This window comes from Aquarana catesbeiana, linkage group LG07 (genome assembly GCF_042186555.1).
Source record: "Aquarana catesbeiana isolate 2022-GZ linkage group LG07, ASM4218655v1, whole genome shotgun sequence".
Taxonomy (NCBI): Eukaryota; Metazoa; Chordata; class Amphibia; order Anura; family Ranidae; genus Aquarana; species Aquarana catesbeiana.
The window spans coordinates 259,674,285-259,962,642 of NC_133330.1; the positions used below are offsets into that span (position 1 = coordinate 259,674,285).

General features: G+C 44.0%; 1 protein-coding gene across 2 annotated transcripts; it reads right to left on the reverse strand.

Moving 5' to 3' along the window:
* Positions 1-10,472: 10,472 nt before the first annotated feature.
* Positions 10,473-139,677, reverse strand: LOC141103550 (dimethylaniline monooxygenase [N-oxide-forming] 2-like). 2 transcript variants are annotated; one of them, XM_073593252.1, is made up of 9 exons: positions 139,521-139,677; positions 103,696-103,833; positions 95,243-95,431; positions 93,655-93,817; positions 67,302-67,444; positions 65,250-65,449; positions 56,219-56,571; positions 52,291-52,363; positions 10,473-13,339 (listed from the first exon to the last, which is right to left on the reverse strand). In XM_073593252.1, the coding sequence occupies exons 2-9, from the start codon at positions 103,819-103,821 to the stop codon at positions 12,997-12,999; spliced, it is 1,590 nt and encodes a 529-aa protein (XP_073449353.1). In that variant the 5' UTR covers positions 103,822-103,833; positions 139,521-139,677; the 3' UTR covers positions 10,473-12,996. The 2 variants fall into 2 exon arrangements, with proteins under 2 accessions (XP_073449353.1, XP_073449354.1); XM_073593253.1 differs by having other exon boundaries at positions 103,696-103,849; positions 139,521-139,613.
* Between the last annotated feature and the right edge of the window lie 148,681 nt (positions 139,678-288,358).

A 288,358-nucleotide genomic window follows, 5' to 3' on the forward strand; every position in this document is an offset into this window, starting at 1 on the left:
GCCCTCCAAAAGAATGCTATAGCAGCCTCCTCTAGGGTACTCCTCCTACTGCCACTTTCTCTTTTCAGGGGGGGTGGAGGGACCTTGATATCAGCCAGCCGGCTCGGCCCGGCCACCTCCTGGCTGAGACTTCCCTGTGTATGAAAAAGGGACATAGTTTTAGTTTTTGCATCATCAATCACAATCCTAAATTAGTACTCCCAACTAACATCTAGTTAACATCATTGATTGGACAAGCAGAAATATTTAGAGGAATGCTATACCTGGCTCAATCTGGGCTCCTCTACATGTGGCCTGGAAGGCCCAGGTTGGGCGTCAGAAGCCTCAGCCAGGGGGGAAGGAAGCGTGGAAGGAAGACTGGAGAGGGATGACCTGGGTTCAGTCTGGCCTGCCATAAAATGCAGCCTGTCGTAGTACAACATCCTGGGGACATAGATGTCATCTGCTGCTCCGGATCTCTGTGAATCCAGGACTTTCTTGCGCTCCCTCAGATATGTGCTCCTCAGGCCACCAATGAAGATCTTTAAATAAGTGATGTCTGCCATGGGAATCACCTGCTTTACAATTTCACACAATTGCTCCAGTGCTGCCTTCCTCTTTGCTTGGTTCTTGAAATGGGGGTGGGTAATCTCCCACAGACAGGGCAGCTCACTTAGCATCTCTACGAATACTGACATGAAGTCATTGTCTTTCATTAAGATATCCATGTTCACTGCAAGACACAACACAAGACAAAGCCTAATGTCAGACAAAACTCTCCTAATCTTGTTACAATATAGGCCTCAATCTAGAAGCAGTATAGGCACAAGTTTGTCTCTTACCTTCGTTCTTACGATCGGCGCATCCAATGCTCCTTCCTCCGCTCACAGATCGTACGTAATACGCACGCGTGTTACGCTTTATACACACTGCGCATGCGTGTAACTCCGCCCGCCCCTGACGTTCTTTCTAGTGTATTCCCCGCCCCTTTTCGTTTGGCGCAGTGGGGGAAGAGCATGATGGCGGAGTTACAACAGGTGCGTGCTAATTCTAGCAATGAGGAGGAGGAGGAGGAAAGCCCGGATCCAGGCACGTCCCGATCCAGAAGGAGACGTTTTAAGGCCACAAATATGTCGTTTGGGGAGATGTTGGAGATGGTCGACATCATGAGGAAGTCCGACTATGACGGAAAATATGGGCCTTACCCCAACCCCAACATCCGAAAGGCCAAAATCATGGCGAAAGTGGTCAGGAGTCTTGAGCTGAATTTCGGGGTATGAAGATCTAAAGATCAGCTCAGGAAGCGGTGGTCCGACCTGAAGTTGAGAGAGCCAGAGCAGTACTGAAAGATCCAGAGAGTGCTGCAAAAAAGTAAGTAGTTGTGCTGTGTTCCTATTCTTTCTGTCTTTATTACGTTCGTTCTGCTCCATATGCTTTTATTAATTGTAACGTTTAAAAAGGTCAACTTTAATGTTCATGGGCCCATTATTCATTCGTATCAAACATTTTTCTTTCGGCCTCTAGAACACCATTGTTTAGGCCATATGCATTTTCACACATTTTTGGGGGCCTACTTGGATGCCAAATATTTGTTTGTGTAGATGGGTTTGTTACTAGAATGAAATGCAAACTAGATTGTGTGTAAGGAGAGGACACTGAGCAGCTGTTTTCACATCTGGACACTGGAGCACTAGTGTGGGACCCCAGAACACCATTTTTATTAGGGGGGCACACTAATGCTCCAGTGTATACTTTAGGGGGGGCTACATCTGTGAAGCTTGTACTAAACAGGTAAAGTATTGCAGCTTGACAAAGGGCAATAAAAAATATACATCTTGGAACTCGGCTAAAATAGACAATTGTACCCCACTTCCAAGCAATGTTTCCCATTTCTAGTTCTGCCATCAAATATCTGTGTGCTAATTATACCATTTTTGTTTTACATAGGGGAGAAAAGACTCGGACACCTCTCATCCCAGGAGACCAGAGACCCCCCCCTCTGGAAGAAGGGGAAATACCGCAAACCCAAGAAGAAGAGCAGGAGGAAGAAGAAGATGTGGTGGAGATTGGCACCACAACAGGTGAGTGTCTGCGACCACAGGCTCAGGTAAAAGAGATGGATGGTGGCAGATTTTTGAGACCTTTTTTTTTGTTCTTTCTCTCTTTTTAGGTGATCGTGATCCAGAACGCTTTACATCTGAAAGTGCCCAGATACTCACCGGGGAGATCATGGGGTGTAATCTCCAATTGCAAAACATCCAGCAACAAATCAGTGATGTTATTAAAAAAATTATAACATCATTATTGTTTTGGGGCGAATTTAAACCCCACAAAATCACCTGTTTTATCGTGGTCCAATCTTACCAAAATTTTTTCAATGTTTAGAAAAGCCAAATTTGGAGGATGCACACAGTGTGCCAACATGTGCTATCTGCCATCACGGGAGATCAATGGACGCGTTTTGGGGGTGCAACCCCTTCCTGAATTATAAAGTCGCGTTGAGGAAGGGCTTGCTCCCCCAAAACACTTCCCTTGATCCCCCCTGATGGCAGATAGCACATGTTGACATTCGTAAATTGGTGTGCATCTTCCAAATTTGGCTTTTCCAGGGGTGATTTCCCCCCATCTGAACGCTATATCAAACCCAGTTCCTAAATACTGATGTCTGATATAGCCTTCAGGTTTTACCATATGTGAACTTTGTAAGTTCAAGTTTTTTGGCTTTCTTGTTGGTTTTACACAGGCCTGTTTTATCTGAAATGGATATTTCGATTTTTGATAATGCTACTGCAAACATTGTTATACAACAAACATGTTGGTTTGTTTTAAAAACCTTTGGTAAATGCACATGTGATTGTGCAGGTATAAAAAAGTGCCTTATGTGTGGATGTGTGGATTATTGTCTCAACACTACAACACTTTTGGGGTGATGTAATTGCTGTTTTATGCAAAAATGGGGGTTATTTCCTAAGGGCAAATACACTTTGCACTACAAGTGCAGGTTCAGTGCAGTTGCAAGTGCACTTGTAGTGAAATGTGTTTTTGCATTTAGGAAGTACCAGCCAACAGTGTTTTTTATAAGGTTACCCAATCACGACATTTTCTGCACTCAACACATTTCTGTCAGGGTCAGCTAAAACAAACACAAGCAGTAAATGTCCACAAAGAATTTCTTTTGGTTGTTTTTTATTTGAAAAAGGTGTCACAGATTGTCTGGCATATTGATAGCCCCCCTACCCGCAAAGAACTCCAGGTAGCGTAACCGGACATCACGGGCATTCAGGGAGGGCAAGCCAGGACGGCCACTTTCAAGCGCCGTCAGTGGTGATGGATTTGGGATTCCGGCCTCAGGCCCAACTGAGCCAGCATAGTTGGCTGAATGTTTTCTTAAAAAATTATGGAGAACACAGCAGGCAAGTATTATATGGTTCAGTTTTTACTCCGCCATATGGATGGGTGTCAGAAATAATCGGAACCGGCTGGCCAGGATTCCAAATGTGTTCTCCACCACTCTTCGTGCTCTGGCCAGCCGGTAATTAAAAACCCTCTGTTCCGTGGTGAGGGTCCTCATCGGGAATGGCCGCATCAGGTGGTCCCCCAGCGCAAATGCTTCATCAGCAACGAACACAAATGGGAGACCTTCAACATTGTCCTCTGGAGGTGGCAAGTCCAAGCTGCCATTCTGGAGACGCCTGTAGAACTCTGTCTGGGCGATCACTCCACCATTGGACATCCGGCCATTCTTCCCCACGTCCACATACAAGAACTCGTAATTAGCCGACACCACCGCCAACATCACTATACTATTAAACCCCTTGTAATTATAATAGTACGATCCCGAGTTGGGTGGTGGGACGATGTGGACGTGTTTCCCATCAATTGCCCCTCCGCAGTTAGGAAAGTCCCACCGCTGGGCAAAGTGGGAGGCCACAGTCTGCCATTCCTGTGGCGTTGAAGGAAACTGTTGAGGAAAAAACAATAAACATTACTATTTTATCAAAGATACATGGCAAGCAGATTATACACAAACATTATGGGGCAACCTCCAGATAGCATTTACTAAGGGGAATTTAACAACAACAAAGTATAAGGTACACCTATCATATTCCCCCTCCCCCCCTCTCATGGGCCATTTCTAACATTATAGGGGGGGGGGAACTCTTGGACAGGTAACCCTCGTCACTTCATTGAGAGATGAATGCCTAAATACAGGGTATTACTTGGAACAGCCCCTCCTTAGTTACACTATTGGCAGACCACTGGACAGGTAAGAAGTGTCATAATACAAAGATATAAATACACACTGTACACATTTGAGGACATTTGGACATTCTGCTATTACCTATCAAGATAATAATAGGATACAAAAACTTTAAACAGTACCATTGGAAAGTATACAGGCAGGCCCTTGCACTACATGCTTTGGGGAATTCATCCATAAATCTGACCAGTAAAGAGGTGGGTATAGTGTGTATGGGTTTGGCAAAGTCAGCAGATAGATGATTGAGGATAGAGAATTGGGATCAGCTGACTTAGCAGTTGGGGGAGGGAGGGTTACAAAAAATTTGGGGACACCACAAAAAAAAGCCTCTGCCACTCTGCCTGAATTTAAATCAAAAATAACATTTCCAAACATTTTAGGGGGTGTTTGGGGTAAAGCACTACTATGGAGCTGATAAAATACATTGTTAAGTGACTACATGATGTGAATATAGGGCAGGAGACACCATGCTGGGGAGGTTATTGAAGGGCAAATATGTATGAAGGACACAAAATAATAATTACATAAAAATCCAGCATGCATGGGAATTAGGGAATGAGGGAAGAAATACAATATATTATCAAACATTCAATACAATAAAATGTGATATAAAAGGATAAAAATCTTACCTTCATATACTCCTTCTGCAGGACCTGTATGATGGCAGAACAGGTCTCTGGGATAATGATCCCCAGAGCCGGGGGGGAGATGCTGTCGAGAACTTGAGGTCCTGCAGGCTTCTCCCTGTGGCCAAATACCGCAAGGTAGCGACCAGCCTCTGCTCCGGAGTGATGGTTTGCCTCATGCAGGTATCCTCCCTGCTGATATAGGGGGTCAGCGAAGCCAACAAACGGTGAAACACGGGGTCCGTCATCCTGAGAAAGTTCCTGAAATCATCAGGATTATTCTCACGGATCTCACGGAGCAAAGGCATATGAGAGAACTGGTCACGCTGAAGCAACCAATTCTTGGTCCATGAACTCCTCCCCACCCTGTTCATGGACTGGACTTGTGTCAAGGTCAGGACCCCAACACCAAGCCCACGCACAGCACGAACTCTACGAGGAGTACGCATACGAAACATGGCTAGAAAACGGTCGGCTGCTCAGAACGAAGTAACAGAACGCACTGAAGAACAGCAAGGCCTGTGAAGAGCGACCTGAAAACCAGTAACGAACGAACAAGAATACAATGACTACTTAAAGTCACGCAGAACTTGCTGCACGCACTGAAGAGCAGATACAAACCCACAAGCACAAACTGAACGGCAGAAAACGATCTGAAAGCCACGAGTCTGAAAAAGTGCAAATCGTCTCTCACCAAACTTTTACTAACACGAGATTAGCAAAAGGAGCCCAAAGGGTGCCGCGCTTGGTTCTGAACCGGCCTTTTCTAGTCTCGTCGTACGTGGTGTACGTGACCGCGTGGTTGTCGATCGGAAATTCCGACAACTTTGTGCGACCGTGTGTAGGCAAAACAAGTTTGAGCCAACATCCGTCGGAAAAAATCCTAGGATTTTGTTGTCGGAATGTCCGAACAAAGTCCGACCGTGTGTACGGGGCATAACACTAACAATGTCACAGCCTATGCAATCAGGGGAATCATGTTCACAGCAAGCTAACAGTAAAATTTAGCAAGCCAAACAATCCAGTTAACAACATTAGGTGATTACCTCTGCAGATGGCTAATAATTGTTCATTTACAAAACTGATCTTAACCAACTCAGTTTCTGAAGGATTAAGCTCTATCTGCCGCTTCCACTGCCTAGTGATCATCACCCTAGCAGCAAGCACTATATGAGTGATGCCAGTTTGAAAATGGGAGAGAAAATGGTCTATTCCAGGATTTAATATTGTCGTGCTGTTATTTTTTCTTTATTATACAGGATTTATATAGCGCCAGCAGTTTGCGCAGCGCTATACTACACTTGTACTATGTTAACGTGTAACGCTATGTCACACGTTAATGTTCTAATGCCAAAATTATGATTTTTTATGTAATTATTGAGCTGAGCTCTGTTTTCAAAAACCATTTCTCTTATTTTCAGTGTGCAGCCACCACTGATTAAAGTTGAATCGTAGGTTGTAATTAGGCCTCATGCACACATATTTTTACAGCTGCTGTTTTTGGCTTCAGGCATTTTTTCCCGCAGCCAGTAAACTCCCCAGCATATTATCACATGTGTCCATGCACACATAGGCTGTTATCAGCAGTTTTTGGCAGAGGTGTTTTCTGTCTGGAAAAAAAGCCCAGAACTAGTGGGTTTGAGGAGGAGTTTTTCAGCTGTAAAAATGCTCTAACTCTGAAAAACATTGAAAAACTCAGCTATACGGCTTTTATGAGCGTTTTTGAGCCATAAGCTTTTGTGGGAGTATAGTTTTGCTAAGAAACGCAAATGTTGAAAAACACTACTGCAAAAATGCTGCAAAACTCATTCTACAGCTACAGCTTTCTACAGCTAACGTTACTGGTGTTTTTATAATGTCCAGTCTAACTCCAAGGCCTAACTTTTACTGCGTCGTGGCATTAAAGTGCTTCATCAAATTCAGGTAGGTATCCACCCAAAGAGTAATGATGTGCTAATGATGTAGTATGTAATGTAGTATGTAGTAATGATGGGGGAGGGGGGGTTGTGCACTCAATGAAAGCAAGGTCATCGTTATAAACCATAGAAACCCTTATTACATGATATCTTAAACCAATGTACATATTATTATACTACAGTAGACAGATTTCTTTTTCTTATTTTTTAAGAAGTTTAAAAACACAAATTCTGAAAATAAAAAGGTGTCAATTTTAATTACATGCATATCCAATTAAATTTTCAATAAATTGTTATTAATCTCATAACTGAGCTTCACATATTAGATTCCTAAAAAGTGTTTCAGCTTGAAATATGCTATTTGTATTTGCTGCCTGAAAACTTTCCTTTGTCTAAGCAGCATCACTATCTCACCCATCTATATTCAGCCTCTGGGAGCAACCCTTTCACAATGACAGGTATTGACTATACTGGACGGTAGGGGCCCAGCTTGATAGAGGTATTTATTGGGGGCGAATAGAAGAATTAGGCATATGAACACAATTCCTAGAGCTGCCATATCTCAAGAGAGATCTCTTTTTTTTTCCAATTTTTTAATTGAGGTTTTTCAAAGAGAAAAGGTTCAGAAACAAACAGTCAGATAGGACATAATCCATTTTGTGAAAACATAAAGAGATGACATTGATGCGTAGCTAAACATACTCCCAAACCACCAAACACCTCTATTGGACTCAAACTGTGTCCGGGCAGGGGCAGTGCCAACTCTAAAGCCCCATACACACGATCGGATTTTCAATTGGGAAATGTTGGATGTCAGGCTGTTGGCGGAAAATCCGACCGTGTGTATGCTCCATCGGACAATTGTTATCAGACTTTCCGCCAACAAATGTTGGCTAGCATGTTTTCAAATTTTCCACCAACATATGTGTGTTGTCGGATTTTCCGATCGTGTGTACACAAGTCCGTCAGACAAAAGTCCAAAGTACAAACATGCAAGCTCGGAAGCAGAAGCGGTCGGTCTTGTAAACTAGCGTTTGTAATGGAGAATTAACATTGTGACGTGACAAATTATGAAATCTCCAATTGCAGCGCACATTCTCTTCTTTTTTAATGGGATAATAATGAAGCTGCTTTGCTGGTGATACTGATGGAGTTATTGCAAACTAATTTTCAAAGACTTTTTTTTTCTAGTGATATCAAGAATAATATTATTATGGTTTTTTTTTCTTATTTGTGCAAGTTACCACAACACAATTATCCCCTAGTTCATAAGATCAAAGATACAACTATGTTGGTGTCCCTTGTCAATTTTACATTGTATTTTTTAAAATGTAACTGCCTACTCCCAAACTGTCATTTGAAGTAAAACACATAGTCAAGTATTATTCTCCTAATTTTTTTACTGTGCATTAAAAAAAAATAGACATGCTATCTGCCAATAGAACTTAACCAAAAAGTGCATTTTATGCATCCAAAAATATAGAAGATATACCAAATCAAATCATTATTCAGCCAAAAAAATAATGTCAAAGCAATAACTCCAAGGCCAATAATAAATAACACGTTATCTGCTCCGATTCCGCAACATGTCTGGTTGATGAACGGCTGTTCAGAAACAAACTTAAAAGCATGAAATGAAAAGCGAGAACTGAAAAGCGCTAAATGAAAAACGCGAAAAGAAAAGCGCAAATCAACACTCACCAAACTTCTACTAACATGAAATTAGCAGAAGGAGCCCAAAGAGTGGCGCTAAAGAGCTGAAAAACCACATAGTACGTCTAGTACATCACTACGTTCGTAATTGTTGGCCAACATTTGTGTGACCGTGTGTATGCAAGACAAGTTTGAGCCAACACCCTTCGGAGAAAATTCCACGGTTTTGTTGGCTATTTCAATGGGTCATGTTTTTCATTCCTGTCCAATTGGTTTTTATAACAGAGAGTGAGCTGCTTCTGTCATAGATATGCACTCATTACTCTGTGCATCCAAAAACTGCTTGTATCAGGCAACCTGAACCTTGAACTGGATGGACAATTTAACCTAAGTTCTGATTTCATTTTGCCAGGCATGGTTGCATTTAATGGAATACTGGTAAGGAAAACTGCAGTGTCCGGACCCCCTCTCAGAAATGAGCAGTTAAACAATTGCTTCTCAGTAGTTTCTGATGAAGTAAGCTCTCTAGGAACAGGCTTTCTGAAGGTGGATCAACCCTAAATGATTTTGCATACCTGTTATTCATTCAGTGTGTAGTATTTTAGAGTCAAATATATTTTTATTGTATTTTACAGAAGAAAAACAACAGTACATGGGTAATGATCAGATGTTCTGTACATTAAGCAATACAGTGTGGCATCCATGTCAAATACAAGTCCGTATGCCCTTTAGTATGGCATGCGAGCGTGCCCGTCCTCCAAACCAAAGGTGGTTAGAACCATAGTGTATTGCATGAAAGATTTATAGAGTATGTGGGATTAGACATCTGAGTAGCAGTCATTCGAACATAGGGAAAGAAGGAGGGGGGAAAGCAGGAGAGAGAAAAAAAAAAGAAGTAGAGAGAGGAAGAGGGGGATAGGTATAGCGAGGGGGAAGGAAGGGTAGGGAGGGTTGAGCAAACCCCCACGTAACAGGCTGGGAAGATACGGTCCGGGGGTGAGTCTGGATTAGCTTTGAGGTGTCAACATCGCCTTTAGGGAGTCAGAATAGTAGAGTAAAATATTCCATCTAGATAAACCAGAGGGTTTTAAATTTGTAGAAGATGTCATTGTCTAGAGCTATCATTTCCTCCATGCACATGATATCATTGACTGCTGAGACCCAGGTGGATAGGGGTGGGGTGGTGGTGGTCTTCCAGAAGAGGGGGATAAGTTGTCTGGCAGCCGACAGAAAGAAGCGTAGCAGGGTACGTTTATGGGAGGCTACGGAGCCAGGGAGCATTGATAATAGTGCTATCGCTGAGGATGGCATCGTTGGTCGATCATATAGACTGCTGTATATGGTGAAGACCTGAGACCAAAAGGCAGAGGCAGTGTGTAGTATTTTAAAAAGACAATACTTCAGTTGCTAATTTGTTGCCTTAAAAATCTGTTACTGCACAGGTGTTCAGGGCCCCAGCAGACAAACTCATTGGTGGTCAGTGTAACGAATGTAGCACAGTCACTGGTGGTTGATTTGAGGAACGTAGCCCCATCAGGGTTGCGAACTGTCAGTAAATGTACAGTTAGTAAAATCTGTAATTATTGCAACTGTCCACTAATATCCATTGCAGACATGCAGTCTGCCTGTCCATAACGGACATTCATGAACAGATGCAAAAATTATGGATTTTACAAACTATATACTGACAGTTGGCAACCCTGAGCCCCATCGTTAATGGTCAGTGTAAGGAATGTAGCACAGTCTCCGGTGGTTGGTGTAAAGAATGTAGCCCCATCATTGATGGTCAGTAGGTGGAATGTAGCCCCAACGCTGGTGTTCAGTGGCACCTACCTTGCAAAGTCCATGTCCTGCACTGCTCCTCATGATGAAGTCACAGCCAACAGTAAGCTGTAACCTGCCCAAATGCTGTAGTTTGGGGAACACTGTTTTAGAGTGACCAGATGAATACTGTATGTACTATAGGTATGTGACATCACTAACGGATGCATTTTTTTTTTCATATTTAAAAGAATAAATGTCAGTTCTTTAAACAAATTTGAACATGTTGTTTTATTATAAATTAATAATATCACAGCATGGAATTACATTTAAAAATAAAATAGAGGTACTTAGACAATGTATAGATTCAGAGTTAAGAGTTATACCTTATCTGAAAGATTCTAAATAATAATTGATATAAGTATAGCAGTATGTAATAACTGTTGTTAAAATGTAATGTATGATGTAATGCAATAAATTACATTAGATCCAGATGACATGAGTTGTACAATTAGTTAAAGTCCAGACAGCTCCCAAACTAAAATATTAAAGCAAGATAAAGTAACATTTCATCAAAACTGATATATAGCTATATATTTTTATAACATTTATGTGTAAATCTCTCTTCTTCGCTCAAGCTAATATTGAGGTTCTATCTAAGCAAGGCATGTTTTATTCATTATTTATTAGTTTTAATACAATATAGAGCTTCTAACTCTCCTAAAGATTTTAATAAACTACAATAACATGTAGATCTGCTATTTTTCCTTTGAGTGCTTAATAACATGTGGAACCTTCTACTTGCTTATCCTTCATATTGTTCTATTATAGTTTTTGCATACTATACTTAAATATAAGCAACGTATATGTTGTCCTTTCAGATTTGAATATCTTTTTTTGTTCATTTTGTTATGCTTTATGGAACAACTATTGATATCCGTTACTTAACAAAACTGAATGCTGTTATATGTATTTATTATTCTTAATTAAAATCAATAAAAACCTTAAAGTTTAAAAAAGAAAAGATAGAATTAAAAAAATATTTTTTTACTGTTAGTACATTTAACACTTATGGGGGGGGGGGGGGGATTTACTAAAACTGGTGCGTACAAAATCTGGTGCAGGTCTGCATTGAATCAGCTTCTAGGATTTATTGTCAAAGCTTAAGTGCTCTAGTTTTAGCAAATCTCCCCCTTAGTCTCGGTTCACACTGGGGCGGCTTCAAAGTCGCCCGACTCTAAAGCTGCCCCGCTCAGCGCGCCTTGCAAAATACTTCTTTAATAGAAGTATGCAATGCAAGGCGCTCCGAAGTTGCCCCAAGTAGTGCAAGAACATTTTTCTAAGACAGATCGACTTCAGTCGCTCTGATTAGAATGGTTCTATTTCACTGAATGGAGCGCAAATTGTAAAGCTGACAAGTCGCCCCAGTGTGAACCGACACTCAGTGTTTTTAAAATAGTCATAATTTGTAATCATTAGGATTCTGTTTCCCAACAGACAACAACCTTATGAAAATGTGGTATAGAATGTTTTAAAAATATCTTCTTGATTAGCCTGTAACTGATGGAATGCTTGAATTGATACACCAATCCCACACTCCCCCTCCACAGCTCTATACTTACTGAGATCCAATGCCCTTGGCCTTTGGGTATTGTTTACATCCAGAGGGCTTACTGCCAACCAGAACCACAGACCATGGGGAACAGAGCTTGGTAAGCATGCATCTGTAGTGGGGGATGGTGGGTTAAATTAAGGCAAAGATGCGAAAAAGAATAAGTGTACTTTGTCTGAAAGAATGAGACTGAAGTTCATAATACACACGCAGTATGCTATCGCATAAAACCGGCATGAAAGTCACAGTATACTTATAAATGAATAAACTATATCATTATCTTTCATAGGTAACCTTGGTGTGCAGTTAAAAATGCAATGTACAGTATACTAACACTTTATATCTGTAATACCCTTTTAAAAAGCCAGTCTGATTTCACAGTACATATAATGTATGCACAGCACTAAAATTGCTATTAATGGAGAAGTATGGTAAAGCTCTTTTGGCCATACTTCTCCTATGGATCACAGGAGTGCTGTTTGTTCTGCACTTCTTTGACCCAGGTACAATAAAGCCTGCTGTCAGCTGATATCACTCGAAAGATCGTGACCATATTGTCAGAATCCACCCAAATACCTGGGCTGGCACCTGGCTCAAACTCTTAGCTGAGAGGCTGAGATAGTCCCTCCCGCCCCCTCCACAGCCCAGCACTCCAGTGAGCATTTTAGTGGAGAGCAGACAGCCACTTTAAAATAAATAAATACTGACAGTCATGTCTCTCTGTGCCGAGGGGAGAACTGAGCAATCAGCAGTGTTTGATTGCTCAGTTCTCTCTGCAGAGCTGGCGGGGGACAGATGCAGCATCCACCTACGTGAGTATAATTGTTTTTTTTTAAGTCCTGAACTTCTCCTAACTTATAGTACATTCTATGTGCACCTCCTATAGCAGTCTCAATGAAGTATGATATTCCAAATAGACAAATTTTTTCTCAGTTTTTAAGTTGGGATTGTATGTGTTCTGACTGATTTATGACATAAATTACTTGCACACGATGTTACCACAAAATAATTTTTTCTTAGTATTTTTATAGTATATACAGTTGGTCAAATTCCACACAAGCTAGTGATTAAATACGGTAATTTCGTTCACACCAAATTGTAGAATTAGCTAAGTGACAGGCTTTGTATATTAAGGGTATTCCCTGATGATTCATTCATTTCGTTGGCATTTTCCACTATCTTGCCATTCTAATTTTTGTACATAGCCAAAGCTAAGAGGAGAGCAAGAATACACAGTGCACACAATCCATAAACTATTGACAATTTCTCTTTGTGGGTCCGAACCACGCGGGTCTTAGTAGGCTTTAGTATGCGATCAAATGTAGTCATAATTTGCTTCCTGGCCATTGGCCATTGCCCTGGTCCTCTCAAACGGTACTGTGCTGGTGTGCATGGTCCAAAGACTACTTTTAACGCTAGAAAAGGATCTGTCACAAGTAGTCCTAGAATATTTGGTTTACAGCCTATTTCTTGGGCTATTTCATCCAGATATTCAATGTAATCCAGCTGAAGACTGTATTCTTTACCAAACCTATAATAAGCAAAAATTTACAAGATCACTGATTATATTTTTACTTTACAGACCATTTAAAGTAACATTAAACCCAGCTGTTAAAAAAAGAAATCTCTCCACTTTTTCTCCTGCCTGCTCATGGAGGCAGCATCCGGAGCCATTAGCTTCTGCTGCTGGCAATCACAGCCTGTGAGGAGAGAGTGGGGATGGCACGGAGTGGAGACACACACATCATGGCTTGGGATTGAGCCCACATTAGTGCCCCCATAGCAAACGGTTTGCTATTGAGGCATTCAGCAGGGGGGAGGAACCAGAGTGCCAACAGGAGATCCCAGGAGAGGGGGATTGGGGGTTGGTTTGTGCAAAACAAATGCAGAAAGTAGGTATCAGATGCTTTGGTATGGCCGTTGCCACCTGTACACATACTTGTTTTTCTGTGAGCATGAAAGCTGTTCACTTTCTAGGTAGTCCTGATCTAGGCTGACCATGTAACTAAAGAGTCACCTTTGTGGGCATTTGCTTAGTGATAAGTCATAAGCCCCTCACTCCCTCCTCCCCCATGCTTTTTTTATAATAACTAGCAGGGGGATCTAACAGGGAATGCGTAATGGAGGCATCATCTCCCTGTAAACAACCCCCCCCCCCCGCATATATTATCTAATACTAGCGATCCTCCCAGAGAACTTTCCCTGCAGACAGGAACAAGCAGGGAAAGATTACGTTATCATTTTAGTACGAGAATAAAATAAGGTATTTAGATATTTCTTTCTTTCTTTCAAATAGGTCCTGTACAAACAATCTGTGCCACCTAACCCTTGTGTTTTTACTTTCCTCCTTATTTTCTATAAACTTGAAATCAGTCGATGTTAACTACGATAATGAAATTACTATGTGGCTGGGTGGTCCTCAATGTAATACAACACCTCATCCCAAAGATCTAATGATAAGGTCAAAGAAGGGGAATATAGGGATTATGACGGTGCCAGGAAAACACGGTACATACCAAGATTTTTAAAAATGAGTAATTTTTATTAGAACATATCATATATAAAAAATAAACACAAAAATTACAGAGTCAAGGTGTGCATAAATACTAAAAGCATATCTGTAGTGAATTTCACCGAGCTAGGCCTCATAGATGTTGCGGCCAATGCAAAGGATAGGTATTTTAGGTATCCGACATGTTTCGCCAGTATTGGCTTATTCAGGGATAAGTTGTTAATACCTAAAACGCTACAGTAGTTCTGTGAAAATGACATAACAATCAGTGAGTATATCGAATAGATGATACATTAAAGAAGATGTCATTTAATTATGTATATATATATATATATATATATGTTTGCGAGCTGACAGTATAGACTGACCTCCACCACCACCCAAAAGGCACCAAGAAAAGTTCCCCACACACCATCGGGCAGGCTAAAGGTCCTCATCCCAAAACAATCACCCCACCAGACATTCTATGGATGGAAATGAGATACCTGCAAGTCACCAGAGGGGGCCTCACACAACTCCAGCACTAAACCTCCAGCCAGGAGCACAATAGGTAGCTGTAGAGGGCAGTAAAAAGGACCTGGCCAATTATGTATCTAGAGAGGTATAAATTATTTACAGTAAGTTCATCTATCATAATATCGCCTTTTTCTAAAAAGGTCATACAAGTTTCAATAGTAGGTAGAAAAAATTCGTTTATGTGGGACTAAAAAGTCTCCAATTAGTGTACTTACAAAATAGTGCTTTTTAAAGTGAATGACAGGACACCGATAAATCCTTACGCTTAGAGAGAAACTCTAAACATCAACAGGAGCAAGATTTGCATGAACAAGAAAAGAGAAAAGAAAGGAGAAAGGCCAGAAAGTGGAGAAACAAGAGAAGAACGAAACGAGGGGAGGGAGGAAAGGGGAAGGAGGGAAAGGGAGAATAAGAAGGGAAAAAGGAAACCCGAACATCCGAGGGAACGGGGACGTCCTCGAGGCACACAGAGGGAGGAGGTGAAAGTGGGCGAGGACAGTCCAGGGATATATATAAACCCCAAAGAAGTGCCTGCACACAAGGCAAGAAAATGGAGGGCATTAGAACGCCGGCATCCCAGGCAAACACACTCGCCAGGGATGTTACAGGACACCGACGCATCAACCACCACTTGACTGGGTAGGTACCAGTATGGACCCTCAGTTGCTTGGGGCTTTAATAGACTTACTTCATGCTTACACTACCTTTTGCTTTCTGGTTTTTTCTTATCTAGTGTTGTCGCTGGCTGCTGGCTCTACCTAGTCCAGCATCTCGCTATATATCTATCCAATGGTAAGTCTGTACTTACCTTGTTTTGTGCTGGTGCAGTTCACTTATGGATCAACCAAAGTGCCTTCTATGATTATGTCTTTTTTCCCCCCTGACAGTCTTACAAGTGGCATATAAACTCTTCTCTTGTTCATGCAAATCTTGCTCCTGTTGATGTTTAGAGTTTCTCTCTAAGCGTAAGGATTTATCGGTGTCCTGTCATTCACTTTAAAAAGCACTATTTTGTAAGTACACTAATTGGAGACTTTTTAGTCCCACATAAACGAATTTTTTCTACCTACTATTGAAACTTGTATGACCTTTTTAGAAAAAGGCGATATTATGATAGATGAACTTACTGTAAATAATTTATACCTCTCTAGATACATAATTGGCCAGGTCCTTTTTACTGCCCTCTACAGCTACCTATTGTGCTCCTGGCTGGAGGTTTAGTGCTGGAGTTGTGTGAGGCCCCCTCTGGTGACTTGCAGGTATCTCATTTCCATCCATAGAATGTCTAGTGGGGTGATTGTTTTGGGATGAGGACCTTTAGCCTGCCCGATGGTGTGTGGGGAACTTTTCTTGGTGCCTTTTGGGTGGTGGTGGAGGTCAGTCTATACTGTCAGCTCGCAAACATATATATATATATATATATATATATATATACATAATTAAATGACATCTTCTTTAATGTATCATCTATTCGATATACTCACTGATTGTTATGTCATTTTCACAGAACTACTGTAGCGTTTTAGGTATTAACAACTTATCCCTGAAGAAGCCAATACTGGCGAAACATGTCGGATACCTAAAATACCTATCCTTTGCATTGGCCGCAACATCTATGAGGCCTAGCTCGGTGAAATTCACTACAGATATGCTTTTAGTATTTATGCACACCTTGACTCTGTAATTTTTGTGTTTATTTTTTATATATGATATGTTCTAATAAAAATTACTCATTTTTAAAAATCTTGGTATGTACCGTGTTTTCCTGGCACCGTCATAATCCCTATATTCCCCTTCTTTTACGATAATGAAATGTTTGAATAGACACAACGTTTCCCACAGATCAAAGAGGAAACTTCAACCTCATACACAAAAATAATAATTCCTGTTTGCAGACTATACAATTTCACTGCCACGTTGTGTTTTTTTTTTCACACTAAAGGGGTAATTTAATAAATCTGACAACTAGATTAACTGTGTTTAAGTCAAACACTCAATCAGGCTAAAGTTAAGGCTTTACATAAATGAATAAAAACTGATCTTTGTAAGCACCCGTCAGTGTTAAATGGTTTGTGTCAACCTCTTAGCTGACACTTTTGCTGGACAGCTTGGTCTGTTAAATGTAGTTGAATAACACATTTACTGACTGGATCACCAGTTTAAAATAAAGGAAAATGACCTGAAAAAGGAAACGAATGCAGCTAAGAGTTGGTAACTGATGACATATCCGTTTTGGTTACATAGTTACATAGTAGGTGAGGTTGAAAAAAGACACAAGTCCATCAAGTTCAACCTATGTGTGTGATTATATGTCAGTATTACATTGTACATCACTGTATGTTGCAGTCGTTCAGGTGCTTATCTAATAGTTTTTTTAAACTATCAATGCCCCCCCCCCCCGCTGAAACCACCACCTGTGGAAGGGAATTCCACATCTTTGCCGCTCTTACAGTAAAGAACCCTCTACGCAGTTAAGGTTAAACCTCTTTTCTTCTAATTTTAATGAGTTACCACGTGTCTTATAAAACGCTCTTCCACAAAAAAGTTTTATCCCTACTGTGGGGTCACCAGTACGGTATTTGTATATTGAAATCATATCCCCTCTCAAGCGTCTCTTCTCCAGAGAGAATAAGTTCAGTGCTCGCAACCTTTCTTCATAACTAATATCCTCCAGACCCTTTATTAGCTTTGTTGCCCTTCTTTGTACTCGCTCCATTTCCAGTACATCCTTCCTAAGGACTGGTGCACAGTTTTATCTCTGGAGTTAATCCCCTTTTTAATGCATGTCGCTATTCTGATTGCTTTGTTAGCAGCAGCTTGGCATTGCATGCCATTGCTGAGCCAATCATCTACTAGGACCCCCAGGTCCTTTTCCATCCTAGATTCCCCCAGAGGTTCACTCCCTAGTGAGTAGATTGTAGTCATATTTTTGCTAACAAAATGCATTATTTTACATTTTTCTACATTAAACCTCATTTGCCATGTAGTTGCTCACCCCATTAATTTGTTCAGATCTGCTTGCAAGGTTTCCACTAAGGATGGGCTGAACCCCCTCCTGGTTCGGTTCGCATCCAGAACATGCGAATGGCCGAAAGTTCGCGCGAACATTCGAACACTGTTAAAGTCTATGGGACTCGAACGTGAGAAATCAAAAGTGCGAATTTTAAAGGCTAATATGCAAGTTATTGTCCTTAAAAGGGTTTGGGGACCCGGGTGCTGCCCCAGGGGACATGTATCAATGGAAAAAAAGTTTTAAAAACTGATGTTTTTTCGGGAGCAGTGATTTTAATGATGCTTAACCACTTCCCGACCGCCGCACGAATATGTACGTCCTAAGTTTGAACGGGGATATCGTTGTTATGGCAGCAACTAGCTGCCATAACCCCGGTATCCCCGTTTTCGTGCGGCGGCCGGCTTTCAGATAAAAGTGGTCCCTGCGGCGGATTCGCCGCGAGATCACTTTTATCGGTGGCGGGAGAGGGGCCCCCCCTCCCGCCGCGATCCGGTGCCCTCCGCCGCTTACTGGAGCCGTCGGTAGCGGCGGAGGCGATCGCGTCCTCTGCCGTGGTGTGTATAGAGACGAGTGAGGCCAAGATGGCGCTCACTCGTCTCCATGACACTGCTCTTAAAGGCATATTTTTTCAAATGTCATTTTTCTAAATGACTTTTTTTTTTTTTTATTGCATTTTAGTGTAAATATGAGATCTGAGGTCTTTTTGACCCCAGATCTCATATTTAAGAGGTCCTGCCATGCTTTTTTCTATTACAAGGGATGTTTACATTCCTTGTAATAGAAATAAAAGTGACACAATTTTTTTTTTTTTTAAAAGTGTAAAAATAAATAAAATATTGTAAAATAAATAATAAAAATTAAAAAAAAAATTTTAAAACCCCCCTGTCCCGACGAGCTCGCGCGCAGAAGCGAACGCATACGCGAGTAGTGCCCGCATATGAAAACGGTGGTCAAACCACACATGTGAGGTATCGCCGCGACCGGTAGAGCGAGAACAATAATTCTAGCCCTAGACCGCCTCTGTAGCGCAAAATATGCAACCTGTAGAATTTTTTAAACGTCGCCTATGGAGATTTTTGAGGGTAAAAGTTTGACGCCATTCCACGAGCGGGCGCAATTTTCAAGCAGGACATGTTGGGTATCAATTTACTCGGCGTAACATTATATTTCACAATATAAAAAAAAATTGGGATAACTTTACTGTTCTTTTATTTTTTTATTCAAAAAAGTGAATTTTTTCCAAAAAAAGTGCGCTTATAAGACCGCTGCGCAAATACGGTGCAAAAAAAAGTATTGCAATGACCGCCATTGTATTCTCTAGGGTGTTAGAAGAAAAACCATATATAATGTTTGGGGGTTCTAAGTAATTTTCTAGCAGAAAAACCTGTTTTAAACATGTAAACACCTAAAATCCAAAACGAGGCTGGTCTTAAAGTGGTTAAAGTGAAAAATAAAAGTGAAATATTCTTTTAAATATCGTACCTGGGGGGTGTCAATAGTATGCATGTAAAGTGGCGCGTGTTTCCCATGCTTAGAACAGTCCCTGCACAAAATGACATTTCTAAAGGAATAAAAGTCATTTAAAACTGCTTGAGGCTTTAACCACTTCAGCCCCGGAAGGATTTACCCCCTTCCTGACCAGAGCACTTTTTACAATTCGGCACTGCGTCGCTTTAACTGCTAATTGCGCGGTCATGCAATGCTGTACCCAAACGAAATTTGCGTCCTTTACTTCCCACAAATAGAGCTTTCTTTTGATGGTATTTGATCACCTCTGCCGTTTTTATTTTTTGCGCTATAAACGGAAAAAGACTGAAAATTTTGAAAAAAAATGATATTTTCTACTTTTTGTTATAAAAAAAATCCAATAAACTAAATTTTAGTCATACATTTAGGCCAAAATGTATTCGGCCACATGTCTTTGGTAAAAAAAATGTCAATAAGCGTATATTTAATGGTTTGCGCAAAAGTTATAGCGTCTACAAACTAGGGTACATTTTCTGGAATTTACACAGCTTTTAGTTTATGACTGCCTATGTCATTTCTTGAGGTGCTAAAATGGCAGGGCAGTACAAACCCCCCCCAAATGACCCCATTTTGGAAAGTAGACACCCCAAGGAAATTGCTGAGAGGCATGTTGAGCCCATTGAATATTTATTTTTTTTGTCCCAAGTGATTGAATAATGACAAAAAAAAAAAAAAAATTTACAAAAAGTTGTCACTAAATGATATATTGCTCACATAGGCCATGGGCTATGTGGAATTGCACCCCAAAATACATTCAGCTGCTTCTCCTGAGTACGGGGATACCACATGTGTGGCACTTTTTGGGAGCCTAGCCGCGTACGGGGCCCCGAAAACCCAGCACCACCTTCAGGATTTCTAAGGGCATACATTTTTGATTTCACTCCTCACTACCTATCACAGTTTTGAAGGCCATAAAATGCCAAGATGGCACAACCCCCCCCAAATGACCCCATTTTGGAAAGTAGACACCCCAAGCTATTTGCTGAGAGGCATGGTGAGTATTTTGCAGCTCTCATTTGTTTTTGAAAATGAAGAAAGACCAGAAAAAAAAATTTTTTTTTTCTTTTTTCAATTTTCAAAACCTTGTGACAAAAAGTGAGGTCTGCAAAATACTCACTATACCTCTCAGCAAATAGCTTGGGGTGTCTACTTTCCAAAATGGGGTCATTTGGGGGGGTTTTGTGCCACCTGGGCTTTCCATGGCCTCCGAAACTGTGATAGGCAGTGAAGAGTGAAATCAAAAATTTACGGCCTTAGAAAGCCTGAAGGCGGTTCTTGGTTTTCGGGGTCCCGTACGCGGCTAGGCTCCCAAAAAGTCCCACACATGTGGTATCCCCGTACTCAGGAGAAGCAACAGAATTTATTTTGGGGTGTAATTTCACAAATCCCCATGGCATGTTTGAGCAATATAACATTTAGTGACAACTTTGTGCAAAAAAAAAAAAAAAAAATTTGTCTCTTTCCCGCAACTTGTGTCACAATATAAAATATTCCATGGACTCGACATGCCTCTCAGCAAATAGCTTGGGGTGTCTACTTTCCAAAATGGGGTCATTTGGGGGGGTTTGAACTGTCCTGGCATTTTATGCACAACATTTAGAAGCTTACGTCACACATCACCCACTCTTCTAACCACTTGAAGACAAAGCCCTTTCTGACACTTTTTGATTACATGAAAAAATTATTTTTTTTTGCAAGAAAATTACTTTGAACCCCCAAACATTATATATTATTTTAAAGCAAATGCCCTACAGATTAAAATGGTGGGTGTTTCATTTTTTTTTTCACACAGTAATTGCGCAGCGATTTTTCAAACGCATTTTTTGTGGAAAAAACACACTTTTTTAAATTTTAATGCACTAAAACACACTATATTGCCCAAATGTTTGATGAAATAAAAAAGATGATCTTAGGCCGAGTACATGGATACCAAACATGACATGCTTTACAATTGCGCACAAATGTGCAGTGGCAACAAAATTAATACATTTTTAAAAGCCTTTAAAAGCCTTTACAGGTTACCACTTTAGATTTACAGAGGAGGTCTACTGCTAAAATTACTGCCCTCGATCTGACCTTCGCGGTGATACCTCACATGCATGGTGCAATTGCTGTTTACATTTGACGCCAGACCGACGCTTGCGTTCGCCTTAGCGCGAGAGCAGGGGGGACAGGGGTGCTTTTTTTTTTTTCTTTATTATTTTTTTGCTTTTTTATCTTATTTTTAAACTGTTCCTTTCATATTTTTTTTTAAATAATTTTTATTGTTATCTCAGGGAATGTAAATATCCCCTATGATAGCAATAGGTAGTGACAGGTACTCTTTTTTGAAAAAATTGGGGTCTATTAGACCCTAGATTTCTCCTCTGCCCTCAAAGCATCTGACCACACCAAGATCGGTGTGATAAAATGCTTTCCCAATTTCCCAATGGCGCTGTTTACATCCGGCGAAATCTAAGTCCTAAAATGCTCGTAGCTTCCGGTTTCTTAGGCCATAGAGATGTTTGGAGCCACTCTGGTCTCTGATCAGCTCTATGGTCAGCTGGCTGAATCACCGGCTGCATTCTCAGGTTCCCTGTTGAGACAGGAGAGCCAGAGAAAAACACAGAAGACGGTGGGGGGGGGCATTCCCTCCCACTGCTTGTAAAAGCAGTCTAGAGGCTAATTAGCCGCTAGGATTGCTTTTACATGAAAGCCGACCGCTGGCTGAAAAGAATGATACCAAGATGATACCTAAACCTGCAGGCATCATTCTGGTATAACCACTCAAAGTCGTGAATGGCGTACCTGAAGACAAAAAAATGGTTAACAATAAAGCACAGTAAACGGTAAAGTATAAAAAATTGCATACCTGAAAAGCAAACATGATAAAACATAATAACAATAAAACATTGCAGAATAGAATACAGTAAAAAAGAGCAGAACACCAGAGAGAGAATAGAGAGAGAGAGAACAATAAAACGACAACTATTTTTTTTTATTTTTGTTTGTGTTTTTTTTTTTTTTTTTTTACACTTTTTTTTTGTAACTGTAACTTTTATAACTGTAACCGGTTCCAGGTTCGGGTCTCTCAAAATGCGATGGCATCTTGGGAGACCCTGTGAAAGTGTGCCTAGTCTGTGCAATGCTGTACCCTACGCTAATACTCAACTAGTGAATGGTAGCGTTCAAAACATTCACCAATGCAAAGACCAGGATTATCAGGACAGGAGGGACAATAATAGCGGGTGTCACGCCTATATCCGCGTTTGCTGCAGACACATCTTTTTTGGGGGGGTTCGTTGGGTAGGGGTACTCGGGAGGACATATAAATGCCTCTCATGCAGCCGACTGCATTTGGTTGGGGATGTGAATGGGGGAAGTACGGGCGCTGCAGAAGTGGTGGGTTCCCAATTAGGATTGGCGAATGCAGCAGGAAGGGCATTATGGGCACGACGGGCCTGTGTTTGTCTTCTTGGTGGCAGCGGGACACTACTTGTGCTTGCCACCTCACCAGCTTGAACTGCACTTATGGGACTCGCCACGTCACCAAGTGTTACTGCAGTGCTGGTTTGACTACGACCGGGGTGTACTAGGCCGCTGGCGCTTGCCAGTTCACCAAAACGCTACAAAAAAAAGTGACAGTGATCGATCGATACTGCACTTGGGTGGGCTGGGCTGGGCCGGGCGGAGGGGCAAAACGCAGGTGCTAGCAGGTATCTGGGCTGATCCCACTAACACTGCGTTTTTGGGAACCCTAAACTGCTGGGGACGCTAGTATAGATCTGATCGGATCAGATATTGATCCGATCAGATACTATACCACTAAGGGAGGTGTACGGTGCGTGCGTGGGTGTTAGTGGTACTGGCGCTAATCTGACGCTGCTTGGGGCTGGTGCTTGCCAGTTCACCAAAATGCTACCAAAAAAACTGTTAACGATCGCAGGGATCAGGCCTGACTCTGCGAACGCTGCAGTTATGCGTTTAGTGTTTTGTAAGTGACAGTGATCGATCGATACTGCACTTGGGTGGGCTGGGCGGAGGGGCAAAACGCAGGTGCTAGCAGGTATCTGGGCTGATCCCACTAACACTGCGTTTTTGGGAACCCTAAACTGCTGGGGACGCTAGTATAGATCTGATCGGATCAGATATTGATGCGTTCAGATACTATACCACTAAGGGAGGTGTACGGTGCGTGTACGGTGCGTGCGTGGGTGTTCGCGGTACTGGCGCTAATCTGACACTGCCTGGGGCGACGCATATCACCGCCGGGCGATCAGGGGGCTAAACCTTTATTCGGTAATAAACGGCGGGTGCCCTGACACTATAAAAAATAAACAAACTAACCAGCGTCACCCGTAACAGTTATACAGTGATCAGTGGTGAAAGGGTTAACTAGGGGGCAATCAAGGGGTTAAAACATTTATTAGGTAGTATATGGGGGTCCCTGTCGCTATAAAACGCTGACAGCGAACCTAAATATTTACGTTCCTAACTAGCGTCACCAGTGACACTAATACAGCGATCAGAAAAATGATCGCTTAGCGACACTGGTGACAGGGGGTGATCAAGGGGTTAAAACTTTATTAGGGGGGGTTAGGGGGGTACCCTAGACCTACAGGGGGGTAATACTAACTGTCCTACCACTGCTAACTGTCACAAACTGACACTATGCAGTAATCAGGAAAAAAACAAAACAAAACAAAAAAACCTGCTTGGTGTCAGTTTGTGACGGGGGGGGGGTGATTGGGGGGGGATCGGGGGTGTTTAGTGTGCCTGGCATGTTCTACTGTGTTGTGTGTGTGTGTTGGTGCACTTACATGTCTTCTCTCCTCGGTGCTGGAACGGAAACTGGCCAGCCGAGGAGAGATGACATCACATCCTCTGCCTCTGTGTACTATACAGAGGCAGGGGATGTTTCTCATTGGCTGGGAGCGATCGCGAGGGGGGGGGCCACGATCGGATGGCCTCCCCCTCATCTCTGATCGCTCCTAGACAAATGCCGACCGCCGCTGGCACCGGGGGGGGGTCCGATCGGACCCCCCGCCCGCGGGAAGGCAATCACGTACCAGGTACGTGATTTTGCCTGCCCGTGCCGCTCTGCTCACGTATATATGCGTGAGGCGGTCGGCAAGTGGTTAATGTAATGTCGGGTCTCAGCAATATGGATGGGAATCAATGAGACAAACGGCATGGGTAGCTCCCCCAGACCATTACCAGGCCCTTTGGGTCTTGTATAGATATTAAGGGGAACCCTGCACTCAAATTAAAAAAAGAAAAGGCGTTGGGCCTCCAGGCCCTATATACTCTGAACAGCAGTATACAGGCGGTGCAAACAAGACAGGGACCGTAGGTTTGTTCTTATGTAGAATCTGTTTGTAATTTGGAACAGGTACATTTTGTAAGTGTAGCTCCAGCCAAAAAATCTATTTTAAAGCTTTTTGGAAAACATAGGGAAGGATTATCACCCCTGTAACATTTGTTTTGCTGTCTGTGAACCTCTTCAGAAGATTTCACCTCACTTTCTGTCCCAATGACAATTGGATTTTGAAAATTTGGGGTTTTTAAGGGAAACAAGGATTGGTGATAAATCAGTGGAGGAGGCACCTTTTTCCCATATCAACTCTTACAGGAGAGAATTTCCCTTCCTAGGGGTAGATTTCCTCTCACTTCCTGTTGTCTCCTTCTGTTTCTAAGTAGGAGCCGTTTGTAAGTTGGATGTTTGAAAGTAGGGGACCGTCTGTATATACTATATGGCCTGCCCTATACACTCTGTGGAAAATTGGGCCTTAGGTATTGGTGGTACCAGAACACTGTAAGCCCTCACAGTTACTGTTGGTGGGCGCAGGAACGGGCCCTGCTGTGAAATACTATAAAAAAGAATTGTAATTACAGTTGGGCCTTAGGCGGTGGTGGCACAACACTGTAAAGCCTCACAGATAATTTTGTTGAGCGCAGGAACAGGCCCTGCTGTGAACTATTAGATCAAATTTGTAATTACACGCCCCTGTTAAACAGGGGCATAAAAATTGGACCTTAGGCAGTGGTGGTGGTGCCACAACACTGCAGCCCCTCACAGATACTCTTGTTGATAGCAGGAACGAGCCCTGCTGTGAAATATTAGATCAAAAATTGTAATTACACACCCCTGTTAAACAGGGGCAGAAAAATTGGGCCCTAGGCAGTGGTGGTGGTGCCACAACACTGCAACCCCTCACAGATACTCTTGTTGAGCATAGGAATGAGCCCTGCTGAAAAATATTACAGCAAAAATTGTAATTACATGCCCCTGTTAAACAGGAGCAGAAAAATTGGGCCTTAGCCACTGGTAGTGGTGCCCAGAACCAAAAATGTTCTTAGAAGCTATCAACATGAACATTGAGGAGGAATAGGATAGTCACTCAGCATAACAGGATAGTCACTCAGCATCAGCATAGGCAGTCTTGAAGGGATCTCACATTCATAAAAAAATTAATCGGTTACATCAGCATCGGTGCTTGGTAGCTGGTGATCCAATTTTTATGAAGGTGAGCCGATCAACCGAGTCGGTGGACAGGTGCACTCTGTGATCAGTTACAAAGCCTCCAGCAGCACTGCATGTGCGTTCTGAAAGAACGCTGGATGCAGGACAGGACAGTAGCTCAATTGCATACTGTTCAAGCTCTGGCCAGTGATCCATCCTCAAGACCCAGTAACCCAGTGGATTTTCCATTGGAAAGGTCTCAATGTCTGATCTTGCCCCTAGGTATTCCTGCACCATGTACAACAGACGCTGGCGATGGTTGCTGGAACTGATCAGACCTTGGGGCTGCGGACTAAAAAATTGTCTGAACGCATTGGTCAGACGGCCACCTTCTCCACCGCTCCTTCTGTGACTGACCGAAGCCTCAGCAACACATTGTCCAGGAGGACTAGGAAATTGCAACCTCCCAGACTCTGGAAATGCATTGCACAAACTTTTCTGCAAGGCCTCACGAAGATGTTTCATCCTCTGCTCCCTCTGCGACGGCTGGAGAAGTTCCGCCACCTTACCCTTGTAACGTGGATCAAGAAGGGTTGCCAGCCAGTACTGATCCCTCTTCTTGATACCACGAATCCAAGGGTCTTTTCGCAGGCTTTGTAAAAAAAAAGTGTAGCGCTTAAAATCATATACTAAGTTCATAACAGGAGAAAGTTCCAAGCATAAGTAAAAGTGGAGCCAATCAGAGCCATCACCACCGAAGTGAAACAAAAGCTTCTATTGGACGAGATCCACCATGGAGGGAACTTCAGAAGGGAATAGAGAAAACCATCATCATCACCCAAACTGACTGACCCTTACCATCAGTGTATGGGTTATACACATGAATTGTTACCAAGTGATGAGAACAATCTTCCTAGAATCAGAAGCGATCCTCTGCTCATACAACCGCAAAACATCCCTCTCCCTCTGGACCGGATGAAAAATCCTAGGAGGCCCTCCTCTCAACAGGATAAGGTGCCAGGTACGTTCCAATGGACGTATGGTAGCTCGAGAGTCATGTGCATGTAGGGAGTATAAAAGGAACGCTCATAGCGCAAAATTCTGAACAAGGGGTATTTATTATAAAAATAGGTAAAAACAAACTCGCATTTCATATGAAATGAGAAGGCAATGTGAAGCAACCAAGATGGCTGCCGTGTCTCCGTCCAACCAAGTCCAGTGTCACTCGTCTCTGACGTCACCCAATGTTTCGTCATCAACATGCGTCTTCAGGGGCATGGTTATGATGCGTTGGGACGTTTATTTATAAGAGCAGAAGGACATGACAGACAATTGGATGCGTTCCATGGTCCGGAAGTGTAGATTTACAGAACCGGAACCAACATATCTCAGAAGACCGTGATTTATAATTAGGAACTTTTAATAAGAAACAAACAGTGATGAAAATCGGATTGTAAATCTCTTATATGTATTCGGCTGACCTAAAGAGGTCGAAATCTAAATAAAACAACAATATGGGTGATTATTAGTTAAAATGTGTAGACTAACTGGTAGTGGTTGTAGGAGGTGGCGGCATCTTGTGGTTGAATAAGAAACTACAATCCAAGTAATGCACATACAAAACTTATAACCGTAGATGAATGAATAATAGTGTTGTGCTAAAGCATAAAAGAACAAAAAAGAGGGTAACTTCCCTCCATAATTCTCCAATGCAAAACCAAAACAAAAAGATAATGATTAAGAATACTATTAATAACAATAAAAAAATGAAAAGGGAGTGGGAAATCTAGCTATTATTAATAAAAGCATTCAGATCCCATTTGATGTTCATTCCGTAGGGAGAATAGGTCCAAGCTTGATATATCCACTTGGTCTCCAATTTAGAGACCCCTCTGACCATATTGCTTCCCCTCCAATGCCCTGAAAATTTGTCAATCCCCAAAAAGTTAGTACCCTTTGGGTTGCAATCATGTTTTAGAGCATAATGCTTAGACAAGCTATGCTTCGGGAACCCTCTTTTGATGTTATCCACATGTTCACTGAGCCTAACGTGTAATTTGCAGATTGTACGTCCTATATATTGCAACCCACAAGGGCACATAATGACGTACACTACATGTTTAGTAGTACACGAGATGAAAGGTTTTATCGCGAAAGATTCATGTTTAGAGGTCGATTTAAACAAATCTGTTTTCCTACTTTTATTGCTATTCAACTTGCAGATTGGACATTTCCTGCATGGAAAGAAGCCTCCCATATTTTGGAAGAAGGACAGCTGCTTAGGTGGATCAACCACATTGGGAGCAATCTGTAGTCCCAATGGGGGGCTCCTCTATAAACCATACGGGGTAGATCAGGCAAATTAGGGCCCAAAACTCTATCACCTTTCAAAACTTTCCAAAGTCTTTGTATTATTTTTTGGACATTATAATACTGATTGGAATATGCAGTGACAAAGGAAAATTTAAAGGAATCATCCTGGACTTTTGGATTGGTAATCAACAGATCATCCCTGTTTTTTTCCATTGCAAAGTCAAACGCCGCATCTAGAACACCTGCAACATATCCTCTATCCAGGAATCGCTTCCTGAGGACTGAGGCTTCAGACACAAAATCTTCACAGTTCGTACAGTTACGCCTCAACCGCAGGAATTGACTCCTGGGTACCGTCTCTAGCCAGGCCTTATGGTAACAACTTTTAATATCAATATAACCATTACAGTCTGTTTCTTTGAAAAATGTGGAAGTTATGATTTTGCCATCAACAACTCTCATTCTAAGGTCAAGAAAATGTATATCGGTAGTACTGGCTTCAAAGGTGAGGAAAATACCCCTATCACTAACATTGATTGGTTTGTATGCACTGTTGTACCCTTGATGCCTGTATTGAATGCGCGCATATTAATGTGCATGTCAATATTTATAGAATTACATTCACTATAATGTTTTTCTTGTATGTGGTTTCTGTCTTTTAGATGTATTATGAAATCATGATTAATAAAGTTGTACCTTTATTCATAACCTTCACCATGTTTACTGCCTCAATCAAAGTCCCAAACTCCCTGTTTCTTAGTATCGCATTAGGGATGGAGGCACACCGCATATGTGCCTCATTTTAAAGTCCCAAATTCCCCCCTTTCTCTTCGCAATAGGGATGGAGGCATGTTTTACAGGGTGAGCAATGTTCCCTTGCCACCCAGTGGTAGGTTTCCCAATCTCGGACTGACCATGCATCATGTCTGGGTCTGGTTCAAAATCCTGAACACAACCATGTGGTGTTCAGGTTTCTGTTCAGCAGTTTTGCAGCTTGACCTGGGTCTGTGTTTTGATTTGTGTCTGGCTGTGAGCCACGGCCGTTGTCTGTCTATTCATGGGAGCTGTGATGCGCTCTGCGCGCTCTTCCCCCCACTGCTTTTCCCTCCGCCCCCTTGGGCGGGCGGATATGCGTGGGGAGATCCTGGCGCACACAGTGCATCTGCGCCACACTTCCCGCTGCACGTGTGATGTCATGGTTGGCATCATCGCGTACAGCGCATGTTATGTCATCTCCGGTCTGGCAGCGGGGAAATATGGGCGTTCCCCGCGGGCGGTGCACGCCGTGTGCATCGGGACGCCCTACCCCTGTCTGCCAAATCCAGCGTGACGCTGGTGGCGGATGGTGCACGTGTGCCCTGGGCGGCTATATATGGCCTCCCCTGATATAGTCCAGACGCCATATTTCTGGATGTCACATCTTGTCTCTACATCTTTCCCAGGACCCAAGGACGCCTTCTCCAGGTTATTACACACCTTTACTCTCAGTATTGTCTGTCCGCCTGGATCAATTGCTTGTTGGTGGATAGACAATATAATATAATGATACCATCTTCATTATTTTTCTAGACTCTTCTTGGCTGCCCTCACTGGCCCACCATCTGGTCCCACCAAGAAGTTCAGTACCTTGTGTCCTGTGTCTCTATTAACAGACTTTTTTTGGGGGGCTTTGTATGTTCGCCCTGTTGGCGTGCGGCCCTAGGCCACCTCAGCTCCCATGATGGGCAAGTTATAGCTTTGGTTCCACACTCACCACATCTCATCGCAGCATTTCCATGTAAGTACGCAGGGTGGGCCTTTTTTGTCCCACCTCCAATATATTACATTACAATCAGACCCATTGATCATACTTCCTTATATTCTGTAGATATCCCAGAAGCACCTGCCCCTGATGAGTGTTCCCAATACATGAAACGCGTCGGGCAACAGGGATGCAGATATATGCACATTTCCACCTCCCAGCATCAATTTCATTCATCATGGTTCTAATGGTTTTATATATTGTCTCTATTTTGTCTCTGCTATGCTGTTCAGTTGATTCATGTACACGTATTTATTCATTTTATGTCATAACCTCTTTATTCAGACCACTATGTGGCGCTTGGTTTGTATGCACTTTTGTACCCTTGATGCCTGTATTGAATGCGCGCATATTAATGTGCATGTCAATATTTATAGAATTACATTCACTATAATGTTTTTCTTGTATGTGGTTTCTGTCTTTTAGATGTATTATGAAATCATGATTAATAAAGTTGTACCTTTGTTCATAACCTTCACCATGTTTACTGCCTCAATCAAAGTCCCAAACTCCCTGTTTCTTAGTTTCGCATTAGGGATGGAGGCACACCGCATATGTGCCTCATTTTAAAGTCCCAAATTCCCCCCTTTCTCTTATCACTAACATTGAGATCAGCAATGAAACTAGACAGGGAATCCAAATCGCCATCCCATAGGAGGAGGATGTCATCTATATATCTTTTCCAGAACACCAGCTCAGCTCTGGGTTCCTGATAGACGACATCCTCCTCCCATTTAGCCATAAACAAATTAGCCATACTAGGGGCGAACTTGGCCCCCATGGCTATGCCCCTATTCTGCAAATAATATGAGCCATTGTGTCAAAAATAATTATGTTGCATGGCATAATCTAACAAATTGATAATAAAGGCTCTTTGTTTAGTATGGAGGGTATCCAACTTCAGAAAATGCTCAACCGCTTCTCTACTATGATTATGTGATATTACAGTATAAAGCGAAGCAACGTCAGCAGTTGCAAAAATGTAAGACTCCTTCCACTGTACATTCTTGAGTGCATTAATAACTTGCATGGAGTCTCTCAGATAAGAAGGAGTCTTAGTGACAAGAGGCTGCAAAAAATGATCCACATATTTGCCCACCCTGGAAGTGACCGAGTCAATACCACTGACAATCAGCCTTCCAGGGGGGCAAACAGGATCTTTATGTACTTTAGGTAAATAGTAAATTACCGGAATCCTTAGGGCTGATGGAATTAAGAAAGCTTTTTGTTTTTTGATATAATGCTATGTTGAAAACCTTCATCCACCAACACAATCAATTCTTTTTTGTATTGGGCAGTTGGGTTACCCTGCAGGGGAACATAGGTATTCCGATCCGAGCGTAATCTAGACATCTCCATGTCATATGCCTCCTTGTACAAAATCACGATACCTCCACCCTTATCTGCAGGGCGTACAATTATGTCAACACGATCTTTGAGTTGTTCTAAACCTTTCTTAAACATGTATTCCCTTCTGTTTTTCTTGATCTGCAGTGCAAGTAAATCCTTATTCACTAGATCTCTAAAAACAGAAACTGCAGGGGCTTGTTGTCCTGGGGGATTAAATAATGAGGCATTTTTTAAATTGGATTGCCTAATGTCTACTGAGACAGCTATATTGAAGCGAAAAGGATTTGCTAAAAAATGGCGCTAGATGTTCATCTTCTGAATACATTTTTGAACGATGATGAAGGTTTCAAATTTGTTCAAGGACTTCGAGGGGGCAAATTTCAATCCATGATTTAGAACATGCTTTTCCTCATTGGAAAGGGTAGCCTTACTTAAATTGAAAAGACCAATATCCCCTATGTGCGCCTCCTTTTTCGCGCGGACCCACCTCCCCCCTCTGGCACCCCTTTTAGGTCTATGCCTCTTTTGTTTGGCTTGACTTTGGGGGAAAAAAATTTCTCTCATATCCTCCCAAAGCTTGTCCATCCCTCCTTGGGTTATTAGACTCTGAGGGGTGATTATGTTGTTGCCACCAATTCCCCTCAAAGTCCTTGAACAAATTTAAACCTTCATTGACGCTCAAAAATGTATTCGGAAGATGAACGTCCAGCGCCATTTTTTAGCGAATCCTTTTCGCTCCAATAGAAATGGAAATGAATTCCCCCTAGTTGGGACTTTAAATGGACCACCAACTCAAAAAATTATAAAAATAAATCTTTAATACAATGAATTAAAATACAAATACACAAGACCACATGTATGAAAGGATGCATGACGTGCTACATGCGTGAAACGCGTCGGGCATCTGGGCATTTATATTGCATGCATTTTTAACACATTGGTTTGTCTCATGTAGCACATGTCGTGCATCCTTTCATACATGTGGTCTTGTGTATTTGTATTTTAATTCATTATATTAAAGATTTATTTTTATAATTTTTTGAGCTGGTGGTCCATTTAAAGTCCCAACTAGGGGGCATTCATTTCCATTTCTATTCCAAGGGATGGGACCACCATACTCTATATGAGATGATGGGAGTCTCTTTCTTATTTTTTCACTCCAATATAGCTGTCTCAGTATACATTAGGCAATCCAATTTAAAAAATGCCTCGTTATTTAATCCCCCAGGACAACAAGCCCCATCAGTTTCTGTTTTTAGAGATCTAGTGAATAAGGATTTACTTGCACTGCAGATCAAGAAAAACAGAAAGGAATACATGTTTAAGAAAGGTTTAGAACAACTCAAAGATCGTGTTGACATAATTGTACGCCCTGCAGATAAAGGTGGAGGTATCATGATTTTGGACAAGGAGGCATATGACACGGAGATGTCTAGATTACTCTCAGATTGGAATACCTATGTTCCCCTGCAGGGGTAACCCAATTGCCCAATACAAAAAAGAATTGATTGTGTTGGTGGATGAGGGTTTTCAACATAGCATTTTATCAAAAAAAGAAAAAGCTTTCTTAATTCTGTTAACCCCAAGGATTCCAGTAATCTACTATTTACCTAAAGTACATAAAGATCCTATTTGCCCCCCTGGAAGGTCGATTGTCAGTGGTATTGACTCGGTTACTTCCAGGGTGGGCAAATATGTAGATCATTTTTTTTGTCACTAAGACTCCTTATCTGAGAGACTCCATGCAAGTGATTAATGCACTCAAGAATGTACAGTGGAAGGTGTCTTACATTTTTGCAACTGCTGACATTGCTTCGCTTTATACTGTAATATCGCATAATCATGGTAGAGTAGCGGTTGAGCATTCTCTGAAGATGGATACCCTCCATACTAAACAAAGAGCCTTTATTCTCAATTTGTTAGATTATGCCATGCAACATAATTATTTTTGGCACAATGGCTCATATTATTTGCAGAATAGGGGCGTAGCCATGGGGGCCAAGTTCGCCCCTAGTATGGCTAATTTGTTTATGGCTAAATGGGAGGAGGATGTCATCTATCAGGAACCCAGAGATGAGCTGGTGTTCTGGAAAAGATATATAGACGACATCCTCCTTCTATGGGATGGAGATTTGGATTTCCTGTCTAGTTTCATTGTTGATCTCAATGTTAATGATAGGGGTATTGTCCTCACCTTTGAAGCCAGTACTATCGATATATACATTTTCTTGACCTTAGAATTAGAGTTGTTGATGGCCAAATCATACCTTCCACATTTTTCAAAGAAACAGACCGTAATGGTTATATTGATATTAAAAGTTGTCACCACAAGGCCTGGCTAGAGTCGGTACCCAGGAGCCAATTCCTGCGATTGAGGCGTAACTGTATGAATTGTGAAGATTTTGTGTCTGAAGCCTCAGTCCTCAGGAAGTGATTCCTGGATAGAGGATATGCTGCAGGTGTTCTAGATGCTGCGTTTGACTTTGCAATGGAAAAAAACCAGAGATGATCTGTTCATTACCAACCCTAAAGTCCAGGATGATTCCTTTAAATTTTCCTTTGTCACTGCATATTCCAATCAGTATTATGATGTCCAGAAAATAATACAAAGACATTGGAAAGTTTTCAAAGGTGATAGAGTTTTGGGTCCTAATTTGCCTGATCTACCCCGTATGGTTTATAGAGGAGCCCCCCATTGGGACTACAGATTGCTCCCAATGTGGTTGATCCACCTAAGCAGGTGTCCTTCTTTCAAAATATAGGAGGCTTCTTTCCATGCAGGAAATGTCCAATCTGCAAGTTGAACAGCAATAAAAGTAGGAAAACAGATTTTTTTTAATCGACCTCTACACATGAATCTTTCGCGATAAAACCTTTCATCACATGCACTACTAAACATGTAGTGTATGCCATTATGTGCCCTTGTGGGTTGCAATATATAGGGCGTACAATCCGCAAATTACACGTTAGGCTCAGTGAACATGTGGATAACATCAACAGAGGGTTCCCGAAGCATAGCTTGTCTAAGCATTATGCTCTAAAACATGATTGCAACCCAAAGGGTACTACCTTTTTGGGGATTGACAAATTTTTCAGGGCATTGGAGGGGAAGCAATATGGTCAGAGGGGTCTCTAAATTGGAGACCAAGTGGATATATCAAGCTCGGACCTATTTTCCCTATGGAATGAACATCAAATGGGATCTGAATGCTTTTATTAATAATAGCTAGATTTCCCATTCCCTTTTCATTTTTTTATTGTTATTAATAGTATTCTTAATCATTGTCTTTTTGTTTTGGTATCGCATTGGAGAATTATGGAGGGACGTTCCCCTCCAGTTTTTGTTCTTTCATGCTTTAGCACAACACTATTATTCATTCATCTTCGGTTATAAGTTTTGTATGTGCATTACTTGGATTGTAGTTTCTTATTCAACCACAAGATGCCGCCACCTCCTACAACCACTACCAGTTAGTCTACACATTTTAACTAATGATCACCCATATTGTTGTTTTATTTAGATTTCGGCCTCTTTAGGTTAGCCGAATACATATAAGAAATTTACAATCACTGTTTGTTTCTTATTAAAAGTTTCTTATTATAAATCACAGTCCTCTGAGATGTGTTGGTTCCAGTTCTGTAAATCTACACTTCCAGACCATGGAAAGCATGCAATTTCCGCCTGTCACGTCCTTCTGCTCTTATAAATAAACGTCCCTACGCTTCATAACCACGCCCCTGAAGACGCATGTTGATGACAAAATGTTGGGTGACGTCAGAGACGAGTGACGCTGGACGTGGTTGGACGGAGACATGGCGGCCATCTTGATGGTTAGAAGCACTGGTCCCTTCACATTGCCTTCTCATTTCATATCAAATGCGAGTTTGTTTTTACCTATTTTTACAATAAATACCCCTTGTTCAGAATTTTGCTCAATGAGCGTTCCTTTTATACTCCCTACATGCACATGACTCTTGAGCTACCATACATCCATTGGAACATACCTGGAACCTTATCCTGTTGAGAGGAGGGCCTCCTAGGATTTTTCATCTGGTCCAGAGGGAGAAGGAAGTTTTGCGATTGTATGATCAGAGGATCGCTTCTGATTCTAGGAAGATTGTTCTCATCACTTGGTAACAATTCATGTGTATAACCCATACACTGATTGTAAGGGTCAGTCAGTTTGGGTGATGGTGATGGTTTTCTCTATTCCCTTCTGAAGTTCCCTCCATGGTGGATCTCGTCCAATAGAAGCTTTTGTTTCTCTTCGGTGGTGATGGCTCTGATCGGCTCCACTTTTACTTATGCTTGGAACTTTCTCCTGTTATGAACTTTGTATATGGTTTTAAGCGCTACACCTTTTTTTTTTACAAAGTATGTGAAAGGACCCTCGGATTTGTGGTATCAAGAAGAGGGATCAGTACTGGCTGGCAACCCTTCTTGATCCACGTTACAAGGGTAAGGTGGTGGAACTTATCCAGCCGTCGCAGAGGGAGCAGAGAATGAAACATCTTCGGGAGGCCTTGCAGAAAGATTTGTCTCCACTTTTACTAATGCTTGGAACTTTCTCCTGTTATGAACTTTGTATATGATTTTAAGCGCTACACTTTTTTTTACATTACGTTTATTGTATCCAGCAATTTAGTGTTAGCTGCTTTTTCTTTCATAATTTTTTTTATATATTTAGCACAACAGATTTGTGTTTTCATCTTTCGCAGGCTTTGCAGGATCAGGGAGGCCATGCAGCATAGGTTTGCTGAGGCATTCGGTCCAGAGTCCTCTGGGTCACTAAGGACGACCTGATCCGCAGCCACCTCCTGCCAGCCATGTACAAGTCCATGGGTTTCTGGGGACTGGAAATGATCCCTTGAAGACTGCTGCTGATGCTGAGTGCCAGGCTCCACCTCCATGCTGACACAATCCTTCTCTTCCTCCCCCTCTTCCTGTGAGATAGGCAGGCCTGCAGGAATACTGTCTGGATAAAGGGGGCCTTGAGAGGTAAGGAAGTCCTCCTCTTCCTCCCTCTGTTCTGCCTCAAGTGCCCTGTCCATTATTCCACGCAGCGTGTGCTCCAACAGGTAGACAAGAGGGACAGTATCACTGATGCATGCACTGTCACTGCTCACCATCCTCGTGGTCACCTCAGATGGTGACAGGACAGTGCATGCATCCTTGATCATGAGCAACTGGCGTGGTGAAAAAAAGCCAAGCTTCCCTGACCCTGTTCTGGTGCCATACTCGCACAGGTACTCATTGATGGCCCTCTGCTGCGTGTGCACCTGCTGCAGCATTGCCAATGTTGAGTTCCACCTGGTGGGCATGTCACAGATGAGGCGGTTTTTGGGTAGGTTGCTTTCCTTTTGGAGGTCAGCCAGCCGAGCACTGCACCACCAAATTAAGGACGTGAGCCAAACAGGGAACATGGGTGAAGTGTTCCCCTCGGAGGGCGGAGAAGAGGTTGGTGCCATTGTCGCAAACCACCATTCCTGGCTGAAGCTGGCATGGTGTCAACCACCTCTGAGCCTGCCCCTGCAGAGCTGACAGAATCTCTGCACCAGTGTGGCTCCTGTCCCCTAAGCAGACCAACTCAAGCACCGCATGGCATCTTTTTGCCTAAGTGCTTGTGTAGCCCCTGGAATGCCTACGGAGCACCACTGGTTCCGAGGACAAATCTGCACAGGAAGAGGCCATAGAGGAAGAAGAAGAGGAGGGGTGGAGGAGAGAGGTGTGGCAGAATCACCACTACCAGCATTTTGGAGGCATGGTGGCGGAACAAGCTCCAACAATACTGCACCCTATCATGCATCCTTCCCAGCTGCCAGCAGGGTTACCCAGTGCGCCGTGAAGGAAAGGTAACGTCCCTGTCCATGCCTGCAGGACCATGAGTCAGCGGTAATATGCACCTTACCACTGACCACCCTGTCCAATGAGGCCAAGACATTGCCTTCCACATGTCGGTAGAGAGCCGGAATGGCCTTCCGAGAAAAAAATTGGTGTTTGGGAACCTGCCACTGAGGTACCGCACATTCCACAATTCTCGAAAGGGGGCAGAGTTTACCAGCTGAAAAAGGCAGCAGTTGGAGTGCTAGCAATTTAGCCAAACTAGCATTCAGCCACTGAGCATGTGGATGGCTGGGACCAAATTTCTTTTGCCGGTTTAGCAACTGGGGTAGGGAAATTTGCCTGCTACAATCAGATGTTGGTATACCGCTAGCAGATTTCCTGGAAGTGCTTGGGACACCTAATGCTACACCTTCATTCCTCTCTATGCAGGTCTCTGAGAGGACTAAAGTTATAGTGGGGTTGGAGATCCCAGCTGATGAGGAGCAAGGAGAGGGCCGCCTTGTTCTTTGGTGTGGGTCTTTTAAGTACTGTTGCCAACAGACTGCATGAGAGCTCGACCTATGTCTGGTCAAGCATGTGGTGCCCAAGCAGCTGCTGTTTTGGCCATGCTTGATATGCTTCAGACTAGGGATGAGCCGAACACCCCCCTGTTCGGTTCGCACCAGAACATGCGAACAGGAAAAAAGTTCGTCTATGGGACACGAACATGAATAATCAAAAGTGCTAATTTTAAAGGCTAATATGCAAGTTATTATCATAACAAGTCTTTGGGGACCTGGGTCCTGCCCCAGGGGACATGGATCAATGCAAAAACAATATATATATATATATATATATATATATATATATATATATATATATATATATAAATTACACTGCAGCTAACTGAATCAACTGCCTGCCTGAAGTATATTAGAAACAGTACAGCAGGAACGGTCTGCAGAGTAAATATATATCTATATATCTATATATCTGAATCAACTGCCTGCCTGAAGTATATTAGAAACAGTACAGCAGGAACGGTCTGCAGAGTAAATATATATCTATATATCTATATATTATATATTATATATACTAAATAAACTGCAGCTAACTGAATTAACTGCCTGCCTGAAGTATATTAGAAACAGTACAGCAGGAACGGTCTGCAGAGATATCTAGCTAACTGAATAAACTGCCTGCTCAAAGTAAATGAAATGACACTCTCTCTCTCTCTCTATCTCTCTCTCCGCCAGCAACACACTACACAAGGCTGACGTGCAGGTGGCCTTATATAGTGTGGGGTGTAGACTTAACCCTCTGAGCCATAATTGGCCAAAGACACCCAGCTTTTGGCCAATTATGGCTCTCTTCGCTGACGACGCTGTGATTGGCCAAAGCAAGCCGGTCATAGTGCATGCTTGGCCATTAATCAGCCAGCAATTCACTGCGATGACGCAGTGCATTATGGGCCGTGACACACCGCTCGAATTTGGCACGAACGGCCCATAAAGTTCGATCTTCGAACGATCGAACAGCCGATGTTTGAGTCGAACTCATGCTCGACTCGAACAGACAGCCCATCCCTAGTTTCCACATCTTGCGGAGAAGTTATTGCCTTGCTTAGCTTAATGTAGTCCACAAATACAGAGATTGAACTATTTACCCCATCCTCTAGCTAGTTTATGAACAAATCAAACAGGATTGGTCCCAGCACAGAACCCTGGGGGACCCTACTTCCTACCCCTGACAATTCTGAGTATTCCCCATTTATCACCACCCTCTGAACTTACCCTTGTAGCCAATTTTCAATCCATGTACTCTCCCTATGGTCCATGCCAATGGACCTTACTTTGTACAGTAAACGTTTATGGGGAACTGTGTCAAATGCTTTTGCAAAATCCAGATACACCATGTTTACGGGCCTTCCTTTATCTAGATGGCAGCTCATCTCCTCATAGAAGGTTATTAGATTGGTTTGACAAGGATGATTCTTCATGAATCCATGCTGATTACTACTAATGATACCGTTTTCATTACTAAAATCGTGTATATAGTCCCTTATCATACCCTCCAAGAGCTTCCATACTATAGATGTGCGGCTAACTGGTCTGTAGTTCCCAGGGATGTATTTTGGCCTTTTTTTAAATATTGGTGCTACATTGGCTTTTCTCCAATCAGCTGGTACCATTCCAGTCAGTAGACTGTCAGTAAAAATTAGGAACAATGGTCTGGCAATTACTGGTCCCGGTAATTTATTAATGTTAAGTTTCCCAAGTCTATTTCTAATTCTGTCCTCTGTTAGCCATGAGGGTGCTTCCTGTGATGTGTTATGAGGACAAACACTGCAGTTTTGGTTACTAAAGCCCCCCTGATTCCCTCATGAAGACTGAGGAGAAGAATAAATTCAATACCTTTGCCATTTTCCCCATCCTTTGTAACCAGATGTCCTTCCTCATTCTTTATGGGGCAAATATGGTCTGTCCTCCCTTTTTTACTGTTTATATACTTTCTAGAAGTTTATAGAATTTCTTTCGTGTTCTATCTTAGCTGACCTAATTGCACCCTTACATATCTTGTTGCATTCTTTGTAAAGTCTGAATGCTGATGATGATGATCCCTCAGCCTTGTATTTTTTGAATGCCTTCTTCTTTACTTTATTATGCATTTTTACATCGGAGTTAAGCCATCCAGGACTTTTGTTTGCTCTTTTAAATTTATTTCCCAATGGGATGCACTGGCTAATGCTCTTATTTAATATGCTCTTAAAGCAAACCCATATCTCTCCTGTGTTCTTTGTTTCTAAGATTGTAGAGGGTCAGCCTGGGACAGGGTTAAGAAGGGGTTAATCAAAGAGGGCAGGTACTTCCCCCTCAGACCTGCTTATTGTCAGCTGGGCTGAAAGTGTCAGAGGAGAGCTGTTTTAGTAGGAGAGAGTGACACAGCAGCACGCTGTGTGAAAAGTTCCATTGCTGGATTGTGTACTTGCTGGGTGAGCTTAACCACATAAAAGACTGTAGCTACTGATTAGAGCCATGAACTATTGCCTGTAAGCCTGCAGAATTGCCTGTATGCTGCAGAACTGTGAGCTTTACCTGTTTGCACAACTGTGTGACAAGACAGCCTGTCGTGTCTTCAGTTTGTTTTTTCAATTTCAGTGTCATTGTGTTCCCCTTGTGTTTTCTAGTTGTGTGATTTATACTGAAGCCAGTTGACCTGTGATCGCTTTTTCCTAAATTGCCCCATATTTCCACATCCATGAACAGGTCTGTATTGTTGGTAATCAGTAGATCTAGTAACGCCTTGTTTCTAGTTGGTGCGTCTACCATCTGACCCATGAAATTGTCCTGCGAGACATTTAGGAACTGGCAAGCCTTAGACGAATGCGTGGTTCCCTCCGCCCAGTCTATGTCTGGATAATTAAAATCCCCCATTATGATAACACTTCCCATCCTTGCTGCTAATCCAAATTGTGATAGGCGGTCCATCCCCCCTCCTTCCTCAGGTTAGGGGGCCTATAGCATACTCTCAGTAATATTTTCCTCTTAGCTTCATCCCTTTAATTATCCTTTATATATAGGCATACCCCTCCCCCTTTATTACCCTCTCTATCCCTGCGATAAAGGGAATACCCTTGAATGGTTGCCAGCCAATCATGAGAGCCGTTGAACCAGGTCTTTGAAATTTCCACAAGATCTAAATCCTCCTCATTCAACAGTATCTGTAACTCACCCATCTTGTCCACCACGCTCCTGGCATTGGTGAATATGCCACATAGTTTAGACCGCTCACATACTGTCCTCTTATTGGGTGTTCCAAGATTGCAAATAGTTACTATACTTACCTCGGGTTTATGTGCTTTAGTCAACCCACCACTAATGCCCCCAATATTACCCTCTGGAATATGTTCATTGTTGACTGTCTCTACCTCTGGACCCTCCCCCCGTCACCTAGTTTAAAAACCCATCTAACTTTTTGGCCATCTTCACTCCCAGCAGATCTGCACCCTCCTCATTTAGGTGCAGTCAGTCCCTTCTATAGAACTGGTGACCAACTGAGAAGTTGGCCCAGTTCTCCAGGAACCCAAACCCCTCCTTACTACACCAGCTCCTTTATCCACTTGTTTACTTCCCTAATCTCCCTCTGCCTTTCTGGTTGTCAGGGCTGGGCTCAGCCCTTCCTTCTCTGAGCTGGACACTCAGCTGTCGGCTAATTGCCAGCTCCTTTTTCTCCACAGTGACTCAGTTGTTGATCTGCTCGTCAGTCCTGGCTACTTAAAGCCATCCAGCTCACTTCATCTCTGCCTTCGCCTTTGGTCACATCTCAGAGACTTTTCTGCTGCGTTCCTGTTGAAGACTTGCTTGGCTGATGTCCTTTCTGGCTCCTGATCCTGCTTGCTGTATTACTACGTTGATCTTTGGCTCTTTGATATTGGCATTGGCTGACTACCCAATCTGGTTACTGAACTCTGGCTATTTATTGACTACGCTTAATCTGTTTACCTTTTTATTATTATTAAACAAGTGTGATTAACTGTACTTCTGTCTCAGTCTGATTCATGGTTTCTGACACTCGAGGTACCGGTAGTATTCCTGAGAATACTACCTTGGAGGTCCTTTTCCTCAATTTAGCTCCTAACTCCCTAAAATCGTTCTTTAGGACACTCCATCTGCCTCTGACTTTATCATTGGTGCCATCGTGCACCATGACAGCTGGGTCTTCCCCAGCCCCTCCCAGTATTCTGTCCACCAGATCCATGATGTGGCGAACCCAAGTGCCCGGTAGACAGCATACAGTTTGGCGCTTCAGGTCTTTGTCACAGATTGCCCTCTCTGTCCTTCTAAGAATTGAATCCCCTACCACCAGAATCTGTCTATCCTTTCCCTTCACTTCCCCCCCCAACTCTCATTGGAGGAGTTCTTCCCCTGGCATCTAGGAGAGTCCCTCAGCTCCAGCCGTGCTCAATGGAGCGTACTTATCGGGATGCTCCAGCCCAGGATCAGTCTCCCTGGCACTTCCCCCTCTATCCTTCCTGACTGTTGTGCATCTACTTGTTCCTAGTGCCTGCACCTCTTTGTCTCCAACTGATTCTGTGCTGGCCCCTGCCAGCACCTACCGGGTACATTCCCGGCTATCCTTTAGTATGGTGGGTCTTCTCAGTGCTGACAGTTGTTTCCTTAGATTCAGAAGGGAAACAATATGCTTACATTTTGCACAGCAGTATTCGTCCTCGATCAGATGATCAAGGATTGCATACATGCCGCAAGATGTACACCAAGTCGCATCTCCACACCCGCTGAGCATCGTACCTACTAATTTAATGAGGATTGTGGATTATACCCTGTCCAAATTACCTAACTAGCTTCCTGACACTAATACTCAACAGGACAATACACTGGTACTCGCCGCTCACGTGCACTCGCAGACCATGTGCACTCGCAGTCCATGTGCACTCGCAGACCATGTGCCCTTGCAGACCACGTGCCCTTGCAGACCATGTGCACTCACAGCCTACGTGCACTCGCAGACCACGTGCACTCGCAGCCTACGTGCACTCGCATGCCCTCGTGTACTCACTGCTCACGTGAACTCACAATACACAGGTAGTCACAATACACAGGTACACACAATACAAAAGTATACACAATACACAGGTACTAACGATCCACACACACACTACTCAGACAACACTCAGGTAATCTCAATACACAGGTACTCCCAACACTCACAATACTCAGGTACTACCTGACACTAATAATCTACAGTCCACATGCCCTTGCAGCACTCGTGTACTTACAATACACACACACACTACACACATACTCACACTACACAGGTACTCAAAATACTCAACAAAAACACTTACTCCACAATACACAGCGTCCCCGCTAGACGCAATCAGTCTTTTTTTAATGTTAACTGGTCATGACTGCTCTGCTCAATCTCCCATGCAATCTGACACTTGCAGGGCTTGTCAGTGTCTATGGTCACCCCTACGGTTTCAATAATAATATTACTAACAGGACATTTCAGATGCTACTTACAGGTTTGATGACTCCTGTTATAACCTCCTGTTTTCAACTCTGATTTTTAACTCACCACTTAGTTCAGTTCCACTTGGTCTAAGTTCCAGCAAGCAAAAAGGTGGCAAGCTCAAAGATGAGTGGGCTCGAAATGAGTTCTACAGAAAGTTATATAGGCTTCCAACCAGCAAGTCTGGCAAATTCAGATGTGCTCTGCATAAAGTTATATAGGCCTCAAGCACCTGTGACCAATTAACTAATCCCCTTAATTAGTAGTCCGAAGGAAGGAAAGAAAAAAAAAAGGCAGTTTAAAAAGTGAGAGAAAAGGTGTTAAAAAAAGCTGCAGGGAAAAACCCCAAAAAGAACCTAAAAATGCAACACAGCAATCAGCAGCAGTCAAAAGCAAAACTTGTTCACACTCTCCACTCAAGGTTCCCACTGTTCAGCTTCCAACCAGCAAGTCTGGTAAACCTTTATTAAAGCTAAAGTTATTTTAACCTATTACCATATCAAATTTTGCTTGTGTAATATATTAACCACTTCAGCCCCGGAAGATTTTACCCCCTTCCTGACCAGAGCACTTTTTGTGATTCGGCACTGCGTTGTTTTAACTGACAATTGCGCAGTCATGTGACATTGTACCCAAACAAAATTGACGTCCTTTTTTTCCCACAAATAGAGCTTTCTTTTGGTGGTATTTGATCATCTCTGCGTTTTTTTTTTTTGCGCTATAAGCAAAAAAAGAGTGACAATTTTGAAAAAAAAACAATATTTTGTACTTTTTGCTATAATAAATATCCCCATTTTAAAAAAATACAAAACAATTTTTTTCTCAGTTGAGGCCGATATGTATTCTTCTACATATCACTCGCATCGGCACCAGGGGCGAGGAGCCGACGTAACATGATGGTAATTCACCTGCCTGTGCCATTCTGCCACAGTATAACTGCGGCGGCTGGTCGGCAAGTTAAATGTTAAATAGGTATTCTGATATTTGGGTATATATTTAAATCAGTGGGTGTGTTTTTGTCCATAATACTACTCCCAGCTAGGGATGGGCAAACAGTTCGGCCTGAGCATAAAGCCAAACTTTCGCTGTTTGGACATTTGGCGAGTAGCCGAACAAACAGGTCGTTTGACCGTTTGTTCGGCACCCAGCCATTTTCAATGTGATTTCGGCGTGGAGAGAGATAGAACAGGACTCTGTTCAGTGCTATTAGTGTACTATACTGTGCTATTTTGCTTCAGTTGTCAGTGTAGAATATTAGTTTAGTGTCAGTCTAGGGATAGTGTGAGTGTAGTGAGGAGGACCATCATTCAGCTTTGCATAGTGTGCAGCTCGAGTAGAGACAGCTGAAATAGTTTCACTGTAGTGTAGTGAGACCGTGTCATTCATGCATACATTAGTGCAGAGTAGGGACAGCTGAGATAGTTTCAGTGTAGTGTAGTGAGACCATGTCATTAATCTTTACATTAGTGTATAGCTAAAATAGGGACAGTTTAGGTGTCAGTGCAGTGACGGTTGAACACCGTCTATTTGATTGCGTTACTGCCAGTTTAACGCCATTTATTTCTGTGTGCGCTACTGCCAGTTTAACACCATATAGTTCTGTGTGCATTACTGCCAGTTTAACGCCATATAGTTCTGTGTGCGTTACTGCCAGTTTAACGCCATATAGCTTTGTGCATTACTGCCAGTTTAACGCCATTTACTACTGTGTGCTACTGCCAGTTTAACACCATATAGTTTTGTGCATTACTGCCAGTTTAACACCATTTACTTTTGTGTGCGTTAATGCCAGTTTAACGCCATATAGTTCTGTGTGCCACTGTACGTTTGGCACATTAAATTGCAGTATATTATAGTGTATCCGTGGAGTGTGTCTGTGCAGTGTGAGTACTCAAATTAAAGTGTACCAAACACCTCTTTACATTGATCAAGTTCATCTACGTACAAATTTCAACTTCTTCCTTAAATTTGCTTATAAGCACCGCCCCCTCCCTCCCAATAATGTCTGGGAGGACAACAAGGAGAGGCAGACGTTCCCTTGGCACTGTAAGGGGGCCAGCAACAAATGAGAGATGGAGGAACACTGGTAGACAAATTGAAATTCATGTTCCCCAAGCCGCAGCGTATTGCCAAGTTGTCTCCAGTGGTAAATAGGGATGAGCTTCGAGTCGAACCCATGTTCAAATTGCGAACGTTATGGGCCGTTTGCGCCGAATTCAAGTGGTGCATCACGGCCCATAATTCAGTACGGCATAGCAGTGCATTGCTGGCTGACGAATGGCCAAGCATGCACTATGACCCGCATGCTTGGCCAATCACAGCGCCATCTGTACAGAGAGCCGTAATTGGCCAAAGCCAGGGTGGCTTACCACTGACTCATGGTCCAGCAGGCATGCACAAGGACCTATCTTTCACCGCGCACTGGGTGACTCTTCTGGCAGCTGGGAAGGATGCAGGACAGGGTGCAGTAATGTTGGAAGTTGTTCCGCCACCACGCCTCCAAAATTCTACTAGTGGTGATTCTGCCACACCTCTCTCCTCCACCCCCTCCTCTTCTTCTTCCTCCATGGCCTCTTCCTGTGCTGATTTGTCCTTGAAACCAGCGGTGCTCTGTAGGCGTTCAAGGGGCTACGCAAGCACGAAGGCAAAAAGATGCCATGCGGTGCTTGAGCTGGTGTGCTTGGGGGACAGGAGCCACACTGGGGCAGAGATTCTGTCAGCTCTGCAGGGGCAGGTTCAGAGGTGGTTGACACCACGTCAGCTTAAGCCAGGAATGGTGGTTTGCGACAATGGCACCAGCCTCCTCTCCGCCCTCCGACAGGGACAACTGACCCATGTGCCCTGTTTTGCTCACATCCTTAACTTGGTGGTGCAGCGGTTCTTGGGCAGGTACCCGGGCTTACAGGATGTCCTGAGGCAGGGCCAGGAAAGTCTGTGTGCATTTCCGCAGGTCATATAATGCCAGTGCTCGGCTGGCTGACCGCCAAAAGGAATTCAACCTGTCCAAGAACCGCCTAATGTGTGACATGCCCACCAGGTGGAACTTAACGTTGGCCATGCTGCAGCAGCTGCACAGGCAGCAGAGGGCCATCAATGAGTACCTATGTGACTATGGCACCAGGACAGGGTCAGGGGAGCTTATTTTTTTTCCCCACGCCAGTGGGCTATGATCAGGGATGCATGCACTGTCCTGTCACCATTTGAGGAGGCCACAAGGATGGTGAGCAATGACAGTGCATGCATCAGTGACACTGTCCCTCTTGTCCACCTGTTGGAGCACACGCTGCGTGGAATAATGGACAGGGCACTTAAGGCAGAACAGAGGGAGGAAGAGGAGGACTTCCTTACCTCTCAAGGCCCCCTTTATCCAGACAGTGTTCCTGCATGCCCACCGATCACACAGGAAGAGGACGAGCAGGAGGAGGAGGATTGTGTCAGCATGGAGGTGGAGCCTGGCACTCAGCATCAGCAGAAGTCTTTAAGGGATCATTTACAGTCTGAAGAAACCCATGGACTTGTACGTGGCTGGCAGGAGGTGGCTGTGGATCATGTTGTCCTCAGTGACCCAGAGGACTCTGGACCGAATGCCTCAGCAAACCTATGCTGCATGGCCTCCCTGATCCTGCAAAGCCTGCAGAAGGATCCTCGTATTTGTGGTATCAAGGGGAGGGGTGATTACTGGCTGGCAACCCTCCTTGATCCATGTTACAAGGGTAAGAACCTTATCTTGCTGTCGCAGAGGGAGCAGAGGATGAAACATCTTCGGGAGGCCTTGCAGAAAGGTTTGTGCAATGCGTTTCCAGAGCCTGGGAGGTTACAATTTCCTGGTCCTCCTGGACAACGTGTTGCTGAAGCTTCGGTCAGTCACAGAAGGAGCGGTTGAGAAGGTGGCCGTCTGACCGATACGTTCAGACAATTTTTTAGTCCGCAGCCCTAAGGTCTGATCGGTTCCAGCAACCATTGCCAGCATCTGATTCACATGGTGCATGGTTACCTAGGGGCAAGATCAGACTTGGACACCTTTCGCACCGAAAATCCTCTGGGTTAATGGGTCTTGAGGATGGATCACTGGCCAGAGCTTGCACAGTATGCAATTGAGCTACTGGCCTGTCCTGCATCCAGCGTTCTTTCAGAACGCACATTCAGTGCTGCTGGAGGCTTTGTAACCGATCACAGGGTGCGCCTGTCCACCGAATCGGTCGATCCGCTGACCTTCATAAAAATGAATCAGTCTTGGATCACTAGCTAACAAGCACCTGATGCTGATGTAACCGATTGATTTTTTTTTTAATGTGAGATCCCTTCAAGACTGCCTATGCTGATGCTGAGTGACTATCCTGTTATGCTGAGTGACAATCCTCTTCCTCCTCAATTTTCATGCTGATAGCTTGTAAGAACATTTTTGGTTCTGGGCAACGCTACCAATGGCCAAGGCCCAATTTTTATGTCCCTGTTTAAGAGGGGCGTGTAATTACAATTTTTGATGCAATACTTTGCAGCAGGGCTCATTCCTGCGCTCCAACAATAGTATCTGTTAGGGGTTGTAGTTTTGTGGCACCAGCACCAGTGCCCAAGGCCCAATTTTACAGCCCCTGTTTAACAGGGGCGTATAATTACAATTTTTGCTGCAATACTTTGCAGCAGAGCTCATTCCTGTGCTCCAATTATAGTATCTGTGAGGGGTTGCAGTGTTGTGGCAGCAGTGGCTAAGGCCCAATTTGTCTGCCCCTGTTTAACAGGGGCATGTAATTTCAATTTTTTATGCAATACTTTGCAGCAGGGCTCATTCCTGCGCTCCAACTAGAGTATCTGTGAGGGGTTGCAGTGTTGTAGTACCAGCACCAGAGCCTAAGGCCCAATTTTTCTGCCCCTGTTCAACAGGGACATGTAATTACAATTCTTGATCTAATATTTCACAGCACGGCCCATTCCTGCACCCGCCAAGAGTAATTGTGAGGGCTTACAGTGTTGTGGTAACACCACCACCACCACCAAAGGCCCAATTTTTCTGCCCCTGTTCAACAGGTGCATGTAATTACAATTCTTGATCTAATATTTCACAGCAGGCTCCATTCCTGCACCCACCAAGAGTAACTGTGAGGGCTTTCAGTGTTGTGGCAACACCACCACCACCACCACCAAAGGCCCAATTTTCTGCCTGTTCAACAGGTGCATGTAATTACAATTCTTGATATAATATTTCACAGCAGGGCCCGTTCCAGTGCCCACCAAGAGTAACTGTGAGGACTTAGTGTTGTGGCACCAGCACCACCACCAAAGGCCCAATTTTTCTACCACTGATCAACAGTGGCATGTAATTACAATTCTTGATCTAATATTTCACAGCAGGGCCCGTTCCTGCGCCCACCAAGAGTAACTGTGAGGGCTTACAGTGTTGTGGCAACACCAACACCTAAGGCCCCAGTTTCTGCAGAGTATATAGGGCAGGCCCCTACTTTCAGACATCCAACTTGCAAACAGAAGGAGACAACAGGAAGTAAGATGAAGTATACCCCTAGGAAGGGAAATTCTCTCCTGTAAGAGTTAATATGGGAAAAACATGTCTCCTCTTCAATGATGCTTTATCACCAATCCTTGTTTCACTAAAAACCCCAAATTTTCAAAAAACATTTGTCATTGGGACAGAAAGTGAGGTGAAATCTTCTGATGAGGTACACAGACAGCAAAACAAATGTTACAGGGTGATAACCCTTCCCTATGTTTTCCAAAAAGCTTAAAAATAAATTTTTTGTCTGGAGCTACACTTACAAAATGTACCAGTTCAAAATTACAAACAGATTCTACTTAACAACAAACCTACAGTACCTGTCTTGTTTGCACCACCTGTATACTGCTGTTCAGAGTATATAGGGCCTGGGGGCCCCACGCCTTTCCTTTTTTAAATTTGGGTGCGGGGTTCCCCTTAATATCCATACAAGACCCAAAGGGCCTGGTAATGGACTGAGGTGGGGGTACCCATGCCGTTTGTCTCACTGATTTTCATCCATATTGCCGGGACCCTACATTACATTAAAGCCGCAAGCAGGTTTAAATGACTTTTATTCCTTTAAAAATGTCATTTTGTGCAGGGACTGTTCTAAGCATGGGAAACACACGCCACTTTACAGGCATACTTTAGACACCCCCAGGTACAATATTTAAAGGAATATTTCACTTTTCTTTTTCACTTTAAGCATCATTAAAATCCCTGCTCCCAAAAAACGGCCGTTTTTAAAACTTTTTTTTGCATTGATACATGTCTCTTGGGGCAAGACCCGGGTCCCCACACCCTTTTTAGGACAATAACTTGCATATTAGCCTTTAAAATTAGCACTTTTGATTTTGAACGTTCGAGTCCCATAGACTTTAATGAGGCTTTAAAGTTCGCACAAACTTTCGGTCCGTTCACAGGTTCTGGTGCGAACCGAACTGGGGGGTGTTCGGCTCATCCCTAGTGGTAATTATGAAGATGGAGGAGATGGAGATGATGATGATGAGGTCACTGATGTGACTTGGGTGCCAGATAGCGCAGAGGAGGAAACTGAAGGTGAGGCGGCACAACCCCAAGGAGACCGACATCAAGAAAGAGTAGAGAGCAGCCACCTTATTCCATCACATTCTGCAGCTGTTATCTCCCATCCCGCTCCCAAAGCTCAGCTGTCTAGGCCTTTTTCAGCACATCTGCAGCAGATTGCACTGTTGCTATCTGCAAACTGTGTCTCATCAAACGTGGCAAAAACACCAACCATATGCATATCATTGCAATTTTTTTTGCCTTCATCAAGAGCCCCCTCTATAGGGTTTTGGTGGGAAGGTGCCCCCGACACCCAAAGGGTAATTTTTCTGCACCTGTTTGACAGGTGCATATCATTGCAATTTTTTACAGCAAGGCCAATTCTTGCTTTCATCAAGAATACCTCTATAATGGAAGGCGCCACCGACACCCAAAGACCAATTTTTACGCACTGGTTACTTCTATACAAAGTCAAAGTGACACCAGAATGTATCCAAAAAATCTCTAATCTTGTTCTCAGTGCACTACATTGTGGCCTCATCATACACACTGGTTCCCCAGCTGTTGCTGAGCAAAATAGAGGCAGCTTGCAGGGAAAATTTCATTTTTTTGGCTTTATAAATGCAATTATTGCTGCAGCAGATTCTAGACATGGTACAGATCTGCCACTTTACAGTTAGACTAAGGGGACCCCCTAGGCACTATATTGGAAGGATTTTTTCATTTTTAGGCTTTCACTTTAAAAATAAAAAAATCACTGCTCATTTAAAAATTACGTTTTTCACAAACTTTTTTTATTGATTCATGTCCCCCAGGGCAGAGGCTGGACCCCTATAACCATTGTATGCCAAATTACTTGCATATAAGCCTTTCAAAATGGGCACTTTTAATTTTTGACGTTCGGGTTCCATCGACTTCAATGGGGTTCATTATTTGGGTCCGAACTTTCGTAGTGTTCGACCAAACAGGGTCCGTTCGGCCCATCCCTACTCCCAGCTTCCCAATTGGTGTTACTGTGAATATTTCTACCTCAAATACCTTGTCATTTTTTTTCCTTATCTCATCTCACATGGGTTGTAAACAGCAGCTTTATTTAAATCCTCCAATCAGGCTGGGCCAAATATACATTTGCTAGGTTTAGTGACTAATTAGGGTGCATTATACTAGCCACTGTACAGAAAGGAGAGGGAGATATAATACATTTTTTCCAAGTTAAACTTAAGTCCCATACACAAGGGCTGAACGCCTGATGTCATCGACCGTTTCAATAAAAAATGGCTGACATTTGGCTAATCCGACAGAATAATGGCTTCTGTCGGACGAGCATCCTGGAAAACCAGCAGCCGACTGGTTCCCGATCAATGCTCTCAGCCAATGGCTGAAAGCGCTGACTGGAGTGTTCTGGCGGGGGCTGTCCCTCAGCAAAGGAGATTGTTAGTGCAGCGGCTCCGACCTGAGCTGACAGTTTTTTTTTGTTCAAACCGCTGAGTTGAATGGAAAAAACTCATAGTGTGTACCAGGCTTAAAATGATACTAAAGTGTAATTTTTTTATTTAAAAATAACAAACATCACTCCTGTCGAGTTCCCCCATGGCAAGCAGCTTGCTATGGGGGCACCTGAGCCAAGCCGCTGCTCCGTGTGTCCATTCAGACATGGAGCAGCCGCGGTTTGGCCTTGCCCACTCTCTTTCCTCATTGGCTCGCTGACTTTGACAGCAGCAGGAGCCAATGGCATCCCGCTACTGTCTCAGTCAATGAGGAGGGAGAGTTAAGGGGCAACAGAGTCTTTAATGCAAGATCACTAGATCGAGATGGGCTCAGGTAAGTATTAGGGGTGCTGCTACACACAGAAGGTTTTTATTTTAATGCATAGAATGCATTACGATAAAAACATTCTGACTTTAGAACCACTTAAACTCCTTCCTTGTACTGTACATTGTATTGAAAATGTGCTTTTTTGTATAATTGTAAATATCATGTAACCCAATATATTTATACTTCACTTTATGTTGTAAATCCTGTGTGGTGTGCTATTTGTAAATATTATATAACCCTATTAATAAATGTATACTGCAAATTGAATTACCATACTTCTTTTGTCAAAGAATCCTTAGATTTAGCTGTGTATATGTAAATACTCTTATAGTGATTGGAGTTCACTCATATTTACACTTAAGCTAGTTAACATAACATCCCCCTATCTCAAGCTCCCCCCCTCATGCCTTTTATCCAAGGGTTAGTTAGCCAGTCCTTCTTTTTCCTCCTGGGGGGGTGGAGGACAGTCTTAGCAGTGTACTGAATAGCACTCATGTAGTGACTGGTGGGTCTCGTTCAATGCAATATTTTTCTTAGCCAGGTTGTGTGATGATTTTTCTCCAGGGGACGGGTCCATGACATCCTGGGCTCAGAGAAAGTGGGTTGAATGAAGCTGGCCATCATTCAGCCCAAAATACTGAGAACATCTAGTGGTGAAAGGAATTACTGCAGGGGACAGCTGATTATGATGGCCAGTATTATTTTATGACCATACTCAGTAAAAGATTTTTTTTTTTCTATTATTTGGCTATTTATTTCACTTTTTTTAAGCTGCAGTTCAGATTCAAATTAACCCTGAATCCAGAAAGAATGAAGGTGTACCTTGTTAATAAGATTTTCTGTTTCAGTTCAATGTCCTTCTGGATTTCATCTTGTGATGGAAATTTGCACAAACCTAAAAAGAATTAACATTAACAACGTAAAACATTCGAATATAAACTAGACGTGCATGATGAAAAAAATTGTTTTATTTCAATTTGTTAAACTAATTATTTAGTTTCGTTAAATATGGTTGATTCGTTCAATTCGTATTCGGGATTCGTATTCGTAATTCTTCGAAATTTTCTTTGAATTCATCTATTTTTTTTTATTAGAAACATTTGAATCGATAAATTTGGAATCGGTCGAGTCAAAAACTTTAGATTGTTTTTGATTCGAATGTGGCAAAGTGAACAAACAAAATAAAAATCTTCATCAAATGATTACAATGACTCTTTAAATCCCCATGGGCCTAATTAAAACAGCATTATTTCAAAATGGTACTCTAATAACACACACAGTCTTTGATTTCAGCAATATGTGTACAGTTAGAATTCGACTGGAGTTCGATGTAAAATTTGATTCGAATTACAGTCTGAATTTCCAAAATTCGGACAAATTTCGTTTCCTTATTCAGAGCATTCGGTAAAATTAGTTTATATTGTAGTTCGGGTAGTCGGATATATCAAAAAAAAAAAAAAAAATATATATATATATATATATATATATATATATAAACGAAAAATTTGTCCGAATATTATTCAGAACGAAATTAAACGCACATGTCTAATATAAGCATACATTGAATTTTCCATGCTATGTTTCACTGAGAAAATATAGAAAAAAATCTTCTGTTTGGGTTTATTTACACCACTGTACTGTATTATCATATGGTACATGTTATGAGGTGAGATGCAATGCCATTCATTCTGAATTGCACCTAAGTGCACCGTGCCAGTGTTCCTGCATTGCAACGCAGCACAATACATGACAATCCACTACCAGGCACTGTGCATTGGCCTACTTCACCTTAAGTAGCCATCTTTTGAGGATGCCTTATGTGTTTGCCTTGGTCATTGGGTGCCTCCAGACACTTAAGTGACAGATTATTTATTCTTAAAAAGAGTGCACTCTTTGGAAAGGGCATGATAGAAACCATAGCATTGTGTATGTGTATAGCCATGTGTACAGCCAATGGCCATTGCAGAGAACAACTAAAGCTGAACATCTGAAGCCAGCAGGATCAGAGATGATAGGATTAGGAAGGTAACAGAGTCTAGACAGACTCTAGGAAGGTAACAGAGTCTAGACAGACAGAGAGCAGACAAGAACTAGGAGTAAAACAAGCTAAGAGACAAAGTCAAAGATACAGAACCTTGGCAATTAAAGAGTACTAAGAATGCTCTGAAGGCAGCCTAAATACTGCATAGTAAAACCAGACCATGATTACAGGGAAACAGGACACACGCAACCTAGTGGCAATAATCTGAATGCTGCAACAGAAAATTAGAGCATAGACTGAAAAGGGTATGGACCAATCAGGATGCATGACAACCTAACTAATAAAAGTGGAGAATGTAGTAGTGGAAATTGGATACTTAAAGGGGAAGTGCAGTTATATATAAATAAGCTTATCAATTAGTGTATAAAGATAAGAATAAGGCCCCTTTCACACTGGGGCGGTAGGGGGCGTCGGCGGTAAAACAGCGCTATTTTTAGCGCTGTTTTACCGCGGTATTCGGCCACTAGCGGTGCGGTTTTAACCCCCCGCTGGTGGCCGAAAAAGGGTTAAAACCACTCGTACAGCGCGGCTATAGCCGCGGTATTGCCGCGGTATAGCCGCGCTGTCCCATTGATTTCAATGGGCAGGAGCAGTGAAGGAGCGGTGAATACACCGCTCCTTCACCGCTCCAAAGATGCGGCTCGCAGGACTTTTTTTACCGTCCTGCCAGCGCACCGCTTCAGTGTGAAAGCCCTCGGGCTCTCACACTGAACAAACAGCGGAGGCTGTTTAGGGGCGGTTTGCAGGCGATATTTTTAGCGCAATAACGCCTGCAAACCGCCCCAGTGTGAAATGGGCCTTAGACTTTAAAACCATTTTTGAAAATATTGGTTTATAACTCACTAACCTACAGCACTTTACTAAAAACCAAATAACACTCTTTCCAACCACTAGAGTGTGATCTCCTGGCTCACATTGGTCCCTAATGCATGATCTAAATTATGACATCCCTGGTCTTGGAGAAGAGCATCGTCATCACATGTTGTGCGCTAGACATGGCCCGCCTAAGGAGCACAGATCACTGCTTTGATTCTATGTAATACAGACCACACAGGAGACCGTGTTTAATTCCAGCATTTCAACTGATGGTGACATTGTGGTATTTTTAATCTTTATATCTTACTTTTTTTTTTGGCTATGAGCAAGGACACCCCTCTTGCATGCTTGGTATAGGTTCAGTGATATGCCCACCCAATCCATGGGCTTTTAAGGGCGCTTTATATCTTACTTAGTTTTTTTTTTTTGCCCAAATATCAATGCCTTTCAGGGAAAAAGATCCCATATTTTGGATAGGAAAGTACATAATAATATTTAATTTTTTGTGCCTGAATATATTGTTGTTGTTGATGATCCAATCCAATTACTAATTTTTAAAGTTCATTTTGTGGTCCTTATGCAAGAAAACATGCCACTCATTTTCTGTTCACGATGCTATATTGTTTTTGTGGTAATCGTATGGTTACAAAGTTACGTGGTCTGTTTTGTTCTATAAGGATATTCCCCATCACTCAAGTGTGTTTAGAGCACCACAAACCACAAATACAGCCCTAGTCATTTAATGTTTTAACAAAGTTACAGTTTTCTTTAAAAATAAAGGTCCAACAAACATCAATTTAGCAAGGTACTGTACATGCTTACATTATGTAGCCTTGGAACAACCAGGTATTGTTTGTCAGCCAACATGGAATCTTGTTAACATGCCAGGCACGTAAAGAAACAGCACAGAATTGTGCGTCTGTTTCCCAGGCCATATTATTAAAGGGTACCTATATGAGTATTACTCACTATAGCAATATTACTCTCTGTGCAGCAAATATAAATATGCGATCAAGAGTTTGTGTAAATAATCAATTTTTGTTTTGTTAAGGAAAGTTTTCAAACCAATATTTTGATCAAAGAAAAGTTTAGCCTTCGGACAACATTTGCACTATAATGTAATGACATAACACATTAAAGTCCTTGGTCTTTTTGATAAGTCTGCTTCTCTCAATATGTGCAGTGAAAGAACAGTACACACAAATGGTAACTGCCCCAACCTATAACTGGCCTTAACAGCAAGGAACACATGGAAGGGCGACGCATGTCAAGTAAAAATTTCCAGCTTAACTTACCAGCCTGCCTGCAACAAACCGAATTATCCTGTCTTACAGTTCATGTTAAAAAGAGGAGTTTCATTTGCACACATTTACAAATGTGTGCAAATGAAACTCCTGTTCTTAATGTGAACTGTGAGACAGGACAAATTGATTTGTTGCAGGCTGGCTGGTAAATTGAGCTGGGAGTTTTTTGTTGTTTTTGTTTGACAGTGAAAGAACAGGCCTGGAAGCACAGTACATGATTAAATGTATTTGCAGAACACAGAGACCTGTGAGTAAACTAGTAGGAACACCTGGAATGGCCTTCTCCAGCGTGAACACAAATGCAGATGCTAGCTTTGGACCAAAGCAATCTAGATTTAAAGTACCCAAAATTATAAGCAAGTACCCAGAATTACATGCAAGTCAATAAGATCTCTCGAATTTGGCCCTGAATTTATTTTGCTTGTCTACAAATTAGGACCTTTCCTTCATTAGCTCATAGGACAAGCACAATTATTATCTTCTAAAGAAGAATTTTTTAGTTTTTTACAATTTTTACCTATACCTAAAACTGAAAACCATAGGAAGAAAACTGATGTAGTACTTTTCCAGTATAGTCATAAAATCTTACCTTTGAAGACTCTTGTTATCCACCGAGCCTGCATTTCTGAAGCTGCCATAATTGGACCAAGGGGCTGAATAAGACCAACAATACCCAGTGTGGCCTTTTCCAAGTTTTTAGGGAAGACACTTTTGTACAAATATATTTTGTTTTCAACCTTTAAAATGGATTCATCAAGGAATGGAAATGAGTAGCGATATCCCGTAGCAAAGACAACAACATCAATATTTTCCTCAATGGTCCCATCGTCGAACTTCACAGACGTTTCAGTGAACTCCATCAGATTGGGTTTCACTATAACATATCCGCAGATGATACGACTTGGTAGTTCATCATTAAACAAAGGTTCTTTAAATTGAGTACTATGAAAAAATGGAGCCAAGACATGCTTAGTATAAAAACCAAAAGAGGTAAGACACTTTTTTGGGAAATTCAATCACAATTTATCTCATCATAATCCAAACTAAACTTAATACTAATGCCCTGTACACACGGTTGGATTTTCCAACGGAAAATGTGTGATAGGACTTTGTTGTCGGAAATTCCGACCGTGTGTAGGCTCCATCACACATTTCCCATCGGAATTTCCGACACACAAAGTTTGAGAGCTTGCTATAAAATTTTCCGACAACAAAATCCGTTGTCGGAAATTCCGATCGTGTGTACACAAATCCGACGCACAAAATGCCACGCATGCTCAGAATAAATTAAGAGACGAAAGCTATTGGCTACTGCCCGGTTTATAGTCCTGACGTACGTGTTTTATGTCACCGCGTTCAGAAAGATCGGATTTTCCGAGAACTTTGTGTGACCGTGTGTATGCAAGACAAATTTGAGCCAACATCCGTTGGAAAAAATCCATGGATTTTGTTGTCGGAATGTCCGATCAATGTCCGACCATGTGCACAGGGCATAATACTTTGCTGCATTGTGCGGTAAAAAAATATTGTTAAGAAAATAAAATGGAATAAAATTAAGCAAAATACAATGAATAAATACGACTTGGTAGTTCATCATTAAACAAAGGTTCTTTAAATTGAGTACTATAAAAAAATGGAGCCAGGACATGCTTAGTATAAAAACCAAAAGAGGTAAGACACTTTTTTGGGAAATTCAAGAATAATCTAGATCAATCACAATTTATCTCATCATAATCCAAACTAAACTTAATACTAATACTTTGCTGCACTGTGCGGTAAAAAAATATTGTTAAGAAAATAAAATGGAATAAAATTAAGCAAAATACAATAAAAAAATCATGTTTTACCTAGTGTGACTAGTAGGTAACATCTTTAAAATTAAAAGAGTACAATTGTAGTTTAATCCTTTTTTCGCCACAGACATATGCATACATGCTGTCCAGGACACTGTGCCTTAAGTCAGTTGCATCCAACCTGCTATAAGCTCATGGTTGAATTACAATAATACATTGCAGTAACATGTATAGCTGCATAATTGTATCAAAACGCACACCAATGTGATTGGACGTTAGCACAATGCATAGGTGGGAAGCCAACCTTCCGATTGCTTATTTGCAAAAAAGCACAACTTAAATTATGTTATTTTTGTGAGTGGTAATAATGATTTGAGTGTATTTTTTATCAAAAATTGTGATAAAATGTGCACAACTATCACAGGACCTACAAAATTAAAGGCACCATTTTTTTTTCACCGGTTCTATGCATGGTTTGGAGGGTCTTTTACAAACTTTGAAAGCTGTAAGTGAAAAATAATAACCTACAAATCTTAGCATAAGTTGCTCATTTAGAAATTTTGCATACCTTTGATTTTCACAGTTTGCCAAAAAGGGACAATGTAAAATTGAAAAACGTTTCTTATATATTAACCACTTGCTGCCCGCCCACCGTCATATGACGTTGGGACGGTGCAGCTGTTATCCTGGGCTGCCGTCATATGATGTGACAGCCTTCCAGGCCCTCCAGGGTGCACGTGCCGGTGGCCGCGATGTCCGCCGGGCACCCACGATTGCCCAGTAACTGAGCAGGACAGTGGATCTGTGTGTGTAAACACACAGATCCACGTCCTGTCAGAGGAGAGGAGACCGATGGTGTGTTCCTTGTACAGAGGAACACCGATCGGTCTCCTCCCCTTGTGAGTCCCCTCCATCCACAGTTAGAATCACTCCTTAGGAACATAATTAACCCCTACGGCGCCCCCTCCATTACTTGTAAAAAAAACAAAAAAACAAAATGCTATAAATCTATCCCCTTTTTTTGTAGACGCTATAACTTGTGACAGCGCTGAAAGCTGAAAATTGGCTTGGGCAAGAAGGGGGTGAAAATGCCCTGTATTGAAGTAGTTAACTTGATACAGTTTTACCTTTCAGATTTAGTAGGGATTTTTCAGTTATGCTGTGTTTGTAAGCGCTAATAATTATTTTAGTATATTTTTATCGAAACTATCCCTGTTTGATAAACATAATTATTATGGGACCTAAAAATCAGCTTTTAATTCTGCCAGTCTTATGCTTTCAGAAAATGTATGGTTTGGTGGGGAAGTCTTTTACAGACTCTGAAAGCTGTAAGTTAAAAATAAATAAAAGTGAAACCTTGTAAGAATGGTCTGGCTACATGAGGTTTAAAGTGGAGAGGAGGGACTGGCAGTGAAAGGGTTAATGTACTTAATCAGTATGAAAAAATCCATCTGAAACCTCTAATTCTTTCCTTTATGAAATATAAATTAGTATTTGCAATACAAGGTATTATGGTAATTTTCTTAAAAGAAATGTAATTTATCTACTTTTTAATGGTAAATGTAGATGGGAAAGCTGTATTTTCCACACCCTGCTAGATATTTCTGGAGGGGAGGGAGGGGCTAACCAGGGTATTTACATTATTTTTCTAAGTCCCTGCAGACTGTAAAGCCTACTACACAAGATCAGAAGATCATATGAAAAATACAGTTTTCGAATCGATTGTACGATAATCTGATCGTTAGTACACAGTTTTCCTGAGCTGATCAAGGACAGGTCATGCAAAATTATCTGATGGGACAAGCATGAAAGTTTTTATTGCACAATACCAGATTGTATGATTTCCATTCAATCAGTACAGTTTTCGTCCGAAAATACAATTCAATTACAATACATTACATCACTTCCAATTTATAATTCTTTTGTACGAGAATTTTTGTAATTTTAGTAACCTCTTCATTTTCGATATGGAGACTAATATGCAAAGAAAAAAAATGGATGATCTGATAATCTCATCATTAAGCAGAGCTAGGCATGCCTATTCCCTGATAACATTATTATGCTGGCATCTAAGCAGTTATACCAGCAAGTAGGAAGAGCATTATCATCCTATCAAAGTAAGTGCTTATCCTATGGTTCTATTATAATGATGTCAGGAGCGTCTAGCACTCCTGCCCCTTATTCCAGCATCCAGGATTTGGCTATTGCATTCTCCCTGTCTTTGTTCACCTGCAGGCTGATTAATATGGTCAGTCTCTGGGTGGAAACTCAAACCTGTTATAAGCCAACTAAACCCTCATTTGGATGCTTGTGATAGACAGTTACACGTGTGTTGTTCCTGATCAGCTCCCTGTCTGCCTGCCCTGCTCTGCTAGATTGGATTTCCCTGTGAATGATCTTGGACCGGATTTTGGACTAGTCTCTGAACTCAGCCTGCCTTTTACCTGAACTGTCATAGAACCACGCTACCTGTCTGCTTACCGCAAGTACCTGTTTGCTTTGCTTAGTTTGCGTTTGGCCAGGCACTATAGCATTGTGTATAAGTCCTGGGGGCAACCAAGTAATAGTAGGCCTGCTTGCCTTATGGGAAAGGGGGCTGCTATAGGTGAATAAAACAGTAGCTATAGTGTCTGACCACCTGCGTTGGGGTAGATGTGACTATATCACAAGCCTTTAACCACTTCCGGACCGCCGCACGCCGATATACGTCCTTACTTTGACAGAGGATATCATTATTATGGCAGCAGCTAGCTGCCATAACCTCGGTATCCTCTTGTTCGGCCAGCGGTCCACTTTCCGATAAGAGTGGCCTCTATGGCTGATTCACCACGAGATCACTTTTATCGGTGGCGGGAGAGGCCCCCCTCCCGCCACGCTTCGGTGCCTTCGGTAAGCGGCGGAGGATCTTCATCCTTGCTAGGCATGGAGACGAGTGAGTGGAAGATGGCCCCCACCCGTCTCCATAACAATGCTGGGTGGAAGCGACGTCAAAATGTCACTTCCGCCCATAGCTCTTAAAGGGCCATTTTTTTTTTAAAATGACACATTTTTTTTACATTTTTTTTTTTTATTGCATTTAAGTGTAAATATGAGATCTGAGGTCTTTTTGACCCCAGATGTCATATTCAGGAGGTCCTGTCATGCTTTTATCTATTACAAGGGATGTTTACATTCCTTGTAAAAGGAATAAAAGTGACACCATTTTTTTTTTTTTAAACAGTGTAAAAATAAAAGGTAAAATTAATAATAAAAAAAAAAAAATTAAACGAGCCCCGTCCCGCCGAGCTTGCGTGCAGTAGCGCCCGCATATGAAAACAAGGCTAAAACCACACATGTGAGATATCGCCGCGATCGGTAGAGTGAGAGCAATAATTCTAGCCCTAGACCTCCTCTGTAACTTAAAACATGCAACCTGTAGAATTTTTTAAACGTCGCCTATGGAGATTTTTAAGGGTAAAAGTTTGTCGCCATTCCACGAGCAGGCGCAATTTTGAAGTATGACATGTTGGGTATCAATTTACTCGGCGTAACATTATCTTTCACATATAGTTGTTGCTATACTTTAAGCATAAGCCATGCTCCTCTGGTTCTGAAGCACAGCAGGTTGACCTAATTATTACATGGTTGCAGGGGGATCCCCAGTCTTGGGCTTTTAGTCTCCCCGCAGATGACCCAGCCAGAGGGTCAGTTGAAGCCTCTTTCAAAGCCTTAGGTTTACTCTATGATGATCCTGACCGTGCCATTCCGCTTAAATAGCTCATTACGTCAGGATCTCTCCTGGAGGATGAGCACATGCAAACTGGCGCTACCCATTTATCCTCTGAGGAAAAGGCTAGAAGATCTCAGGGACTCTGCTTATACTGTGCCAAACACAGCCACTTTGTCGCCAGCTGCCCTAATAAGCCGAGAAACTCCAAGAGTCTAGTGTGGCTGGGGTCTGCTTCTATAGACTATACTGTGTAATTTTTCCTCGGAGATAAACTATTTGTTCCTGCACAACTTAGCTCTGCCAAGTTTTCTCATCAACTCTCAGCTTTCATAGATTCTGGTGCTGCCAGCAATTTCATTGATAGGCACCTAGCACACCGTCTAGAGATTCCTGTGACTAAGTTGCACAGACCCTTTTCAGTCTTAGCTGTTGATAACTCTCCCTTGTCCATGGGCCTGGCCACCTTGTGCATGGTACCTATTACCCTGACTATTGGGAAATTTCATAGGGAGACAATCAGCTTCTACTTAATTTCATCTCCTGCTTATCCCCTTATCTTAGGGTATCCCTGGCTTAAACTTCATAACCCGCACATAGATTGGGCTACAGAATAGGTTGGGTCCTGGTCTCAGACCTGCATCCAGAACTGCATTAAAACTGCTGACCAGTTGCCCATTTACAGTGCCTTGAAAAAGTGTTCATACCCCTTGGAATTTTCTACATTTTGTCTTGTTACAACCAAAAATTAAATGTATTTTATTGGGATTTTATGTGATGGACCAACACAAAGTGGCACATAAATGTGAAGTGAAAGGAAAATGATAAATAGTTTTCAATTTTTTTTTACCAATAAATATGTGAAAAGTGTGGCATGCATTTGTATTCAGCCCCCTTTACTCTGATAGCCCTAACTAAAATCTAATGGAACCAATTGCCTTCATAAAACACCTGATTAGTAAATAGAGTACACCTGTGTGTAATTTAATCTCAGTAAACAAACAGCTGTTCTGTGAAGCCCTCAGAGGTTTGTTAGAGAACCTTAATGAATAAACAGCATCATGAAGGCCAAGGAACACACCAGACAGGTCAGGGATAACGCTGTGGAGAAGTTTAAAGCAGGGTTAAGTTATAAAAAAATATCCCAAGCTTTGAACATCTCACAGAGCACTGTTCAATCCATCATCCGATAATGGAAAGAGTATGGCACAACTGCAAACCTACCAAGATGTGGCCGTCCACCTAAACTGACAAGCTGGGCAAGGAGAGCATTAATCAGAGAAGCAGGCAAGAGGCCCATTGTAATGCCTCATACACACGGTCCGATTTTCCAACGGAAAATGTGTGATAGGACCTTGTTGTCGGAAATTCCGACCGTGTGTAGGCTCCATCACACATTTTCCATCGGATTTTCCGACACACAGAGTTTGAGAGCAGGCTATAAAATTTTCCGACAACAAAATCCGTTGTCGGAATTTCCGATCGTGTGTACACAAATCCGATGCACAAAGTGCCACGCATGCTCAGAATAAATAAAGAGATGAAAGCTATTGGCTACTGCCTCGTTTATAGTCCCGACGTACGTGTTTTACGTCACCGCGTTCAGAATGATCGGATTTTCCAACAACTTTGTGTGACCGTGTGTATGCAAGACAAGTTTGAGCTAACATCCGTCTGAAAAAATCCTAGGATTTTGTTGTCGGAATGTCCGATCAATGTCCGACCGTGTGTACAGGGCATAACTCTGGAGGAGCTGCAGAGATCCACAGCTCAGGTGGGAGAATCTGTCCACAGGACAACTATTAGTCGTGCACCTTTACAAATCTGGTCTGTATGGAAAAGTGGCAAGAAGAAAGCCATTGTTGAAAGAAAGCCATAAGAAGTCCCGGTTTGCGAGAAGCCATGTGGGGGACACAGCAAACATGTGGAAGAAGTGGATCTGGTCAGATGAGACCAAAATTTTACTTTTTGGCCTAAAAACAAAACGCTATGTTTGGCGAAAAACTAACACTACACATCACCCTGAACAAACCATCCCCCCTGTAAAACATGGTGGTGGGAGCATCATGTTTTGGGGATGCTTTTCTTTAGCAGGGATTGGGAAGCTGGTCAGAGTCGATGGGAAGATGGATGGAGCCAAATACAGGACAATCTTCAAAGAAAACCTGTTAGAGTCTGCAAAAGACATGAAACTGGGGTAGAGGTTCACCTTACAGCAAGACAACAACCCTAAACATACAGCCAGAGCTACAATTGAATGGTTTTGTTTAAAGCATATTCATGTGTTAGAATGGCCCAGTCAAAGTCCAGACCTAAATCCAATTGAGAATCTGTGGCAAGACCTGAAAATTGCTGTTCACAGATGCTCTCCATCTATTCTGACAGAGCTTGAGCTATTTTGCAAACAAGAATGGGCAAAAATCTAGATGTGCAAAGCTGGTAGAGACATACCCAAGAAGACTTGCAGCTGTAATTGCAGCGAAAGGTGGTTCTACAAAGTATTGACTAAGGGGGGCTGAATACAAGCCACACTTTTCACATATTTATTTGTAAAAAAATTTTGAAAACCATTTATAGTTTTCCTTCCACTTCACAATTATGTGCCACTTTGTGTTGATCTATCACATTAAATCCCAATAAAATACATTAACGTTTTTAGTTGTAACATGACCAAATTTCAAGGGGTATGAATACTTTTTCAAGGCTCTGTATAACTCTTGTGTGGCCAGTACCAGTCATGTGCCTTTATTACAGTCCTATTCAGACCCTAATCATGACAATTTTTCCAAGTGTGACTCCAGTTTGCATAAACATTTGCCTTTATATGACTCTGTTAAAGCAAAAGACGCTGACAAGTTTATTGAATTCTCTACAGGCCACCTCTCCTGCCAACCCTCCAGCCTGAATCTTTTCCTCCTAGGAGCCAAACTTACACGCTGTCTCGCAGCCTTGATCCCTGTTTTGAAACTTCTACGTTTCACAATATTTTACCTTCAGAACAAGTAATAGAGGACTTTTCCCCTGACCTTTTGGACTCTGTTTTAAAGGCTCAGTCTTGTGTTCCGCCCAATCTATTCCCTTGAAAGCCATTTGTTCCCTTCCACCTTAAGCTTAAAGTGCTTTCAGAAGCACATGTGGCTAAGATGGCCAGGCATCCAGGGACTACTAAAACCTTTTCTTTGGTTTCTTGTGGGCTGTGGTGGCCCTCTCTCTATAAGGACTCCTGTTCCTATGTAAAAGCTTGCAAAACCTGTGCTCACTCTAAGCCCTCAGAAGTCAAGCCCTCTAGATTACCCCTACTGTTGCCTATCCCTAGACTCCCTTGGACGTACTTTCTCACTATTTCTGCAGTACTTAATTCTAGAAAACTTACCATCCATACATATTTTACAATGTGATTAATCTCTAATTAAAGCACAGCAAAGTGCCAAGTGAATCAGAATTTCTCATCACAAGTAAGTTGTTTACCTTTTCTTATTTCAATAAAGCACTTTATATGTTATGCTATGAAGATATTCTTGAGTTTGATACATGGCACATGGTGTTAAACTGAGGAGTATTCATGTAGACAGAAGGAAAGGACTACAGGGGAAAGCATTGAGTGGTGTCAAATAAGCCTTTAATGACCTTAAGATAAGTGGCCATGAGAATCTGTCAAGTGAGTTGTACTGCAAGCACAGTTTGGCACAGAGGTGGATTGCGGGATTGTGTTGTGAAGAGGATTGCAGTTTGTATGACACATTGAGGATAAATGGTTCTATTGGCATGATCAACAGGCATTGCCAAATGTTCCAAGGGGTAATACCAAGGGGAAATACAGAGAGCCCAATATTACTGTAAAGGACAGCCCTCATTACATGTGATTGTATAGTTTAATAGTAAAGTTCTTTAAATTGTACAGGTTGTTTTTGCATTAATCTAATGTGTATGTATATTGTTTGTTTTGTCTGCATGGAAAATAGTTTGTGCACACTTATGTTTAGGTTTCTCTGTTGGCCCAACTAGGCTAAATCATTGAGAAATCTAGTCATTGAGTCCATAACAACTGTAATATAAATGAAATATAGTTTTAGGGCCTTAATAAATCACCAGTAAAATAAGCATAACTAGCAAAATGATACCTGTCTCTAGGCTGAAGACCATAGTGAGCATGGTCAAACCATTCATTCATTTTCTTCTCAGTCAGCCATGTGACAATAGAGGTTGGCAGTGTGTTTCGCAACAGATTCTGAAACCGTGTGTCAAAACAGATATCCCATGGATAACCTTGGTCAAATACTCTGCTCATAACCCAGCAGCCTCTCCGAGTGCTAAGATATACCTGCAAAGAGTAAAATTCTCATTATCTGTCCCTTTGCTTTGGCTTCTTTTGACCTTCACATTTTTTTTATAAATTCTTTTAAATATTTTTTAATGTAAGTACAAAACATAGCCGTTTGAGCTTTACCTTGGCTTAAAGTACAATAAAGATAAACAATTACACCATGCAAGGTCACAAAATATTAGAATTCTTTATACATTGTATTCACATCTTGCATGGAGGGACATATAAAGGCAATCCCTCTCTCCTTCACACCCAGTTACTAGAAAAAAAGGTACCCCCCCCCCCTTCCAATATGAAGACCACATTTTTTCAGTATTGATTTCAATAATTGTCATCAGTGTGCAGTGATGCCCCAAGATGCATTAGTAAAATCTTAGGTGAGCCAGGCATCCCATAATTTGGTAAATTTGTTGGGGTAACCTCTGGATTCATACATGGTCTTATCCAGAGGTTGGTCATACATGGTCTTATATAACAAAATCACTGAGTTTACAAGAGATTTCCAGAACTCAAGGGTGGGAGTCACAGCTGACTTCCATTTCAGTGGCCTTCACATTTTAAACAAAATCTTTCCTCCATGTTAACTAGACTTGCCTGTCTAGGAAAATATATTCTTATGTTCATTGTGGTTTTTGTAACTAATATTTCTGGGGGCAAAGCATTTTAATGATAAATGCGAGTAGGCTAGGCTCAGACCAATGCATTAGATGATTTGACTCAGGAATGTTGGCAAGTGTTAAATCTCTCTTTATTTTACTTAATGTAGTAAACCTCAGTCATGAAATCTGAACAGAGCACACATATCTGTATTGTTTACTTGTCTTTCTCCAAAGCTCTGAGTGTTGATTTTCTCTGATGCTAAATTCTTCCTCTATCAGCATAAATCACTTCTGACAAGTTCTCCTGACATGTGAGATAAAATTTGTGAAGGTGAGGGAGATAAGCACACAGCTTGTCTATTCAGAATACAGCTATGCATGTTCCTTTGCCTATGTTTGGTGGGGGGGTGTCCCTTTCTTCCAATCAGTTCTCACACAGTGTGTAAGAGCTGTAACTGCAGCTCCCCATCCCCTCCTCTGCACTCATCACAGATGCAGAAGGATTTTATCACAAATCTGCACTCATGAAGGGTTGTAGACACAAGAAGACTGCAGATAAACAAGTAAAACTTATATAGGGGGATTTGTTTCATCTCTGTGTATCATCTGAGGCCAGTTACTTCACTGGGTATATGTAAGGATTTAAAGCTGAACTCTGGCCACAGAAAAAAAATAATGTTCAACGCTTTAACCATGCCTAGCCAATCAATAACTTTGTTTTACATACTGTTTCTTAGACCCAGGTATACTTACCTTCATCCAGGGTCTCATGATCTTCTGATGCACCTATTAAAATGAAGACAACCGATCAGCTGCAGCTGCCTTGTATGCAGATGATCTGTCTTGTTGCTGCTTCCCTCACACCAATGTCACCATGCACTGTAATCAGTTCAGTACCATTTGAATGACATATTTTCCAGCAAAAGGACAGTGTCTATGTCACCAGGTTGAGATGACAGCCTTCCCAGTAGTACCCATTTTGCAGCACTGAAGACTGGAGGGCTGAGACACTGGACAGTGGATAAGGTAGATATAGATGGATCATAGAAAACGTATAAACAATTGTCTGACAGTGGGATGAGGGCCAAACACTAGTGTTTTTTCCCTAGACTTGGTTCAGCTTTTATTCACACTTATGCAAATAAAAAGGTTTAGAGAGGAAGTTACTGCAAAGTTACTGCAAACAACAAATATAATATTTCTTTGTAGTCTTGTCATTCATTTGATACATAGAAAAAATGTTATCATACCTGAGATGCAGTACGACTTAGTTCTACAGCTATATCTGTTCCTGTGTTTCCCATTCCTACAACAAGAACCCGTTTCCCTTCAAATCCTTTGGTGCTTTTATACTCTCTACTGTGGAAGTATTGACCTTTAAATTTGTTGAGTCCTACAAGATAATCAAATTGACAATAGTAACCTGAAATGCAAACAAAACCATGTCTTGTATCTATACAGGATAAATTGATAGACTCCAGTAAAATCACTTTATTGTTTGTTTGTTCGGCCTCCACCATGTGATACAAATAGATGTTCCTCCCAGATGCTACAAATTGAAGCTATAATTCACATATAGTGATCAGAAGCATTACTAAATCAATTTGCCTGACCTCAGATTCAAACTGGATCAGGCTAATGGAGGTAAAAACAAGGAACATTTCAGGCAGTTTACATCTAAACGATTTACACTATTTTAGTTTTGCAGGTTCCCATTTTCTGTGATTGACAGAGCTTCCAGAATGACTCCAGTGTAGTGATGCTTAGACATCACCCATGTACTGTAAGAAACAGAGTGTTTTTTTTTATGTCAACGGTTATTCTCCCATGTGATGGGCCTCTATTTGTATGCATTGATATATGGATGCTTAATATAATATGGCTTCATGTAGATAAGGAACACATTTAATTAGATCAAGTAGATGCATCCTTTCAGGGGAGGGGGGGGGGGGGGGGTACCTGGGTTTTATTGAAACAACAAATGGCCATGACCTATCCTATACAGTTTCTAACAGCCTGAAGCCAGTGGCGTACCTAATGGGGTGCAGCCCACACCGGGTACTACAAGTCTGAGGGTGCCACAGTCAGTTAATTACCTTAAATGCCATCTCAGTTTTGCTAGTGCTGGTGCTGCAGCTACTCACATTACACTTCACACTGGCAACTAGGCTACAGTAGCTGCAGTGAGCGGTGGGCAGGAGGAGAATAGTGATTCAGCGCTGGTGCACTGTGATGTCCCTGTCCTCCTTTATAATCCCATCCATCCAGGTTGCCTGCATAAGTCACACCCCAACAGCATCACACACACAAGCTCCAGGTAAGGCACCACCAGCACCTTACATTGGCATAGAAATTCTGCCTGAAAGCCCTCAATTAGGGTAGGGGGGTGGTGTGGAGAAGGTCCCTCAACTAGGAGTAGAGGGTTGTTTAAAGAAGTACCTGGACTAGGGGAGGGGGTTGGTGTGAAGAAGGCCCTGGACTAGGAGAGGGGGTGTACGGAGGAGGTCCTGGACTAGGAGGGGGGTTATGAGAAGGAGGCCCTGGACTAGGAGCAGGGGGTATGGGGAGGAGGCCCAGGACTAAGAGGGGGGGGATGTGGAGCGGAGTGCATGGACTATGAGAGTGGGTGAGCAAAGAAGGGCTTGGAATAGGAGAGGGGGGTGTGCAGAGGCGTGTCACTGAAGCACTGTGTGGATTTGGCTAGGGGTGCTGACATTTCTTTTTTGAGTTGTACAGCGCTGCATCATTATCTCTACTACCACATTCTCTCCCCCTCTCTGCTCATATGACTGAGCATAGAGTGGGACTTCCACTTACTGTGAGCTCATTTGGTGAGTGAGTTTAGGGAGGGAAGGGATCTGAACTTGGGGTGGTTTAGGGGGGAAATGGTCTGTACTGAAGATTCTATATGGGATGGGGTGTATGCGGGGGGGGGGGTGCCTGTACTGAGAATATTGTATAGTTTGGGGGGAAGTGTCTGTACACAGGATTCTGGCAGGAACAAAGGGGCACCAAACTAAGTGCAGCATATAAAAACAATGGTTTAATTAAAATGACAAATGGCAACTCACGAGATAGTAGAAATATACAGGCATTTTGTATGTAAAAGTGTCCGTCTCCGAGGTTCTCCGGACCGTCCAATGCTTTTGGTGACCTCGCGTGCAAGCTGTATCACCTGGATGTAAGCAGGAAGTATCCAAATGCCGCCATGACCAGCGTGGAATGCAAGATGGTGCCGGGCCAGATGGCGCCACGATGTCACATGGAGGGTGTATAGGGCATGCTGACGTGAAGTGGGCGGTAACACGTTCCGAAGCAAAAAAAAAATTGTGTGGCCCCATGTCCTCTTACATTCTCTAAGACTGAATAGTTTTTTTTCTATGCTGGGATCACCATTACGTTATTTGTAATTCACCATCATGTCCCCTATCAAGCATTGATAAATTTAGTGCTTGTAGCCGTTCCTCGTAATTGATATCCTCCAGTCTCCTTAATAATTTCGTTGGCCTTCTTTGGACTCTCTCCAGTTCCAGCACATCCCTTCTGAGGACTGGTTACCAGAACTGGACAGAATACTCCAGATATGGCCTAACTAGAGTTTTATAAAGTGGCAGGATTATCGTTTTATCCCTGGAGTATATCCCCTTGGTAGCTGCAGCTTGACATTGCATGCTATTACTGAGTTTGTCATCCACTAGGACCCCCAGATCTTTCTCCATCCTTGTGTCATTAACAGTACTGTCATGGTCGGTATACCCCTCCTTTTCCTGCATAAAAACTGAGGAGAAGAAGGCACTTAGTACAGTTGCCTTCTCTGTGTCATATGTAACCATCCTCCCATCTTCATTTTTTATGTGGGCAACGTGCTCCGATCTTGCTTTTTACTGTTATCTAAAAAAATATTTTTGGATTTTTTTTTTTTTACTCTCCTCTGCTATGTAGTCTTTTTTAGCCGCCCTGATTGCGTTCGTTCTTACACTCCTTGTTGCATTCCTCTCAATAATAGGGATGAGCCGAACACCCCCCGGTTCGGTTCGCACCAGAACCTGCGAATGGACTGAAAATTCGCACAAACGTTAGAACCCCATTGAAGTCTATGGGACTCGAATGTTCAAAATCAAAAGTGCTAGTGTTTAAAGGCTAATTTGCATGGTATTGTAGTAAAAAGGGTTTGGGGACCAGGGTCCTGCCCCATGGCACATGTATCAATGCAAAAAAAAGTTTTAAAAACAGCTGTTTTTTTCGGGAGCAGTGATTTTAATGATGCTTAAAGTGAAAGAAAAAAGTGAAATATTCCTTTAAATATCGTACCTGGGGGCTGTCTATAATATGCCTGTAAAGTGGCGCATGTTTCCCGTGCTTAGAACAGTCCCTATACAAAGTGACATTTTTAAAGTAATAAAAGTCATTTAAAACTGCTTACGGCTTTAATGTAATGTCCGGTCCTGGTAATGTGGATGAAAATCAGTGAGACAAACGGCATGGATACCCCCCCCAGTCCATTACCAGGTCCTTTGGGTCTTGTATGGATATTAAGGGGAACCCCGCACCCAAATTAAAAAAAGGAAAGGCGTGGGGCCCCAGGGCCTCTGAACAGCAGTATACAGGCAGTGCAAACAAGACAGGGACTGTAGGTTTGTTGTTAAGTAGAATCTGTTTGTAATTTTGAACTGGTACATTTTTAAAGTGTAGCTCCAGCCAAAAAATCAATTTTTAAGCTTTTTGGAAAACATAGGGAAGGGTTATCACCCCTGTGACATTTGTTTTGCTGTCTGTGCACCTCTTCAGAAGATTTTACCTCACTTTCTGTCCCAATGACAAATGTTTTTTGACAATTTGGGGTTTTTAGTGAAACAAGGATTGGTGATAAAGCATCAGTGAAGAGGAGACACGTTTTTCCCATATTAACTCTTACAGGAGAGAATTTCCCTTCCTAGGGGTAGATTTCATCTCACTTCCTGTTGTCTCCTTCCGTTTGCAAGTAGGAGTCGTTTGTAAGTTGGATATTTGAAAGTAGGGGCCTGCCCTATACACTCTGAAGAAATTGGGGCCTTAGGTGTTTGTGTTGCCACAACACTGTAAGCCCTCACAGTTACTCTTGGTGGGCTCAGGAACGGGCTCTGCTGTGAAATATTAGATCAAGAATTGTAATTACATGCCCCTGTTGAACAGGGTCAGAAATACTGGGCCTTTGGTGGTGGTGCTGGTGCCACAACACTGTAAGTCCTCACAGTTACTCTTGGTGGACGCAGAAACGGGCCCTGCTATGAAATATTGGATCGAGAATTGTAATTACATGTCCCTGTTGAACAGGGGCATACAAATGTGGGCCTTTGGTGGTGGTGGTGGTGTTGCCACAAGACTGGAAGTCCTCACAGTTATTCTTGGTGGGAGCTGGAACGGGCCCTGCTGTGAAATATTAGATCAAGAATTGTAATTACATGCACCTGTTGAACAGGGACAGAAAAATTGGGCCTTTGGTGGTGGTGGTGCTGGTGCCACAACACTGTAAGTCCTCACAGTTACTCTTGGTGGGTGCAGAAACAGGCCCTGCTGTGAAATATTAGATCAAGAATTGTAATTACATGTCCCTGTTGAACAGGGGCAGAAAAATTGGGCCTTAGGCACTGGTGCCACAACACTGCAACCCCTCACAGATACTCTAGTTGGAGCGCAGGAATGAGCCCTCCTGCAAAATATTGCATCAAAAATTGTAATTACACGCCCCTGTTAAACAGGGGCTGAAAAATTGGGCCTTAGGCATTGGTGCTGGTGCCACAACACTGCAACCCTTCACAAATACTTTAGTTGAGTGCAGCTACGAACCCTCCTTGCAAAACATTGCATCAAAAATTGTAATTACACGCCCCTGTTAAACAGGGGCTGAAAATTGGGCCTTAGCCACTGGTGGCGGCGCCCAGAACCAAAAATATTCTTACAAGCTATCAGCATGATCATTGAGGAGGAAGAGGATAGTCACTCAGCATAACAGGATAGTCACTCAGCATCAGCATAGGCAGTCTTGAGGGGGGTCTGACATTTCAAAAAAAATTATTCGGCTACATCAGCATCAGGTGCTTGGCAGCTGGTGGCGATCCAAGACTGATTCATTTTAATGAAGGTCAGTCGATCGACCGAGTCGGTGGACAGGCGCACCCTGTGATTGGTTACAAAACCTCCAGCAGCACTGAATGTGCGTTCCGAAAGAACGCTGGATGCAGGACAGGCCAGTGGCTCAATTGCATACTGTGCAAGCTCTGGCTAGTGATCCATCCTCAAGACCCAATAACCCAGAGGATTTTCGGTGGGAAAGGTGTCCAAGTCAGATGTTGCCCCTAGGTATTCCTGCACCATGTAAAACAGACGCTGGCGATGGTTGCTGGAACCGATCATACCTTGGGGCTGCGGACTAAAAAATTGTCTGAACGTATGGGTCAGACGGCCACCTTCTCCACCGCTCCTTCTTTGACTGACCGAAGCCTCAGCAACATGTTGTCCAGGAACAGGAGTTTGTAACCTCCCAGTCTCTGGGAAAGCGTTGCACAGACCTTTCTGCAAGGCCTCCCAAAGATGTTTCATCCTCTGCTCCCTCTGCAATGGCAAGATAAGGTCCGCAACCTTACCCTTGTAACATGGATCCAGGAGGGTTGCCAGCCAGTATTGATCCCTCTCCTTGATACCACGAATACGAGGATCCTTCCGCAAGCTTTGCAGGATCAGGGAGGCCATGCAGCGTAGGTTTGCTGAGGCATTCGGTCCGGAGTCCTCTGAGTCACTAAGGATGACATGATCTTCAGCCACCTCTTCCCAGCCACGTACAAGTCCATGGGTTTCTTGGGACTGTAAATGATCCCTTAAAGACTGCTGCTGATGCTGAGTGCTGGGCTCCACCTCCATGCTGACACAATCCTCCTCTTCCTCCTCCTCCTCCTCCTCCTTGTCCTCTTCCTGTGTGATCGGCAGGCACACAGCCCTGTCCATTATTCCACGTGGCGTGTGCTCCAACAGGTGGACAAGGGGGACAGTGTCACTGATGCATGCACTGTCACTGCACACCATCCTCATGGCCTCCTCAAATGATGACAGGACAGTGCATGCATCCCTGATCATGGTCCACTGGTGTGGGGAAAAAAAACAAGCTCCCCTGACCCTGTGCTGCTGCCATAGTCACACAGGTACTCATTGATGGCCCTCTGCTGCTTGTGCAGCCGTTGCAGCATGGCCAACGTTGACTTCCACCTGGTGGGCATGTCACAGATTAGGCGGTTCTTTGGCAGGTTAAATTCCTTTTGGAGGTCTGCCAGCCGAGCACTGGCATTATATAACCTGCGGAGATGCACACAGACTTTCCTGGCCTGCCTTAGGACATCCTGTAAGCTCAGGTACCTGCCCAAGAACCACCAAGTTAAGGATGTGAGCCAAACAGGGCACATGGGTCAGTTGTCCCTGTCGGAGGGCAGAGAGGAGGTTGGTGCCATTGTCACAAACCACCATACTTGCCTAAAGCTGGCGTGGCGTCAACCACCTCTGAACCTGCCCCTGCAGAGCTGACATAATCTCTGCCCCAGTGTGGCTTCTGTCCCCCAAGCACACCAGCTCAAGCACCGCATGGCATCTTTTGGCCTGCTTGCTTGCATAGCCCCTTGAACACCTATGGAGCACCGCTGGTTCCGAAGTCAAATTAGCACAAGTTGAAGCCATGGAGGGAGAAGAAGAAGAGGGGGTGGAGGAGAGAGGTGTGGCAGAATCACCACTAGTAGAATTTTGGAGGCGTGGTGGCAGAACAACCTCCAACACTACTGCACCCTGTCCTGCATCCTTCCCAGCTGCCAGAAGAGTCACCCAGTGCGCGGTGAAATATAGGGAACATCCCTGTCCATGCCTGCTGGACCATGAGTCAGCGGTAATATGCACCTTATCGCTGACCGCCCTGTCCAGTGAGGCCAAGACATTGCCTTCCACATGCCGGTAGAGAGCCGGAATTGTTTGGGAACCTGTCACTGAGGAACCGCACATTCCACAAACTCACGGAAGGGGGCAGAGTCTACCAACTGAAAAGGCAGCAGTTGAAGTGCTAGCATTTTAGCCAAGCTAGCATTCAACCACTGGGCATGTGGATGGCTGGGAGCAAACTTCTTTTGGCAGTGCAGCAGCTGGGGCAGGGAAGTTGCCTGGTACAATCTGACGTTGGTGTACCGATAGCAGATTGCCCCCAAGTACTTGGCTGTGACACACCTAATTCTACACCTTCATTCCTCTCAGTGCAGGTCTCAGAGAGGACTGAAGGTATAGTGGGATTGGAGATCTCAGCTAATGAGGAGCAAAGAGAGGTCCTCTTTGTTCTTTGGTGTGGGTCTTCTAGGTATGCTTACCAACGAACTGCATGGCAGGTCAACATATGTCTGGTCAAGCATGTGGTGCCCAAGCGGGAGATGTTTTGGCCATGAGAGATACGCTTAAGACATATGTTCCAAATAGCAGCGGTGGGATCTGATGCACTCATCTCAAAAAAGGCCCACACCAAACAACTTTTGGAATAACGCGCAGAGACAGCAGCGCCCTGCACATGCAGAGCTCTGTGGTGTAATGCAGTCGGTGTGCTGCCCTTAAGCTGGCCCCTGGAGGGCATCCTGCCTCCTTGGTGATGTGCCTCCTCCTCCTCTCTCCTATCGGGCACCCACGTGGAGTCAGTGACCTCATCATCCCCTCCCTCCTCATCACTGGAGCAAAGCTGGCAGTATGCTGCAGCTGGGGGAACATGACTGCCAGATTGCTGTCCTTCTTGGGCACCCCCTCTCTCTGGGCTCACGTTACTGCCTTCCTCTAGCTGGGTACCATCATCGGAGCCTTCAAAACACTGGGCATCCTCCTGGAGCATGTACCCAACACTGTGGTCAAACAGTTCGGGAGACTCCTCAGGAGGACATGGTGGGGCTAGGGAAGGAGTGACTGATGCCATTGAGCCGAGGGAAGAGGCCGCGTTGGCAGTTGCTTTGCCAGACAAAGTACCCTGAGCCTGGGTGAGAGAGGATGAGGAGGATGAGGACGGCTTGGTCATCCACTCTACCAAGTCTTCCGCATGTTGCGGCTCAACATGGCCAGCTGCCGAAAAAAAGACAAGCGTGTCCCACGGCCACGTGCTGATGAGGATGCACCGTCTCCATGACCAGCACTGTTGCCTCTAGACATAGAGCCTGCTTGCCCTCTTTTATTGGCTTGGAACTGTCTGCCTCTCCTTGTTTGCCTTCCAGACATACTAATGGCCTGCAGTGAGATTTAGGTGCACAATGCTGGGATGTATATATATACTGATACTGCAGCTAGCAGAATCAACTGCCTGCCTGTAGTATTATTAGTATGAGAACACCAGCAATTGTCTTCAGGTAGCTTTAGGACGTGCAGAGGACGCAGTACACTAACTGTAAATACTGTAGCTGCCTGCCTGTGGTATTAATAGGATCAGAAGAACCCCACCAATTTTATTCAGGTAGCTTTAGGTGCACACTGTGCAGAGGACACAGTACACTAACTGTAAATACTGTAGCTGCGTGCCTGTAGTATTAATAGGATCAGAAGAACAACAGCAATTTTCTTCAGGTAGCTTTAGGTGCACACTGTGCAGAGGACCCACTAAACTAACTGTAAATGCTGTAGCTGCCTGCCTGTGGTATTAATAGGATCAGAAGAACACCACTAATTTTCTTCAGGTAGCTTTAGGTGCACACTGTGTAGAGGACACAGTGCACTAACTGTAAATACTGTAGCTGCCTGCCTGTGGTATTAATAGGAGCAGAACAACAGCAATTGTCTCCAGGTAGCTTTAGGTGCACACTGTGCAGAGGACACAGTACACTAACTGTAAATACTGTAGCTGCCTGCCTGTGGTATTAATAGGATCAGAAGAACACCACTAATTTTTTTCAGGTAGCTTTTGGTACACACTGTGCAGAGGACACAGTGCACTAACTGTAAATACTGTAGCTGCCTGCCTGTGGCATTAATAGGAGCAGAACAACAGCAATTGTCTCCAGGTAGCTTTAGGTGCACACTGTGCAGAGGACGCACTACACTAACCGTAAATACTGTAGCTGCCTTCCTATAATATTAATAGGATCAGAAGAACACCACTAATTTTCTTCAGGTAGCTTTAGGTGCACACTGTGCAGAGGACACAGTACACTAACTGTAAATACTGTAGCTGCCTGCCTGTGGTATTAATTGGATCAGAAGAACACCACTAATTTTCTTCAGGTAGCTTTAGGTGCACACTGTGCAGAGGACTCAGTGCACTAACTGTAAATACTGTAGCTGCCTGCCTGTGGTATTAATAGGAGCAGAACAACAGCAATTGTCTCCAGGTAGCTTTAGGTGCACACTGTGCAGAGGACGCACTACACTAACTGTAAATACTATAGCTGCCTGCCTGTGGTATTAATAGGATCAGAAGAACACCACTAATTTTCTTCAGGTAGCTTTAGGTGCACACTGTGCAGAGGACACAGTACACTAACTGTAAATACTGTACCTGCCTGCCTGTGGTATTAATAGGAGCAGAACAACAGCAATTGTCTCCAGGTAGCTTTAGGTGCACACTGTGCAGAGGACGCACTACACTAATCGTAAATACTGTAGCTGCCTGCCTATAATATTAATAGGACCAGAAGAACACCACTAATTTTCTTCAGGTAGCTTTAGGTGCACACTGTGCAGAGAACACAGTACACTAACTGTAAATACTGTAGCTGCCTGCCTGTGGTATTAATTGGATCAGAAGAACACCACTAATTTTCTTCAGGTAGCTTTAGGTGCACACTGTGCAGAGGACTCAGTGCACTAACTGTAAATACTGTAGCTGCCTGCCTGTGGTATTAATAGGAGCAGAACAACAGCAATTGTCTCCATGTAGCTTTAGGTGCACACTGTGCAGAGGACGCAGTACACTAACTGTAAATACTGCAGCTGCCTGCCTGTGGTATTGATAGGATCAGAAGAACACCACTAATTTTCTTCAGGTAGCTTTAGGGGCACACTGTGCAGAGGACACAGTACACTAACTGTAAATACTGCAGCTGCCTGCCTGTGGTATTAATAGGATCAGAAGAACACCACTAATTTTCTTCAGGTAGCTTTAGGTACACACTGTGCAGAGGACACAGTGCACTAACTGTAAATACTGTAGCTGCCTGCCTGTGGTATTAATAGGAGCAGAACAACAGCAATTGTCTCCAGGTAGCTTTAGGTGCACACTGTGCAGAGGACGCACTACACTAACTGTAAATACTATAGCTGCCTGCCTGTGGTATTAATAGGATCAGAAGAACACCACTAATTTTCTTCAGGTAGCTTTAGGTGCACACTGTGCAGAGGACACAGTACACTAACTGTAAATACTGTACCTGCCTGCCTGTGGTATTAATAGGAGCAGAAGAACACCACTAATTTTCTTCAGGTAGCTTTAGGTACAAACTGTGCAGAGGACACAGTGCACTAACTGTAAATACTGTAGCTGCCTGCCTGTGGTATTAATTGGATCAGAAGAACACCACTAATTTTCTTCAGGTAGCTTTAGGTGCACACTGTGCAGAGGACACAGTACACTAACTGTAAATACTGTAGCTGCCTGCCTGTGGTATTAATTGGATCAGAAGAACACCACTAATTTTCTTCAGGTAGCTTTAGGTGCACACTGTGCAGAGGACTCAGTGCACTAACTGTAAATACTGTAGCTGCCTGCCTGTGGTATTAATAGGAGCAGAACAACAGCAATTGTCTCCAGGTAGCTTTAGGTGCACACTGTGCAGAGGACGCACTACACTAACTGTAAATACTATAGCTGCCTGCCTGTGGTATTAATAGGATCAGAAGAACACCACTAATTTTCTTCAGGTAGCTTTAGGTGCACACTGTGCAGAGGACACAGTACACTAACTGTAAATACTGTACCTGCCTGCCTGTGGTATTAATAGGATCAGAAGAACACCACTAATTTTCTTCAGGTAGCTTTAGGTGCACACTGTGCAGAGGACTCAGTGCATTAACTGTAAATACTGTAGCTGCCTGCCTGTGGTATTAATAGGAGCAGAACAACAGCAATTGTCTCCATGTAGCTTTAGGTGCACACTGTGCAGAGGACGCAGTACACTAACTGTAAATACTGCAGCTGCCTGCCTGTGGTATTGATAGGATCAGAAGAACACCACTAATTTTCTTCAGGTAGCTTTAGGGGCACACTGTGCAGAGGACACAGTACACTAACTGTAAATACTGCAGCTGCCTGCCTGTGGTATTAATAGGATCAGAAGAACACCACTAATTTTCTTCAGGTAGCTTTAGGTACACACTGTGCAGAGGACACAGTGCACTAACTGTAAATACTGTAGCTGCCTGCCTGTGGTATTAATAGGAGCAGAACAACAGCAATTGTCTCCAGGTAGCTTTAGGTGCACACTGTGCAGAGGACGCACTACACTAACTGTAAATACTATAGCTGCCTGCCTGTGGTATTAATAGGATCAGAAGAACACCACTAATTTTCTTCAGGTAGCTTTAGGTGCACACTGTGCAGAGGACACAGTACACTAACTGTAAATACTGTACCTGCCTGCCTGTGGTATTAATAGGAGCAGAAGAACACCACTAATTTTCTTCAGGTAGCTTTAGGTACAAACTGTGCAGAGGACACAGTGCACTAACTGTAAATACTGTAGCTGCCTGCCTGTGGTATTAATAGGAGCAGAACAACAGCAATTGTCTCCAGGTAGCTTTAGGTGCACACTGTGCAGAGGACGCACCCCACTAACTGTAAATACTGTAGCTGCCTGCCTGTGGTATTAATAGGATCAGAAGAACACCACTAATTTTCTTCAGGTAGCTTTAGGTGCACACTGTGCAGAGGACACAGTACACTAACTGTAAATACTGTACCTGCCTGCATGTGGTATTAATAGGAGCAGAACAACAGCAATTGTCTCCAGGTAGCTTTAGGTGCACACTGTGCAGAGGACGCACTACACTAACTGTAAATACTGTAGCTGCCTGCCTGTGGTATTAATAGGATCAGAAGAACACCACTAATTTTCTTCAGATAGCTTTAGGTGCACTATGTGTAGGGGACGCACTACACTAAATTGTAAATACTGCAGCTGACTGTGGTACTGTACTAATAGGATCAGAAGAACACCACTAATTTTTTTCAGGTAGCTTTAGGTGCACACTGTGCAGAGAACGCACTACACTAACTTGTAAATACTGCAGCTGCCTGTGGTACTGTACTAATGGGATCAGAAGAACACCACTAATTTTCTTCAGGTAGCTTTAGGTGCACACTGTGCAGAGGACACACTACACTAACTTGTAATTACTGCAGCTGTCTGCGGTACTGTTCTAATAGGATCAGAAGAACACCACTAATTTTCTTCAGGTAGCTTTAAGTGCACACTGTGCAAAGGACGCACTACACCAACTGTAAATGCTGTAGCTAATAGGATCAGAAGAACACCAGCAATTTTCTTCAGGTAGCTATAAATACTGTAAAAACACCTGCCTGCTTGTCAGTAGTAGGAAGAAAATAACAGGAACGGATCTACCTAAACTGAATACAGTGTGTGTGTGTGTGTGTGTGTGTGTGTGTGTATATATATATATATATATATATATATATATATATATATATATATACACACAACACCTAGGATGTGTGTGTGTGTGTGTGTGTGTGTGTGTGTGTGTGTGTGTATATATATATATATATATATATATATATACACCATACAGTGTAAGTGCAGCTAACTGACTCGCCTGCCTACTCTATCTAACTTAAATCAAATGACACTGTCTCTCTGTCTGTCTCTCTCTCAACGCCACACTACACAGGGCCGCCGTGCAGGTGGACTTATATAGTGTGGGGCATGTACTAAACCCCCTGAACCATAATTGGCCAAAGCCACCGTGGCTTTGGCCAATTACGACTCTCTGTACAGACGGCGCTGTGATTGGCCAAGCATGCGGGTCATAGTGCATGCTTGGCCAATCATCAGCCAGCAATGCACTGCAATGCCACAGTGAATTATGGGCCATGACGCGCCATTCGAATTTGGCGCGAACGGCCCATATCGTTCGTAATTCGGCGAACGACCGAACAGGCGCTGTTCGAGTCGAACATGAGTTCGATTCGAACATGAAGCTCATCCCTACTCATTAATGAGGCTTTTTATATTACAGTTTAGCCACCCAGGTTTAACCTTCACTCTTCCATATTTTATTGCCCATTAGAATGCACTGTGAGATACTTTTGTTTAATATGTTCCTAAAGCATTCCCATTTTTCTTCCATGTTCAATGTTTCTAGCATTTGGTCCCAATTGATGTTGTGTAGAAATGACCGTAGTTCAGAAAAATTGTCTCGTTTGAAATTTAGTGTTCTTGTGCTACCCTCGTGCCTCCTTTTTTTATGATCTACGCTAAGTGATCATCCTATGATCACTTGATCCTAAGTTGTCCCGTATTGCCACATCTGAGATCAGACTTGGATCATACGTAATTAATAGATCTAGCAGGGCATTCTTTCTAGTTGGGGAATCCATGAATTGGGACATGAAGTCGTCCTGTAAGACATTCATGAAATGACAAGCCTTTAATGAGTGAGCTTTCCCCTCTGCCCAGTCAATACAGGGATAATTGAAGCCCCCTCTTTCTTCTTCAGGTTGGGGGGCCTTTAACATACCCCCACTATTAATTTCCCACTTACTTATTTTCTTTGAAGTTCTACCCACATGGATTCCACCTCCCCCTTGTTCCATTTACAATGTCACTCCTCTCTACCACCCTTGCATCATTTTTGACATGTAGACACACCTTTCTGTTGTATATGTTGTACATACACACAACAATGTCCCACATAAATCGGTGAACATATTACAACATATACAACACTTTCCCCCTCTTCTACCTTCCTTGTCCTTCCGATACAAGGAATACCCCTGCATATTTGCCAGCCAGTCGTGTGAGCTGTCAAACCAAGTTTCTGTTATTCCCACAAAGTCTAAGTCCTCTTCCTGTAAAAGCAGCTCCAGTTCCTCTATTTTGTTAGCTAGGCTCCTAGCATTTGTGTATAGGCCTCCCAGTGTTGTATGAGTGCATATTATTTCCGCCTTATGTTTACTCGGGCATAGTTTTTGAATTGTCCACGGATTCACCCCGGGATTAGATGATACAGCTGTATTATCACTGCTGACTCCACTATTACCCTCTGTCCTTTGTTCACTGCCGGCTATTGCTTCCTCTGACCCCCCCCCCCCCCAATACCTAGTTTAACAGCCCCTCCAACTTTGTTGCCATCCTTCTTCCCAATAGAGCTGCACCATCTCCATTAAGGTGCAGCCCATCCTTACTAAAGAGTCGGTAACCGACTGAGAAGTCAACGCAGTTCTCCAGGAACCCAAACCCCTCTTTCCTACACCAGTTCCTCAGCCACTTGTTCAATTCCCTAAGCTTCTGCTGCCTCTCTGGTGTGGCTCGAGGTACAGGTAGTATTTCTGAGAAAACTACCTTGGAGGTCCTTCTCCTCAATCCATTCCCTAAGTCTCTGAAATCATTTTTTAGGACTCCGCACCTTTTTCTCACTTTGTCATTGGTACCAACACCTACCATGTACTGAACGGTGGGAGAGAGGGATAGAGCACAGGACACCCTTAGGCAAATGCAAAAGCAAAATTGGCAGACTCCTTGGACAAAAATAGAACCAGGCAGGCAGCGATACAGAAAAAGAGCCTTTAAGCTGAATGCAACGATCTGTATCCTGTAGCAACCTCTGTCTCCTATACCAACAACTTCACCCAAAGTATCTCACAGTAGATCCTCAGGCTTATCTCCCAGCTACCTGCTGGACTTCTCAAGCTTCGCTCACAGCTACCCGCTGTATTCTTCAAGCTTCACCCACAGCTACCACCTGGTTCCTCTGACTCACAGCTACCTGCTGGATCCCTCAAACTTTACTCACAGCTACCCGCTGTACTTCTGTTCAAGCTTTACTCACAGCTACCCGCTGTACGTCTTGAATGAGTTCTTTCCTGAAGCTTTCCCAACACTTCACAGTCCCGGCTGATGAAGAGTCTGCTTTGGTACTCCTTCAAAACTCCATCCTTTAGACACCTGCCTCTGGCAACAAGAGTGGTTGACCCTGTGGCAACTGCTTCCCCTATGCCTCCTGGCAACGATCAGGATCCCCTCGGGCCGAGCCCCTTTACACGTGGTTAGGTTTCAGGCGTACACCTCTGCAACTGCTCCACACACATCCACCCAGGCCATAGCCCAGCTGGAAAGAACCCCGATCACTTAACTCTCTCCAAATAAATAGTCTATCCCAGCAGCCTCAGCAGCCAAAGAAACTCCTGCTGATTGCCTGAGAAAACACTTCACTCATAACCTGAATTAACTGTAATCTATCATATTAATGCCAAAGGTAACAGTGCCACCTATTGACAAAATAGAGAATCACAGTTCAACTCAAGCTCAGGAGAAAACCATTTGATCTAGACTACACTCCCCGCTTTCTCCTTATTGGCTGCTCTTATGTACATCACTGAATCGAGATGGAGGGCTTGAGTAAGTATGGGGAGGGGGGCGCTAGGGGAGAGCTGCACCCAAAAGTTTTTTATCTTAACGCATAGAATGCATTAAGGCAAAACACCTTCTTCCTTTAGAGCCACTTTAATACAGCACTGTGTTTTAAATATAGGCTTGCAATTAAAAAGGTGAATAAGAAAGCAGAATAGGTATATGTCAGAGAACACATAGCCTTCTCATGGTTTCTGAAAAATAGTTACTCCATTAGGCCAAAGTTTTTATCAACTCCACCCCATGAACAGATGAATACCATTACTGTATATTGTCATATGCAACAAAATAAATATGTGTGTGTATATATACTGTATATATAAAAAGCATTACAATGAACAAAAAATCAAAGCACACCCTCTCCCACACATACATACCCAACACAAGAGATCTCTTAATCGCCTTTTACATTTTTACGCAACACATACTGTATTATGTATTCCAACACATTCTAGAGGTAAAAGAACAATATCAAGGCCATCATTTTGCTTTAAAGTTGGACTACAATGTATCTGAGCACCACAACAAAACACGCTATTTAATTCATTTTTAATATTCAAAGCAAACTAAATTGCCAAAATTATATCTGCGCTAGGTCGATTCCTGTGAACAAGCAGCCACTTAAAACAGTGATACCAGCCAAACAAATATTGTGCAAGGAAAGCAGCTCTAATTCAAATAATAATATTGTTGGCAATTCTAAGATATAATAACTAATACTATTGTTGGTAATTATAAGATATAATAACTGTGACAATATAAATGCAAAAGTATCAGAAATAAATCTGAACAAAGAAAAGTGTCCAGAAATAAATTCCTAATAATCAGAAAGTGATCCACATTCTATTGTTGTGCACAAAATCCTTTCAATACAATGTGCAGGAAAACTCCACCACCAAGTGAAACTAATCAGGTGCCCCTCTTACCAGATTGGTTGGACCATTAAGTTATAAATGGTCATACACGCTCAACATAGGGTTAAATAAGATTCATCCAATCTATGTCAGCAACGTCCAGCCTTGAGGTTACCAATTAAAAAAAAAAACTATATACAAGCTCACATGGTGAAGTATGTAGCAAGCTTGGTCCATTTATTGAATTACAACTGCAACATGACATTAAAAGTTGATCAATCGATCTGTGCATAAGAAAGTCTTGTAGCGACTTTTGGGGCGCATGTGCGGCAGCCTGAGGTGAAGGTAATGTTACCTTAGAGCTCCGCTCCTCTGGAGTTTTCATCGGAGGACTACAGGTCCCAGTGAACCAGCAAGTATCCCAAAGCTGCAGAAAATCCTACCTAATACTGTCAGCTTCACTGACAATGGTCTTGAGAGCTCCTAAAACGAAAATTAAAGCAGGAAAAATGAAGGAAACGGCACACAGGCTGGCAGCTGGAATGGCATCCTCTCCCCCACAGCACAGCGGTGAATACACTAAAAAATCTTTACCTCACAGTCAGCACAGCGGTGAATACACTGGAAAATCTTTACCTCACAGTCAGCACAGCGGTGAATACACTGAAAAATCTTTACCTCACAGTCAGCACAGCAGTGAATACACTGGAAAATCTTTACCTCACAGTCAGCACAGCGGTGAATTCACTGAAAAATCTTTACCTCACAGTCAGCACAGCGGTAAATACACTGGAAAATCTTTACCTCACAGTCAGCACAGCGGTAAATACACTGGAAAATCTTTATCTCACAGTCAGCACATCGGTGAATACACTGGAAAATCTTTACCTCACAGTCAGCACAGCGGTGAATACACTGAAAAATCTTTACCTCACAGTCAGAAGACACAGGCTGCTAACGGTGAGTCTGAGTCTGAATATGAATACTGTGAATTACAAGCTGCTATACAGTCTGACACCTTCAAAAAATTTGAATGTATGCTTCAGAAAGCCCTCAAACAGACTTCTGATCATATAACTGACAAACTGACTAAAGAAATTAGAGAACTAGGTCAGAGAACAGCTGACTTAGAACTGAGGGTTGATGAAATTGATAATTTTACACAGAACTACATGTCTGAGATGAAGGTACTAAAAGAGGAAAACCTTACATTACAAAATCGTTTAGAGGACCAAGAGAACAAAGATCGTCGATCGAATCTGCGAATCAGGGGAATCCCTGAATCTGTTCTAGACCTGAAGGCTAATATCACGGCGCTCTTTCAAGAATTATTACCTGGAACTCCTATTGACAGGTTCGAAATGGATAGAGTGCATAGAGCGTTAGCCCCACGCAAAATAAATGGTCCCCTGAGGGATATTATAGCTAAATTGCACTTTTATAGAACCAAAGAACAGATACTAACAGCTGCCAGAGGGAGAGAATCTCTAAGCTTAGCTTCCAGGGCAATACCTATCAACTCTTCACAGATTTGTCCCCACTAACGGTTGCAAAAAGACGTGCACTTAAACCTCAACTCCAGGTACTCCAGAGAAATCAAATTTCCTATCAATGGGGATTTCCTTTTTGTCTCAGATTTACTCATTTGGAAACAAAATATGTTTGTCGCTCTTCAGAGGACTTGAAGTCAGCCCTATTTGATATGGGCCTAGCCGAAGCAATCTTACCAAATGACCAGTCTCATAGGCGCTCAGCTTTTCATTCTACACAGCAAAACAAAGACCCAAAACCCAGCTATTCCACATCTTCCCATCAAAATCTTAACAAGTGAGGTCGATATGAACATTCACCACCAAACAATGAGGATTCAATGGACTGACAATCTAAGCCAGACTAGTTATTTGTCCTTGCTACTTTTTTCCAGCACAGTATGCTGACAGAGTTAATAAACTGGCCATATTCATGACTAAAATGAGTTATGGCTACATACTACTGTTATGTTACAAAAAATATATATATTTTTTTTTTTAATATATATATATATTTTTTTATATTTAACTTTTTTCTGTTTTTTTTTCCTCTCAAGTTTTTGAACTTTATTTTTTCTTTTTTTGTAACAATTTAAGCAAAATTTTTCCATGATAGCAATGGAATAGTTCCTGTGGTCCTCCGATGTTATATCCCTTAGGAATTTCTTGTTGCCCTTTATTCCACCTAAGGACTCCTACCATTGTTATTGGGGTCTCTATTCTAAAGTTCTAAAAACTCTCCTGAGATGCTCCTACACCCTATTATTTAGCCTTTATATACTGCTAAATTGTCTTCATATTGGGTTTGTTCGATTCTCCTCTCCTTTTTTCTTTTTCTATTCTATTGCTTCTTTCTTTAATCTTTGCTATTCCCTCCTGACTCTCGGGTTGGTGATCCTGGCTCTCGGTGAGTACTCTGCTTGTTATGCTATAATATTCGCATTCGTTGTTTTATGGCTCTTATAAATATCTTGTCATTAAATGTACAGGGGTTTAATACTCCACATAAGCGAACCAAGGCTTTACGCTCTTTTGCTATGAAAAAAGCTAATATTATATGTTTGCAGGAAATGCATTTTACTGACAAAGTTTATCCCAAATTTCTTTCATCATATCCACAATTCTATACTGCTTCAGCTACGGTTAAATAGCGTGGAACTCTCATTGGTTTTCACCGTTCCACTCCGTTTAACCTTGTATCCAAAATAACAGACCCTGAAGGACGATATGTTCTCCTAACAGGATTTATTTCTGATAATCCTATTACTATTGTGTCTTATTATGCCCCTAACAAACGCCCAACTGCTTTCTTATCCCACCTTTTTCAACTTAAAGAAGTACATAAGTTTGGTACTGTTGTTATTTGTGGGGATTCTAATGCTACTATTTTCCCGTTCTTAGATAAATCTCCCCCTGGACCTACCACAAACTCAATAAACCTAACTTTTCAACATCTACTCACCACTCATAGCCTGGTAGATACTTGGCGAGAGATGAACCCTATTAGTAGGCGCTTCACTCATTATTCTTATCCGCATAACTCTTTTTCACGAATAGATCATATTCTAATCCCGTCAAGTATGCTACCAGAAATCATATCATCCAAAATCATTCCTTTTTCATGGACAGACCACTGCGCAGTATTCATTACCATTGCTTCCACAATTCCTAGATCACACGATACCACTTGGTGTATAAACGATTCAATTCTGACCCACCCTTCTCATCATGTTGAGATTGAAAAAGCACTTTCTGATTACCTAAAATCCAATGATACAGACGATGTCTCTGCTATGACATTATGGGAGGCGCCCAAGGTAGTCATTAGGGGTAGACTGATACAACAAGCAACTAACCTTAAAAGAGAACGCAAACTGTTGTTTGCAAAACTTGAATCTACCTTTAATGACTGTCATCAAACTTTTCAAACCTCCCCGAATGCTACCAACAGTACCAAACTAGAAAAAGCCCGCCTGGATCTAGATCTTTTTCTTACTGATACCGCAGATAAACTTATAAGTAAACGCCAGCATGTTCAATATCGCAGGGCAAATAAACCTGATACACCTATGGCCAGAATTTAAAAAAATTCACAACATATACATACGCCTATCAGATTGAAAGTATCCCGGGAATCTTACACTAGTAACCCAGTGAAAATACTTGAAATTTTTCGCTCTAAGTTATCTAAACTATATTCTTCTGCCTCAAATTTTGATAAAACTAAAGCAGACACACTGTTCTCCAATATCACGCTTCCTAACCTTGATCAACAACAGAAAGATCTTCTTGAATGTCCAATTACAGATACTGAAGTCCTTAACGCAATAAAATCTTTAAAATTACATAAGACCAGGCCCAGATGGATTTTCGGCAACATATTATAGACAATTTGCATCAATCTTAACACCTGTCTTAGCTAAAGCCTTCAATTCGATCCTTAAAGGTAACTCATTTAGAACAGAGACTCTCACCTCTATAATAGCAATGATCCCCAAACCACATTCTGACTCCACCTCCTGGAATAATTATTGTCCTATATCCCTCCTAAATCTCGATATAAAATTAATTGCTAAAATTTTGGCCACTAGACTGAATAATATTATTGGCCTACTAATCCATAAAGACCAAACAGGCTTTATGCCTAAACGCCAAGAGCACTCTTACTTATTAATGCGGCTAAAACTAGACGAATCCCAGCTTGCCTTGCATCCTTAGACATAAGGAAAGCATTCGATTCGGTTACGTGGCCTTATATGGAATATGTCCTTGGTAAATGGGGATTTGGAAACAATTTTTTAACCTGGGTCTCATCCTTATACAATAATCCTAGAGCATATATCAAATATGCAGGCTATAAGTCAACAATGATTGATATCAAAAGAGGCACTAGACAAGGATGCCCTCTTTCCCCTCTACTTTTTGCCCTAATAATAGAACCCTTGGCACACCTTATTAGAACCAATCCTGACATTAAAGGTATCGAACTAGGTGGTTATCACCATAAACTATGTCTCTTTGCGGATGACATTCTCATATTTTTGTCTCATCCCCATATATCCACCCCTAATCTACTAAAAACACTAGATAATTTTGTCCAAATATCAGGACTACATGTTAATCCAACAAAATCAAATGCATTAAATATTTTCTTATCTCTTTACTTGGGTTCCAAAGCAGCTTCCATACCTAGGAATAAAACTCACAATCTCTCTTAAAGACCTTTTAGCGGCAAATTACTTACCCCTCCTTAAACAAACTTCCGGCTTCCTGAAACAATGGGCTCTTCTATCATTGTCATGGTTGGGAAGGATTAATGCGGTAAAGATGTCAATCCTGCCGAAATTCTTATATTTATTTAGGGTACTCCCTATTTCTTTACCATATTACTTTCTTAGACTTACTCAACGTAGAGTTATGTCCTTCATTTGGGGTACCACCAAACCTCGTATATACCTAAATCTATGCTTTACCTTAATAAATTGAGTGGTGGTTTGGGATTTCCCAACTTTTCCTCCTATTTCTACGCTGCGCAGCTAACACTTATACCCAAGTATCATACTTCTGTAGAAGCTCCCCTATGGGTAGCTATTGAATCAGTGGAAAGTGACCCTATCTCAGTGGCAAATATGTTTTGGCTCTGTCCTGCTGATAGAATACATCTTTCTAATCCTATCACGATACAGACCCTAGCAGTATGGGATAAATGTAAATTTGCACATAATCTTCAATCAACACATAATCCCTTGCTTTCATTTCTTAATAATCCAGCCTTTTATCCTGCCTGGAAATTCCCAAAATCATTCTCTGCTCGTTTCTCTGACTCGTTTATACAATCTTTCCTCGACTAAAGCTATTTATACATTTCCTGTATTATGTGAAACCTTTGGGTTACCTAAAACTGAAATATTTCGATATTTACAAATTAAAAATTTTTATGAACCACTTCTTAGTACAGGCTCAACTCTTAATCAAATGACTCAATTTGAGCGGATTTGTTTAAGTGATCCACACATTAGAGGACTTATCTCAATATTATATTTCCAACTTAATATGATATCTAGTGAGTTTCTACCCTCATACACAACTAAATGGGCACAAGATATGAATCGAGTGTTTAATAAACAAGATTGGTCGAATATATGGTCAGCCACCAAAACTTCCTTTCCAAATTGTTTTGCTGTAGAAACTAATTACAAAGTTCTAGCACGCTGGTACCTTGTACCAGCTAGAATAGCTAAATTTGTCCCCACATATTCACCTAATTGCTTTAGAGGATGTGACACAACAGGAACACATTTTCACATATGGTGGCAATGCCCCGTAGTTGAAGAATTCTGGAAGAATATATTTCTTATGGCTTCTAAAGCCCTGGAAATCACGATTCCTCCAGATCCTGCAACGGCACTCCTAAACCTTAAACCCACAATACTCACCCATACTCAATTCCAATTGTTTATCCAACTTAGCACTGCAGCTAAACAAACGATTGGCAAGGTGTGGAAGTCCCAAAATCTAATTCTTGCTGAAGCTAAACACAGAATGAACAGAGCACTTTTATACGCCAAGATGACAGCTATTGAAGAAAATAAAATAAATAAATTTCGCAAAATTTGGCAACCATGGGTTAAAAACTACCTCCCTACAGATTTTGACCAATCTCTGTTGTTACCACACTAAGATATATATCATATTATTACTGAAATATATATTATATTTGTATACCTAATGAGAGCTGGATCATCATCCCGGGAAACTCTTTTTTTTTTTTCTCTTCTTTCCTTCTTTCCATCTTTATCTCTCCTCCCTCTCCTTTTCTTTTATTATTTTCTAAAATATTCCTATGGATACTTAGTCTAATAACTTGATTTATTTCTCTAATCTTACATCTAGAATCCCAACTAGTGTATAGTAAATATGGTTGTAAGATATCTCTAAAATTACTTTATTTTATTAACTTATTTATTTATCTTTATCATACTGCAAAGGTCTTCTGATGATTGATATGTATCCATGTATTGTATCATTTTATTTCTTCTTCTGTGAAAACTCAATAAATATATTTAACAAGAAAGTCTTGTAGCAGGCTGATGGAGAGGTGCTGAGTCAGACCGACAAGCAGCACTGACATAGTTGCCAACATTGTAAAAAAAAAATGTGGGACACTTTTTTGGCTGTAGGCGGAGCCGTACAATAATTAGGGGGCGGGGCATTCGTTTGTAGGCGTGGTTTAGAAAAACCATACAAGTGAGGCGCACGTAGCGCGCCACAGCGAAAAATGGGTGTGGTTTACGTGAATCAGTAGGCGTGTGGTACGTGTGGTTTACGTGAATCAGTAGGCGTGGCTTACATGGGCGTGGCTCAAGAGGGTGTGGTTAGAGTCTGAGATGAATGAGGGATGGAAAGGGGGAGAGGGGGAAAGGGAGAGGGGGAAAGGGGGAGAGGGAAATGATGGGACAGCAGCCCTAGATCCTACACAATAAAAATATGTGTATTCTAGAAAGTTTAACAATCAGCAGATAAAGATACTCCAAACACCTGGTGTTAGCACTTCAATCATCCCGGCACCATAGTTGTTATGGTGTCAGGATGATTGAAGTGCATTATTTCTATTACATTGTAATATAAAATGAAATCATTCAACTCACCATAATGCAGGAGTCCCCGGCGGAGCCCCCCCTCACATCAGGAGTCCCCAGGGGAGCCCCCCATCACATCAGGAGTCCCCGGCGGAGCCCCCCCTCACATCAGGAGTCCCCGGCGGAGCCCCCCCTCACATCAGGAGTCCCCAGTGGAGCCCCCCCACATCAGGTGTCCCCAGTGGAGCCCCCCTCACATCAGATTCCAACAGAGGTGCGCCCCCCCACCTCAGGTGTCCTAGTGTAGAAGACAGTGTATATGCATATATATATATATATATATAAACAGCTGTTTTCCTGTACTTTCTCGCTGTGGTGTCTTGTGTATTTCATGATCCAGTTTCTTCAATAAAGACACATGAAATTTCTTCCGGTGTGCGGCTGTCCAGAACTTTTCGTACATTTCCTGCCTGTTTCAGCATTAGCCAGCACCTGGGGCTCTTCTTTCCTGGAGGCTAAGGATTCATTTATTCCGGTCTGGATCTACCTGTGCGGTGGATTCTCTCTTATAGAGGCACTTTGCCGGCAGTATAGCAGCGCTGCCCCATTGTTTTCAATGGGGAGGAGCGGTGTATTCACCGCTCCTCCACCGCTGCAAAGAAGCTGCTGGCAGGACTTTTTGTGACGCGCTGCCAGCGCAACGCCCCAGTGTGAAAGCACTTGGGCTTACACACTCGGTTTGCAGCTGAGGCTTTTTTCAGGCGCATTACAGGCGCTATTTTTTGTGCTGTAGCGCCTGAAACGCCTCAGTGTGAAAGTGGTCTCATTGCTATGCAAAAACAAACAATCACTTAAACTTAAACGATTGCACAGTCATTCATAATGTAACTGATATACCAAATGTGTGGCGCGAAAAATAAATGAAATACATTAAAAATAAGATGAACATTAAACTAATAACTCATGCATATATCCTATAATGTGAAAAAGTCAAACATAAAATATAATATATAATTAAAGTGCACGTGCTCTATGTGATGCACACAAATCCTCAATAATGTAAAAAGTACATTATAAAAACATAAACATAGAACGAGATGGTAAAATCTTCATGCAATGTCCAAAACTATATATAAGGAAAGTGCACGTGCTCCGTGTATTGCACAAAAATCCTTAATATTTCAACAGTCCAAACATAAACCGTGATGGTGATTTCTTCATGCGGTCTGCACACCCCCCTCCCACCAGGTGAACCCTCACCTTAAGGTCTTTTTAAAAAAGCGTGTGATAAATAATATTATCAGCTTGGGAAGATCCTCCTATGGTTCCTCTTTCATGTGGTGGTTAATTATAGCTTAAATGCTGCTACAAAGATCACTCCTTCCTCCTAATCACAAGCCATTGTTTCCTCCTGGCTATTAGCAATCTCCTCCATATATATCACACATGTGAAAGACAATAGAAACTTGCAATGGTGTGATAACATTTTAAAACAGGTTGATTAAATTTAAAATCCCACATAGATGTACACTCACATTTAGCACAATAAAAACACACCTTGATATGCTTATGGACAGAAAAAGGGGAGGTGATAATGTCACCTGGAGACCAAATCTGCAGCCATGGTTCCCAGCGTTCTTTCCGTCCTAAGCCTGTAGTACAAAAGACACCTCACTTCCTTCCTCGTCAGCCGATCAAGCTTCTCCTACTGGTTTCGTCACAGTCTCGTGACTTCCTCTGGGAATTTATTTTTATCTTTATTTTCATTTTCATTTTTTCATTTTTATTTTCTTTTTAATTTATGTAGCACTAACTCTCGGTGGAGCTGCTGGTTTAAAGCGGGCTGTTACCTTCACTCTCGATACCTCTGTTTCACAGGCATCGGGTCTAGGGTTCCGTTGAGTTTACCTCTGGACGATATATGCACCAACACTTAAGTACATTTTCAATGCTTTATTGAACCAAGTAACGAAGGAAGTAGCAGGAAAGAGGCAGGAGGAAAACTGCAGAGAAGCTCAAATACATTTCTTTAGGTTTCTTTAGAGCATCCTTTAAAGTTGACTACTGTAATTGAATGCAATCCCCTTTTGTGGGACACAATCTTTGCTCACCTGGATAGGCCTCTCACTTGCCTAGCAGCCAGTACGTAGCACGAACAAAAGTCTCTGCCACAGACTTGCTTGAAATAAACCCATATGATCCTCTGCCTCAGGATGTATTGGTTCACGATGAATGTTAGACACAGTACTTGGACCTCTAAGCCAACCCGGCAGTACCATGCAATAAGACTACTTCAGGATACGTCCTCCAATCGAGTCACCAGGCCCCTCTCCAGACCAGCACTCTGCATGATTCTTCCATGATGGGTCCTCCCCTGGGATCTCCTCGGTTGTCCAGCTTCTTCACTCAGGATAGACAGCTCAGGACCGTTCCTCTGCTGCTGTGGTAGACCCCAGACAGGCTTCTGGGCCCACCCACACGCCACAGCGACACAGGCCTCCGGAACGGAGGACCACGAGGTGGTACTCTAACACATACCTGTCGGCCAGGAGGGCCAGCAGGTGGCTGAAAAACAAACCCCTAAACATGGCGTCTGTCCCATAATTACCCTCTCCCAGAATGCAACGCGGAGGACCACCTCCACCGAGTTGTCTCCGGGACAGAGGAGCACTCATCCGCTTTAACACGTTGCTTTTCCAACACCCGCCGATGGTGACAACGACACCCACTGGCACAATGTGGAACCACACGCAAGGTCAGCCAAGTTGGAACAGAGGCAAATCTAACTTCCTATAACGAGCAATTCACTAAATTTACCTATCAGATGGTAGATCATAAATCTACCAGCGCTACATTTAATTTTTTTATTGTTTGTTTTTCTATGTTTATTTTTTTATTTCTTTACATTTTTATTTTATTTTATTTTTTTATCTTTATTTCTTCAGTTTTTGATTTTAGGGTAGGAGTGTGGTAGCTCACAAGGTTATATCTACTCATTCATAATGTAATATTTACAGTCAGTACTCACCAGGAAAATTTTCCAGTGGATAGTATGGGTCTGTATGGTGACCGCTGCAGACAATAACAGCATCAAAAATGCTAGTCTCTTTCTTTCCATGTTTTTCTGTGGTGACTTCCCACTGACCAGTCCTGGAAAAATTGGGATGCTTTTTCACACTGCAAACCAATGTCTAAAATGTAATCACAACATGTAAGTTTTATTAAAGGAGAATGACAATAGTTTATTCAATTTTGTTGCTCTGGTGAGTCCTCCAAACCCACCCCACAAGGAATTTAACCTAAAGTCTTCCCCCAGTCTGTTTTTTTCATCTCTCCCACACCCATGGCTCACCTGAACATTAACCTGCATTGTCTCATTTCCACTCTCTCTAGGCTAAGGCCAACTGGATAACATATTTCTCCAGAGCTGGAGGTCTACATTGGTCAGGACACTATGTTCAGACAGAGCCTGTAACTGGCTAGATGGCTCATTGTAAGAATAGAGGAGGGTATTACAAAGATAAAAACAAAATTTGGGGGCAACGTTAGAGCAACATTTAATTAACAGCATACTGTTTGCATTATATGGTATCATAAATATCTGCATTATCTGTCATAGTCAAAATCCACATGATGCCTCATAAAAAAATTAGACCCCCAGTTACATTTTCACTACTTGAGGAAAGTGAAAAGATAGAGCTGGACCCGTAGGGTTATCCTGCTGGTATTGTTATCTTAATCTTAGGGTATTATTGTTGATTCCTAGGCAGGCAGCTTTAACACCTCAAAAGATCCCCACAGTCTCCTTGGCTTATATTGTAACATAACCAGAATTGAAATTGAGGCACCACACCACTTCTAAGAGGTCCAGAAACAACTTTATTCCATTAAAGTCAGGGGTACAATCCAAAAAGTATCCAATGTGTTGGCTACCAACAAGCTGCTGAAAAATACCTGTGCTTATAATTCGCACTAGAAAATATACCATTGTAGGTCCAATTCAGTTCTGGGTTGTTCACATTTTAGTCAGTCAAGCCCTGATGTAGGGGGCGCTGTTAGACCCCTGAAACGCATTGGCAACTTTTTAGATTGTACCCATGACTTTTAATGGATTAAAGTTGTATTTGGACCTCCTAGCAGTAGTGTGGCTCTTCAATTTCAATTCTCGTTACATTTACACTACTGTCTGCATCCCTGTTAGGAAGATTTGCTCTGGTGACCACTGTCAATGGACCTGAAAGTCACAGAAAATTCAAAATTGTGAGCTGTGGCCAAAACAGGAATAGAAAATCTTCTAATAGTGACGCCTTCTGGTGACAGCTATCAAAGAGGGCATTTCCCTTACTTTTGAGATATTTCCCCTCACTTTCTGCTGTGTTCACAAGACAAATATGAAAAGAAATCTCCCCAGTGGGACACAGATGGCAAAAAAAACCACCAAGTGTTTTAACAATTGCATTTGCTCTCTACATGATAAAAAAAAAAATGGCTTTAGATATACTTATTTTCTCTTCGTTGAAAGGGTTTAAGATGTATATCTGAAGTAGACAACAGTATATTTTGTAATTGCAATTATTAATTTTTTTTAAATGTGTATAACATGTGTATTTTCTTACATTAAACTGAATATATTTTAGCAGGCCAAACCGCTCAGCGTATTGTTTGTAGTACTCCATCATTTTGGTGTTGTGCAAAAAGTTAGGATAGCCTTCTGGAATGGGGAAATCGCTGTAGCACATCATTTCTTTACTGGTGTTGGTAACAACAGACTCATAAATGCTGGATCTACCATCTTCTACCTCTGGCTAAAGAACAAATAAAATAGAACAAAGATGTGTAAACTGCGCTTAGTGAAATCAAAATGGCTGGCCACAAAATGTTTTTTTTTACCAAGAATCTTTAAAAAACAACAGTTTTATAATAAAACATGAGTATGGACAGATATACGTGTGCCAAAAGCCAGATATACAGTGACTTGAAAAAGTATTCATAAACCCCTTGACATTTTCCACATTTTGTGATATTACAACCAAAAACGTAAATCTATTTTATTGGGATAGACCAAAACAAAGTGGCACATACTGTAATTGTGAAGTGGAAGGAAAATGGTAAATGTTTTTTCAACATTTTTTTTACAAATAAATATGTGAAAAGTGTGGCGTGCATTTGTATTCAGCCCCCCCGAGTCAATACTTTGTAGAATCACCTTTTGTTGCAATTACAGCTGCAAGTCTTTTTGGGATGTCTCTACCAGCTTTGCACATCTAGAGTGACATTTTTGCCCATTCTTCTTTGCAAAATAGCTCAAGCTCTGTCAGATTGGATGGAGAGCGTCTGAACAGCAATTTTCAAGTCTTGCCACAGATTCTCAATTGGATTTAGGTCTGGACTTTGACTGGGCCATTCTAACATATGAATATGTTTTGATCTAAATCATTCCATTGTAGCTCTGGCTGTATATTTAGGGTCATTGACCTGCTGTAAAGTGAACCTCCGCCCCAGTCTTAAGTCTTTTGCAGACTCTTAACAGGTTTGCTTCTAAGATTGCTCTGTATTTGGCTCCATCCATCTTCCCATCAACTTTGACCAGCTTCCCTGTCCCTGCTGAAGAAAAGCATCCCCACAACATGATGCTGCCACCAACATGTTGCATGGTTCAAGGTGAAGTGCGATGCTAGTTTTCCGCCACACATAGCATTTTGCTTTTAGGACAAAAAGTTCAATTTTGGTTTTATCTGACCAGAGCACCTTCTTCCACATGTTTGCTGTGTCCCCCATGGCTTTTTGCAAACAAGACTTCCTATGACTTTCTTTGAACAATGGCTTTCTTCTTGCCACTCCTCCATAAAGGCCAGATTTGTGGAGTGCACAACGAATAGGATCTCTGCAGCTTCTCCAGAGTTACCATGGGCCTCTTGGCTGCTTCTCTGATTAATGCTCTCTTTGCCCAGCCTATCAGTTTAGGTGAACAGTCATGTCTTGGTAGGTTTGCAGTTGTGCCATACTCTTTATATTTTCTGATGATGGATTGAACAGTGCTCCATGAGATGTTCAAAGCTTGGGATATTTTTTTATAACCTAACCCTGCTTTAAACTTCTCCGCAAATTATCCATGACCTGTCTGGTGTGTTCCTAGGCCTACATGAGGCTGTTGTTAACTAAGTACAAAGAAAATGGGTTTTGCCTGGATCAACCACCAACAGTAAAGTAGTATGTAGTAGCAGAATCAGATATTCATCCAAATGAACCAATTAACGGATGCAGTTTGGGTTGCCCTATAGAGCATACAGAACAACTAGGAGAGAAAAGAATTCTCCCAAGAGGGCAAACACCACCCAAACACTATCTGCAAAAACAATGAGTTTATTGGTACTACAAAACACCACACAATAACAACAACAAAAGCGGGTAAAGATAGGGAGTGAATCATGGACCCAGATAAAATAGATAACGTTATCATTAAAAACAACGGAGCCGCGGCCAATCATACCCCATACACACGCCAATCACCACACAGAAATAATACTAAAGGGACGGTACTGTATAAGAAACTAGAGTCCTTAGATAATCAAAATACAGGTGGTGTGACGGATTAGTGGGTAAAGGTGGATGAAGCAGAAATTATTAATATTTCATAGCTGAGGACTGATTCAGCACATTTAATTGGATTGTACAGTCCGGGACTAGTGAGCCCAGTTCAAAGGTGACAACAGTAGGGATGGCCGGCAGTACTTGACTGAATGGTTAAAGGGGTTGTAAAGGTAAATTTTTTTTTTTTTTTTTTAAATAACAAACATGTTATACTTACCTTCACTGTGCAGCTCGTTCTGCACAGAGTGGCCCCAAACCTGCTCTTCTGGGGTCCCTCGGTGGCTGTCTCAGCTCCTCCCCGCAATAACTAACCACCTTAATGCGAGCTCTCACATGGTGGTTAGTTATTGCGGGCGTGCTCCCGTGATACAGCCGGCGGCTATAGCCGCTCGCTGTATCACTTGGCCCCGCCCCCGGCACGCAGCGTCATTGGCTGTGATTGACAGCAGCGCGAGCCAATGGCTGCGCTGCTTTCAATCCATCCACTATAGCCAATCAGCGACCAGGCTGATTGGCTGAATGGAGGTCGTGAGCGAGCAGCCGAGTTTCGAGGTGTCAGGTAAGTAAAACGGGGGGCTGGGGGCGGCGGTATTTTCAAAAGTTTTTTCACCTGAATGCATAGAATGCATTCAGGTGAAAAAATTTATACCTTTACAACCCCTTTAATCTCATGATCACAGGAAATGCAGATAGATCTGCGATAATATGGCAAAGGTAGCAGTGGGAGCAATGGCAGCCCGAGCTGAGAATAAAGCAGAAATCGGAGTGATACTTCTCTCACCAGATAGATGGCTTCAGTTGCTCTGAGACCGTAAGGCTCTACTCCCAGATGATGGCTGTAGGTGTCAGTCCAAAACAGCTAGCTGCCAGATAGGAGATGTCCTCGCTGTACCCAGCACCTCTATGTGTGATCGTGCAGTAGGGAAAAAAAGACGGTCATCAGCTGTGCTTTCCCAGTCAAACATTCATCCACTGTGAGCGCGCGGCTCCGAGGTGACGTGCTGACGTCACGTGCTGACGCGTTTCACCAGCCAATCACTGTTGGTTTCTTCAGAGCAATGGGGAGTCCGTGGACCGAGATTAAATAGGCCGGGTAATAGGGAATGTAGTTACATCCAAAAACCACTAGATGTCATCCATGGTCACCACTCATTACAGACATTCAGCAGATAAAAATATTGCAATTGGCTATATATGGGTAATCTTGATCAAATTGTGCACTACACTGCACTACAAATATACACAATACCAGCTTCAAAGCATACCTAATGTGGAATCAGAGTAAAAGGTAACCAGAAGAGAGCAAAAAGAAAAATAATCATTATAAAGAAAATAATCATTAAAGAGACAGGAAGAAAGAGATGTAACAACAATTTATTTCTCCAGAAAGGGCTGGAGGCTACATTCAATATTTAACCCTTTAGGGGCCATCGCCTCCAGGTAGTACGTCCACATCTTTTCTTTCTGGAGAAGGATGGTGTCAAAATCCCCACGTCTAGTAGGTAAATTTAACCTATAAATTCCTTTTACCGTTAGGCCCCTTGGATCACGGTTGTGGAATTTAGCTGAGAGATAGAGCGTTCATCATCTATCTTTTTGATACCAGCAATGTGTTCCCCAATCCTTACTCTCAGAGCCCGTTTGGTTTTCCCCACATAGGTTTTATTGCATGGACATAAGCATATAAGCATATGAGTGGGGAAGAGGCCGGTTAATATGTCACAAAGGCATATGTGTTGGAGCTTTGAGGTGTGCACCCTAATACAATAGGCTGCGCACACTTATGGGCAGGGGTGAGAGTCATGGCACAAGGAGGGGGTCCCGTGAGGACTAGAGTGAATAAAGGTGTTCACTGTACACTCTGTTAGAGGCCCCCCTCCAGGTCTTATTATACTCCTTTTCAGTCTATAATTGAACCTGAAGGGGGGACTCCAACATATTCTACAATGGACATTGAAAGGGCCTCTGTTAGAGAGACCCCCTTCCAGGCCCCATTAGACTCTTTTGAAGTCTCCAATGGGTCCTGGAGGGGGTCTCTCTCTAACAGAGACTTTCTAATGCACACTGCTAGAAAGAGACCGCCCCAGGTCCCATTAGACTCTGCTGTAGTCCCCAATGGGGCCTGGAGAGGACACTTTCTAACAGGCTGTCCAATGGACACTGTCAGAGAAAGACCTCCCTCCAGGTCCCATTAGACTCTGTTAAACAGTGTTTTTTTTTTAAAGGCAGAAGTTGTACTTTATGCAAAATGAAGGAGCGGGGCCAGGGGCGGGACATGGTAGTGCCACTGGCAGGTCATGGGCAGGGCCTGACAGGGAGCCCTTGCTTAATTTGGTCCAGGGGCCCTGGATGTTGTCAGTCCGCCCCTGTACTTAACTGTGGCTACTGATCCTAGCACCACCTCTTCAGGCACTGCCAGCACACTTGGCTGCAGCTGCCCCTTTCTCCTGCCCATTCCACCACAGTCTTCTTGACTTCCCACTGCATCCATCCCAGACTGCTCTCTCCCAGTCCTCTCCAGACATGCCTCTCACTCCTCCTGACTGTGTGACACTCACCAGCCTTCCTGGCTGTCTTTCCCCCTGGAGATTTGCCTGGCAGTGATCTCTCACTCTCCTTGCTCCCGTGCCTCCTGGTCAGGATCCCACCATGTGTCATGAGAAGGGGTCCCTTCTGCACCTAACCCAGGCCTGAGTTCACCCCCCTGACTAGGGGGCTACTCTCAAATGCCTCCAACAGCCTAACACTCCATCTCCAGCTTCCACCCGAACTTCACACTGCCCCAGCTGGGCTGGCCCGGCCCTAAGCATTTGAGGGGGCCTGCCCCCTGCCAACCCACCTGTTGGGGATTGGTCAGGGCCCTCAGAATACTACAGACAGCTCCTCCTCCCCTCCACCTCCATCCTTCTAGAACCTTCTGCATGGTTATAGAAGTAGGGGGAGGTCTGCCTGTGAGTCATACCAGCCCTCCCTGAGTCACTCAACCCTGACCCATAAAAACACACAGGCTTGGCTGGGAATTTTAAAATAAAATGGCGTGGGGTCCCCCCCAAATCAATGCAAGACCCTTATTCGAGCTAAAAGCAGCCTGGCAGGCTTGTTTTTTTATTTTTTTTTTTAAACTTGTGTACTGTCTTTTTGCTTTGTAAAATGAGAACCTCACCCTGTAGTGAGTGAGGTTCTCATCCTCCTGTTTCCTTATGATGAAACTTTGCTGCAGTTCTGGCAACAGTAGTTTCTCCCCAAATATGCCCTCCAGTTGTGCCACAATCTGTTACAAAGTGGCCCGTTTGTGTTCTGGGAGTGCCAACACCACGTGGCGAGCATCACCCTCTAATGCCCCGTACACACGGTCGGACTTTGTTCGGACATTCTGACAACGAAATCTTAAGATTTTTTCTGACGGATGGTGGCTCAAACTTGTCTTGCATACACACGGTCACAAAAAGTTGTTGGAAAATCCGATCATTCTAAACGCGGTGACGTAAAACACGTACGTCGGGACTATAAACGGGGCAGTGGCCAATAGCTTTCATCTCTTTATTTATTCTGAGCATGCGTGGCACTTTGTCCGTCGGATTTGTGTACACACAATCGGAATTTCCGACAACGGATTTTGTTGTCGGAAAATTTTATATCCTGCTCTCAAACTTTGTGTGTCGGAAAATCCGATGGAAAATGTGTGATGGAGCCTACACACGGTCAGAATTTCCGACAACAAGGTCCTATCACACATTTTCCATCGGAAAATCTGACCGTGTGTACAGGGCATAAGACTTTAATGGCCAGCTCCACCACCAGCAGGGCCGGGACCTGGTACAGGCGTAAAGCACTCTGCAGTCTCTCCCCCCATTCTGCCAGTGGGATGTTGGAGCCATTGAAGTTTGGTATTAGGGCTAAGGCCAAATTCCAAGGGGGCCACACTGTAGCCCGATCCTTCTTCCACACCCGTTGCCTAGGACATAGCCTGCCGATTGCTGCCAAAGGTAGTTGGGGTGCAGCGTGGTGCGGGGGGCAATAATTTGCATGGGCAGGTGCAATGACAACTTGTATTGAACTAATTGTATTGAACACAAGCGGAATGTCCGACAGAAAAAGTTCGGCGGGAGTTTTTCATCGTATATTCCGATCGTGTGTATACTCCATCTGACTTTTTACGTTGAAAATTCTGATGGACCTAGAAAGAGAACATGTTCTAAATTTTTCCGACGGAACCAATTCCTATCTATCTTGTCTGTATGCCGTTCCGACGTACCAAAAACGACGCATGCTCTGAAGCAAGTACGAGATGGAAGCTATTGGCTACTGGCTATTGAACTTCTGTTTTCTAGTCCCGTCGTACGTGTTGTACGTCACCGCGTTCTGGACGGTCGGAATTTGGTGTGACCATGTGTATGCAAGACAGCTTTAGCGGAATTCCGTCGGAACTCCATCGGAAAAACCTTCAGAGTTTATTCCGACAGGGCACTACAGTTTACAACCAACCCAGTGGGAAGGCCACCCAGCCAGGTACACCTTTACGGATGTAGTAGATTCCAGCTGGAAAAACATGTCTGTTAGACATGTGCAATTCTTTTAGTTCCGAATTAGTTTTTTAACGAAGTTTGACAAATTCGTTAATTCCAAAATTTCCGAATTTCCGAATTTTTCCATTTCTGAAATTTTGAATTTCTGAATTTTCAAATTTCAGACAATTTGGAATTTCAGAAATTCAAAGTTTGGAAATTCGAAATTTCAGAAATTGGAAAATTCGAAATTTCAGAAATTCTACATTTCGAAAATTGGAGATTCGGAAATTCGAAATTTCGGAGATTTGAAAATTTAAAAATTTGAAAATCCGAAAATAAGAATGAAAATCTGAAAATTCAAAAGAATGAAAATCCGAAAATTCGAAAAACTGAAAATCTAAAATAATAATTCACTAATATTAACTAACTAATAATAACTATTAAATTATAGGAGATTCCAATACCTATAATTTAATAGTTAGATATTATTAGTTATTATTTTGAATTTTACAGATTTTCTTTCTTTTTTTCAAATTTTTGGATCTTTGAATTTTTGAATTTCCGAATTTTTGAATTTCCGAATTTTTGAATTTCCAAATTTTCGAATTTCCAAATTCCAAAAATTTGAAAATGCGGAATTAGAAAATTCGAAAATTTGAAAATTTGGATATTCAGAAATTCAGAATTCAAAAATTCCAAATTTCGGAAATTCGGAATTTGAAAATTCGGGAAATTTGGAAATTCAAAATTGGGAAATGTGAAAATTCAAAAATTGGGAAATTTGAAAATTCAAAAATTGGGAAATTTGAAAATTCAAAAATTGGGAAATTGGGAAATCCGAATTTTCGAATTTACAAATTTTTTAATTTACGAAAAAAGCAAAAAAACGAATGAGACGAAAACTAACACATTTTTTGTCAGCGGTCATGTCTAGTGTCTGTTGAGAGGCAGGTCTGGCTGTGTAGTGCCCAATTGGGAAGATGTCCAGAGATGCAATGACCTCACACTTCCCCTCTTCTTCAGGAACATTTCCCTTACGCTAGTACTGTCCCTCACAGACGTGGCACCTGTCCCTACTCTCTCTTCTCTCGAAGTGCATGCAAAACCCAAGAGCAAGGGCATTAGGTAGGCTCTCCCTGACCCAAGATGGCTGCTCAAGTCACATGGGGTGGCAACTTCCAATAGGATAGCTTCCCCAGTGACGCAGGAAACCATAGAGCAACCTTGTTTATCCTGACTTCCTCTCCAGAAATGGTGCTAATGCACAGAGTGCCAACACACTGCCTCTTGCCCTCTCCACCATAATACTATTCTCTCACTATGCAGAATCTTCTGTGAATAGAGGAGGGTCAGATGAATAATACAATCTCCACCACCCATTCACATATTGAAAAGCATTGTTGGAGAATATTAGTATGAATAATCTGCATAGCTGAGAGGGCAGAAGGGGGTGGATGAATGGTACAATTCTTCACACTAGCAGTGGTTGCCGTTAACCCATACAGCACTTGAAGATAACTACTTGAGATGAATGTGGCAGAATGTGTCATGACACATCAGCCTGCATGACAAGTAATATACACCACAACATGTGTTTGGTCCTGTATCCCAAAAAATGACTAAACTTCAGCTTTAACTAGTATGACAACAGTAAAATTACATTTGTTTGATTTCAGTACATGCTTATAAATGCTTCTTAAAATGCTTTATTAAAGAAGTCTAATCATATCCAACACATACAGACTTCCATCCAAAGTGTCAACAATGAGGGTCAAGTAGTTACTTGAAAGGGGAGATGACAGGGAAAAATATTTCTATTTATAGCAAGTCTACATCAGATGAAATAAATGAGAAAAGTAAAGAACCAAAATTACATTTATTAAAATATTACTGTTTTTCTGCTGCATAGAAGTAAAAATGCTTTTTATAACAAACATCGTTTGATTTGTCATACTAACATTGAAACTTACTATGTAATTCCAAAGGCCTCCAATGTCATTTGTTTTTTCGAAACAAACAGGTTCCAGTCCTTCATCCAAGCAGCATTTAATGGATGTCAGTCCACTTTCCCCTGCTCCAATCACAGCAACCTTCATGCTGATGTTTACCTGTAACAGTAGAAAACTTGGCTCCATTAACCACTTTATAACATTCTTTGAGGTGGTAAGCTGTAATTTGAAAAGAGGAAGGCCTCTGGACATTGTATATCTGGACTTTACCAAAGCATTTGATACAACACCCCATAAATGCTTAATTTACAACTTGGGGACTGTTGGGATTGAAAACTGTTAACAGAAGCTCATCCAAAGGGTGATAATTAATAGCTCATCTACGGAATGGTCTGGAGTTGTGAACAAGGTGCCCAAGGGCTCTGTCCTGGGACCAATTCTGTTTAATTTGTACATTAATGATACATAAATGATATGGAGGTTGGAATAAAAAGTTCAATCTCAGTGTTTGACAATACAAAGTTAAGCAGGGAAATTCTTTACAAGAAGACCTCGATAAAATAAAGACGTAGATAACTATATGGCAAATGAGGTTTAATGTTGATAAATCCAAAATAATGCACTTGGCGGCAAAAAATATGAATGCAAGTTACTCCCTGGGGTGAGAACCTCTGGGGGAATCAAGGATGGAAAAGGATCTTGGAGTTCCAGTAGATCACAGGCTCAGCAATAGCATGCAATGTAAAGCTGCCGAAAGCAAGGCCAGCAGACTATTACATACATTAAAAATTGTATTTGTTCAAGAGACAAGACTATACAGTATTTCTACCACTATACAAATGCCAGGCGAGAGTCTAGAGAAAGGCAACAAAGCTAATAAGGGGACTGGAGGACCTCAGTTATGAGGAATGACTACAAACATTAAACTTATTCCCCCTGGAGAGGAGACTCTTATAGATATAATATTGATAACAAATATCTAAATGTTAATTCGAGCATAAGGAGAAAACTATTCAGTCTCAGGTTGCTTAAAAAGGCAAGTGGCCACTTAATGAAGTTGGATGAGAAGCGGTTTAACCTTAAACTGCGTGAGGGGTTCTATACTGTTAGAGCGGTAAGGATGTGGAACTCCCTTCCACAATTGGTGGTATCAGTGTGGAGTGTCACTAATTTAAAAAAATGGTAGAAAACGAAAGGCCCGTGAACAGGAGGGCGGTGCCTGTTGTGGGCGCCAGACATGGGCGGCTGCTGATCCCGGGAGGTCCGTGAAGCTCCACACGAGATGCGGCTGTGAGGATTTGAGTTCTCCCCGCTCCGTGATCCCCCCTCACCCCGCCGCCTGGAAGGGCCTTCCCCCTGCCCTCAGAGTATACCCCTACCTGTGCTCAAGCTGTGAAGGGCTAGGGACTGGAGGACGCTGCTGGCGCCCGGAGGAGGGGGCCTCCCGGGCTGACTGCCAGGAAGGGAGAGGCAGTGAAAGGACTGGCATGCGAAGTCCTGGTTGGGATGGTTGGGAGGAGCCTCTAGAGACAGCGCTCTCGTTCGAATGAGGGGACCGGCAGTGAAACCCTCCTGGGAATAGGTCGATCTGGGAGATAACTTGCTCTCCCTTTCCATGCACCCCCTGGCACCCCTCAGACTACTTGTGGAAAGTAGAAAGGCACCCCAATGGACTGCAGAGTGAAACACAGAATCATAAGGACCCACAGTGAGTAACACATGGCGAGTTAAAACTTGTGAAGATAAAAAAGTATTGTGTTTCTTTGACTGTGAGCCAGAACAGAACAGGGATATAAATATAAAAACGTGCTATTTTCATGTATCTCAAGCAATAGTGTGAGAGGAAAAAAAAAATAGGATTATACATACTACACTATATTAAAGTAAAACAGAGACAGTGCCCAGTCTGGGGCGTTTTGCATGTTTTTTTTCTCTAAGTTGTTTCTTGTGTCAGGTGGAAAATACAGGTAAAGACCGGAGATAATAAAGGACAATTAAATGGGAATGTTTTTATTCCCCTTAGATCTGGGTCCGGATCAGGAAATAACAACAGGTTAAATCCCAGCGAGTGAGAGACCTGGGGAAATACCCGTCCTAGATCTGGACATTCACAGAATAAAAATTAACAGGTTTACCATTTATGTTATAAAAGTATGAACTGAACCTGAGCGAAAGGAGCCACTAAGGGGGCGTGGCCAGGCAGCGCATGTAGCAGGACGCACTTCTCCTCAGCTCGCCGAAAATCCTGACAATTATCCTCTGGATCACTCAACCCGCTGACACCCCCGATCGGAACCGCACACGATCCGAGCCGCAGCCGACCCGCTTACCCGATCGATTTACGGCTGCAGAACATGCCAAAACGGGGCAAGGATGGTGGCGGCCCGCCCGCAGCTCAGGCTCAAGATGGCGCTCTGCCACAGAGATCCCAAAAGGAGAAATATAAGGAGGCTGCTCAAAAGCTCCTGTTTGGCAATAAAACATCAAAAGTACTACCATCACCCAGATCTGACCTTAGTGAAGAAGAAGGAAGTCAGCTGGAGATGGATAATACTATTCCACTGGAGGATGGCACTGGATCCCCTTCTGACTGGGCCGCAGTGAGTACAGTTTCACATTCTCATCAGGGCACTCAGCCATCAATCCTGCCCCCGGATAATGCTGAACCCACTCTCAGAGATATACTCTCAGCAGTAACTATATGCAACAGATCCATCTCAACCCTGACTGATGAAGTTAAAGGTGTCAAAGCTGAGATATTCTTTGTGAGACAGGACATGCAAAAGCTGAGAGAGCGCACAGCTGCAATAGAGAGCAGGGTCAGTGTAATTGAAGATGATCTAGTACCCATGCAGAGAGATTTAAAGTATAACTGCCATCTTACAGATCAGCATGCAGCGCGCTTAGATGATTTGGAAAATCGCATGCGCCGCAACAATGTCCGCGCCTTAGGATTCCCAGAAAGGATAGAAGGTAAAGACCCGGTCACTTTCATAGAACAATGGCTCCTCACTACATTTGGAAAAGAAGCTTTCTCTCCGCTATTTGCGGTGGAGAGAGCGCACAGAGTGCCATCTCGCCCGCTGCCTCCTGGCAATCACCCTCGTGCTTTTCTGTTTAAGCTCTTAAACTACAAAGACAGAGATGCCATTCTTGCTAAGGCCAGAACCATGGGAGGTAAGCTGAATAATGAAAACTCCAAAATCGCCCTGTTTCCGGATTTCTCGTCTGAACTCCAGAAGCAGCGAGCAAAGTTCATGGATGTTAAACGAAGATTAAGAGACCTTAACTTGCCATATGCGATGCTATATCCTGCCCGCCTCCGTGTGGTTGCACTCGGGGAAACTCGCTTTTTTGAACGCCCGGACATGGCGGCTCAATGGCTAGATCGTGAAGATAGGGCCCTTAAAGCTGCCAGACCACAAAGAGATGCCCCTGCTTAAATGCTAAGTCCTTGATATGTAATTTCCTGACAAGACTCGGTCTGTTTTTGCTGGGATGGATGCCTGGGCCGTGAGGAGATTTTAAGTTCTAAGTGTGCTGATTGCGGTGGACAGTCTCTACACTCATATCCGATGTTCAGGCGGCAGAGGAGTACTGTTTGTTTGTTTCACCCTCTCCCCCTGTTTTTTCCGTTGCTTTTTTTCCACATTTTTGATTGCAACTAAAGAAGAAATACATGCCTACCGTAGCTGTGAAACCCCTACGAGAACTAGCCTACTGGTTAACTAGGAGTTTTCAAGGCTTTTACCCCTCCCACACCTGTTGTGTGGGAAAAGTTAACACTGCAGCAGCGTGGCTGTGCGAACTGCTGACCTTTAGAATTATGCCATACAGAGCAACATGCATTAAGCCAAAAATTGACTGCCTGCTGTACTTATACGCTAACCTGCTAGATTATTTTTCATTGCCTTGCAACATGATCTCATGTCTACAGATACCTAAATGTTTTCAGAATGGAGAAACCAAGTATGATATGGGGAGTGGGGGTTTCTCCCTCCTCCTAGATGCTATGATGTTGTATAACCTAAAAGGTCTGATGAGAGTTATGCTGGCCTGGTCAATGATTCTGAAACAAGATGGGGATGACTAAATTGACCATTGTGACTTGGAATGTCAGAGGACTGGGAAATCCAGTAAAGCGGGTGGCGGTCCTTAGACATCTCAAGTCGCTGAATGCGGGGGTGGTCTGCTTGCAGGAGTCCCATTTCTCTGCAGACCCCCCTCCCAGTTTTAGCCCACGATTATATACAAACCAGTTTCATGCAACCGACTCCACTTACTCAAGGGGAGCAAGTATACTGATCAGGAGGGATGTTCAATTCAATTGCATTAGAAAACGCATTGACCCGGCTGGTAGATATGTCTTTCTTTTATGCACAATTACAGGCCTAAGATGTATTATTGCTAGCATTTATATACCCCCACCGTATAACTCAGAGGTTATCAGACACCTGGCAAGTTTTATGGCCCTATACCCAGAAGTACCCTTACTGGCAATGGGGGATTACAATAATTTTTTGAATTTTCATAAGGATAAGTTTCCTGTACCTATTGCTAGTACATGTCAGGTAAAAGGTAGTACCCCCTTTGCCAGAATACTTGAAGAACTGGGGCTGATACATGTCTGGAGGTCTAAACACCCTAACGATAAAAAATACTCCTGTCATTCAGCCTCATATGACGGATTATCTAGAATAGATTTGGGCCTTGGGAATGACAAAATGCTTCACTTAATAGAGGAATCAGGATATGCAGATAGGCATATATCTGACCACTTGACCTTTTGGGTGACCATTTCATTACCAAGTAGGTACAGACGTCCACTATGGAAACTTAATCCCTTCTGGCTCTCGCTGTTCACTGAACCAGATCCTATAAGCGGTGCACTCAAGATGTTTTTACAGGATAATATCGGTACGGCTAAGTTGGGGGTGGTCTGGGAGGCAGCGAAGGCCTTTTTGAGAGGACAACTTATTAAAACAATATCACAGATTAAAACTAACACCAAGGCCTGGGAATTGTTGGTACGGAGTAGAGTCACTGAAACTGAAAACAATTATATTAACGACCCTACAGGAGACACTAAGAGGGCATGGCTGGGTGCACAGACAATGTCTAGGCAGTTGGCATTGCAGCTGGCGGAGAACAAACGTTTTTTTCTGCAACAATCACACTTTGAGGAGGGGGAGACAACTGGTCATATGCTTGCAGTAATGGCACGGTCTCAGCAATCATCCTCTCTCATCTCCGCCATCTATGATGCACAAGGCGCTCTGAAATGCTCTACTCCTGACATCCTGACGGTTTTTGGTGACTTCTATGCTGACCTTTATACTTCTAAAGTTACACCAGCTGACAGTATAATAGAAGATTTTTTAAATAGCTGTGAGCTCCCCAGTCTGCCAATAGAAGATAGGACCATGCTTAATGCCCCTTTAACAGCAGAGGAACTAGACATTGCCTTATCTCAAGCTAAAAACAATAAATCGCCAGGTGTAGATGGTCTCCCATCGGAGATATACAAACGCTACGCCGACTCCATGCTTCCCACACTACTGAAAGTTTATAATGAGGCACTAAGAGAGGGCTCATTGCCCAGCTCGATGAATGAGGCGATCATTATTGTTATATTAAAACCGGGCAAAGATGCAAATTCCCCTGGATCCTATAGACCCATTTCACTGCTCACGTCCGATATCAAGCTGCTGGCTCGGATGTTAGCAAACAGATTGGCCAAAGTAATTCATAAAATAGTACATAGAGACCAATCCGGGTTCATTCCCACGAGATCCACGGCCCAAAATATAAGACGACTATTCCTGAATCTACAACTCCCAGTGGACAACGCAGGCAATAGGGCAGTTTTTTCACTAGACGCAGCTAAGGCCTTCGACAGTGTCGAGTGGCCTTATCTGTGGAAAACGCTGCAGAACATGGGACTGGGAGACACCTTTACTAGATGGATACAACTTTTGTACTCCGCGCCCACTGCCAGGATACGAATTAATGGGGAACTTTCAGAACCTTTTCCTTTATTTAGAGGTACCAGGCAGGGGTGCCCATTGTCACCCCTACTGTTTGCCTTGGCCCTAGAACCCCTGGGAACAAAAATTAGAGGTGACGCTAGAATAGTAGGATTTCAAAGAGGTACGAATAAAGACATAGTGTCCATGTATGCAGACGAAACCCTGCTATATTTAGGGGACACAAAAGATACACTACAAACAGTCATGTCTCTCATTAAGGAATTTGGGGAATTATCAGGCTTCTCCATTAACTGGGATAAGTCAGTGTTGATGCCGCTCGACCCCTTGAGTACTCCACTGCCCCTAGGTGCAGAGATGATACAACAAGTCAACTCATTCCGCTACCTGGGGATCCAGGTGACCCCTAACCCAGCTACTTATGTTGACCAGAACCTAACACCTCTGTTGACTAAATTCCGTGAAAGGAGCAGGGCCTGGTGTAAACTGCCCTTGTCTGTTGTTGGTAGAATTAATCTAATTAAAATGGTCTGGGCACCGCAACTGTTATATATTTTCAATATTTCTCCGGTATGGATACCTAAAAAATGGTTTGACAGAATAGAGACCCAATTCAGAGAACTCATATGGAGGAAAAAAATAGCGAGGATAAAACTATCAACGTTACAGCATGGCAAAGAGGAGGAGGGACTTGCAGTCCCTCATCCCAGAATGTATTATTTAGCTTCCCAATTACAACAATTAGGAGGATGGGGCTTTCTGGATCCCAAAGACCCGATTCGTAGACTTATAATACTAGAAGACAGCAATTACTCAGCGCTGGCAACTTTGGAGGCGGGATTCTCGCATTTAGACCCGGAAGTTCCTACGATCAAATTGTTGATCTTACTTTGGTCCTATGTCAAGAAACTAATAGGCATCACGGGCTTTCTATCCAGCACGCCTCTTTGGCGAAATAGACAACTGAAAGAAATACAAAAACTAAAGGGCTTCAGGAGTTGGGAGGAAGCAGGCATCAAATATATCTCACAAGTATACCAAGATAACACTCTTAAATCATTTCAGCAGATTCAAATAGAGTTTGAGATCCCAAATAATAATTTTTATAAATATCTCCAACTGCGTCATGCCTTACAAACCCAGAATAGAACTGTCAGGACCCAACAAATAGAACATCCGATTATACAGGATGTCTTTATGGAAGAAGTTAAAAAAGGCATGATATCTAGATGTTATAATACTCTTATAGCACGAATACAAGATCCCTCTAGATTACCATGCAGACAGCGGTGGGAGGAGGATATAGGAGAAATGGATGGAGATAGTTGGAATACATGCCTTATGAATGCCCCCCTGGTATCAATATCTGCATCCCAGAAACTCTCACACCTCTACTTGCTACATAGGGCGTACAGAACCCCCCTTCAACTTTATAAATGGGGAATTAGGGATTCACCCCTGTGCCCAAAATGTGAACGTGATCATGGAGACTTGCTCCACATGACATGGAAATGCCCCAAGCTATTCAGATATTGGAAAGAAGTACTGGACACGATTTCGGAAGTATTTATGATACCTCTTGAGAGAACTCCAATGATCTGTTTACTGGGGGGAATAGACGAAGAGTTAACACCCCCACCAACACGTATAGCGCTTATTCGTTTATTATACACAGCGAGAAGATTGATTGCCCAGTGGTGGATCACCCCGCGAGTTCCCACCAGGAGGCAATGGATAGACAGCGTGAACAGGCTCCTAATAAGAGAAAAAGCTACTTACCAACATAGGAAGGCCCCACAAAAGTTCCTTTCAATATGGCAGGCATGGCTAGACGTTCCTGGTTTGGCTCCACACCAATTAATTAAAGATAGGTTACTCTTGGGTTGATGTAGACTTGATTACTGTATGGAAACTGTACACAGGCAAAGCAGCGGGGATTATAAGAAGGGGCATTCCCTGTGGGATATATGGCAGTATATGCGAATATGGTACTGTATGGCAAGGTTTTGCTCTGTTTTGTTTCTATCGCTCCTTCTTTTTCTCTCCTTTCTTCTCTTCTTCTCCTTTTTTTTTTTTTTCCTCTATTTTACTTTCTCTTCCTCCGATGAATATTACATTGAATTAAACATAACGGATTTAAAACATGGCTGACGGAACTACAATGTAATAGAGTTGATTTCAATGCTACTGTTAATTGAACGACATGTTTTCTATTTTTTATACTTTAAGGTGAGCAGAGTTCACTAGAGATTTCAGTATATAAGGGTAACATTATTATAGTTGGTACTCGCTCAAATTGTACTTCATTTGGATATATACTCCTTGTGAACTACATTACATGTTAGATCTATTATTGTTAAAAGATAATGATATGATAGGTTATATCCCTGATAGAATGCAACCGGAACCGTCTTATAATAATTTCAGGTAGCTGATAAATGTTTCCATAATACACTATGTGAGAACTTTGAGATATGTATATGCCATGTACTTTTACCTGTATGCTATATGTATGCGTTTCTTATGCACAATAAAAACCTTTCTGATTAAAAAAAAGGAGCCACTAATCAGAAAAGCTACTTAGAGCTACGGGAAAAACCAACAATAATCGCATCATCAGAAAAAGAAAATACCCTTTGAATATTTCTTTTAAACTACTGAATAACATGAGGGGGAAACCAGTGAGTGGTGCGAGAGCTAACCTGCCTAAAGTGACAGCCAACCCGGGTACTATAAAGAAATACGTGACACAAGAAGGAACAAAAGATAGTCCAGGAAAACTGCCGGGAGCTAAGAGTAAACAACAGAAGGCGTGCCGAGAAATGGGCAGAGCAGGCAATCAGACGGGATAAATATCTCTGCTACTGTAAATGAAGAGGGGGGTAGAAGAAGAAGAAGCTGAAGTGGAGCCAAGACAAAAAAAAAAAAAAAGCAATTACCAACTAAAAATGAAATGGCGGAGAAGTTTGCCAGGCTGGAGCAGTCCATAAAGGTGGAAATAGCTACAATACACAGGGATCTGAATCAGATACTGAGATGAGTGGAGGAAACAGAAGAAAAATTGGACTCACAAGCGGCTGAAATAAATGAACTTAAAGAACATGACTGGGGTACTAAGAGAACAATGGTATGTATATGACATATAAAATGGAAGACCATGAAAACCGTAAGAGGAGAAAAAATTTAAGAATTAATGGTTTACCCGAACTACAAGGTGAAAACTTTCAGGAAAAAATGGATGAAATATTCGGCCCGCTGCTGGGGCTTTCACTGACAGAAAAAATAAAGCTCGAAAGAGTACATAGGATTAGAGAACCGGTCGATCTGCCAGGAGAAATCCCAAGAGATGTGATTGTTAGATTTCATAACTATAAAGACAAAGAATAGATCTGGATGACTCTAAAATCTAAGCAGCCTTTTAAATATGAAGAGACCAATTTACAGATATTCCCTAATCTGGCCACAGAGACACTGATAAGGAGAAGAACATTAAAATCTTTATTGGAACAAATGAAAGCACATGCGATTCAATACTCCTGGAGTTTCCCGGCCTGTTTGATTGGGCGAAAGGAAAGCAGATCATAATGCTAAGATTCCCAGAGGATACTCCTAAATTTTGTAACAGATTGGACATGACATTGACTGAGATACCTCGTTGGTGGGAAGCGCAGGACAAAATATCTAGCACAGAGGAGCAACAACAATAGAACCCGGTCTTAAGAAAAAAAGAAGATAGCAACTACTAAGAAGAAAATTTAAAACGGAGGGGAGGAATTTGGGCGGCGGGCCCAGGGGGGTGGGGGGTAATTGGGAAAACACAAGAAATGTGGGAGTGGAGCGGACACTGGGTTATCCCCTGAAAGAAAGGGGGCAGCAGCTCGGTCTTATGCATACTGGCGGAGGACCACCTCAGGGGGAGAACCGAAGGCTAGAAGGAGTAGGAGAGCCTCGGATCCTTAGGTCATGGGGAGACTGACAGAAAGGGTGGGGGGGAGGCTGGGACCTCCCCCAAAGGGTAGGGGGGAAGGAAAGGGGGGAAGGAAAGGGGGGAGGAACCTCTCGATACTTGGGCAAAGATGTTGGTGGAAGAATTGAAACTCCTAAGTTCACTGAGTTAGAACAAGAAGACAAGGGGTCGGGCAGGGCCCGCACTAAACAAAGATGACAGTATTAACGTTTTTGATATATAATGTGCGAGGGCTTAACACACCTATAAAAAGATCTAATATACTCAGAGAACTAAAACAACTAAAAGCAGAAGTTGTCTTCTTGCAGGAGACACATTTTTCACATGAAATAAACACCAAAATAATATCAAATGACTTACAGATATGGTACTATGGTGACTCTATAACTAAATGGGCAAAGGGGGTAGCAATAGGATTCACCGGGGGGGGGGTGTCAGGTTTTCTCAGAAGTAGAGACTGGCGGACCCAGAAGGGCGTTTTTTGTTCCTGAAAGGAAAAATCAGGGAGGAAAAATACACCTTGGCGAATTTCTATTGCCCCAATAAAAACCCAATGAAATATTTAAAAGGAACTATCGAAAGGTTAATGGAGTTTAAGAAAGGTGGTGTGATTATAGCTGGGGACTTTAATTCTAATATGGAACCTGGGATAGATAGTACATCCTATCTACAGTGGACTGGAAACAGTCAGTGGAAGATGCTTAAAAAGAAGTTACATCAAAATCAACTGATGGATGTATGGAGAACACAGCACGATAAAATAAGAGACCATACTTTCTACTCCTCTGTATGTGGGATGTACTCAAGAATCGACTACTTCTTGATGGAACATAGGTTGTTAGAACTAGTGAGAAGTACGAACATAGGAATAACAACCTCTTATCTCACTCGATGGCACTATGCGATTCCCTTCACAAACTGAGACCCCTAACTTCTACCTGGCAACCACTTGCCCACATCTTCCATAATCCCAGGTTCCCCCCAGGACTAGATACCAAGGCTTTCAAGTGGTGGCTAGACAAAGGCCTATACAGAATTGGACATTTCTTCAATTCAAATGGTCCCCTAATTTTATCCTACTGCACCTCAAAACTCGAAATTCAGGTTCTACCAATTATCACATTTCCTTAACCTGCTATGGAGGAGCAGCGAAATCCCACTTTCAGTAACTCCCTATGAACAGTGGTGTTTCTCGGCCATGGACACGAGAGGGGGCATCTCCCTTATCTACTCAACACTGGCTGATCCAATGGAAAAAACAACCTACATGTTGAGCTGGGAACGTGATCTGGACTTCAGCTGGGATTTAGACTTATGGCATTCTAATTTTGCCCGTTCATTTAAAGGTATACTAAACACTTCCCTGATTGAGGCTAGCCTTAAAGTGTTGACCCTCTGGTATTTGGTTCCTACCCGTCTTGCCAAATACTACCCACAGACATCACCGCTATGTTTTAGAGGATGCAACCACATGGGTACTCTCCTGCATGTCCTTTGGGAGTGTCCTAGAATTAGAATGATTTGGAATAAGATATTCTCCCTTATTCGCAGAACCACTGCCTTTGAGATTAAGCAAGATCCAACTTTCGCCTTACTCAACCGTCTAATCCCTAAAACCTCTAAGCCTAACCAGATTCTAATTCGTTTCATCCTCCTTGGAGCCAAAATGACCATTGCCCGGTCTTGGAAATCTCTGACAGTTTCCTTCCATTTAGCTATACAAAAATTTTCATGGATAATGATGCAGGAAAAGATCTCCAATACCATCCTCGACACAATGGACAAATTTAAACTCATTTGGGAACCTTGGGCTACCCATTTAGGGATCTCCCTGTAAGCCTGGCTCATAAAACACAGGCTGGAATCTTTTCCAGGGTGATCCTCAAGTTTTCTCTGGCGGCGGCCTCCTGTGCACGTCCTCCGTCCCAATCCCTGTCATACTCTCATTACTTTCCTTCTTAGTTCCCCTCTTTTCTTCTTTTCTCTCCTTTCCCTATATCTCTCACTGCCATTCTTCACTGGCTCTTGGTATAAGTAGGAACCCCTTTTAACAATCAATTGGTTAATCTTCAAGAAAGGCTATCTTCATCTTTTTCTCAGTAACTCTCTTACAAGGCGCTCCGGTTCCAGATGAAGATATTAAATGAACCCTCCCTGAGACTACAATCCAGATTGTCAGCTCTTTGATAACGCAGCTAGTCTAGAGCTCCTTTTTACAAGTGCGTTATCCATTGTGCATAATTGTTTGAAAATTATTAATCTACTTCATATCTTTTCACATATGTTCTGGATCCCCGGACCTGGCTACCTCCTGCACAGCAAGATCCCAGACAGGGTGCGGGAGGTGAAGGGGACAGAGACACTGGAACATTCCAATATGACAAAATGTAAGCCATGTGTTTGGTTTGTTACCTGTTACATACTGTATACAAGGTTCCCTATGTATCCGATGAGCAAGTTGGTTGTCATATTTTTGTATTGTTTCATTGATACAATAAAATTTACTTTTCAAAAAAAAAAAAAAAAGGAATAACAACCTTTTCAGATAAATACTCCTGTGATAGTGAAAATGAAGGTAGAGGGGGTACAGAACAAGATCAATACCTGGAGGCTAAATGAAGAATTAATCCAAGATAAGACAGCAGAGGATAGGATAAAAAAAGAGCTAGAACAGTATTTTAGAATAAATGACACTGAAGAAATATCAAAAGCCACTCTCTGGGAAGCCCACAAGGCTTACATAAGAGGCATTTTGATAGCTTTGGGAACGGGAAAAAAAAGGAGAAAGCAAGGAATAGGGAAATACTATCCAAAGAAATTCAGGACTTAGAACAACAGCATAATAAAAAGGGACAACATGAAATACTGCAGGCGATAATCCTAAAAAGGGAAGCATTAAAAGATCTGATAGAACAGGATACCTGAATGGTCTATAACAGAATAAAGAAAGAGAGATATCAATGGGGCAACAAAATGGGGAAGCACCTGGGCAAACTATTAAAAAATGAAAACATCAGTTAACTATATTGAGAAAATACAGACGAGCACGGGGAAGATGGTTTATACCACAGCAGAGATAGCAAAAGTATTCCAGGAATTCTATGGAAAACTGTACTCGATCAATAAACAAGAGACACCAGAAAGGGAAAAGGAGAGGTCAGAAAAAATAAAAACATATCTACAAGAAATAGGCTTAAATAAGATCTCAGAAGATAAACAGACTACATTAGAGGAACCAATAACAGAAGAAGAAGTCAGTAGGCCCCTGAAAGACTTACCTGTAGGTAAAAGTCCAGGACTAGACGGGTTCACGGTACTCTATTATAAAAAATTTAAGGACATTTTGATCCCCAAAAAGTGCACCTATATGAATGGGATAGGAACAAACTGGGAGTTGAGGAGAGAGGCCTTGGAGGCCGCAATTACTGTTATCCCAAAGGCAGGGAAAGACCCCTCAATATGCTCTAGTTATAGACCTATTTCACTGTTGAATATTGACACGAAAATATTCGCCAAAATTTGGGCGAATAGAATGAAAAAGGTAATGAGGGAGCTAGTACATGCAAACCAGGTGGGATTCACCCCAGCAAGAGAGAGTAGAGACTCCTAGCAGTGCAGAAGATGAAAGAAGGTAGATCCCCAGGACTACTGCTCTCAATAGACGTTGAAAAAGCGTTTGATAGAGTAGACTGGGGATTTATGCAAAGTTCACTAGAGGCGATGGGACTTGGCCGGCTGATGGCCCAATGGATGAATGCATTATATAATCAGCCTACAGCGAGGGTAAAGGTAAACTGGACACTCTCTAAAACCTGTGCCCCCTGTCTCCCATGCTGTTTGTTTTGCCACTTGAACCACTCCTGGCCAAGGATTAGATAGAACCCAGACACATAAAGGGGATAAGGACTGGGGAAAAAGAACACAAATTGGCTGCATATGCTGACAATATTCTGTTTTATATAACTAGCCCCAGGACAACCTTGCCTAATGTAATGAAAGCTTTAAAATTATATGGAGAGGTATCTAATTTTAAAATGAACCCTTCGAAATCTGAGATTTTAAATATTAACATAAAGACTCAGGAAGAGCAGATTTTTCAAGAGGAGTTTCCATTTATCTGGAGAAAAACTAACCTGAAATATCTAGGAATAAAAATAACATCAAGTACTGAGACATTATATCAAACAAATTTTATCCCGCTTTTGAATGAAATAAAAACAGATTTAAATAAAATTACAACAAGTTATCTCTCCTGGACCGGCAGAATAAATATTTTTAAAATGACGAATTTACCAAAGATCATGTATAAGATGCAGATGTTACCGATTCCCTTACCTCAATCATACTTTAAAACTTTAAAAACAATACTTTTAAGATTTATATAGAAAAAAAAGAAGCCGCATAGAAGCCCGACAGTGCTGATTAAAGAGAAAGGTCAGGGGGGATTGGGGGTGTCAGATCTTAAGAATATAATATAGCATTATAATATATATATATATAATGCAATTGTGCTGTCATGGGTGTTGGAATGGGTTAAAAATAATAAAGAAAAAAAGATGGGTTGAAAAGGAAAATATGATTAGTAACACATCACTGGGGAAAATAATATGGATACATGCACATTTAAGAGAATTAAGTCCTAACACACACAATATCACACAGAAAACATTGGACATTTAGGATACAACGCACAGAAGAGAAAAAATGGGAGCATAATTCACTTTTTATTCCACTGAGAGACACAAACTATTTTCCACCTGGGTAAGGGAGACTGTTTGGGAATTGAATAAAAAAAGAAAATGCACAATTAAAGGATATTATAGAGAAAGGTAAAATTTGCACATTGTACAAATTAAAACAAAAAAAAGATTTAATGAATGATGAATGGCGGTACTCCCAGCTGAAACATTTTGTGTTTACCCTCCCACAATCAGAATAGAACATGAGGCCCATTGAGCAGCTATGCATAGCCACAAACTCGAGGAAGGGGACTTCAAAAATTTACAAAATATTGATGGAACTGAAGGGACAGGAATTGCCGCCATTCATGGGTAAATGGAGGGAATAACTTGGACCGCCAGGGCAAGATCTAGATACTGGGAAAATACTAAAGCTAGTACATACCATGGCAACAGATATTAACACTATAGAAATGAACTACAAGTGTTTGGCTCGTTGGTATATAACACCTGACAAGGCACACAAATGCCAAAGGGAGGTTTCGCAGTTCTGCTGGCGGGGGTGCAAGGCACTAGGAACCATGGCCCATATATGGTGGACATGTCCCAAAATCAAACATTTCTGGAGAGAGGTATTACACATAATAAAGGAAATAACCAGTGTAGAAATAACAGAGGACCCATGGGAGTGTCTGTTTCACGGGGTTAGTATGTCAATTAAACAATATAAGACAACCCTAGTCCCCCAGTTACTAAACTCAGCTAAAATTTTAATTCCCTGACAGTGGCGGGATCCGGAAAGTCCTACAATAAGGAGCTGGTGCAATAAAATGCATGAAACATATAATCTGAAATATCTTTTTTTGTAATATGTTTGTATTATTGTGTATCATATTAAGTGCTGGCGAGAATATTTCTCGGATTTTGTAAAATACGATATAATGAAAAGCAATAAAGAAATGGAAAAAAAACCTTTTAGATGGGCGAATGCAATATACAGGGAAATGGTGGAGACATACAGTAAATACTGTACATACATACACATACACCCACACAGGTTGAACTGGATAGACTGGTGTCTATTCCATCATACCAACTATGTAATTATGTAACTTTTGTGTTATATTAAAGGAGATAATCATAAAGTATTTTTTGTTATCAATAGTTTATGATTATCTAATCACTAGTGATGAGCTCAAGATTCAGTCCAAATACAAGTTTGGACCAAAACTTTGGGTGTTCAAGCATTCAGAAGAACACCCAAACATTTACTCATTTGGCAAGAGCCAAATGTTATGCATAATAACGATGTTACTACTGCTTTCTATTCAGTGAATGACAAGTGAAAAAGTAATATGTATCCTTGTGGTGGAAGTTTTTTCCTTTGGAAGGTCATCAGCCATCAGACATCGTGACTCATGTGGATCTGTATTGCTGGACGACATGATTGACGTTTGGATGTGATTTACAATAAGTTTATTTTAAAATTTTTATAAGGACTTGTCTAATATGTCTTTATTTCTAGGTTGCAACTTTTTTTGTGACTGAGTGGGGGTACTATGTACGCCTACTCATTCACATAGGGAACCAATATCTGGGTACCCTCTTATTGTTAAAGGGATGTTCCAGATTCTGATAAGCTCCCTGTCACGGAACGTCCCTCACTCCGCTTGAGTGCTTCCGTCAGTATACCACTTCCTAAGTACTGGAACATGAGTCCAATGGATCTGGCTATAGGAACCCCGAAGAACTAGACAACACCAGTCTTGGAGTACATCAGGACTAACTCTTTATTTGAGATCTCACACACATTTATACAGCAGGCTGACTCAAAGCTAACCTAATTAACATGAGCTAATTTACTAAAAAAATTTACCCAGACCAGATGACAGACTTGTGGGCACCGAGCTTCTCACACAGTAGTATAAACACAATAGCTGGAGCTAGTTACAATTAACAATACAAACAACAATCACCCCCCTCCTCAGCCTAGACCATTCGTCTCCTAGCCAGTGATCAGCTAATGTGATCAGCTCATTCAATTAACATAAACACAGGTAGTTGGAGTTGATGACACCAGCATCTCCTCACAGGATGTGTCCCAACAGAATGAATCAGTCTTATCAGCAGGGGGCTGCTGGAGGAATCCCCCCTCTCTCTTCAGGGACACAAAACCACAGCAAGGAGTCCCCAACAGAATCAAACAACATACAATATATACATATATACACGACTGAGTCCGATTAGTACAGTTCAGACTGGATTTCTCATTCACCTCACAAAGAGTATTGTTCCATTGAAGATCCAGGGCCCATAATCAAAAGGCAACAGGCTTGCATTCAGTCCTCTCCAACAGCCTCTGTCCCAGCTAGGTCTGTCACACTCCCCACCCGAGATGCTTGTCCTCATCAACATGGGGTCAAGGTGCTTTGCCATGGGCAAGCATGTGGCCTGGATCAAGGGTCTGATATTAATTTTTGTGCTGACCTCAAAGGCTCTGGTATGGATTCCCTGGGGGACTGCACACATTTTTAAAAATGTTTTAATAAGTTTTAACAGAAAACTGGTGAAAGATGATATACAGTTAGATCCAACATAGGAGAAAAAAAATTGTAACAAGTTTGATAAACTATAAAATGGTAACCAATACAAACAAAACACAGTTCACCTTTACAACATAGAATAATAGCATCATAAATTGACAGTTCAGGCCTAATGTATTGAACTATGCGTAATGGTGATGGGGTAAGTCCAGTAGAAAAAGTACTGTAATGTAGAATCAAAAGGGTTTTGCCATATACAGTATCACCCTACATATAGTCTATGTGAAGTCCAGCAACTCCAAGAGGCCATAAACTTAGTCAGGTTTTCATTTTTCAAGGCATATAGACATCCAAGTGAACAATTTAATTCAGATCATTGAATACATCAGCGAAATTAGGTACATTTAGGGATTTCCAATTTTGCATAATATTAGGTTTACCCAAGAGAAGAAATGTTGAGATGTAGAAGAGCATATTCTGTCAATGGGGGTATTGGTGAAGAGGTAAACTCTGATATCAGTTTAAAAATTTGGTTACAGTATGATCAGACTAATACAAAAATGTATGTGAGCCTACAGCCTGCAGCGAAACTACTGATCCGCAATTGTGCCAGAAGTCCACTGAAGAATTAGGATACGATAAAAAATGGAAAGAGGGAAACCAAATATCACAACACCACATCCCGAATTTATATCAATTAAAGAAAATGGACTTGGAGGTAACTAACCTCGGGACTTTAATGGTGTATGTATATATGATAAGGGAATATCAATTGATCAATAATTTTGAATAAAACAGAATTTTAGTTAGACAATGTTTACAAGACATAAGACCAAATAGACTACAAAAAAATTCATAAAATCCAGTGACATATCACAAAAGAATACCACTTTTCTCAACATGTTTCGCTCCGTGGAGCTTCCTCAGGAGACTTAGCGCGTGGCATCATATTATACTAAAATTACAGAAACAAATAATCAAGTTTAGATACAAAAGGATCATGAACCAGATATAAATCATTTTCACTAGAGTAGAAAAAACATATAGCGAAATAGAAAATTTTACAGAAGGACATGAAAACAAACGAAGAGAATGACCATGAGGCTACTGAATAAAAATTAACCTTACCCATCTGATAATTTCAATAGGTATAACCCAAAGCTAGAAATCACAATCTAATAGAAATATATCCAATGGGTTGCCTCCCTTCAAGAACGAGCCTCAAAAAACATTTGGTGCACTCTTGGTTTTGGCTCTTAATCAATGTCCCAATACAATCAATTGATGTCCTCAATGCTCTCCTTGTGTCATTTTGCTATGTCTGCCCCATCAGCTATTTTCCAGCCCCTGTTACCCCTCCGGGGTTCCGATCCCTGGATTGGATCCATCCCATCCAGGTTCATGCTCTCCCGTTGGTTTCTGCCCTTTCCTACATTTTATGGGCATAGGATTTTCTAAAATGGCCATCATATGCCTGATGCGTGACCACTGATGCCGATTGTCTGACTGTGGGCACATGCGCAATGGCACTATATGTACGGCGCGGCGGTGACGTCAGATGCAGCCACGTCGGAGTACTATACAAACACAGGGAATTGTTTCCCCTTTTCCCCGTCACTTTCTGCCGGCTACACAGAGGGCAGGACGGGAGGTACTTTACTCTCCTGCTGGCCCCCCAAGCTTGTGTTCCAATCCTTATCAGGTATGTTGCATTATGTTTTGTCACCTACTGAACTTATTGGTTGTGACAGACCTAGCCGGGACAGAGGCTGTTGGAGAGGACTGGGTGCGAGCCTCTTGCCTTTTGATTATGGGCCCTGGATTTTCAATGGAACAATACTCTTTGTGAGGTGAATGAGAAATCCAGTCTGAACTGTACTAATCGGACTCAGTCGTGTATATATGTATATATTGTATGTTGCTTGATTCTGTTGGGGACTCCTTGCTGTGGATTTGTGTCCCTGAGGAGGGAGGGGGGATTCCTCCAGCAGCCCCCTGCTGATAAGACTGATTCATTCTGTTGGGACACATCCTGTGAGGAGATGCTGGTGTCATCAACTCCAACTACCTGTGTTTATGTTAATTGAATGAGCTGATCACATTGTCCTCTATACAATGTAGGAGACGGGACGACTCCTATTGAAGCTTCTGCTATTGTGAGGAAATGTCCTGTGATAATTAACTCAGTCTGGGCAATAGGTCATGTCTCAGTCACCTAGGCTGTATAAAGGATAAGTTAATTAGCTCATGTTAATTAGGTTAATTAGGTTACAGTTGTATTGTTAGAGGAGGTTCCAACGGCATAAAAAGTCTTGTAATTTTGATTCTAAATAAAGTGAGTTCATGTTAGCAACAAGCAAGTGTCGCCTTGTTTTGTGCTCAGAGAGGTTGGAATATCTGATATCTGTATACAGACTGGGAGGAAGTGGTATATGACGGAAGCACTCAAGCGAAGTGTGGGACGTTCCGTGACATTGATGGCAAGCAGCGGGAAAGCTTCCTGCAGTCTGGGACATCCAAACCTCCAACTGGATCCAAGATCAGCATAGCGGACTTCAGTCACCCCAGCAGAAATATGGACCTGGCATCAGAGTTCCCGGGGCTGCTGCGGATCATCCTTTCAACATACACCAGGACTGTGTCTAAGGATGAATACCTGGAGCTCAGGCAGCAGATTCGGGTGGGGCTCTGGATCGGAGCCCTCCAGCTTGCTGGTATAAAACAGAGCAAGTGCTTTCCATCCCAAGAGCAACGGGCCAGTGACCAACGGGCATTGCGGATGGCATTCCTGGGAGAGCGGCCCCAGGAGCAATGGGTGACTGAGTTGGACAGGCTGGTCCAGCAGGAGATAGAGCTCAACAATCCTTATCGGGCTCTGCAATTGCACGCAGAGGAGGGATATTTAGGGGAGACAACAGAATGCTCTCCGGAGGGATATGACTTTGGCGGCCCTGGATTGCTGTGGGAGAGCCTTACAGATCATTTTATGTTTGGCGATGAAGGGGAACCTGACCTTGAGGACCTGAGAAACTATAGAGAGTCTATGCTCGGTCTTGCAGGGGTCTCAGAGCTCAAACCTGATCTGGACCATTTGCTAAGGAAGGAACAGCATCTGGAAAGGGCATACAGGAAACTGCTAGAACAAGTTCAGCAGCATGCCAGAGAATCGGCAGTGGAAAATCCAGAGATTGCCGTTAACAAACCTGAAGTGCTGACCACAGGGTAGAGCTCTGCTAACCTCTGCCCAGAAATGATAGCATCTTCTGGGTTCCATGGACAGGAGATGGTGAACCTCTATCCCCAGACATCAGTTGCAGAGACATGGGATTTGATAGACTTTTCTGCTGAGGAAGAACAACCTGATGAGCCTCCAGCAGAAGAGCTGCTATCAGGGCCAAAGTTCACTGTGTTCTGCCCAGCACCAACAGTGGCTTCGGCCTTCTTGAGAGAAGAGGTAGTCGGCCTTTCTCCCACAACACTGACAGGAACATGTGATTTTCTGCCAGCAGCATCTATGGAGTTAAAACAAACTTCTCCAGCTGAAGATCTGGTAACTGAACAGAGGGTCCAAGACCTCTGTCCCACACTTTTACCACTTCCAGAGACTGGGGATTTAATAGACGTTTCTGTAGAGGAGGAACCACCTAGCAAACCCCCAGCAGAAGTGCTGGCAACCGGACAGAGGGTCCAAGACCTCTGCCCCACACCTGTGGCAGTTTCGGAGGCCCAGGGTGAGAAGGTGGCAATCACTTCCCAGCAGCAGATACAGGGGGAGAAGGGAGAGGAGGTGTGTGTTGTCCCTCCCCAACAGTTGGCCAGGGTGGAGGAAGCGGCCTTCCTTCCCCAGCAAAGATCAGTGCACCTGGGAGACAGTACCATAGACATGTCGTCCAAGCAACCAGATGAGGGAATGGAAAAGAAAGCAGCCGGCTCATCTGCCCAATGGCAGCTACACAGTTTGGGAGTGGAGGAAGCCAGCCTCTTGCCCCAACGGTTAGCCGGAGCGGAGGATGCGGAGTCCCCAGCAGAAGTGCTGGCAACAGGGCAGAGTGTTACCAACATCTGCCCAGCACCGGCAACAACTACAGAGTTCCAGGGAGGTGGGGCAGTCGGCCTCCCTCTCCAACAGTTAGCCGGAACAGATGGTGTGGGGTTTCCAGCAGAAGGGCTGGCAACAGGGCCGAGTACTGCTGGACTCTGCCCTCAACTAACAGGAGATGGATTTCCTGTGAAGGTGGATGGGACTTCAGTCTCCACCTGTATACTCCAGGGATGCTGGGCAGTCAGCTCAGATCCCCAACAGCATGACGGAGTGAGCGCAGTCCCCCTGTCTTCTCTCCAGCGGCAGAAAGGACTCCAGGGAGAAGGGCCAGTCCAGGCCTCTCCCCAGCGGCAGATATGTTCTCTGAGAGAGGCAGAGGTTGGCTGTGTGAGTCAACCCGTCTGGGGTCTCCTCCTGTGTTAGTCTCCTGCCGAAAGGGGAGAAATGTGACAGACCTAGAAGGGACAGAGGCTGTTGGAGAGGACTGGGTGCGAGCCTCTTGCCTTTTGATTATGGGCCCTGGATTTTCAATGGAACAATACTCTTTGTGAGGTGAATGAGAAATCCAGTCTGAACTGTACTAATTGGACTCAGTCGTGTATATATGTATATATTGTATGTTGCTTGGTTCTGTTGGGGACTCCTTGCTGTGGATTTGTGTCCCTGAAGAGGGAGGGGGATTCCTCCAGCAGGCCCCTGCTGATAAGACTGATTCATTCTGTTGGGACACATCCTGTGAGGAGATGCTGGTGTCATCAACTCCAACTACCTGTGTTTATGTTAATTGAATGAGCTGATCACATTGTCCTCTATACAATGTAGGAGACGGGACGACTCCTATTGGAGCTGCTGCTATTGTGAGGAAATGTCCTGTGATAATTAACTCAGTCTGGGCAATAGGTCATGTCTCAGTCACCTAGGCAGTATAAAGGATAAGTTAATTAGCTCATGTTAATTAGGTTAATTAGGTTACAGTTGTATTGTTAGAGGAGGTTCCAACGGCATATAAAGTCTTGTAATTTTGATTCTAAATAAAGTGAGTTCATGTTAGCAACAAGCAAGTGTCGCCTTGTTTTGTGCTCAGAGAGGTTGGAATATCTGATATCTGTATACAGACTGGGAGGAAGTGGTATATGACAGAAGCACTCAAGCGGAGTGTTGGACGTTCCGTGACATTGGTCATTTAATACTCTGGCATCTCTGTGTTTGAAACGTCAGTCCAGTAAGTTGTCAGATCTTTCATCATTGATTATTTATTGTTCCTTCAGGATTCCCCACTTGATATACTTTTCAGGATTTGGCTTGCTTCGGATGAACATTGTTTCTCCCTTTTTCAAGTCTTCCATATATCCAGTACATTGTGATTTTTACCCTGCACATCCCATCCCTGAAGTGAATTATTCCAGTCAACACTGTGGATGTGACTGCTAGACAGTATTGATTCTACTAATCAATGTCTTTAAGATCTGTCCCATATATACACATATACACACTTCTTTCTGATATATATATTCTTTATCAGCTATTGTATTTTTACTTACACTTTTTTGTTGGTCTTTTCCTTACCAGAAAAAACTCCCCAAATTGATCATCTTTGTATGTCTCTGCAAACGTTTTTTGAGGCTCGTTCTCGAAGGGAGGCAACCCATACAATATATTTCTAATAGATTGTGATTTCTAGCTTTGAGTTATACCTAATGAAATTATCAAATGGGTAAGGTTCATTTTTATTCAGTAGCCTCATGGTCATTCTCTTCGTTTGTTTTCATGTCCTTCTGTAAAATTTTCTATTTTGCTATATGTTTTTTCTACTCTAGTGAAAACAATTGATTTATATCTGATTCATGATCCTTTTGTATCTAAACTTGATTATTTGTTTCTGTAATTTTAGTATAATATGATGCCACACGCTAAGTCTCCCGAGGAAGCTCCACAGAGCGAAACATGTTGAGAAAATTGGTATTCTTTCGTGATATGTCACTGGATTTTATGATTTTTTTTGTATTCTATTTGGTCTTATGTCTTTTAAACATTGTCTACATAAAATTCTGTTTTATTCAAAATTATTGATCAATTGATATTCCCTTATCATTTATACATACACCATTAAAGTCCCGAGGTTAGTTACCTCAAAGTCCATTTTCTTTAATTGAAGAATTAGGATAGATTTTAGAGAGCTTGAAGGGGGTGATGTACCACCTATGCAATACTTTATGAAACAACTTCCAGTGGTCCCTTTTGGCAATATCCAAGTGGAATCAAGAAAGCTTAAGCCAAGATCTTTTTTTCCATTTCTACATAATTGTAGACTTGGTAAAAATGTGGAAGTTACTGTTTGTTTTGAAAAAGAGGAAGATTGTGCTCTGATAATGACTAAAAAACCTGAAGACATCACCCATAGGGTTCAGTGATCCACAGCCCCCCATCCATGCGTTCGGCTCCCTGATCTACATAAAGGGGCACTGGACTATGGATTCCAATGGGGGGTGTTTTTCTTTAAGCATGTGATTAGAGCCAGAGGCTCTAATAGGCTTCAAAGAAGGGTGGGCTCGGGGTGCAGAGCACTGTGTCTCGATCCCACCCAGTTGTGTGACAATACTGAATGAATATTCGCTATTTTAACATAAATCTCTGCCTCGCCATTTCCCGATTGGGTGGAATGTCAGGCAATTCTATTGGACCCCTAGCACCTAGGAGGAGGAGAGAGGAGACGCATGGCGGCTTGCACGGTGGAAGTCGCCATGCTGGAGGAGAGGACACCCAAGCCACTGCCCGCAGCCTGCCAGCCACCACATAAATAGGGTTCACCATGCTCAGAGACATCAGAGCCGCTGCCTGCAGCCCGCCACCTAGATGGGGTAAGTGCTGGACCGACTGGCAAACGAGGGGGGGTAGTGCTGCCGCCCCCCTAAAAAAACCCACCAGGCACCAATTGTGGTCCATTTGTTGTCGGTGCTCCCTCTTCTCCCATGCATTCACACTGGCTGACACGGGAGATCCGGTCCGGACTGGAGTGGGCTGAATATAGACAAGTATACAGATCTTTCTTATACAGGTTAGCTAGTTAGTTGTTAGGACTAGGGATGAGCTTCGTGTTCGAGTCGAACCCATGTTCGACTCGAACATCGGCTGTTCGATCGTTCGCCGAATTGCGAACGATATGGGCCGTTCGCGCCAAATTCGTGTGGCGCGTCACGGCCCATAATTCACTGCGGCATTGCAGTGCATTGCTTGCTGATGATTGGCCAAGCATGCACTATGACCCGCATGCTTGGCCAATCACAGCGCCGCCTTAACAGAGAGCCATAATTGGCCAAAGCCAAGGAGGCTTTGGCCAATTATGGCTCAGGGGATTTAGTACACGCCCCACACTATATAAGGCCGCCTGCACGGCGGCCCTGTGCAGTGTGTTCCGGTGTGCTTAGAGAGAGAGAGAGAGACAGTGTCATTTCATTTGAGTTAGCTAGATTAGGCAGGACAGTCAGTCAGTTAGCTGCACTTAAAGTGTATTGTGTATATATATGCATCCCAGGTGTTGCATATATATATATATATATATATATATATATACACTGTATTCAGTTTAGCTAGATCCGTTCCTGTTATCTTCTAGACTATTTACATTTAGTGCAGTGCGTCCTGCTCACAGTGTTCAGCTAGATCCGTTCCTGTTATATTCCTACTGACAGGCAGGCTTGTCTTGTTACAGTATTTTGAAGAAAATTACTGGTGTTCTTTTGATCCTATTAGTACCACAGTCAGGCAGCTAGACTATTTACATTTAGTGCAGTGCGTCCTGCTCACAGTGTTCAGCTAGATCCGTTCCTGTTATCTTCTTACTGACAGGCAGGCTTGTCTTGTTACAGTATTTTAAAGAAAATTACTGGTGTTCTTTTGATCCTATTAGTACCACAGTCAGGCAGCTAGACTATTTACAGTTAGTGCAGTGCGTCCTGCCCACAGTGTTCTGCTAAACCTAAAAGTAAGTGGGGTGCGTCCTGCTCACAGTGTTCAGCTAAACCTACAAGTTAGTGGGGTGCGTCCACCTCACAGTGTTCAGCTAAACCTACAAGCTAGTGGGGTGCGTCCTGCTCACAGTGTTCAGCTAGATCCGTTTCTGTTATCTTCTTACTAACAGGCAGGCTTGTCTTGTTACAGTAAATACAGCTACCTGAAGAAAATTGCTGGTGTTCTTTTGATCCTATTAGTACCACAGTCAGGCAGCTAGACTATTTACAGTTAGTGCAGTGCGTCCTGCTCACAGTGTTCTGCTAAACCTACAAGTTAGTGGGGTGCGTCCTGCTCACAGTGTTCAGCTAAACCTACAAGTTAGTGGGGTGCGTCCACCTCACAGTGTTCAGCTAAACCTACAAGCTAGTGGGGTGCGTCCTGCTCACAGTGTTCAGCTAGATCCGTTTCTGTTATCTTCTTACTGACAGGCAGGCTTGTCTTGTTACAGTAAATACAGCTACCTGAAGAAAATTGCTGGTGTTCTTTTGATCCTATTAGTACCACAGTCAGGCAGCTAGACTATTTACAGTTAGTGCAGTGCGTCCTGCTCACAGTGTTCTGCTAAACCTACAAGTTAGTGGGGTGCGTCCTGCTCACAGTGTTCAGCTAAACCTACAAGTTAGTGGGGTGCGTCCACCTCACAGTGTTCAGCTAAACCTACAAGCTAGTGGGGTGCGTCCTGCTCACAGTGTTCAGCTAGATCCGTTTCTGTTATCTTCTTACTGACAGGCAGGCTTGTCTTGTTACAGTAAATACAGCTACCTGAAGAAAATTGCTGGTGTTCTTTTGATCCTATTAGTACCACAGTCAGGCAGCTAGACTATTTACAGTTAGTGCAGTGCGTCCTGCTCACAGTGTTCTGCTAAACCTACAAGTTAGTGGGGTGCGTCCTGCTCACAGTGTTCAGCTAAACCTACAAGTTAGTGGGGTGCGTCCACCTCACAGTGTTCAGCTAAACCTACAAGCTAGTGGGGTGCGTCCTGCTCACAGTGTTCAGCTAGATCCGTTCCTGTTATCTTCTTACTGACAGGCAGGCTTGTCTTGTTACAGTAAATACAGCTACCTGAAGAAAATTGCTGGTGTTCTTTTGATCCTATTAGTACCACAGTCAGGCAGCTAGACTATTTACAGTTAGTGCAGTGCGTCCTGCTCACAGTGTTCTGCTAAACCTACAAGTTAGTGGGGTGCGTCCTGCTCACAGTGTTCAGCTAAACCTACAAGTTAGTGGGGTGCGTCCACCTCACAGTGTTCAGCTAAACCTACAAGCTAGTGGGGTGCGTCCTGCTCACAGTGTTCAGCTAGATCCGTTCCTGTTATCTTCTTACTGACAGGCAGGCTTGTCTTGTTACAGTATTTTAAAGAAAATTGCTGGTGTTCTTTTGATCCTATTAGTACCACAGTCAGGCAGCTAGACTATTTACAGTTAGTGCAGTGCGTCCTGCTCACAGCGTTCTGCTAAACCTACAAGTTAGTGGGGTGCGCCCTGCTCACAGTGTTCAGCTAAACCTACAAGTTAGTGGGGTGCGTCCACCTCACAGTGTTCAGCTAAAGCTACCTGTAGAAGGTTGGTGGTGTTCTCATACTACAGGCAGGCAGTTGATTTTGCTAGCTGCAGTATCAGTACATATATATATATATATATATATATATATATATATCCCAGCTTAGTGCAGCTACAGGCCATTAGTATGTCTGGAAGGCCAAGAAGGAGAGGCAGACAGTCACAAGCCAATAAGAGAGGGCAAGCAGGCTCTGTGTCTAGTGCTGGTCGTGGAGACGGTGCTTGGCCTTTTTTTTGGCAGCTGGCCGTGTTGAGCCGCAACATGCGGAAGACTTGGTCGAGTGGATGACCAAGCCGTCCTCATCCTCCTCATCCTCTCTCACCCATGCCCAGGGTACTTTGTCTGGCAAAGCAGCGGCCTCTTCCCTTGGCTCAATGTCATCAGTGACTCCTTCCCTAGCTCCACCATGTCCTCCTGAGGAGTCCCTCGAACTGTTTGACCACAGTGTTGGGTACATGCTCCAGGAGGATGCCCAGCGTTTGGAAGGCTCTGATGATGATACTGAGCTCGATGAAGGCAGTAACACGAGCACGGACAGAGGGGGTGCCCAAGAAGGACAGCAATCTGGCAGTCATGCTCCCCCTGCTGCAGCATACTGCCAGGTTTGCTCCAGTGATGAGGAGGGAGGGGATAATGAGGTCACTGACTCAACGTGGGTGCCTGATAGGAGAGAGGAGGAGGAGGAGGAGGAGGAGGCGGCACATCACCAACGAGGCAGGATGCCCTCCAGGGGCCAGCCTAAGGGCAGCACATTGACTGCATCACACCCCAAAGCTCCACATGTGCAGGGCGCTGCAGTCTCTGCGCGTTATTCAAAAAGTTCTTTGGTGTGGGCCTTTTTTGAGACGAGTGCATCAGATCGCACCGCTGCTATTTGCAACATATGTCTCAAGCGTATCTCGCGTGGCCAAAACATCTCCCGCTTGGGTACCACATGCTTGACCAGACATATGTTGACCTGCCATGCAGTTCGTTGGCAAGCGTATCTAAAAGACCCACACCAAAGAACAAAGAGGACCTCTGCTTGCTCCTCATCAGCTGAGATTTCCAACCCCACTAGACCTTCAGTCCTCTCTGAGACCTGCACTGAGAGGAATGAAGGTGTAGAATTAGGTGTGTCACAGCCACGTACTTGTGGGCAATCTGATTTTGGTACACCGACGTCAGATTGTACCAGGCAAATTTCCCTGCCCCAGCTGCTGCACCGCCGAAAGAAGTTTGCTCCCAGTCATCCACATGCCCAACGGTTGAATGCTAGCTTGGCAAAATTGCTAGCACTTCAACTGCTGCCTTTTCAGTTGGTAGACTCTGCCCCCTTCCGTGAGTTTGTGGAATGTGCGGTTCCTCAGTGGCAGGTACCCAAACGCCACTTTTTCTCACGGAAGGCAATTCCGGCTCTCTACCAGCATGTGGAAGGCAATGTCCATGCCTCGCTGGACAGGGCGGACAGCGGTAAGGTGCATATTACCGCTGACTCATGGTCCAGCAGGCATGGACAGGGACGTTACCCAAGTTTCACGGCGCATTGGGTGACTCTGCTGGCAGCTGGGAAGGATGCAGGACAAGGTGCAGTAGTGTTGGAGGTTGTTCCGCCACCACGCCTCCAAAATGCTAATGATTGTGACACACCTCTCTCCTCCACTCCCTCCTCTTCTTCTTCCTCCATGGCCTCTTCCTCGGAACCAGCGGTGCTCCGTAGTCGTTCAAGGGGCTACGCAAGTACGCAGGCCAAAAGATGCCATGCGGTGCTTGAGCTGGTGTGCTTGGGGGACAGGAGCCACACTGGGGCAGAGGTTCTGTCAGCTCTGCAGGGGCAGGTTCAGAGGTGGTTGACGCCACGCCAACTTAAGGCAGGAATGGTGGTTTGCAACAATGGCACCAACCTCCTCTCTGCCCTCCGACAGGGACAAATGACCCATGTGCCCTGTTTGGCTCACGTCCTTAACTTGGTGGTGCAGCGGTTCTTGGGCAGGTACCCGGGCTTACAGGATGTCCTGAGGCAGGCCAGGAAAGTCTGTGTGCATTTCCGCCGGTCATATAATGCCAGTGCTCGGCTGACGGACCTCCAAAAGGAGTTTAACCTGCCCAAGAACTGCCTAATCTGTGACATGCCCACCAGGTGGAACTCAACGTTGGCCATGCTGCAGCGGCTGCACACGCAGCAGAGGGCCATCAATGAGTACCTGTGCGACTATGGCACCAGGACAGGGTCAGGGGAGCTTGGTTTTTTTTCCCCACGCCAGTGGGCCATGATCAGGGATGCATGCACTGTCCTGTCACCATTTGAGGAGGCCACGAGGATGGTGAGCAGTGACAGTGCATGCATCAGTGACACTGTCCCCCTTGTCCACCTGTTGGAGCACACGCTGCGTGGAATAATGGACAGGGCACTTGAGGCAGAACAGAGGCAGGAAGAGGAGGACTTCCTTAGCTCTCAAGGCCCCCTTTATCCAGACAGTGTTCCTGCGTGCCCGCCGATCACACAGGAAGAGGACGAGGAGGAAGAGGAGGAGGAGGAGGAGGAAGATTGTGTCAGTATGGAGGTGGAGCCTGGCACTCAGCATCAGCAGCAGTCTTTAAGGGATCAGTCCCAAGAAACACATGGACTTGTACGTGGCTGGGAGGAGGTGGCTGCGGACCATGTCGTCCTTAGTGACCCAGAGGACTCCGGACCGAATGCCTCAGCAAACCTACGCTGCATGGCCTCCCTGATCCTGCAAAGCCTGCGTAAGGATCCTCGTATTCGTGGTATCAAGGAGAAGGACCAATACTGGCTGGCAACCCTCCTTGATCCACGTTACAAGGGTAAGGTTGCGGACCTTATCTTGCCATCGCAGAGGGAGCAGAGGATGAAACATCTTCGGGAGGCCTTGCAGAAAGGTCTGTGCAACGCGTTCCCAGAGACTGGGAGGTTACAAACTCCTGTTTCTGGACAACGTGTTGCTGAGGCTTCGGTCAGTCAAAGAAGGAGCGGTGGAGAAGGTGGCCGTCTGACCGATGCGTTCAGACAATTTTTTGGTCCGCAGCCCCAAGGTATGATCGGTTCCAGCAACCATCGCCAGCGTCTGTTTTACATGGTGCAGGAATACCTAGGGGCAAGATCAGACTTGGACACCTTTCCCACCGAAAATCCTCTGGGTTACTGGGTCTTGAGGATGGATCACTGGCCAGAGCTTGCACAGTATGCAATTGAGCTACTGGCCTGTCCTGCATCCAGCGTTCTTTCGGAACGCACATTCAGTGCTGCTGGAGGCGTGGTAACCGATCACAGGGTGCGTCTGTCCACTGACTCGGTCAATCGTCTGACCTTCATAAAAATGAATGAGTCTTGGATCACCACCAGCTACCAAGCACCTGATGCTGATGTAACCGAATAATTTTTTTTGAAATCTCAGATCCCTTCAAAGACTGCCTATGCTGATGCTGAGTGACTATCCCTGAGTAATTATCCTCTTCCTCCTCAATCATCACGCTGATAGCTTGTAAGAACATTTTTGGTTCTGGGTGCCACCACCAGTGCCTAAGGCACAATTTTTCAGCCCCTGTTTAACAGGGGCGTGTAATTACGATTTTTGATGTAATACTTTGCAGCAGGGCTTGTTCCTGCATTCCAACTAGAGTGTCTGTGAGGGGTTGCAGTGTTGTGGCACCAGCACCAGTGCCTAAGGCCCAATTTTTCAGCCCTTGTTTAACAGGGGCGTGTAATTACAATTTTTGATGCAATACTTTGCAGCAGGGCTCGTTCCTGCATTCCAACTAGAGTGTCTGTGAGGGGTTGCAGTGTTGTGGCACCAGCACCAGTGCCTAAGGCCTAATTTTTCAGCTCCTGTTCAACAGGGGCATGTAATTACAATTCTTGATCTAATATTTCACAGCAGAGCCCTGTGAGGGCTTACAGTGTTGTGGCCACAGCAACACCTAAGGCCCAAATTTCTGCAGAGTATATAGGGCAGGACCCTACTTTCAAACAACTAACTTACAAACAACTCCTACTTGCAAACGGAAGGAGACAACAGGAAGTGAAATCTACCCCTAGGAAGGGAAATTCTCTCCTGTAAGAGTTAATATGGGAAAAACATTTCTCCTTTCCACTGATGCTTTCCAATCCATTGTGACAAAAAGTGAGGTGAAATCTTCTGAAGAGGAGGAAAGACAGCAAAACAAATGTCACAGGGGTGATAACCCTTTCCTATGTTTTCCAAAAAGCTTAAAAAAGATTTTTTGGCTGGAGCTAAACACGTTAAAAATGTACCCGTTCAAAATTACAAAGAGATTCTACTTAACAACAAACCTACAGCCTGTATACTGCTGTTCAGAGTATATAGGGCCTGGTGGCCCCACACCTTTCCTTATTTTAATTTGGGTGCGGGGTTCCCCTTAATATCCATACAAGACCCAAAGGGCCTGGTAATGGACTGGGGGGTACCCATGCCGTTTGTCTCACTGATTTTCATCCATATTGCCAGGACCCGACATTACATTAAACCCGCAAGCAGTTTTAAATGAGATTTTTTCCTTTAAAAATTACATTTGGTGCAGGGACTGTTCTAAACACGGGAAACACGCGTCACTTTACAGGCATACTATAGACACCCCTCAGGTACGATATTTAAAGGAATATTTCACTTTTTTTTTTTTACTTTAAGCATCATTAAAATCACTGCTCCCGAAAAAACGGCCGTTTTTAAAAGTTTTTTTGCATTGATACATGTCCCCTTGGGTAGGACCCGGGTCCCCAAACCCTTTTTAGGACAATACCATGCAAATTAGCCTTTAAAATGAGCACTTTTGATTTCGAACGTTCGAGTCCCATAGACGTCAATGGGGTTCTAACGTTCGTGCAAACTTTCGGTCCGTTCGCAGGTTCTGGTGCGAACCGAACCGGGGGGTGTTCGGCTCATCCCTAGTTAGGACGAGGTAGATGAAAGTTTTAAGAGTAGTTACGTTTTAGCCCCGAATTCCAATTAAGGTTTGTTGGATGAAAAATGTATTAGGCTGCTAGAGTGCAAAATAGATAAATGGATGAGACAGTAGATACAGTAAGCCACAGATACCAGGGTGCCTTGACGAGGCTCTGTGGCTTACGCATGCATTTGCAAACGTGAGCAGACTAAACCTTTGCTTTTAATGCATACTGTTAGACAGGTTATTTGGTTGTCTGCAGGCTGGTGGTAAGTTAAGCTTGGTTTTTCCCTTGGATTTATCCTTGGCCTTGTTTTTACCTGTTTTTAGCCTTCCAATGCTTCTTACTGCGATAGCCAGCTAAAGATGGGAGCAAATGGCATCTTTTTTGTATCACAGTATAGTCATCATTGCAATTGCGCTAAAGATTAAACTAGAATAATTGTATTCAATTTAAAATCCCTGCTTAACCACTCATTGTGACATGAAATGCTCACTTAGAAATAGGCAGCTACAACCATGGCAATGTGTGTTAAGCTTCAGTGAATTCACATGCACTTTGAGACAGGGTGGGGTCAGGCAGGGGCGGATCCGGAAGGGGGGCAATAGGACAATTGCTCCCACGAGAAAATATTACAGACTCCGAGGCTGAGCGCGGTAACCAGAGCCATGGTCGGGACAATTCACAGCCATTCTCAGCATGAATTACTGCTCAGTCACATCGGGACTGCACTCTCCGCCCCGGTACCCCCCCAGCAGTTTTTCAGCCTCTCTCCTGGAGGCTGCTGCTTGAGTGGTCGAGATGGGGATGTGCCTGTACCCCGAGATCGTGCCCATCTGGCATACTGCTACTACATACTACTGACCTCTGTAAACTGCCCTACATACTACTGACTCCTGTACACTGCCCTACATACTACTGGCCTCTGTACACTGCCCTACATACTACTGACCTCTGTACACTGCCCTATATTCTACTGACCTCTGTACATTGCCCTACATACTACTGACCTCTGTACACTGCCCTACATACTACTGACCACTGTACACTGCCCTACATACTACTGACCCCTGTACACTGCCCTACATACTACTGACCTCTGTACACTGCCCTACATACTACTGACCCCTGTACACTGCCCTACATACTACTGACCCCTGTACACTGCCCTACATACTACTGACCCCTGTACACTGCCCTACATACTACTGACCTCTGTAAACTGCCCTACATACTACTGACTCCTGTACATTCTACTGACCTTTGTACACTGCCCTACATAATACTGACCTCTGTACACTGCCCTACATACTACTGACCTCTGTACACTGTCCTACATACTACTGACCTCTGTACACTGCCCTACATACTACTGACCGCTGTACACTGCCCTATATACTACCGACCTCTGTACACTGTATTATAAATTAAATTCAGTTTCGTAAGCAACACCTTATTTTCTGGCAGTGCCCCTCCCGAGACTAGACTCTGGATCTGACCCTGGGTGGGGTAGCCAAAAATCAAAGCCAGTAACATTAACAATTGACTCATTGTTTGAACATGTTTAAAATAAACTATGTGAATTATTTAAGCATTAACAAATTAAAATATATATACATACATTTATACACACAGCGCTACTATGTTTTAGCAACAACATACATTACAAACGACATTCATGTTTTAACACATAAACATGAATTACTGCTCAGTCACATCGGGACTGCACTCTCCACCCCAGTACCCCCCAGCAGTTTTTCAGCCTCTCTCCTGCAGGCTGCTGCTTGAGTGGTCGAGATGGGGATGTGCCTGTACCCTGAGATCGTGCCCACCTGGCATACTACTACTACATACTACTGACCTCTGTAAACTGCCCTACATACTACTGACTCCTGTACACTGCCCTACATACTACTGACCTCTGTACACTACCCTACATACTACTGACCTCTGTACACTGCCCTATATTCTACTGACCTCTGTACACTGCCCTACATACTACTGACCTCTGTACTTTGCTCTACATACTACTGACCTCTGTACACTGCCCTACATACTACTGACCACTGTACACTGCCCTACATACTACTGACCCCTTACACTGCCCTACATACTAATGACCTCTGTACACTGCCCTACATACTACTGACCTCTGTACACTGCCCTACATACTACTGACCTCTGTACACTGCCCTACATACTACTGACCCCTGTACACTGCCCTACATACTACTGACCCCTGTACACTGCCCTACATACTACTGACCCCTGTACACTGCCCTACATACTACTGACCTCTGTACACTGCCCTACATACTACTGACCTCTGTAAACTGCCCTACATACTACTGACCCCTGTACACTGCCCTACATACTACCGACCTCTGTACACTGTATTATAAATTAAATTCAGTTTCGTAAGCAACACCTTATTTTCTGGCAGTGCCCCTCCCGAGACTAGACTCTGGATCTGACCCTGGGTGGGGTAGCCAAAAATCAAAGCCAGTAACATTAACAATTGACTCATTGTTTGAACATGTTTAAAATAAACTATGTGACTTATTTAAGCATTAACAAATTAAAATATATATACATACATTTATACACACAGTGCTACTATGTTTTAGCAACAACATACATTACAAACGACATTCATGTTTTAACACATAAACATGAATTACTGCTCAGTCACATCGGGACTGCACTCTCCACCCCAGTACCCCCCCAGCAGTTTTTCAGCCTCTCTCCTGCAGGCTGCTGCTTGAGTGGTCGAGATGGGGATGTGCCTGTACCCTGAGATCGTGCCCACCTGGCATACTAATACTACATACTACTGACCTCTGTAAACTGCCCTACATACTACTGACTCCTGTACACTGCCCTACATACTACTGACCTCTGTACACTACCCTACATACTACTGACCTCTGTACACTGCCCTATATTCTACTGACCTCTGTACACTGCCCTACATACTACTGACCTCTGTACATTGCCCTACATACTACTGACCTCTGTACACTGCCCTATATTCTACTGACCTCTGTACACTGCCCTACATACTACTGACCTCTGTACATTGCCCTACATACTACTGACCTCTGTACACTGCCCTACATACTACTGACCACTGTACACTGCCCTACATACTACTGACCCCTTACACTGCCCTACATACTACTGACCTCTGAACACTGCCCTACATACTACTGACCCCTTACACTGCCCTACATACTACTGACCTCTGTACACTGCCCTACATACTACTGACCTCTGTACACTGCCCTACATACAACTGACCCCTTTACACTGCCCTACATACTACTGACCCCTGTACACTGCCCTACATACTACTGACCTCTGCACACCGCCCTACATACTACTGACCTCTGTAAACTGCCCTACATACTACTGACTCCTGTACATTCTACTGACCTTTGTACACTGCCCTACATAATACTGACCTCTGTACACTGCCCTATATACTACTGACCTCTGTACACTGTCCTACATACTACTGACCTCTGTACCCTGCCCTACATACTACTGACCGCTGTACACTGCCCTACATACTACTGACCGCTGTACACTGTATTATACATTAAATTCAGTTTCCTAAGCAACACCTTATTTTCTGGCAGTGCCCCTCCCGAGACTAGACTCTGGATCTGACCCTGGGTGGGGTAGCCAAAAATCAAAGTCAGTAACATTATCAATTGACTCATTGTTTGAACATGTTTAAAATAAACTATGTGAATTATTTAAGCATTAACAAATTAAAATATACATTATACATACATTTATACACACAGTGCTACTATGTTTTAGCAACAACATACATTACAAACGACATTCATGTTTTAACATATAAGCAAACAGGATCCGATTTTTATCTTTAACTATTTTCTAGCAAATTAATTTGTTTTACACTTCCATATATTGACAAAATATAAAATACATAAATACTAAATGACAAGTTTTAGCAAATACTGGGCATATAAAAGTCATTAAGATCAAATAAAATGATTCAGCTAAATCATAACAATGTTTATAGGACTGTAAAATAACATTAAATATCACAATAATAATTACATATTTAAAATATAGTTTCTCTTATAGTTTGCTAACTGGATATGTTCTACAGAGACTTACTTGATGCAGCTGTAGATGTCACTTTAATGCAGATTCCAGCCAGGTCAGTATCACTTCAAGTGAAATTTACTGATTCTCATTTGAATGTCTTGTTCTGCTCCTCCCTCAAAGATAAAGACCTGAAATATGGGTGTGCTGAAAAAGACAGGAGGAAGGGGCAGTAAATCAGTATCTAATGTGGTTTTAAATCTGTAATGTTTTACTATTTTCTTAAAGTTTAGTATTATTCTTATTAGCTAAGTCCAAGCTTTCAAATGTAAATAAAGTAATGATTAGCAGAACAGTGCTGTTTGTAATTGGCATTGATTAGCACAACAATCAATGAAAAAGTCCAATACAAATATTTCCTAATGAAGAGAAGAGTTAAAGAATCAGTCCACTATGAGGAACAACTGGGGATGCCACTAACAAAAAAAGTGAGATCCTTATCATCAGAAAAACTATGATAAAACTTGTTATAACACATGCGGTGTCATGTACTGCATCTTATCTACTCCTCCATCACACACTCATTGAACCAAGATAGCTCTCAGGACCTTCCAGTTGATCTAGTAGCCATACAGACACTTGAGGTCTTCTATGCCAGCATTGGCCTACTTAGTACTACTGTATATTTGAGATTACCCCTGTGTTCACACAAAACCACTCCATTCTATATATGACAGGCTTGATCTAAAAGAGATCGTTATGATTCAACTGCACTATGATGTCCTCACTGGATTTGATATATCATTCAATTTTGAATTTATTTAAGTGCAAGTTTCTTTATTAATATCATAGTTACATAGTTGGTAAGGTTGAAAAAAGACAACAGTCCATCCAGTTCAACCTGTGGTGTGTGTGTTTGTGTTTATGTCAATAGTACATTGTATACTCCTGTATGTTGTGATCGTTACGGTGCCCATCTAATAGTTTTTTTAAATTATCGACGCTCCCTGCTGATACCACTGCTTTTGGAAGAGAATTCCACATCCTTACTGCTCTGACATCAAAGAACCCTCTACACAGTTTAATGTTAAACCGCTTCTCTTCCAATTTCAGTGAATGGCTGTGTGTCTTTTTAAATTCCCTATGCTAGGGTCACCAGTACGGTATTTGTACATCACTATCATATCCTCTCTCAAGGATCTCCTCTCCAGAGAGAATAAGTTCAATGCTTGTAGTCTTTCCCTATAGCTGAGGTCCTCCAGTCCTTTTATTAGCTTTGTTGCCCTTCTCTGGACTTTCTCCAGTTCCAGCACATCCTTCCTGAGGACTGGTGCCCAGAACTGGATGGCATACTCAAGATGCGGCCGGATCAGAGTCTTGTAGAGCAAGAAAATTATCGTTTTATCTCTGGAGTGAATCCCCTTTTTAATGCATGCAAATATTCTGTTGGCTTTGCTTGCAGCAGCCTGGCATTGCATGCCATTGCTGAACTTGTCAACTACCAGGACACCCAGGTCCTTTTCCATCCTAGATTCTTCCAGAGTAGGGATGAGCTTCGTGTGTTCGGTCGTTCATCGAATTACGAACGAGTGGCGCGTCACGGCCCATAATTCACTGCGGCATCACAGTGCATTGCTGGCTGATGATTGGCCAAGCATGCACTATGACCCACATGCTTGGCCAATCACAGCGCTGTGTGTACAGAGAGCCGTAATTGGCCAAAGCCAAGGAGGCTTTGGCCAATTATGGCTCAGGGGGTTTAGTACACGCCCCACACTATATAAGGCTGCCTGCACGGCGGCCTTGTGTAGTGTGTTCTGGCTTGAGAGAGAGATAGACAGAGAGAGAAAGACAGTGACATTTGATTTAAGTTAGATAGAGTAGGCAGGTCGAATCAGTTAGCTGCACTTACAGTGTATTGTGTATATATGCATTCCAGGTGTTGTGTGTGTATGTATATATATATATATATATATATATACTGTATTCAGTTTAGCTAGATCCTTTTCTTCTCTTCCTAATATACTGACAGGCAGGCAGGTGTTTTTACAGTATTTCCAGTTACTGTACTGTGTACCCTGCACAGTTGCACCTACAGTATAGCCATCTGAAGCCAGGTGCTTGTGTAGGCTCTTGACGTATTTCCAGTTACTGTACTGTGTACCCTGCACAGTTGCACCTACAGTATAGCCATCTGAAGCCAGGTGCTTGTGTAGGCTCTTGACGTATTTCCAGTTACCGTACTGTGTACCCTGCACAGTTGCACCTACAGTATAGCTACCTGTAGCCAGGTGCTTGTCACTGTACTGTGTACCCTGCACAGTTGCACCTACAGTATAGCTACCTGTAGCCAGGTGCTTGTGTAGGCTCTTGAGGTATTTCCAGTTACTGTACTGTGTACCCTGCACAGTTGCACCTACAGTATAGCTACCTGTAGCCAGGTGCTTGTGTAGGCTCTTTGAAGTATTTCCAGTTACTGTACTGTGTACCCTGCACAGTTGCACCTACAGTATAGCTACCTGAAGCCAGGTGCTTGTGTAGGCTCTTGAGGTATTTCCAGTTACTGTACTGTGTACCCTGCACAGTTGCACCTACAGTATCGCTACCTGTAGCCAGGTGCTTGTGTAGGCTCTTTGAAGTATTTCCAGTTACTGTACTGTGTACCCTGCACAGTTGCACCTACAGTATAGCCATCTGAAGCCAGGTGCTTGTGTAGGCTCTTGACGTATTTCCAGTTACTGTACTGTGTACCCTACACAGTTGCACCTACAGTATAGCCATCTGAAGCCAGGTGCTTGTGTAGGCTCTTGACGTATTTCCAGTTACCGTACTGTGTACCCTGCACAGTTGCACCTACAGTATAGCTACCTGTAGCCAGGTGCTTGTCACTGTACTGTGTACCCTGCACAGTTGCACCTACAGTATAGCTACCTGTAGCCAGGTGCTTGTGTAGGCTCTTGAGGTATTTCCAGTTACTGTACTGTGTACCCTGCACAGTTGCACCTACAGTATAGCTACCTGTAGCCAGGTGCTTGTGTAGGCTCTTTGAAGTATTTCCAGTTACTGTACTGTGTACCCTGCACAGTTGCACCTACAGTATTGCTACCTGAAGCCAGGTGCTTGTGTAGGCTCTTTGAAGTATTTCCATTTACTGTACTGTGTACCCTGCACAGTTGCACCTACAGTATAGCCACCTGAAGACAAGTGCAGGTGTTCTCATACTAATAATACTACAGGCAGGCAGTTGATTCTGCTAGCTGCAGTATAATTGTTATATATATACTAGGGATGAGCCGAACACCCCCCCGGTTCGGTTCGCACCAGAACCTGCGAACGGACGGAAAATTTGCATGAACGTTAGAACCCCATTGACGTCTATGGGACTCAAACGTTCAAAATCAAAAGTGCTCATTTTAAAGGCTAATTTGCATGGTATTGTCCTAAAAAGGGTTTGGGGACCCGGGTCCTACCCCAGGGGACTTGTATCGATGCAAAAAAAACTTTTAAAAACGGCCGTTTTTTCGGGAGCAGTGATTTTAATGATGCTTAAAGTGAAAAAAAAAAGTGAAATATTCCTTTAAATATCATACCTGGGGTGTGTATATAGTATGCCTGTAAAGTGGCGCGTGTTTCCCGTGTTTAGAACAGTCCCTGCACAAAATGTCATTTTTAAAGGAAAAAATCGCGTTTAAAACTGCTTGCGGGTTTAATGTAATGTTGGGTCCTGGCAATATGGATGAAAATCAGTGAGACAAACGGCATGGGTACCCCCCAGACCATTACCAGGCCCTTTGGGTCTTGTATGGATATTAAGGGGAACCCCGCACCCAAATTAAAATAAGGAAAGGTGTGGGGCCCCCAGGCCCTATATACTCTGAACAGCAGTATACAGGCGGTGCAAACAAGACAGGGATTGTAGGTTTGTTGTTAAGTAGAATCTGTTTGTAATTTTTAATGGGTACATTTTTAACGTGTTTAGCTCCAGCCAAAAAATCTTTTTTAAGCTTTTTGGAAAACATAGGGAAGGGTTATCACCCCTGTGACATTTGTTTTGCTGTCTTTCCTCCTCTTCAGAAGATTTTATCTCACTTTTTGTCCCAATGACAAATGTTTTTTGAAAATTTGGGTTTTTTTGTGGAACAAGGATTGGAAAGCATTAGTGGAAAGGAGAAATGTTTTTCCCATATTAACTCTTACAGGAGAGAATTTCCCTTGCTAGGGGTAGATTTCATCTCACTTCCTGTTGTCTCCTTCCGTTTGCAAGTAGGAGTCGTTTGTAAGTTAGATGTTTGAAAGTAGGGGCCTGCCCTATATACTCAGCAAAAATTTTGGCCTTAGGTGTTGTTGTAGCCACAACACTGTAAGCCCTCACAGGTCCCTGCTGTGAAATATTAAATCAAGAATTGTAATTACATGCCTCTGTTGAACAAGGGCAGAAAAATTGGGCCTTTGGTGGTGGTGGTGCCACAACACTGTAAGTCCTCACTCGCTCTTTGTGGGTGCAGAAATGGGCCCTGCTGTGAAATATTAGATCAAGAACTGTAATTACATGCCCCTGTTGAACAGGGGCTGAAAAATTAGGCCTTAGGCACTGGTGCTGGTGCCACAACACTGCAACCCCTCACAGATACTCTAGTTGGAATGCAGAAATGAGCCCTGCTGCAAAGTATTGCATCAAAAATTGTAATTACATGCCCCTGTTAAACAGGGGCTGAAAAATTGGGCCTTAGGCACTGGTGGTGGCGCCCAGAACCAAAAATGTTCTTACAAGCTATCAGCGTGATGATTGAGGAGGAAGAGGATAATTACTCAGGGATAGTCACTCAGCATCAGCATAGGCAGTCTTTGAAGGGATCTGAGATTTCCAAAAAAATTATTCGGTTACATCAGCATCAGGTGCTTGGTAGCTGGTGGTGATCCAAGACTGATTCATTTTTATGAAGGTCAGTCGATCGACCGAGTCGGTGGACAGACGCACCCTGTGATCGGTTACAAAGCCCCCAGCAGCACTGAATGTGCGTTCCGAAAGAACGCTGGATGCAGGACAGGCCAGTAGCTCAATTGCATACTGTGCAAGCTCTGGCCAGTGATCCATCCTCAAGACCCAGTAACCCAGAGGATTTTCGGTGGGAAAGGTGTCCAAGTCAGATCTTGCCCCTAGGTATTCCTGCACCATGTAAAACAGACGCTGGCGATGGTTGCTGGAACCGATCATACCTTGGGGCTGCGGACCAAAAATTGTTTGAACGCATCGGTCAGGCGGCCACCTTCTCCACCGCTCCTTCCAAAGCCTCAGCAACACGTTGTCCAGAAACAGGAGTTTGTAACCTCTCAGTCTCTGGGAACACGTTGCACAGACCTTTCTGCAAGGCCTCCCGAAGATGTTTCATCCTCTGCTCCCTCTGCGATGGCAAGATAAGGTCCGCAACCTTAACCTTGTAATGTGGATCAAGGAGGGTTGCCAGCCAGTATTGTTCCTTCTCCTTGATACCACGAAAACGAGGATCCTTCCGCAGGCTTTGCAGGATCAGGGAGGCCATGCAGCGTAGGTTTGCTGAGGCATTCGGTCCGGAGTCCTCTGGGTCACTAAGGACGACATGGTCCGCAGCCACCTCCTCCCAGCCACGTACAAGTCCATGTGTTTCTTGGGACTGATCCCTTAAAGACTGCTGCTGATGCTGAGTGCCAGGCTCCACCTCCATACTGACACAATCTTCCTCCTCCTCCTCCTCTTCCTGTGTGATCGGCGGGCACGCAGGAACACTGTCTGGATAAAGGGGGCCTTGAGAGCTAAGGAAGTCCTCCTCTTCCTGCCTCTGTTCTGCCTCAAGTGCCCTGTCCATTATTCCACGCAGCGTGTGCTCCAACAGGTGGACAAGGGGGACAGTGTCACTGATGCATGCACTGTCACTGCTCACCATCCTCGTGGCCTCCTCAAATGGTGACAGGACAGTTCATGCATCCCTGATCATGGCCCACTGGTGTGGGGAAAAAAAAACAAGCTCCCCTGACCCTGTCCTGGTGCCATAGTCGCACAGGTACTCATTGATGGCCCTCTGCTGCGTGTGCAGCCGCTGCAGCATGGCCAACGTTGAGTTCCACCTGGTGGGCATGTCACAGATTAGGCGGTTCTTGGGCAGGTTAAACTCCTTTTGGAGGTCCGTCAGCCGAGCACTGGCATTATATGACCGGCGGAAATGCACACAGACTTTCCTGGCCTGCCTCAGGACATCCTGTAAGCCCGGGTACCTGCCCAAGAACCACTGCGCCACCAAGTTAAGGACGTGAGCCAAACAGGGCACATGGGTCATTTGTCCCTGTCGGAGGGCAGAGAGGAGGTTGGTGCCTTTGTCACAAACCACCATTACTGCCTTAAGTTGGCGTGGCATCAACCACCTCTGAACCTGCCCCTGCAGAGCTGACAGAACCTCTGCCCCAGTGTGGCTCCTGTCCCCCAAGCACACCAGCTCAAGCACCACATGGCATCTTTTGGCCTGCGTACTTGCGTAGCCCCTTGAACGGCTACGGAGCACCGCTGGTTCCGAGGACAAAGCACAGGAAGAGGCCATGGAGGAAGAAGAGGAGGGGGTGGAGGAGAGAGGTGTGTCACAATCATTACCATTTTGGAGGCGTGGTGGCGTGAAACTTAGGTAACGTCCCTGTCCATGCCTGCTGGACCATGAGTCAGCGGTAATATGCACCTTACCGCTGACCGCCCTGTCCAGCGAGGCATGGGCATTGCCTTCCACATGCCGGTAGAGAGCCGGAATCGCCTTCCGTGAGAAAAAGTGGCGTTTGGGTACCTGCCACTGAGGAACCGCACATTCCACAAACTCACGAAAGGGGGCAGAGTCTACCAACTGAAAAGGCAGCAGTTGAAGTGCTAGCAATTTTGCCAAGCTAGCATTCAACCGCTGGGCATGTGGATGTCTGGGAGCAAACTTCTTTCGGCGGTGCAGCAGCTGAGCCAGGGAAATTTGCCTGGTACAATCTGACGTCGGTGTTCCAAAAGCAGATTGCCCACAAGTACTTGGCTGTGACACACCTAATTCTACACCTTCATTCCTCTCAGTGCAGGTCTCAGAGAGGACTGAAGGTATAGTGGGGTTGGAGATCTCAGCTGATGAGGAGCAAGGAGAGGTCCTCTTTGTTCTTTGGTGTGGGTCTTTTAGATACGCTTGCCAACGAACTGCATGGCAGGTCAACATATGTCTGGTCAAGCATGTGGTACCCAAGCGGGAGATGTTTTGGCCACGTGAGATACGCTTGAGACATATGTTGCAAATAGCAGCGGTGCGATCTGATGCACTCGTCTCAAAAAAGGCCCACACCAAAGAACTTTTTGAATAACGCGCAGAGACTGCAGCACCCTCCACATGTGGAGCTTTGGGGTGTGATGCAGTCAAGGTGCTGCCCTTAGGCTGGCCCCTGGTGGGCATCCTGCCTCGTTGGTGATGTGCCGCCTCCTCCTCCTCCTCTCTCCTATCAGGCACCCACGTTGAGTCAGTGACCTCATCATCCCCTCCCTCCTCAACACTGGAGCAAACCTGGCAGTATGCTGCAGCAGGGGGAGCATGACTGCCAGATTGCTGTCCTTCTTGGGCACCCCCTCTGTCCGTGCTCACGTTACTGCCTTCATCGAGCTCAGTATCATCATCAGAGCCTTCCAAATGCTGGGCATCCTCCTGGAGCATGTACCCAACACTGTGGTCAAACAGTTCGAGGGACTCCTCAGGAGGACATGGTGGGGCTAGGGAAGGAGTCACTGATGACATTGAGCCAAGGGAAGAGGCCGCTGCTTTGCCAGACAAAGTACCCTGGGCATGGGTGAGAGAGGATGAGGAGGATGAGGATGGCTTGGTCATCCACTCGACCAAGTCTTCCGCATGTTGCGGCTCAACACGGCCAGCTGCCGAAAAAAAGGCCAAGCGTGTCCCACGGCCACGTGCTGATGAGCATGCACCGTCTCCACGACCAGCACTAGACACAGAGCCTGCTTGCCCTCTCTTATTGGCTTGTGACTGTCTGCCTTTCCTTCTTGGCCTTCCAGACATACTAATGGCCTGTAGCTGCACTAAGCTGGGATATATATATATATATATATATATATATGTACTGATACTGCAGCTAGCAAAATCAACTGCCTGCCTGTAGTATGAGAACACCACCAACCTTCTACAGGTAGCTTTAGCTGAACACTGTGCAGAGCTTGCAAAAAACTAACTTGTAGCTTTTTTAGCTGCCTGTGGTAGTTATAGGATCAGGAAAACACCACCAACCTTCTACAGGTAGCTTTAGCTGAACACTGTGCAGAGCTCGCAAAAAAATAACTTGTAGGTTTAGCTGGATACTGTGAGGAGGATGCACCACACTAACTTGTAGTTTTAGCTGAACACTGTGAGCAGGACGCACCGCACTAACTTGTAGGTTTAGCTGAACACTGTGAGGTGGACGCACCACACTAACTTGTAGTTTTAGCTGAACATTGTGAGCAGGATGCACCACACTAACTTGTAGTTTTAGCTGAACACTGTGAGCAGGACGCACAGCACTAACTTGTAGTTTTAGCTGTACACTGTGAGCAGGACGCACCGCACTAACTTGTAGGTTTAGCTGAACACTGTGAGGTGGACGTACCCCACTAACTTGTAGTTTTAGCTGAACACTGGGAGCAGGATGCACTGCACTAACTGTAAATAGTCTAGCTGCCTGACTGTGGTACTAATAGGATCAAAAGAACACCAGCAATTTTCTTCAGGTAGCTGTAAATACTGTAACAAGGCAAGCCTGCCTGTCAGTAAGAAGATAACAGGAATGGATCTAGCTGAACACTGTGAGCAGGACGCACCGCACTAACTTGTAGGTTTAGCTGAACACTGTGAGGTGGACGCACCACACTAACTTGTAGTTTTAGCTGAACACTGTGAGCAGGACGCACTGCACTAACTGTAAATAGTCTAGCTGCCTGACTGTGGTACTAATAGGATCAAAAGAACACCAGCAAGTTTCTTCAGGTAGCTGTAAATACTGTAACAAGACAAGCCTGCCTGTCAGTAAGAAGATAACAGGAATGGATCTAGCTGAACACTGTGAGCAGGACGCACCGCACTAACTTGTAGGTTTAGCTGAACACTGTGAGGTGGACGCACCACACTAACTTGTAGTTTTAGCTGAACACTGTGAGCAGGACGCACTGCACTAACTTGTAGTTTTAGCTGAACACTCTGAGCAGGACGCACTGCACTAACTGTAAATAGTCTAGCTGCCTGACTGTGGTACTAATAGGATCAAAAGAACACCAGCAATTTTCTTCAGGTAGCTGTAAATACTGTAACAAGACAAGCCTGACTGTCAGTAAGAAGATAACAGGAACGGATCTAGCTGAACACTGTGAGCAGGACGCACCGCACTAACTTGTAGGTTTAGCTGAACACTGTGAGGTGGACGCACCAAACTAACTTGTAGTTTTAGCTGAACACTGTGAGCAGGACGCACCACACTAACTTGTAGTTTTAGCTGTACACTGTGAGCAGGACGCACCGCACTAATTTATAGGTTTAGCTGAACACTGTGAGGTGGACGCACAACACTAACTGTAAATAGTCTAGCTGCCTGACTGTGGTACTAATAGGATCAAAAGAACACCAGCAATTTTCTTCAGGTAGCTGTAAGTACTGTAACAAGACAAGCCTGCCTGTCAGAAAGAAGATAACAGGAACAGATCTAGCTGAACACTGTGAGCAGGACGCACTGCACTAACTTGTAGCTTTAAATGAACACTGTGCAGAGTTCTCACTACACTAACTTGTAGGTTTAGCTGAACACTGTGAGCAGGACGCACAGCACTAACTTGTAGTTTTAGCTGAACACTGTGAGCAGGACGCACCGCACTAACTTCTAGGTTTAGCTGAACACTGTGAGGTGGACGCACAACACTAACTGTAAATAGTCTAGCTGCCTGACTGTGGTACTAATAGGATCAAAAGAACACCAGCAATTTTCTTCAGGTAGCTGTAAATACTGTAACAAGGCAAGCCTGCCTGTCAGTAAGAAGATAACAGGAATGGATCTAGCTGAACACTGTGAGCAGGACGCACCGCACTAACTTGTAGGTTTAGCTGAACACTGTGAGGTGGACGCACCACACTAACTTGTAGTTTTAGCTGAACACTGTGAGCAGGACGCACTGCACTAACTGTAAATAGTCTAGCTGCCTGACTGTGGTACTAATAGGATCAAAAGAACACCAGCAAGTTTCTTCAGGTAGCTGTAAATACTGTAACAAGACAAGCCTGCCTGTCAGTAAGAAGATAACAGGAACGGATCTAGCTGAACACTGTGAGCAGGACGCACCGCACTAACTTGTAGGTTTAGCTGAACACTGTGAGGTGGACGCACCACACTAACTTGTAGTTTTAGCTGAACACTGTGAGCAGGACGCACTGCACTAACTTGTAGTTTTAGCTGAACACTCTGAGCAGGACGCACTGCACTAACTGTAAATAGTCTAGCTGCCTGACTGTGGTACTAATAGGATCAAAAGAACACCAGCAATTTTCTTCAGGTAGCTGTAAATACTGTAACAAGACAAGCCTGACTGTCAGTAAGAAGATAACAGGAACGGATCTAGCTGAACACTGTGAGCAGGACGCACTGCACTAACTTGTAGGTTTAGCTGAACACTGTGAGGTGGACGCACCACACTAACTTGTAGTTTTAGCTGAACACTGTGAGCAGGACGCACCACACTAACTTGTAGTTTTAGCTGTACACTGTGAGCAGGACGCACCGCACTAACTTATAGGTTTAGCTGAACACTGTGAGGTGGACGCACAACACTAACTGTAAATAGTCTAGCTGCCTGACTGTGGTACTAATAGGATCAAAAGAACACCAGCAATTTTCTTCAGGTAGCTGTAAATACTGTAACAAGACAAGCCTGCCTGTCAGTAAGAAGATAACAGGAACAGATCTAGCTGAACACTGTGAGCAGGACGCACTGCATTAACTTGTAGCTTTAAATGAACACTGTGCAGAGTTCTCACTACACTAACTTGTAGGTTTAGCTGAACACTGTGAGCAGGACGCACAGCACTAACTTGTAGTTTTAGCTGAACACTGTGAGCAGGACGCACCGCACTAACTTCTAGGTTTAGCTGAACACTGTGAGGTGGACGTACCCCACTAACTTGTAGTTTTAGCTGAACACTGTGAGCAGGACGCACTGCACTAACTGTAAATAGTCTAGCTGCCTGACTGTGGTACTAATAGGATCAAAAGAACAAAAGCAATTTTCTTCAGGTAGCTGTAAATACTGTAACAAGACAAGCCTGCCTGTCAGTAAGAAGATAACAGGAATGGATCTAGCTGAACACTGTGAGCAGGACGCACCGCACTAACTTGTAGGTTTAGCTGAACACTGTGAGGTGGACGCACCACACTAACTTGTAGGTTTAGCTGAACACTGTGAGGAGGACGCACAGCACTAACTTGTAGTTTTAGCTGAACACTGTGAGCAGGACGCACCGCACTAACTTCTAGGTTTAGCTGAACACTGTGAGGTGGACGCATCGCACTAACTTGTAGTTTTAGCTGAACACTGTGAGCAGGACACACTGCACTAACTTGTAGGTTTAGCTGAACACTGTGAGGTGGACGCACCACACTAACTTGTAGGTTTAGCTGAACACTGTGAGCAGGACGCACCCCACTAACTTGTAGGTTTAGCTGAACACTGTGAGCAGGACGCACCCCACTAACTTGTAGTTTTAGCTGAACACTGTGAGCAGTACGCACTGCACTAACTGTGAATAGTCTAGCTGCCTGACTGTGGTACTAATAGGATCAAAAGAACACCAGCAATTTTCTTCAGGTAGCTGTAAATACTGTAACAAGGCAAGCCTGCCTGTCAGTAAGAAGATAACAGGAATGTATCTAGCTGAACACTGTGAGCAGGACGCACCGCACTAACTTGTAGGTTTAGCTGAACACTGTGAGGTGGACGCACCACACTAACTTGTAGTTTTAGCTGAACACTGTGAGCAGGACGCACTGCACTAACTGTAAATAGTCTAGCTGCCTGACTGTGGTACTAATAGGATCAAAAGAACACCAGCAAGTTTCTTCAGGTAGCTGTAAATACTGTAACAAGACAAGCCTGCCTGTCAGTAAGAAGATAACAGGAACGGATCTAGCTGAACACTGTGAGCAGGACGCACCGCACTAACTTGTAGGTTTAGCTGAACACTGTGAGGTGGACGCACCACACTAACTTGTAGTTTTAGCTGAACACTGTGAGCAGGACGCACTGCACTAACTTGTAGTTTTAGCTGAACACTCTGAGCAGGACGCACTGCACTAACTGTAAGTAGTCTAGCTGCCTGACTGTGGTACTAATAGGATCAAAAGAACACCAGCAATTTTCTTCAGGTAGCTGTAAATACTGTAACAAGACAAGCCTGACTGTCAGTAAGAAGATAACAGGAACGGATCTAGCTGAACACTGTGAGCAGGACGCACCGCACTAACTTGTAGGTTTAGCTGAACACTGTGAGGTGGACGCACCACACTAACTTGTAGTTTTAGCTGAACACTGTGAGCAGGACGCACCACACTAACTTGTAGTTTTAGCTGTACACTGTGAGCAGGACGCACCGCACTAACTTATAGGTTTAGCTGAACACTGTGAGGTGGATGCACAACACTAACTGTAAATAGTCTAGCTGCCTGACTGTTTTACTAATAGGATCAAAAGAACACCAGCAATTTTCTTCAGGTAGCTGTAAATACTGTAACAAGACAAGCCTGCCTGTCAGTAAGAAGATAACAGGAACAGATCTAGCTGAACACTGTGAGCAGGACGCACCGCACTAACTTGTAGGTTTAGCTGAACACTGTGAGGTGGACGCACCACACTAACTTGTAGTTTTAGCTGAACACTGTGAGCAGGACGCACTGCACTAACTGTAAATAGTCTAGCTGCCTGACTGTGGTACTAATAGGATCAAAAGAACACCAGCAAGTTTCTTCAGGTAGCTGTAAATACTGTAACAAGACAAGCCTGCCTGTCAGTAAGAAGATAACAGGAACGGATCTAGCTGAACACTGTGAGCAGGACGCACCGCACTAACTTGTAGGTTTAGCTGAACACTGTGAGGTGGACGCACCACACTAACTTGTAGTTTTAGCTGAACACTGTGAGCAGGACGCACCACACTAACTTGTAGTTTTAGCTGTACACTGTGAGCAGGACGCACCGCACTAACTTATAGGTTTAGCTGAACACTGTGAGGTGGACGCACAACACTAACTGTAAATAGTCTAGCTGCCTGACTGTGGTACTAATAGGATCAAAAGAACACCAGCAATTTTCTTCAGGTAGCTGTAAATACTGTAACAAGACAAGCCTGCCTGTCAGTAAGAAGATAACAGGAACAGATCTAGCTGAACACTGTGAGCAGGACGCACTGCACTAACTTGTACCTTTAAATGAACACTGTGCAGAGTTCTCACTACACTAACTTGTAGGTTTAGCTGAACACTGTGAGCAGGACGCACAGCACTAACTTGTAGTTTTAGCTGAACACTGTGAGCAGGACGCACCGCACTAACTTCTAGGTTTAGCTGAACACTGTGAGGTGGACGTACCCCACTAACTTGTAGTTTTAGCTGAACACTGTGAGCAGGACGCACTGCACTAACTGTAAATAGTCTAGCTGCCTGACTGTGGTACTAATAGGATCAAAAGAACAAAAGCAATTTTCTTCAGGTAGCTGTAAATACTGTAACAAGACAAGCCTGCCTGTCAGTAAGAAGATAACAGGAATGGATCTAGCTGAACACTGTGAGCAGGACGCACCGCACTAACTTGTAGGTTTAGCTGAACACTGTGAGGTGGACGCACCACACTAACTTGTAGGTTTAGCTGAACACTGTGAGGAGGACGCACAGCACTAACTTGTAGTTTTAGCTGAACACTGTGAGCAGGACGCACCGCACTAACTTCTAGGTTTAGCTGAACACTGTGAGGTGGACGCATCGCACTAACTTGTAGTTTTAGCTGAACACTGTGAGCAGGACACACTGCACTAACTTGTAGGTTTAGCTGAACACTGTGAGGTGGACGCACCACACTAACTTGTAGGTTTAGCTGAACACTGTGAGCAGGACGCACCCCACTAACTTGTAGGTTTAGCTGAACACTGTGAGCAGGACGCACCCCACTAACTTGTAGTTTTAGCTGAACACTGTGAGCAGTACGCACTGCACTAACTGTGAATAGTCTAGCTGCCTGACTGTGGTACTAGTAGGATCAAAAGAACACCAGCAATTTTCTTCAGGTAGCTGTAAATACTGTAACAAGACAAGCCTGCCTGTCAGTAAGAAGATAACAGGAACGGATCTAGCTAAACTGAATACAGTGTATATATATATATATATATATATATATATATATATGCAACACCTGGGATGCATATATATACAATACACTGTAAGTGCAGCTAACTGACTGACTGTTCTGCCTAATCTAGCTAACTCAAATCAAACAACACTGTCTGTCTCTCTCTCTCTCTCTATCTATGAACGTCGGAACACACACTACACAGGGCCGCCGTGCAGGCGGCCTTATATAGTGTGGGGCATGTGCTAAATCCCCTGAGCCATAATTGGCCAAAGCCTCCTTGGCTTTGGCCAATTACGGCTCTCTGTTCAGACGGCGCTGTGATTGGCCAAGCATGCGGGTCATAGTGCATGCTTGGCCAATCATCAGCCAGAAATGCACTCCGATGCCGCAGTGAATTATGGGCCGTGACGCGCCACACGAATTTGGCGTGAATGGCCCATATCGTTCGCAATTCGGCGAACGGGCGAACAGACGATGTTTGAGTCGAACATGGGTTCGTCTCGAACACGAAGCTCATCCCTAATATATACATCACAGTCTTGTGCAGCTACATCTCACTGCAGGCCAATAGTATGTCTGGAAGGCCAACAAGGAGAGGCAGACAGTCACAAGCCAATAAAAGAGGGCAAGCAGGCTCTGTGTCTAGAGGCAACAGAGCTGGTCGTGGACACGGTGCATCCTCATCAGCACGTGGCCGTGGCACACGCTTGGCCTTTTTTTCGGCAGCTGGCCGTGTTGAGCCGCAACATGCGGAAGACTTGGTCGAGTGGATGACCAAGCCGCCCTCATCCCCCTTTATCCTCTCTCACCCAGGCTTAGGGTACTTTGTCTGGCAAAGCAGCTGCCAACATGGCCTCTTCCCTCGGCTCAATGGCATCAGTGACTCTTTCCCTAGCCCCACCATGTCCTCCTGAGGAGTCCCCCTAACTGTTTGACCACAGTGTTGGGTACATGCTCCAGGAGGATGCCCAGCATTTTGTAGGCTCCGATGATCATACTCGGCTAGAGGAAGCCAGTAACGTGAGCCCAGACAGAGGGGGTGCCCAAGAAGGACAGCAATCTGGCAGTCATGTTCCCCCTGCTGCAGCATACTACCAGGTTTGCTCCAGTGATGAGGAGGGAGGGGATAATGAGGTCACTGACTCCACGTGGGTGCCTGATAGGAGACAGGAGGAGGAGAGAGGAGGAGAGAGGAGGAGGAGGAAGCACATCACCAACGAGGCAGGATGCCCTCCAGGGGCCAGCCTAAGGGCAGCACATTGACTGCATCACACCGCAGAGCTCCGCATGTGCAGGGCGCTGCTATCTCTGTGCGTTATTCCAAAAGTTCTTTGGTGTGGTCCTTTTTTGAGACGAGTGCATCAGATCGCACAGCTGCTATTTGCAACATATGTCTCAAGTGTATCTCGCAGGGCCAAAACATCTCCTGCTTGGGCACCACATGCTTGACCAGACATATGTTGACCTGCCATGCAGTTAGTTGGCAAGCGTACCTAAAAGACCCACACTAAAGAACAAAAAGGACCTCTCCTTGCTCCTCATCAGCTGGGAACTCCAACCCCACTATACCTTTAGTCCTCTCTGAGACCTGCACTGAGAGGAATGAAGGTGTAGAATTAGGTGTGTTACAGCCAAGTACTTGGGGCAATCTGCTATAGGTACACCGACGTCAGATTGTACCAGGCAAATTTCCCTGCCCCAGCTGCTGCACCGCAGAAATAAGTTCGCTCCCAGCCATCCACATGCCCAGCGGTTGAATGCTAGCTTGGCAAAATTGCTAGCACTTCAACTGCTACCTTTTTTAGTTGGTAGACTCTGCCCCCTTCCGTGAGTTTGTGGAATGTGCAGTTCCTCAGTGGCAGGTTCCAAAATGCCACTTTTTCTCACGGCAGGCGATTCCGGCTCTCTACCGGCATGTGGAAGGCAATGTCTTGGCCTCGCTGGACACGGCAGTCAGCGGCAAGGTGCATATTACTGCTGACTCATGGTCCAGCAGTCATGGACAGGGACGATACCTAAGTTTTACGGAGCATTGGGTGACTCTGCTGGCAGCTGGGAAGGATGCAGGACAAGGTGCAGTAGTGTTGGAGGTTGTTCTGCCACCACGCCTCCAAAATGCCACTACTGCTGATTCTGGCACACCTCTCTCCTCCACCCCCTCCTCTTCTTCTTCCTCCATGGCCTCTTCCTGTGTTTTGTCCTTGGAACCAGCGGTGCTCCATAGGCGTTCAAGGGGCTACGCAAGTACGCAAGCCAAAAGATGCCATGCGGTGCTTGAGCTGGTGTGCTTGGGGGACAGGAGCCACACTGGGGCAGAGATTATGTCAGCTCTTCAGAGGCAGGTTCAGAGGTGGTTGACGCCATGCCAACTTAAGCCAGGAATGGTGGTTTGCGACAATGGCACCAACCTCCTCTCCGCCCTCCGACAGGGACAACTGACCCATGTGCCCTGTTTTGCTCACATCTTTAACTTGGTGGTGCAGCAGTTCTTGGGCAGGTACCTGGGCTTACAGGATGTCCTGAGGCAGGCCAGGAAAGTGCATTTCTGCCGGTGATATAATGCCAGTGCTCGGCTGGCAGACCTCCAAAAGGAATTTAACCTGCCCAAGAACCGCCTAATGTGTGACATGCTCACCAGGTGGAACTCAACGTTGGCCATGCTACAGCGGCTGCACACACAGCAGAGGGCCATCAATGATTACCCGTGTGACTATGGCACCAGGACAGGGTCAGGGGAGCTTGTTTTTTTTTCCCCACGCCAGTGGGCCATGATCAGGGATGCATGCACTGCCTGTCACCATTTGAGGAGGCCATGAGGATGGTGAGAGAGAGGGGGGAGAGGGGGACCAAGAGGGAGCCCCCCTCAAAAGATGGTCCGCTCAAGAACAGGCTGTTGTGAACCTAAATAATTTTATTGTGTCAAATTAGTTACAGTGCAACTATCCACAAAACCATGTATTAAAAATAGGGCAGAAGTCCTATTATGTGCAGGTGGCCACCATTAACATTCCACATTCATCCATCACTCATGCACTCGTACCCTTATAAATCATCGGACCATCTTTTGAGGGGGGCTCCCTCTTGGTCCCCCTCTCCCCCCTCTCTCTCATATGTGTCATATGGTCCATTGAACAACCTTTGTTCGGCTGCTGACTAAGTATCGTCGAGTCAGCCCACAAAGGGTACTTGTGATATTAGAGGGATAATAACCAAAGTAGGCAACTCTTGGTCGGTCATTGCACCCCCTACATATCCCCCTAAAAACCTATTTCTGGATGAATCTAAGGTATCCCCATCCTTTGTTTTCTTATATGCACGAGGATGGTGAGCAGTGACAGTGCATGCATCAGTGACACTGTCCCCCTTGTCCACCTATTGGAGCACACGCTGTGTGGAATAATGGACAGGGCACTTGAGGCAGAAGAGAGGCAGGAAGAGGAGGACTTCCTTAGCTCTCAAGGCCCCCTTTATCCAGACAGTGTTCCTGCGTGCCCACCGTTCACACAGGAAGAGGACGAGGAGGAGGATTGTGTCAGCATGGAGGTGGAGCCAGGCACTCAGCATCAGCCTTTAAGGGATCATTTACAGTCCCAAGAAACCCATGGACTTGTATGTGGCTGGAAGGAGGTGGCTGCAGGTCATGTCGTCCTTAGTGACCCAGAGGACTCCGGACCAAATGCCTCAGCAAACCTACGCTGAATGGCCTCCCTGATACTGCAAAGCCTGCGGAAGGATCCTCGTATTCATGGTATCAAGGAGAGGGATCGTTACTGGCTGGCAACCCTCCTTGATCCACATTACAAGAGTAAGGTTGCAGACCTTATCTTGCTGTCGCAGAGGAAGCAGAGGATGAAACCTCTTCGGGAGGCCATGGAGAAAGGTCTATGCAACGCGTTCCCAGAGACTGGGAGGTTACAAACTCCTGTTCCTGGACAACGTGTTGCCGAGGCTTCGGTTAGTCAAAGAAGGAGCGGTGGGGAAGGTGGCCGTCTGACCGATGCGTTCAGACAATTTTTTAGTCCGCAGTCCCAAGGTATGATCGGTTCCAGCAACCATCGCCAGCGTCTGTTTTACATGGTGCAGGAATACCTAGGGGCAAGATCTGACTTGGACACCTTTCCCACCGAAAATTCTCTAGGTTACTGGGTCTTGAGGATGGATCACTGGCCAGAGCTTGCACGGTATGCGATTGAGCTACTGGCCTGTCCTGCATCCAGCGTTCTTTCGGAACGCACATTCAGTGCTGCTGGAGGCTTTGTAACCGATCACAGAGTGCGCCTGTCCACCGACTTGGTCGATCGACTGACCTTCATAAAAATGAATCAGTCTTGGATCACCACCAGATACCAAGCACCTGAAGCTGATGTAACCAAATACATTTTTTGAAATGTCAGATCCCTTCAAGACTGCCTATGCTGATGCTGAGTAGGGATGAGCTTCGTGTTCGAGTCGAACCCATGTTCGACTCGAACATCGGCTGTTCGATCGTTCGCCGAATTGCGAACGTTATGGGCCGTTCGCGCTAAATTCGTGTGGCGCGTCACGGCCCATAATTCACTGCGGCATCGCAGTGCATTGCTGGCTGATGATTGGCCAAGCATGCACTATGACCCGCATGCTTGGCCAATCACAGCGCCGTCAGTAGAGAGAGCTGTAATTGGCCAAAGCCAGGGTGGCTTTGGCCAATTATGGCTCAGGGGATTTAGTACACACCCCACACTATATAAGGCCGCCTGCACGGCGGCCCTGTGTAGTGTGTGTTCCGGTGTGCTGAGAGATAGAGAGAGAGAGAGAGAGTGTCATTTGATTTGAGTTAGATAGATTAGGCAGAACAGTCAGTCAGTTAGCTGCACTTACAGTGTATTGTGTATATATATGCATCCCAGGTGTTGCATATATATATATACACTGTATTCAGTTTAGCTAGATCCGTTCCTGTTATCTTCTATCTAGACTATTTACATTTAATGCAGTGCGTCCTGCTCACAGTGTTCAGCTAGATCCGTTCCTGCTATTTACATTTAGTGCAGTGCGTCCTGCTCACAGTGTTCAGCTAGATCCGTTCCTGTTATCTTCTAGACTATTTACATTTAGTGCAGTGCGTCCTGCTCACAGTGTTCAGCTAGATCCGTTCCTGCAATTTACATTTAGTGCAGTGCGTCCTGCTCACAGTGTTCAGCTAGATCCGTTCCTGCTATTTACATTTAGTGCAGTGCGTCCTGCTCACAGTGTTCAGCTAGATCCGTTCCTGCTATTTACATTTAGTGCAGTGCGTCCTGCTCACAGTGTTCAGCTAGATCCGTTCCTGCTATTTACATTTAGTGCAGTGCGTCCTGCTCACAGTGTTCAGCTAGATCCGTTCCTGTTATCTTCTAGACTATTTACATTTAGTGCAGTGCGTCCTGCTCACAGTGTTCAGCTAGATCCGTTCCTGCAATTTACATTTAGTGCAGTGCGTCCTGCTCACAGTGTTCAGCTAGATCCGTTCCTGCTATTTACATTTAGTGCAGTGCGTCCTGCTCACAGTGTTCAGCTAGATCCGTTCCTGCTATTTACATTTAGTGCAGTGCGTCCTGCTCACAGTGTTCAGCTAGATCCGTTCCTGCTATTTACATTTAGTGCAGTGCGTCCTGCTCACAGTGTTCAGCTAGATCCGTTCCTGCTATTTACATTTAGTGCAGTGCGTCCTGCGCACAGTGTTCAGCTAGAGCCGTTCCTGCTATTTACATTTAGTGCAGTGCGTCCTGCTCACAGTGTTCAGCTAGATCCGTTCCTGTTATCTTCTAGACTATTTACATTTAGTGCAGTGCGTCCTGCTCACAGTGTTCAGCTAGATCCGTTCCTGCTATTTACATTTAGTGCAGTGCGTCCTGCTCACAGTGTTCAGCTAGATCCGTTCCTGTTATCTTCTAGACTATTTACATTTAGTGCAGTGCGTCCTGCTCACAGTGTTCAGCTAGATCCATTCCTGTTATCTTCTAGACTATTTACATTTAGTGCAGTGCGTCCTGCTCACAGTGTTCAGCTAGATCCGTTCCTGCTATTTACATTTAGTGCAGTGCGTCCTGCTCACAGTGTTCAGCTAGATCCGTTCCTGTTAAATTCCTACTGACCGGCAGGCTTGTCTGGTTACAGTATATAAAGCTACCTGAAGAAAATTACAGGTGTTCTATTTGATCCTATTAGTACCACGGTCAGGCAGCTAGACTATTTACATTTAGTACAGTGCGTCCTGCTCACAGTGTTCAGCTAGATCCGTTCCTGTTATCTTCCTACTGACAGGCAGGCTTGTCTGGTTACAGTATATAAAGCTACTTGAAGAAAATTACAGGTGTTCTATCCCAGCTTAGTGCAGCTACAGGCCATTAGTATGTCTGGAAGGCCAAGAAGGAGAGGCAGACAGTCACAAGCCAATAAGAGAGGGCAAGCAGGCTCTGTGTCTAGTGCTGGTCGTGGAGACGGTGCATCCTCATCAGCACGTGGCCATGGGACACGCTTGGCCTTTTTTTCGGCAGCTGGCCATGTTGAGCCGCAACATGCGGAAGACTTGGTCGAGTGGATGACCAAGCCGTCCTCATCCTCCTCATCCTCTCTCACCCATGCCCAGGGTGCTTTGTCTGGCAAAGCAGCGGCCTCTTCCCTCAGCTCAATGTCATCAGTGACTCCTTCCCTAGCTCCACCATGTCCTCATGAGGATTCCCTCGAACTGTTTGACCACAGTGTTGGGTACATGCTCCAGGAGGATGCCCAGCGTTTGGAAGGCTCTGATGACGATACTGAGCTCGATGAAGGCAGTAACATGAGCGCGGACAGAGGGGGTGCCCAAGAAGGACAGCAATCTGGCAGTCATGCTCCCCCTGCTGCAGCATACTGCCAGGTTTGCTCCAGTGATGAGGAGGGAGGGGATGATGAGGTCACTGACTCAACGTGGGTGCCTGATAGGAGAGAGGAGGAGGAGGAGGAGGAGGAGGAGGAGGCGGCAGCACATCACCAACGAGGCAGGATGCCCTCCAGGGGCCAGCCTAAGGGCAGCACATTGACTGCATCACACCCCAAAGCTCCACATGTGCAGGGCGCTGCAGTCTCTGCGCGTTATTCAAAAAGTTCTTTGGTGTGGGCCTTTTTTGAGACGAGTGCATCAGATCGCACCGCTGCTATTTGCAACATATGTCTCAAGCGTATCTCGCGTGGCCAAAATATCTCCCGCTTGGGTACCACATGCTTGACCAGACATATGTTGACCTGCCATGCAGTTCGTTGGCAAGCGTATCTAAAAGACCCACACCAAAGAACAAAGAGGATCTCTCCTTGCTCCTCATCAGCTGAGATTTCCAACCCCACTAGACCTTCAGTCCTCTCTGAGACCTGCAGTGAGAGGAATGAAGGTGTAAAATTAGGTGTGTCACAGCCAAGTACTTGTGGGCAATCTGCTTTTGGTACACCGACGTCAGATTGTACCAGGCAAATTTCCCTGCCCCAGCTGCTGCACCGCCGAAAGAAGTTTGCTCCCAGCCATCCACATGCCCAGCGGTTGAATGCTAGCTTGGCAAAATTGCTAGCACTTCAACTGCTGCCTTTTCAGTTGGTAGACTCTGCCCCCTTCCGTGAGTTTGTGGAATGTGCGGTTCCTCAGTGGCAGGTACCCAAACGCCACTTTTTCTCACGGAAGGCGATTCCGGCTCTCTACCGGCATGTGGAAGGCAATGTCCATGCCTCGCTGGACAGGGCGGTCAGCGGTAAGGTGCATATTACCGCTGACTCATGGTCCAGCAGGCATGGACAGGGACGTTACCTAAGCTTCACGGCGCATTGGGTGACTCTGCTGGCAGCTGGGAAGGATGCAGGACAAGGTGCAGTAGTGTTGGAGGTTGTTCCGCCACCACGCCTCCAAAATGCTGATTGTGACACACCTCTCTCCTCCACCCCCTCCTCTTCTTCTTCCTCCATGGCCTCTTCCTCGGAACCAGCGGTGCTCCGTAGGCGTTCAAGGGGCTACGCAAGTACGCAGGCCAAAAGATGCCATGCGGTGCTTGAGCTGGTGTGCTTGGGGGACAGGAGCCACACTGGGGCAGAGGTTCTGTCAGCTCTGCAGGGGCAGGTTCAGAGGTGGTTGACGCCACGCCAACTTAAGGCAGGAATGGTGGTTTGCGACAATGGCACCAACCTCCTCTCTGCCCTCCGACAGGGACAAATGACCCATGTGCCCTGTTTGGCTCACGTCCTTAACTTGGTGGTGCAGCGGTTCTTGGGCAGGTACCCGGGCTTACAGGATGTCCTGAGGCAGGCCAGGAAAGTCTGTGTGCATTTCCGCCGGTCATATAATGCCAGTGCTCGGCTGACGGACCTCCAAAAGGAGTTTAACCTGCCCAAGAACCGCCTAATCTGTGACATGCCCACCAGGTGGAACTCAACGTTGGCCATGCTGCAGCGGCTGCACACGCAGCAGAGGGCCATCAATGAGTACCTGTGCGACTATGGCACCAGGACAGGGTCAGGGGAGCTTGGTTTTTTTTCCCCACGCCAGTGGGCCATGATCAGGGATGCATGCACTGTCCTGTCACCATTCGAGGAGGCCACGAGGATGGTGAGTAGTGACAGTGCATGCATCAGTGACACTGTCCCCCTTGTCCACCTGTTGGAGCACACGCTGCGTGGAATAATGGACAGGGCACTTGAGGCAGAACAGAGGCAGGAAGAGGAGGACTTCCTTAGCTCTCAAGGCCCCCTTTATCCAGACAGTGTTCCTGCGTGCCCGCCGATCACACAGGAAGAGGACGAGGAGGAAGAGGAGGAGGAGGAAGATTGTGTCAGTATGGAGGTGGAGCCTGGCACTCAGCATCAGCAGCAGTCTTTAAGGGATCAGTCCCAAGAAACACATGGATTTGTACGTGGCTGGGAGGAGGTGGCTGCGGACCATGTCGTTCTTAGTGACCCAGAGGACTCCGGACCGAATGCCTCAGCAAACCTACGCTGCATGGCCTCCCTGATCCTGCAAAGCCTGCGTAAGGATCCTCGTATTCGTGGTATCAAGGAGAAGGACCAATACTGGCTGGCAACCCTCCTTGATCCACGTTACAAGGGTAAGGTTGCGGACCTTATCTTGCCATCGCAGAGGGAGCAGAGGATGAAACATCTTCGGGAGGCCTTGCAGAAAGGTCTGTGCAACGCGTTCCCAGAGACTGGGAGGTTACAAACTCCTGTTTCTGGACAACGTGTTGCTGAGGCTTCGGTCAGTCAAAGAAGGAGCGGTGGAGAAGGTGGCCGTCTGACCGATGCGTTCAGACAATTTTTTGGTCCGCAGCCCCAAGGTATGATCGGTTCCAGCAACCATCGCCAGCGTCTGTTTTACATGGTGCAGGAATACCTAGGGGCAAGATCAGACTTGGACACCTTTCCCACCGAAAATCCTCTGGGTTACTGGGTCTTGAGGATGGATCACTGGCCAGAGCTTGCACAGTATGCAATTGAGCTACTGGCCTGTCCTGCATCCAGCGTTCTTTCGGAACGCACATTCAGTGCTGCTGGAGGCGTGGTAACCGATCACAGGGTGCGTCTGTCCACCGACTCGGTCGATCGGCTGACCTTCATAAAAATGAATGAGTCTTGGATCACCACCAGCTACCAAGCACCTGATGCTGATGTAACCGAATAATTTTTTTTGAAATCTCAGATCCCTTCAAAGACTGCCTATGCTGATGCTGAGTGACTATCCCTGAGTAATTATCCTCTTCCTCCTCAATCATCACGCTGATAGCTTGTAAGAACATTTTTGGTTCTGGGCGCCACCACCAGTGCCTAAGGCACAATTTTTCAGCCCCTGTTTAACAGGGGCGTGTAATTACAATTTTTGATGTAATACTTTGCAGCAGGGCTCGTTCCTGCATTCCAACTAGAGTGTCTGTGAGGGGTTGCAGTGTTGTGGCACCAGCACCAGTGCCTAAGGCCCAATTTTTCTGCCCCTGTCTAACAGGGGCGTGTAATTACAATTTTTGATGCAATACTTTGCAGCAGGGCTCGTTCCTGCGTTCCAACTAGAGTGTCTGTGAGGGGTTGCAGTGTTGTGGCACCAGCACCAGTGCCTAAGGCCCAATTTTTCTGCCCCTGTCTAACAGGGGCGTGTAATTACAATTTTTGATGCAATACTTTGCAGCAGGGCTCGTTCCTGCATTCCAACTAGAGTGTCTGTGAGGGGTTGCAGTGTTGTGGCACCAGCACCAGTGCCTAAGGCCCAATTTTTCTGCCCCTGTCTAACAGGGGCGTGTAATTACAATTTTTGAAGCAATAATTTGCAGCAGGGCTCGTTCCTGCGTTCCAACTAGAGTGTCTGTGAGGGGTTGCAGTGTTGTGGCACCAGCACCAGTGCCTAAGGCCTAATTTTTCAGCTCCTGTTCAACAGGGGCATGTAATTACAATTCTTGATCTAATATTTCACAGCAGGGCCCTGTGAGGGCTTACAGTGTTGTGGCCACAGCAACACCTAAGGCCCAAATTTCTGCTGAGTATATAGGGCAGGACCCTACTTTCAAACATCTAACTTACAAACGACTCCTACTTGCAAACGGAAGGAGACAACAGGAAGTGAGATGAAATCTACCCCTAGGAAGGGAAATTCTCTCCTGTAAGAGTTAATATGGGAAAACAATTTCTCCTTTCCACTGATGCTTTCCAATCCTTGTTCCACAAAAAAACCCAAATTTTCAAAAAACATTTTTCATTGGGACAAAAAAGTGAGGTGAAATCTTCTGAAGAGGAGGAAAGACAGCAAAACAAATGTCACAGGGGTGATAACCCTTCCCTATGTTTTCCAAAAAGCTTAGAAAAGATTTTTTGGCTGGAGCTAAACACGTTAAAAATGTTCAAAATTACAAACAGATTCTACTTAACAACAAACCTACAGTCCCTGTCTTGTTTGCACCGCCTGTATACTGCTGTTCAGAGTATATAGGGCCTGGTGGCCCCACACCTTTCCTTATTTTAATTTGGGTGCGGGGTTCCCCTTAATATCCATACAAGACCCAAAGGGCCTGGTAATGGACTGGGGGGTACCCATGCCGTTTGTCTCACTGATTTTCATCCATATTGCCATGACCCGACATGACATTAAACCCGCAAGCAGTTTTAAGTGAGATTTTTTCCTTTAAAAATGACATTTGGTGCAGGGACTGTTCTAAACATGGGAAACACGCGTCACTTTACAGGCATACTATAGACACCCCCCAGGTACGATATTTAAAGGAATATTTCACTTTTTTTTTTTTACTTTAAGCATCATTAAAATCACTGCTCCCGAAAAAACGGCCGTTTTTAAAAGTTTTTTTTGCATTGATACATGTCCCCTGGGGTAGGACCCGGGTCCCCAAACCCTTTTTAGGACAATACCATGCAAATTAGCCTTTAAAATGAGCACTTTTGATTTCGAACGTTCGAGTCCCATAGACGTCAATGGGGTTCTAACGTTCGTGCGAACTTTCGGTCCGTTCGCGGGTTCTGGTGCGAACCGAACCGGGGGGTGTTCGGCTCATCCCTAATGCTGAGTGACTATCCTGTCATGCTGAGTGACTATCCTCTTCCTGCTGAGTGACTATCCTCTTCCTCCTCAATGATCATGCTGATAGCTTGTAAGAATATTTTTGTATCTGGGCGCCGCCACCAGTGGCTATGGCCCAATTTTTCAGCCCCTGTTTAACAGGGGCGTGTAATTACACTTTTTGATGCAATTCTTTGCAGCAGGGCTGGTTCCTGCTCTCCAATTAGAGTATCTGTGAGGGGTTGCAGTGTTGTGGCACCAGCACCAGTGCCTAAGGCCCAATTTTTCAGCCCCTGTTAAACAGGGGCGTGTAATTACAATTTTTGATGCAATTCTTTGCAGCAGGGCTCGTTCCTGCGCTCCAACTAGAGTATCTGTGAGGGGTTGCAGTATTGTGGCACCATCACCAGTGCCTAAGGCCCAATTTTCTGTTCCTGTTCAACAGGGACATGTAATTACAATTCTTGATCCAATATTTCACAGCAGGGCCCATTCCAGCGCCCACCAAGAGAAACTGTGAGGACTTACAATGTTGTGGCACCAGCACCACCACCATCACCAAAGGCCCAATTTTTCTGCCCCTGTTCAACAGGGCCATGTAATTACAATTCTTGATCTAATATTTCACAGCAGGGCCCTGTGAGGGCTTACAGTGTTGTGGCAACACCAACACTTAAGGCCCCAATTTCTGCACAGTATATAGGGCAGGCCCCTACTTTCAAACATCCAACTTACAAACGACTCCTACTTGCAAACGGAAGGAGACAACAGGAAGTGAGATGAAATCTACCCCTAGGAAGGGAAATTCTCTCCTGTAAGAGTTAATATGGGAAAAACGTTTCTCATTTCCACTGATGCTTTATCACCAATCCTTGCTTCACTAAAAACCCCAAATTTTCTAAAAGCATTTGTCATTGTGACAGAAAGTGAGGTGAAATCTTCTGAAGAGGAGAACAAACAGCAAAACAAATGTCACAGGGGTGATAACCCTTCCCTATGTTTTCCAAAAAGCTTAAAAATAGATTTTTTGACTGGAGCTACACTTTAAAAATGTACCAGTTCAAAATTACAAATAGATTCTACTTAACAACAAACCTACAGTCCCTGTCTTGTTTGCACTGCCTTTATACTGCTGTTCAGAGTATATAGGGCCCGGGGGCCCCACGCCTTTCCTTTTTTTAATTTGGGTGCGGGGTTCCCCTTAATATCCATACAAGACCAAAAGGGCCTGGTAATGGACTGGGGGGGTACCCATGCCGTTTGTCTCACTGATTTTCATCCATATTGTCGGGACCTGACATTACATTAAAGCCGCAAGCAGTTTTAACCGGTTCCCGACCGGCTCCTGTACTTATACGTCGGCAGAATGGCACGGCTGCGCAAAGTAACGTACCCGCACGTTACTTTGAATTTGCCAGCGTGTGCGCGCGCACCTGCCGCGATCTCCGTGAGGACTCGATTGCCGCAGGCATACCCGCGATCACCTCACGGAGAGGATGAACGGGGAGATGCCGTTGTAAACAGCATCTCCCCGTTCTGCCTAGTGACGAGTGTCACTCGATCTCTGCTCCCTGTCATCGGAGCAGAGATCAGTGACGTCACACACCAGCCCATCCCCCTGACAGTTAGAAATCACTCCCCTAGGACATACTTAACCCCTCCCCGCCCCCTAGTGGTTAACCCCTTCACTGCCAGTGTCATTTATACAGGAATCAATGCATTTTTATAGCACTGATTGCTGTATAAATGACAATGGTCCCAAAAATGTGTAAAAAATGTCGGACATGTCCACCATAACGTCACAGTCACAATAAAAATCGCTGATCGGCGCCATTACTAGTAAAAAAAAAATTATTAATAAAAATGCCATAAAACTATCCCCATTTTGTAAACGCTATAACTTTTGCGCAAACAAATCAATAAACGCTTATTGCGATTTTTTTTAACCAAAAATATGTAGAAGAATATGTATCGGCCTAAACTGAGGAAAAAAAATGTTTTTTTTTATATTTTTTGGGGATAATTATTATAGCAAAATGTAAAAAATAATGCATTTTTTTCAAAATTGTCGCTCTTATTTTGTTTATGGTGCAAAAAATAAAAATCGCAGAGATGATCAAATACCACCAAAAGAAAGCTCTGTTTGTGGGAAAAAAAGGACATCAATTTTGTTTTGGAGCCACGTCGCACGACCGCGCAATTGTCAATTGAAGTGACGCAGTGCGAATCGCAAAAAACGCTCTGGTCAGGAAGGGGGTAAATCCTTCCGGGGCTGAAGTGGTTAAATGACTTTTATTCCTTTAAAAATGTCATTTTGTGCAGGGACTGTTCTAAGCACGGGAAGCACGCACCACTTTACAGGCATACTATAGACACCCCCAGGTGTGATATTTAAAGGAATATTTCACTATTTTTTTTTCACTTTAAGCATCATTAAAATCACTGCTTGCGAAAAAACTGACGTTTTTAAAACTTTTTTTTGCATTGATACATGTCCCCTGGGGCAGGACCTGGGTCCCCAAACCCTTTTTAGGACAGTACCATGCAAATTAGCCTTTAAAATTAGCACTTTTGATTTTGAACATTCGAGTCCCATAGACTTCAATGGGGTTCTAATGTTCGTGCAAATTTTCAGTCCGTTCGCAGGTTCTGGTGCGAACCGAACCGGGGGGGTGTTCGGCTCATCCTTACTCCAGAGATTCTCCCCCTAGCGAGTAACTTGCAGTCGTATTTTTAGCATACAAATGCATTACTTTACATTTTTCAACATTAAACCTCGTTTGCCATGTAGTTACCCAACCCATTATTTTATTTAGGTCTTCCTGTAAGGTTTCCACATCCTGCGAGGAAGTCATTGCCCTGCTTAACTTTGTATCATCCGCAAATATTGAGATTGCGCTATTTATCCCATCCTCTATATCGTTCATGAATAAACTAAATAGAATAGGTCCCAGGACAGATCCTTGGGGACCCCACTTACCACACCAGACCATTCTCTGAGTACTCACTATTTATTACCACCCTTTGGAACCACCCCTGCAGCCAGTTTTCAATCCAGGTAATGGTCCATGCGGACAGACCTTAGTTTGTAAAGTAAATGTTTGTGGGAAACTGTATCAAATGCCTTTGCAAAATCCAGATACACCACATCCACAGGCCTTCCTTTATCTAGATGGCAGCTCACTTCTTCATACAACGTCAGGGCTGAAACTAGAGGGGGGCAGGGGGGACGCCAGCCCTGGGTGACCCATCTAGGGGGGGGCACCAGGGATGCTGCCCCCACCCGCACTGGGAACCGCTGCTCTAAGTGTGTCACTGCAGCCCAGTCAAGTGTAAAGGATAGGCAGTGCCCCCTTCATAGTTTGCCAAATACCGGAGAATCAAATAGGAGGAAGACCACACAGGTGCACTGGAGCTGAATCACTCCCGGAGCCTGTGACACCCTGGAGCAGAGGCACTTAGTGCGAGCAGCACCCCTGGCGGAGTGCTGTGAGGTCTCCCTCCTAGTCCTGCCCAGTGCCCAAACAGCCTATGTCTTTTCTGCGTGAGGCATCCCAGAGAAGGGGAGGCTTCAAAGAAGGACCTGGACTGAGGGGGGGTGCAGAGGAGGCCCTGGACTGGGGGGAGTGCGGAGGAGGCCCTGGGCTGGGGGGTGCAGAGGAGGCCCTGGACTGGGGGGTTACATTGAAGGCTCTTGTCTAAGGGGGGTGCGGTGGAGGCCCCGGACTGGGGGGTTCAGAGGAGGCCCTGGACTGATGGGGGGAGCGGAGGAGGCCCTGGGCTGGTAAGTGCGGAGGAGGCCCTGGGCTGGGGGGTGCAGAGGAGGCCCTGACCTGGGGGGGTCACAAAGGAGACCCTGGACTTGGGGGATGCAGAGGAGGTCCTGGGCTATGGGGGGTGCAGAGGAGGCCCTGGACTGGGGGGATGCAGAGGAGGCCCTGGACTGGAGGGGTGCAGAGGAGGCCCTGGACTGGGGGAGTGCAGAGGAGGCCCTGGGCTGGGGGTGTGCAGAGAAGACCAGTGGCAGCTGGTGTTTTTTTTGGGGGGGCAGCAAACAACCCCCCCGAGCAGCCATTGGAGCAGTACTACACCCCCTCCGCACTAACCTGGCCCCCACCACCACGCCCTGTCCTTACCCTGGAAGCGGGTGGTGAGAGTGTGGCGGGCTTGGGGAAAGCTGCTCCGGTGCCTTCTACTGGAGCAGCTTCTGTGGTGTCTCCTCTCTCCTCCTCCCGGTGCTAGCCCTCAAATTGGATCACCTGACCTTTTGGCCAGTCGGGAAACAGGTTTCCTACCTGCTTCCCGATTGGCCTGGAGGAGGATCAGTGCCGCAACAGCGAATATTCATTCACTGTTGCAACACACCTGGGTGGGCTCCAGACACAATTAACCTATTAGTGCCTATGGCTCTAATCAGGTTCTTAAAAAAAAAAATCCTGGCAGTTCTAATTCGAAAGGGGCCGGCCAAATGAATAGGGGGCGGCCGCAGTGGCCATAGATAGATTCATGCTATGCATGAATTCCACAGATAGATTCATGCTATGCATAGATAGATTCGTGCTATGCATGAATCTATCCACCGCATATAGGGGGTAGTGAGGATAGAGGGGGCGACGCTCAGGCCCGGACGGGACACCCATGGAGAAGTATATGAATATGTTCCAGAACCTCGTGAGCAGCTATGCAAAATTACTTAGCGCTGCACTCATTTTTTATTTGTTCACCCCTGGAGAAGGCCCTGGATTAGAAAAGGGTTGGTGTGGCAAAGACCCTGGATTAGGAGAGGGGGGGTGTGGATGAGGCCCTGGACTAGGAGGGAAATGCAGACGAGGCCCTGGACTCTACCTTGACTAAGGCCCTGGACTAGGGGGTGCAGAGGAGGCCCTGGACTAGCAGGGAAGTGCAGAGGAGGCCTTGGACTAGGGGATGCAGATGAGGCTCTGGACTAGGAGGGGAGTACACAGGAGGTGCAGAGGAGGCCCTGATCTGGGGAATGCAGAGGAGGACCTGGTCTAGAAGGGGAGTACTCCGGAGTCCCTGGACTCGGGGGTGTAGAGGAGGTCCTGGACTTGAAAAGTGAGGTTGATGTGGTTAAGGACCTGGATTCAGAGAGCAGGGTGCAGAGGAGGCTCTGAACTTGGGGTGGGCTGTAGAGGAGGCCTTGGACTAGGAGCGGAATCCAAGGAGGCCCTGGACTGGAAGGGGGGTGCAGAGGAGCCCCTGGACTGGGAGGGTGCAGAGGAGTTGCTGGAGTGGGGGGAGTACAGAGAAGGCCCTAGAATAGAAAAGGGTTGGTGTGGCAAAGACCCTGGATTAGGAGTGGGGAGTACACAGGAGGCCCTGGACTAGGGGGTGCAGTGAAGGCCCTGGACTTGAAAAGTGGGGTTGATGTGGTAAAGGACCTGGATTCGGAGAGCAGGGTGCAGAGGAGGCTCTAAACTTGGGGAGGGCTGTAGAGGAGGCCTTGGACTAGGAGCGGAGTGCAGGGAAGGCCCTGGACTGGGGGGGGGCAGGTGCAGAGGAGGCCATTGACTAGGAAATGGTGGTTGGTGTTGCAAAGGCCCCTGGATTGGGGGGTACAAGGGAGATACTGGACTAGGTGAGGTGGACATTTATCAATTGTCGCAAGTAATGCCACAGGAGCAGAGAGACTGGTCATGTGATAGATTTATTAAAGGAGAAGAACAGTCAAAGCCTGTTTGGTTATACTTTTCCTGTTGATCACAACAGTGCAGATTGTTTTGCACTCCTGTGACCCATTTTCAGATGACAGCGGGCCTAAGCCCACTCTTGGCTGATGTCACAGAGTTGGTCCAGGCGGGGGAAAGTTCACAACAAAATGGTTAGGATCCACCCACATGCCTGCACCGGCACCCAGCTCAGCCTGTCTGCGAGTTGCTGAGAGCCTTAACTGTCCGCTCATGCCCCCTCCACAGCTAGTGTTTCAGTGAGCACTGGGGGGGCGGGGCTGAGCAGAGAGCCAGAAACTGACAGCCGTTAGCTCTCTGTTTAGGGAGCACTGCAAACTTAGTGATCGGCGGTGTTTGATTACTCGGTTCTCAGCCTTAGAGCCGGTGGGGGACAGATGCAGTATCTACTGTGGATATAAAAAGTCTACACACCCTTGTTAAAATGTCAGGTTTCTGTAATAAATTGTACAACTCAATTGAACAACAAACTGAAATATTTTAGGTGGAGGGAAGTAAAAATAAAAAAAAAATAAAATAATAATTAATAAAATAATATGGTTGCATAAGTGTGCACACCCTTAAACCAATACTTTGTTGAAGCACCTTTTGATTTTATTACAGCACTTAGTCTTTTTGGGTATGAGTATATTAGCATGGCACATCTTGACTTGGCAATATTTGCCCACTCTTCCTTGCAAAATCACTCCAAATCTGTTAGATTGCGAGGGCATCTCCTGTGCACAGCCCTCTTCAGATCACCCCACAGATATTTAATGGTATTCAGGTCTGGGCTCTGGCTGGGCCAGAAAACTGTTGAAACTGTTCATAATTCCCTCTACTTTGACTAATTCTGCGTACACGTGGCCAGACTTGCCAACGGGCTAAACTCCGTCGGCATTTCCAACGGAAAGATTTAGAACATGTTCTATATTTGAGTCCGTTGGAAATGCCGACAGAAAAAGTCCGATGGGGCATACACACGGTCGGAATGTCCGACTGTAAGCTCCCATCGGACTTTTTCTGACGGGAAGTCCGGCCGTGTGTACGCGGCATAAGGCACCTGTTCCAGCTGAAGAAAAGAAGAAAACAGCCCAAAAGCATGATGCTGCCACCACCATGCATTGCTGTGGGTATGGTGTTCTTTTGGTGATGTACAGTGTTGTTTTTGTGCCAAACATATCTTTTGGAATTATGGCCAAAAAGTTCAACCTCAGTTTCATCAGACCATAACACATTTTCCCACATGCTTTTGTGAGACTTTAAATGTGTTTTTGCAAAATTTAGCCAGGCTTGGATGTTTTTCTTCGTAAGAAAAGGCTTCTGTCTTGCCACTCTGCCTCATAGCCCAGACATATGAACCACACAGACAGTACTTGCCAGATATTCCTGCAGCTTCTTTAATGTTGCTGTAGGCCTCTTGGCAGCCTCCCTGACCAGTTTTCTTCTTGTCTTTTCATCAATTTTGGAGGGAATTGCAGTTCTTGGTAGTGTCACTGTTGTGCCATATTTTCTCCACTTGATGACTGTCTTCACTGTGTTACATGGTATATCTAATGCTTTGGAAATTCTTTTGTACCCTTCTCCTTACTGATAACTTTTAACAATGAATTCCCTCTGATGCTTTGGAAGCTCTTTGCAGACCATGGCTTTTGCTGTAGGATGCGACTAAGAAAATGTCAGGAAAGACCTACTAGAACAACTTTATTTGGGTTTAATCAGAGACACTTTCAATGATGGCAGGTATGTACTGACTCCTATTTAACATGAGTTTGAATGTGATTGCTTAATTCTTAACTCCGCTACATCCCCAGTTATAAGAGGGTGTGCACACTTATGCAACCCCATTATTTTATTTTTTTATTTTGACTTCACCCCACTAAAAGATTTCAGTTTATTTTTTAATTGAATTGTACAGGTTATAGGTCACTAAAGGTGGAAAACTTTTGAAATTATTTTTCTTTGTCTCATTTTTTACATCACAGAAACCTGACATTTTAACAGGGGTGTGTAGACTTCTTATATCCACTGTACGTAGGTAAGTATGGTTCATAAATAAACTTCCCATACTTCTCTTTTAATTACTCAACATCTTCTCTTTCCTGCTATCCAAATCACATGACAATTAGGCCTCATTCACATGGAGCATATGCGTCCATGCCCAGTGTGATGGCCCTGTACCACGTGGGGATACTTGGTGTTCTGTGTATCCCCGTGAAGGCAGTCCATTCAAATTCAATTGGGATGCAGCAGCTGCATGGACATAGTCGAATGTCAAAAGTTGACCTGCAGACAGGAAGGGATGCATGTATCCAAATGCACAGTGTCTGCATTCGGATCTGTGCACCACTTCTATAGGTGAAGCTCTCTGGTGGACGCAGATGCAGCAAAAAGTGGCTCAGCATACAGGACCTGTCTCAGTGCCTGTCTGAATGAGCCCTTAGGGGAATTTATCAAAATTAGAGCAGAGAGAATTTTGAGCAGCTGTGCATGGCAACCATTAGCTCATAGCTTTCATTTTTAAAGTTGAACAAGCTGAAGATAGAAGCCGATTGGTTGCCATGCACAGCTGTTTCAGATTCAGACTGCACCAGTTTTGATCATTTCCCCTCCCCTTTACATTTTTTACTCCCAACTACTGCATTCTAAGTACAGCACATTCTTTGTTAAAGTGGTTGTAAAGGCACAAGATTTTTAATCTTCATGCATTCTAAAAAAACCTTCTGTGTGCAGCAGCCCCCCCCAGCCCCACCTAATACTTACCTAAACCCCCTCTCGATCCAGCAATGTCCACGAGAGCCTTGGTTGTCCGGGGACTCGCACTCCTGATTGGATTTTGGCAGCAGCCATTGGCTCACACTGCTGTCAATCAAAGCCAGTTAACCAATGAGAAGATGGAGGAGGCGGAGTCAAGCCATGGCTCCATGTGTGTGAATGGACACACAGAGCCACAGCTCGGGAGTGCGCCTGCTTGGGTGCCCCCATAGCAAGCTGTTTGCTGTGGGGGCACCCAGAAAGAGGGAGGGGCCAGGGGTGCCAGAGAGGGACCCGAGAAGAGGAGGATCTAAGCTGCTCTGTGAAAAACCACTGCAGACAGCAGGTAAGTGTAACCTGTTTATTATTTAGAGAAAAAAAAAACAAGACTTTAATATCATTTTAAGGTTAGCTGTGTGTGGTAAAGGATATGCAACAGAACAGTTTTATTTTAAAATGAGTGTACTGAGGTTTCTACTGTCTGTTACATACTTGCTTGTGGCACAGTCATTAAAGCATATGGCCCTTTTAAGCCCCTCCCACTGTTGATACAATCTGACCACACCCACAGTTTTGCTGTGGCGCCGCTATATTGCCACATACCATTTTTCTTGGGGGGGGGGTGCAAAAAAATTACCAGCTCTCTGGGTGCCAGATGTGCTAGCTACGCCACTGTGCAACGTTATCATCCACTATAGTAATTGTTTCACATGGCTTAAAGACTTATGTGGACTTGGTTTTGTGAACATGTGTTTATAGTGCAGATGGAGTGTTGCAATATATAAAAGTGGATTACTGTATTATTGCAACTGAGAGTGAATATCACCTATCGGCAGCTCCCTGGCCGGGAGGTCTGCCATGTCCACATATTGTGTGACATCAATCTAGTGAATTTCTTGGTTTCTTGAAAAACTGCAGGATGGGGGGTGCATGCGCAGTGTCTAGCAGTGCGGACATGCACAGCTAGAGCTCTGCTCCATAGGGGAGAAGAACCATCGTTATACCGGAGACCGCAGGTAACAAAGGCTACCATTGGCACCAGCTAGTTCCCGGGAACCTGGTGATACATTTTGGACCGCAAATATGGTTCTGGGAGGGAACAGCTCCAAGTTGAAAAATCCCCTCACAAAGGATACACAGGGGCGTGCCACAGCTAAAATGGTGCCGACCCCTTCCTCATACACTGCGTCAGTACGCTCTCACAGACACAAATTATCACAGCTAGACTCTCCAGCTGAATCAGAAGGAGAACATATTACTTCACAAGAATCTCCACAAGACTCCACTGCAGTCCCAGGTATTTTAAAACAATTTGAACCAATGTTACATAAATCATTGAAACAAACTTCTCAATAAATAACTAATAGCCTTACCAAAGAGATAAGAGAACTGGGCAACCGCACAGCTGCATTAGAGATTAGAGTGGATGAAATTGAAAATACTACACAGGATTATATGGCTGCAATGGAAACTCTTAAGGAAGAAGATTTATTGCTTCAATCTAGATAGGAAGACTATGAAAACCGGGCCAGACGTTCCAATCTGTGCATCAGGGGAATTCCTGAAATGATCGTTGACTTGCAATCCACCATAACTGCGTTATTTCAAGAACTTCAACCAACTATTCCAATTGAGTGACTGGAGTTGGACAGAGTACATCAGGCCCTTACGACCAAAAAGACAGATGGTCCCCCATACGATATAATCTCAAAGTTCCATTTTTACCGGACAAAAGAGCAACTTTTGGCAGCCGCCAGAGACAAAAATGTCCTTTTCAAGGTCACAACTATCAGTTGTTTGTCGACTTCTAAACTAACCATATTCAAACTACGTACTATGAAACCTCAGCTAATGGAGCTACAACGCCATAGTATCACCTACCAATTGGGTTTTCCATTCTCCATCTGATTTGTTCATCAAGTTTCCAAATATGCAAAAACACAATACTAATCCAGCGCCAATGTGTGTAAACCCAGGGACCTCAATCAAGGCATGTAGAAAATAATCAAATAATACAAATGTATACCATATACCATATAGTCAGTCATCCATGTGACACATAACATGTACTAAGTAGATTGACAAGACTTAAAATGGGGGGGGGGGGTTGGGGGAAAGGGAAAGGGAAATCAGTGCAGCTGGACTAGCCGTAACTGATAGATACAGATTTAAAACAATAACCAAAGAATGTCCAGCGCTCTGAATGTCTCATAAACAGTTGCCAGCAGTCCAATAATAAAGGTTAAGAGATTTAATGTTTGTGTATGATAAAAACACTGTAATAAAAGCAATAAATGAACAGTATGTCATCCTATGTTAATAACACTGTAGGACACTTGAATAAGAAAGTTTCTAACAGCCAGAAGTTCCAATCAGCAGCAGGCAGTTTAAGACTGGAGATCCATCCAAAAAACCTAACCCCAGGCTGGGAAGCAGATGGAAGGGAGTTGGAGGGGAGATGGAAGCCCCAGCCCGCCAAACTCAGGGGATCCACACTGTAAAATCAGCTTAAGATGGAGAGGCTCACCGATTCCGGAGGACAGATCTGTGGATGTGATGTGAAGGCAGGCTGTGAATCCACCGGGAGGGAAAGGTCTCGCAGACGCTCTGTGTCAGGGGATGATGACGTCAGCCCAGCTGGAAGAGGAAGGCGCGGCTTCACACAGGGGAACCGCTGGAACAACAGCTGATAGCGCTGGGCAGCTGCAATGCCGGTCTGTGTCCTCTCTGACTGGAAAAACCTCAGTGGGAGGCAGTGACACTTGGTGAAGCCGTAGTGGTAGTGATAAAACTTATCAAGAGGTGACAAGGTGGACAGGAAGCCACCAGGGGACAGGCTGGGGGCATAAACCAATGAGTCTGCCGGTTTGTGTCACCTCTGCATGGAGTGAACCTCAGGAAAAAGTGATGGCAATCAGGAAGTCTAGTGAACCAGATGGTCCCCCATACGATATAATCTCAAAGTTCCATTTTTACCGGACAAAAGAGCAACTTTTGGCAGCCGCCAGAGACAAAAATGTCCTTTTCAAGGTCACAACTATCAGTTGTTTGTCGACTTCTAAACTAACCATATTCAAACTACGTACTATGAAACCTCAGCTAATGGAGCTACAACGCCATAGTATCACCTACCAATTGGGTTTTCCATTCTCCATCTGATTTGTTCATCAAGTTTCCAAATATACCTGCAGATCCGCAGAAGAGCTTCAGCAAACCCTCCTAAACCTGCACTTGATAGAACCCTCACCCAATACTGCATCTACATGTAGAAGAACAGCCTCATCCTCATCTACCAACAATTCATTCCAAACTATGAGGAAACATGGAATTTATCAATCTCACAAGAGGAGTCGCTATACCTCCCCTCCTTTGGACCAGGAAGATTCCATGGACTGACAGAACTCACACCCACGGATCTCTTCAATATGCTCTTAGTCCTAGAGTAGCATTTACATGTCTTTGACAAATTACCCTTATATTAAATGGGGCCTATTATCAGAGGGACATGCTCTGCTAAGTTAACTGTCCTAAGTGGTTTTCAGTGTTTGGTTATAGCACCTATATGATTAGTGCTTATTCTCCGTACATGGAAAACGCACAAGACATACCTATGTTTCATGTGATCCAATTTTCGATGGCCTATTTCCACATCTTTTATATCTTACTGACTGTTTTAGTTTCAAATTACCATTAAATTTCCTGTAATAACTTGGGCCACTTTGAAAACCGAAGAACAAAGTTAACTGTTAAACGTTATATTATTAATGTTTATAATGTCCATAATTAATCTTCTTCAGCAATTAATTTCTTCACATATCACCTTAAAATATGTTTACTGTTCTACATTATAACTTCATTAGTTATATATACTAAATACTCTCAGGTTGACATAACCTCCATACTTTGGTCATAGACTTTCTGGGAACTACTTTCAAATAATTTATGCCATGTGGCCTAAACACATATGCATCTTATGATGTTCTTATAATAGGGCTCTTCTCCCACACATGGCCGATCCGTGTGCCTCACTTTGCTTCCCTCGTTCGTCCACCCATAATATGTGGAAGTCCGATGGAAGCACCTTTCCCCTGAGAAGGGGTAACCATCAAACCTTTTTTTCTGTTAAATCAAAGAATGTATTATTTAACCTCTTATGTTTTCAACTTTTTCTTCATTCCAGACCCTACTGGAATCTTCCCTTTCCCCACCTCCTTCAAGTCCACACAGGTTGACTCATCCAGCCAGATTTGCATGTTATTGGGTAAGATTTATCTCCTTAATCAGAAACCATGGCACCATTAAACATTCCTTCCCTGAATGTCCAGGGTATTAACATAACTCAGAAACGTACCAAAGCGTTCTGAACCTTTCATGCTCGGAAGGCACACATTGTATGCTTACAAGAAACACATTTCACTGAAGGATCCACCCCCAAATTTATTTCCCATTTCTAGCCACAATTTTTTTTTCAGCTACCACCAAACAACGGGTACTCTTTTAGCTTTCCATCGCTCCACCCCATTTACTCTTCAGTCTCAAATTAAAGACCCTGAAGGGCGGTATACTTAATTCTCACTGGACATATAATGGATACACTTATTACTGTCATCTCCTATTATGCGCCCAATAAACAACCAACACCATTCCTGTCACACCTTCTGCAGGTTGTGACTGCACATAAAATTGGAACAATCATTATGTGTGATGATTCTAACAAGGTCCTCCTCCCATTTCTGGACAAATCCCCATACACCCCATCCCGAAGCCCAATTAAACTGTCCCTTTCTCAGCTCCTGTCCAAATATAATTTAGTTGACTCTTGGAGAGAAAGCAAACCGACAAAAAGAAGATATACCTATTATTCGCACCCTCATCAAACATTTACTCGTATTGACCATATATTTTTAACTATTGGTATGCTCCCAGAAATACTCACAGGTGACATAATCCCTATCCCATGGTCTGACCACAATGCAGTATTCACTACCACTATACCTTAAGCACATGATCCAAATTGGTATCTCCCAGATATTATGCTTAAACACCCAGCCCACCATCTGGTTATTGAAAACGTTTTAAAAGAATACTTACCACATAATATCAGCACTGATATGCCTTCATTAACGCCCTGGGAGGCTCATAAGTCTGTGTTGCGTGGTATATTTCAGAGACAACTAGCCTTATTCAAACGTGAATGCAAAATTCTTGCTTGAAAGTTGGAATCTGAATATGACACCGCTTTCACATCCTTTCAAGAAAACCCCTCCTTAGTGACAAAATCTCAGCTAGATAAAGCCCGTCTGGCATATGATCTATTTCTCACAGAATCTGTTGATAAATCCTTCAGACGCTCTAGACATACCTCTTTCGTGCAATCTACAAAATCCGGTACATACCTGGTTCATGCACTCAATTCATTCAACAAACCATTCAAGCCAATTTGTTTGAAACTTTCCAAAGACATATACACTAGTAACCCTACTAAAATTGTCCACAAATTTCACTCCCATCTAGCTTCTTTATATGCAGCAATGAACGAATTTAACTCTTCCGAGGCTGACATATTCTTTTCTAATATAAACCTGCCAGAATTATCCCTAGCCCAAAAAAGTCTACTTGAGGAACCCATTACGCCTGAAGACATAGCCAATACTATAAAAGAAGTAAAAATGAACAAAAGACCAGGTCCTGATGGATACTCAGCCTTATATTATCGATCATTTACAGAAATTCTCTCTCCCATCTTAGCCAAAGCTTTTAATGTATTACTGGATGGACATTCCTTAGGCAAGAATCCCTATTGGCAACTGTTTATATGATCCCGAAGTCCCTCACCGATGACATCTCTTGTACAAATTACCGTCCTATCTCCCTTTTAAACTTGGATATTAAGATCCTGGCAAAAATCTTAGCAAATCACCTTAACAGATTCATAGGCAGTCTGGTTCACAGAGACCAGGTAGGCTTCATGCCGACTTGCCAAGCTGGTGACAATGTACTGTACGTTGGGCAGTTCTACTAGCACATATCGCTAAAACTCGCCGTATCCCCTTTTGCTTTCTCTCCCTTGATATTAAGAAGGCCTTTGATTCTGTATCCTGGCCCTACTTACATAAAATATGCAGGTTATAAATCCAACTCTTTCAATATAGAAAGGGGTATGCGCCAAGGATGCCCACTTTCCACCGTTATTTGCCCTTTTCATAGAACCCTTAGCCCAACAAATTAGAATAAACCTAACGATCACTGGCATAGAGATAGGGGAATTTCAGCACAAACTTTGTTTGAAGATAACATTTTGCTGTTTTTATCATCTCCACAAGTCTCAGGCCCTAACATCCTGCCCATTCTCAATAGGTTTGCTGCCTTTTCTGGCCTCTCAATTAATCCCAAGAAAGGTTTGGCTCTTAATATTTCCCTTTCCAAGTTGGAACTAAATTCAGCAAAAGTTGTGCTTCCCTTTACTTGGGCTGAAAAATCGATTCCATATCTTGGAATTCACTTGACAGCCTCTTTTACGGATCTCTTCTCAGCCAACTACCCCCAAATATTGAAACAAATCACAAATCTACTGAAACAATGGGCTCATCTTCCTTTATCATGGATAGGCCATCTTAATGCAACAAAAATGACGTCATTGCCAAAACTATTATACCTGTTTAGAGTCTTACCAATTCCAAATCCTTCCTACTACTTAAAGTGGGGTTCCACCCAAAAAAACAAAAATACCTGAAAAATTCAAAAAAAAAACAAAAAAACATTTGGATATATTTTTTTTTTACTTACCTCTAAATGCCTGTTGCTAGGTGGTCCCTCTTAGTCTGCCTCTTCCTTTGCCTGGGCTGGTGACATCACTTCCCCCTCGGCACAGGAAGGGCTCGGCTCTGCTCCCTCCCTCCTGTCAATCATCTGGGACCCATTACAGGTCCCAGGTGATTGAGCGGCCAATCACAGCGCGCAGCGCCGCTCGCACATGCGCACTGGGTGCCGGGCTGTGAAGCCACCGCCCGGCGCCCACAGTTGAAATGCCGGCGCCGATGAACGGATGGGGGGGACGAGCGTGGCTTCGATCCCCCGCATCGCTGGACCCAGGGACAGGTAAGTGTCCAATTAAAAGTCAGCAGCTGCAGTATTTGTAGCTGCTGACTTTTAATTTTTTTTTTTTAATGGATCCCCTGGGTGGAACTCCTCTTTAAGACTAGTACAGAAAAGGTCAACAACATTTGTTTGGGGTTCTTCCAAACCACGCATACCCTTACACACATTGCATCTCCCTAAAACAAGTGGAGGCCTAGGTTTTCCCAATTTTGCAATCTACTATAAAGCTGCTCATATTGCCAGCCTTCCCAAATAACACGCAACACGGGAAATCACTTTATGGGTGATCAGAGAAGCATCAGAATGAGACCCACTATCAATCTCAAACTTATTATGGCTTCACCCCAAAGACTGCATAGGTTTGCGTAACCCCATCACTAAACATTATCTATTCCTATGGGATAATTTCAAATTTAAACATCACTTACAGTCTTCACACAACCCCCTCCAATCCTTCCTTAAAAACCCTGCTTTCTACCCAACATGGGTCTCGCCCAAATCATTTAAAATATGGACCTCCTTAGATATCTTTAGACTACATAAACTTGTCACTGCCACATCCTTTCTTCCCTTCCCTGCTCTGTGAGATTTATAAATTACCACATTCTGAATTGTTCAGGTCCCAGACTACTAACTTTGAGTCAGTATGTATGAAAGACCCTCACACTAGAGGATTGTTTTCATCCCTCTACACCCAACTTTTAGTTAATCCCGACCTGGACAAACCATCCTACGCCCAGAGTTGGGAGGAGGACCTGGGGTGAACCTTAGATATAGCAGACTGGTCTGGGATCTGGTCTGCAACTAAATCCTCTTCACCTAACATCCTGGCGGTAGAATCTAATTATAAAGTTTTAACCCATTGGTACCTTGTGCCTGCTAGAGTGGCCAAATTTGCGACTACTCATTCAGCTCATTTCTTTCGTGGCAGCCTGGATTTAGGTACACACCTACATATTTGGTGGACCTATCCGATAGCCCAAACTTATTGGAAAGAAATTTTTGAAATTGCCTCCAGAATGTTTGAACTAATGGTGCAACTAGATCCGACCACTGCACTGGACATCACGGGACACAGAGCCATAGCAGTACTTTTGGTATTTTAAGGCCATAAACTTTTACTGGCGGGGTGCTATTACAGGTCCAGGATTGTGGGTTCCCTGAGGGTCCCCGGTTCCTGAAGTTTTGTTAACGGAACCCACCGTGAAGGGTGAAGATTGTTTCTGTTGGTTTTACCATAGAAAACCCTGGGGCGGGAAAGGTAAGTGGAGTTTTCTAAGAAATTTTTGAGTTTTCTCATGAAATATCTCCTTTGAGAAGTAAATGTTGTCATGTCTAAGTGTCACCACTGGGGGCTGTATGGAGCACGTACCTTCTCTTGCTTCCTCAAGAGATCACGCTGTGTCAGGAGCAGCAGGCTTCTTTTCTCCAGCTAGCAGGTAGACCTCCGGTAAGTCTGGGGGGGTTTTCTTCACCAGACACCCCCTACCTGGGCTGTGCTCTCCCCCTCTTCACGTGGCTGAGCATTAGGAGAGAGCTAAAAAAAATGATCAGCAATACCGTTTTTTCTTTCGCCGCCCCTACTCGGCGACGGCTTCCAGGTCTTCTTGCCATTCCTCCCTCACAAAACAATCCCATAGGATCAGAGGCCTGCACTCATGAAGGAAAACTCTTTCTTTAAAGAAAGAGGAGGGGGTCGAATGCGATGGAGGGGGCAGGGCTTAGCGTGGCGTTGGCGTCCGCAAGCTGACGGAGGAACACAAGAGCAAAGAGGGGCATAAAAGAGGTTTGGTGACACAGGCATTTCCTATTGACACATTTACTATTGCATCAGGTTGAGCATTAATAGCAGCGGCAGTGGCTGGACTATTGCTCAAGCAGTGGATGCGATCCTTCTGGTATTACCTCTGCTTTGTGCATCGGGCTATGGTCGGAAGGGGGGTAAAAACATCTCAAAAAAGGGCTCTAGAAAGACTTTTACAGCCACAAAAAAGCCTAGAACCATCTCAAAAAAGATGGCATCCTCCCGTGAGAATTCTGAAAAGGCTGGTCAGAGTGACCCATCAGGGCCATCGGGTGTTGCAGCTGCTCTTAACACTGCAGCCCCTGTATATATTACTGAAGAGGTTTTTTCCTCAACCATTTTAGGCTTGGAGTAAAAGATTGATGCTTTAATCGCATACCAGAGTGGGACTTAGTGCGATAGGTCCCCTTCCATTTCCCAGGACCCTCAAACTGAGGAACAGGGGGCGAGAGATGAATTTCTCTCAGGGGACCAGGAAGAAGCTGATGACTCCTCTTCTGAAGAGTTAAATACAGAAGGATCAGGTTCACAATCTGAAAGATTGATGGTACAATCTCTTACTGAATTGGTCCGCTCCACATTCATGCTGCCATTAGCTGAGTCAGTCGATGAGACCACTTCTTGTTTTGGTTCGCTAAAGCCTCCCCAGGCTATTCATGCTTTTCCTATCCATTCATTGCTATAAAAGCTTATGTATTCTGAGTGGGATCACCCAGATAAACAGTTTATCCTATGGAGGAAGAGTTTAATAAGAAATGGGGGATTCCAGCAATTGACGCTGCTATATCCTCTGTGAATAAAAATTTGACTTGTCCGGTAGACGATGCTCAAATCCTGAAGGATCAAAACGGATAAGAAGTTGGAATTCCTATTTAAAAACAATATTTCTCTGGCAGGTTCAGTGGTTCAACCTACGCTGGCAGCGATCGGTGTATGTCAGTCCTTAAGAGACCAGTTTAAACAGGTGGTCAAGATTTTTCCTGATCAGCAGGCCCAAGATTTGGCCAGGATACCATAGGCGTTATGTTTTACAATAGACGCTATGAGAGATTCTGTTCTCCAGGCCTCACGACTGATGCTCGGGCTGGTGCATGTGTGTAGAGTTCTATGGTTGAAAAATTGGTCAGCCGAAGCGCCATGCAAAAAGCTCCTGGCTAGTTTTCCATTTCACGGTGAACAGCTGTTTGGGGACGATCTGGGTAAATACATCCAAAGAATTTCTTGTACAAAGGATTTTATTGATCAAATAAGTCAACATATCAGTACAAATAGACAATGAAAGACACATTATGTGTACATGTTGCGGTAAATTATAAACTGACAATAATAATGAGCTAGAATACTAGAATCTGTGACAGATCATCAGATTACATTTGGCTTCAAATAAAATCAGCATACACTGGTACTCATGACGAGACACTAAGGTCCGCCACATTGCAAATATAGTTGTAGAACTTATTATACTGTTTATAGTACGAACACAGAACAAAAAGATGAATTTAGGATATGACTCAATAATGCGGAATTAAATAAAAGTAACAAATACTCACAGGATAATTCACAATATGTGTCCGAGCCCGACAGGGTGAGGCCTGTGGGCTATAAGGGCTTAAGAAGGAGAGGGTAAAAAGGAGAGATCATAGGGGTAGAACCCGAAAGAGAATGAAATAAGAGTATAGGATATAGAAAGGGGGAAAGTCTCGGGGAAGGGAAAAAAAAAAAGAAGGGAAAGAGTAGTCCACGTGGTGGGGAGGATGGAGACATACTAGAGGGAGAGTAGAGTGGAATCAAACTGGGAGGGGTGGGAATATGTTACCCACGGTTGCCAAATCCGAAGAAATTTATCATGCGTGTCTGATGCCATGGCCGTCAGCTTTTCATTAACCATGATATAATTAATGCAGTTTTTAACTGCCTTGAAGCTGAGAGCCGGGGTTTTCCAGGCCTTTGCTATGGTTAATTTAGTTGCAGTAAAAATATGAGATGCCAATTGGCGTTCCGGTCTCAGTAATTCTATGATCGGTTTCCCCAAGATCACTTCAAAAGGATCTCTTTTTATATTAGTATGGAAGAGATTGCGAAGCAATGCATACACTCTGACCCATAATCTACAGACCCTGGGGCACTGCCACAAAATGTGTGCCATCGTACCCTCCCGAGAACACCCACGAAAGCATAAGGGGGAGTATGTTGGGATGAAACTAGCTAATCTGGCTGGGCTGTAATACCATCTATACAGTACTTTGTAGGCATTTTCCAAAAAAGGTACGTTTTTGGAGCACTTGGACACTGTGATAGTCATGGCCTGCCAGTCCTCTGGGTCCAATCTCTTCCCCAATTCCGCCTCCCACTGAAGGTGGCATGGTCGCAGGGGTGGTCTTTTGGAGTGTATTATAGCTGTATATATTAAAGAAATCATACCCGAGGACTGGGGTCGCGATCTACAAAGGCTTTCGAAGGGAGTAAACGTATAGGGAGTTGATTGAGATTTTGTGAGGGTGTGGAGGAAATGACAGATTTGTATATAGCTGTAGTGCTCCCTAAGGGGGATATTATAGGAGGAGCGTAAGACTGCAAACGGGATGATCTTAGTAGGGGTAAGCATGGAGTGGACATCAATATGGCCATTCTCGGTCCACCACGAAAATTGCAATGGATTATCGCGTCCAGGAGGAAATAGTGGACATTGAAAAAGGAGCAACAGGGGGAGGTGAGGAGAAATCAAGCCTGTCGAATAGGGATGAGCCGAACACCCCCCGGTTCGGTTCGCACCAGAACCTGCGAACGGACCGAAAATTCGCACGAACGTTAGAACCCCATTGACGTCTATGGGACTCGAACGTTCGAAATCAAAAGTGCTCATTTTAAAGGCTAATTTGCATGGTATTGTCCTAAAAAGGGTTTGGGGACCCGGGTCCTACCCCAGGGGACATGGATCGATGCAAAAAAAACTTTTAAAAACGGCCGTTTTTTCGGGAGCAGTGATTTTAATGATGCTTAAAGTAAAAAAAAAAAAAGTGAAATATTCCTTTAAATATCGTACCTGGGGTGTGTCTATAGTATGCCTGTAAAGTGGCACGTGTTTCCCGTGTTTAGAACACTCCCTGCACAAAATGTCATTTTTAAAGGAAAAAATCTCATTTAAAACTGCTTGCGGGTTTAATGTAATGTCGGGTCCTGGCAATATGGATGAAAATCAGTGAGACAAACGGCATGGGTACCCCCCAGACCATTACCAGGCCCTTTGGGTCTTGTATGGATATTAAGGGGAACCCCGCATCCAAATTAAAATAAGGAAAGGTGTGGGGCCGCCAGGCCAAATATACTCTGAACAGCAGTATACAGGCGGTGCAAACAAGACAGGGACTGTAGGTTTGTTGTTAAGTAGAATCTGTTTGTAATTTTTAACGGGTACATTTTTAAGGTGTTTAGCTCCAGCCAAAAAATCTTTTTTAAGCTTTTTGGAAAACATAGGGAAGGGTTATCACCCCTGTGACATTTGTTTTGCTGTCATTCCTCCTCACTTTTTGTCCCAATGACAAATGTTTTTTGAAAATTTGGGTTTTTTTGTGGAACAAGGATTGGAAAGCATCAGTGGAAAGGAGAAATGTGTTTCCCATATTAACTCTTACAGGAGAGAATTTCCCTTCCTAGGGGTAGATTTCATCTCACGTCCTGTTGTCTCCTTCCGTTTGCAAGTAGGACTCATTTGTAAGTTAGATGTTTGAAAGTAGGGGCCTGCCCTATATACTCAGCAGAAATTTGGGCCTTAGGTGTTGTTGTGGCCACAACACTGTAAGCCCTCACAGGGCCCTGCTGTGAAATATTAGATCAAGAATTGTAATTACATGCCCCTGTTGAACAAGGGCAGAAAAATTGGGCCTTTGGTGGTGGTGGTGCTGGTGCCACAACACTGTAAGTCCTCACTCGCTCTTGGTGGGTGCAGAAATGGGCCCTGCTGTGAAATATTAGATCAAGAATTGTAATTACAAGCCCCTGTTGAACAAGGGCAGAAAAATTGGGCCTTTGGTGGTGGTGGTGCCACAACACTGTAAGTCCTCACTCGCTCTTGGTGGGTGCAGAAATGGGCCCTGCTGTGAAATATTAGATCAAGAATTGTAATTACATGCCCCTGTTGAACAGGGGCTGAAAAATAAGGCCTTAGGCACTGGTGCTGGTGCCACAACACTGCAACCCCTCATAGATACTCTAGTTGGAATGCAGAAATGAGCCCTGATGCAAAGTATTGCATCAAAAATTGTAATAACACGCCCCTGTTAAACAGGGGCTGAAAAATTGGGCCTTAGGCACTGGTGCTGGTGCCACAACACTGCAACCTCTCACAGATACTCTAGTTGTAACGCAGAAACAAGCCCTGCTGCAAAGTATTGCATCAAAAATTGTAATTACACGCCCCTGTTAAACAGGGGCTGAAAAATTGGGCCTTAGGCACTGGTGGTGGCACCCAGAACCAAAAATGTTCTTACAAGTTATCAGCGTGATGATTGAGGAGGAAGAGGATAATTACTCAGGGATAGTCACTCAGCATCAGCATAGGCAGTCTTTGAAGGGATCTGAGATTTCAAAAAAAAATTATTCGGTTACATCAGCATCAGGTGCTTGGTAGCTGGTGGTGATCCAAGACTGATTCATTTTTTGAAGGTCAGTCGATCGACCGAGTCGGTGGACAGACGCACCCTGTGATTGGTTACAAAGCCTCCAGCAGCACTGAATGTGCGTTCCGAAAGAACGCTGGATGCAGCACAGGCCAGTAGCTCAATTGCATACTGTGCAAGCTCTGGCCAGTGATCCATCCTCAAGACCCAGTAACCCAGAGGATTTTCGGTGGGAAAGGTGTCCAAGTCAGATCTTGCCCCTAGGTATTCCTGCACCATGTAAAACAGACGCTGGCGATGGTTGCTGGAACCGATCATACCTTGGGGCTGCCGACCAAAAAATTGTCTGAACGCATCGGTCAGACGGCCACCTTCACCACCGCTCCTTCTTTTACTAACCGAAGCCTCAGCAACACGTTGTCCAGAAACAGGAGTTTGTAACCTCCCAGTCTCTGGGAATGCGTTGCACAGACCTTTCTGCAAGGCCTCCCGAAGATGTTTCATCCTCTGCTCCCTCTGCGATGGCAAGATAAGGTCCGCAACCTTACCCTTGTAACATGGATCAAGGAGGGTTGCCAGCCAGTAATGGTCCTTCTCCTTGATACCACGAATACGAGGATCCTTCCACAGGCTTTGCAGGATCAGGGAGGCCATGCAGCGTAGGTTTACTGAGGCATTCGGTCCGGAGTCCTCTGGGTCACTAAGGACGACATGGTCCGCAGCCACCTCCTCCCAGCCACGTACAAGTCCATGTGTTTCTTTGGACTGATCCCTTAAAGAATGCTGCTGATGCTGAGTGCCAGGCTCCACCTCCATACTGACACAATCTTCCTCCTCCTCCTCCTTCTCTTCCTGTGTGATCGGCGGGCACGCAGGAACACTGTCTGGATAAAGGGGGCCTTGAGAGCTAAGGAAGTCCTCCTCTTCCTGCCTCTGTTCTGCCTCAAGTGCCCTGTACATTATTCCACGCAGCGTGTACTCCAACAGGTGGACAAGGGGGACAGTGTCACTGATGCATGCACTGTCACTGTTCACCATCCTCGTGGCCTCCTCAAATGGTGACAGGACAGTGCATGCATCCCTGATCATGGCCCACTGGCGTGGGGAAAAAAAAACAAGCTCCCCTGACCCTGTCCTGGTGCCATAGTCGCACAGGTACTCATTGATGGCCCTCTGCTGCGTGTGCAGCCACTGCAGCATGGCCAACGTTGAGTTCCACCTGGTGGGCATGTCACAGATTAGGCGGTTCTTGGGCAGGTTAAACTCCTTTTGGAGGTCTGTCAGCCGAGCACTGGCATTATATGACCGGCGGAAATGCACACAGACTTTCCTGGCCTGCCTCAGGACATCCTGTAAGCCCGGGTACCTGCCCAAGAACCGCTGCACCACCAAGTTAAGGATGTGAGCCAAACAGGGCACATGGGTCATTTGTCCCTGTTGGAGGGCAGAGAGGAGGTTGGTGCCATTGTCACAAACCACCATTCCTGCCTTAAGTTGGCGTGGCGTCAACCACCTCTGAACCTGCCCCTGCAGAGCTGACAGAACCTCTGCCCCAGTGTGGCTCCTGTCCCCCAAGCACACCAGCTCAAGCACCGCATGGCATCTTTTGGCCTGCGTACTTGCGTAGCCCCTTGATCGGCTACAGAGCACCGCTGGTTCCGAGGACAAAGCACAGGAAGAGGCCATGGAGGAAGAAGAAGAGGAGGGGGTGGAGGAGAGAGGTGTGTCACAATCATTAGCATTTTGGAGGCGTGGTGGCGGAACAACCTCCAACACTACTGCACCCTGTCCTGCATCCTTCCCAGCTGCCAGCAGAGTCATCCGATGCGCCGTGAAACTTAGGTAACGTCCCTGTCCATGCCTGCTGGACCATGAGTCAGCGGTAATATGCACCTTACCGCTGACCGCCCTGTCCAGCGAGGCATGGACATTGCCTTTCACATGCCGGTAGAGAGCCGGAATCACCTTCCATGAGAAAAAGTGGCGTTTGGGTACCTGCCACTGAGGAACCGCACATTCCACAAACTCACGGAAGGGGGCAGAGTCTACCAACTGAAAAGGCAGCAGTTGAAGTGCTAGCAATTTTGCCAAACTAGCATTCAACTGCTAGGCATGTGGATGGCTGGGAGCAAACTTCTTTTGGCGGTGCAGCAGCTGGGGCAGGGAAATTTGCCTGGTACAATCTGACGTCGGTGTACCAAAAGCAGATTGCCCACAAGTACTTGGCTGTGACACACCTAATTCTACACCTTCATTCCTCTCAGTGCAAGTCTCAGAGAGGACTGAAGGTATAGTGGGGTTAGAGATCTCAGCTGATGAGGAGCAAGGAGAGGTCCTCTTTGTTCTTTGGTGTGGGTCTTTTAGATACGCTTGCCAACGAACTGCATGGCAGGTCAACATATGTCTGGTCAAGCATGTGGTACCCAAGCGGGAGATGTTTTGGCCACGCGAGATACGCTTGAGACATATGTTGCAAATAGCAGCGGTGCGATCTGATGCATTCGTCTCAAAAAAGGCCCACACCAAAGAACTTTTTGAATAACGCGCAGAGACTGCAGCGCCCTGCACATGTGGAGCTTTGGGGTGTGATGCAGTCAAGGTGCTGCCCTTAGGCTGGCCCCTGGAGGGCATCCTGCCTCGTTTGTGATGTGCCGCCTCCTCCTCCTCCTCTCTAGTATCAGGCACCCACGTTGAGTCAGTGACCTCATCATCCCCTCCCTCCTCATCACTGGAGCAAACCTGGCAGTATGCTGCAGCAGGGGGAGCATGACTGCCAGATTGCTGTCCTTCTTGGGCATCCCCTCTGTCCATGCTCACGTTACTGCCTTCATCGAGCTCAGTATTATCATCAGAGCCTTCCAAACGCTGGGCATCCTCCTGGAGCATGTACCCAACACTGTGGTCAAACAGTTCAAGGGACTCTTCAGGAGGACATGGTGGGGCTAGGGAAGGAGTCACTGATGACATTGAGCCAAGGGAAGAGGCCGCTGCTTTACCAGACAAAGTACCCTGGGCATGGGTGAGAGAGGATGAGGAGGATGAGGACGGCTTGGTCATCCACTCGACCAAGTCTTCCGCATGTTGCGGCTCAACACGGCCAGCTGCCGAAAAAAAGGCCAAGCGTGTCCCACGGCCACGTGCTGATGAGGATGCACCGTCTCCACGACCAGCACTAGACACAGAGCCTGCTTGCCCTCTCTTATTGGCTTGTGACTGTCTGCCTCTCCTTCTTGGCCTTCCAGACATACTAATGGCCTGTAGCTGCACTAAGCTGGGATATATATATATATATATATATATATATATATATATATATATATATATATATATATATATACTGATACTGCAGCTAGCAAAATCAACTGCCTGCCTGTAGTATGAGAACACCACCAACCTTCTACAGGTAGCTTTAGCTGAACACTGTGCAGAGCTCGCAAAAAACTAACTTGTAGCTTTTTTAGCTGCCTGCGGTAGTGATAGGATCAGGAAAACACCACCAACCTTCTACAGGTAGCTTTAGCTGAACACTGTGCAGAGCTCGCAAAAAATAACTTGTAGGTTTAGCTGGACACTGTGAGGAGGACGCACCACACTAACTTGTAGTTTTAGCTGAACACTGTGAGCAGGACGCACAGCACTAACTTGTAGTTTTAGCTGTACACTGTGAGCAGGACGCACCGCACTAACTTGTAGGTTTAGCTGAACACTGTGAGGTGGACGCACCCCACTAACTTGTAGGTTTAGCTGAACACTGTGAGCAGGACGCACTGCACTAACTGTAAATAGTCTAGTTGCCTGACTGTGGTACTAATAGGATCAAAATAACAGCAGCAATTTTCTTCAGGTAGCTGTAAATACTGTAACAAGACAAGCCTGCCTGTCAGTAAGAAGATAACAGGAACGGATCTAGCTGAACACTGTGAGCAGGACGCACTGTACTAACTTGTAGCTTTAGATGAACACTGTGCAGAGGTCTCACTACACTAACTTGTAGGTTTAGCTGAACACTGTGAGCAGGACACACAGCACTAACTTGTAGTTTTAGCTGAACACTGTGAGCAGGACGCACCGCACTAACGTCTAGGTTTAGCTGAACACTGTGAGGTGGATGCACCGCACTAACTCGTAGTTTTAGCTGAACACTGTGAGAAGGACGCACCACACTACCTTCTAGGTTTAGCTGAACACTGTGAGGTGGACGTACCCCACTAACTTGTAGTTTTAGCTGAACACTGTGAGCAGGACGCACTGCACTAACTGTAAATAGTCTAGCTGCCTGACTGTGGTACTAATAGGATCAAAAGAACACCAGCAATTTTCTTCAGGTAGCTGTAAATACTGTAACAAGACAAGCCTGCCTGTCAGTAAGAAGATAACAGGAACGGATCTAGCTGAACACTGTGAGCAGGACGCACTGCACTAACTTGTAGCTTTAGATGAACACTGTGCAGAGGTCTCACTACGCTAACTTGTAGTTTTAGCTGAACACTGTGAGGAGGACGCACAGCACTAACTTGTAGTTTTAGCTGAACACTGTGAGCAGGACGCACCGCATTAACTTCTAGGTTTAGCTGAACACTGTGAGGTGGACGCACCGCACTAACTTGTAGTTTTAGCTGAACACTGTGAGCAGGACGCACTGCACTAACTTGTAGGTTTAGCTGAACACTGTGAGGTGGACGCACCACACTAACTTGTAGGTTTAGCTGAACACTGTGAGCAGGACGCACCCCACTAACTTGTAGTTTTAGCTGAACACTGTGAGCAGGACGCACTGCACTAACTGTAAATAGTCTAGCTGCCTGACTGTGGTACTAATAGGATCAAAAGAACACCAGCAATTTTCTTCAGGTAGCTGTAAATACTGTAACAAGACAAGCCTGCCTGTCAGTAAGAAGATAACAGGAACGGATCTAGCTAAACTGAATACAGTGTATATATATATATATATATATATATATATATATATATATATATGCAACACCTGGGATGCATATATATACACAATACACTGTAAGTGCAGCTAACTGACTGACTATTCTGCCTAATCTATCTAACTCAAATCAAATGACACTGTCTGTCTCTCTCTCTCTCTATCTATGAACGCCGGAACACACACTACACAGGGCCGCCGTGCAGGCAGCCTTATATAGTGTGGGGCGTGTGCTAAATCCCCTGAGCCATAATTGGCCAAAGCCTCCTTTGCTTTGGCCAATTACGACTCTCTGTTCAGACGGCGCTGTGATTGGCCAAGCATGCGGGTCATAGTGCATGCTTGGCCAATCATCAGCCAGCAATGCACTGCGATGCCGCAGTGAATTATGGGCCGTGACGCGCCACACAAATTTGGCGCGAACGGCCTATATCGTTCGCAATTCGGCGAACGGGTGAACAGACGATGTTCGAGTCGAACATGGGTGCGACTCCAACACGAAGCTCATCCCTACTGCCGAATATTTAACTGAGTCCCATAAGCGAAAAGAGTGGGCCAGGCATGGACCAATAGTGGTTGGACGATGGGCTTGAGGGAGCCAAGGGAGGGAGGCTAGTGGTATCGGATGTGTATCCATCATATCAATAGTGGCCCAAAGTGGCATTTTCTGTTTCTTGTGAAGATGAGATAGTGGGGCAATAGCAGCTGCCATATAATAGGTATGAAGGTTGGGTACCGAGAGGCCACCATTGATCCTATGAGCATACAACACCTGCTTTTTAATCCTGGGTTTTATGGAGCCCCAAATAAATTGCATAATTTTGCGTTGATGTATACGGAAAACATATGAAGGGACCTGGACCGGTAAGACCCGAAAGTAATATAGCAACTTTGGGAGATATGTCATACGGATGGTTGCAATCCTTCCAAACCAGGACAATGGAAAGGTGGACCAGGAGTAAAGCATAGCCGTCAGTTTGCAAAACAATAATGGATAATTGGCTTGATATAGGTCAGAGTATTTTGGAGTGAACCGAATCCCAAGGTAGGGTAACGCTACCAACTATTGGAAAGGAAATGTGGATTGTAGAGTCTCTAACTCAGAGGGAGATAGGTTGATTGACATTGCTCTGGATTTAGTAGGGTTAACTGATAGGCCCGAGAAGGTGGCAAAAGTGTCTAAAAGTGAGAGCAAGTTCAGGAGGGAGATTATTGGCTTAGTGATGGTCAGCAGGATGTCATCCGCGAATAATGATAACTTATGCGAATTGCCCGCTACCTCTACTCTCACTATATCCGGGTGAGATCGAATGGCCTCCGCCAAGGGTTCCAGTGCCAGAATAAATAAAAGTGGGTTAAGTGGGCAGCCTTGGCAGGTACTCCTTTTAATGGGAAAGATAGTTGACTCAAACCCGTAATATTTCACCTTGGCTTGAGGGGAGTCATAAATGGCAGAAACCCACCGCATAAAAGAGGTACCAAATCCATAACATTTAAGTACCTGTGTCAAGTAGGACCATGACAGTGTGTCAAAAGCTTTGTTGATATCTAGTGACAAAAACATTGTTTCTAGGGACCTGTTATGGACAATATGCTGTATTTGGAGGAGGCGTCTTATAGCGTCCCCAGCCTGTCTTCTTGGGACAAAGCCCACTTGATCTTTTTTTATTAAACATGGTAAGAAGGAATTGAGGCGGTTGGCCAGGATTTTGGTTAAAATTTTCATATCAATGTTAATTAGTGAAATTGGTCGGAAGTTAGCCCATGATGAATGATCCCTGTCAGGCTTAGGGATCATAACAACGTTGGCAGTCAGCAAATTGGGTGTAAATGGATGACCATTCTTAACTGAGTTATACATATTTGTTAGGTGAGGGGCAATGACATCTGCTATTTTCCTGTAATAAAGTGCCGTAAAGCCATCTGGGCCAGGTCTTTTACCCACCTTCAATTCCTTGATACACTGGAGGACTTCTGAGACTTGTATGTCTCGATCCATCAGAGAAGTGTGGGCTTCAGACAGGGAAGGTAGTGATAGGTTTGCCAAAAAGGCGTCAAGGCCTTGAGGAGAAGAATGCTCGGCTTCAGAATACAATTTAGTAAGGCGATACCGGAATTCTTCCAGAACTCGCTGGGGATTGCCAGTAAGAATATTGTGACGGGTACGTAATGTAATGGGATCAAACTTGGGTGCAAAAGTTCGCAGTCTATTAGCCAACATTGCACTTGGTTTGTTAGCTTTGACATACCACTTTTGTCGGGCCCAATGTAAAGTGCGTTTCGCCTCGTCAGTCAAACATAAATCAAGCTCTGTGCGAGCCTTATCGAATAGTTTGCGGTTAGCAGGGGTAGGGAATTGTTTAAAGGTCATTGTCAATGCCTCCAATTTCGATTCCAACTCATGACGTGCCTGTGCCCTCTCCCTTTTGCGTTTGAACGCTAGGCGAATAATGTGGCCCCGTAGCACTGCTTTATATGCTTCCCACAAGATAACAGGAGACGACACTGATCCTGAGTTAAAGTCAAAATATTCTACAGAGGCCTTATGGATGTCTTTTAGAATTTCTTTGTAAGACAACAGAGAGTCATTCATCACCCAGGGGGGAGAGTTGTTGTGTTTAGCTGCTGGAGAAAGGAGCTTATGATCCGAAGGGTAATTGTCAAGGGAGGGATTCAATGTCACATTAGAGTCCCCTGCTAAAAGTAATGTGCCTCTCTGGTGCGACCTCAACAGGGCGCAGACATGGGTCAGAAAAGGCCCCGGGTTTTTATTCAGGGCATAATAAGTCATAATCATAACCTCAGAATCTTGAATAGTTCCCTGGAGAATTAGGTACCTGCCATTTGGATCTACTATTTGTTTACTGCAAGTAAATGGGACTGATTTGCGTAGGGCGATCATGACACCCCTCTGTTTAGTAGGAGCATTGGCCAGAAAAACATGGGGGTAATCTGCTGCAAAATATTTGGGATAGGAGGAGGAAGCAAAATGGGTTTCCTGCAGACATGCAATGTCTATTTTTTGTTGTTTGAGGTATTTAAAAACCTTGACCTGTTTCTGGGGGGAGTTCATACCCTGGACATTCAGGGACAACCAGTTAAGGGTCATTTGTATGGAGAGAGATTCTTAGCATTACTCCAACCAAACACCCGTGGACTGGGAGAAAGAGAAAAAAGAGGGGAGAAAAGAAAAGGGGAGAGAGAGAGCAAGACAAAAAAAAACAGTTGTGTTGAGGAGAGCTCGGAAGAGAGCAAACCATAAGAATGTAAATGCAACGTTTCGTGGGTTGTACAACCCACAGGTGGGTGGGACATTGGCCGAGACTACTGTCTCAGCCAAGTGCCAACACATGAGGGGGAGCAGTGATCCGACGGAACCACCGGCCTAGTATGTAGCATTGTAAACAGTTAAAATATATTGTGCACAGAAACTAAGAAATGGCTGATAAAACAGTGAACTAGAACCAGCATGAACAATAAAAAACAAAAACCTGAAAAAATAAAACAAATGAAGGTAACTTTATATGAAACCTCCAGGCACCCGGAGACGGCAGCCAGCCTGCCTACACCTTCGGGGACCAGGGAGACCTGCCTGGCACCACTACCTCAGCAGCTCCATCCAGCCCACAAACAGAGCTGGGGAACCGCTGCGTAGAAACAGAAGCCACCACCCGGTTGATAAACCATTGTAATAACCCCTACAGAACATACATACATGCCCCCCTTCCCCCACATTTATCATAAAGAACATTCACAAAAAAATAACATAAAAAGTCATTACGCAAACTTCAAATTATCTTTGGTGTGGAGGAGGGTCAAACAAACCTGCCAGCATCCCAGACCCTGAGTTCATCCTAGGAATAACAACACACACCCCTCACCGCCATCTCACAAATGGGGCGGCCTATTGTAGGGTGTTTAGTAATTCCTCCTGGGCAAGGGACTGGAGATAGATCAAGGTGCCAATAAATCAGGGGGGGAGCATTCCAAGTGTTCCCGTATAATTTGGGTAAAAAGCTAGCAGGTAAGCTTTAAACCTCGGCTGAGGCTTATGGGAATCACACAAACATAAACCAAGTACCTTCAACCAGTATTGGACTTTTTGAAACGTTGAGCCTGTAGATCCCTCAACGCCTGGGATCCTGGCTGGGAGCGTTGTGAAGATGGTCGCGGAGGCCTGGATGGTCCTGGACCGGAAGAAGAGGTCGTTGCATCCGTCTGGGACATGGGGAGGTCCAGCTGCAGATCCTGGAAATGCTGTTTCAACTCAGATGAGGAGGTAGCATGAAACTGGCGGCCCAAGTGGGAAAAAGACAGCTTAAAGGGGAATCACCATCTATACTTAATCTCCTGGGACTGAAGAACTTGAAGATAAGGTTTAAGTCCTCGCCGTCTGGCTATAGTGACCGGAGGTAAATCAGCAAATAACTGGAGAGAGTTACCTTGAAAAGAGAGGTTTTGTTGGTTTCTTGCAGCTTGCAATAGCTTCTCTTTGGTGCGGTAGTAATGAAATTTTATGATGACGTCTCGCTGGGGGCCATCGGAGGGTTTGGGCGCCAAGGACCTGTGAATACGGACGAATTCGAGCCTCTCCACTGGATTCTCAGGGGCCAATTCTTGAAAAAAAGCAGTGGCTGTGCCCTGTAAATCGGTGATACTCTCTGGGATGCCGCGTATGCACAAGTTGTCCCTGCGAGCTCTATTCTCAGCGTCCTCCAGTTTATCTTTTAGGGTCTCTATCTCGGCTGACATTTTATCCACCTCCTCCTCATGCTCCTCCAGAACCGTGGTAGCAAGGTCCATTCGTTGCTCTAGTTGGTTGGTGCGATGACCTATCTCTTTAAGGCCCCTCACCAGGTCTGAGGAGAGCTTGCGGGAAGCTGCGGTAATTTCGTCCCTCACTATGCTGCGGAACTTCTCTAGCATGCTTTCTGGGTCCGTGGGAAAAAGGACTCTGCAGATCTGTGGGAAATTGGTGCATGCTATCTGCCGAGGACGCCGGATCCTCAGCGGAAAGCTGAGTGGCGTCGTCAGATTCCGGAGGCCTGACGCCATCTTTGATTTCCCTCTGCTAGGGCCTGAGGGGAGTCTATGGGGCTGCCAGCTCTTAGGCTTGTTTTTAACAGATCGGTACATTACCGATCGCTGCCTGGGGAGTTCTGGATCCCGGAGGGGTACGTGGAGTGTGTCCCCGCTTGTTCTGTGCAGCGCCTGGCCGGTTTCACGTTCCATCGGCGCGGAGCGAGTAGATTAGGCGGTCATCTCCGTCGCTCGCGTGCATGCGCCCACATCCAAAGAATTTCTAATGGGAAAAGTTCCCTTTTGCCAGTTAAAAAGAGATTTAAGCATTTTTCTTTTAAACAAGCTTCTTCTCCAGTGCCAGGAGCATCAGCCTACAGGCAGTCTTGACAGCCTCCACCGTCAAGTTCAAGAGCTAAACCTCAGGGTCAACCCCAGGGACAAAAGAGGACCTGGGGAAGGAAACCCACAAAACAAGTTACTAAAATCTCCTTATGAAGGGGCGCCCCCACTCGCTCGAGTGGGGGGAAGACTTCTGCAGTTCTCAAGGGTCTGGCAGGAACAGTGTGGAGACAAATGGGTGGCTTCCTCAATATCTCTAGGATACAAATTAGAGTTCCGAGAGTTCCCGTTTCCTCGTTTTCTTTAATCAAACGTTCCCAGAGATCCAGAAAAAAAGAAGTCTTTCTTTCTAGCTTTTGACCATCTCTTGTCTCAAAAGGTGATATCGGTGGTCCCCATGGAAGAGCGGGGGTTAGGGTTTTATTCAAACTTTTTCACGGCACCACAACCAAATAGGGATGTCAGACCCATTTTAGATCTCAAAGATCTAACCCGGTTTTTGAATATCTGCTCTTTTTGCATGGAGTCAATCCGATAAGTGGTCTCCATTCTACAAGGTGGAGAACTGCTAGCATCAATCAACATCAAGGACGCTTACCTCCATGTACCTATTTTTCCCACTCACCAGAAATATCTACGCTTTGAGAAAGAAAATCTTCATTTTCAGTTTGTAGCTCTGCCTTTCGATCTAGCTACTGCATCTCGAGTGTTTACAAAGGTCTTGGCTCCCCCTTTAGCCAGATTAAGGGCTCAGGGTATAACGATTCTAGCTTACTTAGATGATCTACTCTAGATAGATCAGTCAGTAGCCCGCGAAACCAGAGTTTGGTCACCACGGTCAGCTACCTGGAATACCTAGGTTGGATTCTCAACCTAGAGAAATCTTCCTTAAAACCATCAAGGAGTTTGGAATACTTGGGTCTGATCATAGATACAGCTCAGAAGAGGGTGTTCTTGCCCCAGGCAAAGATCAGTTCAATAAGGGAACTGATTCAGGTGGTCAAAGCAAAGAAGAATCCTTCTATTCGACTTTGCATGAGATTGTTGGGAAAGATGGTGGCTTCATTTGAGGCCGTTACTTATGCTCAATTTCATTCGAGACTACTGCAAAACAGTGTCCTATCAACTTGGAACAAGAAGGTCCAAGCTCTAGACTTTCCAATGCGTTTATCCCCAAAGGTGCATCAAAGCCTCAATTGGTGGTTGATAACCAAGAATCTTCAAAAAGGAAAGTCCTTTTTACTAGTTACCTGGAAGGTGGTAACAACAGATGTCAGCCTTCTGGGCTGGGGAGCAGTCCTAGAAGAAGCGTCTGTCCAAGAAAAATAGTCCAAATCAGAAATGACCTTGTCCATCAATATTCTAGAGATTCGGTCAGCACGCCTGGCCCTGAAGGCCTGGACGCTCAGATTACAGAATTGTCCTGTCAGAATCCAATCTGACAATGCCACAGCAGTGGCCTCAATCACCAAGGGGACACGAGAAGTCATGCGGCCCAGATAGAGGTGAATCATATCCTAACTTGGGCAGAAAACAACATACCTTGCCTATCGGCAGTCTTCATTCCAGGAATAGATAATCAGCAGGCGGACTACTTGAGTCACCAGCAGTTGTTCCCGGGAGAATGGTCTCTTCACCCCAACATCTTTCTGTCAATATGTCAAAGATGGGGAATTCTGGACGTGGATCTGTTTGCGTCCAGGTTCAACAAAAAGATCGACAACTTTGTGTCATTCCCTTCTGTTCTGTTACTTCTTCGCAGGATCAAGCAGGAAGGGAAGGTGGTGATTCTTGTGGCTCCGGCATGGCCCAGAAGATCTTGGTATGCAGAGATTGTAAAGATGGCGGTAGGAGTCCCATGGACCCTGCCACTATGGTCAGACCTTCTTTTGCAAGGTCCGGTATTCCATCCTACCTTACAAACGCTAAATTTAATGGTTTGGCTATTGAGACCCACATTCCGAAGAAGCGTGGGCTGTCAGGTTCAGTAATGTTTACTTTGGTTAATGCTAGGAAGCCGGCCTCCAGAGTCATATATTATAGAGTCTGGAAGGCATATGTCTTCTGGTGTGAATCCAGGGGTTGACACCCCAGGAAATATGTCATAGGTAGGATCCTTGACCTTCTACAGATGGGATTTGAAATTAAGCTGGCCTTGAGTACTATCAAAGGCCAGGTGTCGGCCTTATCAGTATTTTTTCAACGACCACTTGCTTCACACTCTCTGGTTTGTATCTTTATTCAGGGGGCAACATGGATTAATCCTCCAGTTAGATCACCCCTGAACCCTTGGGACTTGAATTTAGTCATGTCGGCATTACAGAAACAGTCTTTTGAGCCAATACGACATATTCCCTTGGTCCTTTTGACAAGGAAATATTTTTTTCTGGTTGCCATATCTTCTGCAAGAAGGGTATCAGAGTTGGCTGTAAAGAGCCATATTTGATTATTCACAAGGATAAGGTTGTATTATGTCCTCATCCTAATTTCCTACCGAAGGTAGTGTCAGGTTTTCAATTAAACCAGGATATTGTTCTGCCTTCATTTTTTCCAGAACCTCGTTCTGCGGAAGAAAGGTCACTACATTCTCTTGATTTTTTTTTTTTTTTTATCCACTTCAGCGAAAGTTTTCCGAGAGACATTGTTTCAACTTTATGTGTCAAACTTTATCTCTTCTCCTTTTTCACATCATTGTGGATTGTTTCCGTCACATCTTTATTATTTTTCCCTTCTAGGATATTCTTAAATATTTTTAAAAACTGACAACAAAACGCCTTCTATAATTATAAACCCTATTATTATCTTAGTCTCTCTCAGTCCCTCTTATTTCCCCTTGCCCCCCCCCCCCCCCTCCCCCTCCCCTGTGTCTGGTCCGTTCCTTTATGTTGTTTATTTATCCACTTGGCTCTGCACCTATTCTTTCTTTTATCCTATCTAAATAAATATCCGAGACTTTGTAGTTTTTCCAACTTTCCCATCTACTATTATCCCCTTTCTCTCCTCCTTCCATTTTGTAGTGATAATCTATTTCCTTTAGCCAGTTTCTAATGTCTGGTTTTCCACTTTTTAGCCAATTCTTGGAATTAAGGCCTTGGCCGCATTCAGGAGGTTAGGTATTATTGATTTTCTATATTGTTTCTTAGGTTTATTGTAGATATGGAAGAGGCAAGTCCAAATATTTTGTTCTATTTCTTCTCCAGTTATTTCCTTTATGTTATTTAACACTTCCTTCCAGTACTCCATTATTATTGGGCATTCCCACCATATGTGTGTGATCGTTGCTATTTGGCCACATTTTCTCCAACACAAGGAGGTTCTATCTTGATGGAATCTGTGTATTCTTACTGGGGTCATATACCATCTTGATACTAGTTTATAATTCATTTCTATGGTCTTCATATCCAAAGCCTTATTATATCCCATTTCTATCATTTTTTCCACTTTTTGGTTATCTATTTTTAAATTCATTTCTTTTTCCCATTGATTTATATATTCTGGTCTTTCTTGTGCTTCCAAATCTGTCAGTATACTATAAATTTTTGATGTTCCGTTTTTTAATGGTGTTTCATTGCTACATAGCTTTTCCAGTGCAGTTAATTTTGATTCATCTCTCAGTGGGTGTGGTATTGTGCTTACTAGGTGCCTTATTTGAGAATAATTCCATTCATTCATCTTCCATCCATTCCTTTCCTCTATTTCTACTCGTGTTCTTATTTTGCCATTTCTAGTGATATCTTTTAGTTGTGGGTTACCTATTCCTTGGATTTCAAATATTTCCCTCCCAGGGGTGAAGAGATTCGATCCTGTGAGTGCTAATAGTGGTGAATTATATTTCCATTCATTCTTTAAGTGAATGGTGTCCCAAATTTGAAATACATTTTTTGTTATTTCGTGCGTGTCGGTGTCCAGTATTCTATATTTCCGTGGAATCCAAATATTCTTATGTAGTGTGGCTCCACTTACTGTGTTTTCCATTTCCACCCATTTTTTTTCATTTTTCTCATTTGTCCACTCTAACATTCGTGTTAAAACTATGGCTTTATAGTACCTACTTATATCTGGGACGGCAAGACCTCCATGCTCCTTTTTCCTTGTGATCAGCGTGTATTTAATTCTTGGTTTTTTATTAAGCCATATGTATTTTAGCAGGATTGTTTTAATTATTTTAAAAAAGCTCTGCGGGATTTTTACTGGTAACATCTGTAATCTGTAGTTTATTTTAGGTAATATCGTCATCTTAAACATATTTATTCTTCCAATCCATGAAAGTGGCTGTATTCTTAACATTTTCATTTCTTCTTTGACCTCATTGATCAGTGGAATAAAGTTTGCCTGATAAATTTTTTCGACTCTAGGAGTTATTTTAATTCCAAGGTAATTTAGTTCTTTTACCCAAGTGAATGGGAATTCTTTTTGTAAAAACTGAACTTCCTTTTTCTCTAGACCTATGTTTAATATTTCCGTTTTTATTGGATTAATTTTGAAGTTTGACAGTTCTCCGTATTTTTTAATTTCTTTCAGTATGTTTGGGAGTGACACTCTTGGGTTGGATACGTACATCAAGAAGTCGTCCGCGTAGGCAGCAATCTTATGCTCTTTTCCTCCTAGTTTCGCTCCTTCTACCTCTTTGTTATTACGGAGTGTTGCTAATAGTGGTTCTAAAGCCAATACATATAATAGTGGAGACAGTGGACAGCCTTGCCGTGTTCCATTCTGCATCTTAATTTTTGGAGAGAGTCTACCGTTTACTTTTACGACTGCTGTCGGGCCATTATACAAATTTGTTATCCACTTCATCATTTTTGTCCCGATACCCAAGTGCCGCAATGTATCCATCATGAAACCCCAGTCTACCCTGTCAAATGCTTTTTCTGCATCCAATGACAGGAATAGAACTGGGGTCTCATTCTGCACCTTCTTGTGCAACATCAATAATGATTTTAGGCTGTTGTCCCGCCCCTCTCTCCCCGGGACAAAACCAGTTTGGTCCGGGTTGATCCACAGTGGGATTAGTTTTTTTATCCTAGTGGCCAGGATCTTGGAGTACAGCTTCGTATCGGCGTTCAATAGGGCTATTGGCCTGTAGCTTGAGCAGTTAACTTTGTCTTTCCCTTCTTTTGGTAGTATTGTAATATGAGCTAATAACGATTCACTTCTTATTTCTTCATCTTCCCCTAAGGAATTCATATATTCTAATAGTTTTGGAGTCAGCTGTTCTTCAAATTTTTTATAGTATTTGACCGTAAACCCGTCTGGTCCTGGGCTTTTTCCTACGGGAGTTTCCTTTAATGCCAGTTTTACCTCTTCATGCGTAATATTTTTTTCCAATTCTTCTAGTTGGTCTATTTTTAGTTTTGGTAAGTTTGCTTTTTTTAAATATTCTTGTATCTTCTTTGTTCTTGTATTCGCTTCTTTCCAACTTTCCTGTCCTTTTATTGCATAAAGGGAGCTGAAGTATTTTTTAAATGTTATCGCTATATCTGTAGTTTTATTTACCACTTCTCCTTTTTCATTTTTGATCTTCTCAATGTAATTCAAAGACTTCTTTTTTTTTACCAGATTTGCTAGGTATTTTCCTGGTTTATTACCCCATTTATATTTTTCTTGTACTACTCTGTTGTAGTCCTTCCTTTCTTCTTGTTCCATCCAGTCTTTTAATTGCTCTCTCTTTTGAGATAGTAGGCCGAAGATTTTGTTGTTTACTTGATTTTTGTGTTTTCGTTCCAATTCATACATTTCTTTAATTATTTGTTGCATGTTTGTTTTCCTTTCCTGTTTTTTTCTTGCCCCTATAGCTATTAACTTGCCCCTAATAACAGATTTATGCACCTCCCATATTGTTGCTTTCGATACCTCTGGTGTATCGTTTTCTTCAAAATATCTTTTAATTTCTTCTATGATGCTTTTTTCGGTCTCACTGTCTTCTAATAAAGTTTCGTTGATTCTCCATGGACCCCTTTCAAGGACTTCTCCTTTTATTTTCATTCTCAAGATTACTGGGCTGTGATCTGAGGCGGTTATTATGCCTATTTTTGTTTCTTCTATTTCTTCCAAGTTTCTATGTTCGACCATGATGTAATCCAATCTGGAGTAAATTTTGTGTACTGTTGAGTAGAATGTGTAGTCCTTTGTGCTGGGGTGCTGAATTCTCCAAGGGTCTATTAGTTGCTGTTCATATAATGTTCTTTTTAATTTCTTTAGTTGATTTACCTCTTTGTCCCTTACTCTTGAGGTACTGTCCATTTTATTATCCATGCTGAAGTTGAAGTCTCCAGCTAGTATTAATTTTCCTTGCTTGAATTCCATTAGTATTTTAATTATATCTATCAAATATTTTTTAGGGTTCTTATTAGGACAGTAGACATTGGCCAATGTATATTTTACCCCGTGTATAGTTCCTGTAATAAAAAGATATCGACCCTCCGGGTCTATTTTCCTTTGATCTATTAGAAAACGTACATTTTTCCCTATACCGATGGCTACTCTTTTGGCCCTTCTTATTGGCGAGTCTCCTTGATACCATGTTGGTATGTTTCTTGAATAAATTTTGGCACTTGAGTTTTGGGTTATATGCGTCTCCTGTAGGAAAATTATTTCTGCTTTACTTTTTTCTAGTTCTCGGAGGATGATGTTTCTCTTCCCTGGGGAATTTAGTCCTCGGACATTGTAAGAGATTATTTTTATGCTATTTACGTTTTCCATTCTTGTGCCTTTTCTTCCCCGCCCGTCCTCCGGCCCTCCCCCCCACGCGGTCCCCCTAGGTGACCAGATGGAGGGGACACCCAGCGGACGCACGGGGTCTCCTCATCTCTTGTCTCAAAATAGGTGTGCCTATGTAACCACTCATGTGACTCAGACCTTTCCCTCCCCACCCTCCTTCCCTCTCTTTTCCCTCCTCCCACCCTCCCCCTCCCTTTTTTCTGATATGGGTTTTTTACCCCCATATTCTCTAGAGCTGAGAGCGTTTTACTTTGTTTTGTGGGGCACGCTCTGCCCCCTCTGCTCTATTTATTGTGAGGCGGAGCTCTGTAAGACACCCTATTCCCCCCCTGCCTAAGCACTAATAGGGCGACCCCCTGTCCACTCCGTGAGTCCCTGTCTCCCTCTCCCTGCGTTTTTGTTGTGTTTTACCAATCCTTTCACTTTCCTTTTTTCCCATCCCATCAACCCCAGACCCCCCCCCCCTTTCCACTCTAAAGCCCCTTGCACCGTTGTGTGGTATTTTCTCAGATATTAATTTCCTCGAGAGTCCACATCTTGATGTCTGATCCTTGAATTTGCTTGCCACTGTAGGTCATCTCTTGTCGTTATTCGCTCCTGACTATTTGCGTATTTTTCCAGTTCTGGGGAGGGGATTTCTAGTTTGTTGCAAAAGTCCGGAATCTCCTCCACATGTCTTAGCCTCGCACTTATTCCGTTTTTCCTTGCTATTAGACATGCTGGAAAACCCCAGTTGTATTGAATTTCTTGCTCCCGGAGGATTTCTAATAATGGCTTTAGTATCCGTCGTCTTTTCAACGTTTCTTGAGATAAATCTTGAAATATTTGTAATTTACCTCCCGCAAACTCTATTTGTGTTTTCCTCTTTAGGTTTATCCAGATCTGTTTTTTTTCTTCCCATTTTTCAAAGCGTACGATTACATCTCTAGGTGTTTCCCTTGCGAACCTTTGAGGTTTTTTTACTCGAAAGACACTTTCTATTCCTATTGTGTTAGTTGTTTCCTTTCCCAAGATTTGGTTGAAGAGATTGTTCATTTTTTTTATTAGATTTTCTGCTTGTTCTGTTTCCGGTAACCCACGTATTCTCAAATTTTTCTTTTTATCTCTATTTTCTTGCTCTTCTATTTTATATGATTGTTCCTGTTGTTCCCGTTTTAATTTCTTTATTTCGTCTTCTAGTTCCTTTATGTTTTTTTGATGTAGGTCTACTTTGATCTCTACTTCTTCCACTCTGTTTAACATATATCCCATATCTTTATGGAGTGTTGACATCTCTGCTTTTAGGGAATTCTCTAGTGCCGCGAACATTTTTTCCATATCCTGTTTTGTTGGCAACTGTGGCCCTTGTTGTCCTTCCTCCTTTCCTCTGTCTTCCTCTCCCATTTCTGGCTCCATTCTGGGTTCTGAGAGGTGGCTGGTTTCTGTTTGTACTTTATACTGGCCTTTTTTATCCTTGTTGTCCTTCTCTTTTGTATCTATTTGTCTGCCCTTTGAACCCACTTGTTTCTCTCCTTCTCCGATTCCTTGCTGTATATACCTGTTCATAGGGCCTGGACTTGGGCCTAGGCTGGTCCTAGGTGATTTCGGTATTGCTCCCGCACTTCTTGTTGTTTTCCCCTTCATGTTTGTTTCTATGGCTGGATTTATAAGATCTTCAAAGCTGCCTTCCAGAATACCCCTTGATTGGGGTCTCTTAATGATGAAAAAATCTCCCAGCCTTTTTAAATTGACTTATTTTTACTAATATTTCTTTTGTTCCGTTCTCATACCCGGCATCCTCCCCACAATCCAATAATAGAAATAATTAATGAGATATGAGTAGTCCCCGTTTTCCAGAAGTTATGTTACTACCTTAAGTACATTAAGCATTCCTTGGTGCTGTTCAATTGTTTAAACCATAGTATTAAGTCCCCATGCACACGGACGTCTCCACAGCCGCCCTTCCGAGCCCCCTCCGCAGCTCAAAAAGGCCTGTCTATGTTAGTCTATGGCTTCATGCCCACCTAGGCGTCTCTGAGCTGCAAGTGGCATAAGCGTTCTTAAGCTGAAAAAAAAAAAAAAAAAACACGCTCAAAAACGCTATTGCAAAAATGCTGAAAAAAGCTGAAAAAAGTTAAAAAAAAGTCACTGCAAAGACACCGGCGTCTTCACAGCGCTTTTCCAGCAGCCCGTGTGCATGAGGGCCCAGGTGCTCAGCAAAATAATTCAAATGTTTTAGCGATATAATGCAATCTAATTCAAGTATTCAGCAAGATGGTTTATATATTCAGCAGTATAGTTCCAGTATGAGCTTATATGTTCCACATTTTGTTACTATGAAATTTCTTCTTATTCTATAGTTTGTACTATCGAGCCTATAGTTAATACCATTTGCAAAAAAAAAAAAGACCAAAAAAAAAAAAAAAGATCACAAGAAAGGGAGATACTGCTGCAGCAGCAGCAGCAAGCAGGTGGGGGCTGGGAGACAACTCTTCCGTTGGCTTGTCTCTCTTTCACCTTCTCCTTCTCCCCTGTTCCCCCCCCCCTGTTTTTATTGTTTTTCTTAGCTCACTTGATTCTACTTTTTCAGCTCTTTCGCCTTCATTTACTTTCATTTACTTTCGCTTTTTATTCCATTTTATTTCGTTTTATTTCAATATGTTCTTTCCCTTTCCCTTTCTTTTGTTCTATTACTTTTCCTTTGCCTGTTCACTTCTAGAAAATTGCAATAGAAAAAAGCCAAAAAAAAAAAAAAATACGGTACTTATCTTTTAGTTGTTGTTGAAGTTGGGACAAAAAAGGGACGCTCACTACTGCTTGTTGCTGCTCTCTGATGCTGCGAACGCTCAGGTGCTGTCTCTGATGTTATCAATCTGTCCAGGTCTGTCTGACCCGCTGAAGTCTCAGCTGTTCTCTGCTCTCAGCTCTTCAGTGTCCACTGCCGCTGCTCCTTGCTCCACTCACCCACCTTCCTGGCTCTCTCCTCCGAAATTTCCCCGGTGCACTTCAGCTGGTTCCTCCGCTCTCCGCGGCCTGGCAACACCGCTGGGGACTTGAAACAGCCCCCAGCAGCGCACCGTTTTCCCTGCTGCCGTCACTTCCGAAGCGCTCCGATCTCTGCGGTTTTCCAGTTCTCCTAACCCCCCGTCCTCGATGAGCCTTCTAGCCCATCCGACTACAGAGGGGAGGGGGGGGATGCAGTCAGACGCAGGTACAAACTTCCTCTGGCTTACACCACAAGACAGCTCAGTGAGTGATGAGCAGGGGGGGGCGGGGAGGGAAGCTACCTACACCTTCTCATCAGGCCGATCATTCCTCTCAGCTGCAGGGAGAGGGTTCTCAGGATCCTCACGCCGTGCACAGAGCCATTACCAGGCTCCTCCCTCACTACATTCTCTTGCTGTGGTAAGAGTGGTCAAGGTCTACTTGAAGGTGACTGCTCAGATTCGTAAAACAGATTTTTTGTTTTTGTTGCCGGAAGGTCCTAAGAGAGTACAGGCAGCATCGAAATGTACTATTCCTAAATGGATTTGTCAAGTGATTGTTCAAGCTTATGGTTTAAAGAGGAAAATTCCACCTTTTCATATTAAAGCGCACTCCACCAGAGCTGTTAGTACTTCCTGGGCAGTGCATCAGTGCTTTACGTGCCATTTAACGCAGTATATTTCTGTGCATTACTGCACGCTTAATGCAATATATTTCAGTTTCAAGTTTAACTATGTACAGTTCAGTGCGTTACTGCAAGTTTAACGCTGTATATTTCAGTGCATTATCTTCCGTTTAACGCAGTACAGTTCAGTGGGTTACAGCACGTTTAAAGCCATATATTTCACTGCGTTATCTTCCGTTTAACGCAGTATAGTTCAGTGCATTACTGCAAGTTTAACGCTGTGTATTTCAGTGCGTTACGTGCCGTTTAACGCAGTACATTTTGGTGCATTAGTGCACACTTAACGCAGTATATTTCAGTTGCGTTACTGCAAGTTTAACACCATACAGTTCAGTGCGTTACTGCAAGTTTAACGCTGTATATTTCAGTGTGTTACGTGCCGTTTAATGAAGTACATTTCTGTGTCTTACTCCTCAATGGCCCCCCCCCCCTCGGAGGACCACCGGGCTTGAGGGGAAAACATCTATGGAAATAACGGAGGAGGGCAGGAGCATGTACGTCCGAGGATGAGACCCAGGTGCATTCCTCCAGACCGTACCTCTTCCAATGCACCATGTACTGTATGCGCCCACGGAACCTACGGGAGTCAACAATGGATTGTACCTCATACTCCTCATGGTTCTCAACTTATATAGGATGAGGACGTGGCTCCGAGGTGGTAAAGCGGTTGCAGACCAACAGTTTCAATAAGGAGACATGAAACACATTTGAGAAGCGCATACTAGGAGGAAGGTCCAACGCGTAAGCCACTGGGTTAATCCTGCAAAGGATACGGAAAGGGCCAATAAACCGAGGTGCGAACTTCAGTGAGGGAACACGAAGTCGGAGGTTGCAAGATGACAGCCAGACCTTGTCCCCAACCTGGTAGGAAGGCGCAGGCAGGCGTCTGCGGTCAGCATGGAGTCTGTACCTCTCATTAGCATGACGCAAAGCCTCCTAGACTTGTGCCCAAGTGGAATGAAGACCATGGAGATGCTCTTCTAGCCCAGGAATACTCTGCAGAACAAACGAGTCAGGCAACATGGAAGGTTGGAAACCATAATTCGCCATAAACGGAGACAATTGGGAAGCAGAATTCAAGGCACTGTTGTGAGCAAACTCTGCCCATGGTAATAGGTCTGACCACTTGTTGTGATGGTCAGAAATATAGCAACATAGGAATTGTGCAAAGGACTGATTGGCTCGTTCTGCGGCCCCATTAGACTGCGGGTGATACGCAGAGGAGAAAGCAAGCTGAATTCCCAGCTGTGTATAAAAGGCTCGCCAGAACCGGGACACAAACTGACTACCCCTGTCCAAGACAATCACCTTGGGTAGCCCATGTAAGCAAAAGATCTCCCGAGCAAAAATGGAAGCCAGTTCCTTAGAAGTGGGCAACTTCTTAAGTGGAATTCAATGACACATGTTTGAGAACCACCATAAGGATAACTGTGATGCCTTGGGAGTTGGGCAACTCCACAATGAAATCCATAGACAGGTGGGTCCAGGGCCTCCCTCCATTGGATATGGGTTGTAGGAGGCCCACTGGAAGGTGTCGTGGAGTCTTACTCTGAGCACACACGGAACAGGCAGCTATGAAGGCAGTTACATCAGCACATAGACTAGGCCACCAGAATTGTTGAGAAATGGCCCAAACGAGTTGATTCTTACCAGGGTGGCCAGCTGTCTTGGGAGAATGGTAAGTCTGTAATACAGTACGGAGACACTAGGACAAAGCAGCGGTCACAAGGTTTCTCAGAAGGAGCATCGACTTGAGCAGCAAGAATTTTGTCACCCAAAGGAGAAGTAAGACTGGTGCGAACCGTAGCCAGAATATGATCAGGAGGAATCATAGGAACCAAAACCGACTCCAACTTGGAAGTGGAGGAAAATTGTCATGACAAGGCGTCAGCCCTTACATTCTTAGTACCGGGTAAGAATGAAACAATGCAATTGAAACTTGACAAGAAAAGAGCCCATCGCGCCCTTCTGGGAGAGAGGCGTTTAGCCTCAGACAAGAATGTGAGATTCTTATGGTCAGTAAGAATGAGAACCGACACAGTGGTACCTTGGAGGAGATGCCTCCATTCTTTCTGGGCTAAAATGATTGCCAACAGCTCTCTGTCACCAATCTCGTAATTGCACTCGGCAGGTGACAATTTCTTGGAAAAGTAGCCACAAGGATGCACAGCACTCTCAGAGGTAGGGTGTTGAGACAGAAAGGCGCCAACACCAGTCTCAGAAGCATCAACCTCAAGGATAAAAGGTAACATAGGATCAGGGTGTGCCAACACAGGAGCAGAAACAAAGGCAGCCTTGAGACTTTCAAAGGCCTTAATGGACTCCAGAGACCAACTCTGTGGGTTACCGTTCTTTCTGGTCATATCGGTCAGGGGCTTGACCAGAGACGAGAAGTTACGAATAAACTTACGATAATAGTTGGCAAAACCCAGGAAACGCTGCAGAGGACATAACCCCATGGGTTGAGTCCACTGTAGGAATGCCGAAAGTTTCTCTGGGGCTATTGAAAAACCAGCAATGGAAATGACATAGCCCAGGAATTTAACCTGTTCCCGATGGCACTCACACTTCTCCAGTTTAGAATAGAGATTGTTCTCTCTTAATTTCTGAAGCACATGACAGACATCTGTGTGGTGGCTCTCCAGGGACTTGGAAAATATGAGGATATCATTGAGATAAACCACCACACATAACTGCAACAAATCTCGGAGGACATCGTTAATAAAATCCTGGAAAACTGCTGGGGCGCGACAAAGACCAAAAGGCATTACAAGATGCTCATAATGGCCTGTTCTGGTATTAAACACAGTTTTCCACTCGTCGCCCTCCTTAATCCTCACAAGAGTGTAAGCCCCTCTCAGATCAAGCTTCGTGAAAACCGTTGCTCCCTTGAAGCGGTCAAATAACTCTGTAATCAACGGGATCGGGTAGGCATTCTTAATCGTGAAATGATTGAGATCCCTATAATCAGTACAAGGTCTCAGTTCACCGCTCCTCTTCTTCACAAAGAAGAAAACAGAACCAGCAGGAGAAGAGGATTTGCGGATGAAACCCCGAGAAAGTGCATCTGCAACATACTCCTCCATGGCTTTATCCTCCAAGACCGATAGAGGGTAAACCCAGCCACGAGGGGTAGTGGCACCAGGTTGAAGGTCAATTGCGCAATCATACAGCTGGTGTGGAGGCAAACTACCGGCTTGACCTTTGTCAAAGACATCATTAAAATCACGGTACTCCTCTGGCAGGGAGGAGAGTGAAGAGGTACACAGGACCTTTGCTACCTTCCGGAAGCATGTTTCACTGCATTGTGGTGACCAGGAGAGAACCTCAGCATGGAGCCAATCAAAAGAGGGGTTGTGCCTCTGTAGCCAAGGATAACCAATAACCAGCGGAAACTTAGGAGAGGAAATCATTTGGAATTGGATTATCTCATGGTAAAGAGCCCCTACGACCATGGACAACGGAACCATCTCATGAGTCACATGGGCAGGCTGTAGAGGTCTCCCGTCAAGAGCCTCAATGGCAAGTGGAGTGTCACGCAGCTGCAGTGGAATTGAGTGCTTTGATACAAAGGCAGCATCAACGAACAGTCCTGCAGCCCCAGAGTTGATTAGAGCCGGTATCTTGATAGACGACTTAGCCCAAGAAAGGGTGACCAAAACCAGGTGCTTATCCTTCTGGATAACTGGGGACAACACACCACCTAAGGTCTGTCTATGACAGGACCTCAAGGTTCGGGTGTTCCCTGGACGAGTAGGACAAGACTTCAAAAAGTAACCTGCCTGGCCACAATAAAGGCACAATCTCTCCCTCCTCCTAAAGGCTCTCTCATTCGCAGAGAGACTCGTGAAGCCCAAGTGCATGGGTTCATCTTCACTGACCGACTCAGCACCAGGAGGCATGGGAGGTGAGGGAGGCACGGGCGGGACTGCAAAGCTCGGAGGCAAACATACAGGAGGCTTCCGCAAGCGATCCTTAAAAGAAAGTCTTTCTCTGAGTCTGGAGTCAATGAGGATGGCAAATGAGATCAAGCTCTCTAGCTCAGTGGGTATATCTTGGGCTGCTATCTCCTCCTTAATGGAATCTGAGAGACCACGAGGGCCTCATTGTTCTAAGCAACCTCTGCTGCCAGAGTATGGAACTCAATGGCGTAGTCAGCAACAGTTCTCGTACTCTGTTTGATGGACATGAGGCACTTGGCAGCAGAAGCGGAGTGTGCAGGAACGTCAAATACCCTTTTAAAGGAGGCCACAAACTCAGGGTAACTCAAGACAACAGGTTTTTGCATCTCCCGTAGAGGGTTAGCCCAGGCCAAGGCTCTCTCAGAAAGCAAAGATATCACAAACCCTACTTTGCTTCTGTCCATGGGAAACACCTGGGGAAGCATCTCAAAGTATATCTCAACTTGGTTGAGAAACCCTCTGCATTGAACTGGATCACCCCCAAATCGCTGGGGAAGAGGGGCGGAACCAGACATACCTCTTATAGAGGTAATACTCAAGGCAGGTGCCTGCACGGAGACTGGCGCAGCAGCAGGAACGGCCTGCAACTCAGGTTGTACCGGAGCAGCCACAGTGGGGGATTCCAGGTGAGCCGTGCAACTCAGGAGCATTTGTAATGCCATGGCAAACTGATCCATGCGGTGATCTTGCTCATCCAATCTGGAAAAAATATTACCAACAATTGGATTTACTGTATCTTCTGAATTCATGGCCTTCGCCTACTGTCAGAAACCATGAACCAGACTGAAACAGAAGTATAGTATAAGTATAGTATAAGCATAGTCAAAGCATAGCCAGAGTTCAGTAATCAGATTGGGTAATCAGCCAAGCCAGAGTTCAGTAACCAGATCGGGTAATCGGCCAAGCCAGAAGTCAGGGATCCAAGTAGAGGAACAGTAAGCAGGATAAGGAGCCAGAAGGGATGTCAGCAAAGCCAGTCTTTAAACAGGAACGCAGGAGATGATTTCTTGTGATGTGACCAAGGCGAAGGCAGGAATGAAGTCAGCTGGAGATCTTTAAGTAGGCAGGACTGATGAGCAGATCCACAACAGCTGGTTAAACTGTGGAGAGAGATGAGAGCTGGCAATTAGCCGACAGCTGAGCGGCCAGCTCAGAGAAGGAAGGGCCAGCCCTGACAGTGCATGTTTAACGTACAGTTCAGTGCGTTACTGAAAGTTTAACACTGTATATTTCAGTGCGTTATCTTCCCTTTAACACAGTACAGTTCAGTGCGTTACTGCAAGTTTAACACTGTATATTTCAGTGCATTACCTTCCATTTAATGCAGTATATTTCTGTGCGCTACTGCACATTTGCAGTGGGTCAGTGCAGCATAATATAGTGTAATAGTGGAGTGTGTCTGTGTAATAGTTGAGTACTCAAGTTAAAGTGCACCAAACACCATTTTCCATTCATTGTCCATGTACACATTTCAACATCTGTATTCCCTTTTGTAAGTAGGCAACCCCCTCATCATGTCTGGGAGGACAACAAGGAGAGGCAGACATTCCCATGGCACTGTGAGGGGGCCAGCAGCGTATTTGTCCACAGGCAAAGGTGGACGTGTTCAGTGCTCAGGCAGGGCATAATTTACTTTGTTTAGTGGTGTTGCCCGTGCTATCCAGCCACAGCATTCCGAGGAGGTGGTAGACTGGGTTACTAAACCATCCTCATCCTCCTCCTTCTCCAACACCTAAGCATTGACTGGTGCACAGTCCACTGCATTTGCCAGAGTGGCTAAACCTGCCTTCTTGTCCACAGCTATTCCTGCTATAGCCCCAGCATCAGGCATGGAGGAGTCAGCTAAGTTATTTGAACACAGCCTCAGCCACTTGCACCTTGAGGATGCACAGCCAATACTTGATTCAGATGTTGGTTCTGAGGTTGAGGTTGAGGAAGGCAAGAACATGAGCCTACAGAGAGGGGAGAACACTGGTACACAAATTGGCAGTCATGTTCCTCCAGCCACAGTGTATTGCTAAGTTGTCTCCAGTGGTAATGAGGATGGAGGAGGTGATGATAATTAGATCACTGACGCGACTTGGGTGCCAGATAGAGCAGAGAAGGAAAGTGAAGAAGGGAGGAAATGAGGCAGCCATCATGGAAGAGTACAGAGCAGCCACACTATCCCATTACATTGTGGAGCTGTTATCTCCTGGCCCACTTCCCACAGCTCAGCTGTCTGGGGCTTTTTTAGCACATGTGCAACTGATCGCACTGTTGCAATTTACAAACTTTGTCTCAAGCACATCAAGCGTGGCAAAAAACAGCAGCCATTTGGGTACCACATGCTTGACAAGGCATTTAGCCTCCCACCACTCAGCCCATTGGCAAGAGCACCTGAAAGCCAAACAAAAGGGCCTCAAATATGTTCCTCCTCTTTACTCACTTCAGTCTGCCCCCGCTATACCTCAAGACCTCTTGGCAGCCTCCACTGACAGGGATGATGGCATAGCGCAGGGTGTCCCAGGTCCTTGCAGCACATCTGTCAGCATCACACCACTAGCTGTAGACTATAGCCGGCAAATTTCTATGCTCCATCTGCAGCAGTGAAAAAAATACAGTCACTGCCACCCACATGCCCAGCATCTAAATGCAAGCTTGTCAAAGCTGGTGGCTGTACAACTTCTGCCTTTCCGTCTGGTGGATTCTGCCCCCTTCCATGAATTTGCAGAATGTGCTGTACCACAATGGCAGGGTCCCAGTCGCTATTTCTTTTCACGTAAAACCATTCCAGCTCTGTACCATCATGTGGAAGGCAATGTTGTGGCATCATTGGGCAAGGCAGTCAGCTGAAAAGTCCATGTTACTGCTGACACATTGTCCAGCAAGAATGGTCAGGGATGATATATTTTGTTCACAGCACACTGGGTAACTCTGCTTGCAAAGCAGAAGGATGCAGGACAGGGCTCAGTGCTGCAGCTTGTTGTGCCCCCATATCTCCATACAGCTAGTCAGGATGATGCCAGATTTGTCAGCTCTTCCCCCTCTTCCTCTGCCTCCATGCCCTCCTCTGCTGAAATGTCCTATGAACCACAAGTACCCCCTAAGCGTTTAAGGGGCTTTTCAATGTGTCAGGTTAAAAGATGACATGCAGTGCTTCAGCTGGTGTGTCTAGGGGACAGGAACCACACTGGAGCAGAGATTCTTGCAGCTATGCAGGGGCAGGCCCAGAGGTGGTTCACGCCATGCCAGCTGGAGCCAGGAATGGTGGTGTGCAATAATGGCACAAACCTCCTGTCCATCCTTAGACAGGGAAAGGTGACACATGTGTCATGCCTTGCACATGTCCTCAATTTTATGGCGCAGCATTTCCTAAATAGATACCCAGGGATGGAAAATCTGCTAAAGCAGGCCAGAAGAGTCTGTAGCCATTTCAGGCAGTCATACACAGTCAGTGCTCGACTTTGGCAATGCTGCAGCGGCTGCACATGCAGCAGAGGGCCCTCAATGAGTACCTGTGTGAGTATGGCACAACGACAGGCTCAGCTTTTTTTCCCCACACCAATGGCTGCTTATAAATGATGCATGCACTGTACTGTCACCATTTGAGGAGGCCACAAGGATGGTGAGTCATGACAATGCATGCATCAGTGACACAATCCCTGATGTATTCCTGCTGGAGCAGACTCTGCGTGTCATTATGAATAGGATACTTGAGGCAGAGCAGTGGGAGGAAGAGGCGGACTTCCTTTCCTCTCAAGGCCTATTTTATGCAGACACCATCCTATGCCACAGAACACTCAAGAAGAGAGGGAGGAGGAGGAGAAGGAGGAGCAGGATTCTGGCAGTTTTGGAGGCATTGAAGCAGAGGAAGACATACATCAAACAGTAATGACGCGTACACACAAGCGGAATTTCCAACAGAAAGTGTCCGATGGGAGCTTTTCATCATATATTCCGACCTTGTGTATGCCCCATCTGACTTTTTCTGTCAAAAATTCAGACGGACTTAGATAGAGAACATGTTCTATATTTTTACGACGGAACAAATTACTATCAGAAAAAACGCTCGTCTGTATACTGTTCCAACGCACCTAAAATGATGCATGCTCTGAAGCAAGTACGAGACAGAAGCTATTGGCTACTGGCTATTGAACTTTCGTTTTCTAGTCGCATTGTACGCATTGTACGTCAGCGCAATCTGGATGGTTGGAATTTGGTGTGACCATGTGTATGCAAGACAGCTTCAGCGGAATTCCGTCGGAACTCCATCGGAAAAACCTTCAGAGTTTATTCCGAAGGCAAAACCGGTGTGTACAGGGCATGAGATGGTTTCCCATCTGCAGAACCCTTGAGAGAAGTACAGGGCTAGGAGGAGGCTGTTCCAGATATTATAATTCTAAGTGACCCAGAGGAGTCTGTTCTCATGCCTCTGCAAATTTGCAGTGCATAGGCTCCCTCATGCTTCAAAGCCTGAGAAAGGACCCAAGAATACCTGCCATAAAGGAGAAGGATCACTAATGGTTGGCAACCCTCCTTGACCACTGTTACAAGGGTAAAGTATCAGAACTCATCCCATCTCCACAGAGAGTGCAGAAGATGAAATCTCTTGAGAACACCTTAACAAGGAGTTTATCTAATGCTTTTCCTGACTCCGTGCCATGGAAAACGTAGTTTTGAGGCCAAGGGAGGAGCGGTGGAGAAGGCGGCTGACTAAGTGATGCATTTCACAATTTTTTTAGTCCTCACTGCCCAGGGCTGTCAGCTTCCACATCCCATTAGCAGAGTCTGCATTACATGGTTGACAATTATCTAGGGGCGAAAACTGAGATGGAGAGCTTTCCAGTCGATGATCCACTGGCTTACTGGGTAATGAGAATAGACCACTGGCCAGAACTTCCATTCAGCGTGCTTTCCAAACGGCATTCAATGCTGCTGGAGGTTTTGTTACTGATAATAGAATGCGTCTGTCCACAAACTTGGTCGACCATATGACATTTATCAAAATCAATCAGTCCTGGATTACCAGCAGCTATGAAGCCCCTGGAGTCGATGTCGTTGATTAAGTGTTTTTGGCATGTGGAATCTCTGCAGGACTTCTAGGCTGCCTAGTGTTGTGGGTGTTAATTTCATCTGGAAGAATTTTTTTTCTAGGTCTAGGTTTCATGGGCACAATTAACACCCAAAAAAAGACCAATCTTTCCGCACCTTTTTGACTACAAGGCAAATTCTTGCTTTGATCAAGAGCATCTCTATAGGGTTACAGCGTGAAGGCGCCAATGACACCCAAAGGTCAATTTTTCCACACCTGTTTGACAGGTGCATATCATTTACATTTTTGACAGCAAGGCCAATTCTTGCTTTCATCAAGAGTACCTCTATAGGGTTACAGTGTGAAGGCATCAACGACACCCAAAGTACAATTTTTCAGCATCTGTTTGACAAGTGCATATCATTGCAATTTTTGACAGCAAGGCCAATTCTTGCTTTCATCAAGAGCACCTCTATAGGGTTACGGGTTGTGAAGGCGCCAACGACACCCAAAGACCAATTTTTCCACTCCTGTTTGACAGGTGCATATCATTTTAAATTTTGACAACAGGGCCAATTCTTGCTTTCATCAAGAGTACCTCTATAGGGTTACTGTGTGAAGGTGCCAACGACACCCAAAGACCAATTTTTCTGCACCCGTTTGACAAGTGCATATCATTGCAATTTTTGACAGCAAGGCCAATTCTTGCTTTCATCAAGAGCACCTCTATAGGGTTACAGTGTGAAGGCACATACAACACCCAAAGACCAATTTTTCCACACCTGTTTGACTAAGTGGCTCCCTCGGGGGTGACGCTACACACTATTGAAAAGTGATCACAGTATAGACACACCCCTCTAAGGCAGCTATGATAAAACTTGTTATAACACATGTGGTGTCATGTACTGCATCTTATCTACTCCTCCATCACACACTCACTGAACCAAGAGAGCACCAAGACCTTCAGATTAGCAACAAGGATCTATTAGCCATACAGACAGGCATGATCTAAAGGAGACAGTTATGATTCAACTGCACTGTGATGACCTCACTGGATTTGATGTCTCATTCATTTGATGTCATTTGATGTCATTAATTTTTTATTTTACAAATAAATATCTGAAAAGTGTGTAGTGCATTTGTATTCAGCCCCCGGAGTCAATACTTTGTAGAACCACCTTTCCCTGCAATTACAGCTGCAAGTCTTTTTGGGGATGTTTCTACCAGCTTTGCACATCTAGAGTGACATTTTTGCCCTTTCTTCTTTGCAAAATAGCTCAAGCTCTGTCAGATTGGATGGAGAGCATCTGCGAACAGCATTTTTCAAATCTTCCAAACGATTCTCATTTGGATTTATGTCTGGACTTCGGGCTATGCTTTGATCTAAAACATTCCATTGTAGCTCTGGCTGTATGTTTAGGATGGTTGTCCTGTTGGAAGGTAAACCTCCACCCCAGTCTCAAGTTATTTGCAGACTCTAATGCCCCGTACACACAGTCAGATTTTCCAATGGAAAATGTCCGATCGGAGCGTGTTGTCGGACATTCCGACCGTGTGTGGGCTCCATCGGACATTTTCCATCGGATTTTCTGACACACACAGTTGGAGAGCAGGCTATAAAATTTTCCGACAACAAAATCCGATCGCGTCAATTCCGACCGTGTGTGGCCAGTTCCGACGCACAAAGTGCCACGCATGCTCAGAAGAAATTCTGAGACGGAACAGCTCAGTCTGGTAAAATTAGCGTTCGGAATGGATACAGCACTTTCGACACGCTGCAATGTAAAAAATGGTTTAATACAGCGCACTCTCTTCTTCTTTATAATGTCAGAAGAATGAAGTAGTTTTGCTGCTTATATTCACACAGACTTCTCACAAACTTCTTTCTTTATTATTTATCGGGATTCCCTCAATATATTTTGATTTGTCACATCTGACCAATTTTTTTTGTTTGTTTTTAATTGTAAAAAATTTATTTTCAAGGCTGTTTTTGTTTTAAAATTTTGTACGCTTTTTAACCACCTCAATACCGGGCACTTACACCCCCTTCCTGCCCAAGCCATTTTTCAGTTTTCAGCGCTGTCGCACTTTGAATGACAATGTTACACTGCACCTTAATTAAATTTTTATCATTTTTTTCCCCACAAATAGAGCTTTCTTTTGGTGGTATTTGATCACCTCTGCAGTTTTTATTTATTGCGCTATAAACAAAAGAAGAGGGACAATTTTGAAAAAACAAAATATTTTTTACTTTTTGCTATAATAAATATCCAATTTTTTTTTTTTTTTTTAACAAATTTTTTCCTCAGTTTAGGCTGATACGTATTCTTCTACATATTTTTGGTAAAAAAAAATTGCGATAAGCGTATATTGATTGGTTTGCGCAAAAGTTATAGCGTCTACAAAATAGGGGATAGATTTATAGCATTTTTATTATTTATTTATTTTTTACTAGTAATGGCGGCGATCTGCAATTTTTATTGTGACTACGATATTGCGGCGGACACATCGGACACTTTTGACACATTTTTGGGACCATTCACATTTATACAGCGATCAATGCTATAAAATTGCATTGATTACTGTGTAAATGTGACTGGCAGGGAAGGGGTTAACACTAGGGGGCGCTCGAGGGGTTAATGTATGACCTAAGGAGGTGATTCTAACTGTGGGCGGAGGGGACTGACTGGGGGAGGTGACCGATCGCTGTCCCTATGTACAAGGGACACGCCATCGGTCTCCTCTCCTCTCTGACAGGACGTGGATCTGTGTTTACATGCACAGATCCACGCTCCTGCTCTGTTACCCGGCAATTGCGGGTGCCCAGCGGACATCGCGGCCGCCGGGCACGCGCACCGGGTCCCGAGTGACGCAGCGGGCACGCGTGCGCACCGCCGGCGGCGCGCGCGCGCCCCCTAGTGGCTCGGGAGGGCGAGGACGTCATATGACGTCCTCCCAGAACAACAGAAGCCTCGTCCAGCCGTCATATGACGGTGGGCGGTGGCTTAGCGGTTAATAAAGAATATTTTTGTGTGTGTTTTGTGTGTCAAGTTACCACAACACCATTGATATCTTGTATTATTTAATCTCAGTGAGATTGTTTGGTGTTGGTGTCCCTTGTTAATTTCACATTGTGTTTTGAAATGTACCTGCCTCCTCACCAACAAACTGTCCTTTTTGAAGGAAAACACACATAGGCTAGTATAATTGAAACAAAAATGCCTTTATTAAGGGCTCAGAACCAAACAAAGAGGGAGGCAACGCTGGAGAAACAGCAGAAATTGGTGAAGCCTTGGACCCCAGGGCAGACATCAACTATTTTACTGCAAAATTGGTGGCCTGAGGAGTCCATATCTAAGGGAGTGCAGTCTGGTCCAGAAGTCCCAGAGATCATGAAAGCAGCAGATGACATCTGTGTCCCCAGGCTGTGGTCATACAAGAGACTGCATCTTTGGCCAGACCAGACTGAACCCAGGGCCATCACTCTCTGGTCTTCCTTCCACGCTTCCTTCCACGCTGTGGCTCTGGTGGTGGAGTTGTGGCAGGAGGAGGAGGAGGAGGAGGAGGATGGTCCAACTCAATCACGTCGGTCTTGGGTGTGATTGCGCCACTCACGCCCTTAGTTAGGACTTTATAAATAAGTTTCTCACACATGAGGCGTTGACCCTTCTGCATGCACTTCAGTTTGGTGGAAGCCATGCAGGCAAAGGCCTCTTCAGGAGTGGGTAAGACTCTGAGGGACGCAGAAGCCTCCTGAATGAGCCTGAGGGCAGAATCCTGCATGTGAGTCGCCTTCCTCGCTCTTTTGTATGGAAGGCGGAGGGGAGGAACCTGCGATTCTGTCAGGCTGCGACTGGTCCCAGGCTTCTCCTGGCTGCTACATAGCCCCGCCTCCTCCTGGCTGCAACTTAGCCCCGCCTCCTCCTGGCTGCCACATTCCACAGCCTACTCCTGGCTGAGGTCTTCCTGTGTATGAAAAAGGGACATAGTTTTAGTTTTTTACTCATCAATCACACACAATTGTCACCTCATGACTGTTGCAAATTGAATGTTAACAAATATAACTGATGATCATTCTGAGCTCAGCATTTTTCATTCTTGTCCCAAATATTTTTGCACACTACTGTCTATTGATATGTAAAACACTTTATTAAATCAGCAATTAGTGATCAATATTAACATCTAGTAAAGATCATTTATTTATTGACAAGAAATCTGTAGAAGAATGCTATACCTGGCTCCATCTGGGCTCCTCCACTTCTTCCTGGCTGGAAGTCCCAGGTTGGACATCGAAAGCCTCAGCTGGGGTGGAAGGAAGAGTGGAAGGAAGGGTTGAGAGGGATTCCCTGACTTCAGTCTGGTCTGACAGAAATCGCAGTCTCTCATAGTACGACAGTCTGGGGACATAAACGTCATCTGCTCCAGCTCCGGATCTCTGGGAATCTGCGACCTTCTTGCGCTCCCTAAGATAAGTGCTCCTCAGGCCACCAATTTTAGCTTTTAAATAGGGTATGGTTGCCGTGAGGACCACCGGCGTCACCAACTCCAGCAGTTTCTCCAGCGCTGCCTGCCTCTTTTGTTTATGATTATAATGCCGGTGTTTCACCTGCCACAGACAGGGCTGCTCCCTGTACTTGTCTATGAACAGGGGGAGGAAGTTGTGGTCACTGAAGCCATCCATTTTATCTGCAATGGTATAGACTCCTCAAAGATTAGTTATGAAAGAGTTGCCATCATCCCTAAACAACATAGAATAGGAACCTCAAAAAAATTGGGATTTTTAAGGCAACAAAAGGCAAAAGTATTTAAAAATTGAATAAATTTATTGATACAAAAATAGTATTAAAACGTAAATTAAACACATGGACATGTATATTTGAAAAGAAAAGCAATATGATATACTACAGATGTGGCAAAAAATCCAACGCGTTTCAAAATAATTAAATTTCTTCTTCAGGGATAAATTTTGCCATAATCTGAAAGGCATAAAGGTAACATAAGTATACATACATACATATTTACAGTACCAGAAATAATGATTTGTGAATAGAGCTTACAGTAATCATGATTGACCCAACGAATTCTCAGCATAGCGCTCCAAAAACTTCCCCATCCGGTTAATGAACAGTCTTTTATCGTGCAGAGGAGCCCCCAGATATCAAAATCCAAGGAGAGACGCCAAATTACCCCAAGTGAAAGAACAACACTTGGGGAGAAGGGGGATGTGTGCAATCTGAAAAAAAATATATATATGTAAATTCATATATCCTCTATGTGAAAATATCACATCTGCGGAGATCAAAACCAACCTTGTATAAAAAATGATTTGAGTATGTCTTCGAGTGTAAGAAGTTTATTTTCCGCATGTAATAGAGAAGGAAAGTTTTCCTTCCTAAAAAAGAAAATATGAAATATAAAAGTTATGGAAAAAAAAAAAAAAAAAAAAATATATTCAAAACAAAGTGAATAGATGAAAATATGAAGACTAGCAAGGCCAATAATTAAACAATAAGTGGGCACAAAGGCTTGAAGGATACAACAAAGCAGCAAAAAAAATGCCAAAAAAGGGGGGTAATAGAATGTGGAGAGATATCTCCTTTTCCAAGTTGTATCCACAATATAGGAAAGGAATCCAAGAACAAAAAAGTGGTAAAAAGGTAGAGTGTATCATTCAAGCAGGGAGACAAAATGCGGCAATGATTAAAGCTTACCGAATATAGAATCCGCACGCAGGTCCAGGGGGGACAGAGATCCATTCTAGATCAGAGCACAGGCCTAAGGACTGTCCGTTCTCCTCAATGGGTAGCAGAGAAATGACGCTGGCGGCTCAGGGGCTCCCGGCTTTCTCCTTATGAGTCAGTGCGCTTGTTACGTTAGACGAGCGTGGGAGGATGACGTCACTCCGTCAAACGGAAGTGGCGTCACTTCCCTCGCTTCATTATTGGTTCCTATTATCAGAACGTAGGGAAAGACAGGCCGATCCTCCACCCCGCCCCCCCGGGCATCAATGACCGGAAGGGCGCTGTGGAAGAGACATGCATTGCGGACACTGAGAAAAAAATGCTCACGTGTCCGGAAATAGAGACAGGCCGGCACTTCTGCTCCGCTCACCCCCCAACCTCCCTGGTCAAAGACACATGTAAGGACAGGGGCTAACAGTACTGCTGCAAAGGACATCCGCAGCAGATTCCGGAGTATGCAGAGACATCCTCAGCCCGATCCACATGTGCACGGGAACATGTCAAAAGGCAGTTCCCAACCCATTGTAGATCGAGAGGAAGGTTTTTTGTACAATATGTATCCTAGTCTCTAATAAAATTAAATATAAATAATGCATGGAAAATCAATCAATAAAGGATTGTCATGTATGGTGGACAAGTGGGAGAGAAAAAATTACCACATGTCCAGTATTAAAGCAGAGACTCATTTATAGGAGAAAAAGAAAACCTCAAAAGGCAAATAAATCCTCCAAAGGAGAGTAAAAAGCCCCCGACACAGAAAAATCCATTGTGAGCCAACAAATGGCATCCAAAAGGCACCACTAGATGGCAATGGAAAAACGGGGGCCCTTAAACCAAAGTCTGGGCCCCCCCACTGTGCCGGGTGCACGATATGACCACAAATCCGAATGGGGGGGGGGGAAATTGGACCGCCATCTAAGAAAAACTATCCCATCATGAAAGCTGAAGCAAAAACATTTTTTTGTACATACAAAATCATAAAAAATAGTGTCATGGACGGAAAAAGGGAGAACAAGACAAAAAGTTCTCCCCACCAGTCCATGAGCTACCAATGTGTAAAGGACAACAATCGAAAATTTATAAATCATACATATACATTAGAAAGTACCCCAATAGACATTATCATTTCACATATTAATCAATGGGCTACATAAGTGTGGAAATATATGGATAGGAAGTGGAGAAATGGGGAAAAGAGGAAGGAGGAAAGAAAAGAGAGAAGAGGTTCAAGCCATGAGAATACAAGGGAGGCAGGGAAGATTAAATTCAGTCTGTTTTGCCAGAGCTAAAGCCTTCAAGAAAAGGTCTAAAACTTTCTGCCTCGTTTAGGCCTGGCGGGGTGGTGGCGTCTAGATGTCTAATCCAACGCATTTCGCGTTGCAGAAGAGTCTTATTCCAGTCACCCCCTCGCAGGGGAACATGGACACGATCAACCACCGTGAAATTCACAGATGGCATCCTGTATCCATGTCCCCAAGGGGAAGATACAGGTTTCCAATCTGCATACTCAGCAGGTGTTTGCTAACGCGCTGTCTGAATTCTTGGCGGGTTTTGCCAATGTAAAAGGCCCCGCATTGACATTGTACCATGTAAACAACCCCTTGGGTCTGGCAATTAGCAAAATGTTTTAATTGGAAATGCTCACCATTGGGTAGCAAAAATGAGGTCCTCTTCCCTATCACACTGCAAAAAGAGCAGTTGCCGCACGGAAAAGTCCCCCATGTTTTACAGGGGTCCCTTCTTTGGTTCCCCTTATATTCGCTTTGAGTGAGTAAATCAGCCAGAGAACCTGCCTTCCGGAAGGTGATTTGAGGTTTTGAAGTTAACAGACTTCCTAGGATTGGGTCATCGGTCAAAATTGGCCAGTATTTCGTGAGAATTTTTCTTATGGTGATGTGCTCGTTGGAGTAGCGTAGGATAATCCTTGTGGTGTCATCAGATTTGCGGATTTTAGTCCCAAAGATTAAATTGTGTCTATCTAAAGTTTTGACATGGTTAAAAGCTTTTTTCAAGGAGGATTTGGTGTATCCCCTTGAAAGTAGTCTTTTACTGAGCTTATCCGCCTCACACTGGAAAGTTTCCATCGTGGTGCAGTTGCGCTTCAATCTTAGGAACTGACTAAAGGGTATTGATTTTTTCAAAGGTTCCGGATGGAAACTGTCAGCATGTAAGAGGGTATTGCCGGCAGTTTCCTTCCTATACAGTGTGCTGGCCACTTGACCATTTTTGTTCTTGTAAATGGTAACATCTAGAAAATTGATTTGTTGGCGGTCATAGGACATAGTGAAAAATAGGTTCATATTGTTCTGATTCATTGCCTTAAGGCAGCCTTTTAAAATATCCTCTGGGCCGTTCCATATCAGGAAAATGTCGTCTATGTATCTTTGCCATAAGACAACGTGTTCTGTATACATGGTTAGCTCATCGTTGGTCAAAAAGCCCTTTTCCCACTCCCCCAGGTACAGGTTTGCGTAAGAGGGGGCACAACAAGTCCCCATAGCAACACCCTGTACCTGGAGGTAGTGGGAACCTCCAAATAGAAACACGTTGTGTCGGAGGATGAAATCGAGCATTTCCAGAATGAATTGATTAAATTTCCATTCAGTGGTAGCCCTTTGGCCCAGAACGCGACCCACCACAGCTACCCCCAGGTCGTGTGGTATACTGTTGTACAGTGACTCGACGTCTATAGTCACTAAAAAGGAGGATTCTGGAATTATAAGGTCATCCAATATCTGTAGTAAATGGATGGTGTCCTTGGTATAGGACGCCAATTCTAAAACATGAGGTCTGAGATGTTGGTCAATGACCTGACTAATGCTTTCTGATATACTGCCATTACCAGATATAATAGGGCGACCCGGGGGATTGTGTAAATCTTTATGCACTTTGGGAAGTGCATACATAGTGGGAATGCGAGGATGTTTAGTACGTATGAATTCCAATAGCTCACCAGTAATTGCTCCTATTGCAAAAGCTTCATCCACTAGTCGATAGAATTCTTGATTGAATCCATCGACCAGGGATGCTGAGATTTTCCGATAACATTTACGATTATTGAGGATCTTTAAACACATCTCCTCATATTTGGAATTATCCATTAATACGATGTTACCGCCCTTATCAGATCCCTTGATTGTTATATCTAAGTTGTTTTTCAGAGAATGTAGAGCACCTTGTTGCTCATAAGTCAAGTTTCTGATAGATTTATCTTTGTTTAATAATTCAATTTCCTTAGAAGTTTGTTTAACAAATAAAGCCAGAGCCGGATTCTGACTAAGTGCTGGAAATCTATGCGACTTCCTCTTAAAACGTTTATGCTGTTTGGAAACATCAGTTTTTTCCTCTTCGCTGTCATCACTTTCCCAGGCATCTAGCCAATTTGACTCAATTCCCTCATTTTCCTGTAACAGTAGATTTAGGTCCCGAAGGGCCCTAAAATCCGCTGCTTTAAGATTTGGTGCAATTGTTTCTTCCCCCTTCTTGGTTTTGGTATACAAACTTTTGAAGAGTAATTTTCTTGCAAACATGAAAATATCTTTGACTGCCTCAAAGTTATCAAGGCTTCTACTGGGACAAAAGGAAAGTCCCAAAGAAAGAACCTCCTTCTCAGCCTCAGTCAGTATGTGTGAAGATAAGTTGATAATATTTAGCCTCTCGTCTACACACTTGGAGTCGGTGTCAGATCCTGCTCCCTGTGTGTAGCTAGGGCCTGTGTTAAGGTCATCTTGTCTAAAAAAGTATCCAACTGAGTTTGATTTTTTGGAATAGCTCCTAAATCTTTAGTGGTTTTGATTGCTTTACTTCTCCCAGAGCTGGGTCCCTTACTACTTTCCATGGGTCTTGGTGTAATCTCACCTTTACTTCCCCGTAGAGTGTGTGGGGTATCTATATTCTTTTTCTTATGGATTTGTTGTAATTCACCCTCCATTTCTTGAGTTTTAGCAAAAGGACCCTTTCTCTTCCTCACAAAACGATCTGTAAGGGAAGAGGCTGAGGAAGAAGCATTGGAATTAGTGTCTGAACTATAATCACTTTTTTCCCCTTTATTTTTAGAGGGTTTTTTGGTGGTTTTGTTCCTGAAATCTTTGTTTTGGTGCCATCTATATGCTCTATTTTCCCTAAATGCGTTTTTATCTCTCCAGAATTTTTTGTCTTTTTTCTGGAGAATAACTTTACTGGAAGTTTTGAGGTGTTCCCTCAGTTTTTCTTCAAGGGTTAGATAGTCTTCATGTGTTTTCAGGGGAGTTAAACGAGCATAGAGAGCATCGATTTCAGTATCAAGATTGTTCAATTGTAATCTATATTCATCCTGCAACAACATCATAAGATTTCTAGAGCAATCATTCAGTTTGGATTCCCAATTTTTCTTCAAATTATCAGAGATATGATCCACCATAGGGAAGATTTGAATCCTTAAACCTATTGGATTAATGTTTTCTTGAATGTACCGATCAAGAGATTGTATGTGCCAATGTAAGGCACATTTCTTTTCCAAAGCTTTGGTGAGACTGTGGAAAAGTGAGGTCAGGTCGGTTTTAACTTGTTCTTTTAGTTGATAATTACTCTTGATAGTGGACATGAGGTCCTCCCAATTCTCACCCAAAAGATCACCCATCCTGAATAGCCACAGAGAAAAACAGTAGAAGATAAACAGTTATAACATTTGGTCAAAAAGAAAAAAAACTAAGGACCAAAAAATGAAAAACCAGAAACCGGAAGTAACTCCCTTAACAAAGGCCATCCCCAGAATTTCACAACCAAAAAATATATGAGGTGGTCTAAGTGTGGGGTTCACAACTAAAAGAGAAAGTCTGAAATTTGAGGATATGGGTGTATTGTCCACCCCAAGAATATAGAAATGGTATAGACTCCTCAAAGATTAGTTATGAAAGAGTTGCCATCATCCCTAAACAACATAGAATAGGAACCTCAAAAAAATTGGGATTTTTAAGTCAACAAAAGGCAAAAGTATTTAAAAATTGAATAAATTTATTGATACAAAAATAGTATTAAAACGTAAATTAAACACATGGACATGTATATTTGAAAAGAAAAGCAATATGATATACTACAGATGTGGCAAAAAATCCAACGCGTTTCAAAATAATTAAATTTCTTCTTCAGGGATAAATTTTGCCATAATCTGAAAGGCATAAAGGTAACATAAGTATACATACATACATATTTACAGTACCAGAAATAATGATTTGTGAATAGAGCTTACAGTAATCATGATTGACCCAACGAATTCTCAGCATAGCGCTCCAAAAACTTCCCCATCCGGTTAATGAACAGTCTTTTATCGTGCAGAGGAGCCCCCAGATATCAAAATCCAAGGAGAGACGCCAAATTACCCCAAGTGAAAGAACAACACTTGGGGAGAAGGGGGATGTGTGCAATCTGAAAAAATATATATATATGTAAATTCATATATCCTCTATGTGAAAATATCACATCTGCGGAGATCAAAACCAACCTTGTATAAAAAATGATTTGAGTATGTCTTCGAGTGTAAGAAGTTTATTTTCCGTATGTAATAGAGAAGGAAAGTTTTCCTTCCTAAAAAAGAAAATATGAAATATAAAAGTTATGGAAAAAAAAAAAAATATATATTCAAAACAAAGTGAATAGATGAAAATATGAGACTAGCAAGGCCAATAATTAAACAATAAGTGGGCACAAAGGCTTGAAGGATACAACAAAGCAGCAAAAAAAATGCCAAAAAAGGGGGGTAATAGAATGTGGAGAGATATCTCCTTTTCCAAGTTGTATCCACAATATAGGAAAGGAATCCAAGAACAAAAAAGTGGTAAAAAGGTAGAGTGTATCATTCAAGCAGGGAGACAAAATGCGGCAATGATTAAAGCTTACCGAATATAGAATCCGCACGCAGGTCCAGGGGATCTAGATCAGAGCACAGGCCTAAGGACTGTCCGTTCTCCTCAATGGGTAGCAGAGAAATGACGCTGGCGGCTCAGGGGCTCCCGGCTTTCTCCTTATGAGTCAGTGCGCTTGTTACGTTAGACGAGCTTGGGAGGATGACGTCACTCCGTCAAACGGAAGTGGCGTCACTTCCCTCGCTTCATTATTGGTTCCTATTATCAGAACGTAGGGAAAGACAGGCCGATCCTCCACCCCGCCCCCCCCCGGGCATCAATGACCGGAAGGGCGCTGTGGAAGAGACATGCATTGCGGACACTGAGAAAAAAATGCTCACGTGTCCGGAAATAGAGACAGGCCGGCACTTCTGCTCCGCTCACCCCCCAACCTCCCTGGTCAAAGACACATGTAAGGACAGGGGCTAACAGTACTGCTGCAAAGGACATCCGCAGCAGATTCCGGAGTATGCAGAGACATCCTCAGCCCGATCCACATGTGCACGGGAACATGTCAAAAGGCAGTTCCCAACCCATTGTAGATCGAGAGGAAGGTTTTTTGTACAATATGTATCCTAGTCTCTAATAAAATTAAATATAAATAATGCATGGAAAATCAATCAATAAAGGATTGTCATGTATGGTGGACAAGTGGGAGAGAAAAAATTACCACATGTCCAGTATTAAAGCAGAGACTCATTTATAGGAGGAAAAGAAAACCTCAAAAGGCAAATAAATCCTCCAAAGGAGAGTAAAAAGCCCCCGACACAGAAAAATCCATTGTGAGCCAACAAATGGCATCCAAAAGGCACCACTAGATGGCAATGGAAAAACGGGGGCCCTTAAACCAAAGTCTGGGCCCCCCCACTGTGCCGGGTGCACGATATGACCACAAATCCGAATGGGGGGGGAAAAAATTGGACCGCCATCTAAGAAAAACTATCCCATCATGAAAGCTGAAGCAAAAACATTTTTTTGTACATACAAAATCATAAAAAATAGTGTCATGGACGGAAAAAGGGAGAACAAGACAAAAAGTTCTCCCCACCAGTCCATGAGCTACCAATGTGTAAAGGACAACAATCGAAAATTTATAAATCATACATATACATTAGAAAGTACCCCAATAGACATTATCATTTCACATATTAATCAATGGGCTACATAAGTGTGGAAATATATGGATAGGAAGTGGAGAAATGGGGAAAAGAGGAAGGAGGAAAGAAAAGAGAGAAGAGGTTCAAGCCATGAGAATACAAGGGAGGCAGGGAAGATTAAATTCAGTCTGTTTTGCCAGAGCTAAAGCCTTCAAGAAAAGGTCTAAAACTTTCTGCCTCGTTCAGGCCTGGCGGGGTGGTGGCGTCTAGATGTCTAATCCAACGCATTTCGCGTTGCAGAAGAGTCTTATTCCAGTCACCCCCTCGCAGGGGAACATGGACACGATCAACCACCGTGAAATTCACAGATGGCATCCTGTATCCATGTCCCCAAGGGGAAGATACAGGTTTCCAATCTGCATACTCAGCAGGTGTTTGCTAACGCGCTGTCTGAATTCTTGGCGGGTTTTGCCAATGTAAAAGGCCCCGCATTGACATTGTACCATGTAAACAACCCCTTGGGTCTGGCAATTAGCAAAATGTTTTAATTGGAAATGCTCACCATTGGGTAGCAAAAATGAGGTCCTCTTCCCTATCACACTGCAAAAAGAGCAGTTGCCGCACGGAAAAGTCCCCCATGTTTTACAGGGGTCCCTTCTTTGGTTCCCCTTATATTCGCTTTGAGTGAGTAAATCAGCCAGAGAACCTGCCTTCCGGAAGGTGATTTGAGGTTTTGAAGTTAACAGACTTCCTAGGATTGGGTCATCGGCACCCGGCACAGTGGGGGGGCCCAGACTTTGGTTTAAGGGCCCCTGTTTTTCCATTGCCATCTAGTGGTGCCTTTTGGATGCCATTTGTTGGCTCACAATGGATTTTTCTGTGTCGGGGGCTTTTTACTCTCCTTTGGAGGATTTATTTGCCTTTTGAGGTTTTCTTTTCCTCCTATAAATGAGTCTCTGCTTTAATACTGTACATGTGGTAATTTTTTCTCTCCCACTTGTCCACCATACATGACAATCCTTTATTGATTGATTTTCCATGCATTATTTATATTTAATTTTATTAGAGACTAGGATACATATTGTACAAAAAACCTTCCTCTCGATCTACAATGGGTTGGGAACTGCCTTTTGACATGTTCCCGTGCACATGTGGATCGGGCTGAGGATGTCTCTGCATACTCCGGAATCTGCTGCGGATGTCCTTTGCAGCAGTACTGTTAGCCCCTGTCCTTACATGTGTCTTTGACCAGGGAGGTTGGGGGGTGAGCGGAGCAGAAGTGCCGGCCTGTCTCTATTTCCGGACACGTGAGCATTTTTTTCTCAGTGTCCGCAATGCATGTCTCTTCCACAGCGCCCTTCCGGTCATTGATGCCCAGGGGGGGCGGGGTGGAGGATCGGCCTGTCTTTCCCTACGTTCTGATAATAGGAACCAATAATGAAGCGAGGGAAGTGACGCCACTTCCGTTTGATGGAGTGACGTCATCCTCCCACGCTCGTCTAACGTAACAAGCGCACTGACTCATAAGGAGAAAGCCGGGAGCCCCTGAGCCGCCAGCGTCATTTCTCTGCTACCCATTGAGGAGAACGGACAGTCCTTAGGCCTGTGCTCTGATCTAGAACGGATCTCTGTCCCCCCTGGACCTGCGTGCGGATTCTATATTCGGTAAGCTTTAATCATTGCCGCATTTTGTCTCCCTGCTTGAATGATACACTCTACCTTTTTACCACTTTTTTGTTCTTGGATTCCTTTCCTATATTGTGGATACAACTTGGAAAAGGAGATATCTCTCCACATTCTATTACCCCCCTTTTTTGGCATTTTTTTTGCTGCTTTGTTGTATCCTTCAAGCCTTTGTGCCCACTTATTGTTTAATTATTGGCCTTGCTAGTCTTCATATTTTCATCTATTCACTTTGTTTTGAATATATATTTTTTTTTTTTTCCATAACTTTTATATTTCATATTTTCTTTTTTAGGAAGGAAAACTTTCCTTCTCTATTACATACGGAAAATAAACTTCTTACACTCGAAGACATACTCAAATCATTTTTTATACAAGGTTGGTTTTGATCTCCGCAGATGTGATATTTTCACATAGAGGATATATGAATTTACATATATATATATTTTTTCAGATTGCACACATCCCCCTTCTCCCCAAGTGTTGTTCTTTCACTTGGGGTAATTTGGCGTCTCTCCTTGGATTTTGATATCTGGGGGCTCCTCTGCATGATAAAAGACTGTTCATTAACCGGATGGGGAAGTTTTTGGAGCGCTATGCTGAGAATTCGTTGGGTCAATCATGATTACTGTAAGCTCTATTCACAAATCATTATTTCTGGTACTGTAAATATGTATGTATGTATACTTATGTTAACTTTATGCCTTTCAGATTATGGCAAAATTTATCCCTGAAGAAGAAATTTAATTATTTTGAAACGCGTTGGATTTTTTGCCACATCTGTAGTATATCATATTGCTTTTCTTTTCAAATATACATGTCCATGTGTTTAATTTACGTTTTAATACTATTTTTGTATCAATAAATTTATTCAATTTTTAAATACTTTTGCCTTTTGTTGCCTTAAAAATCCCAATTTTTTTGAGGTTCCTATTCTATCCATTTTATCTGCAAGACACAACACAAGACAAACCCTAATGTCAGGCAAAACTCTCCTAATCTTGTTACAATATAGGCCTCAATCTTGAAGCAGTATAGGCCCAAGTTTAGATCTTACCTTCGTTATCACGATCGGCGCCTCCTATACTCCTTCCTCCACTCACAGATCGTATGTACTACACACGCATGTTACGCTTTATACACACTGCGCATGCGTGTAACTCCGCCCACCCCTGACGTTCTTTCTAGTCTATTCCCCGCCCCTTTTCGTTCGGCGCAGTGGGGGAAGAGCACATGGCGGAGACACAGCAGGAGGAAAGTCCGGAGCCGGAAACGTCTGGATCCAGAAGGAGAAGATTTAAGGCATCAAATATGTCCTTTGGGGAGATGTTGGAGATGGTGGACATCCTGAAGAAGGCCGACTATGATGGAAAGTATGGACCTTACCCCAACCCCAATGTCAGAAAGGCCAAGATAATGGCGAAAGTAGTCAAGAGTCTGCACTGGAATTTCGGGGTACGATGATCGAAAGATCAGCTCAGGAAGCGGTGGTCGGACCTAAAATTAAGAGAACACGAGTAGTACAGAAAGATCCGGAGAGTGCTGCAAAAAAAGTAAGTAGTTGTGCTGTGTTCCTATTCTTTTTGTCTTTATTACGTTCGTGCTGCTCCATGTGCTTTTCTGAACTGTTGTACAGTTTAAAATGGTAACTTTCATGTTCATGGGCACATTATTCGTTCATATCAAACATTTTTATTTTGGCCTATAAAACACCATTGTTTTGGCCATATACATTTGACCACATTTTTTAGGGCCTACTTGTATGAAAATAATTTGGTTGTGTAGATGGGTTTGTTACTAGAATGAAATGCAAACTAGATTCTGTGTAAGGGGAGGACACTCAGCAGCTGTTTACACATCTGGACACTGGAGCTCTAGTGTGGGACACAAGAACAGCCTTTTTATTAGGGGGCCCACACAGGTGCTGTATACTATAGAGGGGTCTCCATCTGTGAAGCTTGTACAAAACAGGTAAAGTATTGAAGTTTGACAAAGGACAATAAAAATTCTATATCTTGGAACTCTGCCAAAATAGACAATTGTACCCCACTTCCAAGCAATGTTTTATATTTATAGTTCTGCCATCAAATATCTGTGTGCTAAGTATATCATTTTTTTTTTTACATAGGGGAGAAAAGACTCAGAGGACACCCCTCATCCGAGGAGACCAGAGACCCCCCACCTCTGGAAGAAGGGGCAGGAGGAGGAAGATGTGGTGGAACTAGTCACCACAACAGGTGAGTGTCTGCGACCACAGGCTCAGGTAAGAGATGGATGCCGGCATATTTATAATACATGTTTTTTTTTGGTTTCTATCTTTTTAGGTGATCGTGATGTTGTGGATCCAGGGCATTTCACCTCGGAAAGTGCACAGATCCTGATTGGGGAGATCATGAGGTGTAATGTTGCATTGAAAAACATCAAGAAAAACATCAATGATGTTATTCAAAAAAATAATAACATCATTGATGTTTTGGGGAGAGTTTAAAACCCCTCCAAAGCCCTTTCTTTTATGGTGTGCTACAATTTAAAAAAATTTTGTCGAATTGTAGAAAAGCAACATTGTAGTGTCAACATGTGCTATCTGCCATCACGGCAGATCAATGGACGCGTTTTGGTGGTGCAACCCCTTCCTTAATAATAAAGTAACTGGGAAGGAAGGGGTTGCTCCCCCAAAACACTTCCCTTGATCCCCCGTGATGGCAGCTAGCACATGTTGACATTCGAAAATTGGTGTGCATCTTCAAAATTTGGCTTTTCCTGGGGTGACTTCACCCCATCTGAACGCAATATCAAACACAGTTCCTAAATACTCATGTCTGATATTGCCTTCAAGTTCTACCAAATGTGAATTTTGTAAGTCAAAGATTTGTGTTTTTCTTGTTGGTTTGAAACATGCCTGTTTTATCTTAAATGGACATTTCAACTTTTTCTAATGCCACCCCAAAAATTGTTATACAACAAACATGTTGGTTTGTTTTAAAAACCTTGTCAAAATGCACATGTGATTGTGCAGGTATTAAAAAGACTGTATATATATATATATATATATATATATATATATATATATATATATATATATATATATATATATGGGTGTAAGAAATAGGCAGAACCGGCTGGCCATGATTCCAAACGTGTTCTCCACCAGTCTTCTGGCTCTGGCCAGCCGGTAATTAAAAACCCTCTGGTCCGGGGTGAGGGTCCTCATCGGGAATGGCCACATAAGATGGTCCCCCAGCACGGGGGATGATGTGGACGTGTTTCCCATCAATTGCCCCTCCGCAGTTAGGAAAGTCCCACCGCTGGGCAAAGTGGGAGGCCACAGTCTGCCAAAAATTAGTCTTTTTGCACATTAAAACATGGAAAGCAGATTAGACACAAACATTCTTGGCCAACATCAAGATAACATTTATTAATGGGAATTTTTAAACACCAAAGTATAAGGTACAACTATCATATTCCCCCTCCCCCCCCTCTCCTGGGCCATTTGTAACATTATAGGGGGGGGAGCTCTTGGACAGGTAACCCTTTCCACTTCATTGAGAGATGAATGCCTAAATAATAGGTATTACTTTGAACAGCCCCTCCTTAGTTACACTATTGGCAGCCCACTGGACAGGTAAGAAGTGTCATAATACAAAGATATAAATACACACTGTACACATTTGAGCACATTTGGACATTCTGCTATTACCTATCAAGATAATAATAGGATACAAACTGTAAGAGAACTGTCAGGATTTGCCCGGCACGCACATGTGCGCATGTGTGCATTCACGGGAATCGGCAGATTTCCTTGCGCAGGAACACACATCTGACCACAATTGGCACCTGACAGCCTATTTAAGGGTTGCTCTGATTTCTGACAGGTGCTGCTTGATCTTCAGCTGTGTCCTGAGATTCTGAAACTCTGTTTGCTTGACTTGACTTCCTGTTGCTGAAACCCTGGCCTTCCTGACCCTGTTTCTGGACTCTGATTACTCTGATTACTGGTTCATGATCCTGGCTTCCTGTTTGACCTTGCTCCTGTTTATACCTTGGTACCTCGCTGCCCGCCTGTTACTGGACCCGGCTTACCTGATGACCTCGCTCCTGTCTCCTGTTTGGCTCCACGCTGTTTCCGAGTACCTGTGCTGGCCGTCCATCCTCTCAGCTGTGCTGGTTCCAGCTTTTCACCAGAAACCCTGCCTGCACTTCCCAGTCTGCAACACTTCCGGCAAGTTCTGCACGCAGCATTCACAGGCACTCATGTTCCTCCTGATCCTTGCCACCATCTGTTCCATCTCCAGTGGGGCTTGGATTGGAGATACAAGAGAGGCTGACCTTGTCATTTCAGACTCCTACCAGGTAAGTGACAGTATCAAGCAGCCACAAATGGAGTCTGAAAGGGAGGCCTCTCCACCAGAGGACATTTACAGATCTATTTCTGTGCTATCCAATATTGTGCAGAAGTTACAAGAAAATCTGAGTCGCATGGAAGAGCGATTTCCCCACGATGAGAATGTCGCATTGGCCTGTGCTCCGCTTTTGGTCTCTGATTCATATACCCAAACAGAGCCTGGCTTGTTCCATGAGGTTGCTTCCGCTCCTGAACCCAGGGTGCCTATGCCTGAGCGATTCTCCGGAAATCGCAAGAAGTTTCGCATATTCCGGAATTCCTGCGAACTATATTTCTCCCTGTTACCCCGGACCTTCACGTCTGAAAACATCAAAGGTGGGGTTTATCACTACGTTACTATTGGATGAACCACTTTCCTGGGCTCATCATCTCCGGGAACAACATGACCCTGTCCTGACAACTACGGATTCTTTCTTCTCAGCCATGGCTCAGCTTTATGCAGACCCCTTCTACCAGCAGACTGCCAAATTCATGCTTGGCAAATTACAGCAAGGTCCAAGGCCTGCTGAGGAATATGTAACTGACTTCCGTGTATGGAGTGCAGATACCCAATGGAATCATTCCGCACTTCACCACCAGTTTCGACTAGGACTGTCTGACACCTTAAAGGATGAGCTTGCCAGAGTGGGAGTTCCAGCATCCCTGGAAGACCTGATCGATCTAACCATTCAGATCGATCGGCGATTACGTGAAAGGCAATCCAAAAGGTCCAAAAGAACCCTTTCTGTGGCTTCAAGGTCTGACATTCCTGCATCCTCATCCGTTGCATCCCCCAGAAGGAGGGAACTGCATAAGACTCCTCATAGAAGTTTTCGAAGACCACCCCTTTCCCCTGATGAACGCCTTCATCGATTAAAGGACAATCTGTGTCTCTATTGCGGGGAGGCGGGTCACTTTATACAGACTTGCCCGGCAAAGACCCGCAGGTCTTTCTCCCGTCAGCCTGACATGATGCATCTCTCAGGGAGGTACCAGTCTCATGTCTCTCTTTCCATTGTGCTCCAGTTTTCTGAAAAGACTGTTCCTGTACTTGCAATCATAGACTCTGGGGCCTGTAGTTGTTTTATGGACTCTGCATTTGCTTCTCTCCACCAGCTTCCTGTATGTGCCAAGAAGCAGGAATTCCATGTTCATCTGGCTGACGGTTCCGGCATTAAATCAAGCCCGGTTACCCAAGAGACTTTACCTATTTCCTGCAGTACTTCTTCCGGCCACCATGAATTCCTCCGTTTGGATATCATAGCTTCTCCCATGTTCCCAGTCATCCTTGGCATTCCATGGTTGAAGGCACATAATCCTCACATTAACTGGTTTCCTGGAGACATCTCCTTCTCTTCTGACTACTGCCAAATTCACTGCCTACCTGAAAAGTCTTTCAATACCACACCCCTCCTGGGTATCCTCCCTGACCATGAAACCTCTAATCTGGTCCCTGCTGCCTACCACGAGTATCTGGATGTATTTAACAAGAAAGGAGCGGACACTCTTCCTCCCCATAGAACATATGATTGTCCTATTGAACTTTTACCAGGGGCCGAGATCCCATTTGGGCGAATTTATCCTCTCTCTGAGCCTGAACTAGAAGCCCTGCGGATTTATATAGATGAAAGCCTTGAAAAACAGTTCATCCGGTCCTCCACTTCACCAGCAGGGGCCGGTATTTTCTTTGTGGAAAAGAAAGACCATACCCTTAGGCCCTGTGTGGACTATCGTGACCTTAACAGGGTCACTGTTAAAAACCGGTACCCTCTGCCTCTGATCCCTGAACTTTTTCAAAGGCTGCGTGGGGCACGAGTGTTCTCCAAATTGGATCTGAGAGGTGCTAATAATCTTGTCAGAATCAGGGAGGGAGATGAATGGAAGACGGCCTTCCGAACACGCTTCGGGCATTTTGAATATCAAGTCATGCCATTCGGACTCTGCAACGCCCCTGCTACATTCCAACATCTGGTTAATGACGTTTTTCGGGACTTCCTTGATTTATTTGTCATCGTGTATCTGGATGACATCCTTATATTCTCTGAAACTCTAGAATCGCATAGGACTCATGTAAAGAAAGTACTGGGTCGGCTGAGGGAACACCGCCTTTATGCAAAGGCTGAGAAATGTGACTTTGAAAAACCAACCATACATTTCCTGGGACTTGTCATCTCTGCTGACGGTATCTCCATGAACTCACAGAAAGTCACTTCCGTCCTGGAATGGCCTGCCCCTGTCGACAGGAAAGCTGTTCAGAGATTTGTGGGATTCGCCAACTTTTACAGAAAATTTATCAAGAACTTTTCTGGCATCATCACTCCCATCACTCAGTTAACAAAGCAGCATGTTCCTTTCCGATGGACCCCTGAAGCTCAAACAGCTTTTGAACAGTTAAAAACTTTATTCACGTCAGCTCCTATCTTGAAACATCCTGATCCATCCTTAGCCTACGTTTTGGAGGTGGATGCCTCTGAGAGTGCACTTGGCGCTATTTTGTCTCAACGCCAAGGTCCCAAATCTTTGCTCCATCCTGTGGCCTTTTTCTCTAAGAAATTAAATCCTTCTGAAAAGAACTATGATGTTGGAGACCGAGAATTGCTGGCTATCAAGGCTGCACTTGAAGAATGGCGCTACCTCCTGGAAGGAGCAGCTCACCCCATCCTCATCTTCACGGACCATAAAAATCTCGAATACTTGAGGACGGCTAGACGACTAAGACCCCGGCAGGCAAGGTGGGCACTTTTCTTCTCTCGTTTTATGTTCCATATAACTTATCGTCCTGGCTCAAAGAATGGTAAACCGAATGCCTTGTCCCGTATGTTCAGCGAGCCAGTGATATCCTCAGAACCTGATACTATTCTACCAGCCAAAAATTTTTTGCTTCTTCAGGTGGATTTGATGTCTCAGATAAAAGCAGATGTGATAAACCAACCACCTTCCAAAGATCTGGCTCTTCAATTGAGGGATGGTCTGTACTTTCATAAGGAGCAAATCTTTATCCCTGGGCAATTCAGAGTTGCTGTCCTGAGGAGATGTCATGACCACCCATTAGCGGGCCACTTTGGAATTCGCAAAACGGCCGATCTGATCTCTCGTACATTCTGGTGGCCAGACTTGATGCAAGACTGCAAAAGATATGTTAACTCTTGTGTGACATGCCTTCGGAATAAGACGGACAGAGCCAAAACTTGGGGCCTACTTGAGCCACTCCCTGTACCTGAGAAACCATGGAGCATGATCTCCATGGATTTCATCGTGGAACACCCCCATCCGAAAACTTCACCACCGTGTTTGTTGTGGTGGATCGCCTGACCAAGATGGCCCATTTTGTACCCTTACAAGGAACTCCTTCGGCTACAGAGACCGCCTCAGCTTTCATCAAGGAGATTGTAAGATTACATGGTGTCCCTGATAGCATCATCTCTGATCGTGGGGTGCAGTTTACGTCTAGATTTTGGAGGGCATTATGCCAAGCACTGAACATTGAACTCCGCCTTTCCACAGCCTACCATCCACAAACTAATGGACAAACTGAAAGAACCAATCAAACCCTCGAGCAGTACTTATGGTGTTTTTCCTCTTTTGCACAAGATGACTGGCTATCACTTCTCCCACTGGCAGAATTTTCATACAATAATTCCATCCACTCTGCAACCAAGCAATCACCCTTTTTTGCCAATTATGGGTACCACCCCTCTTTCTTACCTGAGCTGGCCATTGAATCATCTGTACCTGCTGTACAAAACAGATTAAACTTCCTCAGTACTAATAACCAATTACTGCAAGATACAATCTCCAAGGCTCAAGCAAGCAATAAAAAGTTCTTCAACAAGAAGAAGAGAGGTAATCTGAACCTTAAACCTGGAGACAAGGTCTGGCTCTCCACAGCAAACTTGAAACTGAGCTGTCCTTCAAGAAAACTTGGCCCAAAATTTTTGGGACCCTTCCCAGTCAAGAGGAAAATGAATGCAGTAGCATTCGAGTTAGTGTTACCCAAGAATCTAAAGATCCACCCTGTATTCCATGTCTCTTTGTTGAAACCAGCTGTACCAAATCCATTTCCAGATCGGGTTTCTGAATTTCCTCCTCCGCTGCTCATCGAAGGGAATGAGGAATTTGAGGTGGAAGCCGTGTTGGACTGTAGAAGAAGGCATAACCAAACACAGTTCCTCATTAAATGGAAAGGCTATGGGTCGGAAGAAAATTCCTGGGAACCAGCTTCAGATGTGCATTCTCCCAAACTAGTGCAAGCCTTTTTTCAACGCCACCCAGAAAAAAGACACTTGAAGGGCAGCCGTAGGCTGCCCTTAAGGGGGGGGCAATGTAAGAGAACTGTCAGGATGCGCCCGGCACGCACACGTGCGCATGCGCGCATTCACGGGAATCGGCAGATTTCCTTGCGCAGGAACACACATCTGACCACAATTGGCACCTGACAGCCTATTTAAGGGTTGCTCTGATTTCTGACAGGTGCTGCTTGATCTTCAGCTGTGTCCTAAGATTCTGAAACCCTGTTTGCTTGACTTGACTTCCTGTTGCTGAAACCCTGGCCTTCCTGACCCTGTTTCTGGACTCTGATTACTCTGATTACTGGTTCGTGATCCTGACTTCCTGTTTGACCTTGCTCCTGTTTATACCTTGGTACCTCGCTGCCCGCCTGTTACTGAACCCGGCTTACCTGATGACCTCGCTCCTGTCTCCTGTTTGGCTCCACGCTGTTTCCGAGTACCTGTGCTGGCCGTCCATCCTCTCAGCTGTGCTGGTTCCAGCTTTTCACCAGAAACCCTGCCTGCACTTCCCAGTCTGCAACACTTCTGGCAAGTTCTGCACGCAGCATTCACAGGCACTCGTGTTCCTCCTGATCCTTGCCACCATCTGTTCCATCTCCAGTGGGGCTTGGATTGGAGATACAAGAGAGGCTGACCTTGTCATTTCAGACTCCTACCAGGTACGTGACACAAACACTTTAAACAGTACCATTTAAAAGCATACAGGCAGGCCCTTGCACTACATGCTTTGGGGAATTCATCCATAAATCTGAGCACAAAAGAGATGGGTATAGTGTGTATGGGCTTGGCAAAGTCAGCAGATAGATGATTGAGGATAGATAGAGAATTGGTATCAGCTGACTTAGCAGTTGGGGGGAGGGAGGGTTCCAAATGATTTGGGGACCCCCCAAAAAAACCTCTGGCACTCTGCCTGAATTTACATTACAAATCACATTTAATAAAATTTTAGGGGTGTTTGGGGTAAAGCACTACTATGGAGCTGATAAAATACATTGTTAACTGACTACATGAGGTGAATATAGGGCCAGGAGAACATGCTGGGGAGGTAAGTGAAGGCAAATATGTATGAAGGACAAAAAAAATAATTACATAAAAATCCAGCATGCATGAGAAGGGGACATTCACAGCATATTACAATCATTGTCATTAGGAATGAGGAAAGAAATACAATATATTATCAAACATTAAATACAATAAAATGTGATGTTAAAGGATAAAAATCTTACCTTCATACACTCCTTCTGCAGCGCCTGGATGATGGCAGAACAGGTCTCTGGGATAATGATCCCCAGAGCCGGGGGGAGATGCCTGTCGAGAACTTCAAGTCCTGCAGGCTTCTCCCCATCGCCAAGTACCGCAGGGTGGCGACGAGCCTCTGCTCCGGAGTGATGGCTTGCCTCATGCAGGTATCCTGCCTGCTAATATAAGGGGTCAGCAAAGCCAACAAATGGTGAAATACGGGGTCCGTCATCCGGAGAAAGTTCCTGAAATCATCAGGATTATTCTCACGGATCTCACGGAGCAAAGGCATATGACAGAACTGGTCACGCTGAAGCAACCAATTCTTGGTCCATGAACTCCTCCCCACCCTGTTCATGGACTGGACTTGTGTCAAGGTAAGGACCCCAACACCAAGCCCCCGCAGAGCACAAACTCTACGAGGAGTACGTATACGCAACATGGCTAGAAAACGGTCAGCTGCTCAGAATGAAGTAACAGAACGCACTGAAGAACAGCAAGGCCTGTGAAGAGCGACCTGAAAAACAGTAACGAACGAACAAGAACACAATGACTAATAAAAGTCACGCGTAGCTTGCTTGCACGCACTGAAGAGCAGATACAAACCCACAAGCACAAACTGAACAGCAGAAAATGATCTGAAAACCACGAGTCTGAAAAAGCATGAATCGTCTCTCACCAAACTTTCACTAACACAAGATTAGCAAAAGGAGCCCAAAGGGTGCCGCGCTTGGTTCTGAACTGGCCTTTTCTAGTCTCGTCGTACGTGGTTTACGTCACCGCGTTCTTGACGATCGGAAATTCCGACAACTTTGTGCGACCGTGTGTACACAAAACAAGTTTGAGCCAACATCTGTCGGAAAAAATCCTAGGATTTTGTTGTCGGAATGTCCGATCAATGTCCGACCGTGTGTAGGGGGCATAACAGGTTTTCTTCTAAGATTGAAAAAATGGGAGGAAGATGTAATCTAATTTAAGTGCTAGCCTAACATGCAATAAAACCTTGTGACTCTCATTAATATTTGTAAATCATTCCCTCAAATAAAAATAAAGTGACAAGTGCTACTCAACAATCCTGAGAGAATGTAACGTATATAAATCATATAAGAATGTTATATATATGTACAGTAAATAAAGTGGCAGGTGCAATAATACAATCTTCACAGTATAACCTTATATAAATCAAATCCTAGGTGTAATAAATGGTAAATTGTGATGATAAAAATTGTGATGAAAAAAATTCTTATTGTTATATTCAAGTCCTAAAAATTATAAACAGTCAGTTTGAAAGTGAAAAAACATCCTTCAGAAGTAAACAAAACAAAAAAACAAAACAAAGTGACTTGTGCCTTTTATCCTCTCAGTTCTTTAAAAAGATATCTTATAGTGCAAGTGCTTCACTCCGTGCCCTCTTACCGGAGGGCTCTCCCCTCTAGGGGGTGTTACGTCTTCACAGCCACACTGCTGTATGCTGGAACAGACCTCCGAAGGTAGTAATCCTTATCAGCCCCTTCTCCTCATTAATGCACAATCTATGCAAAGAGAAATAACACTCCATAGTACATTTTTCCAATAAACGTATAGATATGCACTTACATAAGTAAAAAAATTAGCAGTGAGAAACGAGAAGTCCGTAATTCCCATGCGTATCATGGACTAAACAGGAAGTGACGCAATGGCGCTGTGGCTTCGTCCTACGCGTTTCATTATCTGGAGCGGCGCCATCTTGCTACACTTCCTGAAATATATACCATGTGATAGCCTAGCAACCTGATACAATAGCCTTAAGCACCCATTTTGTTGTAGACCATGTCCTTAATTAGTGCTACTATGCGGGGCAATTCATTCTAATATAGACATAGTGTGTTCCGTCAGCGGCCATGCTTGGTTAGGTTACTTAAATACTTTAGTAACTATTGATTTTTTTTGTTTACAAAAGTTTTATTTGGAAGTTTAGGAAAATATACAAAAAGTATAGTTATAAAAGATATATATAACATTAATATACAATAATATTTATATATGGGGTATGATATCAGGTCAAAGGCATATAAACAACATTAGTCATACAGTTATGCAGGTACATGTGTAATATCACATTAAAATCGGTTAGGTTAAATTCCAGTAAGACCATTTCTTTTTGTGGATATTAGGGATGAGCTTCGAGTTCGAGTCGAACTCATGTTCAACTCGAACATTGGCTGTTCACAAGTTCGCCGAACAGCGAACAATTTGGGGTGTTCGCGGCAAATTCGAATGCCGCGGAACACCCTTTAAAAGTCTTTGGGGGAAATCAAAAGTGCTAATTTTAAAGGCTTATATGCAAGTTATTGTCATAAAAAGTGTTTGGAGACCTGGGTCCTGCCCCAGGGGACATGGATCAATGCAAAAAAAACTTAAAAACGTCCGTTTTTTCAGGAGCAGTGATTTTAATAATGCTTAAAGTCAAACAATAAAAGTGTAATATCCTTTTAAATTTCATAGCTGGGGGGTGTCTATAGTATGCCTGTAAAGGGGCGCATGTTTCCCGTGTTTAGAACAGTCTGACAGCAAAATGACATTTTGAAGGAAAAAAGCCATTTAAAACTACTCGCGGCTATTGCATTGCCGGTCCGACAATACACATAGAAGTTCATTGATAAAAACATCATGGGAATTCCCCACAGGGGAACCCCGAACCAAAATTAAAAAAAAAAAATGACGTGGGGGTCCCCCTAAATTCCATACCAGGCCCTTCAGGTCTGGTATGGATATTAAGGGGAACCCCTGCCAAAATTTAAAAAAAAAAATGACGTCTGGGTCCCCCTAAATTCTATACCAGACCCTTCAGGTCTGGTATGGATTTTAAGTGGAACCCCGCGCCAAAAAAAAAAAAACGGCGTGGGGTCCCCCCAAAAATTCATACCAGACCCTTATCCGAGCACGCAACCTGGCAGGCCGCAGGAAAAGAGGGGGGGACGAGAGAGCGCCCCCCCCTCCTGAACCGTATCAGGCCACATACCCTCAACATTGGGAGGGTGCTTTGGGGTAGCCCCTAAAACACCTTGTCCCCATGTTGATGAGGACAAGGGCCTCATCCCCACAACCCTGGCTGGTGGTTGTGGGGGTCTGCGGGCGGGGGGCTTATCGGAGTCTGGAAGCCCCCTTTAACAAGGGGACCCACAGATCCCGCCCCCTCCTGTGTGAAATGGTAAGGGGGTACAAAAGTACCCCTACCATTTCACTAAAAAACTGTCAAAAATGTTAAAAATGACAAGAGACAGTTTTTGACAATTCCTTTATTTAAATGCTTCTTCTTTCTTCTTTCTTCTATCTTCTTCTTCTTCTGGTTCTTCTGGTACCCCAAAGCACCCTCCCAATGTTGAGGGCATGTGGCCTGGTACGGTTCAGGAGGGGGGGCGCTCTCTCGTCCCCCCCTCGTTTCCTGCGGCCCGCCAGGTTGCGTGCTCGGATAAGGGTCTGGTATGGATTTTTGGGGGGAACCCCACACCGTTTTGTTTTTTTTTTGGCGCGAGGTTCCCCTTAAAATCCATACCAGACCTGAATGGTCTGGTATGGAATTTAGGGGGGCCCCCACGTAATTTTTTTTTAAAATTTTGGCTGGGGTTCCCCTTAATATCCATACCAGACCTGAAGGGCCTGGTATGGAATTTAGGGGGACCTCCACATCATTTTTTAAAAAATTTTGGTTCGGGGTTCCCCTGTGGGGAATTCCCATGCCGTTTTTATCAATGAACTTCTATGTGTATTGTCGGACCGGCAATGCAATAGCCGCGAGTAGTTTTAAATGGCTTTTTTCCTTTGAAATGTCATTTTGCTGTCAGACTGTTCTAAACACGGGAAATATGCGCCCCTTTACAGGCATACTATAGACACCCCCCAGCTACGAAATTTAAAGGGATATTACACTTTTATTGTTTGACTTTAAGCATTATTAAAATCACTGCTCCTTAAAAAAACGTCCATTTTTAAAACTTTTTTTTGCATTGATCCATGTCCCCTGGGGCAGGACCCAGGTCCCCAAACACTTTTTATGACAATAACTTGCATATAAGCCTTTAAAATTAGCACTTTTGATTATTCATGTTCGTGTCCCATAGACTTTAACTGTGTTCGCGTGTTCGAACAAACTTTTTTCCTGTTCGCATGTTCTGGTGCGAACCGAACAGGGGGGTGTTTGGCTCATCCCTAGTGGATATGTATTGTATCATTGAGGGTATGGTATATCCATTCTGAGAGTTTGAGTGATTCCATTCTGGTAGTTACTTGTTGCCAGGGTAGATTGTTTGTTTTCCAGTTGTATGCAATCATCCAATGGATAGAACTGCATAGTGAGTGGAAAAGTCTCATACATGGTGTGGGAATATTTGGTATTTTTGCATATAACAGACATACTTGGGGGGTAGGTGTAATTTTTTGTTTGGAAGAGTTTTCAATAAGGTCAATGGCTTTGAGCCCAATTTGTTTTGAGATGATTACATTCCCAGAATGTGTGCAAAAGGGTGCCAGGCTCTAAGCATCCCCTAAAACAATTTGGGGAAATGGAGGGGTAGTAAGTATGGAGTGTAGAGGGGGTTAGGTAACATCTGGAAAATATTTTAATTGGGGTTTCTATGAAAGAGATGGCTTTATTGCTTTTACGGAGATTTTCAGACATGGAGGTCCACTCCTTTGACCGCACAAATTCTGTCTAGAAAAGATATGTGGAAAGAAAACCAGGAAGTGAGGAGGGAGGTGATCTGAGACAATATTGGGATATAGTTAGATTTATATAAAAGGTTATGTATGGGGGTGATGTTAACACCTAGATACCTAAGTGATTAGGGACACCATATGAATGGAAAATTATTTGATAATAAGTTTTGAGTGTTTTGGTTATAGTTAATTGGTAAGGCTGAACATTTGTTGGTGCTGATTTTAAGGCCTGAGATGGAATGGAAGGAGTTAAGTTCTTTAAGGAGAGAGGGGATTGATGTATGGGGTTCTGTGAGGAATATAAGAGCGTCATCTGCATATAGACTAATTTTGAATTCACTATTTCCTTTAATATATCCCTTTATATCTATATTGTTTCTGATTTTTTTGGGCTAATGGTTCGATTGCGAGGGCAAATAATAGTGGTGATAAGGGACAGCCTTGTCTGGTTCCTCTGCTAAGGGGAAAGAAGTCTGAATTATGACCGGGAATTTTGATTCTAGTGTGGGGGGCATGATATAGTGCGTTGAATCCCTGCAGAAATGTATCTGATATCCCATATTTAGGCAGTAAGTAGTTAAGGTAAGACCAACTAACGTTATCAAATGCCTTATGGATATCTAAGCTAAGAAGGCATAGTTGTCGAGAGTGTAGATTAGCGTCTTGTACTATGTTAGTTACAAGTCTAATATTGTCAACAATCTGACGATTAGGGATGAAGCAAGGGCAGATCCAGAGTCTAGTCTCGGGAGGGGCACTGCCAGAAAATAAGGTGTTGCTTACAGAACTCTATTTAACGTATCATACAGTCCTAACCTTGTTTAAAACAGTGACACTTTTATCATTCCAGATTAAATTATTACATTACAGACAGGATAGGTTTAACCACAACTTTATTATTACAAAGATCATAAGCAGTTTGTATACTTATAACAGAATATTCCCAGACAAATAATTCACAAACAATATAAAATTATGTGTAAAAAAACAAATAGCAGAACCCAAACATTATCACTCTCCACTGTCTCCAAACACACAACAACAGAAACATTTTATTTGTAAGTTACATAACATGAAAAATTCAGAGAATTAGCTCAAGTCTTCGTTTTTCTTGTTTGGCAAACAGCTCGATAACTCGGTCAGTATTCACAGGAATATCTCTATGAATGTAAAGTAAACACAAGCCATTTAACTGGTCCTCCACCATTCATGACCGAAGCCTTGTTTTAACACGCTGGAGGGTTGAGAAAGATCTCTCTGCTGTGGCCTCACTTACAGGGAAAGTTGCTAAGATCAGGACTAAACTTCTGATGGTTGGGAAGAGGTCCTGGTCACACAAGTCCAACACTTCAAGAACTGTTTTTGGAAGTTCTTTATGTTGTGATAACTCTCGTTTCCACTTTGTAAGCCATAGACTTAGTTCTCCCTGCAGCAATGTCTCCATTATCTTCTGCTTACCATCAGCTAGAAGAGGGTGGAAATGCTTTGATAATGATTGCACAGCCACAGGAACCATGGTTTCCATTTTTTTTCCAAAAAGTACTGCTGGCATCAAGATTTGAATCTGGAAACACTGCATCAAATTCTCTGGAAAACGAATTTTTAAATCATTAATAATGTTGTCCAGCAAGGGAATATACAACGATTTCCCGTAGTATTCTTCAGTTGATTCTACATTGTAATTGAATCTGTGCACTTGCCTGCCTACAAGACGTGGCAATTTTAGTTCCCCTCCAAGTTCTGAAGCCAATTCTGTAGCCTCCATATGCAAAGTGGAAAAAGTGCTATCAGCGTTACATCGCATATTCTCTATGGTTGCCATGGTATCAGTCAAACAGTCAGATGTACTTGTTAAATCAATTGTTGGGGATTGAAGGAAGCGACTCAGAGGAAGGGTTACTTTCAGAACACTGATGAGTGAAACCAAGGAAAATATGAATTCTGCACTGCACAGAGAATGGATGAGAGTAGATGCTGTTGAGCTAGTGCTTGAGCATTTCCACTGAGATATTGCAGATAGTGCACTCACCACTTTTACAAGTCCATCTCAAAATCTTATGAGAGAATCATGGCGCTCTACCCATCTAGTTTCACAAAGACTGGTAAGCTGAGAGCCTAACTCCTGCTTTAAAATAAAATGACGCTTTGCTGATTGGTTAAAGAATGAAATGGTTGATTTGACCACTGCTACTGCATTGCGAACTGCTGACACTTGTGAGGACTTTGAAATTGAATTGTTCAGACAATGATTGTAGCAAGGACATCTGCAACTGTTGGGTGCTACACGGAGAATCTCTGACACAGCACCAGCCACCTCTGAAGACATAACACTGCAACTGTCTGTTCCAATGCCAACACAATGAGTGATGTCCAGGGAGAGGTCTTTAATTAGTTGGATAACCATCTGGCCTAAAACTTTTCCCGTAAGCCTTGGTTCTGAACCTGAACTATCAAGTCCCGACTCCTTCTGGGTTGCAAATTCGTAGGCATCTACAACTTTTATAAAATTCTCACAAATTGATCCATTGTAGACATATCTAAAGTTGAGTGTAAGTTGTTCGGTATGGGAAATGTCTGTAGTTTCATCGAATATTATACTAAAATAGCAAGCCTCTTTAATTCTAGCTACAATGACATTGCTGATTTCATCACCACAACACCGGATTAAATCATTTCGTGTGGATTTTGAAATGTATGTAGCACGAGAAGATGCAGTAAGGAGGTGCTTCTCTAATATTTTGTCTCCAGATGCAACACAGTACCTCAGCAATTCCCGAAAGTTGCCTTCATTCACCTCCGGGGTGGAGTCATCCATTAAAGCACCATCATCTCGGTGGCCACGCAGAGGTATATTTTGTTTACCCAAAAATATAATTGACTCAACGATAGGATGAATTCGCTCTCGGTTCTCTTTCACTTTCTGCAGACGATGCAAGTTTATTTGATTAACAATTTCATTTTCCGGTGCATGGTAGGTTTTTAAAAATGCATTTCCTTCAAATACACTCTCCTGATGATAAACAAGCCTTGCATGGACTTCCAAATCCCCATCCTTGCCCTTAAGCTTTTTAAAATTAGTAAGGGGCTCCATCACCAATTTTCCAAGGGCCATGCCTTTGTTATGGCCACCTTTCCGATGTTGCGCACACAATGCACAGTACTTGCAAAACAATCCCTTTTTGGCAGGTGAATACACGAGCCAAGGAAAACTGTCAATATGTTGTTTTGACAGGTATCTCTTTATTTCCAGAGTTTCTCCATTCTTGGAAGTCATGTTCTGAACAGAGAAAGGTAATTCATATCCAGGAGGAGGTTGCCATGGATTTTCCAATAGCAAGCATTTGGTGTAATCATCTATTTTTTTCCCAAGATGTGTGCCAATGTCATTAATTAGGATACTGCTGGTTTGAGGTGGGGTATCAACAGACAGTGGCGACACATTACGATCTGTTTCACCAGATATTGGCTCTACAAATGTACCAGAACAGGATGGGAGGGTAGTGTCAACTTCCATACTTGAAGTGCTTTCTACTATTGGCTTTTCTCCGGATGACTTTTTTGCACTGGTACTGAAGAAACAATCTATAGTCCTGCAGTTCACTCTTTTCTGACTCATTTTGCTGTTTCTATAATTAAAGTACAAAAGTGGACACTAAATAAAGTAATTGGCTTTATAGAACAGCACTGCACACACATTGTTGACATGTACATGTACCATAACTGAACCGACCCCCTGTTTAAATATTGCAAGAATACATTGCAGACATGATACAGGAGATGGTCAGAGACTGCAGACATGATACAGGAGATGGTCAGAGACTGCAGACATGATACAAGAGATGACCATAGACTGCAGACATGATACAAGAGATGATCAGAGACTGCAGACATGATACAAGAGATGACCATAGACTGCAGACATGATACAAGAGATGATCAGAGACTTCAGACATGATACAAGAGATGACCATAGACTGCAGACATGATACAAGAGATGACCATAGACTGCAGACATGATACAAGAGATGATCAGAGACTGCAGACATGATACAAGAGATGATCAGAGACTGCAGACATGAATAAAGAGAAGATCAGAGACTGCAGACATGATACAGGAGTTGATCAGAGACTGCAGACATGATACATGAGCTGATCAGAACTGCAGACGTGATACAGGAGATGATCAGAGACTGCAGACATGATACAAGAGATGATCAGAGACTGCAGACATGATACAAGAGATGACCATAGACTGCAGACACGATACAAGAGATGATCAGAGACTGCAGACATGATACAAGAGATGATCAGAGACTGCAGAGATGATACAGGAGTTGATCAGAGACTGCAGACATGATTCCATGAGATGGCCATAGACTGCAGACATGATACAAGAGATGGTCAGACACTGCAGAAATTATACAAGAAATCAATGCATCAATGCAGCCTCACCAGTGCCCATTAAATGCAGCCTTGTCAGTGCCCAACAGCAATAATAAAAAATTGTCAGGATGAATCAAGTCAGTTTTTCAGGAGGACCTGACTGGAAAGGTCAATGCATTCCTATAGACAGGCAGGTGTAAATGGTCCATTTATACCTGCCTACCTCCTCTCCAATTTGCTCTAAAAAATGGAAGGGGATCTGTCCTCTTCTGTGTAGGCAAATCAGATCAGAAATAGTTGGGTGTAAACAGACAGCGGAGTCCGTTTACACCCAGTCGCTTATAGAGTAGAGCAGGCTCACTCTGTGTTTGCTCTTCAGAAACTTGGCGGATACAGATGTGTCATCTGCCTGCTCTGGTCCAATAAACAGGGGATCTGTCAGCCAATCCCCTGCTGAATGAAACAGAATCCGCCCTGTGTGAAAGGGGCCTAAGGTTCTTCCTAAAATAACAGCAACATTGGTTACATTGTTTTCCTTATAAACTCACCTGTTCTGTTTCCTTTAAACTTTTGTACCATGAAATACCACAAATATTGCACGGAAACACTGAAAAGTTTTGTTCAATTGCCATGTCAGTGTTTAAAATTCAGTGTTAGATTTATTGATGTGTGGCTCGGGGTTAAATTTCAGCACCATTAGCGGTAACCCCGAGCTACACTCGGGATTACATCTCAGGATCCTGGTGCAGGTTACTTACCTTGTCCCCAGGATCCTGCGATGTCCCCCCTCGCTCTCTGTGGGCTCCGTCCTCTGCCCGAAGCCTCTCTGTGCCTGGCTCTGTTCCCTGCGAGCGCCGTGACGCACGGGGGCGGAGCCTGGAGGCAAATTAAAAAAAAAGTAAAAATCATAACACATACAGTACTGTAATCTTACAGATTACAGTACTATATGACATCGTTTCACTTCCCTTTTGTCCCCAGTGCTTTGGCCCATGCCCTACATGAAGTTTTATATTATATATACTTTCTGCCTGGAAACTTGAGATATTCCATAGCAACCAAAAAGTGTCCCTTTACGTTAAAAGTGGCTTTAGACCAGCTAGAAAACAGCTATAGTAAATTAGAACACTTGTCAAATTTAGCGATAGTGAATCGTGGGGAAATTTATTTTATTATAATTATATTATTATTTTTTTAAATTATTTATATTTATTTATTATATTATAATTTATGATTTTGTGTTTCAAACTTCATCATACCCGGGATATCTACTAGACTCTTGGTGGACAGATATAAGTGAGTTATTGATAAGAATTACAGGCCTACAATATAAAACGCCAAATTTCTATGCAAAATTATTGTACCGCTTTGAGATGCAAAAATCTGAAACGCCAGGGAGGTTAACAAATGTTTCAAAAATGTAAATATAAAAATAAATTCAGGTGGCCAGATTAAAGCACTGTTTGCTCTTCTGCAGCTCCGCATTTAAATCAATATCCTGCATTATAATTTGATTAACCACTTGCTGACCAGCTGCAGTACATATACTGCAGCAGGTCGGCTCTATTGCACGCAACTACATACCTGTAGGCCATTTTGTGCAATAGCCAGCAAAGGCGCGCACGCTGATTGGCCAGAGGGAAGAATACATATTGTAGAAGAATACGTATCGGCTTAAACTATGGAAGAAATTTTTTTATAGCAAAAAGCAACAAATATATATATATTTTTTTTTTTTCAAAATTGTTGCTCTTTTCGGCTTATATCGCAAAAAACGCAGAGGTGATCAAATACCAGCAAAAGAAAGCTCTATTTGTGGGAAAAAAAGGACATCAATTTTATTTGGGTACAACGTCGCACGACCGCACAATTGTCAGCCAGTCAAAGTAACGCAGTGCAGTATCACAAAAAATGGCCTGGTCATAAGGAGGGGTAAAACTTTTCGAAGCTGAAGGGGTTAAGATCAAGACTAAAAGGGAATGCATGCAGGATTTCGTTCTGAACAATGGAGTGGAGAATCAATGGAGATGGATCGGATAGATGGATCCAATAATCTTCTCTCAATAAGTTGTCTTTGTGTATTTCACTGCGCTCTGCACTGCAGACGGCCCAAGGTGCCAGGTGGAGAAGATGGAGGAGGTGGGTGGAGCCAACAATAACTCATGGGCGGTGGTGGCCTGTACTTTAGTGTGGACAACATGGAGGGAGGAGGGTGCCGGTGGGTGGGGCCAACACAGTCAGGGGTGGAGAAAGCCCTGCCGCCACTGACTGTGGATGGGCTGGCAGCCTGGCTGGACGTGTGCAGTGCACTCAGTTGTTGTTAGTTTAGTTAGTAGTTACTGTATGTATTGTAACAGGGGCGACGCCACTCCAGGCTGTGTCACACTGTCACGTTGGTTGGCTCTGAGAGACTCGAGTCCGACCTCCGCCGTGACGCCGTGACACACTCACTCACTGCAGTGTGAGTGTGACTGACCTGACTGACGTCACTCATTGCTAATGTCAGGGCCGCCTGGCGTCTAGCAACGAGTGCAGGGAAGAGGCTCCACCCACCTATCCTTCCTTCAGTGTCAGTGACCGCTGCCTGTACGTACCACACGCGAGTCTCTCTCTCGGCGCCGCTGATCGGCACATGTGAGAGAGAGACTCGGGCCGGCAGCGCAGCGGCAGGAGACAATTACAAATACATTCAGAGTGTGCTATTATTTCGGGGGGGGGGCAATTGCCCTGTTGTGGATGTGATGTCATCTCTCCTCGGCTTGGCAGTTTCCGTCCCAGCGCCGAGGAGAGAAGACATGTGAGTGCACAACACACACACACAGTAGAACATGCCAGGCATACTTTACACCCCCGATCCCCCCCCCGATCCCCCCCCAATCACCCCCCCCCCCGTCACAAACTGACAGCAAGCAGTATTTTTGTGACAGTTACAGTGTTAGGGCAGTGAGTATTACCCCCCTTTAGGTCTAGGATACCCCCCTAACCCCCCCTAATAAAGTTTTAACCCCTTGATCACCCCCTGTCACCAGTGTCACTAAGCGATCATTTTTCTGATCGCTGTATTAGTGTCGCTGGTGACGCTAGTTAGGGAGGTAAATATTTAGATTCGCCGTCAGCGTTTTATAGCGACAGGGACCCCCATATACTATCTAATAAATGTTTTAACCCCTTGATTGCCCCCTAGTTAACCCTTTCACCACTGATCACCGTATAACCGTTACGGGTGACGCTGGTTAGTTTGTTTATTTTTTTATAGTGTCAGGGCACCCGCCGTTTATTACCGAATAAAGGTTTAGCCCCCTGATCGCCCGGCGGTGATATGCGTCGCCCCAGGCAGCGTCAGATTAGCGCCAGTACCGCTAACACCCACGCACGCAGCATACGCCTCCCTTAGTGGTATAGTATCTGTACGGATCAATATCTGATCCGATCAGATCTATACTAGTGTCCCCAGCAGTTTAGGGTTCCCAAAAACGCAGTGTTAGCGGGATCAGCCCAGATACCCGCTAGCACCTGCGTTTTTCCCCTCTGCCCGGCCCAGCCCACCCAAGTGTAGTATCGATCGATCACTGTCACTTACAAAACACTAAACGCATAACTGCAGCGTTCACAGAGTCAGGCATGATCCCTGCGATCGCTAACAGTTTTTTTGGTAGCGTTTTGGTGAACTGGCAAGCACCAGCGGCCTAGTACACCCCGGTCGTAGTCAAACCAGCACTGCAGTAACACTTGGTGATGTGGCGAGTCCCATAAGTGCAGTTCAAGCTGGTGAGGTGGCAAGCACAAGTAGTGTCCCGCTGCCACCAAAAAGACAAACACAGGCCCGTCGTGCCCATAGTGCCCTTCCTGCTGCATTCGCCAATCCTAATTGGGAACCCACCGCTTCTGCAGCGCCCGTACTTCCCCCATTCACATCCCCAACCAAATGCAGTCGGCTGCATGAGAGGCATTTTCTTTATGTCCTCCCGAGTACCCCTACCCAGCGAACCCCCCCAAAAAAGATGTCGTGTCTGCAGCAAGCGCGGATATAGGCGTGACACCCGCTATTATTGTCCCTCCTGTCCTGACAATCCTGGTCTTTGCATTGGTGAATGTTTTGAACGCTACCATTCACTAGTTGAGTATTAGCGTAGGGTACAGCATTGCACAGACTAGGCACACTTTCACAGGGTCTCCCAAGATGCCATCGCATTTTGAGAGACCCGAACCTGGAACCGGTTACAGTTATAAAAGTTAGTTACAAAAAAAAGTGTAAAAAAAAAAAAAAAAACACATACAAAAATATAAAATAAAAAAAAAATAGTTGTCGTTTTATTGTTCTCTCTCTCTCTATTCTCTCTCTATTGTTCTGCTCTTTTTTACTGTATTCTATTCTGCAATGTTTTATTGTTGTTATGTTTTATCATGTTTGCTTTTCAGATATGCAATTTTTTATACCTTACCGTTTACTGTGCTTTATTGTTAACCATTTTTTTGTCTTCAGGTACGCCATTCACGACTTTGAGTGGTTATACCAGAATGATGCCTGCAGGTTTAGGTATCATCTTGGTATCATTCTTTTCAGCCAGCGATCGGCTTTCATGTAAAAGCAATCCTAGCAGCTAATTAGCCTCTAGACTGCTTTTACAAGCAGTGGGAGGGAATGCCCCCCCCCAACGTCTTCTGTGTTTTTCTCTGGCTCTCCTGTCTCAACAGGGAACCTGAGAATGCAGCCGGTGATTCAGCCAGCTGACCATAGAGCTGATCAGAGACCAGAGTGGCTCCAAACATCTCTATAGCCTAAGAAACCGGAAGCTACGAGCATTTTATGACTTAGATTTCGCCGGATGTAAACAGCGCCATTGGGAAATTGGGAAAGCATTTTATCACACCGATCTTGGTGTGGTCAGATGCTTTGAGGGCAGAGGAGAAATCTAGGGTCTAATAGACCCCAATTTTTGCAAAAAAGAGTACCTGTCACTACCTATTGCTATGATAGGGGATATTTACATTCCCTGAGATAACAATAAAAATGATGTAAAAAAAAAAAAAAATGAAAGGAACAGTTTAAAAATAAGATAAAAAATAATAATAATAAAGAAAAAAAAAAAAAAAAAAAAAAGCACCCCTGTCCCCCCTGCTCTCGCGCTAAGGCGAACGCAAGCGTCGGTCTGGCGTCAAATGTAAACAGCAATTGCACCATGCATGTGAGGTATCACCGCGAACGTCAGATCAAGGGCAGTAATTTTAGCAGTAGACCTCCTCTATAAATCTAAAGTGGTAACCTGTAAAGGCTTTTAAAGGCTTTTAAAAATGTATTTAGTTTGTCGCCACTGCACGTTTGTGCGCAATTTTAAAGCATGTCATGTTTGGTATCCATGTACTCGGCCTAAGATCATCTTTTTTATTTCATCAAACATTTGGGCAATATAGTGTGTTTTAGTGCATTAAAATTTAAAAAAGTGTGTTTTTTCCCCAAAAAATGCGTTTGAAAAATCGCTGCGCAAATACTGTGTGAAAAAAAAAATGAAACACCCACCATTTTAATTTGTAGGGCATTTGCTTAAAAAAAATATATAATGTTTGGGGGTTCAAAGTAATTTTCTTGCAAAAAAAAATTATTTTTTTATGTAATCAAAAAGTGTCAGAAAGGGCTTTGTCTTCAAGTGGTTAGAAGAGTGGGTGATGTGTGACATAAGCTTCTAGATGTTGTGCATAAAATGCCAGGACAGTTCAAAACCCCCCCAAATGACCCCATTTTGGAAAGTAGACACCCCAAGCTATTTGCTGAGAGGCATGTCGAGTCCATGGAATATTTTATATTGTGACACAAGTTGCGGGAAAGAGACAATTTTTTATTTTTTTTATTTTTTTTTGCGCAAAGTTGTCACTAAATGATATATTGCTCAAACATGCCATGGGAATATGTGAAATTACACCCCAAAATACATTCTGTTGCTTCTCCTGAGTACGGGGATACCACATGTGTGAGACTTTTTGGGAGCCTAGCCGCGTACGGGACCCCGAAAACCAAGCACCGCCTTCAGGCTTTCTAAGGCCGTAAATTTTTGATTTCACTCTTCACTGCCTATCACAGTTTCGGAGGCCATGGAATGCCCAGGTGGCAAAAAACCCCCCCAGATGACCCCATTTTGGAAAGTAGACACCCCAAGCTATTTGCTGAGAGGTATAGTGAGTATTTTGCAGACCTCACTTTTTGTCACAAAGTTTTGAAAATTGAAAAAAGAAAAAAAAAATTTTTTTTTCTCGTCTTTCTTTATTTTCAAAAACAAATGAGAGCTGCAAAATACTCACCATGCCTCAAAGCAAATAGCTTGGGGTGTCTACTTTCCAAAATGGGGTCATTTGGGGGGGTTTTATGCCATCTGGGCATTTTATGGCCTTCAAAACTGTGATAGGTAGTGAGGAGTAAAATCAAAAATGTACGCTCTTAGAAATCCTGAAGGCAGTGATTGGTTTTCGGGGCCCCGTACGCGGCTAGGCTCCCAAAAAGTCCCACACATGTGGTATCCCCATACTCAGGAGAAGCAGCTAAATGTATTTTGGGGTGCAATTCCACATATGCCCATGGCCTGTGTGAGCAATATATCATTTAGTGACAACTTTGTGCAAAAAAAAAAAAAAAAAAAAATTTGTTACTTTCCCGCAACTTGTGTCAAAATATAAAATATTCCATGGACTCAACATGCCTCAAAGCAAATAGCTTGGGGTGTCTACTTTCCAAAATGGGGTCATTTGGGGGGGTTTTATGCCATCTGGGCATTTTATGGCCTTCAAAACTGTGATAGGTAGTGAGGAGTAAAATCAAAAATGTACGCTCTTAGAAATCCTGAAGGCAGTGATTGGTTTTCGGGGCCCCGTACGCGGCTAGGCTCCCAAAAAGTCCCACACATGTGGTATCCCCATACTCAGGAGAAGCAGCTAAATGTATTTTGGGGTGCAATTCCACATATGCCCATGGCCTGTGTGAGCAATATATCATTTAGTGACAACTTTTTGTAATTTTTTTTTTTTTTGTCATTATTCAATCACTTGGGACAAAAAAAATGAATATTCAATGGGCTCAACATGCCTCTCAGCAAATTCCTTGGGGTGTCTACTTTCCAAAATGGGGTCATTTGTGGGGGTTTTGTACTGCCCTGCCATTTTAGCACCTCAAGAAACGACATAGGCAGTCATAAATTAAAGGCTGTGTCAATTCCAGAAAATGTACCCTAGTTTGTAGGCGCTATAACTTTTGCGCAAACCAATAAATATACACTTATTGACATTTTTTCTACCAAAGACATGTGGCCGAATACATTTTGGCCTAAATGTATGACTAAAATTGAGTTTATTGGATTTTTTTTAGAACAAAAAGTAGAAAATATCATTTTTTTTCAAAATTTTCGGTCTTTTTCCGTGTATAGCGCAAAAAATAAAAACGGCAGAGGTGATCAAATACCATCAAAAGAAAGCTCTATTTGTGGGAAGAAAAGGACGCAAATTTAGTTTGGGTGCAGCATTGCATGACCGCGCAATTAGCAGTTAAAGCGACGCAGTGCCGAATTGTAAAAAGTGCTCTGGTCAGGAAGGGGGTAAAACCTTCCGGGGCTGAAGTGGTTAAGATGTTCTATTTGTTGTGTATTAAGGTAGGGTAGTTGAATGTCATCTAGCCAAGATTTAGAGGTGTTATCAAGGGGTGGTTGTGGGCTGGAAAGTAAGTCTTTGTAAAAGGAGGAGAATATATTTAGTACATCATGAGGATGAGTGATAATTTTTCCAGAATGATCTCTAAGTTTACAAGTATGTGGGGGTTTGTGTTCGTGGTTGAGTTTTTTGGCGAACATAGTTGATGGAGAGTTACTATGTAATAGGAATTTGGCTTTTGAGAATCTAAGGGATTTTTCTGTGTTGGCTGATAGGATAAGATCCAAGGCTCTGCGCTTGTCCTGAATCTGATTTGTGAGATCATGTGAGGGATTGTGTTGTATTTTATTATATAAAAGATTTAAATCTCTAGTTAAACTTTTAATATTAATAAGTCTTTCTCTATTTTTGTTTGCGGCTAGGCTAATTAGTTTACCACGTAAACCGGCTTTATGGGCCACCCAAAGTGTTGTGGGGGGGTTTCATCGTTAGCGTTTTCGGTAAAGTAGTTATCTATATGTGTTGTGATAGACTGTGTTATCAAGGTGTCAGATAACATTGAGTCATTCAATCTCCAATTGTAAGGGGAGGGTGAAAGGCCTATGTGAGAAGTTTCAAATGAGGTGATGTCATGATCTGACCAAGGACAGGGGTGGGTATTGGCCTTGGAGGAGTTGGCTAGAAGTATTGGGGTACAGAATATGTAGTCAAGTCTAGTATATACATTGTGTGGGTGTAAATAATGTGTGTATGATCTGATTCCAATATTGTGGGCCCTCCAGGAGTCAATGAGTTGGAGTTTATTTATTGATCTATTCAGGGATTTGGAGAAGGCTTTGGAAGATGGTGATACTTTACTTCTGTCTAAGGTTGGGTGTGAGGTGTGATTGAAATCACCACCCAGGATAATGTGAGGAGAGCTATATCTGTCTAGTATCTCAAAAAAGTTAGAAAAAAATGTAGATTGCGATTCATTAGGGGCATAAATCGACGCTATAGTTATTGCTTTATTATTTAATAGACCTTTAATGATGATGTACCGACTGTCTGGATCTTTGTATAAGTTTTGTATGTCTAAAACAATAGTGTTGCAGATGAAGATAGCTACACCGCGTGTTTTGTTCTGAAATGTGGTATAATAAAATTCATTGTAAGTTTTGTCAAAATAATTAGGGTGGTTGGATGCAGCAAAGTGTGTTTCCTGCATGAGTATAATGTCAGCCCCTAATCTCTTGTAGTGTTGAAAAGCTTTTTTCCTTTTATGTGGTGAATTAAAACCCTGGGCATTATGGGATAAGACTTTCAGAACCATTGGTCAAATGTAGGTGAAATAACTTTGGATAAAAATTTCCATCTAGAGGTAATAAAGTGTCGTGTGAATAAAAAGCTCCTTTGTGTGTGTTGGAGATGAGATATCTTTAATTCCAAGGGTGGAGGAAGGATATACCTTGAAAGATGAGAAAGTGTCTTAACTCGCATATCATACCATAAGGATAAAACTAAACTAATAACTAATCTTAATATATAAGTGGTTAAGAGATATAACTAAAAAGGACAACAAAATTATTACTAGGGCATAGAAGGACGGGAAGGAGGTGGGCAAGAGAGTGGGGGAAGGGGAGGGTGGAGGGGGAAGGAAAGGAGGGGAGGGGAAACAAGCTGAAAAAAAAAAATTGGGGGGGGGAAGGGGGGTAAGGGGTTATTTTTCTTTTTTTTCCTTCTTTCTTCCCTTCCCTTCGTCTTCTTTTTCGGGGGAGAGAAAAAAATTGGTTATAGTTCAGACGAATGTGGAAAAGTTGTAAGAATAGTTAAATTCTTTCCAGATGATGGGGGAAGTCTGTAGGTATAATGTTAGTTTGAGAACAGTGGGAAGGCACAGAAAAGTTATTGAATATTGTTGTTTGAATTCGCTTAGTGTAAGTGTAGAGATATTTGCAGATAATTATTAGGTAGCTTGATCTTGAAATGGTTGGCGCCGGGGGGCGTGGCGTCTGAGCCCGAAAATGGCCGCTTAGCTTCTGAGCTCCGCCACTTCACCGGGGGAATCCACTAGCATCAGAGCCCTACGAAGCGCTATCCGAGCACATCCGACCCCACAGAGCCTGCACCATCGTCCGAGATGCCGAGGAGAAGGAAGGAACCTCCGCCGCAGGTCCGTAAGCTGCTGAGCTACTATTCCAATTCGGTGCGGCCTCACCAAAATGGCGCCCGGCCAAAGAACGGCACAGACAAAACCGCAGCCACGATCTCTCCGCCTAGACACAGCGGCACCAATCTGGGGAATCTGCCCAGCGGATCCTCCTCGGCGGCATCCACCCCCACTACTAGAAGCCCTGTCAAATCCAGACAACGAACGACGTCACCACATGAGATCTGGCTGCAGCATAGCATGGAGGTGAGTGCCCACAATCCTTCACTACAACAGGCTTCAGAGGTACCAGATCCCATAGCTGGATTCCCTACTTCAGGGCAGCCTGTGTCAGACACAGTACTAAAGGACATGTTAATGTCCCTGCGGTCCTCCTTACATCATGATATGCTGCACACAGTGAAACAGTGTCAGGCAGAAGTCCATCTACTGGAAGAGAGGGTAAATCAAATTGAAAGCGCCCTGGACTCACATGCAACCTCTTTCAACAAAATGGTGGATGCTCATACCACTCATTCTGATGAACTCTCCTGGATCAAAGATAAATTATCTGACCTCGAAGATAGATCCAGGAGAAATAATCTTAAAATTAGAGGTATCCCTGAATCAGTCCCTGCGAGACAATTACCACAATACGTCCAAGATCTATTCAATGCCTTACTACCCACAATGTCTGCACTGGAGCTCACAGTGGATAGGGTGCATAGAATACCAAAACCGTCATTTTTACCTGATGATGTGCCCAGGGATGTTTTTCTGCGGCTTCACTTTTACAGAGCCAAAGAAACCATATTGGTTGCTTTCCGTAACTCTGATCAATGCCCAGCTCAATATACCTCTCTACAACTGCTCCCTGACCTCAGGTGCTCCCTAGACACACTCTCCAGAAACGTCGCAATCTAGCCACCATTACCAAAGCGCTACGCAATCACCACATATTGCACAAGTGGAAATACCCTGCCACACTCTCCATCACGTATAACGGTACAACTACCAACATCTCCACCATGGAAGAAGGCCTGAATGCCCTCAGGCACTGGGGAATTTTGTCAGAACCACCTCCAACTTCCATACAAATTGACAGTCCCTCATACATGCAGGCTGACTGGCAGGTGGTGACATACAAAAAAAGTGATAAGAAAGCTGGTCAAATGAAGGAACGCTCCTAACCAATTCATCTAGTCCTTGTGTTTACACCCCCCGGTGATGGCGCACATGGAAATATTTCCATTACCCCCCAACCTTACTGAACAGTGCATATGGATCAAGAATCCCCATGCGGATTCTCCTTTTACCCTGTAACCATTCTTTTTTCTTTTTTAACTTGTTCTGTTGTATTTTCTTATTTGTTTTTGTGGATCAATGTCCAATAACAGAGACATTTCCAACTATAATCTTATGGAGAAGAACCTTCAGATTCTGCATAGCACCTGCTCGAACCGAGGAATATTCTAATAGAAACATCGCCCTGGAACAACGGTCATCCATCTCCACGTGGACTGCCATCTCTCACCTTAAGCGTGAGTACTATCAACCCTCGACACACAAAATAATTTCCAATTTGCTATATGCCAGTTAAACTACTCTCCATTAATGCGCATGGCCTAAACCACCCAGCCAAGAGTGCATCCCTTTGGAAAGAGGCAGACTCTTCCCAATGCGATATCCTCTGCGCCCAAGAGACACACTTTCATCAAGCAGCCCCACCAAGATGCTCTCATAGGAACTTCCAACACTACTTCTTCTCCAATATGAATGCGAAACAAAGGGGTGTCATGGTGGCTATTAAAGATTCTGTTTCTTTCCACTTCCACTCTGAAACATCTGATCCGGCGGGTCGTTACCTCATTATTGTATGTGACATTAACTCTACCCGTTACACTCTAGTGAACGTTTATGTTCCCAACACCAAACAAATTAAATTCCTGAATGGCTTGATGAAAAAGCTGAAGAAACTCCAACAAGGTTCCCTTATATTATGTGGGGAATTTAATGCTACACCAGACCCACGCATTGATTCTACCTCGAAACATTCCAAAAGATCTCCTTCTCTTAATTTTTTTTTGAGAGCTCATGATCTATTCGATGCATGGCGGTGTACACATGCCAACGAACGGGACTATACGTTTTATTCTCATAGCCATTGCATTTATTCGAGGATTGATCTGATTCTGATGGACAAGTGGTTGCTTCAAAAAGTGACTCAAATTAAAATCAATAACATTACCTGGTCAGACCACGCTTCTGTCCTCCTTACCCTGGGAGATAACTATCCTACTAACAGGGCCTACATATGGCGTGCTAACCCTCAGGTAATACAATCCCCATCCACTCAGAAACTGCTAGAAAACCACTTGTCTGATTATTTTCAGATCAATTCCTTCTCCACGACTGACCCATTTGTACTCTGGAACGCCCACAAGGCATACATTCGAGGTATATTCATTCAACTAACCACAAGGCTTAGGAGGCAGAGGCAGCAACGGCTTAATACCCTTCTTACAGAAATTAGAACTCTTGAAGATCAAGATAAAAAAAACCCTACTTACCATATTAGTGCGAAATTGACAGCTCTTCGATACGACCTTAGACTAGAACTACTCCATTCCTTCGAACACAGGGAAAGACGACTTAAAATGTCATTCTATTCGACCAGCAATAAAGCTGGAAAAGAACTGGCTCGCAAATTACAAGGTCAACGCTTTAAAACCAAAATACCCCACATCATTAGTCCCACATCCAAGCAAAAAGTATTTGACCCCCAAAACATTGCCAACGCATTTAGCGAATATTATGGTTCCCTTTACAACCTCAATCAAGACAGTCATACTACACAACCATCCCAGTCAGCTATAAATGATTTCTTAGAGGACATCACCTTACCCAAGATTTCCACTTCACAACTTCAAGCTTTAAATTCCCCTTTCACATTATCTGAATTACTAAAAGCTATAGACACTCTTCCCAATAATAAATCCCCGGGACCAGGCGGCCTAACAGGGGAATATTACAAAACTTTTAAACAATCCCTAGGATGACACCTTCTTAAGGTGTTCAAGACTGCTGCTGCCTCGGCCTCTTTTCCATCTGAGATGTTAGAAGCATTAATAGTTACATTACCTAAACCAGGGAAGACACCGGATGTTCCCCAAAATTTTAGACCAATATCCTTATTAAACACTGATCTAAAGCTTTATGCTAAAATGATAGCACTGAGACTAGTCGACATCCTTCCTACTCTAATTGACCCAGATCAATCTGGCTTCACCAAGGGAAGACAAACGTCTGATGCTACAAGAAGACTAATTGATGTGATTCATATAGCTATATACATGGGACGCCTTCTCTGCTCCTTGCTCTGGATGCAGAGAAGGCGTTCGATAGAGTACACTGGAAATATCTCACAGCTACACTGGAGAAATTCGGCTTCTCAGGCCACCTACTTTCTGCAATATTATCCCTATATACCTCTCCATCAGCCCGCGTGTACACTTCGGGTATGCTATCTAAACCTTTCAAGATAAAAAATGGCACCCGCCAGGGGTGTCCATTATCTCCCCTCATTTTCAACCTATTAATGGAACCCTTGGAAACCAGCATAAGAAAAAATCCCAACATACAAGGCTTCTGGATCAACAATCGCAAGCATGTCATAAGTCTCTTTGCGGATGACGTGATCCTTATGCTAACTAATCCGGTGTCTTCCCTGGAACATGTATCTCAACTACTACATGATTATGGTAAAGTATCGTATTACAAGGTAAATGAAAACAAATCTTATATATTAGATCTTGGTGTACCAGAGCACGATAGAAAAATCCTGCAAAACAAATTTCCATATGTATGGAATTCCCAGGAAATTACTTATTTAGGAATTAAGCTCACATCCCAACCTACACAACTATTCCATGCTAACTACCTCCCACTGGAACGTACATTACGAACAGGCCTCCAGTCCTTGAGTAAACATATACTATCATGGTCAGGCCGCTTGGCTGCCTTTAAAATGCAAATCCTACCGCAAGTACTCTACATCTACCGAACGGTACCCATTCCAGTCCCCCGAAAATTCTTTCATAACCTACAAGCCATACTTTCCAGATATCTGTGGGAAGGTAAAAAAGCTAGAAGCGCTCTATCCAAACTTCGCAAAACAAAAACAGCAGGAGGGGTTGGTCTACCAATATTAGCTGACTATCACCTAGCTGCAATCTTGGCACAACTTAGAGGGTGGTTTCCCAACCACCAAACACCACTTTGGGGAAGTATTGAACAATCCATGATACCAGGAGGCAACCTTTATGACTATATTTTAGCTTACCTGCATCTTAACGCCAAACCCTCTAACCTCCCTCTACCAATTCTAGCAACCTTAAACTCATGGAAGACCTTGATGACTACCAAGTCTCGGTCGTCTCCTACTATTTCTCTATCAATTCCAATATCGATTCTAGCTTTGCTAATTCTGGACATATCCCTGACTAAATGGGAAATGAGGGGACTACAATGGGTTTCGGATCTATATACAGGCACAAATATAAGATCATTTGCTGACTTACAAATGAAATTTGGCTTACCTATCTCAGAACAATTTAAGTACTTCAGAATTACATCTTATCTAAAAAAAAATGACACCACTAAATACAATTTATTCTGGCAGATTCATACCTACCTTACTGCCAAGACATCTCGTAAAGGAGGTATATCCTTGTTTTACGACTTTATCCATAACAAGAGTATATTTACCAAAACGAATTCCATGCTAGCATGGGAAAGGGACCTTAACGACTCCTTTACTGAACAACAATGGCACAAAGCTATGCAGCACATCCACTCAGCAACCAAATGCACCAACTTATGGGAACTCTCACATAAGATTACACAACGATGGTACCTAACACCCTACAGAATAGCTAAATTTGACCCCTCCACACCCTCCACCTGTTGGAGAAATTGTGGACAACCGGGTACCATATTTCATATCTTATGGAGCTGCAAGAACCTAACCACATATTGGTCCCACATCTTCAAAATTCTTTGTCAAATAACAGATTTACAAATCCGCTTTTCATCTTCTTTAGCTATCCTCAATATAGGCATAGAAGAAATTCCACCATTACATAGGCAATTTGTTACTCACTTGTTCCTAGCAGCCAAATTAGTGATACTAAGAAAATGGAGGTCCCTGAATCCTCCAGAGGTAAAAGAGGTCTTGCACACACTATCCTTACATTTCACTTATGAAAAAATGCTAGCATCCATTGGGGGACACTATGACCTCTTTCATCCACGGTGGCAACGATGGACGACTTGGTGCGACACTTATCACAAATGAATTATATTTCATCAACTACTGCTCTGGCAAACTCTCTAATTTGTATCTGCATTTTTTTTCTTAAGGTTCATATCCTTCCTTTCCATATGGTCTCTGAGCTGATCCTGTTTCATTTATATGTATGTTTACTTAATATTAGTTCTGAGCTTCACGCTCTTGTTATATGAATGCTAACAGATATAACCCAGTTAATGATACTGCTGACACATAGGTTTGTAGAACTGGTACCTCCACTATGTCACAGTAAGTTCCCAAATGGGGTGACTAGTGGAGGAACATAGCTTCTCCTTCCTTAATCATATTCCTCATAATTCAGGTTATTGTACTATGAACGCAATGTTACTATATGATTTTGTTAGCCATCACGGTTTATTTTTCGGTTTACGATACCTATTGCTGTATGAATATTCGATTTATCATTTTGTAAACTGACAAAAACTGAATAAAAATTATTATAAAAAAAAAAGAAATGGTTGGCGCCATCTTCTTTGTTCATTTGTGTTGCGTCTTGATGACGGAGTAGACCAGATAGGAGAGGGTCTAGGGGTAGAATGGAAACGATTGGGGGGTCCCGGTTCCAGCAGACCCAATTTAACAAGCAGTTCCTTTCCTTCAATGATGTTGTACACTGTGTATGTAGAGCCATTATATGGGATTGTAAGTTTAAATGGGAAATCCCATCTATATTTAATTCTTGCAGCTTGTAGTATATTAGTGACCTCCTTCATCCTGCGTCTTCTGTCTAAGGTGGCAGGAGAAATATCAGGATAGATTTGCAGCTTTTTACCATCAAGTGCTATATTTGGGGAAATTCTTGATGCTCGCATGATGTCTTCTTTTACCAAGAAATCCTTCATGCACATAATATCTCTGGGTGGTTTATCAGGTGAAGGTTTGGGATGTAAGGCTCTGTGAATTCTGTCACAAGTAAATGCTGATAATGGCTTATCTGGCAGGAGGTTGTGAAATATCTTGGAAACAGTGGGCATAAGGTCTGTGACTGTTTCTGGGACACCACGCAATCTGGTAACTATTGATTTTAGCTCCTATTTTCACTCTGTATATAGCTGTGACTGCCAGCTGGAATTACAATAATTGTTTGGGCAGAATAAGGGGAGCTGTTTACTAATTAACATAAAGAGTGGGTATATAAATTTCTCTGCCATGTCACAGCACATAGAATACTATACAAAAATGCATATAGGGGACACCACATGTTATATATAGTAATGAGAATGTAACACGAGTAGGGATGAGCCGAACACCCCCCGGTTCGGTTCGCACCAGAACCCGCGAACGGACCGAAAGTTCGCACGAACGTTAGAACCCCATTGACGTCTATGGGACTCGAACGTTCGAAATCAAGAGTGCTCATTTTAAAGGCTAATTTGCATGGTATTGTCCTAAAAAGGGTTTGGGGACCCGGGTCCTACCCCAGGGGACATGTATCAATGCAAAAAAAATTTTTAAAAACGGCCGTTTTTTCGGGAGCAGTGATTTTAATGATGCTTAAAGTAAAAAAAAAAAAAGTGAAATATTCCTTTAAATATCGTACCTGGGGGGTGTCTATAGTATGCCTGTAAAGTGACGCGTGTTTCCCATGTTTAGAACAGTCCCTGCACCAAATGTCATTTTTAAAGGAAAAAATCTCATTTAAAACTGCTTGCGGGTTTAATGTCATGTCGGGTCATGGCAATATGGATGAAAATCAGTGAGACAAACGGCATGGGTACCCCCCAGTCCATTACCAGGCCCTTTGGGTCTTGTATGGATATTAAGGGGAACCCCGCACCCAAATTAAAATAAGGAAAGGTGTGGGGCCACCAGGCCCTATATACTCTGAACAGCAGTATACAGGCGGTGCAAACAAGACAGGGACTGTAGGTTTGTTGTTAAGTAGAATCTGTTTGTAATTTTGAACATTTTTAACGTGTTTAGCTCCAGCCAAAAAATCTTTTCTAAGCTTTTTGGAAAACATAGGGAAGGGTTATCACCCCTGTGACATTTGTTTTGCTGTCTTTCCTCCTCTTCAGAAGATTTCACCTCACTTTTTTGTCCCAATGAAAAATGTTTTTTGAAAATTTGGGTTTTTTTGTGGAACAAGGATTGGAAAGCATCAGTGGAAAGGAGAAATTGTTTTCCCATATTAACTCTTACAGGAGAGAATTTCCCTTCCTAGGGGTAGATTTCATCCCACTTCCTGTTGTCTCCTTCCGTTTGCAAGTAGGAGTCGTTTGTAAGTTAGATGTTTGAAAGTAGGGTCCTGCCCTATATACTCAGCAGAAATTTGGGCCTTAGGTGTTGCTGTGGCCACAACACTGTAAGCCCTCACAGGGCCCTGCTGTGAAATATTAGATCAAGAATTGTAATTACATGCCCCTGTTGAACAGGAGCTGAAAAATTAGGCCTTAGGCACTGGTGCTGGTGCCACAACACTGCAACCCCTCACAGACACTCTAGTTGGAACGCAGGAACGAGCCCTGCTGCAAAGTATTGCTTCAAAAATTGTAATTACACGCCCCTGTTAGACAGGGGCAGAAAAATTGGGCCTTAGGCACTGGTGCTGGTGCCACAACACTGCAACCCCTCACAGACACTCTAGTTGGAACGCAGGAACGAGCCCTGCTGCAAAGTATTGCATCAAAAATTGTAATTACACGCCCCTGTTAGACAGGGGCAGAAAAATTGGGCCTTAGGCACTGGTGCTGGTGCCACAACACTGCAACCCCTCACAGACACTCTAGTTGGAACGCAGGAACGAGCCCTGCTGCAAAGTATTGCATCAAAAATTGTAATTACACGCCCCTGTTAGACAGGGGCAGAAAAATTGGGCCTTAGGCACTGGTGCTGGTGCCACAACACTGCAACCCCTCACAGACACTCTAGTTGGAATGCAGGAACGAGCCCTGCTGCAAAGTATTACATCAAAAATTGTAATTACACGCCCCTGTTAAACAGGGGCTGAAAAATTGTGCCTTAGGCACTGGTGGTGGCGCCCAGAACCAAAAATGTTCTTACAAGCTATCAGCGTGATGATTGAGGAGGAAGAGGATAATTACTCAGGGATAGTCACTCAGCATCAGCATAGGCAGTCTTTGAAGGGATCTGAGATTTCAAAAAAAATTATTCGGTTACATCAGCATCAGGTGCTTGGTAGCTGGTGGTGATCCAAGACTCATTCATTTTTATGAAGGTCAGCCGATCAACCGAGTCGGTGGACAGACGCACCCTGTGATCGGTTACCACGCCTCCAGCAGCACTGAATGTGCGTTCCGAAAGAACGCTGGATGCAGGACAGGCCAGTAGCTCAATTGCATACTGTGCAAGCTCTGGCCAGTGATCCATCCTCAAGACCCAGTAACCCAGAGGATTTTCGGTGGGAAAGGTGTCCAAGTCTGATCTTGCCCCTAGGTATTCCTGCACCATGTAAAACAGACGCTGGCGATGGTTGCTGGAACCGATCATACCTTGGGGCTGCGGACCAAAAAATTGTCCGAACGCATCGGTCAGACGGCCACCTTCTCCACCGCTCCTTCTTTGACTGACCGAAGCCTCAGCAACACGTTGTCCAGAAACAGGAGTTTGTAACCTCCCAGTCTCTGGGAACGCGTTGCACAGACCTTTCTGCAAGGCCTCCCGAAGATGTTTCATCCTCTGCTCCCTCTGCGATGGCAAGATAAGGTCCGCAACCTTACCCTTGTAACGTGGATCAAGGAGGGTTGCCAGCCAGTATTGGTCCTTCTCCTTGATACCACGAATACGAGGATCCTTACGCAGGCTTTGCAGGATCAGGGAGGCCATGCAGCGTAGGTTTGCTGAGGCATTCGGTCCGGAGTCCTCTCGGTCACTAAGAACGACATGGTCCGCAGCCACCTCCTCCCAGCCACGTACAAGTCCATGTGTTTCTTGGGACTGATCCCTTAAAGACTGCTGCTGATGCTGAGTGCCAGGCTCCACCTCCATACTGACACAATCTTCCTCCTCCTCCTCTTCCTCCTCGTCCTCTTCCTGTGTGATCGGCGGGCACGCAGGAACACTGTCTGGATAAAGGGGGCCTTGAGAGCTAAGGAAGTCCTCCTCTTCCTGCCTCTGTTCTGCCTCAAGTGCCCTGTCCATTATTCCACGCAGCGTGTGCTCCAACAGGTGGACAAGGGGGACAGTGTCACTGATGCATGCACTGTCACTGCTCACCATCCTCGTGGCCTCCTCGAATGGTGACAGGACAGTGCATGCATCCCTGATCATGGCCCACTGGCGTGGGGAAAAAAAACCAAGCTCCCCTGACCCTGTCCTGCTGCCATAGTCGCACAGGTACTCATTGATGGCCCTCTGCTGCGTGTGCAGCCGCTGCAGCATGGCCAACGTTGAGTTCCACCTGGTGGGCATGTCACAGATTAGGCGGTTCTTGGGCAGGTTAAACTCCTTTTGGAGGTCCGTCAGCCGAGCACTGGCATTATATGACCGGCGGAAATGCACACAGACTTTCCTGGCCTGCCTCAGGACATCCTGTAAGCCCGGGTACCTGCCCAAGAACCGCTGCACCACCAAGTTAAGGACGTGAGCCAAACAGGGCACATGGGTCATTTGTCCCTGTCGGAGGGCAGAGAGGAGGTTGGTGCCATTGTCGCAAACCACCATTCCTGCCTTAAGTTGGCGTGGCGTCAACCACCTCTGAACCTGCCCCTGCAGAGCTGACAGAACCTCTGCCCCAGTGTGGCTCCTGTCCCCCAAGCACACCAGCTCAAGCACCGCATGGCATCTTTTGGCCTGCGTACTTGCGTAGCCCCTTGAACGCCTACGGAGCACCGCTGGTTCCGAGGAAGAGGCCATGGAGGAAGAAGAAGAGGAGGGGGTGGAGGAGAGAGGTGTGTCACAATCAGCATTTTGGAGGCGTGGTGGCGGAACAACCTCCAACACTACTGCACCTTGTCCTGCATCCTTCCCAGCTGCCAGCAGAGTCACCCAATGCGCCGTGAAACTTAGGTAACGTCCCTGTCCATGCCTGCTGGACCATGAGTCAGCGGTAATATGCACCTTACCGCTGACCGCCCTGTCCAGCGAGGCATGGACATTGCCTTCCACATGCCGGTAGAGAGCCGGAATCGCCTTCCGTGAGGAAAAGTGGCGTTTGGGTACCTGCCACTGAGGAACCGCACATTCCACAAACTCACGGAAGGGGGCAGAGTCTACCAACTGAAAAGGCAGCAGTTGAAGTGCTAGCAATTTTGCCAAGCTAGCATTCAACCGCTGGGCATGTGGATGGCTGGGAGCAAACTTCTTTCGGCGGTGCAGCAGCTGGGGCAGGGAAATTTGCCTGGTACAATCTGACGTCGGTGTACCAAAAGCAGATTGCCCACAAGTACTTGGCTGTGACACACCTAATTCTACACCTTCATTCCTCTCACTGCAGGTCTCAGAGAGGACTGAAGGTCTAGTGGGGTTGGAAATCTCAGCTGATGAGGAGCAAGGAGAGATCCTCTTTGTTCTTTGGTGTGGGTCTTTTAGATACGCTTGCCAACGAACTGCATGGCAGGTCAACATATGTCTGGTCAAGCATGTGGTACCCAAGCGGGAGATGTTTTGGCCACGCGAGATACGCTTGAGACATATGTTGCAAATAGCAGCGGTGCGATCTGATGCACTCGTCTCAAAAAAGGCCCACACCAAAGAACTTTTTGAATAACGCGCAGAGACTGCAGCGCCCTGCACATGTGGAGCTTTGGGGTGTGATGCAGTCAATGTGCTGCCCTTAGGCTGGCCCCTGGAGGGCATCCTGCCTCGTTGGTGATGTGCCGCCGCCTCCTCCTCCTCCTCCTCCTCTCTCCTATCAGGCACCCACGTTGAGTCAGTGACCTCATCATCCCCTCCCTCCTCATCACTGGAGCAAACCTGGCAGTATGCTGCAGCAGGGGGAGCATGACTGCCAGATTGCTGTCCTTCTTGGGCACCCCCTCTGTCCGTGCTCATGTTACTGCCTTCATCGAGCTCAGTATCGTCATCAGAGCCTTCCAAACGCTGGGCATCCTCCTGGAGCATGTACCCAACACTGTGGTCAAACAGTTCGAGGGAATCCTCATGAGAACATGGTGGAGCTAGGGAAGGAGTCACTGATGACATTGAGCTGAGGGAAGAGGCCGCTGCTTTGCCAGACAAAGCACCCTGGGCATGGGTGAGAGAGGATGAGGAGGATGAGGACGGCTTGGTCATCCACTCGACCAAGTCTTCCGCATGTTGCGGCTCAACACGGCCAGCTGCCGAAAAAAAGGCCAAGCGTGTCCCATGGCCACGTGCTGATGAGGATGCACCGTCTCCACGACCAGCACTAGACACAGAGCCTGCTTGCCCTCTCTTATTGGCTTGTGACTGTCTGCCTCTCCTTCTTGGCCTTCCAGACATACTAATGGCCTGTAGCTGCACTAAGCTGGGATAGAACACCTGTAATTTTCTTCAGGTAGCTTTATATACTGTAACCAGACAAGCCTGCCTGTCAGTAGGAAGATAACAGGAACGGATCTAGCTGAACACTGTGAGCAGGACGCACTGTACTAAATGTAAATAGTCTAGCTGCCTGACCGTGGTACTAATAGGATCAAATAGAACACCTGTAATTTTCTTCAGGTAGCTTTATATACTGTAACCAGACAAGCCTGCCTGTCAGTAGGAAGATAACAGGAACAGATCTAGCTGTGCACTGTGAGCAGGACGCACTGTACTAAATGTAAATAGTTTAGCTGCCTGACCGTGGTACTAATAGGATCAAATAGAACACCTGTAATTTTCTTCAGGTAGCTTTATATACTGTAACCAGACAAGCCTGCCTGTCAGTAGGAAGATAACAGGAACGGATCTAGCTGAACACTGTGAGCAGGACGCACTGTACTAAATGTAAATAGTCTAGCTGCCTGACCGTGGTACTAATAGGATCAAATAGAACACCTGTAATTTTCTTCAGGTAGCTTTATATACTGTAACCAGACAAGCCTGCCTGTCAGTAGGAATTTAACAGGAACGGATCTAGCTGAACACTGTGAGCAGGACGCACTGCACTAAATGTAAATAGTCTAGAAGATAACAGGAACGGATCTAGCTGAACACTGTGAGCAGGACGCACTGCACTAAATGTAAATAGTCTAGAAGATAACAGGAACGGATCTAGCTGAACACTGTGAGCAGGACGCACTGCACTAAATGTAAATAGTCTAGAAGATAACAGGAACGGATCTAGCTGAACACTGTGAGCAGGACGCACTGCACTAAATGTAAATAGTCTAGTAGATAACAGGAACGGATCTAGCTGAACACTGTGAGCAGGACGCACTGCACTAAATGTAAATAGCAGGAACGGATCTAGCTGAACACTGTGAGCAGGACGCACTGCACTAAATGTAAATAGTCTAGAAGATAACAGGAACGGATCTAGCTGAACACTGTGAGCAGGACGCACTGCACTAAATGTAAATAGCAGGAACGGCTCTAGCTGAACACTGTGAGCAGGACGCACTGCACTAAATGTAAATAGCAGGAACGGATCTAGCTGAACACTGTGAGCAGGACGCACTGCACTAAATGTAAATAGTCTAGAAGATAACAGGAACGGATCTAGCTGAACACTGTGAGCAGGACGCACTGCACTAAATGTAAATAGCAGGAACGGATCTAGCTGAACACTGTGAGCAGGACGCACTGCACTAAATGTAAATAGCAGGAACGGATCTAGCTGAACACTGTGAGCAGGACGCACTGCACTAAATGTAAATAGCAGGAACGGCTCTAGCTGAACACTGTGAGCAGGACGCACTGCACTAAATGTAAATAGCAGGAACGGATCTAGCTGAACACTGTGAGCAGGACGCACTGCACTAAATGTAAATAGTCTAGAAGATAACAGGAACGGATCTAGCTGAACACTGTGAGCAGGACGCACTGCACTAAATGTAAATAACAGGAACGGATCTAGCTGAACACTGTGAGCAGGACGCACTGCACTAAATGTAAATAGCAGGAACGGATCTAGCTGAACACTGTGAGCAGGACGCACTGCACTAAATGTAAATAGTCTAGAAGATAACAGGAACGGATCTAGCTGAACACTGTGAGCAGGACGCACTGCACTAAATGTAAATAACAGGAACGGATCTAGCTGAACACTGTGAGCAGGACGCACTGCACTAAATGTAAATAGCAGGAACGGATCTAGCTGAACACTGTGAGCAGGACGCACTGCACTAAATGTAAATAACAGGAACGGATCTAGCTGAACACTGTGAGCAGGACGCACTGCACTAAATGTAAATAGCAGGAACGGATCTAGCTGAACACTGTGAGCAGGACGCACTGCACTAAATGTAAATAGTCTAGAAGATAACAGGAACGGATCTAGCTGAACACTGTGAGCAGGACGCACTGCACTAAATGTAAATAGCAGGAATGGATCTAGCTGAACACTGTGAGCAGGACGCACTGCATTAAATGTAAATAGTCTAGATAGAAGATAACAGGAACGGATCTAGCTAAACTGAATACAGTGTATATATATATATGCAACACCTGGGATGCATATATATACACAATACACTGTAAGTGCAGCTAACTGACTGACTGTTCTGCCTAATCTATCTAACTCAAATCAAATGACACTGTCTCTCTCTCTCTCTATCTCTCAGCACACCGGAACACACACTACACAGGGCCGCCGTGCAGGCGGCCTTATATAGTGTGGGGTGTGTACTAAATCCCCTGAGCCATAATTGGCCAAAGCCACCCTGGCTTTGGCCAATTACAGCTCTCTCTATTGACGGCGCTGTGATTGGCCAAGCATGCGGGTCATAGTGCATGCTTGGCCAATCATCAGCCAGCAATGCACTGCGATGCCGCAGTGAATTATGAGCCGTGACGCGCCACACGAATTTAGCGCGAACGGCCCATAACGTTCGCAATTCGGCGAACGATCGAACAGCCGATGTTCGAGTCGAACATGGGTTCGACTCGAACACGAAGCTCATCCCTAAACACGAGAGAATAAGAATTTAAGAATTCCTAAAAAATATACATAAAAGTACATGAATGGTTAACACATTATAAAAATATATAAAAATACATACACAATTCATGAAAAATAGGACATTTTTTTCTAAAAATGTACAAAGTGACATTAGTGCATGTTACTTGAAATAAAAGGGATTACATCCCCTCTTATTTCAAGTAACATGCACTAATGTCACTTTATACATTTAAAAAAAAAAGGGAAAAAAAAAATGTCCTATTTTTCATAATATTACGTATGTATTTTTATATATTTTTATAACCTATTAACTATTTTTGTATTTTTATGTATATTTTTTTATGAATTCTTGTGTTACATTTTCATTACTATATATAACATGTGGTGTCCCCTATATTCCTTTTTTGTATAGTATTCTATGTGACGTGACACGGCCGAGAAATTTATATACCCACTCTTTATGTTAATTCATAAAAAACTCCCCTTTTTCTGCCAATACAATTATTGTAATTCCAGCTGGCAGTCACAGCTATATACGGAGTAAAAAAAAAGAGCTAAAATCAATAGTTACTAAGGTATTCAAGTAATCTAACCAAACATGGCCGCTGACGGAACACACTACGTCTATAGTAGAATGAATTGCCTGCATAGTAGCACTAATTAAGGACAAAAATGGGCACTAGATTATATTGTATCGGGTTGCTAGACTACCACATGGTATATATTTCAGGAAGTGTAGCAAGATGGCTCCACTCTCGATGACATCTTGATGATGAAACGCTTAGGAAAGAGCCACAGCATCAATGCATCACTTCCTGTTTGGTCCGTGGAACGCATATGAATCACAGACGTCCCGTTTTTCACTGCTAACTAATTTTTGAACCTATGTAAGTGCATATCTATAAATCTATAAATATATATCTCTCTAAAAATTAATTGAATTAAACGGTATTGCACTACGGAGTGTTATTTCTCTTTGCATTTATTGTGCATACAGCAGTGTGGCTGTGAAGGTGCAATATGCCCAAGAAGGGAGAGCCCTCTGATAAGTGCATTCATATAGAAGAGCACGGAGTGAAGCACCTGCACTATAAGATATCTTTTTAAAGCACGGAAAGGAAAAAGGCACAAGTCACTTTGTTTTGTTTACTTCTGAAGGATGGCATTTTTACTTTCAAACGGACTGTTTATCATTTTTAGGACTTGAATATAACAATAAGAATTTTTTTCATCACAATTTTTATCATCACAATTTACTATTTATTACACCTAGGATTTGATTTATATAAGGGTATACTTTGAAGAATTGAATATTGCACCTGACACTTTATTTACATATGTATAACATTCTTATATGATTGATTTATATACCTTACATTCTCTAAGGATTGTTGAGTAGCACTTGTCACTTTATTTTTATTTCACGGAATGATTTACAAATATTAAGAAAGGTCACAAGGTTTTATTGCATGTTAAGCTTGCACTTAAATTAGATTACATCTTTGACAGAGCAGCACCACGACCCCTAGAATCCTCACATTTTTTCACTCAGACCCTACTTAGGTAGGTGTCACGGTAGAGGCAGCAGCTCTTACTATAGTTTAACTAACCATCAGTGCGGGACAAATTACAATCATTTATGTTTCTTCTAAGATTGCCCTGTATTTGGCTCCATCATCTTCCCATCAACTCTGACCAGCTTTCCTGTCACCGCTGAAGAAACACAACACGACACACAACACGATGCTGCCACCACCATGTTTCACCATAGGCGTGCGCAGCCTATTGCATTAGGGTGTGCACCCTTAAGCTCAAACACACATGCGTGTGCGGGTGTCTACATATATATGACCCCGGCACATTGATCTCCCTGCCGGCACAATGAAAGAGAAGAGCAAAAACACTTCTCTTATGGCAGAGCCGGTAAGAGTGAGATCTCTCCCTGTTTCTGCTGCTACGCAGAGCGATAACACTAATGTGCACAGGGTGATTAGGGTGTGCCTGGGCACACCCGGCACACCCTGTGCGCACGCCTATGTGTTTCACAGTAGGGATGGTGTGTTCAGGGTGATATGCAGTGTTAGTTTTACGCCACACTGTGTTTTTGCTTTTTGGTAAAAAATTTCAATTATAGTCTCATCTGACCAGAGCACCTTCTACCATATGTTTGCTGTGTCCCCCACATAGTTTCTCACAAACTGCAAATGTAATTTCTTATGGCCTTCTTTCAACAATGGCTTTCTTCTTGCCACTCTACTATAAAGGCCAGATTTGTGGAGTGCACGACTAATAGTTGTCCTGTGGACAGATTCTCCCACTTGAGCTGTGGATCTTTGCAGTTCCTCCAGAGTTACCATGGGCCTCTTGGCTGCTTCTCTGATTAATGCTCTCCTTGCCCGGCCAGTTAGGCTGCTTTCACACTGGGGCGGGGGGGGCGTTAGCAGTAAAAGCTTTACTGCTGTTATAGTGGCGGTTTTCGGCTGCTAGCAGGGTGCTTTTAACCTACATTAATGGCAGAGCAAAGGGTTAAAAGCGCCCGGCAGCGGTGCCCATTGATTTCAATGCCAGGGGCGGTTTAAGAGCCCCAAAGATGCTGCTTGCAGGACTTTTTTTTCTCATCCTGCAAGCACACCGCTCCAGTGTGAAAGCACTGAGGCTTTCACACTGGGGCTGCAGAAGAGACAGTTTACAGGCATTTTTCAGACGCTATTTTTAGCGCAAAAACACCTGTAAAATGCCTCAGTGTGAAAGTAGCTTTAAAGCAGATGGCCATGTCTTGGTAGGTTTGCAGTTTTGCCATACTCTTTCCATTTTCAGGTGATGGATTGAACAGTGCTCTGTGAGATGTTCAAAGCTTGGGATATTTTTTTATAACCTAACCATGCTCTCCATAACTTTATCCCTGACCTGTCTGGTGTGTTCCTTGGCCTTCATGATGCGGTTTGTTCACTAAGGGTATCTAACAAACCTCTAAGGGCATCACAGAACAGCTGTATTTATACTGAGATTAACCACTTCAGCCCCGGAATGATTTACCCCCTTCCTGACCAGAGCACTTTTTACAATTTGGCACTGCTTTGCTTTAACTGCTAATTGCGCGGTCATGCAATGCTGTACCCAAACAAAATTTGCGTCCTTTTGTTCCCATAAATAGAGCTTTATTTTGATGGTATTTGATCACCTCTGCAGTTTTTATTTTTTGCGCTACAAATGGAAAAAGACCGAAAATTTTGAAAAAAAATGATATTTTCTACATTTTGTTATAAAAAAAAATCCAATAAACTCAATTTTAGTCATACATTTAGGCCAAAATGTATTCGGCCACATGTCTTTGGTAAAAAAAATGTCAATAAGCGTATATATATTGGTTTGCGCAAAAGTTATATCGTCTACAAACTAGGGTACATTTTCTGGAATTTACACAGCTTTAAGTTTATGACTGCCTATGTCATTTCTTGAGGTGCTAAAATGGCAGGGCAGTACAATCCCCCCCCCCCCAAATGACCCCATTTTGGAAAGTAGACACCCAAAGGAAATTGCTGAGAAGCATGTTGAGCCCATTGAATATTAATTTTTTTCGTCCCAAGTGATTGAATAATGACAAAAAAAAAATTACAAAAAGTTGTCACTTAATGATATGTGAATAAGGAGAACTGCCGCGCCAACTCTAAAAGCAGCCAAAACTACAATCTGACTAATTGTGAAAAGTATAAAACAACAAAGTGTAGCGCTAAAACCAAAAATCTGAATAAAAGTAAAATCACCTTAGTGACAAAGTGTAAAAATAACCCTTATAAGGTGTATAGCATCAAAAAGGCAACTCCTATGTCAAAGGAATATTCCACCTGCTTAGAAATCATAAGCTGTGTAAATGCATCTCGGTGTGACATCAAACAAGGCAGAGGAGTATGTAAAAAACAAGGGGTGGAAAGAAAGGTACAAATGGGAAAATCAGAAGTGCATATGTGCTCAGAGAGATTACGTTAGCATAATAATACAAACATAAAAGGAAATTGGTGACACATGTCTATCATGACAGAAAATATAAAAATGTTGATCAAAAATTATAGGACAATGGATATGATATGATAAACAAGTCCATGTGTGTAGTAAAAATCACAGGAAGAGTAAAATGTTCCAAACTTGTGCAAATGCTCTTCACTATGAAATGTAAGGCATATCAACTAATAAGCAGGATCTTCTTAAGGCACACACTCCATCATGGAAAAATATAATGCCCTTACCGGATATGTTGGACTCACAGGCCGTTGGCGGTGAGTCATACAAGCTTGTACCGTCAAAACTGTAGGGTTAGGTGTGATTCCAATCCAGGGGAAGTGTCTGGTAGGTCAGGAAGATCTTCAAATCTTGGTAGGGTTTGGGATCATCTGCTGGGTTAGCCGCGATCTCCGACAACGCTCACAAAGAAAACGATGACGCGATGTATACATTGCGTCATCACGTTGACGCTGAAATACGTGGTCGTCACATGCTTGGTTTTGCAGATGACCAAGATGGAGGAGTTGATTGGAGGTTGTTAGTGAGGCTTGGCTCTATACCTTTAGTCCACATATGATTGGCCTGCAAATTTTCACATGACAGCTGACCGGTATGGACGTCAGCAAATCCGGAAGTCACGCCGCACAGGTGTGGGGAATAGATGTTTTACTGTTCTTATTTCATTATTATAAAAAGTGCAGTCGGTGGCTGGATAACCCATACCCCAGCAGAAGTCTTAGAAGACAAAACGTGTCGGGTTCTCTGTGCTATCCCAGCTACCACGTACTGTGCTATTTTTGTTCAATTGAAACAAACTTTTACCACCCTTTTTTATTTGTTGGAATTTTTTATACAAATACATTTTCCTTGCTTATCCGGATTTACACTATGTGGAGGCCTTTGTTCCTTTCCTTCTTGGCTCTCTCCTCGTTTTTACTGTGAGCGCTGTCGGAGATCGTGGCTAACCCAGCAGATGATCGCAAACCCTACCAAGATTTGAAGATCGGAGCTGGTGGCTCTTCCCGACCCAACAAGACACTTCCTCTGGATTGGAATCACACCTAACCTTACCGTTTGACGGTACAAGCTTGTATGACTCACCGCCAACTGCCTGTGAGTCCAACATATCCGGTAAGGGCATTATATTTTTCCATGATGGAGTGTGTGCTTTTAGAAGATCCTGCTTTAGTTGATATGCCTTACATTTCGTAGTAAAGAGCATTTGCACAAGTTTGGAACGTTTTCCTCTCCCTGTGATTTTTACTACACACATGGACTTGTTTATCATATCATATCCATTGTTCTATCATTTTTGATCAACATTTTTATATTTTCTGTCATGATAGATATGTGTCACCAATTTCCTTTTATGTTTGTATTATTATGCTAACATAATCTCTCTGAGCACATATGCACTTCTGATTTTCCCATTTGTACCTTTCTTTCCACCCCTTGTTTTTTACATACTCCTCTGCCTTGTTTGATGTCACAGCGAGATGCATTTACACAGCTTATGATTTCTAAGCAGGTGGAATATTCCTTTGACATAGGAGTTGCCTTTTTGATGCTATACACCTTATAAGGGTTATTTTTACACTTTTACACTAAGGTGATTTTACTTTTATTCAGATTCGTGGTTTTAGCGCTACACTTTGTTGTTTTATACTAAATGATTTATTGCTCAAACATGCCATGGGCATATGTGGAATTACACCCCAAAATACATTCTGCTGCTTCTCCTGAGTATGGGGATACCACATGTGTGGGACTTTTTGGGAGCCTAGCCATGTACGGGGCCCCGAAAACCAAGCACTACCTTCAGGATTTCTAAGGGCATACATTTTTGATTTCACTCCTCACTACCTATCACAGTTTTGAAGGCCATAAAATGCCAAGATGGCACAAACCCCCCCCAAATAACCCCATTTTGTAATGTAGACACCCTAAGCTATTTGCTGAGAGGCATGTTGAGTCCATGGAATATTTTATATTTTGCCACAAGTTGCAAGAAAATGACAAACTTTTTTTTTTGCACAAAGTTGTCACTAAATGATATATTGCTCACACAGGCCATGGGCATATGTGGAATTGCACCCCAAAATACATTCTGCTGATTCTCCTGAGTACGGCGATACCACATGTGTGGAACTTTTTGGGAGCCTAGCCGCGTACGGGGCCCCAAAAACCAAGCACCGCCTTCAGGATTTCTAAGGGCGTAAAGTTTTGATTTCACTCCTCACTACCTATCACAGTTTTGAAGGCCATAAAATGCCCAGATGGCACAAACCCCCCCCAAATGACCCCATTTTGGAAAGTAGACACCCCAAGCTATTTTCTGAGAGGCATGTTGAGTCCATGGAATATTTTATATTTTGACGCAAGTTGTGGGAAAGTGACCAATTTTTTTATTTTTTTGCACAAAGTTGTCACTAAATTATATATTGCTCAAACATGCCATGGACATATGTGGAATTACACCCCAAAATACATTCTGCTGTTTCTCCTGAGTACGGAGATACCACATGTGTGGGACTTTTTGGGAGCCTAGCTTCATACGGGGCCCTGAAAACCAATCACCGCCTTCAGGATTTCTAAGGGCGTAAATGTTTGATTCACTCCTCACTACCTATCACAGTTTCGAAGGCCATAAAATGCCAAGATAGCACAACCCCCCCAAATGACCCCATTTTAGAAAGTGGACACCCCAAGCTATTTGCTGAGAGGCATGGTGAGTATTATGCAGCTCTCATTTGTTTTTGAAAATGAAGAAAGACAAGAAAAATTTTTTTTTTTTTTTTTCTTTTTTCAATTTTCAAAACTTTGTGAAAAAAAGTGAGGTCTGCAAAATACTCACTATACCTCTCAGCAAATAGCTTGGGGTGTCTACTTTCCAAAATAGGGTCATTTGGGGGGGGGGTTTGCGCCACCTAGGCATTCCATGGCCTCCGAAACTGTGATAGGCAGTGAAGAGTGAAATCAAAATGTTACGCCCTTAGAAAGCCTGAAGGCGGTGCTTGGTTTTTGGGGTCCCGTACGCGGCTAGGCTCCCAAAAAGTCTCACACATGTGGTATCCCCGTACTCAGGAGAAGCAACAGAATGTATTTTGGTGTGTAATTTCACATATTTCCATGGCATGTTTGAGCAATATATCATTTAGTGACAACTTTGTGCAAAAACAAAAAAAAAAGTGTCTTTTTCCCGCAACTTGTGTCACAATATAAAATATTACATGGACTCGACATGCCTCTCAGCAAATAGCTTGGGGTGTCTACTTTCCAAAATGGGGTCATTTGGGGGGGTTGAACTGTCCTGGCATTTTATGCACAACATTTAGAAGCTTATGTCACACATCACCCACTCTTCTAACCACTTGAAGACAAAGCCCTTTCTGACACTTTTTGTTTAAAAATTATTTTTTTTTGCAAGAAAATTACTTTGAACCCCCAAACATTATATATTTTTTTTAAAGCAAATGCCCTACAGATTAAAATGGTGGGTGTTTCATTTTTTTTTCACACAGTATTTGCGCAGCGATTTTTCAAACACATTTTTTTTGGGAAAAAACACACTTTTTTCAATTTTAATGCACTAAAACACACTATATTGCCCAAATGTTTGATGAAATAAAAAAGATGATCTTAGGCCGAGTACATGGATACCAAACATGACATGCTTTAAAATTGCGCACAAACGTGCAGTGGCGACAAACTAAATACATTTTTAAAAGCCTTTAAAAGCCTTTACAGGTTACCACTTTAGATTTACAGAGGAGGTCTACTGCTAAAATTACTGCCCTCGATCTGACCTTCACGGTGATACCTCACATGCATGGTGCAATTGCTGTTTACATTTGACACCAGACCGACGCTTGCGTTCGCCTTTGCGTGAGAGCAGGGGGGGACAGGGGTGCTTTTTTTTTTCTTTATTATTTTTTTGCTTTTTTTATCTTATTTTTAAACTGTTCCTTTCATTTTTTTATTTTTTTAATCATTTTTATTGTTATCTCAGGGAATGTAAATATCCCCTATGATAGCAATAGGTAGTGACAGGTACTCTTTTTTGAAAAAATTGGGGTCTATTAGAACCTAGATCTCTCCTCTGCCCTCAAAGCATCTGACCACACCAAGATCGGTGTGATAAAATGCTTTCCCAATTTCCCAATGGCGCTGTTTACATCCGGCGAAATCTAAGTCATGAAATGCTCGTAGCTTTCGGTTTCTTAGATCATAGAGAGGATTGGAGCCATTCTGGTCTCTGATCAGCTCTATGGTCAGCTGGCCGAATCACCGGCTGCATTCTCGGGTTCCCTGTTGGGACCAGTGGTGTATTTAGGTTTTGTGCTGCCCTAGGCCTGACTAAGCTTGCGCACCCCCTAATTTAAATATGACCCACCCCTTCCTGTCAAGGCCACACCTCTTCCTTTTTAAGATCCACCCTGTCATCTTCATGGGAAGAGGACAGAGGGACACCACAGGAGGAGGACAGAGAGGGATGCCGCATTTTTTCATTTGGGGGGTAAGGGGATATGTGCTGGGTGCTTTGGGAGGGGAGGATCAGACCCCCCCCACTAGCACATATCCTCTCCCCTCTCAAAGCACCCAGCACATATCCCCTTACCCCCCTTCCCTAATCCATGTGTGCATCTGTTATCTGCCCCCCTTCCCGGTTACTGTGTCCCCCTCCACTGTAAACTATACACAGACCTCAGACCGGCAGCGTGGCTTTTGCACTGAAGTCGTGTCCCTCCTCTGTGGCTCCTCCTCCTCCTGACTGTGTACACTAGAACATTGGAGCCGAGAAGGAGGAGGAGCCAAGGAGTGTGTGTGGCTGACAGTGGGGAGAGAGGTGGAGGCTGCTACGGAAAGCTGATCGGCGCTTGTGGGACCCCGGGTGGCAGATGTCCTGGGTGACCACGCTAGCGCACCCTGTATGGCCAGTTACCGAAACTCAGTGCCGGAACTTGTTGTGGGCTCTGGGACAGTGGCTTCACTATGTTTGGTGTTACCTGGTGGTCTCTGGTGGTGCGGGTACAGCGTGGCTCTGGTGGTGCAGGTACAGCGTGGCTCTGGTGGTGCAGGTACAGCATGGCTCTGGTGATGCGGGTACAGCGTGGCTCTCTGGTGGTGTGGGTACAGCGTGGCTCTCTGGTGGTGCGGGTACAGCGTGGCTCTGGTGGTGCGGGTACAGCGTGGCTCTGGTGGTGTGGGTACAGCGTGGCTCCCTCTCTGGCTTCCCCCAGCACAGTACTCTTTTTCTCCTCCTGTAACCCCCCCAGCAGAGGGCATGCATGCTGGGGGCTGTAGCATGATGTCTGTGGACACATAGGGGCGCCACTCTTCAGGGACTACTTTTCCCATGATGCCCCCAGAGTCTTCTGATTGGCCCTCTGCTGTGGCCAATTATGGGGAGGGAAACAGCGGTCAGGAAGCTGGGCGGCAGCGCAGCGAAACCAATTAGATCCGCTAAACAAAAGGTGAAAGGTTTTTGCGCATCAAATCTATCATAAAAAATAAATAAAAGGTATCAAATAAATCACATAAAATATTTGTGTATGAAAATGTGCTTAAATATGCAAAAATAAAAATCAAAAATCTAGAATATTAAAAGTGGAAATGCATCATTCAAAAAGAGTGTTAAAATTCATAGTTCCCAATAAAAGATGTGAGAAAAAAATTATTCAAAACACAGATATCAGTGTGCAAAATTGCAAAAACTAAAATAATACACCCCCCCAAAAAAATTATATATAACTAATACAATAAAAAGTCCATAAGAAGCGTATATTATCCTCTGGGGTAATGTAAATGGAGGGATGTAAATATATGATGGTGATGTTGATGTTTTTCTTCATATATGAACTGTCGGCCCTGTGGGCTCTCTAAACTCTCACCTTAAACAAAGAATTTTCAGGCATCAATGTGTGGCTTTAAAGTGGTGATGTGCGTTACCACATGCTGGTATGGTGATGGCTGAATTCTCCTCTCATTCTAGCAGGCACCTATTAAAATAAAAGGGGATATTTCCACCTCGGCTGTGCCGACCCGGTGGGAGGAGGGGGAGGAGAGAGGAGGCCTTTAATGGTGTAGTATTTTCAGTATACTTTATTGGTTAATCTTAAAAGGTGGTCTCTTACATTAAAAGCAAAGTTAAAAGCATAAAAAAGAGAAGGAGCGGCGTCTGAGGCGCCTCCTTACGTGACTTCCGGTAAAGTCTGCTCTCTGTCACGCCCTACGCGTTACGTCACCGCTCGTGACTTCAACTGAGTCCCCAGTTGGTGAAATCACCTCCGACAGCGCTGGAGTCACGGCTTTATGTATCGTGAGAGCAAACGCTGTTGCTGTCAAGATAAATAAATCTGCGCTGCAGCTGAATGGCGTACCTGCTAAGCAAATGATGGTTAACAATAAAACAAAGTAACATTACAGTATAACAGTAAGACTTACCATACCTGCAAAGCAAATACAAAAAAAACATAGTAAAAAATAAAACATTAAACGCAACCTGTGCCTAAAATATATATATGCCGAAGCATGGGGGCATTCTCCCACAAAAGGCAGGAGCAAATCGTTCCTCCACCCACTGCTGCCCCCAAGCTTCAGCATATATGCTGAAGTATGTAACTGTGGTGGTGAAATCACCTCCGACAGCGCTGGAGTCATGGCTTTATGTATCGTGGGAGCAAACGCTGTTGCTGTCAAGATAAATAAATCCGCTCTGCAGCTGAATGGCGTACCTGAAAACAAAAAAATGGTTACCAAACATGATAAAAAATAACAACAATAAAACAATGCAGAATAGAATACAGTAAAAAAGAGCAGAACAATAGAGAAAGAATAGAGAGAGAGAACAATAAAACGACAACTATTTTTGGTTTTCTTTATTTTATATTTTTTTGTGTTTTTTTTTTTTTTTTTTACTTTTCTTTGTGTTTTTTTTGTTTTTTTTACACTTTTTTTGTAACTTTAACTTTTGTAACTGGTACCAGGTTTGGGTCTCTCAAAATGCAATGGCATCTTGGGAGACCGGTGCCACATGCTCCAATCATCATATGATCAAAAAGGTGACTAAAAAGTGGCACGCTCATGTAATAATTGTCCACGTACAAGTGGTACCCCTTTCCGAATAAGGGTGACACCAAGTCCCACACAATCTTGCCAGCGCTTCCTATGTAGTCAGGGCAGTTTGTCGGCTCTACATGACTATCTTTGCCCTCGTAAACCATAAAACTACATGTATAGCCTGTGGCCCTGTCACAGAGCTTATACATCTTGATCGCGTATCTGGCACGTTTGCTGGAAAGGTACTGTTTGAATGACAAGCGGCCAGAAAACTTAATCAGGGACTCATCAACGCAGACAACTTGATGGGGAGTAAACAAGTCTGCAAAACGTTGGTTGAAGTGGTTTACGAGGGGCCGAATTTTGTAGAGCCGATCGTATTCAGGGTCTCCACGAGGACGACAGAGTTCATTGTCGTTGAAGTGCATGAACCGCAAAATCTGCTCGTATTGTGCCCTGGCCATGGAGGCAGAGAACACGGGCATATGGTAAATTGAGTCATTGGACCAATATGACCGCAACTCACTCTTTTTATTTATGCCCATGTTGAGGGAAAGGCCCAGAAAGATCTTAAATTCAGAAACCGTAATTGGTTTCCAATCTCTGGCAAGGGAGGACTGGGGAATAGTGGCGATGTGTTGACCAGCGTACAAATTGCTTTGGTCCACAATAGATCTATAGAGATCTTCGGTGAAAAACAGCGAATAAAAATTCAGTGACGTAAAATCAACTGTTTCCACCTGAATGCCGGGTTGGCCAGTGAATGGGGGAAGTACAGGTGCTGCAGAAGTGGTGGGTTCCCAATTCGGATTGGCAAATGCAGCAGGAAGGGTACTATGGGCACAATGGGCCTGTGTTCATCTTCTTGGTGGCAGCAGGACACTACTTGTGCTTGCCGCCTCGCCAGCTTGAACTGCACTTATGGGACTCGCCACGTCACCAAGTGTTACTGCAGTGCTGGATATACAACCAGGGTGTACTAGGCCGCTGGTGCTTGCCAGTTTACCAGAAGGAATAGCGGTGCTAGTACTTCTCTGCTCCATACAAGGGACCTTCGGTTCTTGCACTTCAAGGACAGAAGAAGAAGATTGGAGTCTGGTACGCCTGACCTTGGCAGGGACCACAACTCCGTGGTCTGTCATGGAGCCGCTGTCGTCTACAGGAACGTATTCTGAGCCTGAATCTGACAGATGAGTGACTTCCTCTTCACTATCTGTCATGCTCAGAAACGTGTAGGCCTCTTCACTAGTGTACCTTTGATTTGCCATTTTGGGCTCTAAATTTAGTGGTACACTAGTGAGACTCACAGGCAAAAAAGCTCCTGACTGAAAAAAGCGACTGTATCAAAACGCTACCAAAAAACTGTTAGCGATCACAGGGATCAGACCTGACTCTGCGAACGCTGCAGTTATGTGTGCTTAGTGTTTTGTAAGTGTCAGTGATCGATCGATACTGCACTTGGGTGGGCAGGGCTGAGGGGCAAAACGCAGGTGCTAGCAGGTATCTGGGCTGATCCCGCTAACACTGCGTTTTTGGAAACCCTAAACTGCTGGGGACGCTAGTATAGATCTGATCGGATCAAATAACGATCCGTTCAGATACTATACCACTAAGGGAGGTGTATGCTGCGTGCGTGGGTGTTAGCGGTACTGGCACTAACCTAATGCTTCCTGGGGCGACACAGACCTTATCTGACCCTAAAAACCTAACTTATATCACCGCCGGGCGATTAGGGGGTTAAACCTTTATAAGGTAATAAACGGCGGGTGCCCTGAAACTATAATAAACTATAAAAAACAAACTGACTAACCAGTGTCACCCGTAACAGTTATACGGTGATCACTGGTGAAAGGGTTAACTAGGGGGCAATCAGGGGGTTAAAACCTTTATTAGGTAGTATATAGGGGTCCCTGTCGCTATAAAACGCTGACGGCGAACATATATACTTACCTCCCTAACTAGCGTCACCTGTGTCACTAATACAGCGATCAGAAAAACGATCGCTTAGTGACACTGGCGACGGGGGGTGATCAAGGGTTAAAACTTTATTAGGGGGGTTTAGGGGGATACCCTAGACCTAAAGGGGGGTACCCTAGACCTAAAAGGGGGTTAACCCTAACTGCCCTACCACTTATAACTGTCACAAACTGACACCAATGCAAAAAAAAACTGCTATTGGTGTCACTGTGACAGGGGGTACAGGGGGGTGATCGGGGGGGTGATGGGGGGTGAAAAGTGTGCCTAGTGTGTTCTACTGAAAGTGTAGTGTTGGTGCAACTCACATTGATGTCTTCTCTCCTCAGCACCGGAACGAAAAGAGCTCGAGGAGAGATGACATCACTTCTTCTGCCGCTGTTTACATTACAGCAGCAGAGGAAGATTTTCATTCGTGGGGAGCGATCGCGAGGGGGTGGCCATGAATGAGTAGCCTCCCCCTCAGCCTGTATCGCTTCCCCAACGAAGCTTACCGCCTCGGGCACCGGGGGGCGCGATGCGCCCCAAGCCCGCGGGAGGCAGATCACGTACCAGGTACGTGATTTTGCCTGCCCGTGCCATTCTGCCGCAGTATATCTGCGTTAGGCGGTCGGCAACTGGTTAACCACTTGCTTACTGGGCACTTAAACCCCCCTCCTGCCCAGACCAATTTTGAGCTTTCAGCGCTGTCGCACTTTGAATGACAATTGCGCGGTCATACAACACTGTACCCAAATGAAATTTTTATCATTTTTTTCCCACAAATAGAGATTTCTTTTGGTGGTATTTAATCACAGCTGGGATTTTTATTTTTTGCTAAACAAACAAAAAAAGATGGAAATTTTTGA

Bases quoted from the DNA above. Each gene is read 5' to 3' on its own strand.
- LOC141103550 (XM_073593252.1), bottom strand. From the start codon at position 103,821: ATGAAGGTTGCTGTGATTGGAGCAGGGGAAAGTGGACTGACATCCATT. The intron at 93,818-95,242 runs GTAAGAAAATAC...ATTACATTTTAG, and splicing joins TAAAATATATTCAGTTTAAT to ACATTGGTTTGCAGTGTGAA. The intron at 13,340-52,290 runs GTACACCTTCAT...TGCTTATTATAG, and splicing joins CAGAAAATCTTATTAACAAG to GTTTGGTAAAGAATACAGTC.